The sequence below is a fragment of the Mesoplodon bidens genome (assembly GCF_964165515.1).
Source record: "Mesoplodon bidens genome assembly, chromosome: 6".
Classification (NCBI taxonomy): Eukaryota; Metazoa; Chordata; class Mammalia; order Artiodactyla; family Ziphiidae; genus Mesoplodon; species Mesoplodon bidens.
In genome coordinates, this window is record NC_138162.1 from 96,014,806 (window position 1) to 96,303,163 (window position 288,358).

Below are 288,358 nucleotides of genomic sequence, written 5' to 3' on the forward strand. Positions count from 1 at the left end.
AGCACCAAGCTGATCACCCTGTGCTATGCAGCTGCTTCCCACTAGCTACCTATTTTACATTTGGTAGTATATATTAGTTCATGTCACTCTCTCACTTCGTCCCAGCTTACCCTTTCCCTCCCCACGTCCTCAAGTCCATTCTCTACATCTGCCTCATTATTCCTGTGCTGCCCCTTGGTTCTTCATAATCATTATTTTTTATTCCATATATATGTGTTGGCATATGGTATTTGTTTTTCTCTGACTTCACTCTGTATGACAGACTCTAAGTCCATCCACCTCACTACAAATAACTCACGTTCGTTTCTTTTTATGGCTAATATTACACTGTATATATGTGTCACATCTTCTTTATCCATTCATCTGTCGATGGACACTTATGTTGCTTCCATGCCCTGGCTATTGTAAACAGAGCTGCAACGAACATTGTGGTACATGACTCTTTTTTTTTTTTACATCTTTATTGGAGTATAATTGCTTTACAATGGTGTGTTAGTTTCTGCTCTATAACAAAGTGAATCAGCCATACATATACATATGTTCCCATATCTCTTCCCTCTTGTGTCTCCCTCCCTCCCACCCTCCCTTTCCCACCCCTCTAGGTGGTCACAAAGCACCGAGTTGATCTCCCTGTGCTATGCGGCGGCTTCCCACTAGCTATCTATTTTACGTTTGGTAGTGTATATATGTCCATGACACTCTCCCACTTTGTCACAGCTTACCCTTCCCCCTCCCCATATCCTCAGTCCATTCTGTAGTAGCTCTGTGTCTTTATTCCTGTCTTACCCCTAGGATCTTCATGACATTTTTTTTAAATTCCATATATATGTGTTAGCATACGGTATTTGTCTTTCTCTTTCTGACTTACTTCACTCTGTATGACAGTCTCTAGGTCCAACCACCTCATTACAAATAGCTCAATTTCGTTTCTTTTTATGGCTGAGTAATATTCCATTGTATATATGTGCCACATCTTCTTTATCCATTCATCCGATGATGGACACTTAGATTGCTCCCATGTCCTGGCTATTGTAAACAGAGCTGCAGTGAACATTTTGGTACATGACTCTTTTGGAATTACAGTTTTCTCAGGGTATATGCCCAGTAGTGGGATTGCTGGGTCATATGGTAGTTCTATTTGTAGTTTTTTAAGGAACCTCCATACTGTTCTCCATAGTGGCTGTACCAATTCACATTCCCACCAGCAGTGCAAGAGTGTTCCCTTTTCTCCACACCCTCTCCAGCATTTATTGTTTCTAGATTTTTTGATGATGGCCATTCTGACTGGTGTGAGATGATATCTCATTGTAGTTTTGATTTGCATTTCTCTAATGATTAATGATGTTGAGCATTCTTTTATGTGTTTGTTGGCAGTCTGTACATCTTCTTTGGAGAAATGTCTATTTAGGTCTTCTGCCCATTTTTGGATTGGGTTGTTTGGTTTTTTGTTATTGAGCTGTATGAGCTGCTTGTAAATTTTGGAGATTAATACTTTGTCAGTTGCTTCATTTGCAAATATTTTCTCCCAATCTGAGGGTTTTCTTTTGGTCTTGTTTATGGTTTCCTTTGCTGTGCAAAAGCTTTTAAGTTTCATTAGGTCCCATTTGTTTATTATTGTTTTTATTTCCATTTCTCTACAGATTCAATGCAATCCCTATCAAACAACCACTGGCATTTTTCACAGAACTAGAACAAAAAATTTCACAAATTATATGGAAACACAAAAGACCCCAAATAGCCAAAGCAATGTTGAGAACAAAAAACGGAGCTGGAGGAATGAGGCTCCCTGACTTCAGACTATACTACAAAGCTACAGTAATCAAGACAGTTTGGTACTGGCACAAAAACAGAAATATAGATCAATGAAACAGGATAGAAACCCCAGAGATAAACCCACGCACATATGGTCACCTTATCTTTGATTAAGGAGGCCGGAATGTACAGTGGAGAAAGGACAGCCTCTTCAATAAGTCATGCTGGGAAAACTGGACAGGTATATGTAAAAGTATGAGATTAGAACAGTCCCTAACACCATACACAAAAATAAGCTGAAAATGGATTAAAGACCTACGTGTAAGGCCAGAAACTATCAAACTCTTAGAGGAAAACATAGGCAGAACACACTATGACATAAATCACAGCAAGATCCTTTTTGACCCACCTCCTAAAGTAATGTAAATAAAAATAAAAAGAAACAAATGGGACCTAATGAAACTTCAAAGCTTTTGCACAGCAAAGAAAACCATAAACAAGATGAAAAGACAACCCTCAGAATGGGAGAAAATATTTGCAAATGAAGCAACTGACAAAGGACTAATCTCCAAGATTTACAAGCAGTGCATGCAGCTCAATATCAAAGAAACGAACAACCCAATCCAAAAATGGGCAGAGGACCTAAAAAGACATTTCTCCAAAGAAGATATACAGATTACCAGCAAACACATGAAAGAATGCTCAACATCACTAATCATTAAAGAAATGCAAATCCAAACTACAATGAGGTATCACCTCACACTAGTCAGAATGGCGATTACCAAAAAATCTACAAACAGTAAATGCTGGAGAGGGTGTGGAGAAAAGGGAGCCCTCTTGCACTGTTGGTGGGAATGTAAATTGATACAGCCACTATGGAGAATAGTATAGATGTTCCTTAAAACACTAAAAACAGAACTACCATATGACCCAGCTATCCCACTAGTGGGCACATACCCTGAGAAAAACAGGGTATATGCCTGATTCCTCCAGCTCCGTTTTTCTTACTGAAGATTGCTTTGGCTATTCATGGTCTTTGTGTTTCCATACAAATTGTAAAAATTTTTGTTCTAATTCTGTGAAGAATGCCTTGGTAGTTTGATAGAGATTGCACTGAATCTGTAGATTGCTTTGGGTAGCATACTCATTTTTCACAATATTGATTCTTCCAATCCAAGAACATGGTATATTTCTCCATCTGTTTATGTCATCTTTTATTTCCTTCATCAGTGTTTTATAGTTTTCTGAGTAGAAGTCTTTTGCCTCCTTAGGTAGGTTTATTCTTAGGTATTTTATTCTTTTTGGTGCAATAGTAAATGGGATTGTTTCCTTAACTTCTCTTTCTGATTTTTCATTGTCAGTGTATAGGAATTCAAGAGATTTCTGTGCATTAATTTTGTATCCTGCAACCTTACCAAATTCATTGATTAGTTCTAGTAGTTTTCTATGACATCTTTAGGATTTTCTATGTATAGAAATGACATATATCATGTCATCTGCAACAGTGACACTTTTACTTCTTCTTTTCTGATTTGGATTCCTTTTCTTTTTCTTCTCTGATTGCTGCTGCTAGGACTTATGAAACTATGTTGAATAAGAGTGGTGAGGGTGGACATCTTGTTTTGTTCCTGATCTTAGGGGAAATGTTTTCAGTTTTTCACCATTGAGTATGATGTTTGTTGTGGGTTTGTCATATATGGCCTTTATTATGTTGAGGTAGGTTCCCTCTATGCCCGTTTTCTGGAGTGTTTTTTATCATAAACTGGTGTTGAATTTTGTCAAAAGCTTTTTCTGAAGCTATTGATCATATGATCATATGGATTTTATTCCTTAATTTGTTAATATAGTGTATCACGTTGATTGATTTGTGTATATTGAAGAATCCTTGCATCCCTGGGATAAACCCCACTTGATAATGGTGTATGGTCCTTTTAATATGTTGTTGGATCCTGTTTCCTAGTATTTTGTTGAGGATTTTTGCATCTATGTTCATTGGTGATACTGGTGTATAATTTTCTTTTTTCATAATATCTTTTACTGGTGTCGGTATCAGGGTGATTGTGGCTGAATAGAATGAATTTGGGAGTGTTCCTCCCTCTGCAATTTTTTGGAAGAGTTTGAGAAGGATCGGGGTTAGTTCTTCTCTAAATGTTTGATAGAATTTTACTGTGAAGCCATCTGGTCTTGGACTTTTGTTTGTTGGAAGATTTTAAATTACAGTTTCAATTTCATTACTTGTGATAGGTCTGTTTATATTTTCTAATTCTTCCTGGTTCAGTCTTGGAAAATTGTACCTTTCCAATAATTTGTCCATTTCTTCATGGTTGTCCATTTTATTGCCATATAGTTGTTTGTAGTAGTCTCTTATAATCCTGTGTATTTCTGCGGTGTCAGTTGTGATTTCTCCTTTTTCATTTCTAACTTTATTGATTTGTGTCCTCTCCTTTTTTTTCTTGATGAGTCTGGCTAAAGGTTTATCAATCTTGTTTATCTTCTCAAAGAACCAACTTTTGGCTTTATTGATCTTTGTTATTGTTTCCCTCATTTCTATTTCATTTATTTCTGCTCTGATCTTCATGATTTCTTTCCTTTAGTGACTTTGGGTTTTCTTTGTTCTACTTTCTCTAGTTGCTTTAGGTGTAAGTTTAGATTGTTTATTTCAGATTTTTCCTGTTTCTTGAGGTGAGATTGAATTGCTATAAACTTCCCTCATTTTTTATTTTATTTATTTATTTATTTATTTTTGGCTGCATTGGGTCTTCATTGCTGCGCAGGCTTTCTCTAGTTGCAGTGAGTGAGCGTTACTCTTTGTTGCAGTGTGCAGGCTTCTCATTGTGCTAGCTTCTTTGTTGCAGAGCATGGGCTCTAGGCATGTGGGCTTAAGTAGTTGTGGATCACAGGCTCTAGAGAGCAGGCTTAGTAGCTGTGGCACATGGTTTTAGTTGCTCTGCAGCATGTGGGATCTTCCTGGATCAGGGCTTGAACCCGTGTCCCCTGCATTGGCAGGAGGATTCTTAGCCACTGTGCCACCAGGTAAGTCCCTAAACTTCCCTCTTAGAACTGCTTTTGCTATGTTCCATAGGTTTTGGGTCATTGTGTTTTCATTGTCATTTGTTTATATGTATTTTTTTAATTTCTTCTTTGATTTCTTCAGTGATCTGTTGTGTATTTAGTAGTGCACTGTTTAGCTTCCATGTATTTGTGTTTTTTAGCTTTTTTTCCTGTAATTGATTTCCAATCTCATATTGTTGTGGTCAGAAAAGATGCTTGGTATGATTTCAATTTTCTTAAATTTTCCAAGGCTTGATTTTTGACCTCTATCCTGGAGAATGCTCCATGTGCACTTGAGAAGAAAGTCTATTCTGCCACTTTCGGGTGGAAAGTCCTATAAATATCACTTAAATCTATCTGGTCTATTGTGTCATTTAAAGCACGTGTTTCCTTATTTGTTTTCTGTGGGGATGATCTGTCCATTGGTGTAAGTGGGTTGTTAAAATCCTCTACTATTATTGTGTTACTGTTAATTTCCCCTTTTATGGTTGTTAGTATTTGCCTTATGTATTGAGGTGCGCCTATGCTGGGTACATAAATATTTATAATTGTTATAAATTCTTCTTGGATTGATCCCTTGATCATTATGTAGTGTTCTTCCTTATCTCTTGTAACAGTCTTTATTTTAAAGGTATTTTATCTGATACGAGTATTGCTACTCCAGCTTTCTTTTGATGGAATATCTTTTTCCATCCTTTCACTTTCTCTGCATGTGTCCATAGGTCTGAAGTGGGTCTCCTGTAGACAGCATGTATACAGGTCTTGTTTTTGTTTCCTTTCAGCCAGCCTATGTCTTTTTTTTGGAGCATTTAATCCATTTACATTCAAGGTTATTATCGATATGTATGTTCCTATTACCATTTTCTTAATTGTTTTGTGTTTGTTTTTGTGGGTCTTTTTCTTCTCTGTGTTTCCTGCCTAGAGAAGTTCCTTTAGCATTTGTTGTAAAGCTGGTTTGGTGGTGATGAATTCTCTTAGCTTTTGCTTGTCTGAAGACCTTTTGATTTCTCTGTTGAATCTGAATGAGATCCTTGCAGGATAATCTTGTTTGTAGGTTTTTCTCTTTCATCATTTTAAGTATATCCTGCCACTCCCTTCTGGCTTGCATAGTTCTGCTAAAAAGTCAGCTGATAACCTTATGGGGATTCCTTTATATGTTATTTTTTGCTTTCCCCTTGCTGCTTTTAATATTTTTTCTTTGAATTTAATTTTTGTTAGTTTGATTAATGTGTCTTGTTGTGTTTCTCCTAGGGTTTATCCTGTATTGCACTCTCTGCCCTTCCTGGCTTGGCTGACAATTTCCTTTCCCATGTTAGGGAAGTTTCCAACTATAATCTCTTCAAATATTTTCTCAGACCCTTTCTCTATCTCTTCTTCTTCTGGGACCACTATAATTCAAATGTTGGTGTGTTTAACTTTGTCCCAGAAGTCTCTAAGACTGTCCTCATTTCTTTTCATCCTTTTTCCTTTATTCTGATGCTCAGCAGTTATTTCCACCATTCTATCTTCCAGCTCACTTATTCATTCTTCTGTCTCAGTTATTCTGTTACTGATTCCTTCTAGTGTATTTTTCCTGTCAGTTAATTGTGTTGTTCATCTCTGTTTGTTCTTTAGTTCTTCTAGATCTTTGTTAAACATTTCTTGTACTTTCTCAGTCCATGCCTCCATTCTATTTCCAAGATTCTGGATCATCTTTGCTATCATTATTCTGAATTCTACTTCAGGTAGGCTGCCTATTTCCTCTTCATTTATTTGGTCTTGTAGGTTTCTACCTTGCTCCTTCATCTGTGACATATTTTTTTTGGTCAATTTTTGTTTGTTTTTGATGGGTAGGACTGTGTTACTGTCTTACTGGTTGTTTGGCCTGAGGCTTCCAGCAGTGGAGATTGTAGGCTGCTGGGTAGAGTTGGGTCTTGGTACTGAGATGATTATCTCCAGGAGACCTCACTCAGGTGAATATTCCCTGGGGTCTGAGGTTCTCTGTTAGTCAGTGGTTCGTACTTGGAGCTCCCACTGCAGGATCTCTGGCCTGACACCCTGCTTGTGAACCAAGATCCTGCAAGCAGCATGGGGTGGAAAAAAAGAAAAAAGAAAAGAAAAAAAGGAACAGAACAATAACAAAGAGTAAAAAATAAAATAGGATTAGAAAACTAACAGTTATGTTAGAAAGAATAAAAAAGTAAAAATATAGATGAAACAACAACCAGAAGGTAACGCACAGCCACAATAATAAAAAAAGAGGAGAAAAAAAAAAAAGCTGGAAAACACCTTGACTGCGGGGGGCTGGGCTTAGGCAGGGGTAGGGTTTAGGTGGTGGGTAGGGCCTATGCTTAGGACCCACAGGCCTGGAAAAGGCCCTGGGGGGTGGCGGGTGGGGTTTATACTCAGTACAGTAGGCAGTGTCCAGGAGTGCCTCTGGTCTTGGAGGTTGGAGGACCAGGTCCACGACCCCAGCAGGCTCACTGGGCCCAAGTGAGTGAGGGAAATGTTAGGTGCATTCCCCCCGATCCTCCCCTGAGGGGCCCCTCCCTGTTGGCCTCTCTTCTTCTTCCCCTCCTTCCTCTCTCCTATGCCCCTAGGAGCCACACGGCCAAAGGGGGTCCTGAAGGCAGGGGATGAGACCCCAAAGCCCAACAGGCTTCCTGGTGCCAAGTGGGTGGGGGAAACGCCCTCTGCACCTCCCCTGATCCTCCGATCCTGGAGGGCCCATACCCATCTGTCTCTCCTCCTCTTCCCACCCCCCACCCACGCCCCTAGGACCCCTGCAGCCAGAGGGGGCCTTGGAGAAAGGAGGACCGGGCCCAGGAGACTAGCAGGCTTCCTGGGGCCTGAGTGGGCAGGAGAAACACCTGCCACACCTCCCCTGATCCTCTGGTCCTGGAGGGTCCCCCCACCACCATCCACCTCTCCTCCTCCCTCCCTCCCATGCCCCTAGGACCCATGGGTTTTGAGGGGGTCCCAGAGAATGGAGGAGCAGGCCTGGGAGCCTAGCGGGTTTCCTGGGGCCTGAGTTGGTGGGGGAAGCACCCTCCGTGCCTTCCCTGATCCTCCAATCTTGAAGGGCCCCTCCCCATCCACCTCTGCTCTCCTCCCCGCACCTCCTCCTATGCCCCTAGGACCAACGCGGCCTAGAGAGGGCCTTGGAGGGTGGGAGACCTGGCCTGGGAGCCCAGCAGACTTCCCAGGGCCCGACTGGGCAGGGGAAACGCTAGGCACACTCCCCCGATCCTCTGAGCCCCCGAGGGTCCCTCCAGGCGTGGGAACCCCTCCCCCTCCCAGCCACCCCTCAGGGGCACCGGTCTTGTCTGGCCCCCACTTCTCCTCCCCCCTCACTCCCCCCACACCTTACCCGGTCAATCAGGGGCTTCTCCCATCTCCTTGGGCATCAAGGTCCCACACCAGCATCCAGCAGGCACCCCAGTTGTTGTCTATTGAGACTTAATTTATGGCCTAACATATGGTCTACCTGGGAAAATGTCCCATGTACACTTGCAAAGAATGTGTATGTTGTTCTTGGGTGAAGTGTACTGTATATGTCTGCTAGATATAGGTGGTTTAGTGTTTGTTTACATCCTCTATTTCCTTATTTATCTTCTTTCCGGTCGCTCCGTTCAGTATTGTGATTTTTTTAATTTAAAATATATTTTGTCTGTTATTAGTATAGCTACTCATGCTCTCTTTTGGTTACTATTTGAATAGACGCTTTCTCCCATCCTTTCACTTTCAACCTGCTTGTGTCTTTGGATCTCAAGTGAGTTCTTGTAGACAATACCTAGTTGGATCATGTGTTTTTATCCATTCTGGGAATCTTTATCTTTTGACGGGAGTTTAATCAATGTATATTTAAAATAGCTACTGGTAAGGAGGAATTATTTCCGTCATTGTGATGATATTTATTTTCTATTTGCCCTAGAGTTTTATTTTGGTTTTTTCGGGGGGGGGGAGGTGGCTGTCATTTCCTCCATTCCTACCTTCTTTTGTGTTGACTTTTCTGTAGTAAATTGCTTAAATTCATTCTTAATTTTTTTTGTATATATTCTATAGCTATTTTCTTTGTGGTTACCATGGGAATTACATTTAACATCCTAAAGTTATAACAATCTAATGTGAATTTATAGCAGCTTAACTTCAATAACATACAAAATATTTGCTCCTTTGTAGCTTCATTCTGCCCCTTTCAGTTGTTGATGTCACAAAATTACATCTTTATACATTGTGTGTCCAAAACAAAAACTAATAATTCTTTTAAAAGCATTGGTTTGGAGTTACAAACCAGTGTTTCAGGAATACTAGCTTTTACACTAATTTTTTTCCCATTAAATGTACTAGTCTCTTGAATCATGTAGAATGCAAAAAGTGTAATTACAAACCATTGTTACAATAATACTAGCTTTAAAAATTGCCCATGTATTTACCTTTATTGTGATCTTTATTTCTCCATACAGCTCTGAGGTACTGCTTAGTGTTCTTTCATTTCACTTTGGAGGGCTCCCTTGAGCATTTCTTGCAAAACAGGTCTAGTGGCTACACCCTCAGCTTTTGATTATCTGGGAATGTCTTTATTTCTCCCTCACTTTTGAAGAGCAGTCTTGCTGGATATAAGATCCTTGGTTGATGGGTTTTTTTCTTTAGCACTTTGAATATATCAGCCCACTGTCTTCTGGCCTCTAAAGTCTCTGATGAGAAATCTGAACATAATCTTATTGAAGATCCCTTGTATTATGTAATGATTTGCTTCTCTCTAGCTGCTTTCAAGGTTCATTCTTTGTCTTTGTCTTTTGAAAGTTTGATTATGTGTCTCAGTGTGGGTCCCTTTGAGTTCATCTTATTTGGAGTTCATTGAGCTTCTTGGATATTTATATTCATGCCTTTCATCAAATTTGGTAAGTTTTCAGCCATTATTTCTTCAATGTTCTCTCTGTGCCTTTCTCTCTCTCTCCTCCTTCTAGGACTCCAATGATGAGTAGGTTGGTATGTTTTATGATGTCTCACAGTTCCCTTAGGCTCCATTTCTTTTCTTCAATTTTTCTTTCTGTTCTTCAGCCTGGATACTTTCCACTCTCTTATTTTCTAGTTCACTGATTATTTCTTTTGCCTGCTCAAATGCCTTTGAATCCCTCTAGTGAAATTTTCATTTCAGTTATTGTACTTTTCAGCTCCAGGATTTCTTTTTTATTTCTTTCTAGGCTTTCTATCTCTTTATTTATACTTTTATTTTGTTTACATCTCATTTTCTTGACTTCCTCCACATCTTCATATAGTTCTTTGAGCATCTTAGGACAGTTGTTTTAAAGTCTTTGTTTAATATATATTCCATTAGGTCTATTTCATGGGCAGACTCTTGAATTATATTTTTTTCCTTTGGATTGGCCATACTTTCCTGATTCTTTGCATGCCTTGTGTGAGTTTTTGTTGAATGAACACTGGACATTTGAATCTAATAATATGGTAACTCTGGAAATCAGATTCTCACCATTCCTCAGGGTTTGATGTTTTGATCATTTTTTCAAAATAAAAATAATGTCTTCTTAGGTCTTTTCTGAGCCCTTCTTTGAGCACATTTAGTCACTTTCTAATTTCCCCCATATATGTAGTTGTTTTTGAATGTCCTAATCTTTAATGTCTGACTACCAAAAGGGGAAAAGCAAAAAATTAAGGCAGGAGAAAAGGGTACTGGCCTTTAAATTTCCTAGAAGGCTGTTCAGCTAGAGGAGAGAAGCTTGCAGTGAGGTGGTGGGGTGGGGGATGTGAGGGGAGGTGCAGCAACAATGGCTGCCTGCCTTCTTCCATGCACCTCTGTGATCAGAAGAAGCAATCTGTGACCAGAACACAGATCCCCAATATTTGGGGAACAGGGTCCTTTTTGTCTACCCTGGTTCCTGCAAGCTGCGTGCACGCTGCTCGGTGCCTGCCATGTGGCTGGAGGTGGGGATGTGTATCTACTACTGTCAGCTAAGAGGTGAAATTGACTAAAATTAACCAAAATTTACCATCCAAGCCTTTCCCAGAAGTTCTAAGTCTTCAACAGACTCCAGAGTTCCAAATTAGTTACATCAGACAGAGTCTGCCAGTGTCATAGTTGTCTAGGTGGGAGACAGGTTTCTGGTGCTTCCTACTCCATTATCTTCCCAGAATCCTTGTCTAGAGTTAATTTTATCTCACTACTAGAAGAGCCTTTTTAGTACTCTAGCTGATGACTTTTGAATGATGGATTTTCCAATCTGTTGGGACAAGCACTACTTCTGGCCTCATGTGAACTTCAGGCACTGTATCCTTTCATCCTTCCCAATGGATTTTTCCTCTGCCTCAGGTAGCTTGCTCACATGTATTCACTAATTGATTCTCAGCTGAATATTTGTGGAGGAGTCTCTGGAGATCTCTGGAGTCCTCTCTCTGTACATCACTCCTCTTTCCAGTACTCTGCCCCGTGAATTCTAGCCATCTTGCCCAACCCAGATTCCCAGTTTCATCCCCACAATTTAGGGAGGCTGCCAGGCTCTGTGGGTTCCTTTCCTTACATCATGGCCTGGAAACTCAACAGGCAGTGAGGTGTGTCAATGTAAGACTCATCTCCTTTGTTTTCCATTTCTAAAGGATCTGTCCTTCATTGACTTATGTTCACTGTCTTGAGAACCATCGTTTCACATATGTTGTCTGGGTTTTTTGGTTATTATTGTTTCAAGTGGGAGGGTAGTCAGTTCCTGCTACTTCATCTTAGCTGAAAATGAAAGTTTGAAGCTTCAATTTAAAATTAGTTTCTTCCTTATATGATCTCCTAGGATATATTCTCTGATCTTTCCATTGGTACTAATCAGTATCTTTCTTGGTAATACAAGTTATATATGCAATTATATTCTTTTCTTAGTAGTCTGTGAGTTTGTGGAGAATAAGATACAAATCTGAGTCACAATATGTACTTTACTAATATGAAAAATATGAATGCTTAATAAGCATCTACTTAGTGAATTAAACTATTAAAAATTAACCTTACTTGGCATAGATTTCTAGACTTGTAGGTCATGGAAATATGGTGTATGTTGATAGCTGCAAGGAGTTCCATGATGTTTGAGAATTTTTGTGTTAAGATATAGATATTGATTTCTTAGGGTAGTTAAGAGAATTTGCAGTGAGTTAAATAAATGCAAAAAAAAAGAAAAATGGATCAAATAAAAATAGGACATGTTCTTTAGACATGTAGCTCACCAGTGATTCAGTATATAATCAGTGGCTTAAAATTCAGAAGGCATGGCTTTACAGTGTCTATATCTTTTAAGGACAGGGTATAGGAAGGGTCTTATCATGCACGTCATGAACATATATCTATTTTGGACATTCAGCATTCCTTTTCCCTTCCTAAAGATATCCAGGTATCTTTCTCAGAAGTTGTATATAGTTTTGGTGAAATGGTCAATCCAGGTACTTGCTTACCATATTAACACCAAAGGAGCCATATTCTTTTCACCATCAGGTTGGAGACATTAAATATAATCTAATATGGGGCCAGACTGATGCAATTGCTCAGTTTGTTAGGAATTAAGATCTTTTGCTACAGTATCCACTAGACACATGTAGCTATTTAAACTAAAATTAAATAAAATTTAAAATTTAGTTCCTCAGTTGTATACATCGAGTGCTCAATAGCCACCTATGGCTAGTGGCTACCATATTAGACGGTACAGCTCACTTCCTTCATCACAGAAAGTTCTATTGAACAGTGTAGCTCAAGGAACATAAATGTTAGGATAAGATTATTGAGTATATAATCTTTTCTTTTTTAGGGACATGGAAATTTTTATTTTAAAATATTATATTTATAGTGCTTCTTGGTTTGACAAAACTGTAGGTATCTGTTATAAGATAGATACACTAACAGGCATTATCTCATGACTGTGCTGAAATCCTTTTCCAGGTTGCACTGAAGTGGAAGATGGAGCTCTAGGTCCCAGTCCCCCATCCTGGGCCAGTGCTGCCTGTACCACCTACCTGGGACCCGCAAGGAGTGAGGGAGGGGGAGGAGGCAGTGATGGGCAGGGGAGGAGGGGCTGTTTCTTGCCTTCAGCTCTTTCCCAAGCTCAGCCTACTGCTCCACCCTGAGGGCATCTGCATTTAAGGCAGAACTTTCTCCCTGTCTTCCAGAGGCACTTGCATTCTTGTAGTTCCAAAGGCAAGCCTGACCTCTTCCTTTGGCAGCAGAGTCTGTGCCAGGAGCCTCAGCTCAGTTTCCAGAGAATGACTATGTGCTCTCACCTGTCTGAGGCCCCAGACACCCTGGAGGAGGTCAGATTCATGTGTTCCAGCCTTGTCAGGGCTGGGTGCTTTTCATATTCTGGTGGGAGAGAACTGCTCCTTCCAGAAACATTTTTATGGTTTTTATCAAATGCAATAGACCATTTGATGATAACTAGTCTCTACTTAAATCTTAAAATGGTTTTGTACTTATGAATGGAGATTCCTGGTTTAAAAAAATAAAATTTTCATTTGATTTATATCACGTTTAAAAATAAGATTTAGTTTACTAAAAAATTTTGGGGAGGGGGAATTCCCTGGTGGTCCAGGGGTTAGGACTCTGAGCTTCCATTGCAGGGGGCATGGGTTCAATACCTGGTTGAAGATCCTAAAAGCGGTGCGGTGTGGTGTGGCCAAAAAAAAAATTATTTTTTGAAGATTCCATAAGGTAGTATGTAAGGGATGACTATAAAGTTCTTCTATTCAAATGAGAGAATATATGCCCAACTGAGTATTGTCTTCCAAAGCATCCCTATAGATGTTTGTCTACTTACTCCTCAGCAGCTCCCAGAGGTGAGGGTGAGAGTCAAGGCAGACTGATGCCTCCTGTCAGTAAGGACTGATGTGGAGAGGAAGAGGTCTTGGATACACAGGAAATGCCAGGAAGGCCTCAAGTGGTGGAGAGGGAACACAGACAATCCTTTACGGACGTCAGAAAAAATGGGCACCAAAGAGCTCCCAATTGTCGTTAGATAGGGAAGGGAAAATTAGTAATGAAGGAGTACAGTAACCTTTCAGCTGAGATGGTAACCAGCTGGTTATATAAAATGTTTGTCAGCCACGCATTTGGAAACTCCCTCTATTCCTGAAAAGCCCTAGAAATTTGCATTTAATGAAATTCACTTATACTTTCCCATTGATGTACAATTTAGAACAATAATGTATACCTGTTTTAAAAAATTATGGTTGAAAGAGAAAATGTATTCATACTTCTGAAGAGAACATGACTTTTAATCCACATAACTAAAGACAAAAAGCACTTTTTAATTCCAGAATACCAAAACAACAACAACAACAACAAAATCCTCAAGACTGTAGAGATACCTGTGTGTTCTTCCAGGTAATTTAAATTGACAATCAATTAACAGATTAGAGCTTAGTGCTAGGTAAACATTACATGTTCAAATCCCAAGCAGAGATTAATTTGCTCTCTTCTAGGGTCACACATTTCATGCTTAGCCCCAGCCTGCTGTTCTCCTACTATATGCTAATGTTCACATGGGTCTCAATCACCTTAGTTGAAACACTGAAAGCTTAACCTTTTAGTGGATAGAAGCCTCAGCTAAGCAGAATATTAAGTAAAGTTATCATTCTACTACAAAACACTTTAGGGCCTCCCTGGTGGCGCAGTGGTTGAGAGTCCGCCTGCCGATGCAGGGGATACGGGTTCGTGCCCCGGTCTGGGAGGATCCCATATGCCGCGGAGCGGCTGGGCCCGTGAGCCATGGCCTCTGGGCCTGCGCGTCCGGAGCCTGTGCTCCGCAACGGGAGAGGCCACAACAGTGAGAGGCCCGCATACCGCAAAAAGGAAAAAAAAAAACAAAAACAAAAACAAAAAAAAAACACTTTAATTGGGAAAGAATCATGTAAATAAGATAGACAATATTTTCCTGCTTTGGGCTACAGATTAATTGATCAAAACTAAATTGGCTAAAATGTGAAAGAGCTAAAAATAAGTATTTCTGTCACTGGTTTTCCACACATCAGTAATTTTTGCACACATGGGTTGGCTCTCTTTGTCTATTAATCATAACTTTTTTCCGAAATTTCTTTTTGTAATTTTTATAAAGCCTGGGGCCATGTCCTTTTTAGCATTTTTGTTTATTTTTCAGATTTTTTTCTTGCTTGTGGGGCAATCTTAGTGAAATTACAAGTTTTCTCATACGCTCTAAGTGAAATGTCCAAAGATAAAGGTGGTTGCAAATAGGAAAGTCCCCAACCATTAGTTATCATATATTGTGAACCCAAGAAGATATTATAATTTTTATTAAATTTTAAATACAGATGTTTGCTTTTACCTTGATACTTAAACAATTTAACTTCAACCAACCTCTGAATTTGAAGATTATATAAAATATTTTTCAGCCAAACATCTTGCCAGCCACTAATAATGTTACTCAAAACATATGAGAGTTAGTTTTTTTTTTAATGTGAACACATACTTAAATAGGGAAAGTAAGCATAAATGAATTTATGTTTTATACTTATGAAAATGAATTTTAAGGTTTCAAAAAGTAAGATAACTGATCCATGTTCTCAAGGATAAAGTTTATACAATTATAGGATGTGGAAGTAATAGTTACAAAAGCCAACATTTATTGAGCATTTGCTCTGTGGTAAGCACACAAATTGTCTCATTTAATCCTTATAATAATCTGGAAGGTAAATACTATTAATATCCTCATTGTACAGATGATAGAAAGCAAGGTTTTAAAAGTTTAAGTAATTTATGCAAGGGCACAGAGGTAGGACTAGACAAATTTGGTACTCTGACTCCAGAACCTTAGTCCTCTATACTGTCTTAAGGTGAAAATAAATTTATTCTCAGAACCCCAGACACTGGCACCAAAGCATCTAAAATGTTAAAAGCAAGCACATTTAAAAGAAATAAAAACAGTATATAGCAAAAGTAAATATGGAATGTAATGCTATAAATTAAATTACAATGAGTGATTAAAATTACTACTCCTAATCTTGTGAACCTACAGTGGATTACAGAAGGAAATTTGAATATTTGTGGTGTCAGTATTTAACGTGGCTTTAAATGGCTAAATAACATAATCCTGGCTTCATCTCTAATTTTGTGTGTGAGTAAGTGGCTTAACTTGCCAAAGTCTGTTTTTTAAAAATTAAACATACTTATCAAAATACCAAGAGCATTTTACTTATGTGTATATCATACTGGCCTATATTTGAGGTGAAGTTATAAGAAATGGAAAAATTCAACTTGCCTTTTCGGGGACAGAGAGTATGGATGCTTCTTGGAACCTACATGGGTGCAGGCTCCATCTGCTCTGCACCTGCTGTCGGGGCCTGCTCCTCTACAGAGGTTTCTCCAGAAAAAAGAACAGACAGGAGGATTGGAGGTAAGTAAAAACACCACTTCCAAACTTCAAAGAGTTCTGAGTTTTTAAATGCTTCATTCTGTAAGACACAAATCTGTTTTCAAAAACATTTTATCGAAGCATAATATACTTATAGTATTAACCTCATTTAAAAAGCAATTACTGCTGAGCTCTGGGACAGAAGTCATGAAAGGATCTCCTTCCAGAAGATGCTACTACAGCAAGAAGGATTCAAATCATTTTCCTTAGGAGGGGTTGCACAGCCTCAGGAAAGCGAGAGTTAGGGAAGATAGGCATTCCACAGTTGGAACTAAACAGAAAGGAGACATTTCACATGCTGTAACAGATCTACTGTTTTTAAAGTCTCTTCGGTGATTATCTGACACTAAGGCTACTTGTATACTACATTATAGATTGTCATTTCAGTGTCTGGGCCATGAAATCTGTTACTGGTGTGAAAATGAAAAAGGGGAGCCTGAGGCTCCTTCAGACAGTGAAACCACTTTGAGCGGGTTGAGTCAGATCTGCCTGTAGGGAACCCTGCTACCTAAAAGGGAGCTCTAGTGAGGGTTCCGGCTCACACTGCCCTATTTCTCCCAGAAAAGCAGTAAACCCAGGGGGCACTAGGGTCAATCTGCCACCTTTCCAACTTCCTCAGAATTACAACTCCACTCCTTGTGAACAACCAAACGTCTGGAGAGTTATTTCCCAAGTTAATTAAAGATACTAACGCGATTAAGGTTGAGAGAGCAGGTGATCATTTCTCAAACTCGGTAACTACACTTGGGGACACAGCGCAGAGACTTATTCCTTTCTCCACTGGGGACAGTGGCTTCTGCTCCCTCCTCCCTCCCAGATGCACCCGACTTCCAGTTCCTGACCAGCCTGCCCACTTTCCCTCTGCCGCCACCCCGGCCAGGGCACTGGTCCCACCTCGGGATGACTGGTCCCCCCGGGACGAGGACGGGACCTCTTTGGGGTGACCAGACCCCAGGGATTAGGGCTCCTCAGGGCACAGGGATGGAAAGGGGCTTCCTCTGACCGGTCCTTGGGGACGAGACAGGGCCTCCTCGGAATGACTGGACCCGGGGACTAAGATAGGGCTTCCTTAGGGTGACCAACGACGGGACGGGGCCTTCTCGGGGTGACCGGCTTCCGGGATGAGGCCTCTTCAGGGTGACCAGATCCCGAGGACCGAACGCGGACTCCTCGGGGTGACCGGCTCCGAGCGGGTACGGGGAGAGGGCTGCCTGACCGGCTTCCGGGGATAAGGCCGTCTCGGGGTGACCAGATCCTGGAGCCGGGGATGTGGCCTCCTCGGGTGACCAGCTCTGGGAGACCAGGAAGGGGATGAGATGAGGGCACCGCTCTGGGACCTCCCGGGAGCTCGCGCAGGCCCAGCGGCGCCGCTTGGGCTCGGCGCCCCCTTCCCTGGACTGGACCTCGCGGACTCTCCCCGGTCTGTCCTCCTCGGTCTGGGACTGGGGCTCAGGGTCGGAGTCCTGGCCCTCAGTGTACCGACCACTCAGCCCGGAGTACCGGCAGCTCAGCCGCGGCACCGCCTCTTCCGCCCCTTCCGCCGGCCCACGTAAGTCAGCTGGCATCGCCCCGCCCCTCCGCCGCCGCCCGCCCGCCCGCGCGAGGCCGCCTCAGCCTGGCCTGGGCCTGGAGCGGCGCACGGCGCAGGTCCCTCCCCGCCATGGCCCTGGGAGGCGGCAGCACATGGCGGCAGCAGCGGCCATGAGCGCGCCCGCGGCCCGGCCCGGCCCCCCCTAGAGCCCGCCGCCCCGGCCCCGGCCAGCGCCACGGCCCCGCCGCCCCCGGCCCCGCCGCCCCGCCGCCCCGCGCCCGCCGCCGCCGCCGCCGCCATGGGCGTGCAGGGCTTCCAGGACTACATCGAGAAGCACTGCCCGAGCGCCGTGGTGCCGGTGGAGCTGCAGAAGCTGGCCCGGGGCAGCCTGGTGGGCGGCGGGCGGCAGCGGCCCCCGCACACGCCGCTGCGCCTGCTGGTGGACGCCGACAACTGCTTGCATCGCCTCTACGGCGGCTTCTACACCGACTGGGTGAGCGGCGGCCAGTGGAACCACATGCTCGGCTACCTGGCCGCGCTAGCCAAGGCCTGCTTCGGCGGCAACATCGAGCTCTTCGTCTTCTTCAACGGCGCGCTCGAGAAGGCGCGGCTGCACGAGTGGGTCAAGCGGCAGGGCAACGAGCGCCAGACGGCGCAGCAGATCGTCAGCCATGTCCAGAACAAGGGCACCCCGCCGCCCAAGGTCTGGTTCCTGCCACCCGTCTGCATGGCGCACTGCATCCGCCTGGCGCTCATCCGCTTCCACGTCAAGGTGCGGCCCGCCGGGCGGGCAGGCTGGCCGGGGTCCGCGTGGGCCTGGGGGACGGGGGCGGGGTTGGAGGCCGGGGCTGGGCTGGGGTCTGCGTGGGCGTGGGGGCCGGAGTCGCTCGAATTCAGAGTCAGGGTGGGTCGGGATCTGGAGTCCGTGGTCGGGGTTGGACTGGAGTTTGGGGTACCAGAGAAGGAGCGGGCCAGAGGTCTGGGCCTGAGTCGGGGTCTGGGGTCCGGGCTTGGGCCTGAGTCGGGGTCTGGGGTCCGAGCGGGTCGGGGTCTTGGCTCGGGGCGGGCCGGGGTCTGAAGTTGGAGCTGGGCCGGGTTCGGGGTCTGGGTCCGGGGGACCGCAGGCGCCTCTCCCCTCCCGGTCTGAACTGCTGCAAAATGGACGCGCGGCCTGGAGCCCGGCCGGCGGCTGCGAGTGCCCGGGGTCTGGGGACTTCGGCTGCTCCAGGCCGTCCGAGAACCTTAGGACCAGCGGATAGCTGCAGGCTTGGAGGGTGCAGTGCCACCGTCGCTGAGACCCGGAGTATTCCTCCACTCTTTGAAGCAGGTAGATTACTAACCTGAACTTTTGAGACGCTGGTTTTCCTTTAGCAGGGCTTGAACAGCAACAGGTTTCTGGGGGGAGCAAGTGGGCTAGATGGCGACAGAAAGGGGTCTCCAGCCACTGAAGGTGGATGGAAGGTCTGCCTACTGTTATCACCCCGGCTCAGCTGGGGGCAGTGACCTGGGCAAGGCCTGTGGAGTTAGCTTCCTCTTGAGAACGCAGGGCTGGGTCCAGGTTCCCTGGAAGATGACAGTTTTTAGAGAAATGGTCAGATTTTCGTGTGTGTTAGATTTCAAAGAATCATAAAGTTTGACATGCTGAAATTTTGTCAGTTCTGTGACTTAGAATCTGCGTGAAAAAGTCTTTGATTCTGTGTGTCTGAAGTGAAGAGAGTAGTTCAGAGTCAGGGCAAAGAGAATGTGAATCAGAGTTTCCAGGATTTATTTCTGTCTGCACAGTGAGGACTCCACCACTTTGGGCTGTGCACTCAGGTAATCAGAGCTTTGACTGTCCGGCATTCTGCTGTCCTTTTGGCAGAGGTCTCCCTGAACCCAGGCCAAGGAGTGCTTGAGGACCTAGCAGCCACGGCAGAGATAACATGCAAATCAATGACCCTTGACTTGAGTTTTGATTGCTTCCTTCTTCATTGTTCTTTGTTTAAAATTTTTAGAGGGGCTGTTTTGGTTTGCTGACTTTTGCCACTCTGCCTTCCAACGTGTTTGTCATTCCTTTATTTCTGCTTGAAACTGTGCTTGTTCCCAAAGTTTGTGAAATTCAAACTTCCTGATTGCTCTTGCCTGTGCTGAGATGGTGGTGGTTAAGCCTAAAGTGATAGCGGAAGTCCCACCCCGATCCTGTTGCAATTGGTGACAGGGTTTCTAAGTCTGCGGGTCGAGGCTGCTGGAAGAGCGGCGATTGGTCTGTTGAGTATGGCAGAGACCTAGCCTGCGTCCCTGGGGAAGTTCGGCTGAGAGCCAGGGACTGCTGCTGGCATTTTCTGCCCTGGAGCCTGGGCTCTCAGAGAAGTAAGACAGTGCCGACTCCCAGGTGTGATCCACCTCCAGAAGATGCCCTGAGTGTTAACAGTTTTATCTTGTTCAGAGATGGAAACTACTACTGGAAAGACAAGGAGCTTTCTAGTCAAGTGGCTTTCAAAGGAACCCCGTGAATTTTACTTAGGATTAGAGTCAGTGTTTGTACACAGTCGCTGTATCTTTTGAAAGAACTGCTAAATTCTTTTTTAGTTGTAAAATTTCTTGGTATTTATCTTTGTGCCCCTGTAAATGTCTCACTTACCTGCTGGGTGCCCAGAATTTTGACCAATGTGTGAGTAAGTTAGAAAGAAACTAGATTTAAGATCATTTCTTCCACTTAGGTTTCTGCACTCAAGATATAATTGAGTCTATAATTATTTTGCTTAGGATAAACTTTTAACTTCTGATATAGAACCACAGTATAGTGTTAATTGTACAGTTTAATATAGTAATGACTCTATTCCTTGGTGGACACTTAACTGGCAGCCTCACCTTTTGGAAAATGCCTAAGAAATCTAGCTACTAAAAATTTCTCAGCAGCCAAATGAGAGGTCAGGAAGCTTTGGTATAGTGACCCAAAAAGGAAAAAAAAAAGCTTTCTGTTTCCTCCTTGAAGAATCAACTTCTCTCCCTTGTAGACTGCCCTCTCCTTTTCAGATGTAATTCTGATAAGCTTAGTTATCTATTTCTAAACTTAGCTTGAGAAAAGGGTGCAGAGGAAAGTCTGCCAGGCAGGCGCACCATTAATAGAAGGAAGTGACACTTCACAAGGGAGAAGACAGAAAAAGCTATAAAAAACACACATAATTCTGGGGCTTCCTTCGAAAAAAGAAAACAACCCTATGTACTTCAGTAGCCCCTGAGGGCAGTATGGTTTACTCTATGAGGATGATTTTGAGCCAGAAAAATTTATGTTCAGCATTCTCTAAGGGAGTGAAGGGAGTGTACTGTTTTTTAAAAATGCCCATTAAATGGTTAAGTGAATTAAAACCATGATGGCATATCACTACATACTTGTTAGAATGGCTAAAATAAATAATTCTGGCAATGCCAAGTGCTGGCAGGAATGCTGAGCAATTGGAATCGTCCCACATGGCTGGTGGGAATGCAAGATGGCACGCCACCCTGAAAAACAGCTCCCTTAGTTCCTTATAAAATGCATTTACCATGTGGTCCAGCAATTGTACTCCTAGGTATTTTCCTAATGAAACTATTATTCACACAAAAACTGAACTTGAATGTTCATAGCAGTTTTATTCATAATAGCCAAAACTGGAAACAACCAAAATATCCTTTAATAGGTGAATAGTTAAGCTATGGTACCGTGCAATACTACTTAGCAATAAAAAGGGAGAAACTACTGATACATATAACTTGGATGAGTCTTTATAGCTTCATGTTGAGTGAAAGAAGCCAGGCTCAAAAGGTATGGTTCTATTTATATGACATTCTCTGGAAGATAAGGCTGTAGTGATGGGGACCCGATGAGTGGTTGCCTGAGGGTGTGAATCTAAAGGCACAGCAGGAGGGAGCTTTTTGGGGTGATGGAACTGCTCTGTAACCTGATGGTAGTGGTGGTAGCATGTTTTAAAATCATAGAACTATACATCAAAAGTAAATAAAAGTTGGGCTTCCCTGGTGGCGCAGTGGTTGAGAGTCCGCCTGCCGATGCAGGGGACACGGGTTCGTGCCCCGGTCCTCCGGGAAGATCCCACGTGCCGCGGAGCGGCTGGGCCCGTGAGCCATGGCCGCTGAGCCTGCGCGTCCGGAGCCTGTGCTCCGCAACGGGAGACGCCACAACGGTGGCGTACCGCAAAAAAAAAAAAAAGAAAAAAGTAAATAAAAGTTAATTTTACTGTATGATATTTGTATTTTTTTAAGGTTAAATAAAAATTGGCAAAGGAATTGATGCAGACATCTCACTATATATAATGTTGGGCATATGAGGCATTTTTCTTATAAAAATCTACCATCGTATTGGCCGTCTCCAGGGTTCTGTAAACTGGCAGAAAGTCTTAATTTCCTGTCAGCTTTGCTTAGAGAAATCTTTTTTGGCTTAGAAGAATATGTCTTTGCTAAAGTAATAATGGCATTTCTTTAACCATTAGAAGTTGGCCCACACATCAGCTAATTTTGTTCAGGTCATTAAACTGCCCGGCCTGAATTTGGCTTCTGTTAGTAACTAGGAGCATTTCCTCTTGTGTGCCTTGAGTCATCATAACCTTTGAAACGTGGTGAGGACTGATGTTGATTTAGAAATCTTGGTGGCATTACATGCCTGGAGCTTTACTAAATGTTTCTGCCTCAAGACTTGTGGTGTGGGTGTGCAGGTTTATAATGAAGTCCTTGAAATCTCATCCTGAATCGGTCCTCTGGGGTATTTACTCAGATCTTACATAAAGCAGAGCTCATGTCTTAAGTCACTGGAAGAACGTGAGGTTAGGCTGTGGCCTGAGATCTTGGGATGATGATCTCTTTCTTTGTATACTTTGTAGGGTGCCAGTCCCATGCCAGGTCATCTCTCATAGTGCTGTCTCGTTTAGCCCTCAGTGTTCTGTTACTGTGGGAAGAAACGGGATTGCTGATTGAGCAACGTCTGGGGACAAGTAACCAGTAATCTCTTCAAGAGGGAAGTGGTGTGCTGAAGTCAAAGTTCAGTTTCATTGTGTAAGAGTGCTGTGGGGTGTGCCTACCTGCAGTTCACTCTCAGGTCAGATCTGAGAGCAAGACGCCTCTGCTGCTTTTTCCAGGCAGCACAGTTTCTGTCCAAGAGACACTGAGAACTAGCAATATACTGTTATTCTTAAAGATCTCTAATTGATCAGGGAATACTTACAATTCAGAATTGACCACATTATAACTCAAACCAGCCATACATTTAAAATACTTACTTAAAAATATTTATTTTCGTCAAGTGTACCAGTTTTGTGACTGGCTTATTTCACTTAGCCATAATGTCTTCAGGGTTCATCCATATTGTAATGTTGTGTCAGAATTTCCTTCCCTTATAAGGCTGAAAAATACTCTATCCTGTGGATGGACCACATTTAATTTATGGGTTCTTGGGTTGCTTCCCCCTTTGGCTGTTGTGACTAATGAATAGTGCTGCTGTGAATATGGGTGTACAAAAATCTGTTGGGAGTCCCCGCTTTCAGTTCTTTGGGGTATGTACTCAGGAGTGGAATTGCTGGATCATTTGGTAATTCTATATTTAATTTCTCGAGGAATCACCATACTATTTTCCACAGCAGCTGCCTATGTATATTTTATATTATATATCATATGTTATCAAAATAGTTTTAGTTTTTAACATTAATGCGATCACTACACATTATTCAGCAATTTGTTTTTTTGTAAGTATGTAAAAAATCTTTTCATGTCTATACTTACAGCTCTGATTCTTTTTAATGCCTGCATAGTGTATAATTCATGTATCCCCTACAAATGGTATGCACACACAAACTTGATAGATTGAAGAGTGTGCACATTTTAAAAGCCTTACAAGACTATAGAGCCAACATTGCCAGACCTTCAGATTTTTCAAGAAAGTCAGAAATCCAGATTTTTATTTGAAATTATCCCATTTAAAAAACACCTTTAAGCCAAGGAAAATGGACTCCGGGCTAGATTCAGATCTTGAGCCACCAATTTGTGACTTCAGCACTGATACTTATCAACAATTATCGCCCAGTTTTTAGGTTTAAAGTTAGACTTACCAAAGCCCATTGCCTCTTCCCTTCAACATTGCATTGTTGAAGCCTTTTTGATTATCAAAGCACTTCCATTTCCTGGAGTTACTGAAATATGACTTTCCATAAATGCCATAATTCTGTGGACCTTCTCTGTTATATCCTCTTCTCATTATTCCCCATATTACCTCTTTTGAGGTTAATACTATGCACATATTCTTTCAACATCTGACAGTTTCCAGTGCACCCTTTTACTGTTCTCAAAGACTTGAGCAGCTGGTTTTATGTACTTAGAGATTACTTCTCCCATATCTCATTCAACACACAAACTGACTATTCTCCTCTCTAATCTGACCTCAGATTACTCACCTCTAGTGACTATTGTAATTTCACTTTAGCTACCCTAGGGTTTGTTCCCTATAATTAGCAGGAAGAATGATACCACCTTTAAGACTTCAAACTGCATGTCCCACCTAGAGCTTGACTTCTACTGATAGACCCTTCATTCTCCTTTCACTTTCCACAATTGTCTCTTCTCCCAGTCTGTTCTGATTTCACTTTTAGCCTTAACTGGTTTGAGCCTGATGGTCACCGATTTCAAAGTTACACTTACCACCCTGGAGTCATCTTTGGCATTTTTATCATTCAGTCCTGCCACTCCCTGCAATATGACACCTCAGTTCTAGCCCAGCAGTCTCTTACTTACACTTCTGTTCCTTATTTCTAGTATTCCCAACATGTGAACTCACCAAGTTTACCGAAAAGGTCTGGTGGGTTGTGAAACCAAATTATTGGGTGTTTATCAGCATTTAGAAAAATTCACACAGAATAAAATAGAATAAAAAGTAGAATGCAAGACATGTATTAAGGGTAAATACCATTATATTAAACTGTGTCTTACTGTGGATAGTAGTCAGAATTGCCTCTGGATCTGACCAGGCCCCCATGCCTAGTTATCAACAGTGGAACTCATCTTGCACACAATGTCAGAGCAGCCTGCAGGGTCCTCAGGTGAGTCATTCTCCTGGCAACGACTGTCAACAAAACCATTAATCCAAACTCCTTATTCAGGCTTTTAGACCCTCCTGCAATCTGAATCCATTCTACCTTCCTTCAGTTTCAGAATTCTTCCATTACACTTTTAAAATGCTCCCAACCAGACTGTTCACTGTTTCCCCAAGAAATGTCCATTTCCCAACTCTACTGGTGTCTCCCTCTGTCTACCCCACTTTCGCTTGCCAGAATTTTGGTTCTACCTCAAAGCCCATCTCAAAAGCTTTATTGTAGCTACCTTCATATGTATCTCCCGCACTAACTCTAAGCTACTTGAGGCCAGGGACTAATTTAACTCCTCCTGTATTTCCTATGTTTAGTATAGGCATTCAACTTTTTAATCATATATTTACTTTGTTCTATTTATATAGGCAGTTTAATTATTTTCTTTCAACACCTGGATCAATGGCCATTAAGTAAGATTTATTTTCTTACTTTAAATTTCTTATTCTCTCTTCTCTGGTTTCCAGTGATGATTCATTCTCCCTTTAGCAAACATTGAGTGCCTGCTATTGGCCAGGTGTGGAGGAGTGAATATAACAGAAAAGAATGGAATCCTTTAAGGAGTTTACTCTAGTGGAAGCGAGGGGCTCGTTTACATCATTTTCCCATGTCAACGTTTGGAACTTTCTTTAATGCCATAGGACAATCTATTTAGTCAGTGAAGAGCAGTAAGTGATTCTCAACAGGGGCTAGAGGGCTGGTGATTTTGGCAAGGCCTAGAGACATTTTTGATTGTCACAGATGAGGGCATACTGGCTGCAGGCATCCAGGGGCAGGGGTCAGGGATGCTGCTAAACATTCTACAATGCACAGGACAGCCCCACAGTAAAGAATTATCCATTCCCAAATATCACCAGTGCCAAGGCTAGGAAATCCTGGCGTGAACAAGTCAAAGAATTCTAAGCTTTGCGCCTTAGTAAAGCCATATAAATGTTTGAAATAGAGATTTCTAAGTATACCAGGGAGAGAAGTAAAAAAAAAGAATATAGCTTAGTTTTCTAAATAAGGTACGTACATACACACACCTTCTCTCATATATTTCTAGACCCACGTTGCTCTTCATTTTGTTTTATACAATTAGAATTTATACAATGGAAAGAAATTAATTAAAACATACTACACATTCCAGCCTTAGTAAGAAATTGACCATAGGAATAAATACCATGTAATATGAAGAGGAGTTCCTTTTTTTTTTTAATTGGGATATAGTGGACATACAGCATTATATTAGCTTCAGCTGTACAGCATAATGATTCAATATATGTATATATTGTGAAATGATCACCACATTAAGTCTGGTTAACATCCATCACCATACATAGTTATATTTTTTTCCTTATGAGAATTTTTAAGCTCTCAGCAACTTTCAAATATACAATACAGTGTTAACTACACTCTCCATGCTGTACATTACATCCACATGACTTATTTATTTTATACAAATGACCCTTGAACAACACGTGTTTGAGCAGTGTGGGTCCACTTATATGTGGATTTTTTTTCAATAGTAAATATTACAGTCTGTGGTTGGTTGAGTCCATGGATGCAGAACCGTGGATGGAGGACTAACTATAAAGTTATACACAGATTTTTGACTGCGTGGAGGGTTGGTTTGCCTAAACACCTCCCTCCCCATTGTTCAGGGGTCAACTGTAACTGGAAGTTTGTACATTTAGACTTCCTTCACCCATTTTCTCCACCCCCACCCTAAAGAAGCAATACTTTAGAATTTGAAAAATTAGATTTATTTTCCAATGGATTTATAGACAATGTTTTATAAATAGAATAATTAGATGTAAGTGAATCAGAGTTCAGATAGAAGTATTCTAAAATTCTCCAAATGTCTCTATATAGCTGGAATTGTTTATTTTTAACTTATGTTTATGTTTTCTCTAGCAAATAAGTCCTATGATGGATGACCACCTCTTAGAACATTATGTTGTCCATCTCTTAGAACATTGGCATGTAGTAGGTGTTCAAAATATATTTGAGAAATGGACAAATAAATCAATTCCAGACTCTCCAGTTAGTCACCTTGTGCAAGGCAGTGACGGCAGAAAGATGGTAGAAAGTTTGTGTTCAAACCCAGAGTCTAGTCAATTCCACAGATAGGTAGTCTCTGCTTGGCCACCTGGCACAGAGGCTTTATCTTTGAGTAAGCCCTTTATGCTTCTTAATTTAGGAGCTGTGTTGAAGACATCAAAGGGGTGACTGCTTAGGGAAATTGGCTTCATTTAGCCATCTTTTTTTTCTCCCTTGTTACACCTGGCTCTATCAAACATTGTTTCTAGACATTTTAGGGCCAGTATAGAGTTGAACTCGGCACACTGATTTATCTGCAAAGGTGATGGTAAATCTACAGTAATTAAGGATCTGTGATCTAGAAATGTGATTCTTTTGTACCCCGGTTACTTGGTATTTCCCGCTTGTCTCTAGAATAAATTTATTTCTTTGGAAAAACTGAAACTACCCTGTTGGTATTTTGCCAATTAGTGTAGGAAAATATACTGGAAGGAGTATTACTGGAGGGTTGAGTTTTCATAGGTCTGGAGTGTATTGTTCATCTTCATGAGCAGGAGTGCCAGCCTGTCCAGACTGGGAGGGCCTCCCTGGACTGCTTGGATGAGCACAGGCACCATGGTTTTTCAATCTCCTGTACCTATGTGAGCCCTTAAATATTTCAATAAAGAGTTTGCACGTGTCACCATTTTGAAATAAATTGCATCAATCTGAGATTCATTTTTCTAAATTCCAAAAGTTAAATTTTGATGTATTTTGGAATTGGATTTTTATTTATTTTTTTAAAATTTATTTTTATTTTTTGCCGTACGCGGGCCTCTCACTGTTGTGGCCTCTCCCGTTGCGGAGCACAGGCTCCGGACATGCAGGCTCAGCGGCCTATGGCTCACAAGCCCAGCCGTTCCGCGGCATGTGGGATCTTCCCAGACCGGGGCATGAACCCGCGTCCCCTGCATCGGCAGGCGGACTCCCAACCACTGCGCCACCAGGGAAGCCCGGAACTGGATTTTTAAAAAGAATACTATTGCTTGGAGTTAGCTGAATCATTAGGAGATTAATATAGTAGGGTGAATAGACACTGAATACAAATAATGTTGGTGTTTCAACACTCTTTTTTTAAAATTTTTATTGGAGTATGGTTGCTTTACAATGTTGTGTTAGCCTCCACTGCACAACAAAATGAATCAGCCAAACACATACAGATATCCCCTCCCTTTTGGACTTCCCTCCCATATAGGTTACCACTGTGCACTAGGTGAGTTCCCTGTGCTATATAGCATGTTCCTATCAGTTGTCCATTTTATCCATAGTATTAATAATGTATGTGTCAGTCCCAGTCTCCCAATTCCTCCCACCCAACCCCTTCCCGCCTTGGTTCAACATTCCTTTTTTTTTTTTTTTTTTTTTTTTGCGGTACGCGGGCCTCTCACTGCTGTGGCCTCTCCCGTTGCAGAGCACAGGCTCCGGACACGCAGGCTCAGCGGCCGTGGCTCACAGGCCGAGCCGCTCCACGGCATGTGGGATCTTCCCGGACCGGGGCACGAACCCGTGTCCCCTGCATTGGTAGGTGGACTCTCCACCACTGCGCCACCAGGGAAGCCCTCAACATTCCTTTTATTATTTTACTTTTTTTATTTTAAAAATGTATGAAGTTTAACTTGCATTTCTTTTAGGACATTCACTCTCTTATTTAATTTTTTAACAGAGAAAGAAACCAGTTTTATTATTGAATAAGCATTGAAACAGATTGCAGTTGCATCACAGGCAACCTGCTAAAGAGATTGCAAAGAAGAAATCTCACCCTTTTATGTAGGCTGGCAGATATAATACATTACATATATGCTAATGTCATTATCCAAAGGAAAAATAAAACTTCTGTTTTGACAAGGAGGAAGTTATATCTTGGAGCTAAGTGCCTAGGATTTCTGAGAAAACAGGGAGACGGGGTGCCACCCTCTTATTATTATAATTTTTATCTTTATTTTTTTAATTGTAATAAACTCTAACAAAAGTTTTACCATTTTAGCCATTTCTTATTTTTATTTTTTTATTAATTTATTTTATTTTTGGCTGCGTTGGGTCTTCATTGCTGCGCGTGGGCTTTCTCTAGTTGCGGCTAGTGGGGGCTGCTCTTCGTTGCATTGCGCAGGCTTCTCACTGTGGTGGCTTCTCTTGTTGCAGAGCATGGGCTCTAGGTGTGCAGGCTTCAGTAGTTGGGGTGGGCAGGCATAGCAGTTGTGGCTTGCCGGCTCTAGAGCACAGGCTCCGTAGTTGTGGTGCAGGGGCTTAGTTGCTCCGCAGCTAAGCATGTGGGATTTTCCCGGACCAGGGCTCGAACCCGTGTCCCCTGCATTGGCAGGCAGATTCTTGACCACTGCGCCACCAGGGAAGCCCGCCCATTTTAACCATTTTTAAGTGGAATTAAGTTCAGTGGAATTAAGTACGATCTTCCCTCAGGTATATGCAGGGGACTGATCCCAGGAGCCCCCTCAGATACCAGAATCCAAGGATGCTCAAGTCCCTGATGTAAAATGGTGTAATACAGTGAGTACAGTCGACCCTCCATATCAGCGGATGCGAAACCACATTCACACTGCTATGCAGCCATCACTACCATCAATCTCCAGAAATTCCTCCTCTTCCCAAAGTGAAACTGTCCTCACTGAGCACTAACTCCCCATTCCTCTCTGCCAGCCTGTGGCAGCCACCATTTTACTTTCTTGTCTCTATGAATCTGACTACTTAAGGCACCTCATATGAATGGAATCACACAGAATTTATCTTTTTGTAACTGGTTTATTTCACTGAGCATAATGTCCTCGAGGTTCATCCGTGTTGTAGCATGTATCAGAATTTCCTTCCTTTTCGAGGTTGCATAATAATTTCTTGTGTGGATAGACCACATTTTGCTTATCTGTTCTTCTGTCAGTGGACTCTTGGGTTGCTTCTACCTTTTGGCTATCGTGAATAATATTGCTATGAAAATGGGGGTGCAAATATCTGTTTGAATCCTTGCGTTCAGTTCTTTTGAGTATATGCCCAGAAATGGAATTGCAGGATCATATGGTGATTTTATGTTTTGAGAACTGTTATACCATTTTCCACAGCAACTACACCATTTTACATTCCCACCAGCAATGTGTGAGGGTTCCAGTTTTTCCACATCCTCGCCAACACTTGCTTATTTCTGTTTTTTTTTTAGTAGCCATCTTAATTGGTGTGAAATGGTATCTCGTGGTTTTGATTTACATTTCCCTATGATTAATGAAGTTGAGAATCTTTTCATGTGCCACTCCTTTATTTTAAAAGAAATTGTTTTTCCTTGCTTTTAAGACCACTGCAACCAATTCTTATAGAATAACCAAGAGCTATATAAGGTAAGACGTTTATTCAGCCATGATTACAGATTTCCTGAGGAGGAGAGATGTACTTTTAGAGACATTGCTAATGTATGTCATGACACTAAAATTGCTCTTTTAAAGTAAACAACAACAATAAAAATCTTCTACCAAGTTAACATTGACTTTCATGTTCTCACTCTTCAGCTCGACTTGAGTAGAGAGTAAGCAGCCTGAGTAAGTTTTACCCACCTCTTACATAGTGTCTAGAATTCTGCTGGATAAAGGTCAGAGCCTGATTTTTTTTTTTTTTAACAAAACAATTTAGGTTGACTTATCCTCTTATGTTCAGGTTAACTTATATCTTTTAAGGCTGGTAGCTGGTTGGAGGACGTGTCACGTTATTCCCTGAGCCTCTGTAAAATTATTCTAAAGAAAAACCACATATGATATTTTTTTCTGTGTGTCAGAAAATCTCTTTATGACAACTCATAGTGTTTCAGGTCCTGCATGAAAAGTATGAAGAAGGAGATCCTTTCTCACATAGCTTACTTAAAAATAAATAGTATCTGGCATTTATCAAGTGCTTATTATTTATGAATGATTCTGAGCTGTTTACATGTAGTAACTCATTTAATCATCACAGCTACCCTATGAGGTAGGAGAGTACTATTATTTTTGCAGATGAAGAAATGGAAGTACAGAAAGTATTAAAGTAGGCAGTGGAGTTCACCTGGTGCCAGAGATACAAAACCTCACTGTACAAGTGCTTCCTCACTGGAGATTAGGAGTAAGTAACGGTGTTACATTTTCATGCTTATAGGACTTTCCCCATAGCTGCTTTCAGCATTAATAAATAATTACATTCACAAAGTAAGCTTGAGAATTTTTTAGTCATTATTCTTTGTAAAAAATACTGAATTTTGATGTATCTGCCTTTTTAATGATGAAACTTAAAACTATTGAGATAAAAAGATTTACCTAGGATTCTGTGGCAAATATATAGTTACATAAAATTATCCCTAGCTAAATACAAAATACTTCGTTGGGACCAAAAATGGGGCGTTTTGCCAGCTACTGAAGATCTTCAACACTGATTGCATACACCATGTTTCTTGGTGACGGATGGGTGGAGAGGTGAGGCGAGGTGTTTGGTGGTTCCCAGCCTGGTTGTGGCTACCAAAGCACGTATCAAGTGGGCTTCCCTGGTGGCGCAGTGGTTAAGAATCTGCCTGCGAATGCAAGGGACACAGGTTCGAGCCCTGGCCTGGGAAGATCCCACATGCTGCGGAGCAACTAAGCCCGTGCACCACAACTACTGAGCCTGAGCTCTAGAGCCTGCAAACCACAACTACTGAGCCCACGTGCCACAACTACTGAAGCCTGCGTGCCTAGAGCCCGTGCTCCGCAAGAAGAGAAGCCATAGCAATGAGAAGCCCGCGCACCGCAACAAAGAGTAACCCCTGCTCACCGCAACTAGAGAAAGCCCGCACACAGCAACGAAGACCCAACACAGCCAAAAATAAAAAAATAAAATAAATAAATTTATATATTAAAAAAAATAGTAAACATTGAATGCTTTGTGCAATGTACACAGGAGCTCTACGGTTTCACTCCCTTGATCTGAAGTTGCATTTTGATGCAGTGGTGATGGCAGCCATGGCAAAAATCAGTCAAGGCCTAGTGCCCTTAAGGTGGTAGGTGGTCTTTGGTTACTAGCCTGGGGTTTTCTGTGAGGAGGCTATGCATAATTCCAAGTCTGGCTCACTCTCATAGGAGGCCTTAACCCTTTCTTTATCACCTGTGAGTAGGTAGGTCTCGGCTTAATTTTTTAGCTTGCTTTATACTCTTTGGGAATTCAAATTGAAATAATCTTCCCAACATTGTATTTCATAGTTTTTACTCATTTTTAAAATAAGAATTAAGAACTAGACATACCATTTTCATTAAGCATAATGTGCCCAGTCTGAGCCAGGAGCCGGAAGGCCAGGGAATTGGAGAGACAGAACACGGGGAATAGGGTGAGTAGAAGAGATGGGAAACAGGAGTGAAAGGCATTCAGACCAGAAGAAAGACACAGTGAAGGGAGAAAGAACAGCCATACCCTGTTAGACCCCGATTCCTAGAAGCTTAACCTCTGGAATTTAATTTTTTAAAAAAATTAAATAACTACCTCTCAGGTTCTGTTGTGATGCAATCCAGGCGTTTCCCTGTCCCCACCCAAACCTTGCATTGAGTCTCCTCTGCACTGCATCCAATTCTCTGCCCCTGACTCTTAACCAGGCTCTTTGACATAAGTCTTGAGGAATTGTTCAGTGGGCCTCTCACAAGTATTCTTGGTTGTTGGACTTTATTCTTTCATTCATAGGTTTATGCTGCCTGTGGTGGGCTTTCCTACTTCCCTTAGTTGGACTGTCTGGGGAGAGTTGTGTCTTCACATGATAGACTCTCGGAGACTTTGCCTGTCAGGCCTTTCAGTGCTTTGTTCACATGATGAAATAGCTGAAAACAGTCTCTCAGTTAGTGTCTTGTAGACCAGGGGTCCCCCACCCCTGGGCTACGGACTGGTACTGGTCCATGGCCTGTTAGGAACCAGGCCGCACAGCAGGAGGTGAGCAGCGGATGAGTGAGAAGCTTCCTCTGTATTTACAACTGCTTTGCATGGCTCGCCTCACTGCCTGAGCTCCGCCTCCTGTCAGATCACCTGCGGCATTAGATTCTTACAGGAGTGCGAACCCTACTGTGAGCTGCACCTGTGAGGGATGTAGGTTGTGCGCTCCTTATGAGAATCTAAAGCCTGACGATCTGAGGTGGAGCTGAGGCGGTGGTGCCAGCACTGGGGAGCGGCTGCACATACAGATTATCATTAGCAGAGAGGTTTGACTGCACAGAGACCATCATAAATCAGTTGCTTGCAGACTCATCAAAACTCTTTATCAGTGAGTGGCAAGTGAAAGGAAGCCCAGGGCTCCCACTGATTCCGCATTATGGTGAGTTGTGTAATTATTTCATTATATATTACAATGTAATAATAATAGAAATCAAGTGCACAATAAATGTAATGCACTTAAATCATCCCAAAACCATTCCTTCCCCGCCGCCGCCTCCAATCTGTCTTCCAAGAAACCGGTCCCTGGTGCCAAAAAGGTTGGGGACCGCTGTCGTAGACTATGGTGTTTTGTTTTCTTTTTCTTTTTAAAATAAACTTCTTACTTGGGAATAATTTGGGGTTTATAGAAAAGTTGCAAAAATGGTACAGAGTTCCTGAATATCCTTCACTCAGCTTTCATGCGTCTTAGCATCCTATGAGCTAGTACAACTGTTACAACTAAGAAATTAGCATTGGTACAGTACCATTAACTGCATTATGTATTTCATTCAGATTTCTTCCATTTTCTACCTGTATCCTTTTTGGATTCCCTGTTGCCTTTAGGCGTCTTGTCTACTTACTGATCTGTGATCTGGGACAGCTTCTCAGCCTCTGCTTGTCTCTGTGGTGACCTTGACACTTTTGGAGAACTGATCAGGCATTTTGTAGGTTGGCCTCCAATCTGGGCTGTCTGATATTTTCTTGTGATTTGGGGAGAATGCTCCAGAGGTGCAGTGCCCTCCTTCCTTATATCTACTGGGCATCTGCTCAGTGTCAGGCCTTTTAGTGGAGAATGGTATTTAGAAACCAGGTTGGGGTAGAGATGTTCTTTCTCCTGGGGTGTTGCTGCTTCTAGGTTCTCTGCTGACACCTGGGAGATGTATGTGTGTGTTTATAGACTAATCCACGTGCACACACTTACCTCTAATGATTTCTGTGCCTGTCTGTGTTGTCATCTACTTGTGGGTTCTTACGGACATCTCCATGGCTAACCCAACACTACAGGGTCATGCTAGCCTCCTCCCTTTGCACATTTGTAAGCCCGTTCTCTGATAGGGAGACACTGAGGTCATCTACCATCCATTTACCCCAACCTTAACACATGTGAAAGTGATTTCAGAGTTGTTCATTGGCACCCCTGTGACAGACAGTTTATAATACAATTCGATACATTTGTCAGTTTGCATTCTGGCCTAGCATCCCTGACTGCTGGCTGATTTTTTTTTAAGTTGTGTATATTAAAGTTTATTCTTTGTATGATATGTACAATGATGTGAGCTTGTACAAATGCATAGAGTCATGTATCCATCACACAGACTCTTTCATTTAGGTGTTTTGTGGGGGTTTTATTTCCCTAATTGAGTAACTGCTACACCACACTTCCATTGTTCACTTGTTGGAAAGGACTGCATCTCTGTTACCTTGTGGTTTTTATTTATTTATTATTTATTTATTTTTTTTTGCGGTACGTGGGCCTCTCACCGCTGTGGCCTCTCCCGCTGCGGAGCACAGGCTCCGGACGCGCAGGCTCAGCGGCCATGGCTCACAGGCCCAGCCGCTCTGCGGCATGCAGGATCCTCCCAGACCGGGGCACAAACCCGTGTCCCCTACATTGGCAGGCGGACTCCCAACCACTGCACCACCAGGGAAGCCCTACTTTGTGGTTTTTAATGCCATGTAGCCCTCCTCAGATAAAGGCAAAATGGATTTTAACCAGTGAGGCAGAATACTAGAATTTCAGAAGTTGAAAGAATCTTAAAGATTCATTAATTTTACATTCCTAGCTAGGCAGGTTGGACATCAAGCCAGAAGTGGAACCTGGACATTTTGGTTCTCCTCGCCATCCATGTCACTCAGGGTACCTGAGATAGGAAAGATGAGCACGACAAGGGGCACAGATTGCTCCACCTTGCTTTATTATTATTATTATTTTTTATTGAAGTAGTTGATTGAACTAACACAATGTGTTAGTTTCTGGTGTACAGCAAAGTGATTCAGTTATACACCTTGCTTTAGATTTGAAGTCTGTGCTTACTTAAGGGCAGGGTTCCTTTATCTTTTGTTTTAGGAGATTAATTCTAGCAGACAACTATTTGTTTAATGTTAGGTGTGCTTTGGGGGAGGATTAAGATATCGTTAACATTTGCAAATTAGTCTTGTAGTGGATTATTAATAGTTCATTCACTGTGCTTATTAATGCCAGGCTGAAACCAAGTGTTCTGAATGAACGAGGAATTGTGTTTGGGGAAGGGTCAGTGGAAGGAGGTGACTGTGGAAAGCGCTACATTCCACTCCCCAGAGATAGATGAAATTGCTCTGTAAGGCTCTACTCGCTGTTGGTTTCTACTGTTTAGAGTTTATAGTAATCTCTATAGATAATTTAAAGACTGTTTGGGGCCCCTGAACTGGGACCCCCAGAGTTTTTCATTTCATAGTCTTTACTGGGTGCCAGGCACCAAGCTAGACCCTTGATATGTAGATGAGCAAATTGCGTGCCTTTTCTGGCAGGAGATGGATGTGAAAGGAGGAGTATTTGCCCCCAGTGCGGTGGCATAGAGGTGGCCAGTGTGGGCGTGGCATATATGAGGGCTGTTTCAACTTTTTATTAGACTTTTTTCCTTTAAAAAAGTTTTTTTCTACCATAATTCAAAAAGTGTCATGTACCACAATGTTCATTGCAGCTCTATTTACAATAGCCAGGACATGGAAGCAACCTAAGTGTCCATCGACAGATGAATGGATAAAGAAAATGTGGCACATATATACAATGGAATATTACTCAGCCATAAAAAGAAATGAAATTGAGTTATTTGTAGTGAGGTGGATGGACCTAGAGACTGTCATACAGAGTGAAGTAAGTCAGAAAGAGAAAAGCAAATACCGTATGCTAACACATATATATGGAATCTAAATTTAAAAAATGGTTCTGAAGAACCTAATGACAGGACAGGAATAAAGATGCAGAAGTAGAGAATGGACTTGAGGACACGGGGAGGGGGAAGGGTAATCTGGGACAAAGTGAGAGAGTGGCATGGACATATATACACTACTAAATGTAAAATAGATAGCTAGTGGGAAGCAGCCGCATAGCACAGGGAGATCAGCTCAGTGCTTTGTGACCGACTGGAGGGGTGGGATAGGGAGGGTGGGAGGGAGGGAGACGCAAGAGGGAGGGGATATGGGGATATATGTATATGTATAGCTGATTCACTTTGTTATAAAGCAGAAACTAACACACCATTGTAAAGCACTCCAATAAAGATGTTAAAAAATAACAAAATAAAATAAAGTGGTTTTTTCTTTCTTTTTTTTTTTTTTAAGCATAATTGTGCCACCCTGCACAACTGTGTTAATTTTTGCTTACTCCCTTTCAGTCTTTTTCCACAGGTGCAGTTTTATGTGGTTGTATGTAGCGGATATCGTATTCTGAAATGGTTTTGTTTAATATTTTGTTCTAAGCTTTTCTCAAGTTTCTCCACAACATTGTGTAGTTGCTGTGTTTACCCAGCTCCTTAATGTTAACTTATTTTTCCCACAGAAGGCCACCTTCACCCTTTTTATGCTCCCAACGTTTTTTATCTGATACGTTGGTTTCTTAGGCTCTATTTCCTGGCGTAAGATTGCTCCAGAGTCAAAGAGTATGAGTGTTTACAGCTCTGGAAATATATTGTCTGTTGTCCTACAATGCTAACAGCCTTCCTTGAAAACCTGCCAGATGACATCTGTCCCTGCCTGCTCCGACTCCATCACCTACTGCTTTCCCCTGGGTCTCTGGGATGAGGATGCAGACACCACACTCAGCTCTGAGTCAGTATACCTGCTGTTCCCCTGCTTGAACACCCCACTGAGTGACCACGCAGGGCTGCCTCCTTCCTTCCCCTCCAAGGGTTGTTGTAAGGGTAATGAGGTAATGTGTTGTGAGGCATGCAGAGAGTGGGTGCCCAGGGAGGAGGAGTCTCTGGACCGCTCTTGTCCTGGAGCCGGGCGGAGCTAGGTTCTGAACTGCTGGCAGCCTCAGTTTCCTGGAAGAATAGGTTAACACACTCTCTTGCAAAATATAGCTTGTACAGTACTCAACTCATACATTTAATTTTGCCCCGTCTCCTCTACAGGCTATCTGGCTCTGTGAAGCAAGCAGCCATGCTGCCTTTTCTAGAACTCCTCTGAGGGGACTGGAGCGAGGGGGTGGTAACTCACAATCTCCCTTCATTTCAGGGCCTCTTAGGAAGATTGTGCAGACTTAATATGAAAGATGTCTGGAAAACAGGAATTGCTGGTGATTTTTAAATGCCTTAAGACATTGCTGTAAATATTAAAGTTTTATGTAATATAGTGATTTGAGGTAGAGAGCACGGACTTGGAGATTATCATTTCTAGATGAAGCTGGGCTAATTAAAAAAAATTTTAACTGTAGTTTTCTATTTTAGTGAAAGTACTCTATTTTTAGATTGCGATAAAACAGCATCATCCTATTCTAAGACAGAACAGTAATTGATTAATTGTATGTTATTGTTTTTTTTGTAAAGCAAAATATTTTTATCAAAATACTTATTAAGAGAATGCAAAAAATCATTTTTCCTTTAAATATGCATCTTTAAAAGGACTGCTTTGCTGCTGAGATTTCATTATAACTAACTTTTTAACAAAATTTGGTGAAAGTCAGTGAGAAATGAGAGTAAGTCTACAATGATGTCCATCTAGTAGGTGACCATTGAACACTTGAACTTACTTTTTAATGTATTTTAAATTTTAATTCAATATAGCCACAAATTGGGCAGTGTAGTTCTAGAAATTTATGTTTAAGGGCACTTGTTTTTTACCTTTAGGGCTCTATGGAGAGTTAATTTTCCACAGCTGAATCACCCAATTAAGTTTAAAATTCTGTTTTCTAAAATACCTTTATCCATTGTAGGGGGACAAAACAAACCTGCCAAATTTTAGTTGGTTAAATGAGTGTGGGTAACAGCAGGAGAGGAATTGTCTTTGACTTTATATATATAATTTTAGGAAAATGTTTTTCAATGCCCTTTGGTATGTTTTTTGGAATAGAGGAATTCTGGGGGGCTTTTTGCTTTTCTGTGGGCGTTGCTTCTCTGCCCTCTTTAGTATGTGACGGACACCTGAGATAGATGGGGTTGACCTTTCACAATGGGAGAGCCAGTAGAAGTAAAGAAGCTTCAGCTTGTAGTTTTCATCACTAAAAAGGCAGTAAATTTAGACCTAGCCTTCACAGTTGTCCTGAACCTGGTGCCATACCACCAGGCCTGGTCCTTTGCACAGAATAAACACGTGACAATTATTTGGGGGTAAACATGTTCATTCTTATTATTACCCATATGCTGAATGCTTCAGGGTCTATAGTAACTAGTAGGTAGGTGATGGATAATCCTTGGCTTTTTTGTTTTCTTTTTAATCCTTCTGGTTATTTCACCTATTTGCTTTGATTTACTTTGAAGAAATTATTTTGTTTTCACTGAGAGTGGCTGGCTTCTCTCTGTCTCCGTCCTTTACACTTGTTTATTTTCCTCTTCTGTCTCTTTTTTTCCCATCTGTCTCTTTTCCTTCAAAATACTGTCACAGGGGCCACCTGGCATTGTGTATTTTTAAACAGGGTGATCTTTGAACTTGATAAGAAATTGAAAGTTAATTTGCAGTCTGGATGGGATCATAAGCTACTGACCAGGAGATTATTTCCCACTGAAATTTCTTATTTGAGCAATGTGCTGCATACTTTATTATTGTTAGTTTTGACTGTTTGGCTCTCTTGCATATCTTCCATATCTGGAATTTACAGATTCTGTACAGATATGTCTGTGTATTGAGCACGTGCTGAAGTGGTGCCTGGCCTCTGACGAAGTGGTCTTCTCACTTGCACAGGTTGCGCAGAGCATCGAGGATCATCATCAAGAAGTGATCGGTTTCTGCAGAGAAAATGGCTTCCACGGCTTAGTTGCATACGACTCTGATTATGCCCTGTGCAACATCCCCTACTATTTCAGTGCCCATGCCCTAAAACTGAGCCGGAATGGGAAAAGTCTCACCACAAGCCAATATCTGATGCACGAGGTTGCCAAGCAGCTGGACCTGAACCCAAACCGCTTCCCTATCTTTGCTGCTCTGTTAGGTAGGTGGGCAGTGTGAAAATTCATTTTATAAAGGAGTTCTATACTTGGGACATACTGTTGTTGTTTTTTTTTAAATTTCAATGCTACAATGTTTTGGATTGTATCTTACTTAAAAGAACCAGGGAATGGGCTGGGCTTCTCCTCAGTAACATTCTTTACTCATTATTTTTTGGTGTCACTGAAAATGTGCTTCATTTGTTCTTAAGTGTTTGTTTATGTCTTGTTCCATCTAGGCCGATAAACTAATTTTGTGGGAAAAATGCCCTTAAAGTTTGGGGAAAATAACATTTAAAAATCACAAATGTTGGGCTTCCCTGGTGGCGCAGTGGTTGAGAGTCCGCCTGCTGATGCAGGGGACATGGGTTCGTGCCCTGGTCTGGGAAGATCCCACATGCCACGGAGCAGCTGGGCCTGTGAGCCATGGCCGCTGAGCCTGCGCGTCCAGAGCCTGTGCTCCGCAACAGGAGAGGCCACAACAGTGAGAGGCCCGCGTACCGCAAAAAAAAAAAAAAAAAAAAAAAATCACAAATGTTAACACAGTCTCACTTATGAAAATTAAACATTTAAACCTTTGGCACAAATTATGTTTGTTATAGAAGAAAATATGCTGTGAAGTTAGCACTGTCATGTTTTACCCTCATTTTCAGGATTCTCATTACTTTAAAAGGAAAACAAAAATAAACTATGTTACCTTGTTTCCAGTGCCTGCATCTTAAGTAAATGTATAAATGTCTTTAAAAACTCCCCTGGAGGGGGCTTCCCTGGTGGCACAGTGGTCGAGAGTCTGCCTGCCGATGCAGGGGATGCGGGTTCGTGCCCCGGTCCGGGAAGATCCCACGTGCCGCGGAGCGGCTAGGCCCGTGAGCCATGGCCGCTGAGCCTGCGCGTCCGGAACCTGTGCTCCGCAACGGGAGAGGCCACAAGAGTGAGAGGCCCGCGTACCGCAAACAAACAAACAAACAAAACAAAAAAAACCTCCCTTGGAGGAATTCCTTATGCTGAATACCTAGAAAGGACGAAATCTGGTTTCAACTAAGATTTTATATATTAATTTCTTTCTCTTAAAAATAATTTGGCAATAGGTAATACATTTATTTATCACTTTATGTCTGTAGTTTATAGTTATTTCTTTTCTGTCCACTTCCCTTTTTTGTGCTTGGAATGTACATGTTTCTAGCTACTTGAATATCCGGCTCTAGTTTGCTCAAGAGTTTGCAAAAATTATGTCCACAGTATAAGTAAATGTGTTCTGAGCAAAGCCCTCCTGTGAGTAAAATCCATGAATTTCAGTGATGGGATTGAGGGCTGTTTGTTTGGGACACACAGGCCCTTTTTGAAAGATATGTGGTCTCCAGAAAAGTGCGATCTTATTGTACTCTCTCAATTTCTATTCTGTAGTGCTTAGCAGCCTGATCTGGTCATGTTTAAGAGGGGGATTATATTGTGGGTTATTTTTAGAAATCCCTAATTATCAGATTTTTTATAAACAGTCCAAAAAAGTTTTATACAACTAGAAATTATAGTGAGACAGCCATAATTTTTCATATATTATTTGGTGTTAACATTTCAAATTGTATAACTACAAATCAATCAAAAAATTTCTGATTTTACAAGTTGTCTTTATTTGGATCTAATCTCAAATACATGTCTTTAAGTTAGTACTTGGCTATTTTCTGTCCATTTTCTTAGTGAACTCTTGTGACTTGGGATTTGGAGGATTAAAACCTAATTTCTAAATATATGTAGTACTTTCATATTTTCAGACATTAAAATGTAAAACGATATTTCCTCAAATGTTAAAAAGTGATGGAGTAGATGGACACATTATGAAAAGTTTCATATTTACTTAAATGTTACCACAATTGACTTTAAATGAATGGGAAAATTGTATGCTTTTAGAATATGGATGCCTTAACTAATTTGGGAAGGGTACTTGTTTATCTTATTTAGGGAAACATTGAATAAATTTCTTGGGAGATAATGCCAACTAATACTTTTCTAGCTAACTTATTTTGTGAAATAGTAAAAGAAATGGAAAACAAGAGTAACATTGTGAATAATTTAGTAATAAATTAAGGCTTGGAATTTCTTCAGAAAATTTAGGCAAGTTATAGATAAACGCTTAATTGGTGAACATTTTTAGTTTAGATTTTGTGTAAAAGTTTCAACGTCCTCAAATAAGAAAGATTATTTTCCCTTTTTTTAATAGAAAGTATAATTTCTCCTTTTTGTAGTAGAAAGTATAGCTATATAAGATGTTCTATTTTAGAAAAGTTGAGTGAAATACTCATTTAAGTATTTGACCCAAGTTTTAACAGACTATTCTTTTTTTTTTTTTTACATCTTTATTGGAGTATAATTGCTTTACAATGTTGTGTTAGTTTCTGCTTTATAACAAAGTGAATCAGCTATACATATACATATATCCCCATATCTCCTCCCTCTTGCGTCTCCCTCCCACCCTCCCTATCCCACCCCTCTAGGTGGTCATAAAGCACCGAGCTGATCTCGCTGTGCTATGTGGCTGCTTCCCACTAGCTAGCTATTTTACATTTGGTAGTGTATATATGTCCATGCCACTCTCTCACTTCGTCCCAGCTTACCCTTCCCCCTCCCCATGTCCTCAAGTCTATTCTCTACATCTGTGTCTTTATTCCTGTCCTGCCCCTAGGTTCTTCATAACCTTTCTTTTTTTAGTTTCCATATATATGTGTTAGCATATGGTATTTAACAGACTATTCTTGATGTTGGAATTGGCTTAATATCTTTTCAGATAGAAGCTTCAAAAAGAAATCTCAGATACTTAATACTTAAAGTTCTATACATTCCATGAGCCGAGGAAAGCAGTACAAAACTCGGTAACTGGACAATTAGGACTTAACTTTGCTCTTCTGGACATAATGACAGTTTGGTACATCTGTGTCATGTATTTGTGTGTTTAGAGTATTATGATTAGCAATATTGCAAATGAACTCACCTTGTTTTGTTTTCTGTTAGCAGCTGATTAATGAATCTGCGTAGTGTGGAGGTGACTAAATCATAATATAAAAATTACAGAATTATTTAGGAAATTACTGCTTTTAAATTGTATCAAGACCACTAACAAACCAAAGATGTTAGTATATCAGGCATCCAAGCACTACACTGAAGGGAGAATGTTCCCTGCAAAATGTAGTTTCTCAGCTGAATACAGTTCTTATTTGTGACACAGCCCTGGTGATAGTGCATAGAGCTGATTGGCACTTCTTGATGGCACTTGTTGTAGTCTGTGCTTTGTACATCTATTTGTGGGTGGTGCTGGAAATTATGGGAGGAGGGTGTTGATCCATGTCACAGGCAGCAAACATTGTCACTTAACCTTCCTTAGATTTTATAACTATAGATTCTGCCTCTGCTGTTGAACCTACTTCACAGAATGCAGTTTCACAGAACCATCGTCTCTCATAAACAAATGAAAAGTTGTTTCAAATTGACATTTGGCATCTGGCATTATCAGACTGACCTTAATACTGTGCTGGGAAATTACTTAGGTTTTTATGCAGTTTATTCAGTTTGAATGCTGTTGAGCCTCTACTGGAAATTCACGTTGTACTTGAGGCGGCTGCAAGAAGTCTGCCTGCTGTATGTTGCTTTGTATTAAAAGATGAAGAAATATTCTCAATTTCTGTGTGGAAGTTTTATGTGCTGTATCAAATGAGGTGGTCCTAAGAAGCCATATTGCAAAGTCTGAAACTAACAAAGATAACCTACAAATTATAACATGCAATGATATTGTTGCCCCTGTGTCACTCATGATGATGGCTTTTATGGTATCCCTGTTTGTATTCCAGGAAATCACATTCTACCTGATGAAGATCTGGCTTCCTTTCATTGGAGTTTACTTGGTCCAGAACATCCACTAGCCTCACTTAAGGTACATATTCATTTCATTTCCAACATTTGTTGATTTTGCTATTACTTTCATAATAGAAATAATGTTTCTTTATTGTAGAAGGAAATATAGCACAAAATTAGCAATATCCTGCTTCTCCCTAACTCCAGACTCTGTGTTGCCTTAAAAAACAAACAACCTGTCTTATCTTGTTCCCAGCACCTGTATTTTAGGGAAATATATAAATGTCCTTAAAAATTCCCTTAGAGGAATTCTTCATGCCGTATACGTAGATAGGTGGAAATTTTTTAGCTAAAGTTTTTATGTATTAATTTTCTTACCTACAAATATTAATTTTTTTCAATAGATAATATCATCTTCTGTTACTCAGATCAACATCTTAGCGTAGTTTGATAAATTTCATAATTTTCTTACTAATTTTTCAATATTATAAAAATCTATTTACAGTTTTAATGGTTTTTGAATGATGGAGGAGACCCGAGTTCATTAGAGAAGTGGTCTGTTTGTACTATTTTGTTAATATTTGTTTTCTTATTTTTCTCCCCTTCCTGTTTGTGAAAGTAATGAACATCCAAGAAGACTCTCTTAACTTTGATTTTCTAGAGTGGGAAGGTTTACGGTTTGATGTGTACGTAGTAGTGAAATTGGTATGAGCCACTAGGGAACTTGGAGTTGTACTTGTGAGTGGCTTCCTGTGATTTTCCATATTCCCTTTGCTGGGTAAAGTGGCTCTGGTGTTCTCTGCTATTTAGTGTTGTGATCATAGCTGCCACTTGTTAGGTAGGGAGCTGGGAAGTCGGGACCTACACTGGCTGGCAGCCTGGGCCTCAGTTCCTCATAGTAATAGGGAGGTTGCATGGAACGGTTTCTGAATGCACTTTTTCCTGTTGTCAGAATTGCCCTCCAAATTGGAGCTTTTGTGTTTTAGCTTACAGTGAGCTTTTGTGATACTTGCAAGTTCAAGCGGCATTCCTTTCCTGCCTCTTTCATCTTGTTTCTTGCTGCCTAGAATCTCCTTTCTTTTCCATTTCTTGTTGATGGGTCCTGATGTTTTCCTTTTTATCCTAACAGTTCTTTGTATGGGGCTTTTCAACTTCTGTTCAAAAGTCAGTTTTTCTCCTCTCGTTAGAAATTACTTGTTTTCTTTTGCTTTTTTGTCCTTGAAGGGGAACGGCTTTCTATTTGCTATTGGCCGGAGTGTTCTTCATGTGTGTTTTCATTTACAGAGTGCTACAACTTGTAATCTTGATTCCAAGCTCCTGGTGATACCATTATTGAATTGCAGAATGGGAAAAGTATAGTCTGAAATCAGGTGGACTCAGAAGTATTGTGCTCATTAGGTTCATTAAGCAGTATGCTTTTATAAGTTGAGACAGAATGAAGGCCTGTTTTTAAGAAGGTTTGTAGAGTTTTGAGTAGCAGGGGTGAGAGGCTCCCAGGATCCCAGACCATATACATATATCTAAATTGAGCTTGCCTTATTTCATGTGTCAGAGGTTAGAAGTGAGGAGCTGTTTGAAGAATTACTGGAAAACCAACTCAAACTATCGATAGGTTACAAACATCATTATCATGTACTTTTCCTAATAGTTTGTTAAGAAAAATAGTAAGTATGTAAAAAGTTGAAATAGAAAATGTCTATCCATATATCCACGATCTTGGTTAAACAGTTTTTAACAGTTTCTTCTGAAGTATATTTGTATCTGTGTGTTTTTTTTTTAGCTCAGCTATTTGGAAGTAAGTTGCAGATATCATAACACTTCACCTGTGAAAACTGTGGTTTATATCACCACCACCTAAAAATAAGGATAATCTCTTAATTATATTATTATTATCACATTAACTAAATTAGCAGTAATTCCCTAATGTCATTTAATATTAAGTCCATGTTCACATTTTTCTATTGTTCTCTGAAAGTTGTTTATAGGATTGTTTGTTGGTTTTTATTTTAAAGCAAATCAGATTTTTTTTGCATTATCATCATGTGTATTTTAAATATTAGCTGGGTGTTTTTATGGCATAGTGAAGCAGTCCAAAATAATTTTTCAGTGACTTGATAAGTTGTAGGATTTTTAAAGTCACATTCTGAAAAGCAAAGCATGTCCAGCTTTGAGTTCAAAAATTGCATAACTTTTATGTTTTGACTTTTTATACATAGTTTTCTGTGTGTAGTATCATTTTAATCATTTTAACAAAGACTATGGGATATTGAATGTGGTTTTTTTCTCATGAACATTACTACTGTATAGAATTATCTGTATCCCATCTGCTTTTTTAGTCTCTTCTTTTTCACAGTAGTAAAACTAACTACATCTTTTGAAAATTTGGTTAGTTGTTGCTTATGAAACTTTCTTATGATTTTTGTTTGTCCCTTTTTAACACAGTACGTTGTATACACCGCTTTGAAGGATATCTGATTTTGCATCCCCAAGTTCAAGCATTCCTTTTATCATCCTTTATTTTGCCAGTGTTTCACCCAAGTCATATCTACTAGTTTATTGTTCACAGAGAGTTGGTGTTATATGAACTTATTATCTAATAAGTTCAAATCACCCCTTAACATGTTATACCATAATCTTAGCCCTGTCAACATTTCAACCATTGTGTTCATTTTAATGGTTTTTGTGTTCCTAAACTGCATATTCAGTTTCATGTATTTCAAGTTTTTATCCCCGTCAGTCATTCATGACCCCCCCAAGTACTTCCGGCCCCGGAGTCCCTTCACCACTTCCTTCATATTGGACAGGCTACTTTGCAAGTTTTATGCTCGCCTTTCCTCTCCCCAGACCTCCCACAAGTGTTGTTCTCCCGTATAGCTATTCAGGTTCTGTTTTGGTCTCTCTATACCACCACCCCAATTGTGGCAAGCAGGCAGTGTGCCCCTCCCCTGGCACACTGCCTCCCCCCCGCCACTCCCCCCAGGCCTAGCTCTGCCCATCAGCCCCGGGCCAGGCAGGTGCTGGTTTCTCTTGAACTCCTTCTCCCTCTGTGTGTCCAATTAAATTAAAATACGTCCTTGAAAGCTCCCTTGCTTGCTTCTGCCTGTTCTCAAAGATCTAAGTCCTAGCTCTCGTACATCTCTCTTTCTGATTTAAATAGTCTTCAGTGTTTATTTATATAACCCTACCTTCAGGTTCACTTATTTTTAGTCACCTTCCGTTTTTGTTTTGTTTTGTTTTGTTTTTATTTTTGGCTGCGTCGGGTCTTCGTTGCTGCGCACGGGCTTTCTCTAGTTGCGGTGAGTGGGGGCTACTCTTCCGTTGTAGTGCGTGGGCTTCTCATTGCAGTGGCTTCTCTTGTTGTGGAGCACGGGCTCTAGGCACGTGAGCTTCAGTAGTTGTGGCGCACGAGCTCAGTAGTTGTGGTGCATGGGCTTAGTTGCTCTGCGGCATGTGGGATCTTCCCGGACCAGGCATCAAACCCATGTGCCCTGCATTAGCAGGCAGATTCTTAACCACTGTGCCACCAGGGAAGTCCCAAGTCACCTTCCTTTACCAGCATTATCTTTTCCCTGAGGCAGCTGTATACCAGGGCATTCTGTCAGGTCAGGTTAGGAACGTTTTGTTTTAAATTTACCTAGAGTTTTACCAAACGTTATGTCTAACTTTGTATTTTTTACACGCCACCAGAAGTCACTGAGTAATCCTTTTTACCAATATCTTTAGGGACAGGATGTGGCAGTTGACCCTGGGGAGGAGGGAGTCTGGTTCTGGGTGAGTAGCATGTTAGGGTCCCTAGAAACGGGGAGGTGGGCAGAAGAGCCTTCTGTGTCTCACTATGCAGTCCATGCAACCCCAGCATTCCCAGGGTCAGGGCACATGGCAAGGCTCACAGTGGGTCCTCAGGATGAAGCCTGGACTCAAAGGATCTCCTCTCTCTTGGCTTCCCTGGAGGGGAAGCGGGTAGCAGCTGCACCTGCTGTGATCAGTGTCCAGCCAAACAGTGATCTTCATCTCCACCATGTGTGTCCCCTGTCTGGGTTTAACACTGGAGCCAGCTGCCAGAGAGAAGAGCAGCATGATTTCAGGCATTTTGCGTTTTATGGTATATCTAATTTATCGTGCAACCTTACTAGAGTGAGATTGATGATCAGACTTTCTGGGATCCTTTTTGAAAGGAAGTTGAGTATAAATTGTGCATGAATAGAAAGATGGGCTTCAATTATTCTGAGTTCCACCTTTTAAGGCAGGGGTCCCCAATCCCCGGGCCACGGACCGGTCTGTGGCCTGTTAGGAGCCGGGCCACACAGCAGGAGATGAGCGGCGGGCGAGCGAGTGAAGCTTCAACTGTATTTACAGCCGCTCCCCATCACTCACATTACCACCCCAGCTCCTCATCATATCAGGTCAGCTGCGGCATTAGATTCTCTTAGGAGCGCGAACCCTACTGTGAACTGCGCGTGCTAGGGATCTAGGTTGTGTGCTCCGTATTTGCAGGAAAACAAGCTCAGGGCTCCCACCGATTCTGCATTATGGTGAGTTGTATAATTATTTCATTATATAAAATGTAATAATAACAGAAATAAAGGGCACAATAACAGCAATGCACTTGAATCATCCTGAAACCATCCCCCTCCCCGTCCGTGGAAAAATTGTCTTCCAGGAAACCGGTCCCTGGTGCCGAAAAGGTTGGGGACTGCTGTTTCAAGGCATTGCAAGAGGTGGCAGTTTGGGCACTTAAGACCTTCCAAAGAAGGAATTCCTGCTTGCATGTTAGTGTTAATTGAAGTTAACTCAATATATTCCTTTCTCAAAAAGTCATCCTGTAGTTTCATAAGAGCTAAGAAGTACTTCCTAAAATCTAAAGACTTTTCGGGCTCTAGAGAAACTAACGTTAGGGGCCTGGAAGGTTGAAAAATTCAACCATTATGCATTGTGGAAGTGAGAGCTATTTATAATTGCACTCCTGGAAGAGAACCACTTTTAACAGATGGATGTTTGGTACTCCAGAATTGTTTTAAAATGTATATCCTACTAATATTATTATTATAATGTCATCATCATCATGCATTCAGTGAGCCGCACATTCTTAACAGTCTGGAATTTCAGTGCACAGGTTCACGGTACTGGCCTTTAAGCTTTTAGGTCATGGAAACTTGCTTTTAGTAAGAAGTCTTATTCTTTGCTCATTTAAAATTTATATATGGAATCCTTAAATGGAAAATAAAAGACTGAACTCAAAAGATTTTTGCTTGCTTATACCTTCCCACCAGAGCTTCCTTCCCTGTCCCGAGTTGGTTTTAAAGTGAAGATGGGGGACTTCCCTGGCGGTCCAGTGGTTGAGACTTCGCCTTCCAATGCAGGGGGTGTGGGTTCAATCGCTGGTGGGAGAGCTAAGATCCCGCATGCCTCGGGGCCAAAACACCAAAACATAAAACAGAAGCAGTATTGTAACAAATTCAATAAAGACTTTAAAAAGGGTCCACATCAAAAATAAATACATAAATAAATATTAAATAAATAAAGTGAAGATGGAAAGCTTGGCATTCTGAGGCATCTGCTGAAATCACTGGGGCTCAAGAATAGCTTTTCTGTCTCTGTTTTACAGATGGTGGGTGGATCACAGGTCACTTTGCTGGAAAGGAGGGACAGAGTCATGGGAAGGGTTTGTGTTCCCTGGGTGTTACAGGATTGCTTTCAGTTTAGCTCCTTCCTCTTGAGGGACTGGGCCTGCCCTGGGCCTGCGGGCAGAATTCTTCCGAGTGAGATGAAATGCATGACCTGGCCAGAGGAGGGGAGATTCGTGGTCCAAATGCAATCTGAAAGATAGAGTGTTTATAGTGCCCGACTTCTGATTCCTGGGGTGGTGAGTGATAGGGTCAATGAAGCAAAAAGAAGCTTACTAGGGTATTTTTGCTTTCTCTGTTTCTTCTCATGACCTGGAATCTTCTAGTTTTATGTTAAATAAGTGGCATATTCTCAGTTTTAAAAATGTGTGCAGACACTTTCAAGCATATTTCCTCCCCTGTGGGTCCAGAATCTCTGCCTTGTTCATGAGTAGGCCTTCTCCATCACTCTGACTGGAAGAGGTCACTTGTTTTGGAAATGTGGCTCTTTTGGCAGTTTCCCGACCCTGTGTCTTGGGTGCGCACACATACACCCCTCACCTTGCCAGTGGTCTCTCTGCTCTGAGCACTCCTAGGCGGCTCAACCGGAGATGTCGCTTTTCTTGAGACTAGCCCAATCTGGGTCCAGGAGGAAATGTGACAGAATTGGGGTTTGCTGGTAGTTTACTTCCAAGTTGCCATTCTTGGTTAGAATGGTTTTTAAATTTTCTTTTTATAACAGTTTTATTGAGATATAATGACATACCATAAAATCTACTCCTTTAAAGGATACAATTCAGTTGTTTTTAGCTTTCACAGAGTTTGTGCAACCATCATCACTGTCTAATTTTAAAATACTTTCATCACCTCAAAAGGAAACCCAGTATCTTATCTGTTAACAGTCACTCCCCATTTCTCCCCCTCCTCCACCCTCTGGCAACCACTAATCTACTTTTTCCTCTAAGGATTTGCCTCTTCTGGACATTTCATATAAGTAGAATTATATGACCTCTTGTGTCTGGCTTCTTTCATTGAGCATAATGTTTTTTCAAGGTTCATCCACACTGTAGCATGTATCAGCACTTCATTTTTTCTTTTTATGGCCAAATAGTAGTCTGTCGTGTGGGTCTACCTACCATGTTTAATCCATTCATCAGTCAGTGGACATTCAGGTTGTTCAGCCACATTTTGGCTTTGTAATGCTGCTGTGAATATTCAAGTACAAGTGTTTGTGTAGACATGTTTTCATTTCTCTCAGGTGTATACCTAGGACTGGAATTGCTGGTCATATGGTAATTCTATGCCTAACATTTTGAGGAACTACCAGACTGTTTTCCACAGTAGCTATACTGTTTACACTCTTACCAGCTATGTGTGAGGTTTCTGACTTTTCCACAACCTCACCAACACTTGTTATTGTCTGTTGTTTTATTTTTAGCTGTTGCAGTGGGTGTGATGTGGTTTTGATTTGCATTTCTCTGATGACTAATGATGTTGAGCACCTTTTCCTGTGCTCACTGGCCATTTGTTTACCTTTTTTGGATAAATGTCTATTCATATCTTTTGTCCATTTTTAAATTTTTTATTAATGAGTTGTAAGAGTTTTTAAAAAAATATACTCTGTATACAAGTCTCTTATCAGATACATAATTTGAAAACACTTTCTCCCATTCTGTGGGTTGTCGTTTTACTTTCATGATGGTGTCCTTTGATAACTCTTCTGAGACTCAGGCAAGGTCGGCGTACTGGACATTACCCACAGACAACTTGGCTGCATGTTGTCTCCAGTAAAATAGTGTCTACTATACTGCAGTCTTCTAGGCCCAGAGTCATACACTGGGTCTTCTCCCAGAAGAGCTCCATTTCCTGTCGTACACTTTAATATCCCTTCTCCCTTTTGTCTCCACTGCTTCTATCTTTAGTATTCTCATAAGCTGACACTTGGCTCTTTTGCCCGTCCTGGGGCCTTCTGCCCATTTATTTGTTCACCGTTTCTTTCTTCCCTAGCTGGCCTGGACCTCTTGGTGGGTCATCTTGAACTGGTTGTACCATCACCATTCTCTTGCTCCTTCTTCCATCTCACCTGTCCAGCAGACCCCTCCACCCTAGATAGGTACTATCTAGAGAAGATTTGAGAACCACACAGCTAATGGATGCCACTGCAAACTTTCGGTCTAAGTTAAAAAAGGATCTAAATAAATGAAGAAATATACGTGTTTATGGCTCAAAAGACTGTTGTTATATAGACTTACTGCATCCCAATCAAAATCCAAGCAAGCTTTTTTTTTTTTTTTTTTGTTGCTGTACACGGGCCTCTCCCGTTGCAGAGCACAGGCTCCAGACGCGCAGGCCCAGCGGCCATCGCTCACGGGCCCAGCTGCTCTGCGGCATGTGGGATCTTCCCGGACCGGGGCACGAACCCGTGTCCCCTGCATCAGCAGGCGGACTCTCAACCACTGCGCCACCAGGGAAGCCCCAAGCAAGCTTTTTTTTAAGTAGAAATTGAAAAACTGGTTTTAAAATTCATGTGTAATTGCAAAGGACCTAGAATAGCATCAGAGATGTTGAAAAGGAAGAACAAAGTGAAAGGACTTAGTATTAGACTCACTTTAAAGCTATAATAATCAACTCAGTGTGGTACTGACATAAGGGTAGTCGAACAGATCAGTGGAGCAGAACAGAGTCCAGAAATAGACCTATATATATATTTAATTATTTTCACCAGAAGTCCCTAAGTAACTAAATGGGGAAGGGTTAGTTTTTACAATAGCTGGATATCCATATGCAAAAATTAAAAGAATATAAAAATCATTCTAGAAGAAAATATGAGAGGATCTTTATGACCTTGAGTTAGTCAAAGATTTCTTAGTTAAGAAAATGAAAAGCAAGCAACAACAGAGGGAGAGGAGCTATTTGCAGAATATTATCTCTGGTAAAGGACTTGTATCCAGAATATGTAAAGAACAACACAATAAGAAGATACACAACGCAACAACCAAAAAAGATGGGTGAAATTTTGAACAGACGTTTTACAGAATATTCAGTAAGCACACAAAGAGATGCTCCATGGAATTAGGGAATGCAAATTAAAGCCATCATGAGCTGCACTACCTGACCACTGTAATGGGCCAGGTGAAGGAGACAGATGATGCCAAGTGTCAGTGCGTGTCAGCACCCATAGCTCTGAGATGTGGCTCTTGGGAAGCAGAATCCAGAATGGTCACTTTGAAAACAGTCTGGTCGTTTCTTACAAAGTTAAACATATACCTACCACATAACCCAGCAATCCCGCTGCTAGACATTTACTCGCGAGAAACGAAATCCTATGTTCACAAAAATAATTGAACCTGAGTGTCCTGGCAGCTTTATCCATTGTAGTCTCGAACACACCAAGCAGTAGTCAGCTGGTGAATGGATGAATACATTGTGGGACAGTCATACAATGACATGCTGATAGCAGTGAAAGGAGCCAACTACTTTCTTATAATACGTATGAATCCTAAAAGCATGATCTTAAGTGAAAAGTCAAACACCAAAGAAATATGTATGATTGCTTTTATGTAAAACCCTGGAAAAGGCAAAAGTATGGTGACAGAAAGCAGGTTAGTGGTTGCCTAGGGCTCTGATGGGAAGGGGCACAGGGAACTATTTGCGGTGATAGAAACATTATACTTCATAATTTTGGCGGTGGCTACACTAATGTATGCATTTTATCAGAGCTCAGTGAATGACGTGCTTAAAATTGCTGAATTTTACTTTAAAATATCTCAGTAAAACTGATTTTTAAAATTATCGTCTCCAACTTCAACCAAACTATCAGCGTCAGCAGTTAATCCTTTTATTCTCCTTAATATTTATCTTAAACATTCATCATCTCTTCAGACCTCTCTTCAGTTTCACACTTTCTCTTACAGAGAGGTCCTTTATCTGAGGATGGTGAGAGTCCTCAGCTTCGCGTTCCCCTGTTCTCATTCTTCTTCATCCAGGCCCATTTTACTTCCTGAGACGAGACTATCCTGACATTCTTGAGCTGTTGTCGCTGAGCACATCCAGGGAGCCCTGCGTTACTTCGTCCAGTCAACTCCTTGCTCCTGTGTAGACGTCCCCCCTCTTTTGGTCGTTGGCCCTCAGTTTGTAAATGTGGTCTAGTCTCCCATATTCTCCTAACTCTCCTTTTCATCCTCGAATCTCCCGAAGGCAGCCTTCCATAATGTCCCCAACAGCTTAATCCACCCTCGCCGCCCCCTGCGCCCCTCCCCACCGATTTCTGGTGGACACAGTTGGGTCTTTGTTCAAGGCTGTGGATTTGACAAATGCTTTGTCAAATGCTTTGTCAAATGATTTTCGGCCTCTCTGGAGCACTTGACACTGTCAGTCATCCTGCTCTCCTCACCCCGCTGGGAAATTCCTGCCTTGATTCCCAGACCCCAGCTTTGTTCTGTATTCCTTATTTCCACATCCTTTCCTTGTCTCTCGTGTGAGCTGGCTTCCTCTGGTTGCATGTGCATTCCCTAGGATCCGTCTCTGTACCTTGCTGTGATCCTCACACTTTTCTTTCTGGCACATCTCATCTGCCCTTAAGGTTTCAACTACTGTGTTGATAACTCTCCAGTGTACTTCTCCCAAGAGACCCCTTCCCTGAACCGCAGGGTGTATCCCACTGTCCACCAAGTCATCTCCACTTGGGCACTGCACCTGTGCACCAGATTTGATGTTTCTAACTTAGAAATGTCATCACCTTCTCTAAGTAGGTTTATCGTCCTGTATTTTGTTTCTCGCTAGTGATACCACTGTCCCTGCAGTCATCAGGTTAGAAATTGAGAATTATCTTTGATTCTTCTCCTCTCTGCATCTCACCTTTCCCAACCTGCTCATCCTATCCTTCTCGACGGCCTGTGTTATCGTTACTTAGGTTTACACAGGAGCTGCTAATGTTCCCTCCTTTGTTCCTCTGCCTTCATGCCCATCCTCCATGTGTCTGGAACTCAGGCCTGATTTCGTACCTCTCCTGTTGAAAATCTTTCTGTAGCTCCTTTCATCGACAACAGGGGTTTGGGTTTCACGGATCTGTTGGGGAAAACAAAAGTTGGGAGGGCTACTGTTGTGTTGCCAACTTTTAATTATTCTAAATAAGAATGTTAGAGGAAAAAGGAACTCGCCGTCTACCATCATTTCATAGAAAAGGACATTTAATGCTAAAGGAGGCATAATTTAGAGACGACTAGACCAGAGTGTGGTGGCCAGGTGTGCAGTCTGCAGGTCAGGCGGTGGCCCAGCTACTCACCTCGTTGGCTCATATGGGTGCCTGAATGAACTCCTCTGCCAAATGGGGAGTACATTTAAGAGTACACCTCACAGCATTGTTTTGTGGATTAAATGAAGTGATGCATGCTGCGAGCAGCGTGTGGCGTATAGTCTAGAAGAACTCAATCACAGGACAGTACAGCCCCAGCTGGATGCAGACACTGCTGCAGGAGGGAGCCCAGGCCTGCCCTGCTTTCCCTGTGAGCCTACTGGTGACCCTTGCTCATAAAACGTGATGGAATTTTTCTTTGTTGACACTTAATACTTTAAATACTTTAAATTCAAATCCATTAAATCCTTCGGTATATCTGCATAACAGTTTCCACCTGCAGAGCTCGCATTTAGCATTGTTTGTGATTAATTGCATTTTAGCATCCTTTTCACAGCTATATTTAGGCAAATGTATACAAGATACTGATACACGTCATAACTTCAAGAATCTCGAGGCATAGCCATAGCAGTTGTGGTGTTTAAATGTTTTCCTTACTCTTGACTCTTTTAGAAAATACTAGTTCTCAGGATGTGTTCAGTGATTTAGCGGTTGGAGGACTTACTACAACAAACTGCCAGAGCCCCCTCCCACAGCTCTTTTCGTTGGTCTGGGGGCTCCAAGACGGCACTGGGTGGGATCTCAGGGCCTGCACTTGGAGAACCACAGAGGATGCAGAAGCCTTTCTCCCTCCTCAGCTGGGCCATGATTCCTCCAGGGTGTCCTCTGAGGGCCCTGCTGGAGTCTGGTCAGCATTTTTTCTCCAATAAGAATGTGAGCCTCTTGAAGTCAAGACACTGGGGAGCAGCTCCATATTCTTATTTTCTAGAATAGTACCTTACCCACAAGTGAATGTTGATCAAATCAGGTTTCTAGTTTTCTTCCTGAAAATTGCCAAGATTTGTAATCCTTTCACTTTGCTCTTTTCCAAATGGCAGTGAAGTGGATCAGGTTCTTCTGCTTCAGCAATGATATTATGTGAAACTTGTTTTTATAATCACTTGCATTTAAAGAGCAGCCAAGATATAGCTTGGGAGCAGTAGCATCGACAGTGTCAGAGGAAGATGTGGGTGCTCACCCTGAGTTGGATTTGGAAGGCTGGATTAGGAATGAAGCTGGGGGAACGAGGGGTGGTGGGGCGTGAGGGAGGAGTCCGGGCCATGGGAAATTATAAAGGACGCAGTTTCAGGGTGGTGGTCATGAGCCTCTCGGAAGGATTTAGGGGCCCTCTAATTATAGGATCTGCTCACTTCAAGGACTTTATAGCCTTAGTGTTGTAGGGAGTGGGGGTAGTGAAGACGAGGATATCCACAGGAACCAAAGTGACGGACTCTGTCATTTTCACTTGAGGTGGGATGGGACAGTGTGCGGCTGCCCAGTCGTCTGTGGTGTCCCGGTGTCAGGGTGCACACGCTGGGAGAGGCTGCCTGCACTACCACATTAGCTCCCAACCGCTGGAGGAAAGCCCTTTTCGTATTTTGGACATTAATGTACCCAGTAAATTCTGTTCTAACCATGTTAATTGTCATTTGTTCTCTATATAAATTCCTTCTACAGTGGCCAGCCTTTCCAGTACTGTGTGCAACATAATGAGGTAACCCTAGGCTTTCAGACTGCCAGGGGGCATTCTTTGGGCAACTAGTCTCAAACTGTAGTTAGAGACAGAAAGTCGAGGCCCAGAGAGGGGGTTGTCCAAGGGCCTGGAGCCCACTGGCCATTGCAGACTCTCTTCAGGCAAGGCTGTCCTCTTCCCTGTGGAATGTGCTCACCAAGGGGGAAATGCCAACGGTAGGACAGCTCAGGGTTTCTGTCCTGACTTCTCATTCCTGGGGCTGCCACCAGCTGGCCCCCCTCCCTGTCCTGACTGTGGGACTATTAAACACCCCAAAAGGCGGAGAGCGGACAGAACTTCCATTTCTCCCAGACTGGCTGGAACGCACTGTTCCAGGGACCTCTTCTTCATGGAGCGCGTGTGTGTCGGTAGTTTTTCATTCTGCAGAGGGGGAGTTGGGTTTCTAGGAATGTGCTTGTGGTCTGCAGCCTCTGACATTTCGCTAGTTCCCCGGAGTTCATTGTGATGGGATTTACCTTCACCAGACACTGACCAGAGCAAGGAGATAAAGATTTCCCTAGGAGATAGAGCAGCTAACATTTTCAAACATAGAAAACATTATTTCAAAAGAAAACCATTGCTTGGGACTTCCTTGGTGGTCCAGTGGTTAAGAGTCTGCGCTTCCACTGCAGGGGGTGCGGGTTTGATCCCTGGTCGGGGAACTAAGATCCTGCGTGCCATGCGGCACAGCCAAAAAAACACAAAAAAACAACATTGCATTTCTAAAGAGAAATTGAATATACTCATGTGCATCTGAAACTTTGCATGATGATACCCTAATAGTATAAATACCTATTTTTCCAGAAGTTCCTCCATTCTATTTGTTCATTTTTTGTGTTTTTTCTTTCCTTTTTTCCTTTTTTATTTATTTATGTTTGGTGTCTTAAAACAGCAAATAATATATAACAGTTCTAGAGGTCACACCCAAAGTGGGTCTCACTGGGCTAAAATCAAGGTATCAGCAGGGCCAGGGAGAATGTTGCTTCTGGAGGCTCCAGGGAGAGTTTCGTGCCTTTTCCAGCTTCTGTAGGTGCTGCATTCCATGGCTCATGGCCCTTCCTCCATCATCAAAGCTGGCAATGGCCGATGGAGTCCTGCTCCACCTCATGTGTGAAACCTGCTCCTCTGCGTTCCTTTCTACATTAGAGGGTCCTGTGATGACATTGGGCCCATCTGAATAATCCAGGGTAACAGGCTTGGCCTGGGGTTAGCGGACAGCCAACCTACCCGCTCCTGCCATGAAACGTACCACATTCATAGGTGTGGTGGGCAGGAGTACACAGCTCTGGAAACACAAAGCCTTTAGATGTTTTTGCCATCTTTTTTGTCTTTATGATCTTTGTGACTAAATAGGAAATAAAATGTCATTTCATACTGTCATTCAATTTTTAAAAAATTTTTATAAACAGAGTTTAGTACCTGATTCATCTTTGTTTCTAAGAACATGGGCATACCTTAACTTTGTTAAATTAAGGTATCTTTTTTCTTTTAGTTTTCATGAAAAAGTCCAAAACAAACCTTTTTAAAAAAAATTTGCTTACTTACCTTTTCCTGGTATCAACTATTCTTGGATAGAAAATATTCCTACACTTTATTCCATGTGTCTTTCACCAGACATGTCCCTCAGCAGTCAGGGATACCATTGTCCTCCCCTTCAGAGCTTACCTTGGCTTTTTGCAGTGGTCTCAGGTGCTTGGGGCTGCATTCATCCAGCACAGCCTCCTGGTGCCTGGTGGTGAAAGAAAGGAAGCATCTGTGGCCCAGGGCTTCTCTGTGCTGTGCTCACATGAGCAGGTTGCAGACATCCCAGAAGGAATGGAAGGCTGTCAGATGCTCTTTTACCTTGCCAGGTTGAAGCAGCTGAGTTATATTTCAACAACTGAAAGGGAGATCCAGGGCTTGATTCTCAGACCACCAAGGTCTTGGGGCCAAGAAATCACAAATTGATAATAATCAGGCCCTTAGAAGGGAAACATCACCTGGAGTTTCTGGGCCTGTGTTTAGAATTAGTGTATTGACGTGTGTGCTTGTCTTCTTAGGTCCGGGCCCACCAGCTGGTCTTGCCACCGTGTGATGTGGTGATCAAGGCTGTGGCTGACTACGTTCGCAACATCCAGGATACCTCGGACTTGGATGCCATAGCTAAAGATGTTTTCCAGCATTCTCAGGTAGAAATACAAGCTCCTGGGTAGCGCTTTGTGCTGTGGTGTGTGCTGGGTTTGGAAGGGGTTTGAGAGGCACACACTAGCCATGTCCAGGAGTGCTTGCCCAGCTGTCAGGCCTCTGCCAGCCAGGAGGGCTGGCACCTCACCTAGCTCCTCCAGCCTCCCCCCCGGCCTGCACGGAGGAGGGATTGAGGTAGATGAATGGTAAGGTCTCTGCTGCTCCTAGATTTGCCATCATAATTTAATGGGATTTCTACTAAGAAGACAGATGAATCAAATGGGTCAAATGGAATTGTGGATCTCTGATTTGTCCATCCCTTCAGGTGATGATCAGGGATTTCTTCTTCCTTTTTTGGAAAGTAAGGATGTGAGGGGGGTCAGGGTTAGTAGAAGAGGTGAAGTTTGTGTGACTTCCTGTTTGCTCTCTGAAGAACTAAAACTGCTCCCCCACTTGCTGGAGATGAAAAGTAAAATCTTTCTGGGTAGCACCAGAGACCTGGCCAAGGAAAAGTTGGAGGACTGCATCCCAGAACTCAGGTCTCCTGACTGCCGTGTCAGACTCTGATGAGTACATTGCTCTAAGAGAATGAATGTTTGATTTGTTTCTTTAATGATAATCCGTCGATTTTCCTTGAAGATTTTAGTGTCATTCTAAACTCTCATTTAGCTTGAAAGGCTGCAGATTATTATACATGTGCTGAATTATAGAAATATATTAATACACATGACCAGTGGCATACTGATTTACAAAGGTTTTCCTGCGTTTATTTCAGTCTAGAACAGATGACAAAGTCATTCGATTTAAGAGAGCAATTGGATATTATTCAGCGACTAGTAAGCCTATGGCATTTCACCCACCACATTACTTAGGTAAGTAACTCAAAGCCTCTGTGACGGATGCTGACCATGCAATAACCAAAGAGATTTAAATATTCACCCAGTAATCTTGTTGGTTTATGCTTTTGAATTGAGATTTCTATAGTTATACAAATAAGTATAGCAGAACTTCCTGGGCAGACTCCGTGGTAATTCCTGAAAGTGTTGAAGAGCAAGAGGAAACTTAGCAGACGAGCAGGCAGCCATGAGGACCAAGGCTGGCAGGTGACGGTGACGCTGAAATCTCCGGCTGTGAGGTGTCCTCTTGCAGAGAGCACCAAGACACAGAAGACGCTCTGGATCTATAAGTGCCTTCATAAACGCAGTGGATTTGTGTCTCCTCTTGTTGCCTTTTTGGGCAAAATATCAAATTTTACTCATTTGAAAGTGGGGAATAAAAACCAACTATAAACTGTTTGCCTGAAGGCTGCTTGATAGTGAATATCTCATGGGAGGTTGTAAAGCACTAACCCTAAATACCAACCTCCTTCCTGAGTGAGATTGCCTTTCGTAGGCTCCAGAGCAGTAAAGCTATGAGAAATCATTAATTGCCAACCGTTGTTTCAGTTGTGCTAATTTCATGTAATGAAAGAAGTCATGTTCCCGAGATTGTCTGTAGTGACATTCTAGTCCTCATATGACAATTGTACTTTAAACATTCATTATAGTATACTTGGGACTAGAACATTTAAAGAGAAGGAAAATGTGGGGAGAGAAAAGATAGAGAAAGACACTTGACTTAACATTTGGCATTTATCTGAGCTGATAACGGTTTGGAAGATGTTCTGAAGAGGAAGGTGAGTTTTAAATTAGGTTTAAGTTTGAACTTCTTAAAAATATTTACTGTTCTATAAAGTGCTTTCATGTTCTTATTAAATCATCAAAGGACATTATGATGTAAGTATTTTATAAATGAAGTCAATACTCTTAGAATTCACTTTCACTCAGTGGTTTATGGAGAACAGTGGTGTAATTGGTAAAGAATTTGGGGTATTTAGAGTGATGTTTTCAAGCAGGTTAATGTAGGTGATAACTACCTACAAATCCTTCTATAAAGCATTTCCCATTGCTTCTGACTGTTGCAGTAATCTGAATTGTACAGCAAGGGACTTAACAAAGCACAGTCACAGAATTACAACAGGGCAGGAAGTTTGGGGCAGTGTAGAGTTCACTGTATGGCCTGGAATATTGGGATGAAATTGAGAGAGGTTGAGGCAAGATTGGGAAGGAAGGTTTATTTCAGGTTAGATACACATAATTTGGAGCCAGCAGAAACAGATTAATGTAAAAATCACTTTTATTGTTTTTTTTTCTGATAAGTATAAAGAAATAAAAGTATCTGGAGATAGTGCTCATTGATTTCATCTATATGTGCTGTTAGGGACCCACTAAATGGAGAGTGATGACTGAAACGGAAATCAAGAGCATAGAAGAGGCAACACTGAGTTGGGGAAATACTTTCTTGGCATCCCAAGTGAGAACCTAAGACATATTTTCCACAAAAATATTCTTATAAGTAATAGGTAGGTCATAAGTGGTCTTTTCCAACCATAGTTCATTATATTATTCTACAGGAAAACACATTCAGAATTTTGAAGAACCAATATTGGAAGATAACTTTCTTGTTCATTAGACCCTGTGTGTATTAATCATTTTTGAAACTGGAATATGTGTAGAGTTTTGAAGAAATCTTACAGAAAAATGGGGAGAGTTGACTCTACCCAGAGGTTTCTAAATCTGGCTGGAATTCTACCGCAGAACAGTTTTCAGAAGCCTAATTGGCCTCAGGGTTCTGTATTTTCAAAAGAAAAACCTTCCTGGCCAGACCCCATGTGGACTGGCGTTGGGGGGTGACTGCTGTGTCTTCCATGCTTTTCCTTCGGAGTTTGTGGTTCTCTGCAGCATTGAGAAAAAACCTCAGATCTCCATACTGTTATTGGATGGTGTGGAATTTACAAAGGAAGTGCACATGCTCCCTGTCCCGTTGCTGGGAGGCCTGGTCTGCGTGGTGTGTGGTCCTTTTCAGGGTGGAAAAAGAATTTTTTCCAGCTCATGCTGTTTTTGTACTATGAACTCCCAGAAATTATCTATATTATATAACATAGATTATGGATATTTAATATATAATACCTATCTGTATATATGTATATTTCTGAATTATCTACTAGATAGATTTTTTAAATGTTACAGGTGAGATTATTATTATTTTTCAAGCATTTACTGTATCAGAAACACTGTTGGGAATGGGGGATCTAGATATGATTATAATTTTTTCCTTTCCATCATAGCACTTAATGTCCACCATCTCCAGAGGATCTGCAGTCTAAATGTAAGATACGTCAGAATTGAGTTGTCAGCAATATTTGGCTTCCTGGTTGAACAAGTAGTTCTTAAACCTTAGCTGTGCTCCAAAATCATTGGCAGAATTTTAAAACAACAAATAACAGAGACGTTAGAGGCCCGCCTCAGGTCTGTGAACGTGGACTCTGTAGGCGTGAACTAATCCCAGTGTATTTGTGAAAAGCTGCGCAAATAAAACAGAGGCCTTGTTAGTCTGAGGAAGCACGCACTGTGTCCTCTTGGCCTTCCTCAGTGAAAAATAGATGAGCTCTCACTGCACACCTACTAGAATAGCTTAAGATCCGGAACACTGTCACCACCAAATGCTGGTGAGGATGTGGAACACAGACATTCTCATTTCTTGCTGGTGGGAATACAAAATGTTACAGCCACTCTGAAGACAGTTCGGCAGTTTCTTACAAAACCAAACACACTCTTACCACAAGATCCAGTAATCCTGCTCCTTGGTATTTACCCAAAGGAGTTGAATACTTATGTTCACACAGAAACCTGCACGTGGATGTTTATAGTAGCTTTAGTCATTATTGCCAAAACTATCCTTCACCAGGTGAATGAATAAATAAACTGCTACATCCAGACAATGGAATATTATTCAGTGCTGAAAAGAAATTGGCTATTAAGCCATGAAAACCCATGGAGAAACCTTTAATGTACATTACTAAGTGAAAGAAGCCAATCTGAAAATGCTGCATACTGTATGATTCCAACTATATGACATGCTGGAAAAGGCAAAACTATGGAGACAGTAAGATGATCAGGGGTTCCAGGGTTTGAGGGTGAGAGAGGAATAAATAGGCAAAGCATGGGATTTTTAGAGCAGTGAAAATATTCCTTATGATACTATAATGCTGAATTTATGTCCTTGTAAGTTTGTCCAAACCTATAGAATACACAACACCAAGAGGGAATGCTACTGTAAACTGTAGACTTTAGTTAATAGTAATGCATCAATATTGGATCATCAGTTGTAACAAATGTAGCACACTAATGCAAGGTATATACTTTCTGCTTATGTTTTCTGTAAAGCAGAACTGCTCAAATAATAGTCTATTAATTTTTTGAAAAATGTAAATGAGCCTTTGATGTATTTACTTCCTGCCAGGCACTCTGCTGAGTGTTGGAGAGGGTGGTAGACAAGATAAGATGTCATCCTTGCCCTTGTAGATGATGGAGACGAGGAATCGTACAGGAATGTGAACAGGAAGGTCACGGAAGACCAACCCGGTTAAAACAATACTTGATTAAACCAGTGTTTAGTTCTGCTCAATTAAATTAATGTTCAGGTGAGGTTTGAGTGTAGAGTAGGAATTTAGCAAGGTGACGATAGAGAGGAAGTATATGTGCAGAGGAGACAGAATGTGTAAAGGTCCTGAGGTGAGAGGACAGGATGTAGAAGAAACAGAAGAATGTGGTTGGAGCACAGGAAAGCAAGGGAAGGAATGGTCAGGTGATGCTTGTCGGGCCATGCGTGGCCTTAGATTTTTAGGCTTACACTTTGGACCACGAAAGCTCATTGAAAGATATTTTTCATTGTAAAAACTTAAATTATTTTGAAACTATCATACACACAGTATATTTGTACAGTAAATTATTTTGAAACTATCACACACACAGTATATTTGTACAGTAAATAAAACAAACATCAGTGGAATATTACTAGTATCAGAGTCCTATCCCTGTCTCTTCCTGGTCATGTTCCCCTGTACTCCGGCACCCTGAATTTTGTATTAATGGTCCCCTTGCTTTTCTCTATTGTGTGTGTACCCTGAGTACTAATTGGAGCAGCGGAAGTAGGTCGGATGCCTTGGGGAGGTTTTCTGTGGAGGGCCCTCTGTATGGAGGTCTTGAGATGGTGTACCTCAGATCAGGGAAAGGAGGTGGAGTTGGGGGCACAGGGAGAGCAGTGCAGCAGCCAGAATAGGAGTCGTGGCAAGAACAGTTGTCAGCAGAGATGAGGAGGAGGCTTCTGTGGCACTCACAGCTCCCAGACCCCGTGCAGGTGCGGGTGCCTGCGTGATCCTCAACGAGGTGCAAGGGAGCCTAGGAAAAATAGTTCTTTAGCTTTGCAGCTTCTTCTGTGCTGTAAAATATGGAAGAGGGTGGGGTAGGTGGCCAGCACCAGTCCTCCAAATCCACCTCCAATTGCTTCCATAAAGGGTGGGGCTTGAAATGGGAGGGAAGTTTGAACATGCTTAAACTTTTAGGTGGATAATGAAAGCTGAGAGGGGGCTATGAAGGGAGATGGAAGGTTGGAGGTAATAGTGACCCCTGGTCCCTCAGAGCATAGAGGAGTAGGGGTCTGATGGGGACCAAGGGAGCCCTCCAGGCAGCAGGCCAGCATGAACAAATAATAGAATTGTGCAAAGAGAACCATATTGAAATAGGAGCTGTCACCACTAAAGCAAAGAACAAATTCTACGTAGTGACCACAAAGAAAGGACCTCTGGCTATAGAAACTTCCTAGGTGCTGGCAGAGAGGCCCCATGGGTGTTTTATCTGGACGGGCTTGCCCAGGTCAGGGGCCTGCATCAGCCTGTGTCCTGACAGGCCCCCAAGGCTGGCCACATTCTACCTGACTGGGTCAGAGGATCCTGATTCACAAAATGCCAGATGGCAGACTTCAGTGCCAACCGCTGGTGACCCATCTGCAAGAGAACATAAATGCCTGCTGTCTTAACAGGAACAATTAGACTCCATAGTTGGTGCTCCTGGACCACAGCTCTTGGGACCAGGGCTCAGAAAGGTGCGTCTTCAAGTGTAAGGGGGAAGCAAGGACCAGTCAGTGGGCCCTCATTCTGAGCCATGGCTTTACTGGAAGGCATCACTTTCTGGTGTCTTGAGAAGGCGGGTTCCTGAGGCTACACAGTCTGCACAGTGCTCACCAAACTGTTCTATTGATTGTTGCTGGGCTTCTAGGTTGTGTTGACAGTCTTTCTGAAAATACGTCTCTACCTCCCCAACAACACACACTCCCAGCATGAGAGGGGATGGTCAGGAAATGACCCCCCTGAACATGAAGACACAGTCTGTGAAGAAGGATGTGGCACCTGCTGGGCTTCCTCAGCTGGTGAGAAAGAGGCTGTTAGGTCTCCAGGACCCAAGGTCACTCATTCGGGCCCACTGTGGGACATGGAGGTCATGCAGAGTCCATAGTGTGACCTGCCCAGAGTAGAGGGCGGTGGCATGTACACATGTGTCTGGGGAGAAGAAGTGAGAGAGATCAGAACACTGCCCGCGCTGCTCCCGTGGCCCGAACTGTTGAACTCCTCAGCGTCACTGCTACCCTACGCCAGGTGACACGGCCCTCAGGACCTCGTCCACCTGCCATCGTCCGTGCGCCCAGGCTCACTATGCAGGGGTGGCACAGGCCTCCTGCTGCGAGTGCTGGCTGTAGCCAGGCCGCAGGACCCATAGTGGGACTGACCGCACATACTATAAGGCAACCTGCCCTGTTCTACCCAACGGTGTGCCTTTGGAGCTTCCCTGTAACTTCACAAAGGTTTGCCTTAGTATTTTTTTTTTTTTTTTGCCTTAGTATTTTTAAAGCTTGTCTCATGTTCGACAGTGGGGATGTGCTGTAATCTACTAAACCATGTTCTGTGGTCATCACTAGAATATTTTCAGTTTTTCTCCTGATATAATTGTCACTTTAAACATGTTTTGTCACCAAGTATATGATATTATACTGTTACCCTACTCTACTAATACGTTTTTGAAATTTGGCAAGTTACATAATATTCATTCTTACAGTTTTGATTACTAAACCCACTCTTTCCAAAGTTTTTGCTTAAACTTTCTTATTATGGAAAGCTTTAAATGTAACTGAAAAAGACAAAGGATAGTATCATGAGCATTAGGGTACCCACTAAACAGGTTTAACAAATGTCTTTAAAGAAATACGTTAGGCTTTTCTTTTTTTTTTTTTTTTTTTTGCGGTACTCAGGTCTCTCGCTGTTGTGGTCTCTCCCGTTGCGGAGCACAGGCTCCGGACGCGCAGGCTCAGCGGCCATGGCTCACGGGCCCAGCCGCTCCGCGGCATGTGGGATCTTCCCGGACCGGGGCACGAACCCGTGTCCCCTGCATCGGCAGGCGGACTCTCAACCGCTGCGCCACCAGGGAAGCCCTACATTAGGCTTTTCTAAAAATCATGTCTGTCCCTCTCTAATGGTTTTTATAGTTCCTTACCTCATATATGGAACAATAAATCATAGTGTTTTGATTTTTAATTAAATGCTGTATTGTACCTGTCATTCTGTACTTGCTGTTTTTGAGATGTGTGCATGTTCGTCTTTTTCAATTTTTATCTTTTTAAAGCTAATGCATATGGCATTGATGTCAAGCCCCCAGGGGTCTGACAGAATAGATGCTGCCAGAGAGAAGCTAAGATGCTATCACTTTAAATAGGAAGTCCACTTATTCTTCCTCCTTGATTCCTATGTAGATGAGTGGATTCTCTCAGTCTGTTCCTGTGACCTTTCATTCAGTTTTTAGTCAGTTTATTTCAGTTGATGTGGTATGCAGTGCTATAGGTTGTCTGCTCTTAAGGGTTTTTGAAAGGTCAGTTTTTTAAAAAACCTGAAAATTGGTCATTTTAGAAGAACTGAAAATACATCTCCTTTCAGTTGCCATCTGGTTTAAAAGACTGCAAGGTGTGTCTTCCTGAGATGGGCACAGCTTGTCATCAGGTCTGTTGGTGGCTTCTCAGTATTCAGTGACAGAAGGGGACTGCTAGTTCAGTTTATCAGTGACTTCCAAATAAAGGCCTTTAAACTTTTCTTTTAGGTTGTGCTTTTTAGAATTCACAGATGGACAGAAACTGCTTTGTCTTGATTTATCATAGACTTATAAAACCATGTAGGTGGCTGAATGAGATTTAAGAGTTCTTTTCTTTTGCTATTTAACGCCTACGATTCAAACCTGATTAAGTGAACTCAGGAATTTAATAGATTTGGATAAAATTTGGGATAAGTTTCTCACTATTCAGACTCTTGCTCTTTAAGACTCAGGCATCACGTGGATTTGAATAATACTGTATCCTTTGAGGTCCACAGATGTGCTATCTAAACTCAAGGACAGAAGAGATTTGGATAACCAGGGATGCTGTGTAAGCACCAGGATACCTCCTGACCATGGTATATTCCTACACCAACCGTCAAGCAGTCAAAGCAGCCCTTGTCATTGTTGAACAGCTCTAGTTCTCAGAAAGGTCTTGTTTATTGATATATTCATCTGAAACGTGCTTCCCTAGGTTAAGTTTTTTCATTGCTCATAATTCTTTCAGGTGCCTACTTGCTTTATTCATGATCTTACTGTAATTTGCCCTACACTTAGCCTTCCATTGTGAGGGCTTCTCTCCTGGACAGTGGCCTCTGACTCTTCCTGTGCGGCCTTGCCAGCACTGTGGCTCCAGGTAGGCATCAGCTGCCCCAGTTCTGAGCTCTTGGGAGTTGGTACTCACTAGAAACTGACGAGGTTCAGTCCTCTAAAAGCTGGGATGATTTCTGTCTCCTCCTTCCCAAAAGCCCCATGCCTCCTTGGCTATGCCCGGCCTACCAGGCTTCATAGGCCACTCCAGTGTCCTGTTGGTTCCCACTGTCCCCCACCCCAGCTTGCCTTCGGAAGCTATTCGTTTGGGAGGGGATGAAAACAAATTACGTAGAATTCTCCTTCATATAACTTTGTACCTTAAGTTCTGTAGAATATTGGTATTGAGTAAATATGTCAACATGGTTAACATAGTTTGAAAATTTTGCTTTGTTTTTTTTGCAAGCATTGAAAACTAGTGTTGGTGGTAGGGAATATATTGGTTTATTTATTCTTTAAATGTTCAAAGCTATGTTTTTTGTGTAACACTTGAAAATCATGCATCAGCACCCGTCTAAATTATAGAATTAAAAAAATATTACTTTGTTCCTATTGTTTGTTTAATGTAACATCTTCACAGTAACGTGCCCAGTAATAGATGAATATTTGTTAGGTTGGGGTAGGGGTGACTAGTTCTCAGTAGAGTTTTTGGTTAACACCATTCCTTCTTTTAATCTTATTTTAATTTAGAGAAAAGCTGGTTAGCTTCATACAGGCACAGTAAGTAATTCAAGGGAGTGGGTACTGCACAGAGTGTCTTATCTATGAGAGTTCACAGCTAACTAAGCACAGCTGTAAGGGCTGCAATGCATGCTTTCTTTCTCTTATTCTCAAAGTCTTTAATATTTAAATATTTTTTAATTATGAAAATATTTTTCAAATACTAATTAAATACTTTTTTCCCTTTCGTCTGTCTTCATTCTGCATACTTTTCTAACAAAGGCCTACCTCTCTTAGTAAGTATTTGTGAAAGGAAGAGAATGAGAAACTGGTGGTGTTAATCTCCACTCTGTGAACTGGTGTCAATTCTGAGAAAGATGTCCTTGTCACACAGAAGACAGACAATGACTCTGCTTAGCTGCACGAGGGCATTGAGAACAAGAACTGATTTATAAGAAGGCATGCAGTATGCAGAGGCAGGCCCTCGCTTATTACGCATTTCTGCAGCCATCAGAGAAATGTAGACAAATTAATTCACTTAATAGACTAGGTTATGATAGAATAGTAACTAGTCCTGTGGGTTCTCAAAGGTTTATTTGAGGTCAGTGATTGAAATATGATTTTAGAAAATGTTCTTTCCTTGGAAATCTTTGCTTTTAAGTTATAGTTTTGTGTGTGTTTCTGTTTTGGGGGGTTTCTTTTTTGGTTTTGTTTGGTTTTTTTTTTTTTTTTTCTCCAAATCGTGCTGTCTCGGCACACGTACGTGTCACCGGCTTTTTTTTTTTTCTTTTTTTTTTTTAATTTATCGCTGTGTTGGGTCTTCGTTTCTGTGCGAGGGCTTTCTCTAGTTGTGGCAAGTGGGGGCCACTCCTCATCGCGTTGCGCGGGCCTCTCACTATCGCGGCCTCTCTTGTTGTGGAGCACAGGCTCCAGACGCGCAGGCTCAGTAATTGTGGCTCACGGGGCCAGCTGCTCCGTGGCATGTGGGATCTTCCCAGATCACGGCTCGAACCCGTGTGTCCTGCATTGGCAGGCGGACTCTCAACCACTGCGCCACCAGGGAAGCCCTGTTTGGTTTTTTTTTAAGGAAAGTTTGTGCTTTCAAGAATTTTGTAGCATATAATGGCCAAAAATAGAGTGAAACATAAATGTTCATCTTCACTTGAATGCTGCTGCATAATTGAAGAGTCCAGTCTCTCATTCTTATTACTCTGAAGTTAAGTATGGCAGATCAGCTACAAGGGATTGTATACTAGACTTTTTACAGTGATTTAAGTTACAGCATTAGAGCTTGAGTGGATTTCATAATACTCTTTCACCCAAAATCTGGCTAAAATTCAGAATCACCCGAGAAGGGACTTTAACAGTTACGGCATCACGTATCTCACACTCAGAGGTTCATAACTCACGGACTTACTGTTTGATCAGGAATGTCTCCTTGTGTGTGTGAGTGCAGGCGAACGTGCATGTGTGTCTGTGTGGTGAACATTTGTGTGTATGTGAGCGTGTGGACAAGTGTGTAGATGGGACACCAGCCCCACATGCACACGTACCAGCATCACCATTCCCAGCTATTTGTCCCGCAGCCATCTCTGTTCAGTGGAAAGTGGAAGCTGGGCCAAGCTTTCTGTTCGTGCAAGCTGAGATCAGAGGGCTATGGCATTTCCAACTTGAGCACCAGGCGCTTGAGATGGGATCTTCCAACAGATCATGGCTTCTGAGGCTCATGAGTCTTGTGGGGTAGTAAGAAGTGAGCAACGGCCCAAGCCTCAGTGCTCCCAGTGTCCTTGCAGCCCAGGACTGGATTGGCTCAGGGAGCCTCAGGTTAGGTATCAGTGGGAGTTTCCTTTCAGAGAACGAGAGGGAGGGTTTGGGGCACTTTATTATTTTTTTTAGTTAAATTAAATGTGTGTTTATTTTTCTTGACAAGTTGGTAGTGGTTTATGGGTTGTGTGTTTCTCACCTGATGTCCCTCAGGTTTTGAGGTTAGAAAAGCACTCTTCCTGATAAATGACGTTCGCGTTGAGGTAGCTCTAGGCTTGGTTTTGTTCTGTTTTTAAAAGAAACCTAAGGAAGAGACGGTGTGGCTGTGGGGGCACCAGTAGGGTCTGTTGTGTGTTCTCACTGGGTGTGTTATCTCTGTGTCTCCTGCAGTCTGAGTCCTGATGACACCCCCGGGTCTTGTAGTAGCCCTGGGCTGGCCCTCGCAGCCTGTCCTCTCAGGCACGCCACACCTAACTGTTCAGCAAGTGAACGAAGCCCTGAAGAGTCTCCTCATTTTTATCACATTAGTAAATCATGATATTTTGAAGTGTCTTTGACATGAAGACCACACTCATCCCCCATCACCACATGCTGGGGGCCTTGCTTGTGCTGACCCCCACCTCTCCTCAGACCCGCAAGGTGACTGAGTGTTGTGGATATGGAGGTTTCTGAACCTTGGGCCGAGTTGATTGCTTTATGTCATGTCTTTAAGCTGACATGGGACCCACTCCTGCCTGACGTTGTGTTTGGGGCCACTTCTCTACGTGGCTTCCATTTTGTGCTTCACTGTTACAAGTTAGCACGAGGATAATGAAGGACAAATGCCAGCATACATCAGAACAGGTTTTATAAAGTCGTTTTCTAAGGGAGCACAAAACCCCAAGTTTTACTGACCCTGCAGTGCATGTATAATGCATGTGTAAGCTGATCATGGTTTCCTTAACAATGAAAACAAACCAAAAGTATAGGCAGTGACTACCACACTTCACTTTTTGTATTTAAAAGTGTGCTAGTAGCTACGAACCTAATTTTAGTTTAAATAGAAAAATTCCATTGTTTCACATATGGAAGGGGAAGTGCTGTGTCCTTCTTTTGTTCCTTTAGTGCTTAGAGTACTACAGGGCTTCCAGCTTTGTCAGCAGTGAGCAGAGAGAGAATAAGAACACCTATTAAGTTAAAGACAGCGACAAGCCAGGCAGTCAAGGAAATGGACAAAAGCAAAAACACCATCAGACATGAATTGAAAACTCTTGAAAGTTAGAATTCTAGCCCCAGTGTATAAAATTGGTCATCATAAGATTAAGTATTTTTAATGTTAAACATGAATTTCTAAAGGTTTCTGGGAAGTGGGGCCACTGGTATGCTGGCACCTGAGGAGGTGCAAGACAGATGGAGATGTGTGCTAGCCACTGCTGTGCCCTGGGGAATGTCCTCCTGCTCACAGTTGTTTTATTGTTTTCTTTCCGTATTGATGAAACAGCCAGACCAAATCCGTTTGGAATGCCTGGGATAGTGCCACCGTATGTCCCCCCCCAGATGCTCAACATTCCACAGACCTCTCTGCAAGCAAAGCCTGTGGTAAGGCCTTTCCTTTCCTTCCTCAGCTGGTCTGCCCAGCCTTGGTGCGGGACAGCTGCCTTGAAAGCTGCATATGCATCAAATCTTAATGAATGCTAAAATAATTTCTTAAACTCAGGATATGTGAAGCACCTGCTTCACAGTGTGTGTTGAATTAAAACTTAGCCAAGGCCGGGTTATGCTAATGTGTTCCAGGCCATGCGAGCGGTGTGTATGCATGTGTGATCTATATACCCTCTGTTTCAGGCCCCCCAGGTGCCCAGCCCAGGTGCTCCGGGCCAGGGTCCACACCCATACAGCCTCGCTGAGCCGGCTCTCACCTTGGAAACCAGCGGAAAGAATCTGACGGAGCAGAACTACAGTAACATTCCTCATGAAGGAAAGCATACCCCACTGTATGAACGGTCCTCCCCGATCAACCCAGCTCCAAGCGGCAGTCCCAATCACGTGGACTCAGCATACTTTCCTGGTTCTTCTACGTCATCATCTTCAGACAATGATGAAGGCAGTGGAGGAGCTGCAAAGTGAGTGGTGTATGGAGTAGTTGGTGCTTCCCGGAAGTGTAGCAGCTTCTTAAGTAGCTTGCAGTCCCCAGGGAAGCCGCCTTCTGGCTGGCCAGCCCGTGGCACCGATGGTTGTACTCAAACATGCTGTTTGTTATAGGTAGGTGACAGTTACTCTGTGCTTGGACCAAGACTCCTCAGACCGAAAGAAAAGGTTAGATGTTTCCTCGAGGCTTCCAGGTTGAAAATCTGTACTATGCCAGCCCAGAGCCTTGGCGTCCCCCACCCGCCCCGCCTCTTTTTGGGTGGAATTTTAGGAAAATTAGTTTGTGTGACCACTAAACGTGGTTGTTATCTGGTCAAGTTCTGCCTGACCCTTACTCTCTTTTGGGCTGTGATTCCCCTAGTCCCACCCCAAGAAAGCATTTTAAGTTAGACTCCTGTGGCTTTCAGTCTCTTGGCTCCTGGATTGAGGGGGAACCAGAATTTCCTTTCCTCCTGAATTCAGCAACTTGAACCCCAACTCAGCAGCTCATAGGACTGTTCTTGAAATAACACTGTTCACCCAGCCAAAACCATGGAAAGCTGCCAGACCCAGGTTGGAATTCTCCCTGTAGAAGGAGTATTTTAAACAATGTGTGTCCCTGAATAAATGCATTTTCAAATACTTAAATTTGTTAGAATCTGATCGAGAAAGTCTTAAAATTCACAGTCCTCCTCCTCCCCTTACATAATCTTATGTTTCTAAGAAACCTGATTCAAAAAAAGAAAGAAGAAAGGAAAGGAAGAGTCTTTCTTTTCTTTACATCTGGTTCTCTTTTTCCTCGGTTTGAACTCTGATTCTCAGTAAATGCCCATGGCCAGTTATTGCTCTGTCAGTTTCTGCTGTATGAAAATCTGAGACACAGTTTCCAGTCTTCCTGCAAATTCTATGGGTGTGTCACCTGAAGCCAGAGGTTCTTCCTCTTTTGTCCTCTTTTTCTCCATCTGTAAAATGGGCACTAAGTCTGCTGACCTTGGGCGGCAGTTACTGGGGAGTTTGCTGCCAGCCGGGGATGTGTGCTATCGTGAAACAGAGAAGCATAAAATGCATAAATATTTACTTGTTGTATGTGCAGTCCTACAATTCTGAAATGAAGGAAAACGTTGTAATTTAGCATTCAGACTTTTAAATTAACCTTCTAGAAAGATAATATATTTAAGACCTACTGAATGAGAATTGCTGTGTTGGGGCTTAGAAATCTGCAAGTGTAAATGAGACCATGTGACTCTTCAGCACAGAGAAGTTTGAGAACAGCTGATAGATGTCTCAGGAGCCCTTTCACTCACTAAGGAACTATGAGTTTTCTTTTAATAACTGACTCATGTCAGCAAGACCAAGATATCTATAGGCAGGTTCATTTTAGTAAGAAACATTCTTTCTAGACTCTGAAACACAGGTAGAAATAGGACACAAAGCCACTGTTTGTGGCTTGGAGTCCTGTGCAGGTGATGAGCTTTGTGAGCCAGGAGAGGCCCTGGTCTGGGGGAGGTCCAGTGGTGATCCTGTTCTTTCCCGGTAGGGATGCTGAGCTAATGTGAGTTGCCTGCTTAATTTGGCAAGCTGCCCTGTTAGGATATGAGTTGAACTTGAGTGGATAAGATTGCATGAGAGCCGCTCCCTTCTCTTGTGCATACTCAACTCTGCCCTGTTCCCAGAGGTTCTGATCAGTGTTGCCTTCCCTGGAGCTTTTCCTCAATCTTAGTCATTTCTCCTACCTCTGAGCTCTGTAGCACCTAACTGTCGGTACCCCCCAACTCGGGGCATTTTTACTCTGTTTTTCTGGAGGAGCCTCTGGAAGGTGAACTCCATATGTGGGGATGGCATGGGCACCTCACCCTCTCGTGGTGTGAAATGTGGTAAAAAAGGCAGAGCACATCCACAATCTGGAATTGAAAGATTGCTAAGCCTGGATCAAGTTACGTGGCGTAGCAATGTTTTCATTTCCTTGAATCTGTTTTTCCATTTGTTGTAACAAATAAGAGATAGGTGTGTTAAAATTGAGAGGGAGGAGGGAAGGAAAAGGGGATAGGGAGCTTGTACCAGAGGCTTCAGGCTCATAAGCCAGGCAGAGTAGGATCTGATTATGGGCATCCCTTACTTGTGGCGGGATGCTAAGAAGGGTAGTGTTCATGATTTCAGGGTGAGGATTCCGTTCGAATAAGTTATGTGTGTACACTTTTGAGGCCATGCTTAGGACAGGGAATTGCCCTCCTAATTCAAAAACTAAGTAGGGGCAGTAAGTCAGGATTTGGTGTGGACTGAAATTGGGACCCCTGGATCTGCACTGTGCTCTCAGGATGGTCTTAAGGGAAAGAAATCATCCATTCATTTAGCCAAGCAACACCTGAGCACTTGCCATCTACCGGTGAGCATAGCGGCCGGCAGCGCAGACATGGCGTGCTGATGGAGGCCTGCAAAGAAGTGCGTAGACAAACGAACAGATAACCCAAGTGGTGAGTATGCGAGGCAGACACCAGACAAGTTGGTCTGGAGGAGGGATTGCTTCCTGAGAGGCGGGATTCGAGCCGTGACGGAGCCGGGAGAGAGCTGGACGAGTGCGGGGTGGAGGAAGGGGAAGCCAATGCGACTGTGGTGTCGAGTGAGGTGGAGGCTGGGTGGTGTACACTCTGAATTCTGTTCTAAGAGTGATGGGAAACATCCACAGTATTTGCTTGGAGTGGTCCTGGGGCTAGAAAGATCCCAGTGTTTCTTTGGAAATGAATTTGCTCCAATCTGGGTGCTCTTTGTCCTGGGAATGGGCAGGTGTCTGGGTGGCCAGGCCATTGGGCTGGGGAAATTACTGCACAGTTGAACTGAAGTGCCTCTGGTCGTACCACCTTCTGCAGATTGACTGTAGAAACATTTTTAATTGCCCTACCCCAAGACACCGACTTGTACAATAGAGAGGAGGGAGGCCTGCACCGGCCCTGGCTGGGTGTGCCCTTTTCTTGTTCAGTTCCCTCAGGCATTTGCACTCCTTCCACCATATTCCCCGCAGTACTGGGAAAGAATCCTGAATATGGGAGATCACAAAATAAATGACCTCATTTCCCCAGTGGAAAAGCAGTAGCATTTTTTTTTAAAGGATGGTGCTGACGGGTAATGGGGCCTGTTACAGAATAACCCTCCCCAAAATACCCCCCCAAATAAGCCCCTCCCCCAAAAAACCACCCAGCTTCCTACAAATTAAAAAGATAACTGCTTTATATGGCAAAGAATATAAACTTGCAGTTCACAGAGGAAACACAGATGGTCAATAACACGAAAGAATGTTGTTCACTCTCACTAAAAAAAAAATCAAAGGCATGCAACTTAAAACATAACAAGGTACCTTTCTTTAACCTATAAAATTGGCAAACATTGGTTTTTAAAGATAAAGTTCAGTGGGGGACATCGGTGGAGTTGGTGGGACACGAGGTTTAGGCTCTCCTGGCAGGTCCTCGGTCTCTGTGGTCACCGTGACCCACAGGTGTCCGAGGGCTGTGGATCTTCCTCCTGGGAGGGTTTGCGCCGTCTGTGTGCAAAGGTGGGTGTGGGGGAGCATTTAAGAGCAAAAGATCTGTGTATGCCCCAAATGCAGACAATAGAGACATTCCTTTATAGGGAATACCATGGAGCCACTCCAAAGAATGTTCTGATGTGAAAGGAAGTACATGCTAAGGTGTCCTATGGAGGAGTTGCCAGGTGTGAAAGTGCCTCTTGGCTGGTCTTCAGGTTCAGGTGGTGGCACCTTTGCTGTATGTGTGTATGTATGCACTCGGCAGGCCCTGTCCTTTATCTCCCTCCCTTTTTTTAATACCTTACCTGGCATTTTAGTCTCTTCAGCTGGGAGTGTCCAGGTGTCTTTCCCATCGCACTGCTGGAATGGACTTCCTGGGTTGTTGTTCTCTTGAAGTCAGCACGTGTCCCTGCAGGGTTTGCAGGTCTGTGCCAGACAAGGAGTCTCAGGCTACAAGAGGCCCCCTGCACACAGCTATGGTGAGTCGGGTGTCCCGGCCAGGGCTAAAGCTGTCCTGAGTCTCCTTGGTGGCTTCGCTTCTGTAGAAACGCAGCCTGCTGCTCTTGCTGTGGTTCTTTGTGTGTCAAAGGACATAGGCCGGTGCCTGGGCAGCTATTCCAGACCAATTATTTTGAAGTAAAATAAGAAAGGAATGTGTTGCCTAACTAAATAACTTTTTTTTCCTATTCCTTTTCTTAGAGTATCATCAGCATATACTTCTTTCTCTGTTATTGGTTAAAATGTAAAAAACAAAACAAAACCAAACCTCAGGCTATATTCTTGTTTTTCTTTTCTTCTTTCCTGGTCTTTGTCAAATCTTTGTTCTGTTTTGGTTGAATTAAGAATTACAGTTGAATTCTTGTAGAGGTGTTTATATTGTTTTCATAGATTTATTGGCTTTTAGAATTTGAGTCTGATCCGAGGTTGCTAAATTGCAGTTTTCAGTTATTTTGTATCTTCTTTCTAATTACCATTTCAATACACAGTTACAGAATTCAAACACTAGAAAATACAATATAGGAAATCCCCCATGATCTCACCTCTAGAGAGACAACTGTTTTCAAAAGATTGGTGAATATTCAAACACCTTATTTTTTACTGCATATACTAACATAGGGTTTTTACAATAATGAGATCTTAGGGACAGCAACTTGCCTTTTTTCCTTTTTATACTGACTACACTTATGTAAGTATGTATTCTTATTTGTATATATAAGTGTAAATATGTATGTGTACACTGAATATTGCTTCAGTGTTTTTGCATGTCATTACTGACATTTTTAAATGGATATTTAAAAGTCCTATTAGGAGAGAAGACGAACTTGATTTTTCTCCACTTTGTGACTTCATTTGTATAGATTTGTTCTCTTTCCCTGTAGATTTACATACACATCGATTTTGAGGAATCGTGTCATGGCAGCATCTGTTGTATAAGCTTTGCATGCCCCCATGTGGTCCCTGTGGGACCAGATCTGGGCTATAGGAGGTCGCTGTCAGTGCCTGAGAGACTGTTAACCAGTGCAGAGACCCAATGCTGTCAGGACCCAGTACCCCAACCTCCCATGGCTTGTCTTGCTAGATACCAGTTGCCACCTTGGGGTTATGTGACCTAGAGCTCCCTGGGCCCAATGTGCCCAATGTGAATGGGAGGGCTCTGGGTTGTTTGTGATTTAAATCAGTTGATGAGTAACCACAGTAAGTGATAGCTGTCACTATTATTTAAAAACTAACTATGGGTCCAATAAAATACCAAAACATATGACTTCATTCTTAATGTAAAATACCTAAAGAATTTCATTTAGCGCCCTTGATCTGGTGTCCTAGGAAACATGCTTCTTCTAATGCATCTTTTTTCCTTTAAGTGGTATTGGTGTTCTACTCTGAGTCCTGTCAGGCTTCCTCTCCAAAGAAACTGTGTGGTTTGCAAAGACAATTACATGTTACCCTGCCCTAGGGTACCCAGTCCCAGACAGGCTAAATACAGCTGCAGATTTTTCCTTTCAGATTGTTACGCTGTTGTGCCAGACAAAGGGCTACTTTACATTTATATATTGATTTTTTTAACATAAGGTAACATTTCTAGTATCTTCTCAGAAAAACTATGCTGAATTTTTATGTTTGGTAAAAATTAATAATTATCTGTGCTATCATAGGGAAAAGGTCTGTGTTTGTTCTAGCCACCTACTGACCCATGTAGGCATTTTATGTCGAGCTCATCTGACTCAGGTTTCTCTGAACCTTCACTTGGGTGGGAAAATTGTGAGAAGTCCTGACAAACACGAAAGAGTAGCATTCGGGACAAGAGGCCCATCTGACTGCTGCACAGGAACAAGACCAGTACTTCTCTGTTACCAGCTTTTTATGAAAGAATCTGAATGTGTGACGCTAGCTTAATTTGGGGCATAGGGAGACTGTACCTAGGGTGTTTGTATGTGATAATCTTGTGGCTTCCCTTATCAGGGAGCTCAAATCTTCACCCTCTGTAGTAGAAGCACCTGACTGCCAGGTCCCTTCCTCAGAATTCTTGGGGGTCTGTTGAATGAGAACAGGCTGTGGATCAAGTCTCCCTTCCATTCCCGAGTTGGGGAGCATATGGAAATGAAAATGTATGCACGCTTGTTGAAGCTTTACATGGTTTAACCATATCTGTGACCTTACACACATACACTAGATAGTGCTACTGAAGAGTTGATCTTTCATGTTTTGCTTCTTCCCTTTAGTTTTATTTGACTTTTCTTTCCTTCCTATTGACAAGTAAGTCAGCTTGTGGTCAATGCTATCTTCCTTTTCTGTTCCATAAAAACAAACCACACCCATGGCAGGGGGGCACGTGACCGGTCAGACACTTTTACACTTGGCGTAAATGGACACCAGTCTATTTCCAACCTAGCATCACCAACCTGCTGACTACAAAAATGTGTAGGAGAGAATTCAGTGGTTAGGACAATTGGCTACTTTCAACCAGCTTGAGTGCAGAAAAAGCCCCAGGTGTCCTGGAATGCAGTGAGACCTTGCATCGCCTCCTGAGAGTCCACAGAACCTAGTGGTGTGATGCTGACCTTTCTCCTTGCCACCAATCTGGTATAAGGGTATCTGGTATCTGGTATGAGGGTAGTTCTTTTCTATTGATTGCCTGCTGCGTCATAAGTGCATCTTATGGCTTTTTGGTAATAGCATGTGGTAAATGTCTGGAATGGTGGGTCTGGGTTTGAATCCAGTCACTTTTGCTGTGGCTGTGAGTGGATTCCGTCTCTCTCAACCTGAATTTTACCAGCAGAGAGTTTTGCCTTGGGGTGAGCAGGAAAATTCAGCTTGAGAACACATGCAGAATTCCCTGTGGCCTGCATGGGTCTCAGCAGGTCTCCCCAGGGCACAGCTGATGAAACTTCACGTTGACATTAGCAGTTCCAAATGTGATTAGGAGGTGGGAGGAGTTGTATAGAATGGAACCTAACTGAATACGCAAATAACTCTGAAATCTCTAATCTCTCTTGTTCTTCAAAGCGAGGCATTTGTTATATTCAAGTATTTTGTTTCCTTAAGTTGTAAAGTAATATAGTTATCCTATTGAAATATTCTGGACTTTAAAAACATTGGCCATTGTCAAGATTATTTTCAGGCAGAATTTTAGATTTTATAGTATAGTATTAAAAGGTCTTATGAAGGACTTCCTTGGTGGTGCAGTGATTAAGAATCCACCTGCCAATGCAGGGGGTACGGGTTCGAGCCCTGGTCCGGGAAGATCCCACATGCCGTGGAGCAGCTAAGCCCGTGCACCACAACTACTGAGCCTGCGCTCTAGAGCCTGCGAGCCATAGCTACTGAAGCCCGCATGCCCTAGAGCCCGCACACCACAGCTACTGAGCCTGCATTGCTGCAACTACTGAAGCCCGCGTGCCTAGAGCCCGTGCTCCGCAACAAGGGAGGCCTGCGCACCACAACGAAGAGTAACCCCCACTCGCCACAACTAGAGAAAGACCTCGCGCAGCAGTGAAGACCCAACACAGTGGAAAAAAAAAATTAAAATAAATAAATAAAAGGTCTTATGAGCCTTTAGATTATGACATTATTTTTAGTTTGATAATCTATATAAAACTAAGATTTATAAATAAAAATTCGATGTCATCTTAAGTGGGACAAGCTTTCCACTTGAGTAGTGTTGGTATGTTCTCCCCACCACACTGTACCCATATAAAACCCAGGTTTTATACCTTCTTTGCCATATACTTTTAGGCTACAGTTATGTGATTTATTCATTCAACTGTTGGACACCTGTTCAGTGGTGACTCTAAGGTCTTATTATCTTCATGGAGTTTATAATTGAATGATGAAAACAGACAGTAATTAGAAATAGTGCTGAATATGATGCATGCCATGAAAGAAACACAGAAATGAGAATAGCAAGGATGGGGTGGTCAGGGAAGGCTGCACCCAGTTGCAGCCAAGTCGTACAAGATGAGGCACCACATGCATACAGAAACGTCAATCTGTTGTAAAGAGGGAGGGGTGGCAGTCCAGCAGGGCATGGAAGATGATTGCAGTCCATACATCTGACCAAGAACTTGTATCCAGAACATATAATTTCTTCCTATAAGTCCATAAGAACATTCTGTACATTCTCCACCTACTGTAGAATGTTTGAACAGGCACAGCACAAAAGAAGATGTCACGCATGGAGAGATGCTTATCTTCATCATTATCAGAGAAGTGTAAATTAGACTATGCTGAGATTCACTGCATTCCCTCCCAAAAGGCTAACACGAGAACAACAAAATACTAAGTGCATCAAGAGCAGGGATCTGCAGGGCTGGATTACAGATCCAACTGTGGCGTGCCCCCACAATGGGATGCATGCAGCACTGAAGCTGAACCAGCACTGTGTACAATAGTATTGTTGAGCCAAAACTGAACACAAAAAGTGTATAGTCGCATGATTCTCCTTATATCACGTTCAAAACCAGATAGAAGAAGTCTTTGCTGTTAGAAGTCAGAATAACCGTTGCCCTTGAAGTGTCTGGAGCAGGTCAAGAAGGGGATCCTGGGATGTCAGCCCTGAGTCGATTTGGTTGCTTACGTGGTGTGTGTTCAGTGTGTGGACATTCATGAAGCTGTTCGCGTGTGCATTTTATTGATAGGTTATACTTAAATGTTTAAAATTGTAGGTAACAAATGTTATGTTTCTTTATAAAACATGTAAGTATCCAAAGAATTTGTTCTAAAATTTCACAGAATAAAAGTCACCAACCTTTTAAACAGCTCTATACCACATTCTAATGGAATACTCACTTTGGATGTATGACAAGATTGTCATGACAATGTATGTATGACAAGATTGTCCACTGTCTGTTTCCCTATTTCACAGGCCTTGGCACAGTTATCACATAACATGTCCTGACGAGTAGACAAATAATTGATTCACTAATCAATTTGTCCAGCTTCTTATCTACTCACTAATGTAGTAGCTGCTTTTCTCTCGGATTTTAAACAGGATGGATCACTATGCTCTTGGAATACTTATATTTATTTTTTTGCCTTCTCATCACTTGGGTTTCCTCTAGTTTTGCAAAGTTGTAGCCTGCGATTGCACACATGAGTAGCAAACTTAGAACAGTGGTTTCTCTGAGTCCTCACTGAAGATAGGGAGCCTGGATGCTGGATAACTGGGCATCTGGGTGACCTTGTTTCATGCGGAGGTATTGGGGTATCCCATCCCGTGACTGGGATCAAGGAGCTAGAATTAGACTCCAAAATATCACAACATGGGACACGATTCTTGGTTTAAGATGGGACAGGCTTCTCATCTCTCCTCTTTTTTGCAACTGCTTTTTTTTTTTTTTTAATAGAACTAAAATGAAGTCGCTTGGAAGATAGAATTACCAAGTCTTAAAATCTCTGTCATGCGAGTCAGAAAGGCAAACCAAGTAAAAGCTTTCTACGTTGGCTTGGCTTGCCTTGTGGCCAGCACTGGTTTTAGAAGATAATTTTGGCGTGGAGCCCTGCAGGGGAAGGGACAAGCGAAGGGTGTATGCCTATAGTGGCCCAGGCCATCCCTACAGCTCGCCAGCATTGCATCCCTGCTCAAGCCCCTCTAGATTCCCTCCTCCTCCAGGATAGCGCTCTTCACAAAATTTGCCCAGGTACCGAAGTAAATTTTCTTTTACGTTGTGGCCCATAATACACAAATGCACAAAGAGTTTTTGAAATAATAACATTCATACCACATTCACTGCATCTGGTCTATTCCGTTTCTTTTTTTTTGGCTGCACTGCGCAGCATGTGGGACCTTAGTTCCCTGATCAGGGATCGAACCTGTGCCCCCTGCAGTGGAAGCACGGAGTCTTAACCACTGGACCGCCAGGGAAGTCCCCATTTCATTTTTTTTAAATGCGTGTTAAATCTACTACATTGTTTTCTCAGGCTACTAATGGGTCACAACCCACAATTTTTTAAGAACACTGATTGAAATACCTCATTCTGGCATTTAAGATACTCTGTAATCTTCCCCATCTCTTTTTCCCACTTTTACTTTGCCAAATAAAGTTATTCCCCAAATAAGATTCAGTTAACTCCCTGTTCTCGGAGCTCACCAAATCCGTTCCTTCTCCTTGGGCCTGGAAGGCGCCCTCCCTCCTCTGACTTGTTCCTGTGAGTTATCCTGAGCCTTAGCTCCCATGCCCCTTTCCATGAATAGGAATGCCCCCTTGAATTGTCACTTGACATGTAATACCTTACATTTATTTATAAATTGAGTAGCATGTGACCCAGATAACATTCACTCTTCTACTGCCTGATAATTATCAATTAAATATGATTTTTGTAATCTTCTCCAAGATGTCTGAGCTCCCAAAGGCCAGGTCTGCCTTTGTCTCCTCCGTACCCTGAAACACTGGCACATCCTAGACCATCTTTAAGCCGAGCAGTGAGGCATAAGTTAGGCGCTTGATTTCTCTTCCACAGTGGGTGGTTACCACCTACTTGCTTGAAGTAGGTGGAAAGTGTCCCCGTGATAGGATTCTCTCTGGAGATAGGTGGTTGGGGGAGGTGAGATCAGGAAAGCACAAGGTATCACTGAGCCTGTAGGCTTAGTGCAGGCCCTTATTATCACGAGCATGTGTGGGAAGTGGTCGACACTAATCAGTATTCTTGTTCATTTTATGTTCAGCCATATCAGTGGGAACAAAATTGGCTGGGAGAAGACAGGAAGCCATTCAGAACCTCAAGCACGGGGAGACTCAGGAGACCAAACAAAGGTAGTAAGTCTATTCCTTTTATTCTTTCAAATTCTCCTTCTCTCGGCATGTAGTGCCAGGGATTGGTTTAAAGTAAAATGCTCTCTCTTTTTTTAAGCATGTTATTTATGAGTAATACATTGGCAGGGGTGAGAGAGGAAGGAGGAACCCCGGGGCTGTGCTGCCGCCAGCCTGCTTTCTTTCACAAGGCAGGGTGGTGACCTGGTAGAGATCCTTTTCTCTCTGCTTGCTGCATAGCCTTCCAGAGCCCTCATTTCTTGTAGGGTTTTTGTGGTGATTCAGTGAGAAAACCACCTGGGATGTATACCTTAAAAATGAAAAAGATAAACTACATTTTATTTTCCTTTTTTTTTTTCTATTTCTACCTGTTAATATTCATCTCTAGAAATATCTGTTTAACTTACAAAGCCACATCTGTCCCCACATGTGATCACTTAGGATGAGCTGGTCTCCGGCTGGAAGAGGGCTTGTTTTATACAAGGTGATGGAATATTAGAAATCTGTTTAAAACTCTGAAATATTCTCACTGTTGAATGATTATCCTGCAAATAGGTAACAGAAATGCTTTCTGGATACCTACTATTTGCAAAGTACCTCCCAAAGCATTTTCAGTTGTTCCTGTCTACATTCTATGGAATGGAAAGTGTACAAAACACTCGTGAGTTACCTATGAGTTATTCGTCTTAAGACTAATTTTGGCACTTTACGTTTTAATGGATAAAATTAAGCACTTGTTGCATACCACTGTAAAGAATACATTTCGTTTCAAAACAGGAAAATGTATATTTTTTAAGGTGCCACAAAATCAGTGAGCAATTATTATTACTAGGACTTACTGTGAGAAAAAAAAGTTTACTGCAAAAATAATAATTGCTCTTGGTAAACAATTAGGAATTTGCTAAAATTTGTAAAGAGAAAACTAAGACTCTCCCTCTGCCTTTCCTCCCCTTGGTCCTGCTGCCTTGCAGCAATCCAGCAGCACTGAGGTAATCATTTGGTGTCCACAGTCTTTCCTATTCATGTACATATATTCTGTATTTTGGTGATTGGTTGTTACAGAATGGGTATTTTTCACCTGACAGTTTACCATGCACATATTTCTCTGTCAGTATATATAGATCTGACTCATCATTTTTAATGGTATTAGCTTGTTCTTTGGTTTTAATTTTTGGTAGATAGTTCTCTACATATACTTAATTTGGGGCTTTTAATGACCTAAGAGAATGCCTGAGGTTTGGTTTTTGTTTCTTCTTTAAATAACAACTGGTGGTGGTGGTGAAGAGCAGGCCTGACTCGAGCCTAGTTTTGAGTCCCAGGTCCATGAGTTACTGGTCTTGTTACCATGGGTGAAAGGCATACCCTCTCAGAGCATTAGTTTTTTTATCTGTAGAGAGGATGATGCCTATTTAGTTTAGGAAGGGTCTCCAAGGAAAGCAGAAACACAGGAGTTGGCCACATGCGGGGAGCCAGGTGGGACCAGGGTTAGCAACCACAGAAGGCCATTCACCCCACGGGGATCCCAAGGGAGGAGCCACGGGTGGGGGTTACCCAGCAGAAGCTGCAGCAGTCCTCCAGGCTCCCACCCCCAACACAGGCATAGTGGGTGTCCGATTACCACTTCCTCTGTCCAAGGAGGAGTGGGTCATAGCTCCCTTGTCCTCATTGGCGAAGTTGTTAATCACGTCTCTCTGGATAGGACTCTGTGTTGCAAGTGGACAGACAGGTTAAAGGAATGGAAATGTGACATGAAGTCATTTTCCCCTCTCACCCATTGCTCTGTAGGCAGAAGGTTCGTCCACTGCCTCTTCGGGCAGCCAGCTTGCTGAGGGAAAGGGGAGCCAGATTGGCACCGTTCAGCCAATTCCGTGCCTCCTGTCCATGCCCACCAGGAACCACATGGACATCACCACCCCGCCCCTGCCCCCCGTCGCGCCTGAGGTGCTGAGAGTGGCCGAGCACCGGCACAAGAAGGGGCTGATGTACCCCTACATCTTCCACGTCCTGACAAAGGTATGCACAGGGGCTGTGGGTGTGGCCTTCATCTCACAGTGGTCACTCCTGTGGAGTGTGTCCTTGTTCCTTTTGGAACTGCTTTTTATCTTACCAGCTACTTGAAACAGAGTTCATTTTCCCTTTTCTAAACTTTGAGGAAAAAGATGAAAATTTATACTTACAAATATAATAAAAGAAGAACTTGGGAAAAGTCTTATTTTCCTCTTCAATTTAATATAAAATATTTTTGAAACTTCTAATTAACGGCACGTCCTGTTATTTTCTGATTTGTAATTCTTTTTATTTCTAATTTCAAAATTTCCTATGTCATGTTTATGCTGTAGTGTCAAGTTAAATTGTGATGTCACATTCAATATCTGATTTATCATCTGTCCTAGAAATACCCAACTTCTGAGTGGCTGATAGCAGTTCATGTAATTCGACTTGTTCCTCTACCTCACTGAGCACTTATAGCAAAAAGTGGAATACAGGACCTCGTCGATTTATTATTAGCTTACTAAATGTATGCTTAAATAGATATACAGTGTGGTATTAATTGTTTCTGAATCTTAGTGTCTTGAATAGATCTATGTGTACTTAAATTTCCTCAATGATTTGTAGTCTTTATGTTTATAATCACAGACCTACAGTTTAACAAGTTAATTTGGTGACCAGATTTCTCATGCAGAATTGGTGAATTACTGTATGTATATTTAACATGTTTTCATCAGTATCTATACCACCATATATGATCAAACTTTTTTTTTTTTTTTTTTTTTTTTTTGCGGTACGCGGGCCTCTCACTGTTGTGGCCTCTCCCGTTGCGGAGCACAGGCTCCGGACGCGCCGGCTCAGCGGCCATGGCTCACGGGCCCAGCCGCTCCGCGGCATGTGGGATCTTCCTGGACCGGGGCACGAACCCGTGTCCCCTGCATCGGCAGGTAGACTCTCAACCACTGCGCCACCAGGGAAGCCCTGATCAAACTTTTTTCTTCCTATTTTCTGTTGTCCATCTATGGTTTGTAGAATGGAGTCAGTAAATACAAAAGTCACTCCCATTCCACAGCACTCCTGAGCTGGACTTTAACCGTTAATTGACTAATTTGCACTGCTTACTTTTATATTTTATAAATTAAAGGACATGAAGAATATTATATTTTATAAAATAAAGGAAAAGAAGACCAGTACTACTTACTCAGGTCCTTTAATGTATTTTTAAATTGTAATTGCCTCCAAGTCTCATCTGTTATTTGACATGGGTATGCATGTGTGGTATCACTTCTCAGATTATGGTTATAAAGTAAACATTTTATTTTTCAGGTCCAGCATAAATTATAAGGGTAAGTGAAAGTTACTGCTGCGGGAAAAGGATTTTGCTAAGTTTAATGGGACCCGAGTTTGGGGAAGATTGTGCTCTTTCTCTTTGTGGTGGTTTGGAATATGAGGCCCCTGGACCCCCTGCTGTTTGTGCCCTGCCATGCTGGTGGATCTGACTTGGGGACTGTCGGTTAAATCAATCTGAGTGATGCAAACTGCCTGTCCTCCTCTTCGGTACTCACTGATTTCAAGGGCAAATATTGATAAAATCACTGTGGTTGAGAAAAGTGAACTCGACTATCTTCTGATTCTAAGGTGCCACCTAAAATTTTTCAATATATTTGGGAAAAGTTTAGACTAAAATGTGTACTGTTTCCTGGGAGCTGAGTAGCTCTGGTATTAAATTGTCCAGGCTGAGACATTTGCAGTGAAGTGAAGCTTCGTAATAAGAATGTAGCGAATTATCAAAGCCTCATAATATTGAGAGAGTAATACTCACCAGGTGAGTGTTCACTACATGTAGCTACTAGATTAATGAGTATGAAGGTTCTGATAAGGGAAAAGACCAATTTTGAAATAAAATTTATGTGAAAGAAAGAGCAAATGCAATGACATAATTAAAAGTATGTATCCATAGAGTCAATAGACACTGGAGGTCATAAATATATTTTTATGGTATGAATATACATAAATAAAATTCCTTGTGAAATCTCTTGAGATGTACCTTGATGGCATAAAATATTCAAGACAGGACCAGGGTCTCAGGTGCAGGTGGTCGTAGCAGTCATTTGTCTCCTGGAGCCACAACAGAGCCCCTGCTGTGTTGGCAGAGGGGGATGGGGGTGATGAACAGAACGGGGCTTCCTTCGTTTTCTGCCCCTAGTGACAATCATGCCCTCTCAGTCGGCGTGACGCGTCTGTTGAGTACTTGGTGCACTGGGGCAGAGGCCTGATGCATGCCGAACACTTTAAAAATGAATAAGGCTTAAAAGAGTTCTCTTAGGTAGATCGTTTTTGTGTATGGTAATTTTTTATGGAAGAGCTTGGTAAAGAAAATTTGTGACCATTTTATTTTCAGGATGCTCATTTCTTGGATTTCGTATAGGTCATTGAAAATTATGAATTTCATTACATATGGCTATCTTGACTCATAAATAAAATTTGCCACTTCTCAGCATTTTCTATTCTATGTGTTGTCTGATGTTATCTATCTAGACTGTTTCAAAGACTTTGGGATCATCTACATGGTTTTCTTTAGTTCTTGGTTCCAGATTAAAAATAAAACAATGTAGATTTTATTTTGACTCTTTGAGCCTGTGTTTTGACTACAACCTGCTAAATGAACTCTTCCTAAACATCTTGATGTAGGCAACGTATTAAGCAATTGATTTGGGATAGAATTGCAATTTCGTTAACTGGAGATAATACAGTATATTTCTGTGAGTTTATTGTAAATTCAACATGAAAAACGTGCAATATTATTCTGCTTTCTTCCATGCAAAGGGTGAAATCAAAATTGCTGTTTCTATTGAAGATGAAGCCAGCAAAGACCTGCCTCCCGCCGCCCTGCTCTATAGGCCAGTTCGTCAGTATGTTTACGGAGTCCTGTTTAGCTTGGCAGAAAGCAGAAAGAAAACTGAGAGACTTGCTTTTAGAAAGAACAGACTTCCACCAGAATGTATGTACTGTAAAATCCATTGTTTGTTTTCCTCGGTACCTCGTAATCTCTTGTGCATTTTTAAAGCATTAGAAGGATCGTAACTGAGTTCGCCCTGAGAGTCCCCACCTAAAGGAGGTGGGCTTCACTGGGGCTCTTAGTAAAGGAGGACAAGCCACGGGCTGTTTTCCTCAGTAACTTCCCAGCAATGGTGTTCATTCAGTAAAATGATAAAGCAGCAGGTTTATGCTTTAAACTGAACGTTGATCTGGAAACAGTCCTGACGATTGCTGTCCTGCTGTGGTTAGCATGTCCCAGGCAGAGCAACAGCAGTGTCTGCTCTGCTGTCCACGAGATATGGTCCGCTCTTTGCAGAAGTCAGTGTTCCTGGGGAGGTCCCACCAGCTGTCCACAGGGCCACTTCTATGCAGTTGATGTATTGCTGCACACATCCCTGAAGCTGAGAGGGGACTTGTAATGATTCCCCTCCAAGACCTCTGGCTGATCAACTCTGGGGGTGGAGGGAGACGTGGAAAGACAGAAAATGTTGTTTGAAATTTTGGCAAAAGTTGAGGTCAGAGTGTTCCCTCTTCTAGTGAGCCAGTGTCATTTTGGGGGGAAAATCATGCCTTTCTGTTCTAGGTAACTTTATCTACTAATGTAGGGAATGTAAAAGTCACTGTATATTTAGTAGGAAATATAGAAAAGTTTCACAAAACATGCAGTCTAAAATAAGAATATTATGAAGTGTGGAAATTGTAGATTATTAGATCATCCTCTAAACTAAGGATATTTACTGACAAATCACCTTCTTGTGTGGCAGGTCAGTGCAGGCCTGGTAACATGGGTGAAGCTGACCAGTTCAGGGACAAGTGTGGGAGTGGGTCTTACCTTTGGAACTCAAAACTAGAGAGATTCTCCAGTGCTAAAACCTCAGTACTATAGATTCCTAAGGTTTCTATTTCTAATTACTGTGACACAATTGTGATTCTGTAAGCCTTTAAAATGAAGCCGTCTGTCACTACTCTTACTTGAAGATAGTCGTACTGAGAGTGGCTTGTGACTGTAGCTGGAGAAGGTGATGCCGGCTCTGCAGGGCCACCTCTAGCTGATGCTCCTACTGCCTTGATCAGGGCTGTAGACACCATGTGAATACCGAGTGTTGTCAATGGACACTCTTTTCAGAGGCCCAGTACGTTCCGGATGTACAAATCCTCATTCTTTTCTCACGCTGTGTGATTCATTTGCTCAGAAGAGAAGGACCTTTCTAACTTTGCATGGGATTGGTCAGTTTTCTGTGCTGGCCCACCCAGGCCACCCTGGCTCCGCAGCTGTGACGTCCACTTCAGTTCACCTCCGTCTTCGTCCCTATAGCCCCTTGGGTCTCTGTTGGGCATAGAATGCTGAGTGCTCCAGGGTCCCGTGCAGCCCCACTTCCTGCCATATCCTCAGCTCCATAGCACCACATTGGCTTTCATGGTGAAAGGCTGTTTCTTTCATTTGCTTGCATGTTCCAGAAACATAGTTATCTTTATGCAGAAACTCCTCAGGAACTTTCAGTGATCACAACCTGGAGACCCTCGGGTAGATCCCAGGTCGGGCTCCCCTTTGCAGTATTCACAGCTTCATACAGCAGCCTGAATATGGCTGGTGTGCTCTGTTCATGCCCTCAGCAGTGGGCAGTGTGCATCCCTCATGTCTGGTTCAGGGAGTTCTGCGTCACAGGTGAGCTGCAGGTGCCAGGTGCTCTCAGGAGGTAAGAGTCTTGGTCTGTTCTGCCCTGCTGCCAGTCTGAGGCTTTAAAACACTGTGGAACACACAGCTGGCAGCACACAGCATGCTCCACTCCCTCATCAGTTAATTTGCACCTGGGTGGTACAGGTGTCTTACTGGCCTGGGAAAGCCTGGCCTGTTAGCAGACAATAGGGGAAGCAGAACCCAGGGGAGAGTCGTAACTAAATGGACCAGCATCCTCTGAACATAAGCGAGAGAGAGGCACAGTGTGGTGAAGGGCTGAGTGTGCAAACCACACCATAGGGCCTGATGCTGCTCTGCCAGAGAAATGACAGGGTCACTTTGCCAGTAGCAGGCTAGTTCTGGCCGGGGCTGGAGGGCATGGGAAATGGCATGATCCAGAGAAGAAGGGAAGAAGGGTGGTACAGTCTGGGTGACTCAGATGAGCTCTGTGAGGCTATGGATGGAGGTGCCTTGACCTCATCTGGAGGGGGGAGGCACAGGGGAATACAAAGCAAAGGAGGAGAAAGCAAAGGACGGGGGAAGGGTGAGGTGAGTGGGAGAAGGCCGTAGCTTCAAAGAGGATTTGGCAGGCATGTCTTTTTCCTTTCCTCCTGCCTCCACTCCCCTCCCCACTCCTCTGACTTCTCTTTAAGGATGGGACAGACACAGTTGTTTGTCACTGCTGTGTTACTTTTGGCTAATGGGAAACACTGACTCTTATGATGCCACTGATTTAGGTTTCCAAGCCTGCAACATCTACTAAGTGACTATGCATTTTACTATTCTTACCGAGAAAATGCTGTAGCTTCTTGATGGTCTGGATGAGATGGGAAAACAACAATGTCTGATCATGCCAAAAAGAGCATTTTCTCAGGAGTTCTTGGTTGACAGGATTTGAAAATATGTTGAAATCTTGTTTTACCTACACTTACTCTTAGACCGTATGTAGATGAAATGAAATCAATGGCACTTTGCAGGAGATTCATAAGCCACGTGAAAGTGCACCATAAGGTCCTTGGGACAAGTTTGTTTTCCACATGCCCACTGGCTTTGCCTTCCACTTTGGTAGTCTGGTAACCAAAACCGAGCTATGTGGCTTCCAGGTAAACCCACCTACTCAAGTAGGTGATGCACCTGCTTCTGAATGTGAGGGTTTCGATCTAACGTGGCTTCAGAATGCTGTGCGTACAGATGCATCTTCCTGGTGTGGTCACTGTGACAATCAAGAGTTTTCCCAAGAGGGCTTTGTTGTCAGAACTAGTCAAAGGACATATTGAAGTCTATAGGGTTTTTCAAAAATACTTAACTCTCATTAGATGTAAGACATGTATCCATTTGGACATTAGTCTCTTGCTTAAGGCATATGATAAAATGTTCATAATCTACAGTGAATTTTCGTGTGACTTACCAAAGTTTCATTTTTAAAGTCATTATATGGTTAAAGTAGGATATCTAGAGTTGGATCCTTAAAAAATTCCAGCCTTTGAAAATCATATTGAATTACATGCTGGCAGTTTATTTTTCTATTCTTTTCTGTCCATTTCTAGGTTCTATCATTTTGCTTTTAGGAATTTAATAAGAATACTTGTTTTATTGTGGCAGCATGCTACTGAAGTCACTGTTGTGGAATTCGAAATCCTACCAGTCCAATCAGAAGACTGCTGACCCAACACAAACAGATTCACCCAGATGTGTTGGACGGTGATGGTGGCAGTTGCTTTGGGGAGAGATGGGAACAGGGACCTAGCTGTCTCTGTAGCTGCTGGAATAAAGGCTGGGCCTGGAGACAGGCGCCTGGGTCTGAGCCAGCCCTGGCCTCGAGGCCTTTGTGTGTGAAATCCAGATGGCGTGGCTGCTTCTCAGATGCACTTCTGCCCTGGAGTCAGCTCTGGCCTTTAGTGCCCTATTGACTCTTCTCCCTGGGGGCGCTCCTCAGCCACCTGGGCACTGGGGTTCCCCCAGATACTCCCCAATGGTGAAGGGGCCAGAAGAAAGGGATCAGGTTCTAAAAAGACTACAGGATAATGAGTCGCCTCATCTATAGCTGAACTGTTAAAAATCCAGGAAGTGATTTGTGAATTTAAAAATTATTATCCACTTAATAAAACTGGCTTCTGTTTTCTGCAAGTCTCTTCAGTACCTCAAAATTAAGTTAAAAAAAAAAAGCAGGCTTGGGAATTCCCTGGCGGTCCAGTGGTTAGGATTCCACTGCACGGGGCACGGGTTCAGTCCCTAGTCAGGGAACTAAGACCCTGCAAGCCGTGCAGTGCAGCCAAAAAAACAAACAAACAAACAAACCAGGCTTGTAGAAAATAGATGGACATAAATTATAGACACGTGAGATGTAGTTATTGAAATAGAAAGCAAGTTTATATACTATGTTTATATTTACTATACTTATGCTATATTTGTATTTCCCCATATTTATTCTCTACTTTTTAAACTATCAAGAAAAGCCAAAAGGAACATTGATTTCTTTTTCCTGGTCCACTTTGCTTTAGAAATTTTGTTAGTGCCAAATAATTGGGACTGCTAATTGAAAATAAATAAGTTAAATTTGTTCACTGTGAATTACATTATAAAACAGAATACTATAACATGACCAATATTAATTAGTGTGCTGTTTCAATATGTGTGAGAATTGGTTATCATTATCATTTTTTTCTTACGATTTTATGAAGGCTGTTTATATATAAATCTGAATTTCTTTATTTCTTTATTCTTCAAAGCTTTCCAGAAGTAGCATTAGCAAACTGCCTTTTCCTTACAGAACTTTGAGCAGCTGAGCTCAAGAGACAGCTGTTGGGGAAGGCACTGTTGTGTGACAAGCAGTGTTTGATGGTACTCTTTTGGATTAATGTTTGTGTCATAGTTCCTTGAGCTTTGGAGTTTCTAATATAGTAGGAATGACATAAATGGGAAAAATGAAGACTAGGAATAGTGTTTACCGCATGTCTATAACACCATGTTCTATGTGCCCCATGGCCTGCTGAGCATGTATTATGTTTGTGGACAGTAGGATACCCCCAGGCTCAGATATGAAAGGTTTAAGGAAAAAATTCATAGTCTTTTACTTTTGAGAGTCGTAGAGGGTGCTCACAGATGTGTCAGCATGAGGAAATGGGGGACTAGCTAGTTGGAACCCCATAGCCTGTACACAGTGCTGCTTGGTAGTTAACCAGCAGTTTTCCCACTGGAAGAATTGACCAGCTCTCATTGCACCCATATTTCTGTTTCTGCCCTGATGCGAAGGAACTAGAGTTTTGTTTTTATTTATTTGTGTGGTTTTGTTCTTTCTCTATAGCTCCAGAGCAGAGCTCAGGGAATAAAACAATGGCTCCTCCCCCAGATACACACACTTGCACAGACACAGACCAAAGGGTCCAGTTGGCCATAGTATTGGAAGTTGTCTCCATCTTTTTCCTTACCTGTAACCATATTATGTTTGTGCTACAACTCTCACTCCTAAGCCCTTATAGCAGGCACTGCTAGTTGCTCGTGGTGCTCTGGCACTGAGCTTAGAGACATACTTCATCATATGGCACTATAGGCAGCCACTACCAGTCAGTTGGAATAGGCTTACAAAATGAAACATTCATTATTCCTGGTCTGGGATGGATCCCAAATTCAGCATTATAACAGATTTCTAAGGTAGCTGGTTGTCGTATGTGTAAATGTGAAAATAGTAGATGATTAACGTCTGATGGAAAACATTGGGTTTTTACTGACAGCTTAAGTCTTAATAGTGTTTTATGTCTGGAAATTGTATTTGAAGAGGTACTTCCAGTAAAGAAGCTGCATTATAAATTTAGCTTCCAGTAATACAGAAAACTTGTGCCCTGGGGTTGTTTTTGCCAGTGTAAAAATTCAATTTAGTTTTCAGGTAAGGAAGACAATCTAATATTCAGTTTTTTTTGAAGTTGTCCACTTGAAATCATGAGTTTTCCTGTCAGTAGAAAAGACGAGATAAATATTTATTGATGGTGACACACAGAAAATTTATTCATGGACAGTAGCTGGATTAGCTAACCTCTGGGATTCTCTTATTCTTGTTTTAACAAGGCAGCATGAACATGTCTTTCCAAAATGGTGCCTTCACAGAGAGGGTTTTGTACCCCAGTGCTCTTGTCTTCATGCACTTGGAGTGTTCTCGTAATCCAGCCGCCCCGTACCATCTGGGTAATCCCTGTATAGCCAGTGGGTTTTGCAAAAATGATAAGAGCCCAGATTACTTGCTGTTAGCTGGCTACTTTGCACCTGCTTATTCCTGTGAGCTGAATCAGAGACCGAGCCTTCCCTCCTGGGCAGCAGCGACTTGGGGAGAAGCCTGGAGCCAGAGGGAGAGAAGGTACCGTGTGTGTACCAGCCACCCCCAAGGACAAGCTTGTAACACAGAGGCTGCCTTGTGTCAACCCGAAAATGGGATGTCCCTTGGAATTCATTAATCTATAAAACACTAACCTTTAATTAATCTCATGTAATGAACCTATACAACATAAGTTGAACTCACACAGTTGAAAGCACATAACAGGGGTGCAAGATGCCTTTGTGTTTCCTCATCTGGATTGTGCAACAGAGTGAGTCATTGGCCCCTTTTTTTAGTGCCTAGTTCCAGGGCTGGGCCAGCGTGAGGCAAATGAGGGACCCAGGCCTCAGAATTTAAGGAGACCCTTGTTCTGTTCTCACACTGGCACGTGGGAGTTGGCACCTGAGCCCTGGGTGCCTTTCCTGCCTCACCCAGTGCATACTAGGTGCTCAATAAATATCTGTTAGGTGATTGGCCAAAGGTTCCACAGCTATTCAGTGGTGGTATACGCAAAAGATCTCCAAGTTTTCAGTTTAAAAACAGATACATGTTAAAAAAATAAAACAAATTGGAAGCGTCTTTGCTTTTGGAACAAAGCTTTTTGTTACTGCACATTTTTTTTCTCTGAGAAAGACATGTATTTCCTAAATTAGATATGAGCCATTCTTGTCATGACTAGTGCAGATAAGCAACAAAAATGCTTAGAATGTGAGAGGAAGCTGCTATATATGATGCCTCCTTTACAGCTGCAGTCTCCCCTGCCCTGTCCTGTGCTCCTGGTGGGTATGGACTGCATGTCCCTGCTAGTATTGGGGCAGTCCTTTCTCTAGGACACGGGAGTTCATGAACATCAGCTGGCGGTCCTCAGGCACAAGTGTGCTCTCATCTGTAGCCTATACAGGCTGAACAGGATCTGAGCACACAGCATCATGCCAGGTAAATTCAGGCATACTTAGGTCCCTCAGAGCCCCAACTAGTGTGGACAGCTGTCTAGGGCAGCTTCAGGGGACACTCAAGTGAACAGACACACTTGTGAAGGGACTGCTGGTACCTCTGACCTCCACTTATCTTCAATGTAGGACATGGGACATAAAGTATGTATAGGTCTAAGCATTCTGAACTTGAGAATGAAAATCTTCCACCAAAAATTTATTTCTAGAATGAAAACAATGTAATAAAATGATTGCTAAAAATTATTAAAGAGAGACAAGAGCAGAGCTGACAAAGGGGAAAGAAAGAAATGGGTAAAGATGAAGACAGCTTTAATAAGAATGCCTCTTTTGAGAAAACTCAAGGGAGACTCCTGGCACTATAATCTGAGTTTTTTAAGATGCAGTAAACTTATACTCTGTGTGCATGCGTGTGTGGTGTGTGTGTTTGTATTTTGGGGGAAGAAAGTGAGAGACCTTAGATTAACTAGGTTATTAACCCAGGTTAACAACCAAAGATAAAATCTAATTAGTTCCATTAAATAAATCTTGGCCATCAAAATGAAGATGTTACATAGAAAAAATAGATTTATGCATTTTTGCTTGGGGGGCATGAAAATGAACTTAGTGAACTGACCTAATAGAAACGTAGCATACTGGTTGTCTTGTAACCTCCTTTCACCTGTTTTCTTGGGGCTGACAACGTGCCAGCCTCTCAGACTGTAGTTGGGACAAAGGTGGGTGGGGTGTACTGCACCTAGGAGGGCCCTGCGGTGGTGACGGCCACCCTCTGCATACGGGTGGGCGACATGTGAAGCTGTGCGCGCTGGAGGTCGGCAGGAATGGGGGTGAGTGCTAGATTGTGAGTCCGAGGACAGGGTCTGCTGGACAATGGGGACCTTATGAGTTTGTGTCTGGCACCTAAAATATAGATAAATTCAAAGACATGTATTTATATATACATGTATATCTCTGTTTTGACTTGATGGATTTTAAAACAAACATTTTAAGTTAAAAAAATTTTTTTTAACATTTAAACACTAAGATATACAAATGTAAATTAAAGGGATTTCCCAAGGACAAAACAGTTCCTTTTTTTAAGGAAATTTTCAGAAACTGTCTTGACTTGCACCCCTGCTCAAGAAGCCTGCTCCTGGGAGTTGGGGTCCATGCAGAATGGCTGGTCATGGCCCTCCTCTGAGGCACACTGTCACCTGACTTGACTGGGGTTGATTGTGCAAAAGCTTGCTTTTCCCGTTGCTAACAACTGTGTATATCCAGGTATCTGACTCCTGAAGTTCTTCGTGACATTGGAAGAGATGATTGTCTTGCCTGATTCTGTTCAGACTTGGGGTGGAGCTAGAGATATGCCAGTTAATCATTTAATTTTGTCAGGATTTGGGTTCTTCACAGTCTCGGTTTGCCTCAGGTGTTACTTTGGGGAAAATGAGCCCAGGAAGGGGGTATGGTTATTTGGATATAATTGATGTATCCAAGATCACATTAGAATCATCGCACCATCCTGGTTTCCGTATCAGCTGTCAGCCATGGGAGGGGAGGGTGGGGCAGCTCTCTGGGCCAGGGGCTCCATGGGGCCCTGCTTCAGTTCTGATGTTTATTGACCAAAGTGAGCTATTTGTTACAAAATTCACACCCAAATCTGATGAAATTGTTTACATCGATGCACTCTGGTGAGAACTTTGAACATATTTCTCTGCAATATGCTTGATCTCCATTTTTTTTTCCTTCCCCCGTCACAGTTTCTCCCTTAAGTTATTTGGAAATTATGTGGGAAAATGTGCATGTTCGTGTGTTTTAAGAATTAATTGATGCTAATAGTGGTCAAACTCCGGTGGATCAAAGGCCATTTTTTGTATGAAATCAACTTAGAACTTCTTGATTTTTTTGGAAGTGAAATGGGGAACTTTACCGTTTGTCTTCAGTCTTGCTGAAGAGAAATCCTGTGTGCTGACTTCACTGGGGATTTCAGAACGTGGACTGTTGCTTCCGCGGGCCACTTCGCTGGGCTTTGGGGATCTCACTCCATGGTAGTTTGTCCCTGCCCGTCTTTAAAACAGACTTTAACAGTTACATTTGTTAAAGTAGGAGGTCCTTAAGTAAAGTGGCTACCAAATGCAAATTATGTCCCAGATCTAATTAGTATACCATGTAGACAAAGGTTCCATTAGGTTCAGTAGTTCAGTCTAGCTATCTAAATTGGATTTTCCACGGATTTCTGTGATAATCACATACTTTCTGTAAGTTGTACCCATTGCTATTACTAAAACTATTAATGGATTTATAATACTAAGACAAATTTTATCTGACATCCTGGATGTATACATATTAGTTATATGGGGAAATCTAGTTTGATTTGATTGAGAAGAAATTTATTGGTGGCCTGACTGAAAATCTGAATGAGTCACCGAAGTTTATAAGGAACGAAATGAGGATAAGAGGTGAGGACTGATGACCGATGACTTACTATTGAGAGAATCCACTGTTAATACCAGAATGACATCTTCATACTGTAATGATTAGAGCTGTTTGTTTTTGTTAGGCTTAAAGTAGCTGAGCTAGGGCATAAATAGTTCTCTGATTTTCCTTCCTGTAGTTTCACCAGTGATCATTAAAGAGTGGGCCGCTTACAAAGGGAAATCTCCGCAAACCCCAGAATTGGTGGAAGCTCTTGCCTTCAGGGAGTGGACCTGCCCCAATCTGAAGAGACTCTGGCTGGGGAAGGCAGTGGAGGACAAGAACCGCAGAATGAGGGCCTTCCTGGCCTGCATGAGGTCAGACACACCAGCCATGCTCAACCCAGCCAGCGTGCCCACTCATCTCACGGTGCTGTGCTGCGTCCTACGGTAGGTGCTGCCGGCCGCTGCCTCAGCCGCTGCGTGTCCTCTAGCAGGTGCTTGTACAAATGCCTCTCAGAGACGCCTTCTGTATGAAGTAGGTGCGGGTTATTCCAGATGCATCATGTTGTCGGTTGAAGTTGGTCCTCATCTCATATTTTCACATATTATAGAAATATAGGCCATGTAAATGCCATGTGGATTTGAATTGATGCTATATAGTATGTTTATAGAATAGGTATATTTGATGAACCTGTATTTTATGTAAATATCATAATGATTTTAAGCATAGTTTATCCTTTAAATGTTAAAGCTTTTGAAGGCTATTGGGGAACTACATTATGTATTATTTGTAATTATTCTTTAGGGAAAATGGGTCTCTTCTTCCTCCTTCATTTATTTAAGCATATGTAGATCAGTATGGACTCATGGTTATCTCTCTTCCTAGGGTTATAACCTGCTATAACCTTGTTATCTGGTGGTTCAGTTTGTTCCAGCTCAGACCTTGGGAGTTCGTTCAGTGGCTCCTATGTCCCTTGTCCCCCCAGCATGTCCTTGCTTTCTGGCACCACAAGATGCCCAGGCTGTCCTGTATCTGCCCTGCCCTGGAACCTGCCATCTCTAAGGGGCTGGCTCCTGCCTTGGAGGGAGGGGTTTAAAAACCTAGATGTGGGCACTCTGTGCTTCCAGACTCTCTCAGCCAATGGGCCACAAATGCCTATGTGGACACTGTTGGCGTTTTGGAGTTAATTTGAATTGGCATGCATACTTGAATCAGGTGAATTAGTTTTTTGAGGGTTTTTTTTGGAACCAATTTCAAACTTAGGAAAAAGTTGCAAGTATAATACAAAGAGCTTTTTTTTTTTTTTTTTTTTTTTTTTTTTTTTTTTTTGCGGTACGCGGGCCTCTCACTGTTGTGGCCTCTCCCGTTGCAGAGCACAGGCTCCTGACGCGCAGGCTCAGCTGCCATGGCTCACGGGCCCAGCTGCTCCGCAGCATGTGGGATCTTCCCGGACTGGGGCACGAACCCGTGTCCCCTGCATTGGCAGGCAGACTCTCAACCACTGCGCCACCAGGGAAGCCCGAGCTTTTTTTTTTAAATACTTGATTGTTAAAAAAAATACTTGTGATTTTCTAACAACAAGGACACTGTCCTTTGTAACCACAATACAGCCATCAGGATCAATCAACATTAATACTTTATTTCTATCTTAACTTCAGGGTTTGTTTCAGAGCCTCCCTTTGTATTTGGACGTGAAGTCCCATTGGTCTTCAGCAGATGCTGTAGAGGGCAGAGCTGTTCCTCCGCTCCTCCTTGTCTCATTCATGCTGTGCATCTGTGCTCTGACCCCTTGGCAAAGGGGGTGTCTGCCTGGCTTCTCCAGCGAGGCCATTCCATCCCCCTTGTAACTGATACGATCTCATGGGAGGCACTTTGTGTAAACATGCCACTCCTCCTCAGACTTCAGTGTATTTATATCAGCATGGGCTCCTGGCTTCATCAATGCCTTGTGGTCCACTACTGCCGTCATGTAATTTGGTGCTCCACCGTCACCTGTTGGGCCAGTTGGGGGCCTTGTCAGTCTGGCCTCCATGTGAGCACTTCTGTGCAGAGATTCTGACCTTACCGTGGATGCCCCCTTTTCCCAGCAGCCCTGGTTTCTAGTGATGGGGTCAGTATTGGACACCAGGCTCTTGACAGCAACTTTGCTGCTCCCAGACCTTCCCCAGTATGCATACAGGCACACAAACAACTGCATGTTTGTAGACTTCCGCTTTTGATTTCTTCAACCTGCCCATCCTAGCTCTCCCTTCCCATGTGTATGGACGCTGGCCCTGACAAACAGTGAGAGCCTGGGGCCCAGCTGCCATGCAGGTCGTCACCTGCCCCAGCCCTGTGTGTCCCATCCCCCTGGGCTGGCCCCTTCTCCATGGTCTCCTGACCCCCACTGGGTCTCACCTGCTTCCTGAGGACGGGGGCAGAGCTTTAGTCAGGTGTTTATTTCCTGAAGTTTCTTACATTCATAACAGACTTTAAGGCCACTAACTTATTTAGAAGCCTTTCCTTAATTAAATTGAGGTTGATTAAAATTAGCATACTGTATCAGTTTCTTATCTTTATCTCCATTGAGGATTAGCTAATGAGAAAGACTAGTTTTTTTGTTTTGGTTTTAGAATCCTCTTCTGGTTTCCTCTGATGGAGAGTTCATTTTATATTAGCCAGAACGTTAAGATTAAGACTTTGGGTGCTCTAAGATCAAATTAGCAGTAATAATTTTGGTTACTTTGTTTGTGTTTCTTCCAAGTTTAAAATGATGTGTGGCCTTTAATCTAGTGGGTGGACAGCTACCTGTCTACCATATACCTGACCTGAAGGGTCCCCCTGGGCACTGAGTGAGGACGATGTGTGCTGTGCCTAAGGCTTGTTTGGCTGCCTCTTGGCCAGAAGCAGCTGTACATTAGTGCAGGACAAGCCATTGCTGTGTTGATGTGAGCACAGTGCTCACATTATTTCATGCTCCTTGGGATGGCGGTGCCTTTACGTCTTGTCTCTCCGTGCACTGGGCCTCTTGGGACACTGGGTTGCCTGGTGGGTGCAGACTGGACAGTGTGACCAGGCCCCACTCTTTTTTTTATATATATATACCTTTTGGTTTTTTTTTTTTTACTTTTTATTTTATATTGGAGTATAGCCAATTAACAGTGTTGTGATAATTTCAGGTGCACAGCAAAGCGACTCAGCCATGCACAGACACGTACCCATTCTCCCCCATATGCCCCTCCCATCCAGGCTGCCACAACATTGAGCAGAGTTCCCTGTGCTATACAGTAGGTCTTTATTGGTTATCCTTTTTAAATGTAGCAGTGTGTACATGTCAGTCGCCAACTCCCTAACAGTCCCTTCCCTCCACCCTTCCCCCACTGGTAACCATAAGTTCATTCTCTAAGTCTGTGAGTCCACTTCTGTATTGTAAATACATTCATTTGTATAATTTCTTTTTAGATTCCTCACATAAGCAGTATCATATGATATTTCTCTTTCTCTGTCTGACTTACTTCAGTCTGCATGACAGTCTCTTGGTCCATCCATGTGGCTGCAAATGGCATTATTTTATTCTTTTTTATGGCTGAGTAATATTCCATTGTATATATCTTCTTTATCCATTCCTCTGTCAATGGACATTTAGGTTGCTTCCATGTCTTGGTTATTGTAAACAGTGCTGCAGTGAACATTGGGGTGCATGTATCCTTTCGGACCATGTTTTTCTCCAGATATATTACTGGGCCCCCACTCTTTGTCTTTGTCCTTGTGGCCCTTCCTTGGCCATTACCCCAGAAACAGCTATGCTGCTTTTAGGCACTGTTCAGATGGCCTTTGGAAAGTCTTTCCAGATTTCAGGATTGTCCTGGTCCCTGTTTTTATTTTTTTGTGTTGTTTATAAAAAACGTGCTCATTTTAGAACTTGAAAAGGTTAATAAATGCAACTAGAAATCTCTCATTTCACCAGACCTCCTCCTGTGCTTACCTCTGTGGTGTCGAGAAGCTACAGTGAGTGCAGCTCAGGGTCCCTCGTATTTGCTACTCTGGTGGAAGCCAGAAGACATGCTTGGTTGTGCAGACTGTTGTGTGCATTGTGGGCTTGGAGCCATGGAGTTTCCCACTTGGAAAGACTCACAGTTTCAGATCCTGAGGAGGAGGGGCTTACTGAGGCGAGGTGGTTGGGGAGAGATGAGAGAGAATGACTTATGGGACCAGTCTCGGGGATTTGGGGCCAGGACACCAGTAAATGGGTTGGTCCACTTCTGCTAAGAGAATTTGTCCTACCTTCATGACTGTTTTGGGCCACAGGGACAAGCAGGTAAAGAAGGATTCCCTGCATGGCTTCTGTTTGATTAGTGGGTATGACCTGCTGAGAACGTGGGGTGAAGAGTGGGAAGGGCATGGAGCAGGGGTTTGGTGGGGGGCGGTGCAAGTGAGTAAGAGGGCTGGTGTATGTCTCCAAGGGCCTGCCAAGGACAGGCTGTGGCCTGGGGCCGTGGCCCAGTGGTCTTTCTCTGGCGAAATTGCAGCTGTGTGACAAAGGTCTGCTGAGGATGGGGGAGGGGGCAACAAAGAGCAGAGCCTGTGTCCCAGATATGGTAAGGCCCTGTGGAGGCCACACAGCATGACCCTTGGCCTTGATGGCTGGGGCGGGGCAAATGTCCGCAGTCACAAGGTTGGGCTGTCATCCCAAAGGCACTTCCCCTTCCTTTAATTTTTTTTTTTTAACATAATTTCAAACTTGAAGAAGTTATAAGATTAGTACAAAAAGTTGGTGGCTATTCTTCACCCAGATTCCCCACATATTAACCTTTTACTGCAGTGGCTCTCTCCTCTTCTCTCCATGTGTCTGTGTGTTTGTCCTTAATCCTTTGAATGGAAGTTGTGAGTATGATACCCCTTTACCCCTAAACTCTTTATGTTTCCTAAAAAAACAAGGGCATTATCAAAATCAGAAAAATAATACTAATACATCTGATCTACAGATCTTACTCAGATTTCTCCTATTATCCCAATAGCATCCTTTGTTGGCAACAAGATCTTGCCTTGTGCTTGTGTTCAGGTGCCTTGTCTCCTCCAATCTCAGACAGCTTCTCGTGTTTCTTTGGGTTGATGCAGAGATGTTTCTGAAGAATAAACACTGGTTTGTTTGCAGAGCAGGGATCTGCAGACCATACGTCTTTTAGACAGCATGTGAACTGATGCGTGTGGCTGCTCCAGGAAATTGTGTTTAAAAACAGGCAGCCAGCCCCTGGGTGCAGTTTGTCAACCTCTGGGTAGACTATTTCTCCATCTAGATTTGCCTCTGTTCCGTCGCAATGAGATTCCGCCTCTGCCTTTGGGGCAGGCATACCCCAGCCGGGAGGTGGTGGTTTTCTCTATGCTTTCACTAGTGATATCAGCACCCATACAACAGCAATAAGGAGAATGGGGGAAGAAATGGCAGTCAAATCTCTAGAAATCCTTGTAGTGAAGATGAGGAGGGGCCAGCATCCGAGCAGAGGTTCAGTGTGAGGGTGAAGCAAGTGTCCAGAACAGAACGGAAAGCAGCCTTTCCTAGGGTACAGCTGAGACCAGACAGACGAGGTCCTTATCCAAGACAGCTTCTGAGAAGACAGACTGAGTTACGTTCTGGAGGAACTTAATAAATAAAATAAGGGAGATAGAGGGCTTGAGCCCCCAAACAAGTGCAGGCTTTTCCAACACCCCAAGGAGCATACCAGGGTCCAGCTCCCCATCTGTGCCGATAGGAGGCAGACCACGTTGGTTCCCCAAGTGACGTGGAGACCTGCTTCTGTTCCAGCTTCCGTGCTTCTAAAGGGTAGTGAGAGGAGAGGTGACTAAGGGGGAACTGCAGATACCCTCAGACTTCCACGGTAGGAAACTTAAGGCCCGACCCAGGAAGAAGACATGGAAAAGAATGTCTAGAGAAAGCTGAGAAACACAAAGTGATTGAAAACACTGTCAGTGCACATAGGAAGCGCGTGAACACGTGAGATAACCAAGGGTCAGGTTTTTTGGTTTTTGTTTTTTTGCGGTACGCGGGCCTCTCACTGCTGTGGCCTCTCCCGTTGCGGAGCAAGCACAGGCTCGGACGCGCAGGCCCAGCGGCCATGGCTCACGGGCCCAGCCGCTCCGCGGCACGTGGGGTCCGGGGGGATCCTCCCGGACGGCACGAACCCGTGTCCCCTGCATCGACAGGCGGACTCCCAACCACTGTGCCACCAGGGAAGCCCCCCAAGGGTCAGTTTTTGCTGCTCTCACCTTTGCCCCTGACTGCAGTGCCATCGGTGCCATCCATGTTCTACAGTATTTAAGCTGTCTGTCTATGTACATGCATATCTTTATGAACACACTTCATACTCTTTCTACATCCAGAAAGTCTTTCTGAGGACTTACATTGAAAAAGAGATAAAGGGTGACTTTGTTAAAATGTAAATAGAAAGCCAAATGGAGGAAATGGTAGGTATTCTAACCCAAAAGACTTTCCATTGTTGCAGCTGAACTGACTGCTGAGAGTCTTTGCTGCCAGAAAAATCAGGAAAGATCTTAAGAAAACCAGCCTGTCCCCAAAACAATCTTTTTCTGATTCATAATTTTTAAAGAAACATCTAGCCTAGGGCTAGGGGATGAAGAGGGGAGTTAGTGTTTCATAGATGTGCAGGATGAAAAGAGTTGTAATGATGGATGATGGGAGGATGTCTGTGCAACACCGTGAATGCACCTAATGCCCTTGCACTATCCACTTAAAAATGGTTAAAGTGGTAAATTTTGTTACATGCATTTTACCACAATTTTTTAAACATAAGAAATAAAAGGGTTGTATAACATGGATACTTAGGCAAAGAGCATTGTATACTGAGCAAAATCTTTCCACAATAATTTTTTTCGGAGAAAAGTAGGGAGACTTTCTTCAGATTTGCTGTTTCTTGCATCAAGCCCTGGTAAAAACTCAGTATGACTGTTTTATTTAAGATATTTGGCACTCAAACAATTGCAAAGGGTGTTATTTTTGTCATTGTAAATGTTGACAGTTTAATGAAGTAAAATTTTTATATCACTCGAATCTAAATACCATACATCCACTGTTTGTTTACCTTGAAATTGCATGCCCTTTCTGCTTCTACTACATAATTTTACCATGAAGTATATAAGCTCTGTGCCTCCACTTCCCCATCTCTAAAATGGGATAGTAATGGTTCCTGCCTCAGAGTTGCTGTGACCACTTGAGGAATCAGTGTGTGTAAATACCCAGACTAGTGCCTGGCACCAGCAAGCACTTTCTTTTTTTTTTTTTTTTTTTTTTTTTTTAAATTTATGTATATTTATTTATGGCTGTGTTGGGTCTCCGTTTCTGTGTAAGGGCTTTCTCCAGTTGCGGCAAGCCGGGGCCACTCCTCATCGCGGTGCATGGTCCTCTCACTATTGCGGCCTCTCCCGTTGCGGAGCACAGGCTCTGGACGCGCAGGCTCAGTAGTTGTGGCTCACGGGCCCAGCTGCTCTGCAGCATGTGGGATCCTCCCAGACCAGGGCTCGAACCCGTGTCCCCTGCATTGGCAGGCGGATTCTTAACCACTGCGCCACCAGGGAAGCCCAACACTTTCATTTTTCTATTGGGATTTTTATTGAAACTACTTCTCTTAATCAGCTGGATGAAACTTCCTCCTTCACCTTTTAAGTTTATGTTCCTGTGGATGGATGTTAACTATTACAGAAATGAGAGCGGGCTCTGTACCAACTCTGATGCTGATTTTTGTTGACTTAAATTTTAAGCACTGAGAAAACTTTCTCAGTAGACAGTACTGGAAAGAGTTTTGTTAGGCATGTCACAGTTCCCCGGACTCCTTTTAAGCTATTTGCCAGAGATCACATAGGGATCTGTGTATCTCCAGAAGTTATTTTTGGTGATCATCTGGCAACTTGGCTAGGTCATCCTTCAAGTTTGCTGAATGCAGAGACTTAGGAACCACTGGACATGCAATGAGACTAATGACGAAGTTCTTAGTGGTTATCCCTTTACTCTCTCACACCCAAATACTATTTGGGATTGTGCCTTTGCTTAATGTCCTGGAGGTTGTCACTGGGGCAGTGCCGTGCGGCAAGGTGAGTAAAGGGGAAATGATTGGCAGAGAAAAGGGACTGTGGACACCTGGCCGTTCTCAGGCAGACAGTACAAATGGAAGTTGGAGTTGTAGACATTGATTTCCCCTTAGCTGCTCACACCAGGGTGGCCCCAGTAAGTCTGTGTGTCCCCAGGGATTGCAGGTACCAGTTCTGAAGGCTGAAGCTTTAGCTCTTGTCCCCGCTGTCCCTTCCTATTGCACTGCAGGGCATTCACCTGCCACTGCCAGAGCCCCTTCTGTGCAGATGGTTCGCACAACACTTACTCTTCATCAGGAGATAAATCTTGCTTATTTGGACCTAGGGCCGGCCTCCCAGGTATCCTGTCTTGAATTAAAATAGATAAATCATAAATTTGCGCCTAACATATATTTTCAGGGTTTCAGGGTAAAATTTGTGCTTAACTTTTACCTCACGAAAGTAAAGTTGTATCAAAAAATCACTTACCAGCTGGTTTGCAGTGTGGTTAAATTTAGTGTTATTTTTAATTACTCCAAACATTCTGATCAGCCCAGATGATGATTAGGTTTTCACTTGTAATTGGCATCATCCAGTGAAAATAGAAAAGCTGGGTAAGAAATCCTTATAGGCCTCCTTAGCTTGTGTCATCCTGAGTCTCCTTAGAACCTGAACACCAGGTTATGCATGTGACTGGTGACTGCTCCATCCTGACACCAGGCCTTCTCTGTCTACCCCGCTGTAGGTATATGGTGCAATGGCCTGGAGCACGGATACTGCGTCGCCAGGAGCTGGATGCCTTCCTGGCACAGGCGTTGTCCCCCAAACTCTATGAGCCTGATCAGCTGCAGGAGCTCAAGGTAATTGACAAGCCTCATTCCTTGTTTTGGGAAGTCTTGTTTTGGAGTTCTGTGAGACACAGCTAACCTCACCGAGGAGTCACTCAGTGCACTAAACTAGTAATAATAATGACGTGAACTTAGAGCCTTCAGGGCAAAAGGAATTTCCTTCCCGGTTATGGAAACAGTCAAGTCTACTTTTGTTCGATAAAGATTTTCCCTTGTTTTACCAATGGGTGTTTATTCTTGTTTTCCACATCAGGAAATAAACTTGCCTTTTATTTCAGGTGGGGATCCCAAAACCCTGGGAGGGCTTGGTCCTAAGAATTTACTAACATCTGGCCAGGATTCTTTTTCTTGTTTCGTTCTGTTGTTCCTAAATACAACATTCGTTTTCTCTAAAAAATAGTCTTTGCCCTCCTGGTATTGTAAATCCCTTTTAAAAAAAACACTTGAAGAACAATGTTATGCCATCATCCCTGTGCCCTTTTAGTCAGCATTTAACATCGTATTCCTTTTAATTTTCCCTTCTAGTATTCCTTTTTTTCTTTGTTTTGACAGTATTAATTTTCTCCATGTTTTCACCTGATTTTTTGGTGTGCTTATCTTTTCAGTGCACTTTTATTAGTCACTGTGTCCACATGGCTGTACTCGCTTTCTAATTTCTACAGTAAATTTTAGAAAATTCAAGACTTTTCAGACTTAGCTAAATTAGTGGATCTGCCTTTTCTTTTTAATGTACAGGGTTTTGTTTTTTTTCTTTGCCATTGGTTTGGTTTTTTTTGTTGTTGTTGTTTGTGTTTTTTGTTTGTTTTTTTACAAAATTTGATTTGTAATCAAGTAATCTCTTTTGACAAAATCGCCTTCACTTTTAGATCTTTTTGCCATTCTTTATGAAGGCGTTCTTTCCCCGCAGAAGAGTTTTAGGCTCATTTGATGGGTTTTCAGTATTCTACCATTGGGGCTCAATAAGTCTCTGGTTTCCCCTAAATTACTGAGTTAAATTCAGTAATCTGGTGTTGACCCTGAACTGTGTGGAGCCCATGTCATTTGTGGTCACCTTAGGCTTCTGATGACTTTGAAACAAGCTAAACTAAAGACAACCAAACAGGAGAATCTACCTCAAATTGTATTCTTTGTAGTTTAAGCTTTTCTGTTTGTTAGGCAGAAATTATTTTTTTTTAATGGTTTTGAATTTAAGTTTTCATTCTAGAATATTTGGCCGGGTGTCCCCCCGAGAGGCTGGTACTAAGTGCAGGCTCTCCCTCCCTGTGTCCTAGCGTGTGGTGCCATCACCACCATCTTCATCAGCAGACTGTGCTCAGGGGTGTTGTAAATACTTTTACTAGAGTGTGGTGCCATCCCTCTACCTCTACTTCCTGTTTCTCTTATTTAGATTATTACATCAGTATTGACATCCCAGTTCTGAAAATCAGACCGCCAGGTATCAGGTATGCCCACCAAGCCTTATTCACCATCAACTTGCTTTTACTCAAAGTTCATCTTCTCCCATATCCTTTTCATTTTTGGATCAACACATAGGATATAACTTTTGAAAGACAGTCGCACTCTAAGCTTTCATTTTGGTTCTTTTGAGGTCTTAGTGCTTTCATAATTTTCTCCTGATTCTTCATCTAAAGCCAGGCGTTTCTAGAGCTGTGTTTAGAAAGACCCATTTTATGTGCAGTTACTTCAAGCCCACCACTATCCCTTTGGGTCTTGCTGGTCTGGAGGTCTGTGTTCCTTTCACCAAGGACAGCCTGCATCGTTAGTGCTTCATTCACGAGCACCATAAATTCTGAAAGAGCTGGAAGGGAAAATAGCAGCATTCATTGGGGGAAAAGATAGTTGGGTTTTTTTTAAGATCAGAGATCCTCTCAGCTATCAGATTGAGAACTGATAGGAATAATCATTATTTAAATGAACAAAAATCCCTATGCAGAGACTGAGGGTCCCAAAATTCAGTGATAGAAAAGTAAATTTCAAAATTGCTTTTTCACTTAACCATTCAAGTTGTTTTGATATTTCAAAAGCAATGACGATGCTTTTCTATAAAATACCATTTTCCTGTTGAGGATATAGTCAACTCTTGATTTTTGTTGTTCTTTTAGGGGCCATGATCCAGTTTGTGGATTGCCCAGATCCTGTTTTTCTTCTCCCATTTTTGTCCATTATATGCTTTGAGAATAAATAGGAGAAGAGAAAGAAAAGACCTAATTTTGCACAGTTTGGCCTCTTGGTGGCTATTCCGATAGGAGGTTTGGTGGGAAAAGATGTTGAAACCGTTGGTTTAAATGAATTTGCAAGAGTTTCCTCTTGTCCAGTCTCTGTCCTCCCGCCATGACCCTGCATAGTTGAGTGTTCTGCGTGGCTCCTTGAGGATCCATGGCAATGATTGACTGACAGCCTTCACTTTTTCCCTGGTGTATTTTTGTGGCGCTTCTCCTAGGTTACCAGCACAAACATAATGACTAAGGTAAAATCAGCACTGACGCTGTGTTTGGAGGAGGGCGGGTGAAGGATGAGGAGAGAAGGACCTTTGCCCAGTTTTAATATTTATCCAGTTTCTTTCTCCCTTGCTTTTGACGTCCCTATAATTGCCTTAAATTCTTTTAACAGTTTCACATGCCCAGTGCAGACTTAAAAGATGGAAAATGAAGAGCTTTAAAGACAGTAGTAGGGACGTGCAGCATGTCTGTGATACCTGTAAGAATTGTTGTGCGTATAGGTAAATATGACAAATCAAAGTAAGAGTCTGTTGCCCAGTAATTAGAAGTTGGACCGAGTAACCTCACTGGAATTTGGTTCTTGAACGAATTGGCCAGAGGTACATTCCATATTTGTATTTCCTGTAAGATCATACAATTTTGTCACTCTTTTTCTAGTTGAGGAACTTTGAATAATGGTGAATATTTTATCTTACGTGGTATAAGAGAATGAGGTTGGAATGTGAATATTGCAACCATTTCTATGATCAAGGGTTCAGACTCTGGTGCCACCAGATCAGTTTTGTGACCTTGAGCTCTCTCTGACTCAGTTTCTCCATCTATGAAATGGAGTACTGACAGCAGTATCATACATGGGATTGTTGAGATGTTAATGAAATAATATATGGAAAAATACTTAGAGTGGTGTCTGATACATATTTATTAAGTGCCCCGTAAATATTAGATAGTATTATGTGTGTAATTAACATTTAGGGAATGAAATATAAAACACCACGTAAAGTAATTAAAAATTTTTTTGAATGAAGTGAAATCCACACAGCAATTGGGATTTTATTCACATTATTTAGGCAGTTTTTATTTTAAGAATTTTTCTCTATTGAATTAATGGTAGTTGTTATTTCTAAAACAAATTGACTTGAAAATCATTTTTTAAACCCGTAAAAACACAGTTCTTCAACTGATGATGAGGCCATTTAAAATAAGTATATATGTGCGTGGATAATGTAGATTTATCCATTCCTCCCATCTGCTCGTTGGGAGGTTACTTGTTCTAACTAGGGTGCTTCTGTGTTCCATGCACCGGCTCCCATTTCTTAGCCTCAGCACTCAGATGGCCATCTGCCCAGAATGGTTTTGAGCTATATTCGTTAAATAAGGGCTACGGGTGGATATGACCAACCCCACCAGTGACTAAGAAATGGCAGCAGTATCGGATTTCACCAGAAGGACCCTGCTGGCACTTTGTTATAAAGCAAACGTCTTTAGAGCAGCATCAGCCCGATCGTTCCCTTCCCCTCAGCCTTGACCTGGTCCTCCCTTCTCTGGCCTGGAAGGCTGTGGGCTGACAGGGAGAGAGCAGCTAGAGGCCTGGTTGCCATCATCCCTGCAGAGGGGCCAGGGGATGGCTTTCTGCCCAGGCAGCCTCCAAGCTTGGGCTGGCATCACCGCTGTGCCACTTTCCCGCAGCGTCAGTGTTTAGGGAGGAGAAACGCCCTCTTTCTGCCTCAGGACTCAGAAGAAGGGAGTTTCCACTTCCTTTCTGCAGTGCAGAGAAAGGCAAGGCCAGTGGGGATCTAAAGTAAGTTAGGGGACTTTTTTTTTTTTCCATTTTGACCCTCTTTCTCTCCCCTTTCTGCTCATAAATGTAAAAAGGCATCTAATTCTACCATCCTGACCCCACCTGCCCTCAACTGAACATGGTTATTAGTTCCCTTTTCTGACACTCCATTAGAGAAGGAGGAGCCAGCAGAGGTGGGCTGGGAGGGGTGGATAGACTTCTCCAGGTTCAGGAAGTTCTTTACTTCATTGACTTCAAATTTAAAAAAAAAAGGGGGGGGGCTGGAAAACACCGTGTTAGCTGATAATGGGGAATGTTGACACTGACAGCACAAAACATCAGATAATCATAAATTCATTCGTATTTGGCACGGGAGTCATCTTTTTTATCTTTAATGAAAAGCCAGTTTACCTGCCACAATTAGGCATTGCTTAGTTTGGTACCCATAAAGACGGCATTGTCAAGAGACCATCACCTTAGAAAATAAGCGTGGAAGGTGGGAAGACAGAAAGCAGGACAGTTAAAGCTCAGTCCTGGATAATCCACAAACAAGGTCCTTCACAGATAATCAAGAGTTGACTGTATTTGTCAGTGTTTCTTATCCTACACATTAGATGCTAGAAGAAAGGGCTGTGTGTACAAAGGAAGGCTCACAGCACTAATGACTGAGTGAGAAGAACCCACAGATACGAGTCTTTAGATTCTGATAGTCTGCATGGTTCAAATACAATGTTTTTGCTGTTGTGTTCTTTCATTTATAAGCTATCCATTTCTCCTAAAACATTTTGACAGTCTCATTAATAAGTTGCTATCTAAAACATTAACATATAAAATAACGTAAACGTAAAGTACAAACTTAAGAATGAAATTATACCAAGTAATTATTGAAGATAACTGCTTGCAAAATGCAGAATCTTAATAGAATATTCCTTTCTTACAACATTTCTGTTAACACCTTACCAGTGTTTAGAATCTTGAGTGTAAAATTTTATTTCGTAAAAGAATTGTGGGCTTCTTCACTGCTGAGGAGACTATTAGTAATTTGTTACTTTGTCATGTGTCCACCTTAAGTACAGTATTACTTTATACTTGTGTAACTCTTTACAACTTCCAAATTGAAATGTTTCGGTGCGTTTGTAAAACAGTCTCTTGAATTTCAATTTGTTCAATAACATAAGTCTTTCTGTTCAGACAAGTCAGTGTTAAGACACTGTAAGGTAGTGATAGGGCTGCTTAGGGGGCATTTGGTTGAGGGGCGTGCTCATTGCCTGTGGAGGGTTGTAGTCAGACATTGCAAGAATTGGATACTGTAGTACTCTTACTCCATAGAAATCACTCTTTTCCGTTTAAAGATTGAGAACCTCGACCCCCGCGGCATTCAGCTGTCAGCTCTGTTCATGAGTGGCGTGGACATGGCCCTGTTTGCGAACGACGCGTGTGGCCAGCCAGTGCCCTGGGAACACTGCTGTCCTTGGATGTATTTTGATGGGAAGCTCTTCCAGTCCAAACTCCTCAAAGCAAGCCGGGAAAAGACGCCACTCATCGACCTCTGTGATGGTCAGGTCGGTTGCAAGAAAGCAGGCTGGGTGGGGCAGGGAGGGGAGGAGTGGGTGGCCACCCCCAACCAGCACGGAATAACGCTCACTGGCTAATCTGTCGTCTCCCCCACCGAATTTGTAATGAGCCTGCGCAACAGGAATTGGATTTAGATTGGGCCCAGCCCAGTGTGTAACTAACTGCCAGTTCAGTGCCCAGCTCAGCATACACACTTGGCTCTCATTGTTCACGGTAATTCTATTCTATATATCCGCCTTGAACACTGAATTAGCAACTACGGAACCTTTGCTGTTAGGGGAAAGCCTCCTGTCACATGACCTTCGTCCGCCAGTCCGTACGTCACCTTGTTCTACGTGCGTTTCTCTTTAAATACTTCTTAATGCATATATGTTGTGAATTCACTCACACGGAACTTACGGCCCACAGCACTGTAACTCAGCCTCACCAAAGCTCATTTAACTAACACGTGCACTTTCTCTGTAAGGAACATCACAGCCTAGCACTTGAGAACACTAGTCAGTACTCAGCACTGCTCTTGGGGCCGTTGGAAACAGCAAAATCGTTCACGAAAACACGAACAATGTGGCAGTAAGGAGACAGTGAACAGGACACATGTTTACAGTATAAAAGCTGAAACACGAAGGCCATGCTGTGTCTTCTTCAAGCTCAGGTGGCAGCTCAGACTTTATCCCACTTAGCACATGTCTTCAAATGACTATGGAAATGCCAGGAGTATTGATTTTGAGGTTACAAGTAAATTTCAGCAAGTAGGTAAGTGCGCAGATGTGGAACTCGTGAATCATGAGGATTGACTGTACTTTTTTAAAATCCTGATTTAAAAATGAAGTGGAGTAGGTTACGAGGTTATCTTGTCCCTTTGTATTGAAAGAGGCTCACGTGTGCTGCAAGCTTTTTAATTTAACCTTAGACTACAAAACATGCTGCTTTAGTCAAGCTCAGTCTAAAGACAGATTTAGAGAGTAAGCAGATTTTCCATTTCTCTGATTAAAGATTGGTTGCTGGTGTACATATTTATGTACTTATTAACAAAAGACACTCAAGTTGAGTGTTTCTGATGTTTTTTCACAGTGGAATTTGACATACGCAAGCTGTATTGTCCACATGTGTGCGGGTTACTGAACAGTCATCTCACAGACAGCCCCACAGAGAGATCAGTTGGGCTGTTGTCCTGTCCGGTCTCAAAGAGGTCTAGGCTTCCCTTAAAAAGCATCTATCAAAAAAAAAAAAAAAGCATCTATCACTCTGCGCCTCAGTTCCTTCTCTGTAAAATACAGTAAATACCTGACTTAAAATTAAATCGATAGGAAAGTAAATTTTAAAGATGTGAACTAGGCATCATCTACCCCCTGGTCCACAAGTGGAAGGAAGGCTGTGAGCATGATCTGTCTGGACTTAGTCATTGATTTTGAGAACCAAATTCATTTTCAGTTAATAAACTTTATCGTAAATGGTTCTTACCTGAAGATACGCTGAGAAAGTAGAAATTTAGATTCTTGTTTTATAAGATTAAGATTATGAGGTGAAGAGGTATCTGTTAATTTTTTTTTTTTTTTTTTTTTGCATTTTTGCTTTTGGGGTCTTGTTTGCATTCTGTAAACAGGTGTCACTGAGCAGATTGTGACTGTGTTATTTATGGGTAAATAAGTAGGCGTGGCACAGTGGTCAGCACGTCTCATTTCTTTCCTGTTCTTTCCAATTCAATTGAAACCTTGTGAATGAAGTTTTCACATGCCAGTCCTTGACTTCCAGGCCGAGCAAGCCGCCAAGGTAGAAAAGATGCGGCAGAGCATCCTGGAAGGGCTGAACTTCTCCCGGCAGAGCCACCCGCTCCCCTTCCCACCGCCAGCGGCGCTGCCTTTCTACCCCACCTCCATGTACCCACGGCACTTCGGGCCCGTCCCACCAGCACAGGGCCGAGGGCGGGGCTTTGCAGGTGAGTGTGTCCACCACCACCCGTAGGGACTTGCTAGAGTCGGGGAGACAGACGCACGTACAGCGTGCAGGCCTTCTGAGTGGGCAATATCTTGCTGTGTTGAGACCGTGTAAATAATTGACAGGCTTAGTTATGAAGTTTGCAGCAACATCTCTTCACATTAGAAAGGAGCAAACTTGATCCCGGAAGAGATTATGTATGGGAAAGGGAGCGGGAACTACAAAAGCTATTAATAGCAGAGATAAGATTTTAAAGTTGGTCCGTGTAGCTGAAAACTCTGCTCACGTTTGTGATTTAAGATCTTCTCACGTGGGGGGTCCGTGGAGCTCTCCTCCACTAAGGCCACCTCCCAAGTCTGTGGCAGAGCCCACAGCAATAGTGTTCTGTCTCCAGAGGCTCCTCCAAAGGCAGGCAAGGCGACATTTCAGTGTTGTCGGTGACAGGAGGGGTCAGGAGTCTCCTCCCTGGCAGCTGATGGTGTAAGAACAACAGCTGAAGGACATGGGGGTTGCTCTGCCTGAAAGCCCCCTGGTGGCTCTGCCTGAACCCAGTTCCTCATGGCTTCTCCCATCTCTCTCCACCCGGGTCCCACAGGAGTCTGTGGCTTTGGAGGCCCCTATGGGGAAACTGTAGCGACAGGCGCGTACCGTGCCTTCCGCGTGGCGACGGCAGCAGGACACTGCGGAGCCTTCTCAGGCAGTGACGGCAGCAGGACTAGCAAGTCACAGGGCGGTAATTATGCCACACCTCCTCCTAGAGCTTCTGTCCGCCAGCAGCTCCCCGCTTCTTCTGGCTCTTCTTCCTCCTCGTCTGTCCTGACTCCAGCACCATATCCTTCCTGATAGGTCCCCACTCTGGCATTCACTGCTGCTCTTCTCCCAGCCTCTGCCTGCCCCCAGGTCTCTGCAGCAGCTTTGCTGTGGCCCATCTCTGCCTTCCAGAGGGGCCGGTGTGTGTGTCCACACACAGCCCTTCTTCTGTGCACCTGGCCCCCTAACCATTGTCTCCTGTGGTAGAACAGGCTGCCCAGTAATACCCAGTGAAGTTTTTTTCCTGTCGTATTCCCTAACAGCCCCCTCTGGGTAAAGAGGATGATGCTTGTTGAGAAGATTCTAAGGGCAGAAAAAACTTTATCACAGTTTGTTCCATAGAAACATTTTTAAAGGAAGATCGACTATCAGATATATAAAAAGTCTATTTTAAATTCCCATTGCTTCTCTTCTTATTTGTATTAGGCTTGTGAGGGAGAGAAAAAGTCCTAACGTTTAGTCTTGAAATACTATCTTGTGATTTTGCTGTACTTTGAAGCCCATGACTTGTGACTTTGTCATAAATCCCACATTTTGGGACTGCCGATCTAAACATGGCTATCAAGTGTACATTACAGGATTACCCAAATACAATTTTGAAGAACTTTTGGGATAGGCAAGCCTTCCCTGACCGGGAATATTTTTCCAGCTCAGTTACTTGCGTACTTACAGAAGCTACCTAGAGACGTCTTTTGTAGCAGTAAGACTCCTACAGATGAATGCTGCCCTCTCTCTGTAGCTGTAGGAGCCACTTCTCCTCTCCTACTGCATGCCCCTCTCCTGCCTCCCCTTAGGTCTCCCGGCTGTCCAGGGTGCTTTTCCTCCTGTTACTGAGCATCATGCAGTGCACAGTAACGTGTGTCCTCTGCTTCACAATCGGCTTCAGCTTCCTGCAGCCCTTACCTGGAAACTTATGCTGGCCTGCAGTTGTGATAAAATACTGTGGTGGCAGGGAGGGCAGGAGGGGGGAGTTCTGACTGTGAACGTTGTTAGGTCAGAAGTGGTTTTTTAGTCTGAAATGACAAGAGGAACCTGCTTCTTAACTTCCACCAAATTGTGTCTGGAATCTGGATCTGTGCTGTCCAGTATAGTAGCCACTGGCCACATGTGGCTCTCGAGCACTTGAACTGTGGCTTATCCAAACTGAGCTGTGTCCTAACCACACATCTAATTTTACAGACTTAATACGGAAAAAAGAACGCAAAATGTCTCATTAGTCGTTGTTTTTTATATTGATTACATGTTGAAATTAATGTTAATTTGGGTATATTGGGTTAAAAAATATATACTTTTTTTTTTTTCTGGCCGCACCACGTGGCATGCGGCATCTCAGTTCCCCGACCAGGGATCGAACCCATGCCCCCTGCATTGGGAGCGCAGAGTCTTAACCACTGGACTGCCAGGGAACTCCCCGAAATATACATTACTAATATTTATTTCATGTGTTTCTTTGTACTTTTTAAATGCGGCCACTAGAAAATGTAAGGCTTGTTGTAGATGTTGTTGAACAGCGCTACCTGGCTGTTAATCATCATGGCTAATACCAAGATGATGGAGAATTTATTATAATCCATTCCATGTGCCAGAAAAGAAGATGCTTGAGGTTCTGTTTTGTTTTGTTTTTATCAGAAATTTTGGTACCAGCTAATTGTTTGAGGGTTTTCTTAGGTAAGTCAGAAAACCTTAGAATATGCAGGCTACCAGTAATTAATAGAAGTTAGTGAATACAATGAATATTTATAACCCTGCCTAAGGAAATTATCGTTTAATAATGCAGTAAGAAGTAACAGGCTAGCTTTACTGATTAATTTCTGTAATGTTTAGTTAAGGTAGTAAACTTGTAAGTAATTACTCAAAGAGAAAAAGGCATTCTGAGTTTGCAGATTTCCATCTTGGTAATATAGAAGGCGTGCCATATGCACCCAATACTTTATTGGATCTATTTCTGCCTAACAGCCACGCTCATTTTGTAGTTGTAACCTATTTCAGTTGTCATGGGTTCTTTAAATAGCCAACACAGTTGTCTTACTTTCAGGTGTATTTTCAACAACAGCCTAAAAATAATACCATTAAAATCAAACTTGTGCACATAGATAGTTCACATGATAAACAAGTCTTCACAAAGCAAGAGAAAGGGGCTTCATATGAAATGGAAACCACATTTGAAAAGAAATTGCTTGCTTATTTCTCTTTGTTAGTCCTGTGATTGTAAAGATTTTTTTTCATCTACTTTTGTGCAGGAATCCAACCTATACCTTCTCAGGGAGGGAAGCTAGAAATAGCTGGCACCGTGGTTGGCCACTGGGCTGGGAGCAGACGGGGCCGTGGAGGCCGTGGGCCTTTCCCCCTACAGGTAGTTTCTGTTGGAGGACCAGCAAGAGGGTAAGTTCTGAACAATGAAGATGTAGTTGTATAAGCTTAAAAAAACAGCCTCTTACTTGTTACTTTAATCACGAGTTTACTGGGAACATTTTTACATCATTAAATACATTCTTCTTTAACATCTTTCTTAGTGGTTGTATAGGATTCCAGTATATATAGCATTATGTAATTATTTAAACCATTATTAACTAATTATCCAAAAATTACTCAGTTAACCATTTTTTAATGTTTTTTAAAGAAAGAATATTTTTGAAGTGCATTATTTTAAAAATTGAATACACTGGATATGTACCAAAAAAATAAGATAGATTACTTGGACTAAATCTTTGGTGTGACCATGATTTAATAAAGTTTGTGCTTCCTATAGCATAGACTAGACGCCTTTAAGTCCATTTGATATTATTTTAAATGTTTAAATGTTATCTGTAAGAGATTCAAGTCTGTTTGTTTTTGTCCTCTTTTATGTGTTTAGGCGTCCAAGAGGAGTTATTTCCACTCCAGTGATCAGAACATTTGGAAGAGGTGGAAGGTACTATGGCAGAGGCTATAAAAACCAGGGTGCGATTCAGGTAATAACACAGCATAGTGCTAGTGCCAGTTCACTCCTGAGTGCCTGATCGTCCCAGGCCAGTGTTTCAGTGCCTGTGTCCAGACAGGAGGGGTGTCGGAATGTTTCTGTAGCTATTGGGCTTCTAACACAATTGCGGCACATGGTGCTTACCAAATGTACATTCCCTCAGACCCAGATCGTTTTATCATCATTTGTGGTAAAGAGAGCACGATCTCGTGTTCACATGCTGGACATAGGAATTTAGCTGAGAATAATCCAGGAGCTGTTAATGCTGTTTATATTATAAAACATTATGTAGGTAAATCACATTTAGGATTTAAAAGAAAATTGTGACCTTAAATCCTGGAACAGTGCATATTTTTCTCCTCCTGGACCATCTTGACTAGCTCTTCCCTGAAGGGACCCACTCACGAGAAAATAAAGTCACGTCTGTCCTCATGAAAGAGCTAGAACTTCCGCTTTGGATATTCCGTTTTAGGACCTGGATTCTGAGAACAATCTTTTAAAAAACACCAATCAGCCCTAACAGTGTATTATGTTGTCTCACTTACTGAATTACGGCGTTTAGTCAAAGTACACAGTGTTTTCCCATAGTATCCTTGTAAACATGAAGAGGAGTCCACTCTTGTGACTCATTTATTAATAACCCATATTTGGAAACTTAACTTGGCCAAGAGAAAGTAAAACTTCTGCCTTTGCCAGGTGATCTTAGCGTCTTGGTAGCGTCTGTTTTGACGAAATACATCAAGCAAGTCAAGTGCAGAGGCAGTCGCTTTCCTGAAAGCAGGCCCAGGCAGCCCCTCTTCGCAGCACAGCATCCAGCAAGGGGGAGGTACTCAGCTCGTTCTGGCTCTCCTGTAGCCCCCACCCTGACCATCCTCAGCCTTCACCAAAATGCCCTTTTGAGCTAGAGGCACTCTCGGCCTCTCGACAGGTTTACAAGAGGGAAGAGAACTTCATTCTTACTGGTTCTCCAGAGCTCATCCTATAAAAATGCCTCTGGTTGTACATTATGGTCGTACATGGTGGATACAGGGGCCTTTCCTAAGCTGGTAGTGGGGAAAATGTGTCCCTATGTTGCTTAAGCACTTTTATTTTTTATTTAAATATAAAACCGAGATACCAAAAACCACACAGACACACAAATGTAGCTTAATGAGTTATAAGTCAAATAGCCATGTAGCCATCACCTGTGTGATGAATAGCATTTTTCCCAGCCATACCAAGAGCCCCTCACAGGCCCAGTCCCAACACTAACCTCCTGCCTCCCTCTGCACAAAATAACTACAACCCTGGAGTTTTACACTCAGTTATTTCTCCCTTGTCCCCTTCTGGTTTTGTCACTCACATGTGCATTCCTAGACACTGATGTTGAATTGTGTTCATTTTCTTATAGTTTGCTATGTCTTCTAAGTCTCTCTGAATCAGCAGGCTTCCCTCCCTCCCTTTCTTTTCCTTCATTTATCTATTGAAGGACAACCCAGGTTATTTCACCTACAGACTTCTGGCTTTTGCCGAGTGCGCACTTATACTCATGGTGCTGTTTCCCATGCGGCTCTGACCTTTCTTGCCCGCTGGTAGCTGCATCTGGATGCTGCATCGGACTTCGGTTTGTCCCTGTGGCAAGACTGTAGTATGTGCTTTCATGTCTGCTTATCTGTTTTTATGTTAGGACCTGTTAATCCGTTCATATACTGCAGATTGCAAAATGAAAATATTCTCATTCAGTCATTTCTTTTTCTTTATTTATTGGGGTATTTTTATAAAAAGATGCTTCCTATTGCTTTCTGTTTTTGGTGCCTGAGTATTACAGCCCTTACAGGAACTAGGTCAACACATGGTTTTTTGTAGCTCACCTCACCCATCCTTGGCCACTGGGCCCTTTGCCGTGACCTCTGGTTTTCAGTAGCTTCCTGTCCGGTGTATCACCCAGCCCAGCAGACCAGTGACAGTCGTTTCTCTTAGTTTCTCAGTTTCTTTAGTGAGAAATGGCATTTCAAGTAGGAGCACCAGTGGACCCTGGCTGCCATAGGGTCAGTCATTGTTCCTAGTGTTCTGTGTACATAGACACACAGAGCCCTGTTTCTTTATATATGTAAACACACACACAACCGATATGCCTTTTTATTGTATTTTTTAAAGGTATGATTCTCATGAATTCACACTGATGTTTCCAGTTCAAACTGAGGACTATAGGCTTTTATTTAGTCTCATTTCTGTTACATCTCTATGTTCTTTCTTCTACACCAAATCACCATTTCTAGGCTTTTCCTATGAACAGAGCTAGAGGGAAAAGGTGTACACATGCACACTCACGTATACTATGCACACACAAACATACATACATGTAATCTGCTGTTTTCCTCCCTAATTAAACTGACTCTTCTAATTCACATTTAGGATTTTAGGAATTTGACTTAACCTTTACTGCTTATATCAGTATGTCTTTTCTTCCCTTCTGAGAATCTTGGTTCCTGAGAACCCAGAGGATGATTAAATTAGAACATCCCATAACTCATTATTTACTTCATCCCATATTGCATACACAGTCTGCTAGGAACAGCTAATTCTTCCATCACCAGCACAGTCACTGGGAACAACTAAAAGAAAATGTTGGTATATGCTTCCCCCATTTTCCCCCGTCATCCTCACAGTTTGGAAAAATAGCTTCGGTACTATTGTCTACATTGTCCAAAGTATACTCCTTTCAGCCACATTTGTCCGGGTAGATAACTGTGTCCCATGCCCCACCAGCCTTGAGTCTGCTGGTCCATTTTGTCCCTCTAAGGCTTTTTCTTTAGTGGGTTCCTAGGGAAGACTTGGGAAAACAGTGTTTAATTTGAAAACAGTTTATTTTCCGAGCAATTAGAAATATTGGTTCACATCTTCTCAAGTGACTTACACATTATTTGATTTTCTTCTGTTATAAAGCTTTTCTGTTAAAGACTGATAATAATTGAATTGGGCTTCCCTGGTGGCGCAGTGGTTGAGAGTCTGCCTGCCGATTCAGGGGACACGGGTTCATGCCCCGGTCTGGGAAGATCCCACATGCCGCGGAGCGGCTGGGCCCGTGAGCCATGGCCGCTGAGCCTGCGCGTCCGGAGCCTGTGCTCCGCAACGGGAGAGACCACAACAGTGAGAGGCCCGCATACGGCCAAAAAAAATAAATAAAATAAATAATAATAATAATTGAATTGTCTTTCCCTTTGAAGTCATTTGCTGTTTTGGCCTAAATGCCTAAATTGTTTTCGTTTTTCCATCAAAGTTTAGTGACATGCCCTGCTGCTGGCCGTTCTTGGTCAGTGCACTCAGTATGCAATGCTTTCTTTCCAAAGGCAATTTCAAATTTGTTTTATGTCAGAAAATTTTCCTGAATTACTAGTTTTTCATTTCAGTTCTTTTGCTTTGCTTTGTTTTCATCGCTGGCGCTCCTGTTGTACCAGTCCTTCTGGGTCTGTCTTCAGTGTTTGGCATACTCTTGATTCCTTTTCATCTCCTCCTCTCTTTTTTGAGATGTAACTCATATACTATACAATTCACCTGTTCAAAGTGTACAATTCAGTCTCTTCCTAAGGTCATAGGCAATCACCGTTAATTCCAGAACATTCATCACCCCAAAAGAAACCCCTTATTCATGAGCAGTCATACACCCCACCCCCATAGTCTCTGGTGGATCTGCTTTCTGTCTGGAGTTGCTCTCTGTACATTTCATGTAAATGCACATGTTGTGCTCCATACCAGGACTTCATTCTGTATTATTGCTGAGTGATGCTTCATTATATAGACGCACTACATTTTGTTTACTCGTTCATCAGTTGATGGACATTTAGATTGTTTCCACTTTTTGACTATTATGAATAATGCTGCTGTGAACATATATGTACAAGTTTGGTTTTTTCCCCCCGGTTTTATTGAGATGTAATTGACACATAATATTATATTAGTTTCATGTGTATAGCATAATGATTCTATATTTGTGTTTATTGCAAAATGATCACCGCAATAAGTCTAGTTAACATCCATCACCACACATAATTACAAATTTCTTCTTCTTGTGATGAGAAATCTTTTAAGTGATGAGTATATCTTATGATGATTATATCTTTGAAGATATACTCTTTTAGCAACTTTCAAATATACGAGTACTGTTAACTATAAGAGTGTTGTTACCTACTGTTAACAACTTTCAAATATAGTAGAGTACTGTTAACTACACATTTTCACTTCTCTTCGGTATGCATGTAGGAGTGAATTTCTGGGGCATATGGTAACTCTGTGTTTAAGCATTTGAGGAACTGCAAAACTGTTTTCAAAATGGCTGCACCATTTTCCATTCCTATCAGCAATGTATGAGGATTCCAATTCTCTACATGCATGTCAATACTTGCTACTATCTGTTGTTGAGTTTGGCCATCCTAGTGGGTATGAAATGGTGTCTCATTGTGGTTTTGATCTGCACTTCCCTTTCTTCATCTCTCTGATTTTAAAAATTCTGTTCTTTCACCTTCAGGTACTATGATGTTTATTTGGTGTTGTTTCTTCTAGTTTAGTGTTCCTTTCTGGAATTATTTTTTCTTTATTTTAAATTCTTCCCAAAGTTTTTCACCTCACTTTATGGCTTTTCCTGGTTTAATCTGTGCTCCTCTTCCTCATCCCGTCCTGTCACAGCCTGTTTTAGAATCAAAGGAAGCAGTCTTGGTCGTTTATTGACATGCCTTTCTGATGTATTTCATTGTCCTTAGGGATGTTGTTCCATCTTTTATTGCCGCAATGTGTGGATTCCTTGGAACTTCCTGTTGCTCATTTTTAAGTGAAAGTAGTATTCTTGCACCTTGAGAAGGACAGATGATGAAGGGTAACTTGATTCCTCAGAGTCTCTGGCCTTCCTTTCTCTGTTGTTGCCATCCTGATGGGGCCGGTTCTGAGACGATGGGTCAGTGGGACAGAGGAGGCAGTGCTGCCCGTGCTTGTGGTGCATACAGTGGTGGGGGACTCCTTGCAGTGGCCTAGGCTTATGGGAAGAGTTAGCTGTCGAGAGAGGGAGTGTCTGTTTCCAAACAGGTACAGGCTGGCTTTCCTTCTTAGTCTTCCTGCATCCTTCATAACTAGAGGGAGGCGCCTCAACCCATTTCCTGTAGCAGGCACCCATGGGGGAACTGCTTAATCACCACCGACAATACTCTGCCACAAGTGTGTGTTTAGTCTGGCAAGTGGACTTTTCCTCGAGAGAGTGAGGGTTTTGAGATTTGAAAGCATGTACTTGAAGTCTTCGGTATTATTTTTCTCCGCTTCTTGGCCCTCCTGTATTTTTATATTAATTGTGTTTCTCAAGGTTCCAAGAGAATGACAGTCGTATTGACTTCTAGAAAAGTTTACATGAGTGTTTCTGAACTGTAGGATTGAAAACTAAAATGAGAAGACACTGTGTAAAACTGAGCCCAAATGGGGAACATGGTAACCTGGGGTGTACAAGAGGGTGTCTCTAAAGCAAGGGTGATAGGTACCTCCAGTTCCACTCTGTATATAGACTACAGAGTGGATAGAGTATATAATAGAATGTTTAGAGTATAGAAAATTAGATGATAGAATGGATAGCGTATAAAATAGAATGTATAAAGTGGATAGATTATAGAGTGTATATAGACTGTAAAGTATAGAGAGTACAGTTGGCCCTTGGACAATGCCGACTCTCTGCGCAGTTGAAAATCCACATATAACTTTACAGTCAGCCCTCCTCCGTATCCACAGTTCCACATCCGCAGATTCAACCAGCTGTGGATCATGTAGTACGGTAGTATGTGTTTATTGAAAAAAACCCGCATAATGGCGGACTTGGGCAGTTCAAATCCATGTTGTTCAAGGGTCAACTGTATAGAGAATGTATAGAGTATATAACAGAATATATAGAGAATAGAGTGCATACAGTATATAATAGAATGTAGAGAGTATATAGAGTATACAATAGAACATGTAGAGTTTAGAGAATATAGATTATGGAGGATATAGAGTATGTACTGGAATGTATAGAGAGTATACACAGTGTAAAATGCATAGGGTAGAGAGTACATAACAATGAGAGATACAGCCATGCACTCGCTGTGTTCTGTTCTTAAATCTGCAGTGAGTGTCATCAGGCCTCAACTGGCGTCTCCTCTCTCCCGCTGTTTATCAAAAACTGCCTTATTGGGCTTCCCTGGTGGCGCAGTGGTTGAGAGTCCGCCTGCCGATGCAGGGGACACGGGTTCGTGCCCCTATCCCGGAAGATCCCACATGCCGCGGAGCGGCTGGGCCCGCGAGCCATGGCCGCGGAGCCTGTGTGTCCGGAGCCTGTGCTCCGCAACGGGAGAGGCCACAGCAGTGAGAGGCCCGCGTACAGCAAAAAAAAAAAAAAAAAAAAAAAAAAAAAAACTGCCTTATCGCTTGCTGTGCTTCATTTTAAATAGGGCAAGCCTCCTTATGCTGCTTCAGCAGAAGAAGTGGCCAAAGAACTGAAGTCGAGATCCGGGGAATCTAAATCCTCCGCTGTGTCTTCAGACGGGTCCCTGGCTGAAAACGGAGCGGTGGCTGAGGAGAAGCCGGCTCCCCAGATGAATGGGAGCGCGGGCGACACCAGGGCCCCCAGCCACTCGGAAAGTGCCTTGAACAATGACTCTAAGACGTGCAATACAAATCCTCACTTAAATGCACTAAGTACAGACAGTGCTTGCCGTAGAGCTGATGCTCTGGAGGCAGCTGTCTTAAAGAAAGAAGAGTAAACTTATTTTTTATAGAGGGTGAAGGATGCTGGAAGGGTAAGGATTTAGGAATATCTGGAGAGAAAGAGAGCCTACAGTTATGTACATTTTTTCCTTTCCGTAAGAGAAAAATGAGGACTTTGGAAATTCGGATCCCTCTTTGATATCAGAGATTTAAACAACACATTTTTAGTTTTAACCAGTTGTAGTCAAAATGCTACAATAAAACAAAAAGAGAGAAAGAAAATGAAGAGCATTTGACTCCCACACTTAAAATGAAGTACACACAAAGTTTAAACTGGTTAATGACAAAAGCCTATAGCTGTGTTTCTTGAACTATAAAGAAAACAAATTTTGGCAGTCTTTAAGTATATATAGCTTAAAATATCATTTTTAGCATTTGGCACCATATGTATGCCATTATCTTTGATTTTGCATTACTGTTCACAAGAAAGCTTTGTCTAAGGCTTTGATTTTATGATTATGAAAGAAATTAGGCACAACCACAGTTTTTCTTTCTTACTTAAATTTCATCACTGTTGATGTGGTTCTTTTGTGTTAAAAAAAAAGTGCAACTATCAAAACTAAAAAAACTATAGAGTAATATTGCCGTTCTGCTGATTTTAAATATACAGTACATCATACATACTTTACAAGCAAGTTAAATGGAGATAAAGTTGAAATCATAGAAGATGCAAATGACCTTTCAAAATCAACACACTGTGTTCTGAAACTTTTCGTGACTTAATACCATGCATCTGTGATCAATGAACTATGTGGTTTTGAATCGGACGTAGACCATTAGTGCTACTACTTGAGCTAAACTTCTGCATGGTTCATAATTTTTAAAGTGTGTAGTTAATATTATGCATGTTACTGTCCTTTCTTCCATTCTTACCAGTATGTGCCCATTTGCAAAACAAAAATGCTAATAATCAGTAATAGTCCTATAAAAGATGTTAACTCTGTTTAGTCATTGACTGATCTTGCTCTAACCTTAAAATTTTGTGATTATTGACCTCTGTTGCATTTATTCTAAAACCCCCCAAATTATCTAGCTGTTTCGAATATCAACATTACCCTGGTGTATTCACTGCTGTATGCATTATTGTTCTTTGTTGCTGTTTTATGCCTTCATATTAGCAAAATATGAAATTCTGTGAAAAACAAAAAAAGTCCCTTTGATCTTTAAAAAAAAAAAACAAAAAAAAACAACCCCCCCTTCTGTAGCAGGAAACAAATTGCTTGTTCTTGAGAACTTTCCCATCAAGAATTTAGTAGAAGCAGGTATACTTATATCATTTTGATGTTTTTGTTAATGTTTCCAAACAATGTACTTTGAAATCAGAATCACTTCTTATTCGTTTTCATATAATTCTCCTGATGCTCTTCATCACACATTAGTGATCAGAAATGAGATGTAATTCCCCAATCCCTGCCCGCAAGACCTGAGTAGGATCTTACTGTAAGTTGAAGGGAGTTTCGCCCTAACTCATGGATTGTGCAAGAATGAACTGCTGTTGGGTTTGACTGATTGTAGATGGGTTGTGGTGTGGTGTATCTGAAGGCTATTGAATGCAACTTACAATGCTTAATAAAAATCTTTATTCTTTTAGTATAAAGATGGTACGGCTTTTAAATTCCTTGTAAAAACATACATTTTTACTGTGGTTTAATTCAAATTGAGACGGCTACTGAAGAGCTTAGGCAAATAACCAAAATTTAGAAATATTTTGCCCATTGCAGGTAATTCCGGGTTTCTAGCTCTAAAGAAACATATGTGGTCAAAATGCAAGTTATGCTGATGTCTGAATTTCATAGTTACAAAAAAGACGTTCTCTGATAGAGCAGGCTTAGAAATAGAAATTTAACTTTAAAAAAAAAGCCCAAGGAAGAAATACATTTGATCTCGATTAAACTGCTTTTTTTTTTTTACAAGATCCATACAGTATTCAGATTTGTTTCGTTTTTACTTAATGTCCTTTTTTGTTCTAGTATCTACCACATTATATTTAGTTGGCATGTCTCCTTAGTCTCTTCGTTCTGACAGTTTCTCAGGCTTTCCTTGTTTCTGGTGACCTTGTGACAGCCTTGAGTAGTCAGATGTTTTGTTGGATGGCTTGTAACTGTGATTTGTCTGATTTTTTTTTAATGAGTGGACTGGGGTTAGGCTACATAAAATTAACATGTCTTATCACCATTGATAGCGACCTTGATCATCTGGCTGAGTTAGTGTTGGTCAGGTCTCTTCACTGTAGGGTTGCCGGCCCCTACTCCTTTCCATACTGTGCTCTTTGATAGAGCCACCATGTGGCTCACGAGTGACTCAGAGTGGGGAGTCATGCTTGAGTTATCTAGTAAATTATTTGGAATTCTTGTGCATGGCAAATTTGTCTCTTCTCCGCCATTTCCCCATATGTTTTTACATCATTGAGTTCTGAGTGCTTAGCACAGGACAGGGGTGAGTGGTAGGCATTTAATACATTTTGGTCCTTGTTTTGTGAACATCCGCTGTAAATCTCTCACGTTCTAATAACACCTTCAATGATGATACTAAAACAGGACGTGCTTTTTTAGAAGCACTATTCTAGGTGTTTTAGCTCAATTAATGCTCACAGCGATGCTATCAGGATGACACTGTTATCACCACCGAAGGTTTTTAACTAATTGGAGGCCACACTGCTAGTGAGCGGTGGAGACAGGGTCTGAGTCCGTGCCCTTTGGAGCCCAGGCTCAGAGCCTTTGAGGCGCCTTTTAGTCCATCATATTCCCCTACGCACGGCCCGCCCAGCTCCTCCGGAACCGCTTCTTCGGGAGGTGCGGGGAGGTGGGGCTGTGTCCCCGCCTCCGCGGGGTGGGCAGGAGGGGAGTGGCCACACGGGAGAGACGGGGGCGGAGGGGGCGGTGTCAGAAGACGTGGTATCAAAGATGCTGGGACTGCGGGCGCGCGCTCTCAGCCCGGGTCGGAGAGGGGAGGGCCGCCTCAAGGACCCGCCCTCCCGGCCTCCTAGTCAGAGGAAGACGCGCCCGGGATGCGCGCTTCCGGCCTTGCGTGGAGCGGGGTGGGGCCATGCGTAGGGCGGGGCAGGGCGGGGCCTTGAGTAGGGCAGGCCTGTTCCTCCGTGCGCGGACGGTGCGCGCGCACCTCTTTCCTCCTATCCCTGAGTCCTGCGTTCCGCTGCGTCCCAGCGCTGCCACCCAGGCCAGGCTTGAGGCGACCGCGGGAGGTCGGCGGTGGCCGGTTCGGTGTCCGCACTGCCGACACCTGGGGCCGAATTCCGCGCGCAGAGAGCTGACCGGATCCTCGGGGACCGCGAGAGCTAGGCCGGGTTCCCTACACGGTCACCAAGATGCTGACATCGAAGATTTCAAAGCTAAAAAGAAGCTAGAAGAGATTGTTTAGCCAGTTATTAGCAAACTATGGAAATGCAGGCCCTCCCCAAACTGGGGATGAAGAACCAGCGGACAACGACGAGTTGTAGACACTGCTCTGCTAGTGCTGTAATATTGTAAATAACTGGACTCAGGAACTTTCCTTAGGAGAAAATTGAGAGAAGAGTCTCGAATGTGATTGGAATCTTCATCTTGGAGTGGAGTTGAAAATGCTATAGCCCAAGTAGCTGTTTACTGCTTTTCATTAGCAGTTGCTCACATGTCTTGGGGTGGGGGGCGAGGAGGAATTGGCTGTCATCAAAAGTAGGTAAAAAATCTGGGTTAGGATGTGTGTTCACCTTGAAAATGTTCTATTTAACAATTGGGTCATGTGCATCTGGTGTAAAAACTTTTTCGACCATAAGTGATACCAATAAATGTTTGTTATTTACACTGGTCTTAGAAAAAGAAAAGAAAACCCTCCAGTTCTGGGGCTGAACACCGGCACCGCATGTCCCTATAGCCTGGGAGCCACCTACGCCTCTGTGGGACCCACCACGGTCCCCGGTGCCCGGGACTGACGAGGCACTGTCCTGAGCCAGTCTGTTCCAAGCAAGCCCTGAGTGTCCTCCTGGTTCTGGCAGGTGTGCAGACTCCAAATGCTGTTAACCTTCTACTCCTACGGGCTGTGGCTCTGGGATTTGGAGGAAATAAAGGAAGCACCCACACCTCTCCTCCCTGACACTTGTCTGGTCAATCGTGTTGGCCCCACCGTTCCTCAGGGACGTTCGAGCTCCTCTGCGTTCGTATCATGCTCTGGTCCACAGTACCAAGGGCCACGATGGCCCCCCAGTCCTTGCACTCATTTTGCGAGGCAGTGGGGAGCAGGGGGGGGCTTCCGCTTTATAGAAACCTCAATTCCAGTGAGGACTCACCAGCATGTTTAATCTAGTGTCAATTGCAAACGCCTGTCAAGGTTCCTCCGTTGGACCGTCTTTTCAGGGAGGGTTGTATTCTCAGTGCCACCGGCCCCTACCCCCAGATGCCAGCAGTGCCTCCCCATCATGACAACTGCATGATGCTGTCCTTCCCCCTCCCCACCCCCGCTCCTCTCTGGAGCAGGTCCTCCCCGCTGAAGAAGAACCCTGGGTTTGGGACAGGGGAGAGGGATGGAGGCACAGGCTTGGGCAGGAAGCAAAGGGAGGCTGAGGACACCACGCTTGCTTGGGGACAGGTTGGCCATCTCTCCCACGTCACTAGGGTCACGGGGGATGGCCTGAGTGGCATCCAGAAATAGGCAAGGGACCAGCAGCTGTGCGTGGCACTCTGGGGCTCGGGACTGAATTCTGACCCCAGCGTTGCTCGTAGGACAATTCACATACTCTCCTGGGCTGATGGTTTCTTTTCCCTTTCTTCCTTTTTGAAAAATAGCTTCTACTGATTTTTTTTTTCTGGTTTCAAAAGTACTATGTTTATTGTAGTAACTTTAAGAAATATAGGTAAACAAAAAGGAAAAGAGAAATCACTATGCTGTTAATATTGTTAATATTCTTAACATATTGTTAATATTTGGCCTCTATCTTTCATTTTTCTATGTAATATATAATTTTTTTGCAGAAAATAAACCATTATACATGTTTTATAACATTTTCTCCCCACCTACAAAATATTTTATGGCTCTTTCTCTCTACCATTTCATATTCTGCCGTAGCCCCACGATTCCACGGGTAGCTGCACCATGAAGTACCTGCTTGCCCAGTGTGGCTGGACATGGCTTTACTTTGGCATCCCCCAGTATTCATGGAGCATCTGTGTTGGGCACTGCCCTAGGTCCTGAGGTTCAGAGGGCAGCAAGGGCCCTCCCTTCATGGGCATTTACAACTGGGGCTGGGTGAAGTATACCTGTGTACGAATAAGACTATTTCAGACAAGAAGATGAGGAAAATAAAACAGGGTGATGGTTGAGAGGCAGGGAGGGCCTCTGGGATGGGGGATGAGAAGGATAGTGGTCTGTGGAGAATGGGGTCAGGCTTGGGCCCGGGGTAGGAAGCAGTGGATGGAGAGAATTCATGAGTGAGAGGGAAAGCCAATGACGTAGGGTGAGGGTTCTGGGCATGCTGGTGGCCCTTCAGAGGTTGTGACCAGTCTCCAGGTGGTCACAGCCTGGGAGGCATGCACACCCTACAGGTGGTTAGCATTTCACCAGAAGGGCTGCCTAAGGGTGGGATGTGAGGGTAGGTTGTCTTGGTCCTTGGTGCTGGCCAGACCCTGACTCTTTGCTAGAATGACGCAGAAGATGGTTTTCTGGCTTTCATCTGCATTGCTTCAATTGCCAGCGAGGGTGATATATCCCTTCTTAGGTTTACTGTGCCCTCAGTTTACCATTTTCTAATTGACAGAGAACGTCTAATGCCCTGGCTCTTTCCTGATTCCAAAATCCCAGGCCAAGGCAAGAATGTTAAGAAATAATTCAGCAGCTGTACCCTCATCCATATGATTGCCTGCAAGGACAAAGAGTTTCCGACACCTCCCTCCTCGTCCCCGCTCTTGGCCTCAGAGGGAGCCTGTTGCCGCACTGGGTGCCAGTTCTTTCCTGATGTAGGTGTTCTCAGGAGTAGCTCTCTCTTCCAGGGAACTTATTCTACCCCGACATTTCCTGAGAATGACTAATTTATTACCCCCTTTTACTCCTTAATCCCCACTTAGTCGAATGAACCTGGCAGAGGCCACTTTGCCTGGAGCCCTGCCTTTGCCCTGCCCATGTGGGCCTAGGCTGTTGAATGCTTGTCCTCCGCTCCTTGCTCTGTTAGCTTCCCTAGCACAGACTGGGCCACAGATGACCCGAGGACCTGTAGACAGGGCCAAAGTAGCTCTGCGCTAGATGCTTCACACTGTGCTATGGGCTGGACTGTGTCCCCTCCACTTTCATATTTTGGAGCCCTGACCCCAGTCCTTCAGAGTGAGACCTTATTTGGAAATAGGGTTATTGCAGACGTAATTAGGTAGGTTAGGATGAGGTCCTGCTGGAGTGGGGTGGGCCCCAACCCAACAAATCTGGCGTCTCTATGAAAAGGGGAAATTTCGACACAGAAACAGATACACACAAAGGAACAAAATGGCCATGTGAAGACTGGATGGATGCTACCGCAAGCCAAGAAGCTACCAGAAGCTGGAGAGAAGCCTGGAGCAGACCCTTCCTGGGGCCTTCAGAGGGGGCATGGCCTTGCTGGCACCTTTATCTTAGACTTCTGGCCTCTGGAACCCTGAGATGACACATTTCTGTGGTCCTAAGTCACCCAGTGTGGTACCTTGACATGGCAGCCGCAGGAAGCTGATACGCTCTGCGTGCTACCGTCCTGTTAAGTGCAGACTGTACTCTGCCCAGGGGTCTCTGAAACCATGGGGTGGGCACCACCACCCCAGACCCTTAGCTGGGCGTGACTTAGCTCTGGCTGCATGTGTTTCTTTTTTCTTGACACCCAGAACAGTGACTGGAAATGGCCCAGGAAGACCTGAATGTGAACGGTTCTACCTGGAATGAACCTGCCTGGTAGCAAGAACTACAGCCCTGCCTCTCAGACAGATGGAGGCTGATTTCAGGCTGAGGGTCTCGTCCTTACTTAGTATCAACCCAGCGACCAAGTTGGGTCCTATACAAGTGCTCCCAAACCCATGCATCTGGGAAGAAAGATCTTGGGTCTTCCCTGCTTAGAGAGATTCCTGGATCTCCATCAGTCCTTTCGTCCACCCGTTGGTCATCCGGGTCTACTGGGGCTGGCATTGTGCTTGTTGCTGAGGACTCAGCCATGAGCAGAATAGAGACCTCTCTGTGCTGCGTCACGTCACCTGAGTGGACAGTCATGTGGAAATGCAACGAGAAAAAATAAACCCATGTGAAAATGCAACAGCAATGATAATATGCTGTATGAAGGAAAATGCAAAGGAAAGGAGGAACTTACTATGGTGGAGGAAGGTGTCAGGGAATCCTCTGATGAATGACCTGGAAGCCAGGTGGGAATTACCCAGGCAGAGTTTGAGCTGCATCAGGGTGGGTACCCTGGTTGGCCTTAGCCTGCTGTGTCTGGCAGGCACTGGCACCCATAGCAGACCTAGCCAGACCTCATCGCACCACACGCCCTCGTGGCATTTGTGCATGTCCATCCCTGCAGACCTGAGTGACCCCAGTGTGGGCTATAGGAGGGCCACCCTGGTCCCAGTTTGACCAGAATAGCCTTGTTTGCCCCTGTTCTGGTGTTTTATTAACAGCACCCTTTTGGATAATAAATTATATGGTCATCCAGCTGAGTGAGTTTGGTCTACAAACTCACTGCTTCCAAACATCACAGGGCCATCCTAGAGAGGGACAACAAGAAGGGCACACTTTCGTACCCATCGGAAAAACCCAGAAGGCTTTCAAAGTTCCTGTGGCTTACTGTTCACTTCAATTGGTTCTGGTTCTGATCACCATGGTCCAAGTAGCCCAAGAAGCTCTTAGAATTTTCTTTGCATTCATCAGATGGATTCATCTGATACAAAAGCACACATCCAACCTTGAATTGGTATGTCCTTTCTGACATCTCCCTGCAAGACAGTTATTAGTTTTCTGTCTCCTGCTCTGGCATATGAGCTCCTTGGAGGTAGGAATGGTGTATGCCTTGGTCACTGCTATAACATCTGCAGTAGTTGTGTGCCAACACATTGGATAACTAGATTAAATGAACAAATTCTTAGAAACATACAACCTACCAAAACTGAATCATGAAGTTACAGAACATCTCAGTAGATCTATAACTATTTAAGAGATTGAATCAATAATCAAAACCAAGAAAAGCCCAGGACCAGATAGCTGCACTGAATTCTACCACATATTTAAAGAAAAATTAACACCAATCCTTCTTAAACTCTTCCCAAAAACTGAAGAGGAGGGAATACTTCCTAATCCTTTCTATGAAGCCAGCATTACTCTGACAAAAGCCAGACAAAGATTCCACAAGAACAGAAAACTACAAAACAATATCCCTTATAAACATTGACACAAAATCCTCAACAAAATACTAGGAAACCAAATTCAACAGCATATTAAAAGGATCATACACCCTAACCAAATGGGATTTATTTCTGGGATGCAAGGATGGTTCAACATCCTTAAAATCAAGAAGAACCCCCCCCAAAAAAACAATCCATGTAACACAGACCACATTAACAGAATAAAGGGGAAAAATGTAATCATCTCAACTGATGCAGAAAAAGCATTTGACAAAATTCAACACTCTTTCATGATAAACAAACAAACAAAAAACTCTACAAACTAGGATAGAAAGAAACTTCTTCAGTGTAGTAAAGGCCATATATGAAAAGCCCAAACCAAACATCTTATTCAATGGTGAAAGACTAAAAGAAGCTTTTCCCTTAAGATCAGGAACAAGAGAAAGATGCCCATTTCACCACTTCTATTCAGCGTGCTATTGGATGCTCTAGCCAGAATAATTGGGCAAGAAAAATAAATGTAAAAAGCATTCAAATTAGAAAGGAAGAAGTAAAATTATTTCTGTTCATAGATAACATGATCTTATGTCATGTAAAATCATCAAGATTTGGGAACTCTAAAGATTCTACAAATAACTGTTAGAACTAAAAAACAAATTCAGCAAACGTGCAAGATACTGAATCAACACACAAAAATCAGTTTTGTTTCCATTCACTAAGAGTGAACCATCCAAAAAGGAAATTAGGAACATAATTCCACATACAATAGCATCAAACAAACCAAATACCTAGGAATAAACTTAGCCAAGGAGACAAAATACTTGTACACTGAAAACTTATATAAAACATTGCTGAAAGCAATTAAAGAAGATACAAATAAATAGGAAGGCATGCCATGTTAATGGGTCAGAAGACTTACTGTTGTTAAGATATCAATATTACCCAAAGTGATCTACAGATTCAACACAATCCTTGTCAAAATTCCAATAGCTCTTTGTGCAGAAATGGAGAGGCCAATCCTCAAATTAATATGGAATTGTAAGGGGCCCAGAAGAGCAAAAACAATCTTGGAAAAGAAGAGCCAAGTTGGAGGTCTCACACTTCCTAATTTCAAAACTTACCACAAAGCTACAGTAATCATAATAGTGTGGTACTGGCATAAAGATACACAAACAAACCAATGAAATACAGTAGAGACCCCAGAAATAAACCCTTGGCCCATATGGTCAAATGATTTCTGACAAGGGTGCAATGACAATTCAGTGGGGAAAGGAGTGTCCTTTCAACAAATGGTGCTGGGGAAACTAGATAACCATCTACAAAAGAATTAAGTTGGGGGCTTCCCTGGTAGCGCAGTGGTTGAGAGTCTGCCTGCCGATGCAGGGGACACGGGTTCGTGCCCCGGTCCGGGAAGATCCCACATGCCGCGGAGTGGCTGGGCCCGTGAGCCGTGGTCGCCGAGCCTGCGCGTCTGGAGCCTGTGCTCCACAACGGGAGAGGCCACAACAGTGAGAGGCCCGTGTACTGCAAAAAAAAAAAAAAAAAAGGGAATTAAGTAGGACCCTTACTTCACACCCTATACAAAAATTAATTGAAAATGGATCAAAGTCTTAAACTTAAGAACTAAAACTACAAAACTCTTAAATGAAAACATACAGTGGAAAGCTTCATGACACTGGATTTAGCAATGGTTTCTTAGATATGACATCAGATACACAGGCAACAAAAGGAAAAAGCAGATGAATTGGGCTTCATCAAAATTAAAAAATTGTGTGCATCAAAGGACATTATCAATCAACAGAGTGAAAAGACAACCCATGGAATGGGAGAAGATACTTGCAAATCATATATCTGAGAGGGGATTAATATCCAGAGTACATAAAAAACTCCTACAACTCAACTAAAAGCAACCAACTCAAATAAAAAATGAGGAAAAGATGCAAACAGACATTTCTCCAAAGAAGGTATATAAATAGCCAATAAGCACATAGAAAGATGCTCAACATCACTAATCATTAGGGAAATGCAAGTCAAGACCACAATGATCATGGAGTTTCAGTAGAACCAAACTGTTGCCGTTAAAAACTATTATATTGAACTATACATTGAGAAATCAATCAAAACAAAAATATTTACTTCAAAAAAAACCCCACAATGAGATACCACTTCCCACACATTAGGATGGCTTTAAAAAAAATAAGAACAAACAAAAAACAAATCCCAAACCAGAAAATAATGTGTTGGTGAAGATGTGGAGAAATTAGGACTCTTGTGCACTGTTGTTGGAAATGTAAAATGCTGTAGCTACTGTGGAAGACAGTATGGTGGTTCCTCAAAAAGTTAAAAATAGAATTACCATATGATTCAGCAATTTCACTTCTGGGTATACACACAAAAGAAGTGAAAGCAGGGACTTGAACAGATATTTGTGTACCCATACTCATGGCCAAATAGTGGGGACAACCCAAGTGTCCATCAACAGTAAGCAAATAAACCAAATGTGGCATAGCCATACAATGAAGCATCATTCATTCTTAAAAAGGAAGGAAATTCTGACACATACTATACCATGGATGGACCTTGAGGACATTCTGCTAAGTGAAATAGCATCACAAAAGGACAAATACTGTATGATGCCACTTATATGAGGTCCCTAGTGTAGTCAAATTCATAAAGACAGAAGTAGAATGGTGGTTACCAGGAGCTGGAGGTAAGGGGTAATAGGGAGTTAGCGTCAGAATTTCAGTTTGGAAAGATGAAAATAGTTGTAGAGATGGATGATGGTGATGGCTGCACAATATTGTAAATGTACTTAATGCTACAGAGCTGTACACCGAATAATGGTTAAAATGGTAAATTTTATGCTGTGTATGTTACCACAATTAAAAAAAAAAAACAAAAGCCCTGTACATGCAATTCAGTACACTTTGTTGAGTAGTAGGTGAGTGAATAAACACATACTGGAAGATGCTGCTTTTCCACTGGGTAATAAGGTGAATAAAACACGTCTTGTCCACAGATGCTCACTGCAGGGTATGCAGCACTGCAGTCGTACTTCACCAGAGTGCCAGGGTGGAGGGGCGGCATATGGCCTTGTAGTTTGGAAGCCCACCCCCCTTACCCTTACAGCATGCCAGGCTTCTTGGGGTGGGTGGTGAGGTCTTGATGTTGGCACAGACACTTGGGTGCTGTGCCCTGGGGAATGGGGCACACTTGGGGGATGGATGCTGAGGTAAGGGGCAGACCACATGGAGGGGCCACTGAGCTTAGCGTGGCAGAGTGCTAAGGCCACCCCTGTTCCTTTCTGGGTCCCTGCAAGTAATTTCCCTTTGCTCTCCTTCCTCGACTCACCCCTTCCAGGCCTCTGCTTCCAGGTCACCTCAGGAGCTCTCCGCCTCTGCCCGGCCTCCACCCTGTGCCAGTTTCCCCAGGGCACTGTGGTACCCAGCCCACTGTATGTGTTGCCGTCTCCCTTTACTGCCATATGAGCTCCACAACACTTGGGGCTGCTGAGTGCTCCATGGCTACAACACTGCTCAGCACACAGCAGATGTTCAATATACGTTGACGTAAATGAAAGAGAGAGAGGGAGGACATAGAGATAAGGCAGGCTTTCTGATGGGGGATAAGAGGGAACTCATTGGAGAAACCAAAGAGAGGAAGAGTCTGCGACCCATAATGAGTCTTATTTTAGTCTGTGGCTGGCAGGCAGCCTTGGAAGAGCTTTGAGTAGCAGGAAGGTATTTCAGTGGACACTTCCGGAGGCAACTGGACACAGCTGTAGACAGGGGAGTCCTGGAGGGCAAGGAGTGGAGGTGGGTGGCGCAGAGTGGCCAGAGCCATCCCAGAGGTCAGCAGTGAAGGATTTGGGGGTTAAGGATGGGCTCCCATGCCTAGTGTATGTGCTCAGGGTGCCCTGGGAGGTGACAGAGGGGTGGCAGTGCAGGCTCAGGCCCTGGAGAAGTCTGGGTTCCTGGCTTGCTCCTTCCTCTCACTAGCCAGCTGACCTCCTCCATGAGGCACTCAACTGCTTTGGGCCTCAGTTTTCACTTCTGAAAAATGGCACCAGTACTATACCTCTCTCTGATACCTGTTTATATACCTATCTATCTAAAGTCGCAGCAGTAACACCTGAGGTGTCACTGTGAGTGCTGAGCATGTAATAATCACTACCCAGGGGGCATGCTGAGTGCTTTATAAGCAGCTGGGTGAGTTCTGGTCCACGTCTGAAGAACTAAGCACAGTGCACTGTACCTGGTAAGCATTTGACAGATGCTGGGTACCTACTATCATTATTTGTAAAATAGGAAATGGAAGTGTCAGAGATGAGGACTGCCCACAGTCAAGTTGGTCTCCAGAAGTTTCTGGCTTCGATGGGTAAGTGGGGGGATGTGGACACTGCTAGTTTAAGTGCTTCTGTACTGCCATGGGGGAAGGTAACTCAGCAGTGCCCAGGCCAGGCTCTTCTGGGCCTCCTTGCAGACTTTGATCTACAGGCTGGGTACTGTTTATCTGCACCAATTCACATTAGGGTGTTAATTGTGGACAACGCTTAATAGTCACTCCCTAAGACTCTGGAGGGGAGCGTGACAGCTAGAATTCAGGTTGGAAGACCTTGTGCTCCAGATCCTGGGCAGCTCACCAATGTGTGAGAGGGTGAGGGAGGGAGATAATTCCTTTCTCCCTATTTCCCCCTTCTCTATCTTCTTTTTCCCACTCTCACATTGTCCCTCCCAGCTAAGGCCCTGCCCTGGTCACTGCTGAAGCTGCGGTTGAGGGGTCACCTGTAGAGGGAAGGTGGCTGACAATGTGAAGGCAGATTTTGACTCAACAGGAGGGAGAGCTGCCTACAAGTGGAGCAAGTTGCCCTTAGCAGCTGTAGGCCTCGGCTGAGTACCTGTCAGGGACGCTTCTGTGAGGTGAGCTGGGCCAGGTTTCCTGCCCCAAGCCTGGAATTCTGTGCTTGTGGTGGCCAGCATCTCCTAGCACTATGCATATGTTGCTTAGGGAGGGTGGGGAAGACCGACAGAGTGAGGGAGCACAGACAGGTTCCTTACTCTGAATTAGGAGCCAGCTCTCTGTTCTAGCATCCTGAAATGATCACGGATGCCTAAAGGATGCAGCAGCTGGGTAGGGGGCAGGGGAGAGCCTGCTACAGAATGCCTTGGGAAAAGATCCCTCAGAGCCAGGCTCCCTCCCCCTCTCACACTCAACAAAGACCCTGACCACCACAGGTGAGGAGGGAGGACCACTTTAGGGCAAAGGATGCTGGGCCCAGAGCAACACTGCAGCACCTCTCGGTTCCCCCCTCCTCCTATATCGTTGTTGCCACCAGCAGAACTCAGCAATTTGGGACACAGACGGGAGGCCTGGGACCTGCTGTCCTCCCTGCACCTTAGGTCTCCAAGGCCTGGGGCCTCCCTCCAGGGCTCCTGGGCAGCTCAAATTCCAGGTAACTCCTTTCTCTTTACAGAGCTGACCCGTGCCAGCATGCTCCCGGGTCCCCTGAATTCTGTCCACCTCTGAGGACTGAGCATCAAGGGAAGTCCATAGATCGTGTGAGGGAGGGTGGGCTGTCCCCAGCCAGGAGTAAGGGGGAAAGGGAAGTTGTATTCCAGCCAGAAACTCAGTCGGTAAGGTAGGAGGGAGGACGGAACAGGAGGACCCCCCCACCCCTGGCTGCCCCCTGCTCCGCTGCTTATCAGATGAAACTTAGAGCCAAGTAGTTGCTCCTCGGCCTTCTTAACCAGGAAGGACGTCTTCCTCCTCCTCGGGGGCTCACCTCGCACCCAGAGGGTCTCCCAGACCTGCCTTCCCCCTGTACCCTCAGTCCACCTTCTCCCCGGGGAATCCCCCTACCCACCTTCTTCCAGGTGACAGTCTCCTAGCCCACCTTCTCCCCTGGAGGGGTGTCCCAGTCCACCTTCTCTCCCCGCAGGTCCCCCGACCCACCTTCTCCTGGCAGGTCCCCCGGTCCCTCTTCTCCCTCAGCAGTGTTCCCCCGGCCCAGCTTCTCCCCCGGCGGTGTACCCCGGCCCGCCTTCCCCGCGGTCCCCGGCCCGCCTTCCCGCGGCGGGAGCGGCGGCCCAGGCTGGCGGGCGGAGGCGGCGCCACCCGGGGCGCTGACGTAGAGGCCGCTCGGCGGCCGGGGGTCCCTTCGGTGGGGCCGCGGCTCTCCGCCCGCCGCCCCCGCGCGTCCATTCCCTTTTGTGTCCCGCGCGCGGCCCGTCCCCCGCGCACACTCGCGCCCTGCGCCCCGCGGGCCGGCGGGCGGCTCCCGGCGCGGCCCTGCACCGCGCGCCCCGCTTTGTGTGGACGCGCCGGCCGGGTGCGCGCGGGCTGTAGTGCGCCCCCGGCCCCGTCCCCGGCCCCGGCCCCGGCCCCGGCCCCCGCCCGGCCCGGCCCGCCCGGCCCGACCCGGGAGCGCAGCGCGGGCCGAGGGGCGGGCGGGCGGCGCGGCGAACATGGCGACGGTGCCCGTGTACTGCGTCTGCCGGCTCCCCTACGATGTTACCCGCTTCATGATCGAGTGCGACGCCTGCAAGGACTGGTTCCACGGCAGGTGAGCGCGCAGCCGCCCGGCCCCGGCCCCGGCCCCCGGCCCCCGGCCCCGGCCCGGCCCTGTGAGCGCCCCGCAGGCCCCCGCCCGCCGCCTCCCGCCGGCCGCGCGCCCTTTTGTGCCCGGGGCGGGGGCCGGGGCCGGGCGGGCGCCCCTCGCCGCCGCCGCTCACAAAGCGGGCCCGCGGGGGGCCGCGGGTGGGGGCCGGGCCGGGAAGTTGGGGCGCCCGGCCGGCCGGGCCGCCTGACAGCGGGGCCGCGGAGGCCGGGCTCCCGAGGCCCAGGCCCCGCGTCCAACGCCTCCCCCGCGAAGTTACAGGAACTTTCCCCGCGCGGGCCCCGGAGAGGCGCGAGTGGCGGGTTCGGACGCCGGCGGGGCTGGGACGGACGTGGGGCCCGGCCAGGTGGCGGCCGACGCGCCCACCCTCCGCCGCGGCCCGGAGCTCCGGCACCTCGTCCGGGCGGGCGGGACCCCTGCCCGGCCCCAGCAGGGCTCCTGGACCCGGCCGGCCTGCACGTCCCCGGGCGGGAGTGCGGGTGACAGAATGGTGTCTCTGTGTGGGTGGGGGTGTTGTGACTTTGCCGCCTCCTCCCTGGCCATCACATTTCCCCATTCCCCTCCTCTGTTTTCAGACACAGGCCCACCCTGGTTTTCACTTGACCTTATGCTCTCAGAGGAAGATGGGGTGGGGGGAGGTAAAGCTTGGCCTTTGCCTGTGACCATGACCTGGCCCTGTGCCGAGTTTTCAAAAGCCCGAGGCCCCTTCCCACCCAGAAGTAAGTGGAGGAGGAGGAAGAGGAGGTGATACTGGTGCCCAAACTGCTCCAACAGGTTCTCATGTGTTTGGGCCTCAGCGGGACCGCCAGAGGCTGGCCGGGGTAGTGTGCTCTACTATGCTCCAGTCTTAAACCCAGCAGGAGCAGGGCTGGGGGCAGGAGAGGGGTGTGTGGTGGTAGGTGGTCCCTCAACCCCCAGAGAGGAGAGCCTCCCCCTGGCTTTAACTGTGGATGGGCCAGTGGCCCTTAAACATGGACTGTGGTGTCTAGTCCTGCCAGTTTACATGTGGGGAGCCAGGCAGCCAGATGTGACAGGGCTCGCTCAGGTTGATCAGCACCAGGCCTGATTGCCAGCTCGGTGCCTGTGACGGTGACCCCAGTGAGGATGGGTGGGACTCCATGGGACAGGGACTCCCACTGAAATCTCCTGGGCTTCCTGGGCTGCCTTCCTGTGGATGTCCAGGGCTGCAGAGACCCCACAGAGCCTGGAGTGTGAGCGCTGGGCTCTGCCCAGAGCACTGCTACTATGCACACCCACCAGTTGGCATCCTCTCAGAGTTCATGGCTGGATCAAGGGTGAGTGAGAGCTGCCATGTGATCCTTCATGGCTCCTCAATTCCAGAGATACTGAGAAGCGGGCCCTGAGTGCCCTGAAAGTGGTAGGGCCTCTCCCTCCTCCCCCACTCCCACCGGGGGCCTGCAGAACTCCCTAGGTGCCCAGGCTGGGGGAGTGTGAGCGCCTGGGAGGACCCTTGTCTGGCTGCCCAGGGGCCCTCTCCTCTGGGTGGGGAAGGCGAGACCAGTTCTGAGCTAGACTTTGAGAAGGGGGGTGGTGGGTGGGAGGAGTGGAGGAGGTAGGGAGAGACCCAAGAATGCGGGGCAGGCAGGGGAAAGGGGCTGAGGGCTGGCCTGAGGGGCTGGTGGCATTTGCTCGATTGGCTTAGGCAGAGGCAGGGAGAAAGATGCGTCCTGACACCTTAAAGGGGATGTTTTGGGGATGTTTTAAGTAAAGGTCTTATTTCTTTATTTCTTATTTTTCATGTGAGGTCTTTGATTTGATCTGATATACGCACAGATCATTTTGATCAGCACAGATTCATTTCCACCTATGTGGGGTCGCCCTAGGGTCTGAAAGGGGCTGTGCTTTCCCCCTGCCATGGGGCACATCTTCTCTGCATCTAATCAAGGGTCCCTTACGGAAGTGAGTGAGCCCTGGGGCCAGAGCACCTCCTGTAGTCCTTAGCCCCCTGGGTGGCTCAGGGGAGGTGCTGTGAGGGGGGAACACAGGGTCAGGGGTTGGGACCTTTGTGGGCAAGGCTGCACGCGGCCCTCACAGCCCTGGGCAAACCCCCCACCTCTCTTGGTGTGGCCCTTCTCCACTGTGACAGGAAGGTGTGGGACATGATCCACATGTGTCCAAATCTCCTGATATTCCTGGATGGATGGCCCTCCACTCTTTCCAGATCCGTGTATCATCTGTACTGTTGTTTACTTCATATTCAACAGCTCAACTCACTTTTTAAAAGTTTGAATACTTTGTAACTTCTTACTTTGAGAGAATTTTAGACCTAAAGAAGAGTTACAAAAAAGGTACAGTTTCCTTCTATCCCACACCCTGCCTCCCCTGAAGTTAACATCTTATCAAATTATGCTGGAAGCATGGATACTGAGGCAGAAACACGAGGGCAGTACTGCTAACCAGACTCCAGGCCTCGGGCAGGTTTATTTAGTTCTAGGACCCCATTTCAGTCTTGTGTCTCCCTACTCTCCTGAGTCTTTCTTTTCCAAGGAAACTTCATATCATTCCCTGAAATAGAACATTAGTATAACTTGCCATAGACAGTGCTTGTAAAAATAAACATAACTGTGAAAGTAACAAGCTCCCTCTTGTTCCACCTGTGACCCCTCACATCCCTACAGTGCACCCCGTTTTGGATGGATTGGAAGGGGGTCTCTGAGGTTACTTTCACTCACAGTGGCCAACTCTTTGCTGGTAGGACTCTAGCAGCATCTCCGGCTGAGATCGTGGTCGGGGCAGTCCCCTTCTAGGGGGAGAACCTGCTCCCAGGTTGTGTCCACCTTGGCAGGGAGCTTTGAGCAGCCTGACCACCCCTCCTGGCATTCTTTGGGGAGGTCTCTCCGCTGGACTGTGCTGGTACTCGTTCAGCCAGGAAGTCAGGAGCTCGTGTTCCACCCCATCTTGACCAAGGCTAGTCACTCCTGGGGCTGGGATACCTTATCTGCCTAGTCTGCCTCCACTGGCACCTACTGTAGTGTCGCCTGGGAATCGGCTTTGACTAGGAAGGGGTGGATTTTGCGGCTGGTTGTCTTCAGAGCTGTCTTATCTGTGTGTTTGATAGGGAAGCATGGCACTACTCAGGCACTGGGAAACTTCTTCCCCAATTAGGGTGCCACAAAGCCACTTAGGGACAAGAACTGGGGGGCTTCTCAGGACTATGTCTTCTGTCAGACCCCGTGTGTCCTTCCACCCCTGCCTTCGGCAAGGCACCTGACCATGGACCAGTCGCTCTAGGGAGTGACCTGGGCCTCTCACCTTGTCACCGTCTTGATGTGAAGAGTCTCTGTCTGTGGGAAATAGGAATGATTCTGTTAAAGTATCAGATATCCTGAAGCTTCCCGGCCCTCTTTAAGTTCCTTCTGTATTAAACTTGAAGGGTTTTTGGAAGCATAATCAGTAAAGTTGATTTTAAAGAGTTTGAAAGCTGAAGGTGCTGTACAAGTCCTTCAGTGGCAGAAGTTTCATTTATTCCTCAGTAAGTACTGTAGGGTGCATGTTCGGTGTGGGGTGCAGTGCTGGCCCTGTGGGTTCCTGGGGTAACAAGGCAGCTCCCTTGCCTCTTACAGGGTGTTTCCTATGGGAGTCAGACTTGTGGATCAGGAGTTCCATGCCAGCCTGGGGAGCTGTTTCAGAGCCCTGAGGAAGCACTGTTTGGGGCAAGGAAGCTGCATCAGGGACGGCCTGCAAGTGTGGCTAGGAGGCAGGAGCCACACTGGGGGCTCTGAGCAGAGCAGCAGTGGGAGGGGACTGAGGATTTGACAGGGTCCCCCTGGCTGCTGTGGGCACAGTTGGGGAAGAGGGTGGGGAGGGACAGGAGCCTTTGTCCAGGTGAGAGGTGACAGGCAGGACCTGGGGGTGGGGACTGGGGTGTGGAGAAGGGGTCGAATTCTGCAGGTACTCAGAAAGGTGGGCTGACAAGACGTGCCTGGTATAGATCCCCTCTGATTCCTGTGTGTTTGTCCCTCCATCTGGGGTCTGCCTGCCCTCCTCTCCAGGGCCCTATCTCTGTGCCCATCATCCCCAGGACTGGTTGACCTTTGTGGGCTCTCGCTGTGTCTTTCACCCCACCCAGCCTTAAGCTTCCTGGGGCAAAGCCTCTTCCTGAGTCCTCGGCCCTCATGGCTGCTTAGTACCACAGAGTGAGACTCTTGGCTGGCTCTGTTGGCCGGCAAAGTGTGCACACTTGGAGGGACAGGAGGGCCTGCCAGGGGGTCAGGCCTCAACGTCGCAATCTAGGTGATCAGAGCTGACAATTAAGCCTTCCAACCCGAGATCCCTTAATACTGGGGGAAGTGCCATTCACATGGCGATGGAGTTGTGACGTGTTTGACGTGGTTAGGAATAACGATTCGTCCTTTTTAAATGAGGAATTCTCACGGTGTGAGTTTAAGAAGTTCCAGAGGAGGTTGGGGGAATGTTCTGCCAACTTACAAAGGGCAGAGCAGATGTCCCCTTGTCCATTGATCCTTTCCAAATGAGATGAATCTCAAAGGAAGCGACTTGGAGCTCGTGGTAATCACCAGAATGTTTGCTTTTATTGAAAATATTGGCCCAGAAACATGCTTGGCGTGAGCCTCTGCACTGCAGCCCACATTTGTTTGGGGCTACTTTGGCTCAGGTGTGGCTGCAGTTGGCCTGAGATCGGGCAAAGATTTGGGGTACTTCTGTGGACCCTGCCACTGCTGGGTACCCAATCCTCTGGGCCCATCCCCTCGCCTCTGTGCTTGTGGCACCTGGCCGTGTGGCAGGGCCTTTTTCAAAAAGAATGAGCAGATTTGCTGTTGGGAGGGAGTATTTGGCCAGAAAATAATGTTCCATGACAAAGTGTGCTAGAAGAATCTAACTCCTAAGATCCCGGTGTGGGTAAAGCAAAGCCGTCAATTGACTTCTAAATGACTGATGTGACTAATAGCGCTGCAGGGCTCACACTCAGACTGGCCTTTATGGCGTGAGGATTAGTTCACAGTTATCCTCTTTATTGGTTCTCACAGCTACCTGGGTGGTGGGCCAGGTGGGCCACCTTGTCCTCCCACTGCAAGCAGATGAGGGGGGCGTCTCGTCTCCTCACCTGCAGCAGGTGTACGTACCTCTGCCAGGTTCAGGGACAGAAGTGGCGTTTGGCGTATCCTGGCTCAGGGTGCTGAAAACCCCGTTACTGTCCACGGTTTTGAAATGCTATGTGGATGGAAGCATCTTCTCAGCAGGAAGGCCACATCCGGTGCCAAGTAGGGAAGCTGGGCCCTCTGCAGCACCCTCTGTGTCTCAGGTGTGCCCAGTGTCCCGCCGGCTTCCCGTTGAGAGTCCTGCCTCCATCCCTGCACCTCTCCTTCTCCGTCTCACTCCATTTCCATTCCCCTACTTTGGCCTGTCTTGGTTCTCAACTTTTTGGTTTGGTGGGAAGTGAGCCTAACCATGCTCTTTGGAATGGGGCTTGGCCCTCTGCTTCAGGGTGCAGGGTCTCTTCACTTCCACCCAAAGTGCTGGGTCCTCCGTGGAAAAACATCTGTGGAAAAACATAGTTAGAATTCCAGCCAGTGACTGGCTTTGACCTCAGAGCATAAGAACTGAAGGTCCTGTGGTGTTTGTCCAGGCAAATGGTGAAACCCGCCTTTCATCCTTTTTTTTTAAATTTAGGGTGAAATTCACATACCATGAAATTAACCATTTTAAAGGGCACAGTTAGTAGCATTTAGTGCATTCAGAATGACTTGTAGCCATTACCTCTATCTAGTTCCTAAACATTTTCGTCACCTCAAAAGAAAACCCATTAAACAACTTCCCCATCCCTCCTCCTCTCAGCCCTGGACAACCACCCATCTGTTTTCTGTCCCTGTGGATTTATCTATTCTGGACATTTCATATAAATGGAATCATACTATATGTAACATTTTGTGGCTGTCTTCTTTCACTTAGTATAATGTTTTTTAGGATCAACGATGTTGATGTGGCATGTATCAGGACTTCACTGATTTTTTTATGGCTGAATAATACTCCATTGTAAGGATATACCACAGTTTGTATATACATTCCTCTGTTTATGGATACTTGGGCTTTTTCCACCTATGGCTATTGTCAGTAGTGCTACTGTGAACATTTGTGTACAAATATTTGTTTGAAGACGTGTTTTCAATTGTTTAGGGAATTGCTGGGTCATATAATTATTCTATGTTTAACTTTTTGAGTAACCAACAAACTTTTCCACAGCAGCTGCACCTTTGTACATTCTTACTACCAATGCAGGAGCAATCCGATTTCTCCTCATCCTTATCAACACTTGTTGTTTTCTATTTTAAAATTATGAGCGTCCTAGCGGGTGAGAGGTGGTATCTCATTATGATTTTGTTTTGCATCTCTGTAATGGCTGATGATGAGTATGTTTTCATGCGCTTGTTGTCCATTTGCATATCTTCTTTGGAGAAATGTCTGTTGAAACAGTTTGCCCATTTTAAAATTGGGTTCTTTTTTTATTTTTGAATTTTAAGAGTTCTTTATATATTCTGGACACTAGACCCTTATCAGATACAAAATTTGCACATATTTTTCCATTTTGTGGGTTGTCTTTTTACTTCTGTGGTAATGCCCATTGATGCACAAACATTTTTAATTTTGATGAAGTCCAGTTTGTCTTTTTCTACTGTTGCTTATGCTTTTGGTGTTATATCTAAGAATCCATTGTCAAATCTGAGGTCATGAAGATTTACCCCTTTGATTTCTTCTAAGAGTTTTATAGTTTTAGCTCTTGTATTTAGTTTTTGACTCATTTTCAGTTAATTTTTATATAAGATTTGAAGTAGGGATCCAACTTCATTTGTTTGCATGTGGGTATCCAGTTGTTCCAGAAGCATTTGTGGAAAAGACTATTCTTTCCCTATTGAAATTCTTTTTTTTTTTTTTTTTTTTTTTTTCAGTACGCGGGCCTCTCACTGTTGTGGCCTCTCCCGTTGCGGAGCACAGGCTCCGGACGCTCAGGCTCAGCGGCCATGGCTCACGGGCCTAGCCCGCTCTGTGGCATGTGGGATCTTCCCAGACCGGGGCACGAACCCGTGTCCCCTGCATCGGCAGGCGGACTCTCAACCACTGTGCCACCAGGGAAGCCCTATCGAAAGTCTTGGTAGCCTTGTTGAAAACCATTTGACCATATACATGAGGATTTAATTCTGGACACTATTCCATTCCATTGGTCTGTAGGTCTGTTCTTATGCCAGTACCACACTGTTTTGATTACTGTTGCTTTGTAGTAAGTTTTGAAATCAGGAAGTGTGAGACTTCCAACCTTGTTCTTTTAAAAAAATTATGTTGACTTTTTGGGGCTCCTTGCAATTCCATATGAATCTGAGCATTGGCTTCTCCATTTTTGCAAAAAGGCTGTTGGAATTTCGACAGGGATTGCATTGAATCTGTAGATCTCTTTGGGTAGTATTGACATCTTAGTATTACGTCTTCTGATTCATGAGCATGGGATATCTTTCCATTTATTTAGATTTAGGTATCCCCTGATTTCTTTCAGTGACGTTTTGTAGTTTTCAGTGTACAAGTTTTAAATTCTTGATTTAGTTTATTCCTAGGTACTTAATTCCCTTGGATGCAATTGTAAGTGGGATTGTTTTTGTAATTTCCTTTTTGTATTGTTCACTGCCAGTGCTTTTACCCTTTTTATTAAAAAAATCACCTTTTAACATGTGGCAGCTGAATTTCCAGAGCCAGACAAGTGTGGGGTGCAGGTGTTCCTGCATGTGCTGGGGTGTGCACACACTCAGCTGGGTGCCTGTGGATGTCCTGTGTCCAGAGTGTGTCTGCATGCCCTGGGAGGGGTGCTGCTTTCCTTTTTAATCTTAAGTGTTTGTTGAGCCTTGCCTATGTCACATCCTGGGCTAGGCATTTTTCATACACATGGGTTGGGGGGCTCCTTCTTGTATTGTGTGAGGGTCGCCATGCAGGTCTCTATCTCCTTTACCCTGACTGTTGAGGAAGCTGCCCCTGAGTAGATCAGGGCCCGCTGCTGGGCGTGTACTGCACATGGCCTTGCTGAACTTCCCACTGCCCCCGAGGGCTTGGTGGTGGTGGGCTGTTCTGATTGGGAGGCAAGCAAACTGAAGCTGGAGAGATCAGCTCCCTGAGGTCAACACTACAACATGATAGGCTGGGCCAGCAGCCGTGTGTCTGTCCTGGAGCTCCGCCTACCAGTGCCCCTTCATTGATGTTAATGATGGGGGACAGTGCCCAGGACCCCAGAAGGCAGGAGGTCCCAGTGACTGCAAACCTGTAGGATGGGTCAGCACTGCTCCTTGGGTTGAGCAGAACATGAGGGCAGTGAACAAGCCCCTGGGATGGTAGCCCAAGCTGCTGACTAAACCGTGAGCCTTATGCTGGGGTGGGCCAAGTGCTTAGGAAGCTTTGGGCACAGTCTCTGGCCTGGGTCCTTCAAGTGTGGTGCCGTTTTCTGCTTCACACAGAAGTGCAGAGTGGAACTCATTTCTTCTTGTGCCCTACACACCGTGGGCTGGGCACAGGTCCCATGGTGCCGGTTAAGTGTGAATGGCTGGATGGGCTTTGGAGAGTGCCCTGGGGCCAGGTCTGAGCTCACAGATCCCTACCCTTGGGACAGCCGGCCTTGTGCTGGCAATCCCAGACTGATGTACAACCAGCCCAGCTACACGAACTCTGATACTTGAAAATCTTCTTGTAACTTTGTGACTTTGCCTCTCATTTTATCCATCCCCTTAGAACTACCCCCCAAGTCAGAGTCTGAATGTGAATTTCAGGGAAGTTGGGCTAAGTGGGAAAGGCAGTGAGAAAGTGCTTCCTGGGGACATGAGCGTGTCCCAGTGAGGCACAGCATCCTTCCCTGCCCAGACCCCATCTCACCACCCTCCTGGGCTGACTTGCCATCAGCTGGAGAGATGACACAGATTTAGGGGTTCAGCCCCCCCATTTCCTGCAGAAGAGACTGAGGCCTGGTGCAGCATGACTTTTGGCACCCTGGAATAATCAAGAAACTGCAGCCTGATCCAGTGTGCCTCCCAGATGAACAACGCCCAGGGAGGTGTGCAGCGAGCTCCCCAGGAAAGCTCCCCAAACCCTGTGGGGAGGGGGATCCCTCAGCACTGCCTGAGGCAACACAGCGGGTGTGCATCAGAGCTCGGGGTGGGTTCTCACTAAACATCCTTCTGCTGACATTTGCAAAACTCCAGGATTATTTGCCATTGGTGCTTGTGGAGTTTCTTTCCTGGAAAGTCTAACATAACTATGGCTAATCTCCCAGCTGTTTTGGAGCTATAGCTCATAAAAAAAGGGGCACCTGGGACGGTGAGGGGTGTTTCTTGCCTCTTGTTTGCTCCCAGCAAGATACTTTCTGTCAACACCTTGTTCTTTCAGCAGCTCCCCTAGGGCACTAGACTTGGGTCTGCTTAGGAGACTCTGGCTCGGAGAGGGCCAGCAGCCGGCCTGGGTCACCGGCTGATAAGTGGCACATGCGGCTTTGCCACTCTGACTTCCCCTTGGCAAGTTTGAAGTCTGCCAGGCACTGCTTTTTCCCCATACTTCACCCATGCTGTTGGAAGGTGGAAGTCTTAGCTGCTGTTCGGCCTCGTGGTTCTCATGGTACCGTGTTGTCATGGTGACCTTTCGATCCCAGTCTGGGTGCTTGTGTAGCCAGCCCCCATCTGATCCTGGTACTGCCCCTGGGCCTCTCCAGCATCCCCCTCAGCAACCTGGACCCCTGGCTGCCAGGGTGCCTGCCACCTGCCCACGGTACAAGCATCAGGCCTTTGCATTTCAGTCCTTGGCTCCAGATGTGGAGGTGGACAGGTAAACCTGGGGCTGGCTCACTAAGTGAGGGTGGGGCATCTTTGTGAGTCTAGGGGCCGGTCATATCAGCCCCCCGTTCACTGAGCCACAGCTAGGTGTGGGACTAGGGCTCTGAGGACCTTTTACCTGGGTTCTGCCCCACAAGACAGGTGCAAATGCTTTTCCTGTGTCCTCAGCCCAGATCTGCCCAATGTGTGCTGTGTGGCCCTCTCCTGGCCTTGAGATGTTCCCTCCCAAGTCCCACAGCCACTCCCCCCACCCCGACTCCCTAAAATCCCTGTGGGGCCTGAAGGTAATGCTGGGCAGAAGTGAGGGAGAGACCCTGGAGCAGGGAGCCGTGAAGCCACTTTCCCAGGCCCCCCATGCCGTGTCCCAGTCCTGCCCATCCCATGCCCTTCTCCAGCTCCACAGGGCACGTGGTTCCTTTCCTTTCGTCCACAGATGAGGTGACCCTCTGGAATAGAAGGTGGGTGTTGGTGGGTCCAGAGAGCACCACATGGCTCTGCTCGTCCTTGCACTCAGCGGCTGAGCTCCGGAGCTGCAGCCCTGCGTGATCCTTCTGCAGAGCAGCCGTCCCAGCCTCAGGACTGTGAAAAAACCAAGTGCTGGATTGAAGCTTGGAGAAGGAGGCAGGCAGATTTGCATTCAATTTGAGAAACAACTTTTTAATAATTGAAACTGGCCCCAGACTGGACACGTTTGGGGAAATAGTGTGTACGTTAGAGTAGGGTTTCTCAGCCTGGGCTCTGTGGCCATTGGGCCCAGAAAATTCTTTGCTGTACAGGATGTGGAGCAGCATCCCTGGCCTCTGCCTACTAATCCAGTAGCACCCGCCCCCCCAGCTGTGACAGCAAAAGTGCCTCCAGGCATGGCCGATGTCCCTTGAGGGACACAGTTGCCGCCAGTTGAGGGCAAGAGGCGACTGAACTTCTGCAGAAACATATTCACCTTTATTGGGTAGAAAATGGAGCTTCTGACCCCTTTTCTTTTCTTATGTTTATTGTGATAAGGAATAACTGCATTTATTCACTTAAAAATAGTTAATTGAAAAAATTTGCAAACGGAACACTAGGACATGGGTTTTTAAAAAGGAGTACGAAAGAATATGTAGTGAAAAGCTGTCTTCTCACCAGAACCAACCCGATTGCAGCCCCTTAGGAAAAACCGCAGAGAGATTCCTGTCTATACAACGTTTGTGTCAGGCAACCACCCCCCTCTCTTTTCTCAGGCACATAGGCACACAGACACACGTTGCGGGCATGGCTCTGCCTGGGACATGGTTCTCCGACAGGGCTCTTGTTGTGTGGGCTGCGCTCAGGGATGCGTTTTCCCTGTCTCCTCTGGCCTGGTTGACGTAAAGCTAGTTTCTCATCTGGAGCAACTGCAGTTTTGCATAGGGAGCATCCTGGTACCTACGGTTACGTGTGCATATGTGCACATTTATCTGTTGGATAAATTCCAAGACATAAAGATGCTGAGTTGAAGGGAAACATTTCAGGTTTTAAAATCGCCAGATAGGTTGTACAGATTTCTCTACACACTGGCCGCACATTTTCTGAACTTTTTGGTCTTTTGTCAGTTCAGTCTGGAAGGTGAAAAACTGTATCTCACTACGGTTTTATAATGCAGTTTTTATATTATATATTATTATATTATCATTTCAGTTGGTAGTTGTCTAATTATTAAGCTCACTCACTTTTAAATCCTTTTCTCCCTACAATTGTAGGATTTTGTAAGTGGCCCAGATGCTTTCTAATAAAGACAAAAAGAGCAGGTTGAATCTGAGAAGTGAAATGAGAGGCAGCCTTCCTCTGATGGGTCAGGGCAGCGGGGGGCACTCCCATCCTCTCCCTCCTCCTGCTGCAGCAGTGCTCTGAGCTCCTGCAAACCTCCGGGGCTGGCAGAGGGTGAAAGCTCACTTGTTTGCTAAATATCCCCTCTCCCTTCCTTTTGAATCTTACTGTGAAGTCAGCCTCATTTGCTTTTATTTTCTTCATAAACTTTTATCTTAGACTTGTTTTAGGTTTATAGAAAAGTCGCAGCCATGGTAGTTTGTGCTTACCTGATCGTTAGCATTTCCCATCACTTCCATACCCTGGTCACAGTGCAGGAGTCCATGTCGCTTCATTGCCATGCACTTCCTACTCCCAGTCCTCCCCACAGAGCCAGGTTTACTGGAGGCCTTGCACACCCACCTGCTCCAGTTGTGGTGGCTTCTTGGACCCCTTTGTCCTCTGATCCTGACCCTGAAGATCCTTCAGGGTTTGTGTACCTTTGTGGAGCCATGTCTCCAGCTCGTGAGGCCTCCCCCCAGGCGCCTTCACACATCCCTGAACCTAGGACGCCAGCCCCAGTGAGGGCACCCTGACAGCTCGCGGGGCTACCTGTGACCCTGTGAGGGAGCTGAGTGTCACTCAGCAGCCTTGCGGTGGTCCCTGCAACACGGACATGGGGCGCCCTCCACGTGGTCCTGATCACAAGGGCTACCATTTAGGATCATGGTGCTGTTCCCCTTTCACAGTTTCTTCTAGATCTCAGACTTGTATTGTTTTATTAGATTTCAAACTACTCTTTGGAAAAGAAAGATGTAATTAGAGTGCTTTTTTGCACTGCCTCTCTGAAAAGCTAAGAGAGCAGTTCCCCCCCTCCCCCACTCTTACGCTCTGCCTTAGGAGCCACCATTACCAACCATCCACTTGAATGGCTCCTGCCCTCCGGACACACAACTGGAATAGGATGTGCGAGTTGGGCCTCCCAGGGAGGACTTGGTCCAAGCCCCTCTTTCACAAACGAGAAACAGAGGCTGCCCAGCAGTCTGTGTCCTTTCTCAGCCTGGTGCTCTTTCCAGACCCTGGGGCGTTCCCCACAGATGGGCTGGAACCCTCTTGCTTGGTTCTGCCCTTGGGGAAGCCCCCCTGCCCCCAGTCCTGAGCAGCACACGTTTGAGTGCGGGAAGCCCTGTGCCTCCTGTGATTCGGTGAGTGACGACTGTCGGCCCCCATTCCAGAACACCTCGCTGTGTGGCCGGGCTGCCTGTCTGCAGTGGAAGGCTGTGACCAGCTGGCCTTGAGGCTCTGGGGTCAGGAGGAGGTGGCCTGATGCCTGTCCTGGTAGAGGCCTGCCCCGCTCTGGGGTCATCCTGCTGGGGCCTCCCTTCCCTGCCTGCCCATTTGCCTTTTCTGCAGGACCTCTGTGTCACCCAGGCGGCCTGGCCAACTCTCCAAGGTCCCTTGTTGGAACCAAGGATCAGGATGCAGCCCAGCTTCAGCCGCCCTCAGAGCTGGCCCCTGGAGACCTGAGGGGTGGCAGAGCTGGGCCTGCTTGTCTCCTTGCCACTTCCCTCCTAACACTCCGGGATTCCAGGATTCAGATTCATTTTAAACTCTTGGGGGAATCCCTGCACAGACGGTCCCTGTGATGAGACCGCTGGTCTGGATGATGGCACATGGTCACAGAGCCTTGTTGTACCAGCGTGTCCTCCTCTGGGAGCACGCAGTCACCTCCCGGCACCGGCCTGTTCACCGTGATCTGCACACACTGTCAGTTAGTGAAGGAAAAGGCTCTTGGCGAGGTCACCCAGCAACACTTGGCAGCCTGCCATTCTTACCCGTCGCTTGGCGAGAGAATCCTTCAAGGCCTTCCCGGAAGTGTTCTGTCTGTCGGGGGGAACTATGGACAAGGCCTAATGCTGTGCTTGCGGGTATCTGTCAGTGTGAGTGTCCCTGGCATGGACGGAGGGCTCTGGTGCCCTCTGCACAGTGAGGTCCAAGGTATGTGTGTGCCTCATCTTGTCCTCAGGACCCGCTCCATGAGCCAGGCGAGGTCCCTGATTTAGGGATGGCAACATTGATGCTCAGTGTTCCCAACTCACCACTAGGTTGGAGGTGATCAAGCACAGCCAGTGTCCTTTCACCACGCTCACTGCCCACTGGTCATGCTGGCTGCTATTGAAGTGTGCCTTGAGGCCCAGCTTGTACCAACCTAACCTCATGGCCCTGGTCTCCTCTGGGATAGGGTCCATCAAAAGGCACTCACCTCACGGGGCCGCAGCACATGTCTGGTCCAGGCCCTACACCTTGCATTTGTGCCTCCTGGGAGTCTGGGGCAAGGACCCACTGGAGCCCATCTAGGTTTCAATATCCTGATCTTTGCTTTTTTTGTCCTTTATGGTTAAAAAAGAAAAAAAAGATAAAGAACAGATGTTAGAATGTTCCAGCAGGGTAGGACCTTGGAGCACACCAGTCACTCCTCCCTCCAGATATAGCAGCAATCGGGACCACAGCCTTCCCTTCATTCTGGGTTGCCCCCTGTAGGGTCACAGCGGAGTTTGTTCCCAGGCCCCACCCCTAAACACCCTCCAAGTTGATGCCCTCAGGGGTGTGGTAGGGGCTGAGGACAGGGGCCTCACCTCTCTTAGTCTAGAGTGGTATTTCTGTTAACATGACCTTGGATTGCATTTGCTCTCAGGTGAGCTTTGTCTTCCCAGCCACCTTGTGAGTCTCTGAGGGTTGTATCCAGATGGAAGGATGTAATTCCCAGAGCTTCCTGACAGAGGTATTTGCTCTATAGCTGCATACAGTTGGTTTCCCTAGAAACTGATGGAATAAATACCCCAAAACCTGCTTCTGATTTTTAAAGAGACCATGCCATTTATCTGGAATATCTATTAAAAATCACTGGAACAGGTTCAAAAACATATGAAGAGATATTTTGAATATTCATTTAATATATCAAGGATTCTAGACTCTTAGATGATAGAATTGAGGGGAGGATTAAGTAAATTATAATGTACTCACAATAGGAAATTATTCAGTCATCAACAGTGACGTTTACGACAAGATTTCAACAATACGGGAAAATGTTTATGCTATAATGTTAAATGGGAAAAAACCCCAAGATTCTACGTTGTCTATATAGGATGTTAGTTGGTTTGAATCAGTTAAAACAGAAGACATGCTGGAAGCAAATGTTAGAGTGTTTTTTTTCCCTATTGCTTTCATACTTATCTCCACTTTCCAACTTATTTTCCAGGAGCATAATATCACTTTTATAATCAGAAATAAAATAAGCATGGGGCTTCCCTGGTGGCGCAGTGGTTGAGAGTCTGCCTGCCGGTGTGGGGGACATGGGTTCGTGCCCCAGTACGGGAGGATCCCACATGCCGCGGAGCGGCTGGGCCCGTGGGCCATGGCCGCTGAGCCTGTGCGTCCAGAGCCTGTGCTCTGCGGCGGGAGAGGCCACAGTGGTGAGAGGCCCGCGTACTGCAAAAAAAAAAAAAAAAAAGAAAAAAAAAGGAGAAGACTCAAATCAACAGAGTTAGAAATGAAAAAGGAGAAATAACAACTGACACTGCAGAAATACAAAGGATCATGAGGGATTACTACAAGCAACTCTATGCTAATAAAATGGACAACTTGGAAGAAATGGACAAATTCTTAGAAAAGCACAGCCTTCCAAGACTGAACCAGGAAGAAATAGAAAATATAAACAGACCAATCACAAGCACTGAATTTGAGACTGTGATTAAAACTCTTCCAACAAGCAAAAGCCCAGGACCAGATGACTTCACAGGCGAATTCTATCAAACACTTAGAGAAGAGCTAACACCTATCCTTCTCAAACTCTTCCAAAATATAGCAGAGGGAGGAACACTCCCAAACTCATTCTACAAGGCCATCATCACCCTGATACCAAAACCAGACAAAGATGTCACAAAAAAAGAAAACTACAGGGGCTTCCCTGGTGGTGCAGTGGTTGAGACTCCGCCTGCTGATGCATGGGACACGGGTTCATGCCCCGGTCCGGGAAGATCCCACATGCCGCGGAGCGGCTAGACCTGTGAGCCATGGCCACTGGGCCTGCGCATCCAGAGCCTGTGCTCCGCAACGGGAGAGGCCACAACAGTGAGAGGCCTGCGTACTGCAAAAAAAAAAAAAGGAAAACTACAGGCCAGCATCACTGATGAACATAGAAGTGAAAATCCTCAACAAAATACTAGCAAACAGAATCCACCAGCACATTAAAAGGATCATATACCATGATCCAGTGGGGTTTATCCCAGCAATGCAAGGATTCTTCAATATGCGCAAATCAATCAATGTGATACACCATATTACTAATTGAAGGAGAAAAACCATATAATAATCTCAATAGATGCAGAAAAAGCTTTTATGATAAAAACTCTCCAGAAAGTAGGCATAGAAGGAACCTACCTCAACATGATAGAGGCTATATATGACAAACCCACAGCCAACATCATTCTTAATGGTGAAAAACTGAAAGCATTTCTTCTAACATGAGGAACAAGACAACGATGTCCACTCTTGCCACTTTTATTCAATATAGTTTTGGAAGTTTTAGCCACAGCAATCAGAGATGAAAAAGAAATCCAAATTGGAAGAGACGGGGTAAAACTGTCACTGTTTACAGATGACATGATACTATACATAGAGAATCCCAAAGATGCTCTGAGAAAACTACTAGAGCTAATCAATGAATTTGGTAAAGTAGCAGGATACAAAATTAATGCACAGAAATCTCTTGCATTCCTATACACTAGTGATGAAAAATCTGAAAGAGAAATTAAGGAAACACTTGCATTTACCACTGCAACAGAAAGAATAAAATACCTAGGAATAAACCTATCTAAGGAGACAAAAGACCTGTATGCAGAAAACTATAAGACACTGATGAAAGAAATTAAAGATGATATAGAACAAATGGAGAGATATACCATGGTCTTGGATTGGAAGAATCAATACTCTGAAAATGACTCTACTACCCAAAGCAATCTACAGATTCAATGCAATCCCTATCAAACTACCACTGGCATTTTTCAAAGAACTAGAACAAAAAATTTCACAATTTGTATGAAAACACAAAAGACCCCGAATAGCCAAAGTAATCTTGAGAAAGAAAAATGGAGCTGGAGGAATCAGGCTCCCGGACTTTAGAGTATGTTACAAAGTTACAGTAATCTAGACAGTATGGTACTGGCACAAAAACAGAAATATAGATCAGTGGAACAGGATAGAAAGCCCAGAGATAAACCCACGCACATATGGCCACCTTATCTTTGATAAAGGAGCCAAGAATATACTGTGGAGAAAAGGCAGCCTTTTCAATAAGTGTGCTGGGAAAATTGGACAGCTACATGTCAAAGAATGAAATTAGAACACTCCCTCACACCATACACAAAAATAAACTCAAAATGGATTAAAGACCTAAATGTGAGGCCAGACATTATAAAACTCTTAGAGGAAAACGTAGGCAGAACACTCTATGACATAAATCACAGCAAGATCTTTTTGACTCACCTCTTAGAGAAATGGAAGTAAAAACAAAAATAAACAAATGGGACCTAATGAAACTTCAAAGCTTTTGCACAGCAAAGGAAACCATAAGCATGATGAAAAGACAACCCTCAGAATGGGAGAAAATATTTGCAAATGAAGCAAGTGACAAAGGATTAATCTCCAAAATATATAAGCAACTTATGCAGCTCAATATCAAAAAAACAAACAACCCAATCCAAAAATGGGCAGAAGACCTAAACAGACATTTCTCCAAGGAAGATATACAGATTGCCAAAAAACACATGAAAGGATGGTCAACATCACTAATCATTAGAGAAATGCAAATCAAAACTACAATGAGGTATCATTTCACAGTGGTCAGAATGGCCATCATCAACAAATCTACGAACAATAAATGCTGGAGAGGGTGGGGAGAAAAGTGAATGCTCTTGTACTGTTGATGGGAATGTAAACTGATACAGCCACTGTGGAGAACAGTATGGAGGTTCCTTAAAAAGCTAAAAGTAGAACTACCATATGACCCAGCAATCCCACTACTGGGCATATACCCTGAGAAAACCATAATTCAAAAAGAGTCATGTACCACAATGTTCACTGCCACTGTATTTACAATAGCCAGGACATGGAAGCAACCTAAGTGTCCATCGACAGATGAATGGATAAAGAAGATGTGGCACATATATACAGTGGAATATTACTCAGCCATAAAAAGAAACGAAATTGAGTTATTTGTAGTGAGGTGGATGGACCCAGAGACTGACATACAGAATGAAGTAAGTCAGAAAGAGAAAAACAAATACCATATGCTAACACATATATATGGAAACTAAACAAACAAACGGTTCTCAAGAACCTAATGGCAGGACAGTAATAAAGACGCAGACGTAGAGAATGGACTTGAGGACACGGGAAGGGGGAAGGTAAGCTGGGACAAAGTGAGAGAGTGGCATGGACATATATACACTACTAAATGTAAAATAGATAGCTAGTGGGAAGCAGCCGCATAGCACAGGGAGACCAGCTCGGTGCTTTGTGCCCACCTAGAGGGGTGGGATAAGAGGGTGGGAGGGAGATGCAAGAGGGAGGAGATATGGGGATATATGTATACGTATAGCCGATTCACTTTGTTATACAGCAGCAACTAACACAACATTGTAAAGTAATTATACTCCAGTAAAGATGTTAAAAAAATAAATAAGTATAAAACTTTTATAAAAGTAAAAAAAAAAAAAAGCCTATTCTGAAATGCCCTGAGAACACATATATCTGTATGCCGGTGCACACATCCTTTGTGAGTGTGCCAGGTGCACTTTGCAATGCACGAGGATGAGCATTCCTACAGATGTACCCACTGGGCACACGTCCTTTACAAATATGTGTGTCCACATGGCTGGTGTGCACCAAATATGTGCATATTCAAAGATGCCCTATTCTTTTTTTTTTTTTTTTTTTTGCAGTACGTGGGCCTCTCACTGTTGTGGCCTCTCCCGTTGCGGAGCACAGGCTCCGGACGTGCAGGCTCAGCGGCCATGGCTCATGGGCCTAGCCGCTCCGCGGCATGTGGGATCTTCCCGGACCAGGGCACGAACTCTTCTCCCCTGCATCGGCAGGTGGACTGTCAACCACTGCGCCACCAGGGAAGCCCCAAAGATGCCCTATTCTTTTTTTCTTATACATTTTACAAAATTCAGTTTTATTCTTTCCAGCTTTATTGAGTTGTAATTGACAAAATTGTAGTATATTTAAAGTGCACAATGTGATGATTTAATATATGTATACATTGTGGAAAGATTCCTGCAATTGAGTCAATTAACATATCCATCATCTCACATAGTTTTTTTTCTTTTGGTTAGAACACTAAAGTTTTACTCTGTTGGCAAATTTCAATTATATAATACAGTGTTATGAACTCTAGTCACTGTGTTATACATTAGAATCTCAGACCTTACTAATCTTACAGCTGAGAATTTGTGCCCTTTTACCAGCCTCTCCCCAGCCCTCCTCCCCCAAAGGTGCCTTGTTCTTGGAGGGATGGTAGACCTGGAATTCCTGACGATTTCATCAAACAGAAAGTCAATATCCCTAAGTTGACCACTTCCTTTACTTCACTGAGCTTCGTATTATTGTTAGTTTTACTCCTGTACTGTGTCAGATTTGGTAACTGGTTTCTGTTTGAAGTGTTGTGTCCACGGCAGCCAACAGAAGTGGACATTTTCCCAGTTCCTCATTTACCAACCATCCATCCTCTTGGGTGAGCTTCCCTGAGCCGTTCCTGACTTTTCTTTTGAGCTGGGCTTCCTCCTCTCCTGTTTTCTGGTTGTGGGGTCTTTGCTGAGACATCTTACAGGGTGCTTGAAGCAGAAGAGGCAGAACCAGGTTGAATGGGTGGCTGTCCTGAGGGGTGACTTTGAACAACTGTGGGCAAGGAGAAGCCAAGGAGGTTTGCTTGTTTCTGTCAGGACCCTGTGCCCAGAGCAGGAGGGAGGGAAGCTGCAGGTAGTGCTGGGGCAGCAACCCAGAGGGGTCTGGAGGTGCCCCCTGAGAACCAGGGCAGAGACTATTCTATAGAGACTGGTAGCCTTGTTGGGCCGTGCCTTCTTCACCTAGCACAACCCAGTTCTACACCTGGCAGGTTCTGGGCCTCTGGGAATGATGAACAGTGTGGGCTCACAGGCTGCCAGGTGTGTCCGAGACCTCTATAGGAGGAGACAGGTGATGTCAAGTACTTTCCCAGCCCTAAAATCCCAGACTTCTCGAATCTGATTGTTTTCTGTGGTGGGTTGGGTCTATCCTGGTGAGAGTGAGGGCTGCTGGCGGTCCCAGCTGGCCCCCACAGCTTTGAGGAGATGGCAGGCAGGGCAAATGGGTGGGGCTGTTCTCCCTTCCTGGGGCTTCCCTCCCAGGGCGATGCTGATACAGACAACTGAAGGTGTGTGCCTGGGCAGAGTTAGGGAAATCATGCCTGAGAGTCTCAGAATTTCTGCCACGTCTTAAAGAAATAAAAAGTGCCTGGCTGTGAGGTTCTGGAAGATGTGCAACAGGAGTGACAGGCGTTCTGGGACTTTCGTCCTGGCTCCTCTTTGTTCCCGGACCCCCGCCTGCCGGCTGTGGGAAAAACAGAGACAGAGCCTTGGAGGGAGGAGCTGTGAAGGGTGGGGGAGGAGAGCAGAGGCTGCCAAACCTCAGTTTCCGTACCTGCAGAGCTGGAAGCAGCTGTTTGCTGAGTGCATGGGGCTGGCGGACATGCAGTGCCCACGGAGGGGGTGTGGCTTTAACAGCCCTGCCTATGTTGGGATGCAGGAGATGGTTGAGTGTTCTGAGATCTGCTGGGGAAGGGCCCCTGTTGTCTCTAGGAGGAACCTGGCACATGCTCTCAGCGGGGCTGGGACCTATCCTGTAGGTGACATTTCAGTCCCCCTGCTGCTGAAGCCCTTTCGTTCATCCCCTCCTGCATTTTTGGGTTCTTTCAGCCTCCCTTTTTATACAGTGTGGGAAATATCCATACAGCCACGAGTAGGGGGTTTTAAAGAACTCCTCTCTTCTTGGCTCTCTGCTTCTCTGATTTTCCACCCCCTTCCCTCCCCAGGAGAGCACCTCGGCCTGGCATCCTCCTCCTCTAAGCACCCAGAAGGGGGGGTGTGCTAATGTGTGCAGTGGTCCTCAGGAGCACCCTCTCCCGATTTCAGCACTTCCTGTAGCTCAGCTGCACTTCATCTTTCCAGAGGGCTGGCTGGTCTGCCCCTGCAGCCTTTGGCTGCTCAGCCTTGGTGGGAGGCCTGCTGCATGTCTGATGACCACCAACCCGGGGTGGGGGGGTGCAAAAGTCCAGATGCCCCTAAGAGAGGACAGGAAAGCCTGGCCCATTCAGGCACACAGCCCACCGTGAACCCCGATTATTCTGACAGGTGAGAACCAGGCTGACTGATTGATAATGGTGGCACCAACTCCCTGTGAATGTGGCTGCGCTTTGTGGGAGCCTTGCCGACTTCCTCATCGCCAGAACTTTGAGACTTGGCTCCTGTCCCACCAGAAGGGCCATGGAGAGGGACACTGGGATGGGCAAGGGATGGGCAGCCAGCAGGGTCCCTATGGGCTGGATCAAACTTCCACAAGTGATGATGATGAGCAGGGAAAGCCACCAATCTCAATCAGAAGTGCCGTGCGCATGCTGGTCCTGGTTCTTGCAGCTGTTGCCTCTGAAGAAGAGGGCATGGCCCCGCATCCTGGTACCTCCTGGGAGGCCCCACTCACCTTTCATGCTGTGAGAAGGCCCAACAGGCTGGCCCTGAGGCTTGGGGCGGGGTCCCCTTTGCTGGGAAGATGGACAGAAGAGGAGCTTCCATAGGCCTTCTGGGCCAGGCTGGCCCCACAGCTGGAAGTCTTGGCTGCCATGTGCTCAGGTCTCATCATTTGTTTCATGTCCCCAAGAATGGCATCCTTAATGCTGGCCCACGTGGGCCTGGGTCTCTCTGTCCCAGGACTGGCTGTGGTTGGTCCAGGGAAGAGCCTCGTAGGGTGTCCTATTGGCCCTGAGCCCCAGAAAGTACAGTTTGTCCTCCAGAGGATTCTGCCACAGGCATGTCCGGTGAGTGTGTTTTGGCGGACCAGCTACCTCTGACCCCACGAGAGGGTCCAGCACAGAGGTCCCCATGCAGGGAACTTAAGATCACCTCCAGGAGGGCATTTCCCTAAGAAGCTGCATCCCGGGCCGTCCTATTGGCCTCGCTGTGTCCCCACACTGCTGGGGGTCCAACATGAGCCCCCACCTTTCCACATGTTTGCTTCTTGCCTGCACCCCCAGAAACTCTTTTTATTGTGCGTGTTCCTCATAAGTGATGTCATTTGTACCCGCTGTTCTCCAGCCCCTTCTTCCCTTCAGTGCAGGCCTCAGTGAGCCAACCCAGCTGGACACCCTCAGTTGTTCCAGAGCCCCCAGGGTCTGCTGACCATGACCCTCACGGAGGTGGAGCAGCTCAGACACCTGTCCCTATGGACCCTGCAGAGGCTCCCGATGGCAGTTTCGGAGTGGCTTGTGGGGCTGGGGCTATTCTCAGGGTTAGTTTTTATGTCCAGCACGTTCGCTCCCCTATGGCAGTGACAGGCAGAGATCAGGCGGCACTGGCATGGCCTGAAAGCATCCATGTACTCCCCCGGAGCAGGCTCACGCTGCACACAGTAATGCTGCTGCGCTTCCATGACCTCCGGGTCAGCCTTTCTGTTCTGTGAGTCCAAGAAGTGAATTTTTAGAGGGATCAAGGAAGGGGTTTCAGACAAATTCTAAGTGAGTTATGGTCACGGTCGTGCAAGGAGATGGGGTTGGAAAACCAAGGAAAGGAGCGTGCTGCATTCATCATTTGAATGCCAGTGTTTCAAAACGAGATCCCGTGCCAGTAAACAGCTCATGGGGGAGCTAGTCTACCACCTGGAGTGTTTGATGATCACCCCTGCATTTCACCTTTCCTGGTCCGCACTAAAGCATGAAATGTCTCAGCTGGGACAGACAGGGTCCAACTCTCATTTCGCGCATTGTGGAATTCAGAGTCAGAAGGAACTTAGAAATGCAGGTAGGGGTGCCAGATAAAAAATAGTTTGAATTTCTTTTTATTGGAAATTCATATTTGACTGGGTGTCCTGTATTTTTATTTGCTAACTCTGGCTACCCTAGGTGTAGCCCAGCCCTGTATCTTTGTCAGTGAAGATGTTGCAGCCAGGAAAGGTAGGACTTCCACTGTCCCAGCACTTCTCAGGGAGGGAATCTGGCTATTGGGATGCCTTGTGCTCCCCAGCTGGGTCCAGCCTGCTTTACCAGTGAGAGGAGAACCCTGCAGTGGGGTGTGTGTTTGTGTGTGTGTGTGGTGTGTAGGTGTGCGTGTTACATGTGGGGTGTGTCGTGTGCATGTGTAGAGTGTGGCATGTGGGGTATGTGTGTATGTGTTGTGGTGCATGTGTGTGGTGTGTTTGTGAGCATGTGTTTGTATATGTGTATGGTGTGTGTGTGTGTGGTATGTGTGGTGTGTGTGTGGGTTATATGTGTGTGTATGTGTGGCAGCCTCAGGGCGGTGGAGTAGGATATGGCTGCCTGTGTTCAGCACCCTGAGAATTTGGGGGGAGGCCCTCGTAAACCCTCAAGGCCATGGATTCCGCACATGCTTTCTCTTGAAGGGAAAGCAGATGTATTAGGAGGAGAGTCTGGGAATTTTCCAGAGCATCACCTGTGTGAATCTCTTAGTCTGAAATCTGTCCTCACTGTGGGAGCCTGGGCCACTGCTCCACTGATGTGAGGCTGCCTGGCCTTCCTACAGCGTGGGATGGCTTTGCAACCTCAGATCTGTGCGGCCACCTTCAGCACATGGCCTGAGTGAGCACCTCACCTGTCACAGTTTCTCACCTGTAAAGTGAAAGTGACAGGGCCACTTTGCATGTTGTGCAGATTGAGTCCCAGGCCAACAGCCACTCTTTGATCGCATCCGGGGCGCCTGTCAAACTCAGCAGGCCAGTGTGGATGGGGTCTCAGCCCCACAGCCTGGAGGCACTTGGCTAGAGCCCCATTGGCTCAGCACGGGAAGTTCTAAGTAGCATCACGTCATAAAAGAGTTAAGTTTTGCTCAAGCCTGAGAGAGGGAAAGACTATCATGAAACCACAGTCAGGCTCTGACTGGTGGAAAACACACAAAGGGTGTCTAATCTTTTTGTCGATGTGTTTATTTGGCAAAGAATAGAGGATAAATTGGGCAACTATGGACTTTAAAAATCGGTGTTTTGGATTACTTGGCATTTCAGGAGGGGTAATTGTGTGCTAGCAGGAGGATTGGCACCCCGACCCCATGCACTGTTGCCAGGAGGGTCTCTGTGGACCTAGGAGGACCTAGGAGGTAGATCAGTGCCCAGTGAGAGCCCCAGTGCCTAACGGGCACACCAGAAAGGCTCTCAGGAGGGTGGGAGCAAAGCCCAAACGTTGTTTCTGGGGACTGTTTTTTCCAGGACACACCAGGTGGCGAAGCAGCTGCTGCCCCCACTCCCCCACACCTCCCCGCCCCAAACCTGATGGCAGTGATGGGAAGAGATTCTTGGAGAAGGGGAAGCAGGGCCCTGACTAATGCAAGTGGCAGCGAGGTGGATGTTATGCTTCTCCAACTCCTTACAGTCCATCCTGCCTTGGCTTTGCTTCCTAGAGCTGAGCTAGGCCTTTCTTCAATTCCATACAGCCCTCAGCCTCCATCTCTTGGCCTCTCTTCCATTCTCACCTCACCTCCTGAAGCTGTTTTTTCTTGTGTTGGGCCTTCTCACTCTCTTTGATGGCCCTTTACTTTGCTTTCACATTTCCCCATATCTTTTTCTTTCTGTGTTTCATTCTTGGTGACTCCAGTTCACCAATTCTCTGAATTCCATGGATACATTAAACAAATGTGTCTAATTTGTTGCTTAAACTGTTCATGGAGTTTTAAAGTTTAATATCATTTTTCATTTCTAGAAGTTCTAGTTTTTCAGATTTGTCTGATCATTTTATTTGACCAGCATGTGTGAGTGCGTTTAATGCTTTTGAGTCTTTTTTTTTCCTACGATCATTTAAAATTGTTTTATATCTTCTATTAGATGACTCTATTACTGTATAATGTACTTGGGGGTTTAGTCCTACTTTCCCTCAGGGTAGGTCATCTCCTTGTGTTTGGAAATCTGTCCTCCTGAGGCCCCAGGGAGCTGCCGTCCTCACCCAGGTCTGTGGGGCACAGCCAGCACCTGCCCCACAGTGTAGTTTCTAGGGGGTGTTGGAGCATCTGAGGTGGCCCCCTAAAGTGTGCCCCCTCTTCTCTGCTCCATGGGCTCTGGAAACCCCACCCCTGTGCAGAGGCTTTCAGCCAGCTTCTGTCTGGTATTCTGTGGGCCTGGACCGGTCTTGCGTTGATTTGCCTCTCTGACAAGGCCTTTCAGGGACTGGTGCCATGACTGAGCAGTGCAGAGCCGTGAGAAGAGTTATTGGTCAGTGAAAACACCTACAGTGTCATGAGGAGAAATGAGGCCCAGCAGCAGGCCCACCCATAGTCTACCATGGACTGCAGCCCTGCTTCTGTTCCCCTGGCCTTCAGGCCATCTGTGCCATTCCCACACATGGCTGGAGACACATCCTGATGTTGTAAACGTTTTCCTGTGTTTTTCCACGGCCTCAGATTTCTCAGGGTGTGGCTCACTGTGAGTCCCTTGGTTAGTGGCATCCCTGCGTCAGGCCTTCCTCTGTGGAGCACCCGGAGCATCAAAAACATCCTCTTATGTTCTTTGGAATCACATCTTTGGGGCAGAGTCCCAGCAGTGAATTTATTTGGTCCAAGGACCTGAGGCTGGTTGTATAGCTCATTTGGTGCGATATTGCCCCTTAGGGCACTCAGGGGTGGCTCTAGTGCTGTGAGAGACTGATGAGGCCGTGGGGAGATGGAACCCTCTAATTCTTCCAGAGCCTGGGGCTGGGGGCCCTGCCTAGGAGTCTTTCCAGCAGGGAAGGGTGATGGACCCCTCCCTAAGAGGGAGGACCCCCTGAATCTCCTGGACCAGTGGTGGGGCACAGATGTGGGAAGGAGGCTGAGAAATGGAGATGGACTCCCAGGGCTGTGGCTTCCCTTCCCAGGGACCCAAGGCTGCAGAGGCAGCTAGCCCAGATGATGGCGCTGGTGCTGGGAACCTCATATTGGTGCCCTGGGCCACAGTGCACGGGCAGGACAAGACCCAATCTAGATACTGGGTCCCCTCCCCTAGGGCCCTGTCACCACTTGGCTGGAGTGGCCAGGTCGGGAAGGGGATGGTTGGCTCCTGGCTGGGCCTGGTGTTTCCAGCACAGAGCACAGGGCGTTCGCAGGCCTTGGATACAGTCTGTCCTTTGGTTGACTTTGAGGTGCTGTGGGCCCCCCCAAAGTACTGCTGGTGCTGGACTCCCACTGCCCACACAGCTGGGGTCACAGCCCCTTACCCTTCCCCAGGCTAGCTCTCCCCTCCGGGCCTTTACAGCTGGTTTCTGTCTGCAGCCTTTCTTCACTCAAGCCCGGCTATACCTGCTGCCTGAACATTCTCTCCACTAGGGTCGACCCCATGGAAACCTGGACACCCCCATCATCTGCAGATTCAAATGGCAACCCGCAGCCTGGGTCGGGACATGCTGGGTGCCCCCTGAGTCCCTGTCAGCCTGTCTTGAGCCAGGACCACACAGGCTCCTCAGTGTACATTGCACCTTTGCCCAGTGGCACCCCTTACTGCAAACCTGCTTGTGGAAGGAAGCCTTATTCTCCCTTCAGGATGGCTTGTTCCAGATGCTGCCAGAACTCCTATCTGATGGCATCCCCATGGGGTTGTGTGGTCTGGCATAGTACACTTACGTTCAATGCTTACCTTGTTATTACCCCATTAGCCAACACCTGGAGGCTACCCAGTGGCTGCCTCTGGATCCCCAGCCCACAGCCAGTTCTGGTCCAGATGGGCTCAGGGTCTGGGGTGGGCCAGTCTTCACCCACTGGACACCACTAGTGTGTCTGTGGTCGTCTCAGAAGACTGCTGGCCAAGGGGACATTTCTGCTGTTTGGGGGGACACCCTGGCCTTGACCTGTGAGCATATGAGGGAGCACCGAGAGTGTGGAGGAGAAGACCCTGAGATAAGGAGGCCTCTGCAAGATGGGAGAAGACAGATGGTGCTCCAGACATCACACTAAGAGGCAGATGGTGGGTGGTGGGTGGAGGCCTGCACTCACCAGGTGGGGGCTGAGGGTCAGGCACGGTGGAGGCCTCAGCCTGGAGCCCTGAGCTCTGCTCCTGGTATCAGGGAATCAGGGACAAGAGTGGGCTTAGAGGGGGTGAACAGGAGGCCTAGGCCTTGCTTTTAAATTTAGAGATGATTTACATTAGCATAGGATTCCAAAATTAAATAGCAGCATGTTTCACCATCTCATTACCCAGTAAGTCAGTATTTCTTATATCCTAGTCCTTGTCCATTTGCTTGCTCATTTTAAAGTTATTTGAAATACTATCTGAGGTAGATATTATTTCTATAGGTTTTTATTAGTATTTCCTTCATAAGATTTTCACATAAGGTTTTGGCAGCTTTTCTCCAGCGTTCTCACCAGATGGCTCCCCAGGTCTCCCTAGGATCTTTCAGTTTGTAAGCATGTGGACACATGTGGAACTTTTCCTTTCTGATTGAAAAAATACTTTTTTAAAGAGTAGGTTTTTTTTGTTTTGTTGTTTTTTTTTTTTGCGGTACGCGGGCCTCTCACTGTTGTGGCCTCTCCCGTTGTGGAGCACAGGCTCCAGACGCACAGGCTCAGCGGCCATGGCTCACGGGCCCAGCCTCTCCGCGGCATGTGGGATCTTCCCGGACCGGGGCACGAACCCGCATCCCCTGCATCAGCAGGCGGACTCTCAACCACTGTGCCACCACAGGGAAGCCCCTGAAGAGTAGTTTTAGATTTACAGAAAGATTGAGTGGAAAGTGCAGAGTCCCCATGTACCCCTTCATACCTGCCCCCAGCCTCCCCTATTATTAACATCTTGCATTAGTGTGACATATTTGTTATAATTCATGAGCCAATGTTGATACATTATTACTAAAGTCCATAGTTTACATTACGGTTCACTCTTCGTGTTGTACACTCTATGTTTTTGGGCGCATGTATAATGACGTGTACCTGCCATTATATCAATAGTATAATACAGAGTATTTTCACTGCCTTAAAAATCCTCTGTGATCCCTCCCCCTATCCCCCATGGCAACCACTGATCTTTTTACTGTGTCTGTCATTATGGGTTTTCCAGAATGTCATATAGTTGGATGTAGTATGTATGTAGTCTTTTCAGACTGGCTTCTTTCTCTTAGTGATAGGCATTTAAGTTTCCTCCATGTCTTTCATGGCTTGATAGCTCATTTCTTTTTAGTGCTGAATAACATTCATCATCTGGATATGCAACAGCTTATTTATCTATTCAACTACTCCAGGCATCTTCATTGCTTCTGAATTTTGGCAATTATGAATAAAGCTGCTATAAACATCCATGTGCAGGTATTTGTGTGGACATAAGTTTTCAGTTCATTTGAGTAAAAACCAAGGAATGCCATTTCTGGATCGAATGGTAAGAGTACACGTAGCTTTGTAAGAAACTGACAAACTGTCTTCCAAAGTGGCTACACCACTTGCATTCCCACCAACAATGAATGAGAGTTCCTGTTGTTCCACATTTTCACCAGCATTTGATGTTGTCAGTGTCCCAGATTTTGGTCATTCTAATAGGTGTGTAGTTGTACCTCATTGTTTTAATTTCATTTATTTTTGGCTGCATTGGGTCTTCACTTCTGTGCGGGCTTTCTCTAGTAGCGGCGAGTGGGGGCTACTCTTCATTGCGGTGCATGGGCTTCTCATTGCGGTGGCTTCTCTTGTTGCAGAGCACAGGCTCTAGGTGCGTGGGCTTCAGTAGTTGCAGCACGCGGGCTCAATAGTTGCGGCTCGCGGGCTCTAGAGTGCAGGCTCAGTAGTTGTGGTGCACGGGCTCAGTTGCTCTGTGGCATGTGGGATCTTCCCGGACCAGGGATCAAACCCATGTTCCCCACACTGGCAGGCGGTCATAACCACTGCACCACCAGGGAAGTCCCGATACCATGCTATCTTGATTACTGTAGCTTTATAGTAAGTCTTGAAGTTGGATAGTGTCAGTCATCCAACTTCTTTCTTCTGCTTCAATGTTGGCTATTCTGTCTCTTTACTTTCCATTTAAACTTTAGAATCATTTTGTCAATATCCACAAAATAACTTGCTTTCCTTTTGATTGGGATTGCATTAGATCTATAGATCAAGTTGTGAAGAACTGACATCTTGACAGTATTGATTCTTCCTATCCATGAATATGGAGTATTTTTCCACTTAATAGTTCTTTGATTACATTCATCAAAGTTTTATAGTTTTCCTTATATAGATTTTGTACATATTTTGTTAGATTTATACCTCAGTATTTCATTTTTGGGGGTGCTAATGTAAATTGTATTGCATTTTTAATTTCAATTTATAATTGTTCATTGTGGTATGTAAGAAAGTACTTTACCTTTGTATATTAACATTGGTATCCCACAACCTTGCTGTAATCACTTACAGTTCCAGAAGGTTTTTGTTGATTGCTTAGGGCTTTTTACGTAGACAGTCATGTCATCTTCAAACAAAGACAGTTTTATTTCTTCTTTCCCAATCTGTATATTTTTTATTTCCTTTTCTTGTCTTATTTTAATCGCTAGGACTTCCAGTACCATGCTAAATAAGAGTGGTGGTATTGAATATCCTTGCCTGGTTTCTGATCTTAGGGAAAAACATCTAGTTTTTCATATTACATATGATGTTAGCTGTAGTTTTGTGTGTGTGTGTGTGTGTGTGTTTGTTTATTGTTTTTTTAGGACTTTGTTACCAAGTAGAGGAAATTCCCCTCTATTCCTAGTTTGTTGTGAATTTTTACACAAAGGAGTGTTGGACTTTGTCACATACTTTTTCCCCATCTATTGGTATGATTATATAATTTTTCTTCTTCAGCCTGTTTATGTGGTGGACTATGTTAATTGATTTTCTTTTTAAAAATTTATTTATTTATTTATTTTTGGCTGTGTTGGGTCCTCGTTGCTGCACACGGGCTTTCTCTCGATGTGACGAGCGGGGGCTACTCTTCGTTGTGGTGCACAGGCTTCTCGTTGTGGTGGCTTTTCTTGTTGTGGAGCATGGGCTCTAGCTGCGGGGGCTTCAGTAGTTGCAGCACGTGGGCTCAGTAGTTCTGGCGCGTGGGCCCAGTAGTTGTGGCTTGCAGGCTCTAGAGCGCAGGCTCAGTAGTTGTGGTGCACGGGCTTAGTTGCTCTGTGGCATATGGGATCTTCCTGGACCAGGGATCGAACCCATGTACCCTGCATTGGCAGGTGGATTCTTAACCACTGCACCACCAGGGAAGTCCCAATTGATTTTCAAATACCGAATCAACCTTGCTTAGGTGAAATAAATCCCTCTTGGTCTTTTGAACATATTGTTGAATTTGATTTGCTAATGTTTTGTAGAAGATTTTTGCATCTGTGTTCACGAAAGATATTGGTCTGTAGTTTTCCTTTCTTGTCTTTGTATGGTTTTCCTTTCTTTGTCCTTGTCTGGTTTTAATATTAAGATAATGCTGGCCTCATAGAACGAGATAGGAAGTATTTCCTCTGCTTCTAATTTCTGGAAGAGATTGTAGAGAACTGGTATAATATTGTCCTTAAATGTTTGCTAGAATTAATCAGAGAACCCATCTGGGCCTGGTGCTTTCTATTTTGGAAGGTTTTTAAATATTGATTCAATTTCTTTAATAGATACAGTCATAAGCAGATTATTTCTCCTTGTGTGAGTTTTGGTAGATTGAACCTTTCAAAGAATTGGTTTATTTAATCTAGGTTATCAAATTTGTGGGCTTAGAGTTGTTCATAATATTCCTTCATTAACCATTCAGTGTCCATGGGATCTGTAGTGATTGCCTCACTTTCATTTCTGACATTAGTAATTTGTGTCTTCTCTCTCTCTTTTTCTTTGTTAACTTGGCTAGAGGCTGATTAATTGATCTTTCCGAAGAACCATAGTTTGCTTTCCTTGATTTTTTTCTATTTGCTGTTTTCATTTTCATTAATTTCTGCTCTAAATTTATTTTAAGTTATTTCCTTCTGCTGACTTTGGATTTAGTTTTCTTTTCTTTTTCTAGCTTCCTCAGGTAGAAGCAGAGATAACTGATTTTAGTTCTTCTTTCGTAATGTTTGCATTCAATGCTGTAAATTTCCCTTTAAGCACTACTTTCACTGCATCCCATAAATTTTCTTAAGTTGTGTTTCATTTTCATTTAGTTAGAAATATTTTAAAATTTCTCCTTAGACTTTGTCTATGTGTTATTTAGAAGTGAGTTATTTAATCTCCTAGTATTTGGGGGTTTTTCTAGATATCTTTTTGTTATTGGTTTCTAGTGTAATTCCATTGTGGTATGTGAGCATCCTTTGTATGACTTCTAGTCTTTTAAATTTGTTAGTCTGTGTTTTATTGCCCAGAATGTGATCTCTCTTGGTGAATGTCCTGTGTGAGCTTGAGAGGAATGTTTATTCTGCTTTTGTTGGATGATGTATTCTATAAATGTCAATTAGATCAAGTTGGTTGGTGATATTGTTCAGTTCAACTATATCCTTACTGAGTTTTTGGTCTGTTGGATATGTCAATTATTGATAGAGGATGTGGAAATCTCTAATATAATAATGGATTTGTCTGTTTCTCCTTGAAGCCTATCAGTTTTTGCCTCTGGTATTTTGATGTGCTGTTATTAGGCACAGACATGTTCAGGATTGTTATATCTTCTTGGAAAATGAACCCATTTATCATTATGTAATGCCCCTCTTTATCCTGATGATTTTTCTTACTCTGAAGTTTACATTGTCTGAAATTACTTTAGCTACTCTGGCTTTCTTTTGACTACCATAAGCAATGATATATCTTTCTTCATCCCTTTACTTTTTCCCCTCCATCTAAATTTTTTAATTTTTATTATTTTCTAACAGACTTTTATTTTTTAGAGCAGTTTTAGATTCAAATTGAGCAGAAAGCACAGAGTTCCCATACCCTCCCTGCCCCCTACATTGTCCCTTTACTTTTTAAAATTAATTAATTAATTAATTTGTGTCTGCGTTGGGTCTTCATTGCCGCGCACAGGCTTTCTCTAGTTGCAGTGAGCGGGGGCTACTCCTCGTTGCGGTGCACAGGCTTCTCATTGTGGTGGCTTCTCTTGTTGCAGAGCACGGCCTCTAGGCGTGAAGGCTTCAGTAGTTGTGGCACGCGGGCTCAGTAGTTGTGGCACACGGGCTCAGTAGTTGTGGCTCGCGGGCTCTGGAGCGCAGGGTCAGTAGTTGTGGTGCATGGGTTTAGTTGCTCCGCAGCATGTGGGATTTTTCCAGACCAGGGATCAAACCCGTGTCCCCTGAATTGGCAGGCGGATTCTTAACCACTGCACCACCGGGGAAGTCCTGTCCCTTTACTTTGAATCTATCTCTTTATATTTAAAATGAGTTTCTGATAGAAAACATGTGGTTTTGTTTTTTCCCCCTGACTCTTATAGTCTCTGTCTTTTAATTTGTGTATTTAGACCATTGATTTTTATTTTTATTTATTATTATTATTATTTTTTGTGGTATGTGGGCCTCTCACTGTTGTGGCCTCTCCCGTTGTGGAGCACAGGCTCCGGACGCTCAGGCTCAGCGGCCATGGCTCATGGGCCCAGCCGCTCCGCGGCATGTGGGATCCTCCCGGACTGGGGCACGAACCCGTGTCCCCTGCATCGGCAGGCGGACTCTCAACCACTGCGCCACCAGGGAAGCCCCTAGACCATTGATTTTTAAAGTGATTATTGAAAATGTTGGATTAATATCTATTATATTTGTTTTCATTTTCTATTTGTTGCCCTGGTTGTTTGTTTAGGTTTTTGTCTTCCACTCTTTTTCTGCCTTCTCAGGTTTTAATTGAGCATTTTACATGATTTTATTGTTTCTCCTCTCTTAGTGTATATACTTCTTTTTAAACCTTTATTTTAGTGGTGTCTCTTGAGTTTGCAATATATATATTTATGGCTTGCAATATATATATTTATGGCTAAGCCAAGTCCATTTTCAAACAATATACCACTTATGGATAGTGCAAGTTCCTTATAACAGAATATCGCCTATTCCTCCCTCCCATCTCCTATGACGTGGCCATCATTCATTTCACTTATCCATAAGCTATAATCAAGTTCATTGTTGCTATTATTATTTTGAACAAATTATCATGTTAGAACAATTGAGAATAAGAAAATAAAAGATTTCATGTTCCCTTAATTTATGCCTTTTCTAATGCTCTTCTTTTCTGTATGTAGATCCAAATTTCTGACTTATGTTCTGTTCCTTCTCTCTGAAGATATTCGTTTAACATTTCTTGCAAGGTGCGTCTACTGGTGACAGATTCCCTCAATCTTTGCTTGTCTGATAAAGTCTTCATTTCTCCTGCACTTTTGAAGGATAATTTTGAAGGATACAGAATTCTAGGTTGGTGTTTTTTCTTTCAGCATTTTAAATGTTTTACTCTGCTTTCTTCCTATTTGAATGATTTCTAAAGAGAAGTCCACATAATTCTTATCCTTGCTCTTCTATGAATAAAATGGTTTACCCCTATGGCTTTTGTTTCAAGATTTTCTCTTTTTCTTTTTTCTGTTACAGTGTTTTTGATTTCTAGCACTTCCTTTTGTTCCTTTCTTAGGATTTCCATCTCTGTGCTTACATTGCCCATCTGTTCTTACATGTTGTCCACTTTTTCCATTAAAACCCTTAACATAGTAATCATAGTTATTTTATTTCCTTATCTGATAATTCCAACATCTCTGCCATATCTGAGAAAGCATATCTCATGCTTTCTCTGTTTCTTCAGACTGTGTTTTTTTTTTTTGTCTTTTAGTATGCTTATTTTTGGTGCAAAAAAGCTATTTTAAAGACAAGAAAATTGTCCCCCATCCAGAGGTGCTCACTTGTCACTGCTGTACACCACAGCCTCCCTCCCATCTCTTTTCTGTGTAGATGTTGGGATGACTCAGTGTGCTGTTTTCTGTATTACAGCATAAACTTGTCCCTGTCAGTACAAACCTTTGGGTGCATAACGATCTGTTAGGTGGAAACTGACTTAATAGCTCCCCTGTTGTTGGATACTTTAGTTTGTGAGTTTTTAAGTCTCTCCTGACCTGGGGAGGCTGAAAAGCAGGTTTTCTTGCTGTAGTCTATGGACAGGGAGGCTGAGAGAGGCGCCCAGAGGGGCAGCACCCAGACCAGCCTCCTCCCTCCTGCTCACCCTGATGCTGCTGCAGGCCTGGGCTAGACCAGGACTCCTGGCATTTCAGCATCCTATGACCACATACCAGCTATGCTGTTAGTTCTGCAGGTCAGTGTCCCAGAGCAGCTCCAGGCCTAGCGTCTCCTAGGACAGATGCAGTCCCCTTGCTGCTGGACTGCCTTTCGGTCAGGATGTGTGCAGGCCTGTGTTGGTGGGGGAGGAGGGGTTGCTACCCCAGACATCATCACTGAGGTCTGGCCAAGGAGGGAGCACTAGAAGGCCTCAAAGGCCAGTGGGACCTCTCACTACCCTGGCACCGGGCAGTGGAGGAGGGCCTCAGGTGGGCTCAGCCGCCTAGAGCAAGGGAGTATATTCTGACCTGGTGATGGGGGCAGAGGCAGAGGTTGCCAACTGCCTGCTGGGCCACAGGTGTGTGCTGGGCCCATGATGTTGGTCAACACAGGGTTTTCAAAAACAGTTCCATTAGCTGCAACATATTAAAATCAAGAAATTTCACATAAAGATGTGCATTCCCACGTTTTCTTTTTCTCCGAAAAATCGGGAGATTTGACAGAGCTCAGTGCACATCCACAAGGTGCCCCCATGGGCCTGCTTGGCATTGGGCTGTGGTGTTCCCGTCTCTGCTGCTCACTGAGCTGAGTGGGGGCTGCACCTCTGGCCCCTCACACCTGCCCGCTCCTACCTGTGGGCATGCAGCATCCCCTGTGCACAGTCAGGGCCCATTTGGTGGGTTGTTCTAGATGACCTTCAGGTCCCTGCCGTGTAGAAATGTGATGGGTCTCTGAGGGCTAGTTGTGTGGAGACCCGTGAGTGCTAGGGCTTCTGTCCTTTCCTTAGAGCTGTGTCAGGGAAGGCTGTCCCTGTGCATTGGGCTGCCTGCTTCCTGCCATGTCCCAGAACAACATTAAACGTGATTTGTTGAAGGAGTTAAAGCAGGGTGGGTAGGCCCACTGTCCACGCTTGGCCTTAGTGTCCTCGTCTCACAAATGAGAGTGCTGGGAAGGATGGATTTTTGCTGAGAGTTCCTTCATTTTTGATGCTGCAAGAGCCTTCGATTCTTACCTGCTTGAACCTTCTCTCAGAAAGTTCTGAGCACTTACCATAAGCACACGCCAGCACTTGCTTATGACCTACATTCTATGCAGATATATTTTTGAGAGTCAGAAGAGTATATCTTTTTTTTTCTGCGGTACGCGGGCCTCTCACTGTTGTGGTCTCTCCCGCTGTGGAGCACAGCCTCCGGACGCGCAGGCTCAGCGGCCATGGCTCACGGGCCCAGCCGCTCCGCGGCATGTGGGATCTTCCCAGACCGGGGCACGAACCCGTGTCCCCTGCATCGGCAGGCGGACTCTCAACCACTGCGCCACCAGGGAAGCCCAGAAGAGTATATCTTTAAAAGTCTATTTTTATCCTTTAAAAAATTCAAATAGCTCTAATATGAATCAAATCAGTTTATTGGGATTACAGTTGTTCTTTATAAAGTTTAAAGGGAGATAGCAACGTGCACACACAGGAAAAACTTCAACAGTCGAGAAATTGTCTTCAGTGGCAGCTCTATCTCCTCTCTGCTGACCACCAGTCTTCTCCAAAGGTGGCCACTTGGGTTAGGTTTCTGAGTCTTTGCAGAACATTCTGATGACAGAGGAGCATGTGTATGCACATCTTTCAGTGCCCCACAAAAAATGGGTGTGTGCCCTGGCCCCTTCGGTAACTTGTGCTCTTTGCTGCGCAAGAAATCCTGGAGATTGTTTCAGATAGAAAGTGTAGAGTTTGTACTTCTTGGCATTCCAGACATTTACCTAAGTCTCGCCTGGATGGGCACCTGGTTGCTGCTGCAGTAAACGCCCTGTACACCCCTGCGCCAGTGTACCTGTGCATTCCTGGAAGAGGGCCACAGACAAGGGTACACGTGTTCTCAGTATCAGCAGCTCCCATCCTAGAGGCTGTGCCAATGTGTGTTTCTGCTGAGGACATAGAATGCTCGTCTGTCTGCAGCATCAACACACCAGGTACTCTCCAGTCTCCTAGGGCTGTGCCAGCCGATAGGTGGAAAACCTTGCAGTTTTAGTTTGCATGTCTTACTGAAAGTGCTGTTGTACCTCTTTCCATATGTTGAAAAACCACTACGTCCTTTTCTGTAAATTGTTTACTAAAAGCCATGATTTGAATCACTGGTCAGGCAGGTTCACTATGTTTTTTTTCCTACAAAAAGTCTTTCTACTGTTTGCTCCATTCTTGACATGTGGTCCAGACCTAAACTGAGGTCTCGCAGAGGCACATAAGACTCCACGGAAAGCAGTCATTGATTTGGGTACTTGGTATTTTTCACTCCTGTTGCTGCTGTTCATTGTTTGGAATTGTTTGGGTTTTGTGTCCCTGAGGCCAGCAGCAGGGCACCCTGGCAGGGCTATGGGGAAATGTCCCCCTCAGCTGTGTCTCTGTGGGGTGTGGGAAAGGCCAGGTTTCCCTTCCTGACATGGCCTTGGTTTAATTAGTGCCATGAGCCTCTGTGTCCTGCTTACTTTTCTCTCCAACAAACATTTACCTACACTAAACCTGCAGATGTGGTTTGTACTTTTGAATGCTTTAGGAGTAAGAATTTAAGAAGGCAACCCTGAGGAGGGTTGTTTCAGCTATGTCCACATGAGTGTCGTGGGCCCTTGAGTGCTGACCTCCCTCTGGTTCCCTCCTGTTCTTGTTTGTTTATGGGTGGCGGGGGTGGGGGGGTGGCGTCTGCTCAGTTGTGATCTCTACTGGAGTCTCCATGCCGACTGGAAATCAAGGACTTCCCTGCTTCCTCTGGGACAGAGCTGCCCATGGGTTTCTAGGTCATGGACCTTTAGTGCTCTTGGGACTTTGGAGATGCGCCGGCAAAGCAGTTTGCTTAGGGCTGAGTAACAAGACTCGCGGAGGATAAGTGACTCATGTCCCAGGTGCAGAGGGCTGTGCTCCTTCTGTGGTTTCCACCAGTCACTCCTGGGGTTTTCCATCAGCAAATATAGTCCAGAAATGAGGTGGAGCAGTGAATTCCTAGGCAAAGCTGGCACCTGGGTGCAGACTGTGGCCGAGGGCCAAGGTTGCTAGCCAGGAGCGAGCCTGGGACTCATGCTATGCATGTGGGCTGCTTTTCTGGAAGGGGTTGTGTGTCCCCCTAAGGAGGAAGTTATAGCCCCAATGGCTCATGGAAACCCCAGGTGAGAGCTGAGAGGAGCATAGGTCCAGCCCCACCTGGCTTCCTAAAATAGGCCCTGCTGTAGCAGCTCCCAGGCCCCAGCTTGTCTTTAGAAATGGGCCTGATCCAATAAGTTAGGTGGGGCTTGGAGTCCAGATCTTCAAAGCCTTCCCAAAGGCTCTACCATCTTGTCTGGACATATTGCCAAGACAATATAATTGCTAGGACATATTGGTAAGTGGAAACCCCAGGGCAATAATTAGATCAGCCCTGGACACTGAGGCCACAGGTCAGACATTGTGGGGGCAACAGAGTGACCCCTCACAAAGTCGCTTCTTCATCACCTGATAGTGGACTTGCCCTGGCCAAGAGACTCCAGTCTGCATGCCCATGGGGGCACAGCCTGACCCGAGTCTGTGACCTGCACCAGCACCACCCATGGGGCACTCGTGTCAGGTGTGGTTGTGCAGGAACACCAGATAGTCCAGAACTCAGTGTCTGTAGGAGATCACTGGCTTGGAGCTTGCAAAAGGCAATAGCGCCAGAGACAAATAGCATCCCTCACCCCCATTTAAGGAGCCCAGAGGCTGGGCAGCTGGTGCCATGTGTGATTCTGGGTCAATTATACAAACAGCTGTGAGGAATGTTGTCAAGACAACCGGGAAAATGTGACTGTGTAGACATGTGCATTGGGATACATCTTTCGGTGTTAACTTTGATGTTGTGGTTATGGTGGCGACAGCTTGGTTCTTAGGAGACTGCAGGCTGATGAATTAGGGGGCCGGTCCTCATGTCTATAACATATTTTCAAGTGTTTCAGAAAAAAACTACAGAGATAAAAAGCAAATGAGGGGAATTATTAACCATTGGAGAACCTGAGTGAAGGGAACATGGGCATCCGTTGTAATTTTTCTATAGGGTTTAAAATTTCAAAATGGAAAGTGGGTCGGGGGAGCCCTCTCAGGTTATGGTGACATTGAGCAGGCAGAGAACTGTCACCTACCTCCTCTGCCTGAGTCGCTCACCTGTGCCAGGGGAGGGCCTGGGTCCTGTCCATCTCATAGTGGCACCTGTTTGTAGACTCCCCAGGGCTGTACTCCGCCCCACTTGGGACCCTTCCCAGGGCCCCGGGCTCGCTGCCCCCTGCCCTGCTCCTCTCTATCCTGTCAGTCCTCTCACCGCCCCTCATGCTGCCTTTGGTGCCTTTACCAGATGAAGGAGACTAGGGACGTGCGTCACCTGCTCCAAGGTGGCTGGCAAGAGAGGTGTGTGGACATTGGAGACCTTGACCTCCACCTGCACCCACTGGAGTGAGCAACATCAGTTTATAGGGTCATGACCCACCTTGTTTAAAGCTTTGAACTAGGAGAGAGGAGAAACCCCACGTGTCCTGCAAGGTACATCTATGAATGTTTGCTTCCCTTGTAAGTATGGACGCAAGTGTTTCTTTTAGAGATTGTGATAAATAAATTGGGAAGTTAAAGAAGTGAAGGCTCTTTGGGCTCTGCTTTCCTCCCCTGCAGTGGTGCTTCCTCCAGATTCCTGTGAGTGGTGCTCTCTGGGTTGGCCTGGAGGATGACGGAGACTCCTCTCCAGCATGTCTGCCTGTGGCTTCCATCCCCCCATGGCTTTCATCCCCTCCGTGGCTTTGTCCCCCCGGTGGCTGTTGTTCCCCCATGGCTTCCAACCCCCCATATCTTCCATCCCCCAGAGGCTTCTGTTTCCCCTGGGTGCCCCATCCTGCTGAGGAAAGTCTGGAGAAGCCAAACAAAGGTATTACGGCCAGGAAGGAAAAACTCTGGGCAAGATGGGGTGGGGCTCAGCTGGTCAGAGGCCACTGGCCCCTTATTCTCTCCTTGGAGATAGGGAGGGGCTGGGCTGGAGTCCATTCACCTCAGAGTCCTGGAGGAGTGGGTGTGACACATCTGGGAAGAAGAATAGATGTTGACATTCTTTCCATGTGGATTCTGTGTTTCCCTCTGGAGTTTTGCTCTTAGCCACTTGCTGACAGATATGAGAGCGTGTGTCATGATCCATCAGACCAGCAGGAGAAAATGTTGATGATGATGATAGTGATGATGATGATGGTGATGGTGGTGATGGTGATGATCATGATGGTGATGATTGCAGGCTCCTGCTGTGTGCCAGGCATGGCGCTGGGCACTGTACATACAATCCTTTTTGAGCTTACCTGCCCCACTGGCAGGGGCTGGGAGGACAGTTGTCCTGCACATTCTGGAACCTGTTTTCATTTCTTCTGCGTATTCCGTCCCTCCCCATAGTCCTGGTTATCTGTGGCTGTGTAATAGTCACCCCAAAACATAGTGACTTCTGACAACAACTGTGTGGATTTTCCCCACAAGTCTGCATCTGAGCTCAGCAGACAGACCTATCCCCACCAAATCTCTGTCATTGCTCTGTGGCTGGGTCCCCACGAGGTCCAGGTGGAAGCCACATGGTCTGTGTGACTCTTGGGGGTCCTGATATACTGAGTCCCCAGGCTGACTGCCCTCCAGGGTTGGTAGTGAGACCCTCCTCTGTGGCGCAGTGTCACCTACCGCCCCCCAGGCCATGGCAGGCACCCTGTCATCCCATGCACACAGGCGCTCCCCTCCCTGGGGGCCAGGCTTTTCCAGCTGGGTCAGGTCTGGCTGTTTTCTCTTTCCCCTTTCCTGCTTCTCTTTTTGAACTTGTCCTATGAGGGCTCAGGTGCCTCAGGGGTCCGGTCCTTATTGCACCCCCCACCTCCTCCTGTGGCAAAGTGTTTGCTACCTACTCCTGCACAGCAGGCCCTTGGCTGACTGGAAGCTGTGAAGCCTCCTGAGCCTGGCGTACGAGCTGTGGGGTGCAAACAGACTTGGCTGCCCCCACCTGCTCTTGCCACCTTTTCACGTGGTCCTGGCAAATGTGGACCTCTCTGGGCCTCAGCTTCCCCCTTGCACAACGCGCCTGAGGCTCTTAGGGTGAAACCACAAAACCCATGGACAGCTGCTGCCTGGGGGCATCCCGAGGTGGGACCCAGACACACTGCCTTGAGCCCATGTGTGGCTCTGAGGGTGTCAATTCCCTTCTCTCACTGTGATTTCTCCCCTGTCGTGTGGAGAAGGTTATGTGGCTCCTGGACTAGTGGCTGGGCATTCAGTGATTTGGTAGTTGTTCACACGATTAGGGCCTAAATGACCACCTTAAGTTTGACATGTGGCTGATGACCATCTTGAAGCCTAGTGGTGACCGAGTTGTGGTCCCCATGGCTGCATCGTGTGGAAATGTGTCAGTGACCAGTTTCTGGGTATCCTTTGGAGACCGCAGGCTGGAATGGGGGAGGATGAGGGAGGAAGAGGATGGCCGTGAAGTGGGGCTGGCTTGACATAGGATGAAGTCATCATGAGGGGAATCACTGAGCACCCCCATGCCTTCTAGGGCTCCTTGGCCAGCCCAGGCTTCCATGCAGATGTCCGCCTGCCCTGGCTCTCCCTGTTGTCTCCAACGTGGCCTCTCCCCTCCATCAGGCTCCCTGCGGGAGACCCAGGGGCCCTGAGATGGGTGTCCCAGGCTTGCTGCAGGGTGGACAGCTCAGGAGCCCTTCTCAATGGGGCACCAGGACCCAAGAAATGTGGGAGGAGGTGAACTGGGAAGGGGCACCGTTCTGACTTTCCAAATAAAGCAGGAATTTTGCTGCTTGTTAGAAAAAGAATACACACTCATTTTCAGTGATTTAGGATAGTACAGAAAAGTGTAAAGAGAAAACAAGCATGCCACTGCCTGGCAGCAGTGTGGAGCCCTCATCACTGTGTGCCAGGGCTGTAGTTTGAGTGTCTGCAGATCTTAAACATGTAAACTCAAAAATAAAACCTGAGTTTTGATGACTGCATAATATTCTGCTGTGTGAGCATAGCATGACCTGGGTATCTGACCTCCTGGCTGGAAAAGTTTACTGCTCCTAATTTTTTGCTGTTTTAAATAATCTTGAGGTGGACCATCTTGCATGTGAATCTTGTATGCATTTCTACTTTCTGCCTTATAATAGGTTTGTAGTTGTGGAATTACTGGCCTGAAGGATAAAATCCTTCTTAAAGCTCTTGGCACACACGACCATATTTGGGGAGACTCCTTCCCATGTTAATTCCTCCATGGGCAGGATGAGTGCCTGGTCCCTGTGGCCCCACCTGCATCATGACCATTATTGACACGTCAACTGTGCCACCTCTGAGCTCCTCGGTGCTTCACATTGTAGGGGCTGGCATGTGAGGCAGGGTTTGCCCGTCCCCCTCCCCTCTGGAATTGAAAGGGGGCACTTCCTTTTTTAAGGCTTCTCCCCTAACTTAAAAAAAAGTCAAAACAGTGTTACAGAAGTTGTGGTTTATGTTAAATCAACCTTCTTGACAACACAATAGAAAAAAAACCACAATGCGATCTAATTGTGGATTCATGAGAAAATTCCAGCCTTGATTCTCAAAGGCTGAGCAGAGGAGTGTGGTGGGGTGCCCAGGCCGGGCCAGGAGCCTGTGCCCTGGGGAGCTCCTCTGGCAGGGCCATCACCATGAGGTCATACCCTGCATGCTTGGGGCTGGGATTCTAGAAAGTCCTGCTGGAAGTCGCCCTACTGGAGGGCAGAGCAGGGATTACTGTGGGACGACCTCAGAAGAGCCGCTTCCTCTCTCAGTCCCCCTGGCCCTTGGTGTCACAAGGGTCTCACAACCAGAGCATCTCCAAGGGGCAGATTCAGATTTTGCACAAAGAGCAGGGAACCCAGGCTTCCTTGGGAGCAGGACTTCCCAAGGGTGGCTGGCCACTTTGGCAATTCTGACATGATTTTGCCACCCTTGCAAGTGTCTGAAATCTGCAGCCTCCCGCCCCTCAGTTCCCTTTTTCTTGGTCATTTTCTTTGGTGTCTTATCCCTCACTCACCTCTGCCTTTGAAAATTCTGTTGTCTTTCTACTCACTGGGCTCTGGGTACCAAATTACCTTCAACATTTGTTTGGGGTTGACTTTCTGGCGTGCTGGGGTTGCTGGTGGCTCCGATCAAACCAGTTCCCGGCCCCACTGGGTCGTGAGCCCCTGAAAACGCAGCTGCATCTCTCCTTGTTTCTCACCACCTGCCCCCTCAGTGGCAAGGTGAGTGCGGTGGACTGAATGAGCACATAGACAGGAACACATGGACCCCCACACACACTTGCACACACATGTATGCACACATGCATGCAGTGCACATACACTCATGCACACACACACACACATTCACACACCCCATAATTTTGTTCTGGGTTTTCCACCAGAAGAAATTATACCATACACATTCTCCTATTACCTACGATTTTTCAATTTACAATTACTGTTTACAAGTAAACAGTAAACAATTTACAAGTTACTGTTACAATTACAATTTACAATTACAATTACAATTCCATGTCAGGATGTAAAAATCTACCTCATTCTTTTTATTTTTAAATTAATTTAGCAGTATCCTGCCCGCACAGAGCATTCTGCATTACCATTGGCCTGTACCGGGCAGGTGGTTTCCAGGTTACTTTTATGCTGTGAGGCCTGGGTCCAACCTCGGTCTGTGTCCCAGCCTCTCCCTCAGCTGTCATGTGGGCAGAGCCATCCCTGGGCCCCTGGGAGGTCTACAGGTTGGTGGAAACATCACTTATTTATTTGAGTCTTCTCCTAGGGACCTGGAGTCCTGGGTGCCAGTGACCTGGTTCTCTCCAAGGGAGGGAAAGCGGGGTCAGCAGGGTCCGTGTTGTCGTCTCAGGTGGCCCTGGCAGCCTGTGCTTCTGCCTGCTGCCCACCCCCTTGGGTGGGCCATGGCTTTCCACTCTGGGCACTGGGGCTGGGCAGGCTGGATTTAGCCCCTGAAGCTTCTGTCCTTTAAGAAGCCATGTGGCCTATGGGGTGCTTGGGGGACTGCTGCTCTCACCAGAGTTAAAAAGGACAAACGCCACAATTATCTGGCTGAATGTGTCTTTTCGCCAAGGTGTCAGGGCTGTCGCAGTTGGAGCTCTGTTTTAGAACTGATGTCCTGTGTGATTCTGTCCCCATCTAGCCTCGACATTTGTGTAGGGCTCCCCTGCCTTGGCTCCACAACACCTCTCCCAGCTGCTGGTCTTTTCCCCTGTGCCCTGAGTTACCTCCCCCACTCTCTCTCCCTGCCTCTGCCCCCCTCTTACTCTCGTGCCCTCCCCCAGACACCACACTGTGCTCACCTGGCCAGCCCAGCCCGAGGCCTGGCTGACCCTCCCAGGCTGCAGCTGGGGCTACCTTGTGCAGTTGTGATGATCTTGGGGACACGGGTGCAGCTGGGCCCGGATGTGTCCAGGGCCCAGCTTGCAGGTGATGCCCCTCATCCTCCTTTTTCCCTTGGACCATTTGCAGGTAACTTCGAACCCCTGCTTGGGCCTGGAGTGTATGGCAGGCTCTAGTGCCTGCTTCCCAGGAGAGTGATGCCCACCTTCCATCAAGAAGCTCACTATCCTCATAGAGCTTTCATCTGTTGCAGTCCCACAAGGGGCAGGGGGCAGGGGACAGGCGAGGCTCTTGGGTGCCTTGCTGTAGACACAGGAGGACTAGCAGGCTGGATGTGCTGAGCCCCCCACGTCCATCAGGGCAGTGGTGCCCAGCTCTTGTTGTGAGCCAGCAGTGGTCTCCATGGGGTGAGTGGCCCAAGCACTGGCTGCCTCTCCTAGGTGAGGAGCAGCTCTAAGGTGTTCCCAGCAGAACAGAACGCACCTTCCCTGCTTCTCACTTTCTCTTTCAGTCCCAGGGTCTTCCTGCACAACATAGCAAACAGCCAGACCCATCCTGGCCCGGGTGAGACCTGAGCCCACCAGGTAGTGGTGTTCTAAAGACCCTCAGGGCTAGAGTTGGGGTGTCAGCATGCACAGTGCACATGGTCATGACCCCCGGGTCTCAGCTTCCACACCTGTCACAGGGTCCCCTGCCGTGGGCCTTCCAGAGCATGATGAGGCTTCAGGGATGTGTGGGACCAGCAGGTAGTGTTTGGGGGAGCCAGTCCCAGTAACTAGGTCTGAGGAACGCCAAGCGGGGGGTTTGTATTTTTTTTTTTTTTTTTTTTTGCGGTACGCGGGCCTCTCACTGTGGCCTGCTGTGGCCTGCATGGCAGGCCCTGAGCTGGCCGTCCTCAGTTTGCTCATCCATAAAGTGGGCTCATGATACCAGCGATCACACCAGGGTGAAGATGGCTGAAACCCAGCAACTGTAGAACTGGGCACACAGTGAGCCTCCATCACCCATACCCACCAGGAGCCATGGACTGAGACAAAGGCAGAGCCCTGCAACTGCTCAGGATTGGCCAGGTCCAGAGACTGGACCCAGAAGTTACACCCCACGTCCACACCTGGAGTGTGAAAATTAATAAACAGACCCTCATTTAAAATGGAGTCAGGGTCTTCCCTGGTGGCGCCGTGGTTGAGAGTCCGCCTGCCGATGCAGGGGACACGGGTTCGTGCCCCGGTCCGGGAAGATCCCGCATGCCACGGAGCGGCTGGGCCCGTGAGCCATGGCCGCTGAGCCTACGCGTCCAGAGCCTGTGCTCCACAACGGGAGAGGCCACAGCAGTGAGAAGCCCGCGTACCCCCCCGCAAAAAATAATAAAAAATTAAAATGGAGTCAGGAGGCCATAAGCGAGAGCTCTTACACCCTATCACTCGATGTCAATTATAGACCCAGAGGAAGAGACTACACCTTTGTATCTCCAACAGGAAGAATGTTACTACTTTACTACCCAGAAGGAGGAAGAATTTCTCCTCGCCTGGCAACAGCCCAGCCAACCAAAGGCTGTCACGCTTAGCCAATGAAAGCCACTATATTTCGAACTCCCAGTTTCCTCCAATGGACTCTTGTTTTACAACAGCTCCTCCCAACTCTCCCTTCTCCTCTATAAAAGAATGTTACTCTCCTTTGTTCCCTGGACTTGCCTGGGGCTTGCCAGAGATTGCATGTCCCAAATTGCAATTCTTTGCTGTGCCTGAATAAACCCATTTTGCTGATCAAATAGCTGGCTGTGTTATTATTTTAGGTCAACAGTGCATACTGCACATCCACACTGGGCAGTGGCTCCAGGCTCTCTTCTCACTGGCAGCTCCTGGAGCTCACAAACACTGAGGATGGCCGACCTCCCCTGATGGGTCTGCCACTGTCCCATGGCCCGGTGTGAACCCCTGCCTGCCCAGGTCCCCGGGGCCCCAGGGACAAACAAGGAGCCTGCAGCAGGTTCTGCTGCAAGGCCTCTATGTGCCAGCACTGACCCTGCAAGTGGGCAGGATGTCTGAGGTCAGATGACACAGACTTAGGGCCCTTTCAGGAGGTCAGGAGTCAGGTCCAAGGCACAGGACCCTTGTGTAGCCTGACTCTGGAAGGCAGGGGCTTGGGGAAGACTGGTAGGGAGGGAGCAGCGGGTCAGGCCTGGTGGGCTCGCCCTGGGTGGGGGGGTGGGAGTTCAGGTGAGCCAGCTCCTCCTCCTCCTGGGTGGAGAGAAGCTGTCCTCTGCTGCCCCAGCCTCCAGGGAGTGCCCCATGCCTGGGGGCTGGGGAGAGCTGGCTGTGTTTACTGTCGTCACTGTGCCTTTGTCGATGTGGCATGTTACCAGTTTAATGTGTTCGGTTTTGGTTAATTTGTCAGTTGAACATGATATGTATTCTGATGTTCGCTTGCCTTTCATGGGTGGTTAGTGAGGTTGGGCCTCCTTCTCACACAGCTGTAGCATGTGCCCGTTCTGTTCCTGGCTCTGCCCTGTTCTGTTGGGAGATGCCCACAGTACATAGCTCATGGAGGAAGAGTAGAAAAACTTTGCTATATTTGCTGTACATACTTTTCACAGCACTGTGAAGTTTGTTTTCCTGATTTGGAGCACTGTTTCAATCCATCAGCGTCCTCTCCGGTTTCCTTTCCATTTTCTTTTTTGTTTGTTTGTTTGTTTAGAAAGTCACTTTGCGTCATGAGAGCAGATGTGCCCTCATGTTCTGATTTTGATGGCTTTGTCTTTTACATCTGACTCTTTAGACTTCTTTCACTTTATTACCGTTTATGCTCTGAAATGAAGACCGAACTTTATGTTTTCAAAAAACACTTGCCAAGGTCTTTCTGGGCTTCAGGCTCTGTTCCCAGGGCTGTCGGACTGCGGCAGCTGTGGCAGGCAGTGTCCTGCCCAGGGACCCTGGGGCGTTGGTGGCCTGCAGAGGGTCTTGTCTGCTGAGTGCTCATCCTGGGCCAATGGCTGAGGGTGGGGGGAGAACTGTCCCTCTGAACAGTGAGGAGACCTTTGGGTGTGGGCAGACAGCTAACCTCTCGTGCCTCAGTTTCCTCATTGTACAATAGGGCTAATGATAATTATCCTGATTACTGCAAGGTTGTTGCAAAAAAATGAATGTAGAGTTCTTTTTTTTTTTTTTTGGCGGTACGCGGGCCTATCACTGTTGTGGCCTCTCCCGTTGTGGAGCACAGGCTCCGGATGCGCAGGCCCAGTGTCCATGGCTCACGGGCCCAGCCGCTCCGCGGCATGTGGGATCTTCCCGGACCGGGGCACGAACCCACGTCCCCTGCATCGGCAGGCGGACTCTCAACCACTGTGCCACCAGGGAAGCCCAAACGTAGAGTTCTTGTGGCTGCCAGATGCAGAGTCAGCACTCAGCCAGCCTTAGTGATGATGGATGGTGTCACTCTCACAGGGCCACCAGGTTCTTTTCTTTTTCTTTTTTGAGATAAAATTCACATAACATAAAATGAACCATTTTAAAGTGAACAATTTGGTGGCATTTAATACATTCACCGTATTGTGCAACCATCACCTCTATCTAGTTCCAGAACATTTTCATACCAAGAGGAAACTCTGTGTCCACTAACCAGTCACTCCCCATTCCTCTCTGCCCCTACCCTCTGGTGCTGCCAGTCGGCCTCTGTCTCTCTGCATTTACCTATTCTGGGCATGATCATGTAAGTGGAATCACAATATGTGGCCTCCTATGTCTCGTTTCCTTCACTCAGCACAATGCTTTTGAGGCTCATCCTTGTTGTAGTGTGCATCAGCACTTCATTCCTTTTTAAGGCTGAATACTACTCCATTGTATGGCGGCACTGCAATTTGTTTAGCCATTCATCAGTTGACAGACATTTGGGTTGCTTCCATCTTTTGGCTATTGTGACTAATGCTGCTGTTAACATTTGTAGACAAGGATTTGTTTGAGAAACTGTTCTTAGTTCTTTTGGGTCTCTACCTTGGAGTGGAATTGCCAGGTCATATTATAATTTTATGTTTAACTTTTTGAGGAACCACCATACTGTTTTGCATAGAAAATGTACCATTTTATGTTCCTACCAGTAATGTGAGAGGGTTCTAATTTCTCCACATCTTCACCAGCACTTGCTAGCTTCCTGTTTGTTTGTTTTTTTCTTTTTAAAATTATAGCCATCCTAGTGAGTGTATAGTGGTATCTAATGGTTTTGATTTGCATTTCAGTGGCATCCAGATGACTTAAGGATGTTGAGCTTCTCTTCACGAGCTTGTTGGCCATTTGTATTTCTTCTTTGGAGAAATGTCTATTCAGATCCTTTGACCATTTTTAAATTGATTTGTCTTTTTGTTGTTAAGTTGTAAAGTTCTTTATGCATTCTGCATGATAGACCCTTATCAGGTAATATGATTTGCAAATATCTTCTCCCATTCTGCACAGTGCCTTTTCACTTTCTTGATAGTGTCCTTTAATGCAGAAAAGTTTTAAAGTTTGATGATGTCTAATTTATGTCTTTTTCCTTTTGTTTCTTGTGCTTTTGGTGTCATTTCTAGGAATCCATGCCCAAATCCAAGGTCATGAAGATTCACTCCTGTGTTTTCTTCTAAGGGTGTTATAGTTTTAGCTCTTATATTTAGATTGTTAATCCATTTTCAGTTAATTTTTTGTATATGGTGTGAGGTAGGGGTTCAGCTTCACCGTTTTGATATCCAGTTGTTCCAGCACCATGGTACAGCTCCCTGGGGAAGGTGACTTACAGCCGTCCCCTTCACAGGGTCCGGAGGGGCCCTGCCTATGGCTGCAAACTGCCTATGGTGAAATGGTGGGGGTGCCCTGGCTCTGAGACACGACCCGCCCCCACCCCCCACCCCGCCTCAACCTCCTTGGGCTCTGTGGTGACAAGGCAGTAATGGCCCTCATGGAGGCAGGCCCAAAGGATGGCCGGTTCCCTCTGCCTTTCCCAGTCACATATGGTGAGGTCTTCCTTGACCCTCCCTCTCCACTTCGAGTCTCCCATCCCAGAGTGCGTGTGGGGCCACTGTCCCCCCACACGCTCTGCCGCAGCTGTCCTCCTGCTACCCTGCCCTTCCCCTTGAAAAGTGAGTGGGAGGTGCTGCAGATCTTTGCAGGGGAAGCTCTTGAGGAGTCGCTGACTGCTGGTTAATGATGTCTGTTTCTCGTCCGTTTCAGCTGTGTTGGAGTGGAAGAGGAGGAGGCCCCAGACATTGACATATACCACTGCCCAAACTGTGAGAAAACCCATGGGAAGTCCACCCGTAAGTATAACACCATGCTGCTGCTCCTTGGATCTGACTGTGGGGGCAGGGTCTCTGCTTGGCCTTGACCCCAACCCCAACTGGACCCCACCTTGCTGGCGTGAACCGCCCTGTGTAGTTGCAGCCAGGGGACTCTGGTATCTAGGAACCACCTCCTGCCTCATTTATTGCCCCTCATGGCCTTGCTGGGCCCACTGTGGCCCCTCCTGATCATCTCCTGCCTGCATATGCAGCTGGGGCCCCTCACGGCCTTTGCAAAGAGCCCACCAGCCTTCGAAGGCCAGGACAGGGGTTGCAAAGTCCAGCATTTGCAGTGACCAGGCAACCTGAGATGGGTACCTAGGCTGGGAGATGTCCAAGGGGCCATCCATCCCAGCCCTGCCCAGCTCTGCCCAGCTGGCCATCTCTCTGCAGGGGTCTAGGAATGCGCATTGTTGGGGATTTGCTCTCCTTCTCTTCTCTAGCGCCCCCTGCATGGAATCTTAGGTGATCACCTTTCTCTCTCTCTTTTTTCCCAGCAATGAAAAACATTTTATTTCCTGTCATTTCTACATTATTAATAAGTAAGAGTACAGGGAGGAAAAATAATAGGTTTTTTTTTTTAACTGAAGTATACGGCCAAGGAATTTTGTATTTTTGAAATGTAAAAGAATTCCCTTTCTCAAACTGCTATTTGTGCATCACAAGGACTTAATCCTCCTCCCCTTCCATCTGGCCCTTTGGGGGTGTGAGAGGCCCAGTGGGGGCTCCCCAAGGCACAGGCTTATCCAGGGTGGCCCACATCATGGCTGGGAGGCAAGTTCTAAGGCCAGGTCTATGTGGGGGAAGTGCCATGATCTTCTGGGGCTGGACCCCTGTAGCCCTTGTGGAGTGAGTCCTGTGGATCCAGTGGGCATAGAGAGAGGACACCAGCACAGGGTGGAAGCCCACCTCCAGCACCCCTGTTCTGTGAGTCGAGGCCAGCCAAGGGAGCCCAGCCCAGCCCCTTGGGAAGCTGGGTGAAGTGGGGTCTCACCTCTCCTTGACTTTTCTTGGGCCTCTCTTTGTGCCTGGCCTGTGCCCCATCATCACTAAGTGACCATGGGAGCTGTATTCATTTTGGCTCTTGTGCCCTACCCTCCAGCACATGTGGGCATGAGGTAAATGCATGAGAAGATGAAGAAGAGAAGGCCTGGTGGCTTCTGAACTTCCTAGGCATGAAGATTCTCAAGTTCCTAACTTACCCTCATACCCCTAGAAGTTGGCAGCACTGATGCTCACAATACATCTCCCCTAAATTACCTGATCCTTCTGGTAACTGCTTTACAGCAGATACAGGAGGATGACTATCACCCCGTGGCTTAACCTGCATTTCTGGCACCTCATGAACCTCCAGGAAAGCTCAGGGCCTAGGAGAGACAAACAGGGTGTGGACCCAGGTCCTGCATCTCGTGGCCCTGGGTGTGGCGTAGGGGGCTGATCAGTGCTGGGGCCGGGAGACACCCCACTGCCATATAGAGCTGAGTGCCTGGGTAGGCGCTACCCTGGGAGGTGCTCAGGGTGTGGGGGACAGGGCCACCTCTGTGAGCGCTGTTCTAGATCAGCAGACAGTGTGGGACTGCAGCCTGGCAGGACCTGGCAGCCCCTCCTTGGCTGTGTGTGTGTATGTGTGTCTTGCATGTGTGCACGCGTGTGTGCGTGCATATGTGATTTATAAATTCTGTGAATCAGACTTCTTGATATTGAGGCCCGTGTGCCCATCGGGGCGAAGGCACTGGTTTTAGCGTCTTCCGCCAGTGTGCACTCCTAGATTGCCCATCACCCTTTATTTTACATGTGTGTGCCCTGACCAGAGCCTGTCTGTGGCACACTGGTTGCACCTTCCACAGTAAGGCCCCTCGATGACCCTGTGCCCCCTGGGGGCCACCTAAGCCCATGAGCCTGCCTCCTTTCCTTGCCCTCGCCTGGGTGAGGAGGTTTGTGATGGGCACGGTGAGGTGGGGATGGCAGGGAGAGGACCAGAACAGGATAGAGCTGGGGAATGGAGCACCAGGATGGGATGGAGGCGGGGTTCCCGGAGTGAGCTGGGCCTGAGGCCACATCCCTCTAGCTCTGCATGTCTTTACCGGATCTCGGGGTTCTCTCCCCATGCTGTTGCCACGTGTCCCTTGGACTGATTTTGGTCTGTGACCCTCAGGCCCACCGGTTTACGCAATTCACAGATTTAGAGTGGGACCCAGGGGTCCCTGTGGGAACTCGGCAAGGTACCCTTACCGACACGAAGGCTCACGGGAAGCGGGCGACATGGCCCTTGAAGTGGTTCTGAATCCTGGTGTCGCCTCCTGTTAGCTCTGTGACTGCTTGCGAGGTCACTTACCAATGTCTTCCTGTCCTCCCCCCTGTGGCGGGTGTAGTTGTCACATCTTCCTGGTGGGGTGAACCACGCTTAGGACGGTGGGGGCCGGGCTCTGGTGCTGCATGCCTTAGGGACACCTCCTGCCCCCATAACCCAGGGGGCCCACTGAGACCCACCGGCGTCCCGCTGTCTCCTGGGCACCTTATCAGAGGGTGCCTTGGGCCACCATAGGCAGGAGAAGGCTCAGCCTCTGGGCGTAGGAGGGTCGTGGGACCTGGGGAGGGAGGGAGCCCACCAGCCAGGGCTGCAGAGGGGTTCAAGGGTAGCCGCGTGGAGCTCAGACCCTGCCTCACAGCTTCATCTTTGGCTGTTGTCCCAGCATACCTGCTCCAGCCACAGTATCAGGCGTATTCCAGCCTCTCCACGAGGTTCTTGGAGCTGCCCAGTCCCGAGTGAGGGCCTGGGAAGCCCGGGTGGCCCAGGACTGCCACTGGCCCCTGGTCAGCATGCACTTCTCAGGCCCAGCTCCTGGCAGGCAATGGAGATGCTGCTTCTTTGTCCTGCTGCCCACTGCTCCCCTGCATGTCTGCTGTCGCTGGGCTGCATGCCCCCTCCAAGACTTGGTTTCCCCACATGGCTTTCTGACACAGGGCACTCCACGCTCACGAGGAGCCCGGGAAGCCAGGACTAGCATTAACGATGAAGCACAGAGATACCCAGTGACTTGCCTAGGGTCACATGACTACAAGATAGCTGGATCCCTTTGGATCTCCTGTCTGTGCCTGTGCTGCCACCAGAAGTTCCAGCTCCAGACCTCCCTTCGTGGGATCTTGACAGATTTCCATAGTGTCCACTTACACCTTGGTCTTGGAGACCAAGCATGCTGTAAATATCTAACCTGTTGTAGGAGACAGTCTCAAGGAGCTATGACTTGATGAGACGGGGAAGGGGTGGCAGTTTGGAACAGAGGTCAGCTCAGCCACCATCCACCTAGCGCCTTCCCCTTTCTTTAGGCAGGTCCTACTCAGGGGCAGTTGTCAGCTCCCTTCATCCCCACAACCACTGGGATGCAGGAGGACTGCAGCCCCCACCCTGTCCCCATCTGTGAAGGACAGGCACCCTGAGGGCCCCGCCAGCTCTCCCTCACCTCCAGTCTCATCTCAGCCTGTTTCAGACCCTTCCAGGCAGCCCCCAGGGATGGTCTCCATGCCGGGCCCATCTTCACTCGCCGAGTTATCTGTGGCTGCCCTGAATGGGGGCAAGGGTATCCAGGAAATAGCTTCCTTCCCTCTAGGGGCTCGAAGTCCAGTCCAGGGGCAAATGTTAGTGTGTATGCGTGTGCGCGTTTGTGCTTGCCTGTGTGTGTGTGTGTGTGTGTATGTGTGTGCTAGTGTGCATGTGCCTGTGCCAGTCCAGTAGGGGCATGTGTGCTCGTGTGTGGGTGCGCATGCATGTGTATGTGTGTGCACGTGTGTCACAGCCCAGTAGGGACAGGTGTGCATGCTCACGTGTAAAAAGTCCAAGGTGGGCGTGTCCAGTGCCCTTGGAGCATGTGTGACAATAGGACAGCCTGAGGGAGTGGGCAGGGGGTGGGGAGGGCAGAGGGCACAGCAGGTGGTGCTGGCCTGCCCTGCCTGTGGGTTGTGGCCTGTCATGGCAGCACAGGTTCCAGCAGGGAAGGACAGGGTTGGTGCTGTTTGAGGGCAAATCTGAGGGGAGGCCAGGCGGGAGGGGTCCTGAATAGTGAGCCTTAGTGGGACCTTCTCAGGAGGTGCCTCTGACGAGTTCTCAGCAGACTGAGTGCTGAGTGACATGGGGTCCCAGGAAGGCCCCAACTTTCGGGTGCCATCGTCTGAGCTGGCAGGTCGGGAGGTGAGGTGGGGGCTGTGACTTAAGGATGTGGAGGGTGGGGGCTCCTGACCATGTGACAACTTGGGGTCCTGAGAGGCAGGGGAGGCTGGGTGGGCCAGGGCCAGGGAACCCCAAGTTCTTTGCCTCTGAGGGGTCTGAGTCTTGCGGCATTCACGGTGGCTGCCCTCCCGGCCGGGTCCCTGGAGGCACGGGGAGGGAGCTGTGGGTGATGACCTGCCTCTTGTTCCCCCGCAGTGAAAAAGAAGCGAACCTGGCACAAACATGGCCCGGGGCAGACTCCCGAAGTGAAGCCCGTGCAGAATGGCAGCCAGCTCTTCATCAAGGAGTTGCGGAGTCGGACCTTTCCCAGGTGAGCAGGTGGCAGCCTTTTCCTCTCCAGCCTGCCTGCTCCCTCTGAGGTCTGGATACGCACCCCACCACTAGGGCTCCAAGGCCATGGGTTTCCCTCTGGGGGAGCAGCACAGTCCCCGAAACTCCAGGTGCTCCCGGCATGGGGGCTGATCTCTCCCTTCTCAACACCTCCGAGGACAGGTTATGGGGATTCTCTTCACAGCCCGGGAGGGAAGAGACTTATCTCCCCAACCTGGTATGGCCCTTCCCATGGAACCTTCCTGAGAGAGAGGCTACCGTCCCATTTTATGGACCAGGAGTGGGGGCTGGTGTCCAGCCTGAGACCATCCTCTGGAGGTGGCAGGTCCTGGTGTCAAATGGCTGTGGGCTTTCCTCTGTGTCCGTGGCCTGGTGGGGTGTCCCTAGGTCTTCTTAGAGCACACCCTCTCCCTGCGCAGCCTTGTCCAATATGAGGACCGAGGGCAGAGAGCAGGATCAGGGCCACAGGAAATGGTTTCTGGTGAGGGGGGCACCGTGACTGCATGGACGTGAGGTTGTACAGACAGCTGCTCTGAAACACCCTTGTGCCTTCACAGCTGGAAGACAGTTTCTGTTTGTCTGACAAAGTCTTTACAAAGTCTTTACTTCTTCTTCACTTTTGAAGGATAATTTGATGGACACAGAATTCTAAGTTGGTGGGTTTTTTCTTTTAACACTTTAAATGTCTTATCCCATGCTGGACTTGAGTGCATGGTTTCTGGGGAGAAGTTCAGTGTAACTCTTAGCCTTGCTCCTCAGTGGATAAGGTATTTTTCCTCTCTGGCTTCTTTTTTATTTTCTTTTTTTCCACCTTCATTGAGATATAATTCATACACCATATATAATTCATATATAATTCATACACCATACAATCCATCCATTTAAAGGGTACAGTTCAGTGTATTCACAGCTCTGCACCACCACCAGTCAGTTTTAGAATGTTTCCATCACCTCAAAAAGAAACCTGTAGCTTTATCGTCCTCATTCCTCCCCACTTCTCCCCAAAGTCCTATCACTAATCTGCTTTCTGTCACTGTAGATTTGCCTATTCTGAACATTTCATCAAAATGAAATCATATAATATGTGGCCTTTGTGACTGGCTTATTTCACTTAGCTTAATGTCTTCAAGGTTCATCCAGGGTGTAGCAAGTGTCAGTGCTTCATTCCTTTTTTATGGCCGAATAATATTCCATAGTATGGATAGACCACATTTTGTTTATCCATTCATCAGCTGATGGACATTCGGGTTATTTCTGATTTTTGGCTACTGTGAAGAATTCTACTATAAATGTTCTTGTAAAATATTTTGTTTGGACGTATATTTTCATTTTTTTAGGAGTAACTCAATATTTAATTGTTTGAGGAACTGCCAGACTGTTTTCTAAAGTGGTTGTATCACTTTCCATTCCCACCAGCAGCACCTGAGGGTTTCAATTCACCAGAACTTGTGATTATCTGACATTTTTTTTTTTGGCTGCGTTGGGTCTTAGTTGTGGCATGCGGGATCTTTGTTGAGGCATGCACAATCTTTGTTGAGGCATGCAGGATCTTTGTTGAGGCATGTAGGATCTTTCGTTGAGAAGCACAGGCTTCTCTCTAGTTGTGGCATGTGGGCTTCTCTCTAGCGGGCTTTTCTCTGGTTGTGGCATGTGGGTTTTCTCTCTCTTGTTGAGGCGTGTGAGCTCAGTAGTTGTGGTGAGCCAGCTTAGTTGCCCCGTGGCATGTGGTATCTTAGTTCTCCGACCAGGGATCGAACCCCGCGTCCCCTGAGTTGGAAGGCGGATTCTTTACCAGTGGACCACCAGGGAAGTCCCTTATCTGACTTTTTGATTCTACCTATCCTTGTAGGTGTGAAGTGGTCTCTCACTGTGGTTTTAATTTGCATTTCCCTGATGACTAGTGATGTTGAGCATCTTTTCATGTTCTTGTTGGCCATTTGTCGTTTGCCCATTAAAAGTTTTTTTTTGTCTTTTTATTATTGAATTGTAAGAGTTCTTTATGTATTTTAGATACAAGTCCCTTACCAGATATATGATGTGCAAATACTTTCTCCACTTTTGTGGGTTGTCTTTTCACTTTCTTGGTGTCTTTTGAAGCACAAAAGTTTTTAATTTTGATTAAGTCTAATTTATTTATTTTTTCTGTTGCTGCTTGTGCTTTTGTTTTAGACAAAAACAAACCATTGCCAAATTCAAGGTCATGAAGATTTATGCCTATGTTTTCTTCTAAAAGTTTTATAGTTTTAGCTCTTATATTTATGTCTTTAACTCATTTTGAGTTAATTTTTGTATATGGTGTGAGGTAAAGGTCCAACTTCATTCCTTTGCATGTGGATATCCAGTTCTCCCATGCATCATTTATTGAAATGCCTATTCTTTCACCATTGAATTATCTTGGTACCCTTGATGAAAAACAATTGACCATAGATGTTTGGGTTTATTTCTGGACCCTCAATTCTGTTCCATTGATCCATATGTCTCATATTATGCCAGTACCACACAATCTTGATTACTGTAGCTTTGTAGTGAAGTTTGAATTTGGGAAGTGCCCTCCAACTTTCTTCTTTTTAAAGACTGTTTTGGTTGTCTGGGTGCCTTGTATTTCATTCAGCATTCCAAGTTCAGCATGTCAGTTTCTGCAAAGTAGTCAGCTGGTATTTTGACAGGGATTGTGTGGAATCTGTAGATCAGTTTTCCATTATTTCTTGAATCCCATTCCTTCCTTCTAGATTTGGCTTCCTCCTTGTTGAATTTTATCCGTTAGTAGTTCTTTAAGAAAAGGCCTATAAAAATATTCCCTGTGTCTGAAAATATTTTTATTTTGACTTTATTCTTGCATGATTCTAATTTTCTAAAATGGATCTAAAACTCTAGAGTAAAAGTTATTCTCCTTGAACTTTTTGGAGATACTATTCTGTTGTCTTTTGACATTTATTGTTACTGATATCAGTCTAGCCGCTGGAGTTTTTGTTTTGTTTCATTTTCATTTTTGGTAAATAATCTGGTTTTTTCTCTGAAAACTTTTGAGATTGTTTTCTCATTTTTAATATACTATAGGTATACTGCAGTGCCTCTAATGTGCATTTGTTTTTATTTATCCGGTTCAGGACTCAGTAAGTGCCTTTAAGTTGAGGTGTCATATTTTATCTCAATTCTGAAAAATGTCCTGTTTTCTCTTTTATAGCACTCTTCCCCATTCTGTCTTATTTTTCAGATCTTTTCATCAAATTCACTATTTTTTTTTCAGCCAGCTACCATTTAATGTATCTACTGAGTTTTTTAAAATTTCAATCATCATGTTTTTCTTTTCTACAATTTCTGTTCCTTTTTAGTGTTGCCTGTTCTTTTCGTCCTTCTCTGTTCTTTGCCTTATCCTCTCATTATCCCTTTGGATGTGTTTAATGTACTTGTCTTAAAATCGCCTTTTCAATTATCCTATTATCCTCAGTTCTTGGGATCTACTCTTCTGGGCAGATGAGGCTGCTGGCTCTCCCTCCTGGGGGTTCACCTCCTTCTGTGAGGCGTGATCTTCAGAGGGCATCATTCCCATGGCAGCCAGTCTGCCCTGGGCTCTGAGGTGCCGCTACAGGATGGTTTTGTGTTTGCCTCTTTTTTTTTTTTTTTTTGCGGTACGCGGGCCTCTCACTGTTGTGGCCTCTCCCGTTGCGGAGCACAGGCTCCGGACGTGCAGGCTCAGCGGCCATGGCTCACGGGCCCAGCCGCTCCACGGCACGTGGGATGTGGGATCTTCCCGGACCAGGGCACGAACCCGTGTCCCCTGCATCGGCAGGCGGACTCTCAACCACTGCGCCACCAGGGAAGCTGCATCGGCAGGCGGACTCTCAACCACTGCGCCACCAGGGAAGCCCTCGTGTTTGCCTCTTGCTGGGTCCTCATGGGTTTCACAGTTCCAGACCCAATCCATGGGTGTGAATTTGGAACTCTCACTAGTGAGACAAGAGCTTGGGATTCCAGTTTATCAAGGGCGACCTTCTACTTCTGGCTGCCTTGTAGCTTCCAAAGCTGACTCTGTGCTGTCCCAGTACTCCCAGAGCTTCGCACAGCAGTTGCCCACCACACTACTTCTTCTTCCTCACCCTCCACTCACTCCTTCTGATTTATCCCTAACACTCTGTCACCATGGAGTCAAACCCCAGGATCACTCTTCAGTCCTCACCTTAACTGACCCTTGTCAACACGTAGCAGTGGTGCAGCCCCCTCTCCTTGAGTCCTGTCCTCTGTAGAGACCATGCCACCATGCTCTGCTGGCTGTCCTCCCCTGCCCGGCCTCCTTCCCTGCTGACGACTCTCCCTGAGGGATTCTGGGAACTCTGCTCGATCCCCACCATCTGTTTCCCTGACCTCATAGATTGTCCCTTGGCCAGCAGCTCCTCACCTTCTTTCTCCAGCCACTAGTCCTTCTGAGCTCCTGACCTGTCTGTCCAACTGGGGCATCCACTGGCCAATCCCAACAAGTGTGTTCCTACTCAGCTCTGGATCTGCCCCCACCCCCATTCCTGCCCCACCTCCAGGCCTCAGGCAGTGGCCCCGGTCCCTTGGTCACTCAGGCCAGTCCCTTGGCCATTCACCTTTGCCTCCCCTTGTTCTCCCACCCCCATCTGATCTCCTGAGTCCACCACCTCCCTCTCACTGTCACCTTCTGGTCCAGGCACCGCATGCTGAGCCTCCTCCTCCATGGTTGCCCTGCCCCACCCTGGTCCTGCTGCTGTCCACTGTACATCCGCACAGCAGCCAGATGAACCTCTGACTGTCACTGCCCTTCTCAAGTTGGCCAGTGGCTCCCCAGTGCTCTTGGCATGAGGTAGCCTGGCCCACCACCTCACCGACTTGGCTGCTTGCCCCCCACCCACCCCCACCCCCTGCCACCTGGGTCCTTCTTATTCCTCACGCTTGCCACATCCTCCTCCCTCCAAGGCCTTTGCTGTTACATTCCTTCTACTCGGAGCCCTGCCCCTCTCACTTCTGCTCCCCCAGGCTTCGACAGGCCCAGTCTGACACTGCTTCCTGATGTCTCCACCACAGCACTGCTCTCAGCTGTGGGTTAATGGCCTTGCATGCTCATCTGATGAAAGTCCCTCTCCAGTGGCACCACACAGGGGTCTTTCCAGCTGGGCCCCACACGTCTCTGGCACCCAGGGCAGCATCCGACACACAGGGAAGCAGGAGAGCTGCTGACCACAGCATCCCAGCCCAGCCCTGGGTCCTGTGTTTGGCTTGTCCAGGGGGTAGGTTCTCTCTGAAAAGGGGTTCATCTCCATCTGCTGTGTCCTTAGACCTACCCCCGTGCAGGGGTCTGATCTCTGAGCACCTGAGAGGAATATTGTCGAGTGGAGGGTGAGTGGAGAGCAAGGGCGGTGGGGAAGGGATCTCGCTCACATCTCTCAAGGCTACCTCTGCCATAGCAAGAGGGATGGGTGCGGTGTGTCCCCATTCTCTACTCACCACGGCCCTGGACAGGTGCCCAGACCTCCTGGAACTCAAGGTTCCTGTCTGTGACGAGTGTGTGGGACCCTGTCATGTCTACCTTGTGGCTGCCCTGTGACCACTGAGAGTGGCACCGTGGCAGGTCCTCCTTCTGGGGCATGGGCGGTGTGTGCCTGGAGCTCAGGCTCCATGTCTGCAGCCCTGAGGCCCTGTCCAGGCCTATCATGGAGGCTGGGACCTGGACTCGATGTGACCCCCGACTTGTATTTCCCTGCAGCGCGGAAGACGTGGTGGCCCGCGTGACGGGCAACCAGCTCACGCTGGGCTACATGGAAGAGCATGGCTTCACCGAGCCCATCCTTGTCCCCAAGAAAGATGGGCTGGGCCTGGCGGTCCCAGCCCCCACCTTCTATGTCAGCGACGTCGAGAACTACGTGGGTAAGTGCCCTCTCCTGCAAGTGAGTTGTGGGCTCCCTGAGCCAGGAGTCCCTGTATACGCTGCCTAGGCCCTGACTGTGTCCCAGAGCCATGTGAGCCAGTGTGATTCTGTTCTGTTCTGGGTGCTTTTCTTAGGATGAGACCCCATGCCCCAGCAAATGATGTGGGACCCAGGCCCCTTCCTTTCTCAGTTACTCTGCCCGCAAAATGGGGACTTCGTGGGGACCCCTGGATCCTGCCAGCTACAGTACTGTTGGGCGCTAATGATAGTCATGCTTGGGAGGGCCCCAGCTGTGTTGTCCACAGTTCCTGATGTTCGTGCCGTGTCCTCCTCAGCCTCTGCTGGGGCCAACCTGGGGGCTGACCTCCCTTGTCTGCCCTGGACACGCCGTCCCATGGTCCCAGGACTGCCTCCTCTTCTGGATCCCTTTGGGTTCTAGCTGGTGCTATTGGCGCCCTGTCTTGTGTTCCCTGGCAGCTCCCAGTGCTGTGGACACCCTCGGTCAGGACACCTCTAGGTGGATGAAGTGCTTGTATGTGCTGGGACATCATCTGGCACAGAGGGGCTAGCACGTGCTTGCAGTGACCTTGGCAGGGCTGGTGGCCTCACAGCCCTGGCTCTGAGGCCCTCATGGTTGCTGGGGATTGGGGTGTTCACAGGGATGCCTGGGTGGCCAGTGAGGAGAGGGGAGAGGAAAGACCCTGAAAAGGCAAATGCCCAGGCCAGCTCTGGCCGCACACTGGACAGGAGAGGGCACAGGTGCTGAAACCCTCAGACAAGTTGTTCCATCACTGAGCTCTTGACCCTCTGCATCTGTAAGGCTTATGAATGGGGGGCAGGGGGCAGATGGGTGTGAGGACTAAATGAGATCATCTGTACAAGCCACACAGGAAGCCAGTGGCATTCCAGAGAACAGGGGGGCGGGGTGGGAAACACCCCTTCTCTGGAGCCGAAGCCCACCAGGGGAGGCCCCAAGGCTGGCCAGCTTGTGGCAGGGAGGAAGGAGGGACTCATGTTTTCAGTCTGGGAATGACCACAGTCCAGGACTGTTTCTGCCATGTCGTAGCACCTGTAATAACAGATAATAACTAGTGAGTGTCTACCAGGTGCCAGGCATTTTTCTAAGCTGTTTCTGCATAGGAGCTAGTGTTGTCCTGCTCACAACTCTGTCATCCAGGCCCCAGGCTCAGCCAGCTGCAAAGGGCAGGGCCAGGTCTGCCGCAGTCCCTGCCTCCCTCCAACCCCCCAACCAGTTGTGCTTACAGGAGTGGGAAGCAGCTTACTGAATAGGGGAGGAGACGGTCCAGAGGTTTCTGTTGTAAATGTCTTTCTTTCACCTCTTAATTTTTTTATTATGCAACTTTTCACACACACACAAAATGAGAGAAATAAGCAGTGAACCCTCATGTACCCAGTACTGGTCACAAAACCCATCAGGTTTTGACTGTTTTCCTGTCTCCCCAACTCCCTCCTCCCCCAAGTATTTGAAGGCAAGTCTCTGGTACATACATCATTTCACCCATGAAAACTCCAGTACACAGCACTAACAGACAGTTTAAAAAAATATATAATCACAGTTCCATCTTGCACTTTACGACACTAACAATAATTCCTTAAAATCACCTAAGACCACCTAAATTCTCCCCAGTTGCCTCAAAAACACCTTTTTATATTTGGATGTTTCACTCTGACTCTAAACAAGATCACACACTACATTTGGGTTTGATGTCCCTTCAGTCTCTTCTGTAACAGCCATCCGGATCCTTTCCATTCCTTTGGTTTGTTGGAGAAATGGGGTTGTTAGTCCTGGAGAATCTTTCTTTTTTTTCTTTTTTGAATTTTATTTTATTTATTTTTTTATACAGTAGGTTCTTACTAGTTATCCATTTAATACATATTAGTGTATATATATCAATCCCAATCTCCCAGTTCATACCACCACACACCACCCCCCCGCCCTGCAACTTTCTCCCCTTGGTGTCCATATGTTTGTTCTCTACATCTGTGTCTCCATTTCTGCCCTGCAAACCGGTTCATCTATACCATTTTTCTAGGTTCCACCTATATGCGTTAATATACAATATTTGTTTTTCTCTTTCTGACTTACTTCACTCTGTATGACAGTCTCTAGATCCATCCACGTCTCTACAAATGACCCAATTTCGTTCCTTTTTATGGCTGAGTAATACTCCATTGTATATATGTACCACATCTTCCTTATCCATTCATCTGTCAATGGGCATTTAGGTTGCTTCCATGACCTGGCTATTGTAAATAGTGCTGCAATGAACATTGGGGTGCATGTGTCTTTTTGAATTACGGTTTTCTCTGGGCATATGCCAAGTAGTGGGATTGCTGGGTCATATGGTAATTCTATTTTTAGTTTCTTAAGGAACCTCCTTACTGTTCTCCATAGTGGCTGTATCAATTTACATTCCTACCAACAGTGCAAGAGCGTTCCCTTTTCTCCACACCCTCTCCAGCATTTTTTGTTTGTAGATTTTCTGATGATTCCCATTCTAACTGGTGTGAGGTGATACCTCATTGTAGTTTTGATTTGCATTTCTCTAATAATTAATGATGTTGAGCATCTTTTCATGTGCTTCTTGGCCATCTGTATGTCTTCATTGGAGCAATGTCTACTTAAGTCATCTGCCCATTTTTGGATTGGGTTGTTTGTTTTTTTAATATTGAGCTGCATGAGCTGTTTATATATTTTGAAGATTAATCCTTTGTCCATTGATTCGTTTGCAAATATTTTCTCCCATTCTGAGGGTTGTCTTTTCATCTTGCTTGTAGTTTCCTTTGCTTTGCAAAAGCTTTTAAGTTTAATTAGGTCCCATTTGTTTACTTTTGTTTTTATTCCCATCACTCTAGGACGTGGGTCAAAAATGATCTTGCTGTAATTTTTGTCAAAGAGTGTTCTTCCTATGTTTTCCTCCAAGAGTTTTGTAGTGTCCAGTCTTACATTTAGGTCTCTAATGCATTTTGAGTTTATTTTTGTGTATGGTGTTAGGGAGTGTTCTAATTTCATTCTTTTACATGTAGCTGTCCAGTTTTCCCAGCACCACTTAGTGAAGAGGTTGTCTTTTCTCCATTTTATATCCTTGCCTCCTTTGTGATATATTAGTTGACCATAGGTGCGTGGGTTTTTCTCTGGGCTTTCTATTCTGTTCCATTGATCTATATTTCTGTTTTTGTGCCAGTACCATATTGCATCGATTACTGTAGCTTTGTAAGATAGTCTGAAGTCAGGGAGTCTGATTCCTCCAGCTCCGTTTTTTTCCCTCAAGACTGCTTTGGCTATTCGGGGTCTTTTGTGTCTCCATACAAATTTTAAGATTTTTTGTTCAAGTTCTGTAAAAAATGCCATTGGTAATTTGATAGGGATTGCACTGAAGCTGTAGATTGCTTTGGGTAGTATAGTCATTTTCACAATATTGATTCTTCCAATCCAAGACCATGGTATATCTCTCCATCTGTTTGTATCATCTTTAGTTGCTTTCATCAGTGTCTTACAGTTTTCTGCATACAGGTCTTTTGTATCCCTAGGTAGGTTTATTCCTAGGTATTTTATTCTTTTTGCTGCAATGGTAAATGGGAGTGTTTCCTTAATTTCTCTTTCAGATTTTTCATCATTAGTGCACAGGAGTGCAAGAGATTTCTGTGCATTAATTTTATATCCTGCAACTTTACCAGATTCATTGATTAGCTCTAGTAGTTTTCTGGTGGCATCTTTAGGATTCTCTATGTGTAGTATCATGTCACCTGCAAACAGTGACAGTTTTACTTCTTCTTTTCCAATTTGTATTCCTTTTATTTCTTTTTCTTTGATTGCCGTGGCTAGGACTTCCAAAACTATGTTGAATAACAGTGGTGAGAGTGGACATCCTTTTCTTGTTCTGATCTTAGAGGAAATGCTTTCAGTTTTTCACCATTGAGAATGATGTTTGCTGTGGGTTTGTCATATATGGCCTTTATTAAGTTGAGGTAGGTTCCCTCTGTGTCCACTTTCTGGAGGGATTTTATCATAAATGGGTATTGAATTTTGTCAAAAGCTTTTTCTGCATCTATTGAGATGATCATGTGGTTTTTGTTCTTCAGTTTGTTAATATGGTATATCACATTGATTGATTTGTGTATATTGAAGAATCCTTGCATTCCTGGATAAACCCCACTTGATCATGGTGTATGATCCTTTTAATGTGTTGTTGGACGCTGTTTGCTAGTATTTTGTTGAGGATTTTTGCATCTATATTCATCAGTGATATTGGTCTGTAATATTCTTTTTTCTGTAGTATCTTTGTCTGGTTTTGGTATCAGGGTCATGGTGGCCTCATACAGTGAGTTTGGGAGCGTTGCTTCCTCTGAAATTTTTTGGAGGAGTTGGAGAAGGATGGGTGTTAGCTCTTCTCTAAATGTTTGATAGAATTCACCTGTGAAGCCATCTGGTCCTGGACTTTTGTTTGTTGGAAGATTTTTAATCACAGTTTCAATTCTATTAGTTGTGATTGGTCTTTTCATATTTTCTATTTCTTCCTGGTTCAGTCTTGAAAGGTTTTACCTTTCTAAGAATTTGTCCATTTCTTCCAGGTTGTCCATTTGATTGGCATAGAGTTGCTTATAGTAGTCTCTTAGGATGCTTTGTATTTCTGCAGTGTCTGTTGTAACTTCTCCTTTTTTATTTCTAATTTTATTAATTTGAGTCCTCTCCCTCTTTTTCTTGATGAGTCTGGCTAATGGTTTATCAATTATGTTTATCTTTTCAAAGAACCAGCTTTTAGTTTTATTTATCTTTTCTATTGTTTTCTTTGTTTCTATTTCATTTATTTCTGCTCTGATCTTTATGATTTCTTTCCTTCTACTAACTTTGGGTTTTGTTTGTTCTTCTTTCTCTTGTTCCTTTAGGTGTAAGTTTAGATTGTTTATTTGAGATTTTCCTTGTTTCTTGAGGTAGGCTTGTATAGCTATAAACTTCCCTCTTAGAACTGCTTTTGCTGCATCCCATAGGTTTTGGATCATCGTGTTTTCATTGTCATTTGTCTCTAGGTATTTTCTGATTCCCTCTTTGATTTCTTCAGTGATCTCTTGGTTATTTAGTAACATATTGTTTAGCCTCCACGTGTTTGTGTTTTTTACCTTTTTTCCCCCCTGTAATTGATTTCTAATCTCATAGTGTTGTGGTCAGAAAAGATGCTGGATATGATTTCAATTTTCTTAAATTTACTGAGGCTTGATTTGTGACCCAAGATGTGATCTATCCTGGAGAATGTTCCGTGTGCACTTGAGAAGAAAGTGTAATCTGCTGTTTTTGGATGGAATGTCCTATAAATATCACTTGAATCTATCTGGTCTGTTGTGTCATTTAAAGCTTGTGTTTCCTTATTAATTTTCTGTTTGGATGATCTGTCCATTGGTGTAAGTGAGGTGTTAAAATTCCCCACTATTATTGTGTTACTGTTGATTTCCTCTTTTATAGCTGTTAGCAGTTGCTTTATGTATTGAGGTGCTCCTATGTTGGGTGCATATATATTTATAATTGTTATATCTTCTTCTTGGATTGATCCCTTGATCATTATGTAGTGTCCTTCTTTGTCTCTTGTAATAGTCTTTATTTTAAAGTCCATTTTATCTGATAGGATTATTACTACTACAGCTTTCTTTTGATTTCCATTTGCATGGAATATCTTTTTCTATCCCCTCACTTTCAGTCTGTATGTATCCCTAGATCTGAAGTGTGTCTCTTGTAGACAGCATATATATGGGTCTTGTTTTTGTATCCATTCAGCTTGCCTCTGTCTTTTGGTTGGAGCATTTAATCCATTCACGTTTAAGGTAATTATCGATATGTATGTTCCTATTACCATTTTCTTAATTGTTATGGGTTTGTTTTTGTAGGTCCTTTTCTTCTTTTGTGTTTCCCACTTAGAAAAGTTCCTTTAGCATTTGTTGTAGAGCTGGTTTGGTGGTGCTGAATTCTCTTAGCTTTTGCTTGTCTGTAAAGCTTTTGATTTCTCCATCAAATCTGAATGAGATCCTTGCTGGGTAGAGTAATCTTGGTTGTAGTTTCTTCCCTTTCATCACTTTAAATATATCATGCCACTCCCTCCTGGCTTGTAGAGTTTCTGCTGAGAAATCAGCTGTTAAGCTTATGGGAGTTCCCTTGTATATTATCTGTCATTTTCCCTTGTTGCTTTCAAAAAATTTTTCTTTTTCTTTAACTTTTGTCAATATGATTACTATGTGTCTCGGCGTGTTTCTCTTTGGGTTTATCCTGCCTGGGACTCTCTGTGATTCCTGGCCTTGAGTGGCTATTTCCTTTCCCATGTTAGGGAAGTTTTTGACTATAATCGCTTCAAACATTTTCTCAGGTCCTTTCTCTGTCTCTTCTCCTTCTGGGACCTCTATAATGCGAATGTTGTTGAGTTTAATGTTGTCCCAGAGGTCTCTTAGGCTGTCTTCATTTCTTTTCGTTCTTTTTTCTTTATTCTGTTCCACAACAGTGAATTCCACCATTCTGTCTTCCAGGTCACTTATCAGTTCTTCTGCCTCAGTTATTCTGCTATTGATTCCTTCTAGTGTATTTTTCATTCAGTTATTATATTGTTCATCTCTGTTTGTTTGTTCTTTAATTCTTCTAGGTCTTTGTTAAACATTTCTTGCATCTTCTCAATCTTTGCCTCCTTTCTTTTTCCAAGGTCCTGGATCATCTTCACTATCGTTATTCTGAATTCTTTTTCTGGAAGGTTGCCTATCTCCACTTCATTTAGTTGTTTTTCTGGGGTTTTATCTTGTTCCTTCATCTGGTACATTGACGTCTGCCTTTTCATCTTGTCTATCTTTCTGTGACTGTGGTTTTTGTTCCACAGGCTGCAGGATTGTAGTTCTTGTTGCTTCTACTGTCTGCCCTCTGGTGGATGAGTCTAACTAAGAGGCTTGTGCAAGTTTCTTGATGGGAGGGACGGGTGGTGGGTAGAGCTGGGTGTTGCTCTGATGGGCAGAGCTCAGTAAAACTTTAATCCACATGTCTGCTGATGGGTGGGTCTGGGTTCCCTCCCTGTTGGTTGTTTGGCCTGAAGCGACCCAACACTGGAGCCTACCCAGCTCTTTGGTGGGGCTATTGGCGGACTCTGGGAGGGCTCACACCAAGGAGTACTTCCCAGAACTTCTGCTGCCAGTGTCCTTGTCCTCATGGTGAGCCACATCCACCCCCTGCCTCTGCAGGAGACCCTCCAACACTAGCAGGTAGGTCTGGTTCAGTCTCCAAAGGGGTCACTGCTCCTTCCCCTGGGTCCCGATGCACACCGTACTTTGTGTGCGCCCTCCGAGAGTGGAGTCTCTGTTTCCCCCCATCCTGTTGAAGTCGTGCAGTCAGATCCCGCTAGCCTTCAAAGTCTGACTCTCTAGGAATTCCTCCTCCCGTTGCCGGACCCCCAGGTTGGGAAGCCTGACGTGGGGCTCAGAACCTTCACTCCAGTGCGTGGACTTCTGTGGTATAAGTGTTCTCCAGTTTGTGAGTCACCCACCCAGCAGTTATGGGATTTGATTTTATTGTAATAGCGCCCCTCCTACCATCTCATTGTGGCTTCTCCTTTGTCTTTGGATGTGGGGTATCTTTTTCGGTGAGTTCCAGTGGCTTCCTGTCGATGATTGTTCAGCAGTTAGTTGTGATTCCGGTGCTCTTGCAAGAGGGAGTGAGCGCATGTCCTTCTACTCCGCGGTCTTGAACCAATCTCTCTGGAGAATCTTTCATATTTGAGATTTGGGAAGATCTTACATTAGGGGTTTGGCTGACAGCGTCCCTGTGGTGTCATTTAACGTGTTCTTCTGTCCCTGATGGTTCCTGTCACAGGTGGTTAGAGGTTGGTTAGATTTGTGTTCAAGTTGTTGGCAGGACTCCTTCTTGGGGTGGCGGTGCTGCCATCCACTTCTTTCCAGTGGTCAAGGCAGTGCAGGGTCATCTGTTCACAGAATGCTCCATCAGCCTTTCGGCTCACTGTCTGAGCAGCCGGTGAGGACTGTTGCAAAGGAAGAGTTTGCTACTTCTGTCCTCTCTCCGTCTATTGTGAGTCTCCTGTAAAGAACTTGCCCTTATTAGTTACTTGGTTATCCAGAACTCTGTTTCTGTCATCAACAATTTTTACCCTGAACTTTTCCCATCAAGTATAGAAAACGTAGGGTAAATGTTTTTCCTTCTATTTTCAATTTTCAGAATAATGAGTTGGTGTCCTAGAAATGCAAGAATTTTTTTGATTAAAAAAATTTTTAAGTATAAGTATGTCCATGCATTATTTGGGACCTATTTGCACTAAGAGCATCTTCATTGTTTATCTGAAGTGTAAGTTCTTACCTGGTGTCCTGTATTTTTATTTATTTATTTATTTTTAATTTAAATTTTTTTTTTTTTGCGGTACGCGGGCCTCTCACTGTTGTGGCCACTCCCGTTGCAGAGCACAGGCTCCGTATGCGCAGGCTCAGCGGCCATGGCTCACGGGCCCAGCCGCTCCGCGGCATGTGGGATCTTCCCAGACCGGGGCACGAACCCGTATCCCCTGCATCGGCAGGCGGACTCTCAACCACTGCGCCACCAGGGAAGCCCTGTCCTGTATTTTTATTTGCTTATCTGGCCACCTTAGCTGAGGCTCATTACTGTGCCACCCTACTGTACCAGGGGGTCTTCATGGCCACCCAAGGGAAGGAGCAGGCAGGGCAGGTGGGGGGAGGGTCAGACATTAGAGCCTAGAGCCTCAGCATTCAGCCCCCGCTCAGTTGTCTTCTGAGGGTGAGTGAGCACTTCCTCTGCACATGCTGGCCCCCGACCTCACGGAAGGCCACGCCATCTTCCCTGGGTGTGCTCACCCTCCTCTTCGGCCTCTCCCCAGGCCCAGAGCGGAGTGTGGATGTGACAGACGTCACCAAGCAGAAGGACTGCAAGATGAAGCTGAAGGAGTTTGTGGACTATTACTACAGCACCAACCGCAAGCGGGTCCTTAACCTTACCAACCTTGAGTTCTCTGACACCAGGTGAGTGGGGCCAGGGTGGAGGGATGGAGAGGGATACTAGTTTGGAACATGCTGGAGATTTAAGCCTGTGACTAAGGCTGTTGAGGTCAGGGTGGCCTGGCTTATGATTTGTGAACGTCTTGTCCGAGCAGGCACGGCCTTGAAGGCAGAGATGTGCCCAAGGCAGCAAGAACACTGAGACCCCGTTCTCAGCTTGGCTGAAGTGTCACTGCACAGGTGCTGCTGAGCTGGATGTTCTCGATGCAGTATTGTGCATTCTATCCAGGACAGTGACATTTAATAGAATCAAAGGCTGCCTTTGCCTTTTCTCATCTTCCCTGGAGATGAGTTATCTGGTCTGACATGGCCCAGCATGGCAAGGAGTTGCAGGCTCCCCTGCTGTCTGCTCTGGAGAGAAGTGGCTTTTCCTTAGGTGTTGACAGGAAGCACCTGGGCTCTGCACGAGCAATGATATTTACTCTCAGGGCCCCATCGTGCCCAGCGACACTAGCATGAGCCCACCTGACAAGTCTCTTTCCAATTCTCCAGGAAGGAAGTTGTTTCTGGGGTAGATGGTTCTCAGGCCTTCTCCATGCCTGTCTTTGGGTGAGAGCTCAGTGTTGGATGCCTGCTGAAGCCACACCCAGCAGCTGGGCTCATTTTGCCCTCTGTGAACCTCAGTTTGCTCATCTGTAGAATGGGAGCAATGCCATGTAGCCTGAGGTGGAGAAATAGGCATGGGACACACATCTCAGAGCACCTTTCCCATCCTGCCCAGCGGGCAAAACAAATGTGCTGTAGGTTCCCATCACTGCTGACTGTTCCTGTCCCCGCCCCCAGAATGTCCAGCTTTGTGGAGCCTCCTGACATCGTAAAGAAACTGTCCTGGGTAGAAAACTACTGGCCCGACGACGCACTGTTGGCCAAGCCCAAGGTGACCAAGTACTGCCTGATCTGTGTGAAGGACAGCTACACTGACTTTCACATCGACTCCGGGGGTGCCTCTGCATGGTACCACGTGCTCAAGGTGAGCGCTGGCCTCTGCTCCCCATGTGGGCCCTACGTGGGCCTCAGGGGCAAGACCTGCCCTTGACCAGGCCCCTGTCCACCTGCAGGACTGTTTGTAGTCCCCACAGGCCCTAACAGTGGCCAGCGTCAGGTGGGATGAGGGACAAGATGTTTCTCCACAGAAGGGACACAGATGTTGGGCCCTTGGGAGGCATGGGGGTTGGGGGGAGCACCTCAGGGCCAGAGCAGGACATGTGTGTTGCCTTTTTTAAAGATTGAGGCGCATGAAGCAATTGGAGGAGGCCCACTGCAGTGGTGACCAAGGGCTCATGTCCAGGGAAGGGAGAGCTGTGCTGGGAAGACTTCCTGGCAGAAGGGATGCGGGAACATGCCCCACTGGGAGGATGAGGGGGTGGGCTGGGGGCTGGGGAGCAAGGCTGCAGTGGCATCTGAGTGGCAGAGAGAGCTAGGGGACTTCTGGCTGGGGACAGATAGGGAAGCTAGGGGAAAAGGGAGATGTGAAAAAACAAAAAGGAGAACCTAAGCCTTGGGCTCACCATCTTGCCCCGGGTCTCCCCAGACCTGCTAGAGCCCAGGCTAGGGTAGGCAGCTCAGCTTCTGATTCTAGCCCTTCAAGGCCCTGAGCAAGTCCTGCCCCCGCCCCCCGTGCATCCCCACCCTCAGCCCATCTGCCTTGTGAGTGAGGACCTCTATATCTCCCTAGTCCAAGTGCAGGGCTGGACTGGTGCTGGCGCTGGCAGCAGGGCCGTCCTTCCGTCTCCAGCTGGGAGCCAAGCCACTCTCAAGAGCAGAGCTTTCTTGTAACTCGTCAGACAGCAGGTCACAACGTTGTTCCCCTTGGCAGATAGGCATCCATAGTGCTGCAGAGATACGGTGTGTGGAGTGGTAGGGGTTGCCCTGAACATGCCGGAGGCGCCAGTGCCTAGAGTCTTCCTAACACGCAGACGTCTGAATTGCAAAGCACATGTGGTCCCAGTGTTTCAGGGGAGGATTGATGGGCCTGGGCAGGATGCTGTTGAAGCTAGGACCCATCCCCGGGACATGGTGGGCTCCATCCCCTCTCAGCATCCCCAGGACATGATGGGCACTGCCCACCCCCAGCATCCCCAGCATATGACAGGCTCTGCCAATGGCCTCTTGTTGGCAGGGGGAGAAGATCTTCTATCTCATCAAGCCAGCTTCGGCCAACATCTCCCTGTATGAGCGCTGGCAGTCGGCCTCAAACCACAGTGAGATGTTCTTTGCTGACCAGGTGGACAAATGCTACAAGTGCACCCTCAAGCAGGGCCAGACGCTCTTCATCCCCTCGGGTGAGTGCCCTGTCCCCACGTTGTGTCTCCCACCTCTGACGTCTGCCAGAGGAGGTCATGCCCTGGCTGTTCCCTACCTTGCCTTGGGGTCAGTCCTGCTCTGTGGTCACCTCTGGGGCCACCTCGGGGCCATGAGCCCCTGCAGCTTCCAGCCTGGCTGTGCTCACAGAGGCCAGGCACGTGGGATTGCATGGGGCCCCCAGAGCCCAGCCCAGAGAGCGCAGCTACACTGTCAGAGATGGTGTTTGCTGATCTCAGCATCTCAAACATATGCAGAAGGAGGAAGCATGACATGAGCAGATAAATGCCCTTTACAGATGTCATGTTGCTTCACCCATAAATATTTCACCATATCTGTAAGGTTTCCTTTTAAAGATAACATAATTACAATACTGTCATCACACTTTAAAAATGAACAGTGAACAGTTCCTTAGTATCACCAAATAGCCAGTCAGTGTTCAGATTTTCTAATTGTCGTATATGGAGGCCCTCACATTTCCACTGACTTATGTGCCTCTGAGCGCCTCCTGATCTAGCCCCGACCCCTGTTTCCTCTAATCACAGTTATTTCCCAAAGTCTGTAGGGACAAACCCAGCTCTCCCGGGAGGTGTGGCCACTCTGCCTGTCTCTTTCCACCCCTGTATGTGGAGATCAGGGATGCCAGGCAGCCCGAACCTGGGGTGGGTCTGAGCAAGTCCCCTTGGCTCCTGGGCCTCCATTTCCCTGTCTATACCCTACAGGGCTGGATAGAATAGACTGTGAGCTCGGACACAGTCTGTCCTTCTGGGAGGGCCCACCCACTCATTACACGGAAGCCAGGGCCAGAGCACCTCCCAGGGGTCCCGGGTGGATGGGGGCACAGAGGAAGGACTGGCAGGAGTCAGGCCCGGTAGCTGCCAAGAGCCTGGCATGAGAACACTGTGAAGAGAGAGCCCCATCCCTGTCTCCCCAGGCTGGATTTATGCCACACTTACACCTGTGGACTGCCTGGCCTTCGCGGGACATTTCCTCCACAGCCTGAGCGTGGAGATGCAGATGAGGTAGGGCCACACCTGACTCCCAGGATCCGCTGGGCGGGGTCCCCACCGTCGGTGTGATGATACCTCTCCTGAGTCCTGGCTGGGCCTCTGTGTGGTGGGGAGGAAGGAGGAGGGGGGCCATGATCTTACCAGGGCCCCTGAGGTGCGTGGTCGCTGGACAGCCTCGGGACCATAGTGGGTTTGGGGTGAGCTGAAAGGCCGAGCTGCCTTCTCCTGGGGCACTGACCCAGAGCTCTAGAAGCCGCAGCCCATGGGGCTTTCCCTTAACGCAAAGCGCTCATCATGATCTGGTCCTCTGGTCCACCTCGCCGCGTAGGGCCCAGAAGGGAGGCCTGAGCGGTCATGGCCTAGGTGTGGCCTCTGCTCGTAGTGTGGGTTCACCTTCCTTTATCATTGCCTGCTCAGGGCTTAATGCACTGAATAGTTCTTTGCTATGACTTCCAGAGCATACGAAGTGGAAAGAAGGTTGAAACTGGGCAGCCTGACTCAGTTTCCCAACTTCGAAACTGCCTGCTGGTACATGGGGAAGCACCTGCTGGAGGCGTTCAAAAGTACGTCCCCCGGTCGGCGTCTCAGCCTGCGGCTCTGGACAGTTCGTTTGCGTGCGGAGCTCAGGGACGCCGGGGAGTGGTAACAGTTCTGCCGTCATGCAGCAGGGCGGCTGGGCCCTGGGGAACAGGCTGAGCGATGCCTCCATGGGCCCTGAGCAAGTCCCCTTAGCTCACGGGCCTCGCTTTCCCTGTCTGTGTGCTGTGGGGCTGGACTGGACTCCTGCCTGCAGGGTCGTCTGGTGTTGCAAAAAGAGCACCGGCCGCGTGTCCCCATACCTGGTGTGTGTTCTGCTCCGTTCCTGTGGCCTTGTGTGGTTACCGACAGGGCTCAGTTGGGACATTGACAGGCCTGGGGGCCTGCCTAGCTACCAGCTGAGGGACCCCTGCAGCATCCCTGCTGTACTGGGGGTGGGTGTGCATGCCAGAGCCCCCCGTGGAAGGCCTGTGGGAAGGGGTGGGCTCCACTGGGTCCATGCCCTCTGTGGGCATGGCCCTCCCTCCCCGGCCCTGCCAAGCCATGCCTTCGGGATCAGCATTTGGCCAACGCCTGCTCAGGTCTCCAGACTTTCTGCAGCCGGGTGAAGGACCCCGGAGGAGCATTTGCTTTCATGGAGAGCTTCCTTTGTCAGCAGCACCCACCTTTCCGGGAAGCCGCTGTTTTGTGTTCCGATAAGAGCTATGAGTGGAGACCACCGTATCCGGACTCCTTTGCACTTTGGCTCTAATTTGAGATGAGAAAGCTGAAAATGGCTCTTAACCTGGGCTGGCCGAGTTTCAGTGAAATTCTTCCATCGCTGTCTAAATTCAAGCCCTGTGCTCCACCCTGGCAGGGCGAGTGCCCTGCCCTAGGGGCCTCTTGCCAGGGAGATGGAGTGGGGGTAGTGTGGGTGGAGTCACACCCTGGGGACGTTGGGACGGCCTGGCCAGGGTGACCGCTGACTAGCTGGGCCTCTCTGAGCTGCTCCTACCTCTCTGCCTCAGGCCTTCCTCTGTGAAGGGGCTGGCAGCTCAGCAGCCCCAGAGCTGAGAGGACCCAGGGATTTGCCACAGGCCAGACAAATGGTCACCTGGTGGTGTCAGAGCTCGGGGCTGCTCTGCCTACGTGCTGAGCTCTCTGCCTGAAGGGGGAATTCTCTGTCCCTTTTGTTTGGGGCTGGCTCCGGCTCCCAGGGGTGTGTTTGCGGTGGTGTTTGCCCCGAGCCACCCCAGCGGGAACTGGACCCACTGCCCGGCATCCTTCAGCTATGCAGGGGGCAGTGTGAGGGTGGGAATCAGAAAGCATCTAGGGATGCTTGGTTTGGGGCATGACTGTGGCCCCTCACTGATGCAGGCTGGGGACCAGGTGGAGGGAGGAGCCGGGCCACCTGCATGAGGGGCCTGGTGTGTAGACAATGGGAAGGCCAATCCCGCCCCTCGCGGGGCATCTTAGGTGGGCGTCCCCTAGGTTCCAGGAGGAACCTTGGCAGTTGGGCAGGTGGCGGTGGGCAGAGGCCTCTGAAAGGTCTGGCCCTCAGCGTCCCCCACCACTGGGGCTTTAAGTCACCTGCAGGCGGCAGGTGAGAGTGGGCACCCTCCTGAGCAAAGCCGTCTATCTTCCCGCAGGTTCTCACAAGTCTGGGAAGCAGCTGCCCCCTCGTCTAGTCCAAGGAGCCAAGATTCTCAATGGTGCCTTCAGATCATGGACGAAAAAGCAGGTAGGGGTGTGTCCTGGGCGTGATCCAGGGCAGAAGGGAGGGTGGCAGGCGAGGAGCCACTCCCAGGGCGGGTCCTTCCTTTGGTGGGAACTAGCATGTGAAAAGCAGGTGGGTGCCACCTGGCCAGGCCAGACACCTGTTGGTGGGGGCAGATGCAGGACAGAGCCCTCCACCTAGGGACCTGGCCTGAGGGGTGAGGGCCGGGCGGCAGGGAGATTCCGTGGGAGGAAATCAGGTGGTGGAGACAGCGCCGCGCGAACCCGAAAGGACAGGGAGTGGGGAGGACTCGAGTCAGTGACTGGCTGGATGTTCAGGGCTCTGAAGAGGAGAGTGGAGATGCCCTCTTTGTCCTACTGGCTGTCCCAGGCATCAACTCAGAAGCTGGCTTTGCTCTGTGACTAGGACAGTCCCTTTGCCCCATGCCCCTCCGTCACCACCCCCCCCCCACCACCACAGTAGCACTGCCCTTTGCCCCTCATGGCTCCCTTGAAGCAGCACGTCTGGGCCCCACCTCATGCCCCCACTGTAAAGCGTTATCACCCTCACTAGCATCCTTGCAGCAGCTACTTCTCCTAATGGAGGCTCCAGAGAAGCAGCTTCCAACTTCCTTTGGCATCTTGCCTGGATTGTTGGTACAGAGGGAGGGGAGAGGCCTGGTCAGCCTTGGGACTCCCTGTCCACTGCCAAGGGACTCTCTCCCAGTCAGGGATGCCAGCATAGTCTGAGCAGGTCCCATCAGGCCCGCAGGAGGCCTTGTGGGGGTGGGGAGTCCAGGAGGTGGGGCAGCAGGTACCCTCCTGGAGCCCTCTTTCAGCCACATCTTCTCTCGCCTCAAGGCCTGGAGTAATGCAGGGTGTCCCTCCTACCTCACATCAGCTGTGTGGCCAGGTGGAGTGGCCTCGTGCCCAGGAAGAAGGGATGGCCCACATTCACTTCACAGCTGGTGGTGGCCTCAGGACCCCCCCTCCTCTCTGGGACTTGTTTGTTCACCTGTAGAGTGGAGTCATGGCAGAGCCTCCTCGTTGGGGCAGTGTCTGGCCAGAGTGGGCTAACTCCCTCAGGACCCCATGCAGCCAATCCACACCTTTGGCAGCGCCTGCCCTTGTGCCTGTTGGGACGGCAGTGGGGCCGGAGGTCCTGGGTGGGTAGATGGGGGGACAGCCTTGAGGGACAGAGGGCATGAGTCGGGAACCACAGAAGCTGAGGCTGCTTGGGGCCCCTGTGGGTGGAGGGTGGGTGGGCATCAGTGCCCAGACTCGGCGGCTGACCCGCTGACCCTGTGCGTGGCTGTCCTGCAGGCTTTGGCGGAGCATGAGGATGAGCTACCAGAGCACTTCAAACCATCGCAGCTCATCAAAGACCTCGCCAAAGAGATCCGGCTCAGTGAGGTAGGGTTGACCCTGGGGGCCCCTGACCCTGGTTGAGGGAGGCCTCTGCCTGTCTTCCCTGGGTATCCCTCCAGAGATGGCCATGTGTGAGGCAGCCCCTCCTTTAGCCCTCTGGGGCAGGGTCACCTGCCTGATGGCTCTGGACTCCTAGGTCCCAGTGGTAGACTTGCAGTCTTCTGGTGGGAGCCCTGGGAATTAGTGTGGGTCTCCCTCCAGCTCCCTGTGGGGGTGGGGAAGGACTCTGCAGGGAGGACTTCAGCCCCTGCTTGTGTGAGCCTGTCTAGTCCCCACCAAGGAGGTAAAGGGGTCAAGTGGCTGGTGATGTAGATGGCTGGCACCCTGCCTCACGGATGGTGTGGGACAGATGTGAATGTGTCACCCAGATGGTGTAGATGGATGTGAGCCTGTCACCCAGATGGTGTAGGATGAATGTGAGCATGTCACTGATGATGCAGACAGATGCTCCTTTTCTGCTCGAGTGTCTCCCATGGCCTGGGGCTGTGAGACCCTCCTGGCAGGGTGTGGTTGGTCACCTCTCCCTGTCCTTTTCCTAGAATGCCTCCAAGGCCTCCCGACCTGAAGTAACTGCGGCCGTCTCCTCGGACGAGGTCTGTTTTGGGGACCGAGAAAAGGAGGAGCCCCCATCCCCCATTGAGGCCAGCCCTCCTCGGTCCTTCCTGGAGAAAGTGTCCAAAAAAAAGACTCCCAAAACCGTGAAGATGCCCAAGCCGTCCAAAGTTCCCAAGCCCCCAAAGCCCCCCAAGCCTCCCAAATCACTGAAGCTCAAGGACGGGGGCAAGAAGAAAGGGAAGAAGTGCAGGGGCTCGGCTTCACCCACCATCCCCAACCTGGACCTGCTGGAGGCCCACACCAAGGAGGCACTGACCAAGATTGAGCCCCCTAAGAAGGGCAAGGTGGGTGGCCTCACCCTCCCCACCTATAGTCAGCAGGCCTGCAGACACCTCCGAGGACCAGGCCTGGGGGATGGTGCTGGGGCTGCCATGTCCTTGTGCTAGAGACCCAGGGCAGCTGGGCTCTGCCCCAACAAGCTTGGTGTAGTGGGCAGCTGGGGAGAGACCCTCACGATGAAGGCAGCAGAGTCTCTGCTGGGTCAGGGTGGCACCACTGAGGGTCATCTGGGGGGACAAGCCGGCTGAGTCTTCCCTGGGGCCCAGACATTGGCTGAGACCTGAAGGTGGGTGAGGCACCAGTGGAGGGCAGTGGGGAGGCAGGGGTGGAGCCGGTGATGGGGGCAGGTGTCCTTGGGGGCCTGAGCCCCTGTGGCAGTGAGAGAGGCAGGCCTGGCCCTGAGGACCCACCAGTGTGAGTAGAGGGTCTTAGGTGTGGGCTTTGGGGACCATGAGTCCCTGAGACCAGGCCACATTGAGTGATTTCCTGCTAGTGGGAGGTCATTGCTCACTTCCCAGGGGTTTGGTGGCCACCGGAGCTAGTGTTGCAGGGCTTAAGTGGGGCACATCGGTTTTTCCTTCCTCAAGGCAAAGAGGGTAGATGAATGTATGAATGAATGAATGGATGGAAGGAAGGAAGGAGAGAGGAAGGAAGGAAGGGAGGGAGGAGTAAGAGTAGATGAATGAATGTGTGGGTGAATGGTTTGATGGATGGATTGGTGGACAGATGGATGGTTGGTGAATGGATGAGTGGATGGATGAGTGGATGGGTGGATGGATGGATGGTTGGGTGGATGGATGGGTAGATAGGTGGGTGGTGGGTGGATGGGTGAGTGGATGGATGGTTGGGTGGATGGATGGGTAGATAGATGGGTGGTGGGTGGATGGGTGGGTAGATAGGTAGATGGTGGATAAATGGATGGGTGGGTGGATGGATGGGTGGTTAGTTGGATGGGTGGGTGGATGGATGGATGGTTAGTTGGATGGGTGGGTGGGTGGATGGATGGTTAGTTGGATGGGTGGGTGGGTAGATTGATTGACAGATTAGCTGATGCATGTAGGCCAGCGGGAAGCAGGGACTCTGTGCTGTGTGGTTCTCACTTTGTACTGTAGCCTGATGGAGCCCTGCTGCCCACCCATGTCCGCTACCAGATAATGGCTAGTATTTTCTAGGCCACAAAGAATGTCCTGAGTGTGCCCAACAAGGAGGTTATCAGCACGCAGAACGACGTGGAGAGGTTGGAAATCCGAGAGCAGACGAAGAGCAAGTCAGAGGCCAAGTGGAAGTACAAGGTGAGATGTGTGTGTACAGGTATGCTGGTGAGTGAATCTACCCTCAGGGAGGGCTATATTAGTGAAAGAAGGTGGTGTGTGGGGCAAGTGTGGGCTTGGTGCTGTGTGTGTGTGCCTGTAGGGTACGTCAGGTGTGTGTCTGCCTGTCCGCAGGTGGGCAGTGCCGTGAAGGTCTTTGAGGGTCTGGGTGTGCACGTGGCTTCCGTGGAGCTACCTTCTGAGGGGTTGGCGTGGGCACATCTCGGCCTGAGAGCATGGATGGCGTTGCCCTTTGTAGCCTGCCCTGGTTCAAGCTCACACTCCCTGGAGCTGGGCAGCATCCGAGGGCAGGTCCTGTGGGCCTGGGGCTGCAGTGGGTCCCCAGGTGACATGTCAGAGGGAGGAGGCTGCCCAGTCCAGCTGCCTCTGCCCACTGGGCGCCTGTGTGGGGCTCAGGGATGGTCCTGGGTTTGCTTTTCAGAACAGCAAACCCGACTCCCTACTGAAGATGGAGGAAGAGCAGAAGTTGGAGAAGTCTCCTCTGTCGGGGACCAAGGACAACAAGTTCTCATTTTCCTTCTCCAACAAGAAGCTGCTAGGGTACGTGAATGCTCGTGCCAGGAGGGGTTGGTTGCACATGTGCCACATGCCACACACACACCCTGAACACACACCCCCCCCACGTCACACACACATATCCCCTGCTTGTGCACACATGACACACACATACACCCTCCTGGAGGGCTCCGCGGTGAGCCCCCCTTCTGAGCTGGCTACTGTTGCTCGGCACACCCCTCAGGAGGGCCTCCAGGCAGACTCCTTTCCTGCTTCGTAAGCCAAAAAGCTCGGGTAGGTGGGGAGGGGGCAGTGGTGTGCGCCAGCAAGGAGTGGGAGAGTGGGATTGGGCAGACATTAGCCGAGTGGCTGTCCTGGGCTGTCACAGAGGACATGGTGGGGGTCAGGATCTTGGCCTTGGAGTCTAGAGGCCAGTGGGGAGGGGCTGGTATGAATCCAACACTCTCAAATCCATCTAAAATTATGGCCGTGATTGGGGCCATGGAAGAAGGATTTGTGGGGCCTGGGGTGCTGTGGATCCTTGTGTGTCCAAGGGAGTTGGTGGGAGGGCTTCCTGGAGCAGATGGCACTGAGCTGAGAGATGGGGGCACCTAGCCTGGGAGGGTATGTGTGTGTGAGCTGGTGTGTCCGGGTTCTGGACTGTATAAGGGGTCTCCATCTGCTGACCAGTGTGGTGGGCTGGCCAGGTGGGAGGTTGGTGGGCCAGACACCCTGTGCCCACCAAGAAGCCCCTCGGTGGCTTCGGTCCCACACCCAGTCGTACGCTGAATCCAAAGTCCAGCGTGGGTGCCCAGCAATCAGGAAGCAGACACGTCCCAGTGGGAATGGGGCCACTTTTCTGCTGTAGGCCTGAGTTTTCTCATCTGCAAGATGGGAGGAGAAGGCCATTTTTAGGTGGTGGGGGAACAGAGCTGGTCAGCATCTTGTGCTCTTGAAAAGCCTGGCACAAGTGGGCCCGTTATTCCCAAGAGCTCACGGCAATGTGCCAAGGCTGCTTGGTGAGTAGGTGGGTTGGGTCTGATCTGCAGGGGCCCGGTTGCCCTGACTTCATGGCCCTGAGCACGTCCTTGATTTATCTGAAGCTCAGCTGCTAGGTTCCCGGGGAGCTTTTGCACAGCATTAACTCTATGACTGACTGACCGTGCTACAGAGTTTAGAAATGGAAGGGAGAAAGGGAGACATGGTTCTATAGCTATGTCACACCTGTGTGTATGTACATGGGTAGTGTGTGTACATGTGTGTGTTGTGTTATGTAGCTCATGACTACACCCAGCAGGGCTCACTGCCAGCCGTCCTCTGCATTTCCATTGTTGGGCATCCGAGCTGTACCTGTTGAGAGTTGCAGATGCCTGTGCCCTGCCTGCTGTCCCCACTGCTGAGTGTGCCCTTGTACCCTCAGCCAACAGGGAGACAGCGGCTGGAGCGTTGGACTCTCCTTGTTTGCAGTAGCCCTGTCTTGCCCCATGAGAGAGATGAGTTGTGATACTTTTTTTTTTTTTTTTTTGCTGTACGCGGGCCTCTCACTGTTGTGGCCTCTCCCGTTGCGGAGCACAGGCTCCGGACGCTCAGGCTCAGCGGCCATGGCTCACGGGCCCAGCCGCTCCGCGGCACGTGGGATCTTCCCGGACCGGGGCACGAACCCGCATCCCCTGCATCGGCAGGCAGACTCTCAACCACCGCGCCACCAGGGAAGCCCTGTGTGATACTTTTTAGACTATTGTGTCTACACCTCGGCCCTGAAATTATTTTTCTAGAATAGCTATGTAGAAAACCCAGGCCAGTTGGCACTGGCTCCATCTGACACTGGGCTTGTATCAGGCTCCAGGGCAGCCTGAAAGAAGGCGTGCTCATCCGTTGGCTAGGGTGAGGGGGCCGTGAGGGGCACAACCTTAAATAGCCCGAGAAAGGGCCAGGCATATACCCTGTGGGTTGTGCGCCGTCTTCACTGGGGTCACGACATTGGAGGGGAGGCTGTGGTGTTGGGAAGGCTCCAGCCTGGCTGTTGGTCCTGCAAGGCCTGTGGGGGGTGGTGCTGGGGGCACTAGCCAGGCTGTGCGGATGTCCACTGACCGGCCTACTTCTGCCGCCCCAGCTCCAAGGCCCTCAAGCCACAGCCAGGCCCAGGGGTGTTTGGAGCCTTGCAGAACTTCAAGGAGGACAAGCCCCAGCCAGTGCGGGATGAGTATGAGTACGTGTCGGATGACGGGGAGCTCAAGATTGACGAATTTCCTATTAGGAGGAAGAAAAATGCTCCGAAGAGGGACTTGTCCTGTGAGTTGGGGGGACATGGGGAGGGGGCAGGCCCAGCCCCATAAAGGCCGTCTCAGGCGTGTGGAGTGGGCATCGGATGTGGCTGGACTGGGGTCCCCCTCTGCTCCTCCCAAACTGCCGCTGACTCCCATATGCTCTGCTTTCAGTCTTACTGGACAAGAAGGAGCCGCTGCCCACGCCCATTACGAAGCCAAAGCTGGACTCGGCTCTCTACAAGGTAAGCGAGTGCCTTCTGGGTGACTGAGCTTTCTGGGTGGAGTGCAGAGGGGGACGTTTTCCTGGGGAGGCTGGCTGGGCTCCAGATGTGGAGCTCTGAGCCCCAGGACCCTGCACAAAGGGACAAAAGCAGATGTGGGACTTGTGGAAGGTCTGCAGGTCTCTATGAGTGGTGGGGCCTTGGGAGCTGCGCTACGTAGTCAGATCCACCATGAAGATAATGCATCTCCTTGACGCCGGAGGACTGGGGTACAGGGAGTAGCAGGCCAGGCCTGCTGGGGGTTGGGTCTTGCACTAAACGTGTGGGGGTTAAGTTAGATGTCCTCCAGGGCCATGCATGTCCAACCCAGGGTGTGGTGGCCATCTCCAAGGAAGCCAGGTTCCCTGTTGGGGTCAGAGCCCAAGATGTCCCTGCAGAGCCATTTGCCAGGGGCTATTAACCGGTGTCCCTCAGGTGCAGGCACACTGCCTGTTCCCAGTCCAGCCACCCCAACTCCTCTTGTATCTGTGTTCAATATTGCGGTCTCATGTAAGGTCCTGTGAACCAAGGTTCACCTGGGGAAATGGTGCAGGCGGGGCTCCAAGATCCCAGCGCAAAGCTCTGGCACCTGTGCCCTGCTCTGTGTGTCTGGTCAGCCAGCCCCACGGTGCTCATTACAAGGACAGGCTCTTTAAAAACCTCTTTTTCTCACTGAAGGGAAACAGTAGTCCCTACCCCCACCCCCAAGTCCTTTTCCGACCGGCTACTCTATCCCCACAGCAGAGTGATGACTCCTCTGATGAGGGTTCGCTGCACATAGACACGGACACTAAGCCCGCCCGCAATGCCAAAGTGAAGAAGGATGGCGGGGGTTCGGCTGCGGGCATCTTGGACCTGCTGCAGGCCAGCGAGGAGGTGGGCGCGCTCGAGTACAACCCCAACAGGTAGGCCCGGTGCCCACGGGGAACTTGGGGAAGTGGGTGCTTCCACAGAGGTGGGCCAAACAGGGCTCCGTCAGCCCACGTCCCAGAGGCCAGAGCAGGACCCCTGCCTGGCAGAGGTGGTGCCAGGTGGCCAGAGAGGTGAGAGGGGGCTGGCTGTGCAGAGCTCCTGAGCGAGGGCACGGTGCTCTGAGGACGGTTGCTTCTAGATGCTAGATGGGGAGGCAGCTGAGAAGTAGTTCCACGTTGGGGCCATGGAGGGAGGAGTCTGTGGGGCCACCATACCTCTAGGTGCCTGTGGGGAAGCAGGGCCAGGCTGGTCACCTGGAGGGTGTCAGGGTTGTTCCAGGCCAGGACACCCGACTGTCTCTGTCTCATCACTTCCTGCATGCCATAAAAATAACATAAGAAAAATTCCACACTGTGTGCCCAGTGTTGGGGTCAAGGGCGTTTAATGGGCCTCTCTGGGACCCCAAGTTGGGTTACCTGCAGAGCCCTTATCTGCGGCAAGGGAGGTGATGGCTTCAGAGCTCGGGGACGTGAGAGCCCACTCCCTGAGGAGGGGCTGGATCGGCCAGGGGTCCCAGATTCCCACACCAGCTGGGGGGTGTGTGGGAACCAAGCCACGCTGTCCTTGAGACCTGTGTGCATCCAGATGTGCGGCCTCAGGAGACCACTTGCTGCTGGTGTATATGCTGTTCTTTCCTGGAAGCCCTGAGATTCTGGGCAGTCGGGCAGGCCAGGACATGTGTCTGCTCAGCTCAGGCGGTCTTCCCTACCTAGGCCTGCCCAACTGCAGTCCTTTGATTTGAGAGAAATGGATTAATCCTCTTTGGGTTTTGCATTGGTGGAAGGCCACCGGGCTTGTTTTTCTCATGGTGGTCCCAGTTAAATTCTCTTTTGATCCCAATTAACTTTTGTTTTTATGCATCGTGGCCATTTTTTTTTTTCACATGGAATTTCTACAAGTACCACAGACAGACAACCAAGGGATCAGGGCCCGTGCCCCCTGTAGCCTCCCCATTCTGGGGACCTCAGCCACCATGGTGGGGGGTGGCTCCCCTCCTAGTCCTTGAGCCAGCAGGAGAGTCCTGCTGCACTGATGGGGAAACTGAGGCTCAGAGAGCTTAGGTGACTTGCTCAAGGCCGCACAGCCAGGAAGTGGCAGAGGCAGGGCCAGAACCTCCATCTGCTGATAATGGAACCCAAGCCTGGGGGTCCTGGAATGTTAACCATGCTGGGCGGTGACATCCAGCCAGGAGGGACTTGGCTTGAGGAAGTCAGGGCTCACGTGACCTGCTCGGGGTTCGCTTGGTTCTCCAGATCTGTGCTCCACCCGTCCCCCTCTGCCTCTCAGTCTGTGCTTCTAGAATCGAGGTCCAGGGGCTACAGGAGCCCGTGAAAGCAGCATGTCAGCCCCGTCGTAGACAGTACAGTGGGACTCCAGGAGGGAGGCGGATTAGGGCTTGATTGAAAAGCGTTCTTGCTAAATCAAATGGTTGTATTTTCTTTCGTAAATTACCATTACTTGTGCAGTGTTATGCTCACAGACAGCCATAGGCGCCTTCTCTCATGGGAGTGGAGTGTGTGGCTGGAGGCTTCTACAGAGCTGTGGGGTACAGATTTCCTGTTCAGCATTAAGTGGTTTCTGTAGATGAGCAGACCTAAGCCCCTCACTGCAGAGACGCCCTGTGGCCTTTGCAGTGGTGGGAGGGACCCTGACCTGAGGCCCTTTGCCAGGAGGAGAAGCCTGGCTGTGAACCCCCTTTTACTGGAAGGTGCTGGTGCCCGGGCTGGCCCCTCACCTCTTTGGAGGTGCCTTTCTTCTGGGAAGGCTATGGCTAGCTGGCACCTCGGTGACCGGTTGACACTCAGACCCTGGAGAAGTGCCCTACACACCCTGGGTCCCCCATGAGTTCCAGGGAGAGGCACCCCTGGGATGAGGGCAGATGGGGCTGGTGCCAGGACTCTGCATGGAGCTGGGACACAGGTGCTGCAGCTTGGGCTCCTGACTGAACCTGGACTCAGCCTGCCGGGAGGAGGGCAGCCAATTTGAGGATGCGCTGTGAACTGCTCTGTAGGCACACACATATGTGCTCACACACGCCTGCACACGTGCATGTGTGCCTGCTGGGGCTGGGTACCCTCAGCTGCCGCAGGCAGTTCCTTTCCCAGGTCTCCCATTTGGAGTGTAGGTCAGTGTTTGATGGTCCATTTGCTCTGTTTTAAGTATTTGCTGTTTGGAAAAAGCCAGCTGAAGAAAATGGAGGAAAATATGTTAATTTCTTGTGCATGGTTTGCCTGGGGGTGAGGGAAAGAGAGGATTTTGGTATGATAATTGGAAGATTAAGGTATTATTTTCCATTAGACTAGTTAGACTTTGCTCCTTGATTCGCCGGCCCACGTGGACAGCCTGCAGCCCTGGGCTCCAAGGCCCCTCCCTCTCAGGTTGCAGCCGAGCTGGGCTGGGACCATGAGGTCCAGATGGCACAGGCAGGCGGCTGGCTTCCATGTTGGCTCCCGGAGGACCCTCATGGTGAGTGTCCCGGCCCCCACCCTCCCATCCCTGCAGGAAGCCAGGTGTTTGTCTGGGCCATGAGGCTGGGTGAGGGTGCCTGAGACCTTCCGGGTGAGCCTGGAAGGGTCTCATTCGTAGAGCACTGGAGAGCCTGGCAGAGGATGGGGGGCCAGTTCTCAGCTCTTGCTGGCTCTAGTGCTGGGTCGGGGGCCTGTCCCTGCTCAGAAAGCATCAGCGATGATGGTACAACAATGACATTACCGCTACCAAACGCCATGTGCTCTTGGCTGGGTCTGGGTAGCCCTTTGCCGTCCTGGCGTGGGACAGTGGGGGTCGGGGGGATGCTGGGGCAGGTGGAGAGTCTGGTGGAAGGCTCCCGACTCTCCATGGTGGTCTGACCATACTTGATTTTCCCCATTGTTTGTGGCTTTGGAGCCGTAATCCATTTGCTTCCAGCAAAACCCCAAAACACTGCGGTCCAGTGTGTCTCGGGCAGGGCTTGGGGAAGTGGTATTCGTGGAGGGCTGCCCAGAGAGGCGCCTGCCCGTCGCTTCCCCCTGGCTTGGGGCAGAGTCCCTGGCCTGGAGCCCAGCAGTACCCCTCACAGGATGGCTTATGTCCAGGCTTGCCTCGGTGGGCCCCCAGGACCACAGGGGACCACCCTCTGTGTCTGTGCTTCCTGGGGCCAGCTCCATCTCCCTGCACCCTCCAGCCTCCATCTTGGGGACCTTATTTCTGAGCAGGGACTCCTTCTCGTTCTAATGTCTTACTAAACATGCTTCCAATACTTCTCGGAAGTGGAGGAGGGAGCAGGGACCATGCAGAACCACCAGGGGCCCATGTGGGCTGGCACTTTTGGGTGCTGCTTCTGGGTCTGGCAGCCCTGCAGGTGGGTCCATCCCCTGGGGGCACATGGGGCAGGCAGGAGGGGGCCTGGATGTCAGACACACAGGGCGGGCCCGCTGCTGGGGCTCCTGGGCCTCTTGGGTCTGTGACCAGGGAGAAGGGCTAAGCAGTGCCCCACTCCAGGTCCTGCTTCCTAGGGTCCCAGGGAGCAATGAGAGGTATGGCCAGGCTCCCCAGAGGCCGGGGTGGGCCGTCCTGACCCAGGTGGACAAAAGCCTGGGGTGGGCGGGCAAGGGTGCTGGTGCAGGTGCAGTCATGAAAAGATGGTGTGGGTCACCTGGGGAGATGGAGTGCCATGGGGGGGAGAGGGCTGTGCTGCCCCATCTCAGGGACCGGATGGGAGGATGCCCTTGAAGACATGGGGGAGGGAGCGCTTGGGGCTGGGGCTGAGCACAGGAGTCCACGCTGGGTGGAGGTGTGCACAAAACCAGCTGGAGTGGAAGAGGGAGGGAGGGAGGGGGGGTGGCCTGGGGCCTTGGGGGAAGCTGCTTGTTGCCTTGATGGTAGGAGAGATCAGGAGTAACGGCACCCTTGCCTACCACCTTCTGTTCCTCTGCCTCTCTTCATCCCCTCCCTCCACGTCCTCCTCCCTCTCTTCTCTCTTTACGCCCCTCTCTGTCCCAAGGCCTCCAGCCCTCCTTTGGTGTTGGGCGGTGGGAACAGAGGGTAGGGGAAGGGGATAGCTGGCTCTTTCCATGGGGGAGTTATCAGCTACCACTGTCCTCCACCCCACACCCTCTGCTGGCTGCTGAGTGGGAGGATGTGTGGGCCACGGGCTGAGTGCCTGTCTCTCTGTGCCTCCAGCCAGCCCCCCGCCTCCCCCAGCACACAGGAAGCCATTCAGGGAATGCTGTCCATGGCCAACCTGCAGGCCTCCGACTCCTGCCTGCAGACCACATGGGGTGCTGGCCAGGCCAAGGGCAGCTCGCTGGCGGCCCACGGCACCCGGAAGAATGGGGCTGGTGGTAAGAGCGCAGGCAAGAGGCTGCTGAAGAGGGCGGCCAAGAACAGTGTGGACCTGGATGATTACGAGGAGGAGCAGGACCACCTGGACGCCTGCTTCAAGGACTCGGACTACGGTGAGCGCCGCGGTGCGGGGAGGGGTGCTAAACCTGGGGGTTGGGAGCCAGGCCCTCTTATGGATATGATTCACAGACCTTAAAAGTCACCCTTTAAAAGCGTGTAACTCGGTGGTGCTTAGTGTATTTAGAGGCATGTGCATGCCACCATCATCACACCCAATTTGAGAACGTTTCCTCATCCAGAAAGGAAACCCTGCCCTGTACCTGTTAGGAGTCAGTACCTCTGGCCCCTGGCAACCACTGATTTATGCTGCCTCGTAGATATTCCTAATCAGGATGTGTCACGTGAACAGAACTGCACAGTGCTTGGTCTTTGGTCCCTGGCTTCTTTCATTAGCATACTCTTCAGGCTTCATCCATGATGTGTAGCACATGTCAGCTCTTTGTTCCTTTTGATGGCTGAATAATATTCCGTGGCGTGGACACACCACGTTTGTTTATCCCTTTATCCATCCACAGGCACTTGGATGGTTTTCACCTTTTGGCAGTAGTGAACAGTGATGCTGTGAATGTTGGTGTGCAGGGAGTTTTGTATGGCCTGTGTCTGTGCTGCTCCTGTGGTGTATACCTGGGTCACTGCCTGCTTCACCTTCTGAGAACCTGCCCGACTGTTCTCCACGTGGCTATACCATTTCAGACACGTTGAGACCGTGTCCATCCTATGTCTGTGTAGACAGAGAAGCCGAGGCCCAGAGTGGCTTTGTGGCCTGAGTCTGAGGTGGGCAGTGAGTTGGTGGCTGCGCCATAGCTGTGGCCTCTGCCCAGGGGCATGGCCCCTCGCCTCCCACTACAGCCCCTCCTTCCAGGCCTGGCGCTTTGGGTTCCAGTGGGCTCTGAAGGAGCTGCTGTTGGCCGCCTGGGAGGGGACTTGGAGCGAGGACCTGCCTCCATGCCTCAGCCCATTGCCCATAGATGTCCCAGCCCCCGCAGGGTGCGCTGTGCTCCTCAGGGCCAGGGCCGTGCTGGCCCCCGTGGTGCAGGGCCTGTTTTCAGTTCAGTCCTGACGGTCTGAGGGTAGTGTATTTGTCCTGGAGACCCTGTCCCTGGAGAGCCCTCCCGTGGTGAGGCTGGACCTGCCCTATCTGGTGGACACTTTCAGGCCTCACTGAGGGGCCTGCCGTGGTCTGACAGATCAACAGCGGAGTGAACTCCATTTTCTGGGCACCATTTTCTGGGTTCGGGTGTCACAAGCCTTGGAGGTTGAACCTGTAATGGAAGGAGGTACCCAGTGAGTCACCCAGGGCTGCTGTGTGGGTCTCCCTCCTCCAGAGACTTGGCTGAGGTGAGCCTGGGGTCCTTCAGAGCCACCCAGCTCCGTGGACATCAGATGTTTTCTTCAGATAGCAGCAGAGGAGACGTTTTGAGAATTGGGCATTCAAGTGGGTGCGGTGGCCGGGCTGGGGTAGGAACAGCTGGTCAGGTGGCCATGGGGGCTGGATGGAGCCCCTTGTCTGGCCCTCTCTGGACCTCAAGGGGGCCTGGGCTTGACAATTTCAGAGGCCACCTGTGCCTATGCGTGTGGCAGCCACACCAGGAGGGCGGGTACTCTGCAGCCTGGGGACAGCCTGGGGGATGCTGGTCATAAGCTCTGCCAGGAGCCTGCAGCAGCCACCCTCCTATGGCCACACCAGCAGCCCAGCCCTTCTCCCCTTTGCCCCTCTAGTTTACCCCTCCCTGGAGTCGGATGAGGACAGTCCTGTTTTCAAGTCCCGGTCCAAGAAGAGGAAAGGCTCGGATGATGCTCCCTACAGCCCGACAGGTAGCGCTGGGGGCTGGAAGGGGCGCTCCATCCACACTGGAGGCCAGCAGCCATGTTCCACACCCACTAGCTCTGTGCGGGGCTCAGACGGGGTGTCACTTGCCTGCAGGAGCCTGATTGGGGTTCCACTTCCTTCTCCCGGGACCTCAGCCCAGATGCTTTTGCAAGCTCACCCGAAGGCATCCCAGCTCCTGCCAGCAGGGCAGTGCGGTGTCCCTGTCTTGAGGTGGCCCTCTCCCTAGTTCCTTCTCAATGAACAGCCCTGGGAGGGTCACGTTTGCACCTGGCCCCCCATCATGGCAGCCAGCGGGGTGGGGTCTGGTTCACCTAGCACGTGACTTCCCTCCTGACCTCTCCTGTCTTGCTGGTGTAGGGAAACCAGCCCCACACCAGGTTGGGGCCCATGCTGACACTCCCCGAGTTGTGACTTGTCCCTGGGGTTTGGGGACAGACTGGGGCAGGGCCGGGGGATCCCAGGAGGGCGCACAGGCCGTGGGTGGCTGCTCGAGGCAGGCTGACCTTCTCTCCCGCAGCGAGGGTCGGCCCGTCGGTGCCAAGGCAGGACAGGCCCGTGCGCGAGGGGACCAGAGTGGCCTCCATTGAGACCGGGCTGGCAGCTGCTGCAGCCAAACTGTCCCAGCAGGTGAGGAGGGGGCCCCCTCCTGGGCTCAGGCTCCCCAGATGCCTCTGCTCCCCCCACCCTCATGTACGGAGACCACCCAGTCTGGGGCTTTCACAGCCTTGGGCACGTGTGAGTATTGCTGACCCCGGTTCCTCCAGGCTCCCAAGTCCCTGCTAGTGGGAAGCAGAGAAGCTGGGAACTGGTGGCAGGAGAGTCTCGTGGCAGCTCAGAGTGGGGTGGTGGGGAATGGAGGGGGTTAGGGTGACGGGGGAGGGGGCCCGTACTACGTGCCCACCAATAGGTAAACTCAGATTGAGTCTGTCCACTACAGCTGAGTGCTGGTGCCACATCCCGCACGTCCCCGTGTCCAGGACGGCCCACCTCACAGAGGTGGGGGGGCCTGGTGGTCTCTCCACAGGCCCCAGTACTGCTCTGCAGGGCTCGTGGTGGCTGGAGGTGGGGCTCGGGCGTGGTCCAGCCCTTTCTGCTCCTGCAGCTCTGGCTCGCTCAGCTCCATGGGAGAAGCCTTGTGCACAGCAGACCAGGCTGCTCCCAGGCTGCAGGCTGCTTCCCAGTGTCCAAAGCCTGGCCAGCCCTGTGGGGTGTGACACACCTGCATGTTTTGTTCAAAGGAGGAGCAGAAAAGCAAAAAGAAAAAGAACACCAAAAGGAAGCTGGCTCCCAACACCACCTCCCCTTCCGCCTCTGCCTCTGCTGGCACCACCTCGGCCTCCACCACCTCGGCCTCCACCACCTCGGCCTCCACCACCCCGGCCTCCACCACCCCGGCCTCTACCAGCACGGCCAGCAGCCAGGCCTCACAGGAGGGCAGCTCACCTGAGCCCCCACCAGAGTCCCACAGCAGCAGCCTGGTTGACCACGAGTACACAGCAGCCGGCACCTTTGCTGGGGCCCAAGCCGGCCGTGCCTCTCAGCCCATGGCCCCTGGGGTCTTCCTCACCACGAGGAGGCCCTCCTCGTCATCCCCCAACAACACCGCTGCCAAAGGTACCTTGCCCGCCGACCCTGAGTCACCTAGACTTGCAGACTGTCCCTGTGGATGACCACAGGTCTCCTTTGTCCCCGCAGCCATGAGTGTGTATAGCCAGGCACTCAGTCAGTATGTGAAACAGATGGTCCCTTTCAAGACCAAGAGCTCTGGTTACTCACCAGGGGGGTTCTGGTTACCTTGGAGTTAGGTCTGGCCCTTCAGACTCCCAGGGCCTCGGCTTTGGGGCCTGGCTTGAAGTCAGAGTGTGGTTGGTGGTTTGCCGAGGATTCACTGGGAGGAGCCTAAGGTGACCCAGGCTCCTCTGTGTGAATTAGGGGTGGGACGGCTGGCCGGGTCTCGTGGCATCCCCACTGTCACCCCCAGACCCCCTGCACCGTGGGCGTGAGGCCCAGCTGGCCATGGACATGGGGAGTGTGGCTCTAGGTGGCCCTAATGCCATCCCTGGCCTGTCCCTACCCTACTCACCACGGCCCAGCCCCTTGTCGACATAGCCTCTGAGTGGGGCGCTTTGTTGACAGTTGGTGGTTTTGGAAGGATGCAGAACTCCCTGGACCTGGGAATTGCAGGCCCACTTCACAGACAGGGTGGGGGCTCAGGAGGGTTACAGACCCCCATCCCACATGCTGCTCCTGTCACTCATCTTTCTCTTTTGTGTCTCTGCCTCCCCCAGGAAAGCGTACAAAAAAGGGCATGGCCACTGCCAAACAGAGGCTTGGGAAAATTTTGAAAATTCATCGGAATGGAAAACTGCTCCTTTAAAGTTTGGAAAGCCAGGATCCTTCTGCTCCGCTCAGGACCCTTGGAGCCCTGCTAAAACATCAGCCCCCAGGAGGGTGGCCTTGCTGCCTCACCCCAGGGAGGGCCTGGCCTCTTCCCGGCAACCATCCCCCTCACATGAGCATCTGTTGCTTCAGCGGGCGGAGCTCGCCAATATGGACAGACGTCCTTTCTCAAGTTGCTTAGAGTGACCAGTTCCCGAAACGTGGCCCTGCCAGTTTGAGGACCATTCCAGTTTCAGGACAGCCTCCAGGCATCCCCGAGCATGGGTGTGATTGCAGGGCCTTTGCAGCTCTGCTGGGAGCATGAGTCCTTCAAGGAAGGAGGAGTGAGCCGATGCTCACCAGGCCCTGAGTCTGAGCTGGCCACAGGCTGGTAGCCTCCAGAGGCTTTAAAAAAGGCAAAGAACACTAGAGAGGAAGAGGAGGAGAGATCGGGGTGTGTATGTGCCCCCCTTCTCTTCCCAAGTGATTCTCAGACAAGTCCAGAGACTGTTGGGCCCAGCCAGGAGAGGAGCCTCCGTGCTCCCCGGCTGGTGGGTGGTGGGCCAGATGGTGGGTGTTGCACCCTGAATGCCTGGGGCATTTCTCAGGGCTGGCTGGGGCCATCAGCAGGGTCAGTGTGTCAGTGTTGGGGGGGGAAGCCATCATGGGGTCCCCAGGGAAAGATTCAGGCCCAGACACAGCGTGGGGCCCAGGGGGCCCAGGCTAAGCCACATGGGTGGGCCCCGTCCAGCCTGACCATCTATACTCCGAGAAGCACTTCCCAGCCAAGGCACCCCGCCATATGCCTGGTGGGGCAGATGGTGGCCGGGTGGCCCGAGGACTTGGGGGCCAGGCACTTCTGTCTTGTCACCTGTTAACGTTTGGTGTCGAGTGCATGGGTGGCTCCTGGACCACGTGTCTGCCCATCGACACGGAGGGGCTGGATTTGTTTCTCAGGCAATCCTGTATTTTAATTTTAGATGTATTTCCTGAAGCATATTTTTCATAGAATGTAGCGTGTAAATAGCTTTTTAAATAACTTCTTTTTTATAAGAGTAAAAGTATCTTTAGGAATTTCTTTCTATAGAGTCCTTCATTAACATTTATACGAGTTTTTTGCCGAGTATGATGAACAGTTGGGTTTCCGATGCTTTTCCTTTTCCTTCTTTCTTTGTATTATTATGGTTATTATTATTATTTTTTCTTTTAGGAACTAAGGTATTGCCTGAAAAACAAGTGATGTCTTTGCAGCCTTATATCTGTCTTTACAGAAGCAAACAGTACACAAAAGATCTATTTCAGACACATTTGAAGAGGAATCTTCAACTTGAATACCAGCTCTTTCTTTCCTTCTTGTTGATGAAGGGGGTGGGGGTACAGTTATTTTACTAGCACCTTGTGAAGTGTTTCTGTGTTTTGTGATGCTGTAATTTATTAATGTTTGTAGCTTTTTATATTTGTACATTTCTTATGAGCTTTGTTTATATGCCCATCCCTGGGTGTTCTGTCCATGAGGAGAGGCAGCTTTGCGTGGGCCTTGCCACCCTTGCTCATCCTGTTTGGGGGATGCAGCCCCGGGACCCAAGAGGCTGGGAGGGGTGAGCCTCACGGGGCCCTGACTCTTCCGACCCGGCGTTTTGAAGGTTTCCTTTCCTCTCCTTGTTGAACATTTATATAATCTAACCTGGCCATCAAGCTGTTCTCTCTCTTCCTCTCTCTCTCTTTTATTTTTTTAATTTTATTATTATTATTTTGGCAACATGTACATTTCTAACAAAGTTTATTGTGGCTATTAAAGTGTTTTATTTCCCAATTCATATTACTCTTGTATCGAGTCCATGAGGTCTAAGGTAACTTAGATCAAAGTTTTAAAAGAGTAAAAATATTTCAGGTTTTGTACAGAACCATGTCTGTGTCATTTCTGCCTTGTTCACTGTCACCCACTCTGGTGGTGAGGACGGTGGGGACCCTCGACGTTGGGGAGAGGAGTGGGCCGGTGAGTGGGCTGGGTGTGAGGGTGGGCAGTCGGGCCAGGCCCCCTACCCAGGCCCAGCCCCGGCTGCCAACTTTCCCCTTGGAAAGCCTTTGGATTGCCCACAGGGCATACGTACTGCCCTGCACCCCAAAGCTGCAGCACCCTGAGCCAGCCTGCAGGAGCAGGCAGAAGAGACCCTTGGTCAGAGTGGGCAGCCTTTGAGACCCGGACAGTACCAGCCGCAGCCCCTAGCATCCTCAGGAGCCTCTAGTACCTTCTTAGTGTTCACAGGTGTGCAGTTTAGTTGAGTCCGGTGAGAGGCACCCGAGAACATGTGCAGGATTTCAGTCTAAAGCTGATGTTAGGGACTTTCCTGGTGGTGCAGTGGTTGGGAGTCCGCCTGCCAATGCTGGGGACATGGGTTCGATCCCTGGTCCGGGAAGATCCCACATGCCGTGGAGCAACTAAGCCCGTGCGCCACAACTACTGAGTCTGCGCTCTAGAGCCCGCGAGCCACAACTACTGAGCCTGCATGCCACAGCTACTGAAGCCTGCGTGCCCTAGAGCCCATGCGCTGCAACTACTGAAGCCTGAATGCCTAGAGCCCGTGCTCCGCAACAAGAGAAACCACCCAATGAGAAACCCACGAACCGCAACGAAGAGTACACCCCGCTTGCCACAACTAGAGAAAGCCCACATGCAGCAACGAAAACCCAGTGCAGCCAAAAAAAAAAAAAGCTGATGTTATTCACAACAAATGAACAAAAGCAGACCCCTCCCCCTCCACACACACATACACAGATGAACAGCGCAGGGCACAGTGAAGACTGAGGATTAGGGAGAAAGAATGACCAACTGGCCAAAGGGGACTGCCACAGAGGAGACCCTAGGCCCACGCTGGGGCTGCCCCAGCTGTCAGGCATCTCAGACATTGCTGGGCCCTGGTATGCTGTGTTCAGCCAAGGCAGCTCCACAGCCTGAATTCGCTCCGCTGTACCCCACAAGAGAGGCCTCTGCAAACCCCAAGGTTGGGCATTGACCCTTCCTGGCAGCTGTCCTGTCCCTTCCCAGATCCAGTCAGATCCTGCCCTGTGGCTTCCCCAGGGGTCCCCACCCCCTCACCCCACAGCCACTGGGGGACCACGCCAAGCCCTGGGCTGTTCTGTACAGCCCACCCTCCCGAGCCCTGGCTCTGGCTGCCCAGGCTCTGAGCTGGAGTCCTTGAGGCTGAGCTATCTGGGTGCTCCTTGGGTCTTCCACCCCAGCATGGCTGTAGGGACTGGGTCTTCAGAGGGCCATCTGGGACCTGGGGCCCTAGGCTTGGGAAGGACCTCCCAGAAGGTACCCAGAGCCTCTTCCCTGGCCCTAGGTCCTATCCTGGGCTGCACGCACACCATCCTGGTGCAGCATGGCCTGGTCGTGCCCTGGGCCGTCAACTGTGGCCCCAGCTGCCCTTGTGTTCGGGAATGTCTGTAGATGGACCAGAGGCATGCATTTCTGTGTTTGCCTGCAGCAGGGGCAGCAAGGGGCCTGTGTCGCTCTGTGCTTGGTGCTGGCTGTGGCCCTTCCAGGGTCTTCTCCCCATCTCCATGCAGGGCCAACGGCCCTGTGACAGTGAACTGGGAGGGGAGGGGCTGAGCAAGCTCCCTGCCCGGCCCCACGGACCCAGCCCCTCATTTGACAGGTAGATAAACTGAGGCCCACACTGAAGCCCTCCGTGGATGAGACTTGAGTGCTCCAGGACTGTCCCTTGCTCACCATAATTTCTCAGCCTCCTGGCGACAGGTTAAGTGGAACACCACCATCGTGTTGAGGCAGCTCCTGGGGGCCGCAGGATGCCAGCAGCAGGGTCCTGGAGAGCCACCTGACCAGCAGCAAACTTTGCAAGAGGAAACATGAAGGGTTGCATGTTAGGCCTCTGAGATACTGGGAGCTGTTTTTTTACTGCAGGCTGCCTAGTTCTGTCTGACTGAGACACACATGCGGCTGTGTCCTGTGTACTGAACATGGCATAAATAAACAAATTGCCCCTTAAGTCAGTTTCCAAATTCCAGCTGAATTTTACAGTCATTTCCTGAGCACCTATTGTGTTCCAGGCTCGGTGTTGAGAACTTTCCAGAGGCTTCATCGGGGCCGATTTTGCCAAGGAGGACGCCAAGCTCAGAGGGGGCATCTGTTCCCCTGCTCCTCTTGGGAAGCGTGGGCCTTGCCTGGGACCCACACTGCCACCTGCTCACTTGTACAGTAGGACAGGCTGTGATGAGACACACCCATGTTGTGTTACACTCCAGGTGAATGAAGGGGGTCTGGAAGCTTCCCTGGAGCAGCCCATGAGATGAAAATGTCTTCAGCAACACAAGCAAAGGCCCCAGGGCAAGTGACCAGACCTCAGGGTGGTCAGATGGTGGGAGGTAGGGCTGGAGCTGGCTCAGAGCAGGCGGAGGGTGTCCACACAGTGGGCAATGTGGCAGGCCCTGGGGAGCCCCTGCAGGTTAGCAAGCAGGTGCAGTGGACTCTCCGGGAGAGCAGCCTCTGCAGGGTAGGCTGAGGGCAAGGGGTTTACTCTCCCCCTGGCTCACCTTCCCCTAGGATCCTCCTCCTCCTAGGGCTCCCTCTCCCCTCAAAGGCTCCCCCTCCCCCAGGTCTCGCCGTCTACCCCTTGTGCCCATTAGGCACATGTTCCCATCGTCTCTGTGCAGGTGGGGAGCTTAGCCCCGCCGGCAGCCCAGTCTGCTTTGCATGGTCCTGTCTGGGTGCTCAGAGTCTTGGACGGACCCAGAGCCGGTCCCCAAACCTGCAGGAAAGAGTCCCACTTGGTGCCTTGGGGCAATACTGAGAGCGACCACCAGGCGGCAGGGGAGGGCCACGAACGAACAGTCCTTCAATAGAACAGCAGTTCATCTAGCGTGTGTTGTCCTGTGGGCAAGACCCTGGGGCTAACTGCCGAAGGGACAGCAATGGGCAAAGAGAAAGAAAGTTAACAGCATGCTGTGAGCGTTGGGAAGGAGATGATAATAATCAGATCAGCTTGGTCCTGAACTGTTTAAGGGCTGGGTGTGCCGGGACCTGTTTAAGTATCTGGCCTGTATTAGTGCATTCACGCCTCCAACTGCCCTCTGAGGAAGGTCCTACGACGGTCTCTATCCTATCAAGGAGGAAACTGAGGTACAGAGTCTCACAGTTACTGGAGCTGGTAGGATAGTTACAGAGCCCTTGAGCTTATGAGAGACACCATCCTGCAGACAGCGGCCAGGAGGGCAGCTCCCCAAGGCCCAGGAGGAAGAGCTGTGCCAGAGCAGAGAGAAAGCAGCTACCGTTCAAAGGCCCTGAGGTGGGGACAAGGTGAGGTGCCGTCTTTGAGGATGGCTGGAGCGAGGGGCTGAGCACAGGGGATGGGGATGGCTGGAGCGAGGGGCTGAGCACAGGGGATGGGGATGGCTGGAGCCAGGGGCTGAGCACAGGGGGTGGGGTGGAAGTTTGGGCAGGGCAGCAGGCTGGGCCATCCCCTTGCCCGACTCTCCCTTCCATCATGGGGGTCTCCCTCTTTCCCAGGCTGCACAGAGACCTTCAACCCCCACCCCCCTTCCCCCAACCACACTTTCCCCTCTGGCCCCAGCCCACCCTGCCTCTGTGCACAGCCCTGAACCAGGAACCCTCTTTGCAGATGAGGACACTGAGGCAGGTCTTGTGTTGGACACATGGTTGCTGGAGTCTCTGCCCTCCTTGTCCACGGTACTGAGCGCTGGATGGTGTGTGGGAGGAAGAGAGAAGAAGGCTCACTGTCCAAGGGTTAAAGAAAAAGATGCTGGGCTTCCCTGGTGGCGCATTGGTTAAGAGCCCGCCTACCAATGCAGGGGACACAGGTTCAAACCCTGGTCCGGGAAGATCCCACATGCTGAGGAGCAGCTGAGCCCGTGCGCCACAGCTACTGAGCCTGCACTCTAGAACCCATGAGCCACAACTGCTGAGCCCATGTGCCACAACTACTGAGCCTGCGCTCTAGAACCCATGTGCCACAACTACTGAAGCCCGCCCGCCTAGACCCCGTGCTCCACAACAACAGAAGCCACCACAATGAGAGGCCCACGCACCGCAACGAAGAGTGACCCCTGCTTGCTGCAGCTAGAGAGCGCCCGCGCACAGCAACAGAGGCCCAATGCAACCAAATATAAATAATAAATAAATAAATTTTTTCAAAAAAGAGAAAGATGCTGCTGATGTAAAACTTCAGGCTGTGTTCCCAGCCCTGTGAAAGCAATTCTCCATAACAATAATGATAATGGTGCATAAGATTCATATCAAAGACATTAGAATTCCATAGGTTTCATGTAGTGATTGTGCTGCCAGTGTGGTCCCATTTCCTGAGTGCCTACAGTGTGCTGGGCAGGGTGCCATGAGCTTTCCCAAGGCTAATCACTTACCACTGCCCCTACACCTCAGGCTTGGGTCCTGGGACTGGGAGGCCTCTCTGAGGAGGTGACCTTTGAGCAGAGCCCAGAGACCATGGAGGAAGAGTGTTGCGACCGAGGGAACAGTAGAGCAAAGGCCCTGGGACAGGATCCAGCTTCGTGAGGAACAGTGGGGACAGTGTGGGTGGAGAAGTTGGCAGGGCCAGGGTTCCAGCAAGGCTTTGTCTGCCTCAGGCCTTGGTCCAGGCTGTGCCCCCTGACATGAGTGGTTATCCTCTTGGCCCAAGGAGCCCATGGCAGGCCCAGCCCAGCCTGGCTGTGGAACCTTGGGGCTGGCCTCACCTTCCTCATCTGCAGAGTGGCTGATAGCATGACCCCACACAGAGGGGCTTCAGGGCTGACTTCTCCCCACAGGCCCGCCATTCCCACCTGGCCCTCTGCTGGGGCACGCTCCACTCTACCTGCCTGCCCTGACAGCCTGTTTGCTATGTGATCTCAGGCAGGACTTCCCCTCTCTGGACCTCTCCTTCCATCAGCCTTCCTGATGATGAGGAGGGGGACGGAGTAGGGATCTGGAGCTGAGGGGACAGCGTGTCCCCACCTGGTCTACCCTACAGCTTCTCTGCTATGGCCTGCAGAGGACGCCCACACAGGAGGCAAGTCGCAGCAGGACACAGGACACAGCCCGGCCTTAGGTGGTCAGGCCTGGCCTGAGAGATCTGTCAACAGACATGCCACGTGCACCCCGACTTGCAGAGGTGTGAGGTGTGGAACAGAGGCTGCGCCCTGGGCTGGGTGTGTACCCAGGTGGCTGTGTCGATGATCAGTTAAATGTTTATTCACATCCAGTTTGCAGTCTCCTTCCCATATTTTGGAGTGGATCCTTACTTTGCACGACTCACGGTTTTGTGTCCCCAGAGCCCGGTGGACGGAGGGACACCAGGTGGGGCTGCAGGGTTGAGGAGGGGTGGTGGTATGAGGGGAGCACTGCGGGCTGTCGGGCAGCCTGACAAATGGCCTCCCTCCTCAGCCGCCAGCCCGCCTTTCCCAGGCCGAGTCCCATCGGCCGCCTCATCCAAACATCCCAGGGGATGCCACCTCGGCAGAAAAATGATGCTGTTCCATTAACATCTGACACGGATTTGCAGGCCCCAAACAGACGAGCGTGCATGTAAACACCCGGCCTAGCTGGGCCCTCGCCCGGCTCAAAGCGGGATCCTCGTAATTAATTGTCCGCCTGCCGGCCTGCCGGCCTGAACCCACACTCCAGCCCGTGTTATTTCAAGATCGCAATCCCTCCTGTCTCCCCACCCCACCCAACTGCATTTACCAAACAGCGGATGTGCTGGAGCTTGTAGGAAGGAGCCGAGAGATGGTCCTGGCTCTGCAGGCCTCAACTTCCTCCCTGTAAAATGGAGCCATCGCCCTGGCCTCCCTGATGGTCAGGAGAACGGGGCCCATGTGCCTGGCTTGAGTCGGGCCAGAGCATCATGCGCACTCATGAGCATGCTGTCTCGGGCTGCCCAGCCCGAATGGGTCGGGTGTTGAGAGAGCACAGCCCCGACAGGCCACCAGGGTCTCCACACCCCGGATGTGGGCTCAGCTCGGCTGACACTGCTGTTTATCTTTTCTACTCATTTTGGCTGATTTAGTAAGTGTGTAAAGCCACATGTGTTACAATATGTGCCTTTTTACCTTGAAGAGGGAGGATTTTTTGTAGAGTGCTGTTCTAGAATGTTGTCTAGAGTCAGTGATACCTTGTGCATACGTGTACACCAATAATACCTCTTCTGCTTATCAAAGAGAAATCTCATATAAATGGGCCACAATTCTGAGTAAGCTTTGGTCTGCCACATTTATATTTCCTTCCTTCCCTCCTTTTTGGGTTAATTTATTTTAGAGTTTAGGAAAACTGCATGACTTTGCCAGCGATGGGCCATCAGGGGTCTCCCGCTCTGCACCTGCAGCTGGTGGAGATGCCACCTCTGTGAGCTGTAACATGGGGACAATGATCTTATCTTCTATGGGGTCATAGGGATAAACCAAAGCCAGGCTCACAAAGCCAGGATCCTTACAATATGTTCTGGGATCGGTATCTTTCCTCAAATGCTTAAATCTGGGGGGAAAACCCAGTCCTTCTTTCTTATTCTTTTCTTTTTAAACGATCTAACTATGACCCCCTGGGATGAACTGTAGTTAATGGCCAAGAGCAGGTATCCCGAGTTTATCCTCCATCAAAATCCAGGTATTTGTGGCCTATATCACACAGACATTTGTTGGTGGGTTTCCCTTGGTGGCTGTGGATTAAGCTCTGGCAAAATTTATTGGTGTCTGTATTCTGCTCTTCCCAGGGAGTTACCAGCAGCAGTGCCAGGGTTAGGGGTTAGGGGTTAGGGGGTGGTTCCATGAGAAGGAGGCATCTGGGGGCTTGTGACAGATGTAAATAAGGATACTTTCTGGGGAATTCTTTCATTTTTTGTTTCTGCTTTTTCTGTTCTAGACTCAGACCGTATAGTTTTTGTGACTGTGACTTCAGGATATATTTCCAAACTATCAAACGCTCCATGTGCTTCTTGAATTGCTGTGCTGCAATCTGTGAAGCAGCTCTGAAGGTGGGGGAAAGGGGGCTCATGCTCCAGCTATGATCTCCACTCAGGGAGGAGGGGTGCCTTCTCCATCCGTTCAAAACCTCCCTCCTCCTCTCCCCAGCTGTGGGCATTCTCTGGGTTCAGCTCTCCTGCCCTCACCCTGCAGTCTTCTGGAGGGGACCCCTCAGCTGTGCCCATTCAGCTGCTCCAAACCCTCACTCCTCAGTGACTTTGGCCTCAGGGGCCCTTCTTATCTGTCATTCCACCAACACGCTTAGATGGGTTGATTCTGGCTTCTTCAGGTCTCAGGTACCTGCCTGCCCCAACTTAGCCTTCCCCAGGATGCCTTATACCAGCCCTGTCCTGACTCTGTTTCCCTGATTCCCTTCTTCACGGTCCCCAAATTCAGTCCCAGACACCACATCCTGTGGTCATTCTTCAGCTCAGCCACCTTCTGTGGCTCCCCACTAACTGCCTACAGGATGTCCACAATCCAGGCCTTCCATTCTTTCATGCCTCAGTGCCCACAGCCCCAGCAGGGTATCCTCTGTGTGGTCAAATGGACACCCTCCTGGCCCATTTCACCCCAGAGGATAGTCTATGTCCTTGACGTGGGCCTTGGAGCCATGGGGAGCCCCTGGTTCAGGGTAGGCAAGGGCACCCGTGGCTGGTGGATAGTGGGAAAGCAAGGTGGATTGAAGGACCAGGGACCCCAGAGGAAGGAGGGAACAGGAAGGTGGGAGGGGGACAAAGGGGGACTTTGAGAAGAGGGATGTTTTAGTGGAGAGGGGGAGTTTGTAAAGAAGAGGGCTCCAGGCAGAGGGACTAATGGCATGTGTGGAACAGGGGCTGTTAATTCCTGCCCTGCAGGGGGGGATTAGGACAGACAAGCATCCAGGGTGGCCCTCCTGAGGCCTGGGGTTATCACTACTTCCTCTTGTGAGGCTGCTGGTGATTCATGGTCTGAGAGCTGATGTGCAGGAAGTCAGGGGCATAGCTAAGCCAGCAGGGAGGGGTTGTGACCACTCACATTGTGGTGGGCTGGGCTGACCTCTGCAGGCAGGCACAGGCTCCTGGGAGCCCAGGTGGCAGAGTGCAAGATCCCCCAGCCACAGCCTAGGAGCCCATTCAGACAAGTGCTGTCTGGCCTTCAACCCCACACCCCTAATACCTCTGACGGGGCGCTCACATCCTCCTGGATGCTGTGTCTCACTTTAACTGGCCTGGACTCAAAGATCTGGAACCTGCCTTCCTAGGCTGGCTCTGGAGGGCCTGGAGAGGAAGTTCCCTGGGGCTTGGCTCTGGGGCTTAGGCCATAAACCAAGTCCAAGAGAAGGGGCCATGCAGCTCTGGGGCTGGTGGCATTTTTTCCTGGTAGTCCAGTGGGTGGCTGAGGCCAAGTGATGCAAGTGACATGGTTGTTCTTGGTGGCTCATTTAAAAGTGGGGGCTGCTCCTAGCAACCATGGCTCAGGCCTATGGGGGAAACAGATCATGCTCTGCTGGGAAGTCCTGTGGGAGCCCAGGTAATGGGAGCACTACAATTTGTGAAGGGTGGTGCAGGGGCAGATCATTGTGTTGGAAGCTCCCTTTGGAAGTAAAAGTGGAGAACAGACGGTTGGGACTGAGAGAAGGCAAAGGGACCAGGAAGAAAGGAGGTGGCCACAGGGCCTGAGCTGGGATCAAGGCCAGGGTCATCAAGAGGACAGATGGTTTCAAGAGCCACTTGGCTCTCCCATGACCCCTAAGAAGCTTAGAGAAAATGTCTAGCTAGGGGAGATGAGACCAGTTGAGAAACAGACCTCCCTCCCTCCAGAACAGGCCTTACCAATAAACTATTTGCAATGATGAAAATGTTCATACAGTGTTGTTGAGCACTTGAAATGTGGCTAGTGTGACTGAGTTTTGAATTCTTAATTTTATTTACTTTTAATTGTTTTAAGTTTAAATTTAAATGACTGTGTGAAACAATCAATGAAATAGAAAATAGAAGAATAATAGAGAAAAATCTATGAACCCCCAATTTGGTTCTTTGAATAACACTGATAAATCTCTAGCTGGACAGATAAGAAAAAATGGAGAAGATACACATTTCCAATATAAGAGTGAAAGAGTGGTCATTACTGCTGATCTTGCAGACATTAAAAAAACAACAAAGAATATTATGATCAACTTTATGTAAACGTTTCACAACTGACAAAATGTGGACAAATTCCTTGAAAGACACAAATAACCAAAATTGGTGCAAGAAGAAAGAGAATATCTTGTTAGCCTTCTGTGTATAAAAATTTTTGAATTAATAATTAAAAAGCCTCCCTGCCCCTCTCACAAAATTCTAGGCCCAGATTTCCTTACTGGTGAATTCTAGCTAACATTTCATAATGATATAATATATAAACTCTTTCAAAAAATACTAGATGATGGGCTTCCCTGGTGGCGCAGTGGTTGAGAGTCCGCCTGCCGATGCAGGGGACACGGGTTCGTGCCCCTATCCCGGAAGATCCCACATGCCGCGGAGCGGCTGGGCCCGCGAGCCATGGCCGCGGAGCCTGTGTGTCCGGAGCCTGTGCTCCGCAACGGGAGAGGCCACAGCAGTGAGAGGCCCGCGTACAGCAAAAAAAAAAAAAAAAAATACTAGATGAAGCAACACTTCTTATCTCATTTTATGAGGCCAGAATTACACTGATGTCAAAACTAGAGATATTACCAAAAAATACAAAGAAACCTATAAACTTTTATCCCTTATGAATACAAACATAAGATTCTCCATAAAATATTAGCAATCAAATCCAACAATATAAAAAAAGGATCATATATTTAAGTGGGATTTATCTCAGGAAGGTGAGGTTGGTTTAACATTCTCAAATCAGTCAATGTAATTCACCAAATTAAGAATAAAACCATATGATCATTTCAAAAAACAAAAACAAACATAAAACAAACCACTTGATAAAATTAGGCACCCATTCAAGACAAATTTTTCTTGAAAATATATAATAAATAGAAGGGAATATCTTCAACTTGATAAAAGTCTAGATACTTCCCCCCCAAAACAGAATTGAGGTAAGGAAATCCATTCTAACACTTCTATTCAGTAGTGTACTTAGCCAAAGCAATAAGGCAAGAAAGAAATAAAAGGCCTATATATTAGATGACATTCACAGATGCTATTATTGTATACATAGGAATTCCTAAGGAATATGCAAAAGAGCTACTGGAACTCACTCAAGCAAAGACCTGGAGCATAAATCAGTTTTATGTATAATGAACAAAGAAAGAGAGAAAGAGGAAAAAGTGTTAAGACTGGAGAGACTGGCAAAGGCCAGTTCATCAAGGCCACAGAATACAGGATCAGAATTTAAAAATCAATTGTATTTCTATATGCTAGCAGTGAACAACTGGAAAAATGAAACTATAAAATGATACTTTTCACAATAGCATAAAAACATAAAATGCTTAGGGATAAATGTAACAAAAAAATTTCCAAGACCCATACACTAAAAATTACAAAAACTGCTGGAAGAAATTAAAGACTTAAAAAATGAAGAGATAGATTGTATTCATTGTTCAGAAGAATCAATATTTTTGAGATGTCAGTTTCCCAAAAATCATTCTATACATCTATTGCAATTCCAATCCTAGCAAGCTTTTTTGTAGAAATTGACATAGAAATGCTAAGGACCTAATACATCTAAACCAAACAATTTTAAAAGAACAACATTTGACTTACACTGGTTGGTTCCAAGACTTGACATAAAGTTATAAAGACTTGTTATTAAGCTAAGCAAATGAAACAATGTAGTAGATATAGAAAAATAAAACTGAATGGCATGTTCAGAAATTATCCAGGAATGTCTATATGTATATAGTCTATCGATTTCCAGCAAAGGTACCAAGGCAGTTCACTACAAAAAGAAAATTCTTTTCAACAAATGGTATTTGAAAAACCAGATATCTACCAGGAAAAAAAATAGAGCTTTGGCCCTTACCTCATTCATACACAAAAATTAATGTCAAAAGAATCAGAGACCTTAAAAAGCTAAAACTATATATCTTCAAGAAAACATAGGAGAAAATCTTCATGAACTTGTATAGGCAAAGATTTCTTAGAATGGACAAAAAAGAACAAAAAGTAAATTTAATATTGGCAAATTGAACTTCATCAAAATAAAAATATTTTGCTTTTTGTAAGTTTCCATTAAAAAATAAAAACCAAGCCACACGAAAGACATAAACCTCCAGATTCAAGAAGCTGAGTGTTTTCAAACAAGATAAATCCAAAGAAATCCACACCAACCATGACACATCAGAGTTAAACTTGTGAAAAGTAAAGACAAAGAAAAAATATTTTTAAAATTCAGAAAGAAATGGCACATCACCTACAAAGAAGCACCAATTCAAGTGACAGTAGATTCCTCATTTGAAACTGTGAAGTTCAGAAGGAAGTAACACAATGATTTTCAAATGAGAAAGAAAAGAAATGTCAACCTAACATCCCATCTTCAGTGAAACTATCCTTCATTACTGAAGGGGAAATAAAGGTACACTCTCAGATGATCAAACAATAAGAGAATTTGTTGCTAGCACACCTACTCTTAAAAAATAGCTAAATAAATCTCTCCAACATAAAGGAAATGATAACAGAAGAAGACTGGGAACTTCAGAAAGGAAAGACAACAGAACAGGTAAAAATAGAAGAAGGAATAGATAAAAATATAAGCAAACACAATAGGTAAAAAGAGAAGTAAAATAGAAGTAATCTCTTTACCTCAAGAATTTCTTTAATCATATTTTGTTGTTGAAAGAAAAGTAGTATCACCCTTGTGTTGTGGTGCTCAAAATATGTAAAAGAAATAATTAGGAAAATTATATTTTAAAAGTTGGCAGGGTAAAGACAGTCTAGATGGAAGAAAGGTTTCTACACATCACTCAAACTGGTAAAACATTTACACCACTAGGCTGTGATAAAGTAGTGTCTGTATGTGGTAATACCTAGAGCAACCACTAACAAAACTATACTTATCAATAGATTTAAAATTATTCAAAATTATTATAAATAAATCTCAAAAAGGAGTCTCAGAACTGTTCAAATAACCCACAGGAAGGCAAGAAAAAATAAACAGAGGAATAGATACAAAAGGAACAAACAGAAAATAAACAGAAAATAAAATGGCAGATTTAAGCCCTAACATGTCAATAATTGCTTTAAATGTAAATGATATAAATACATCAGTTAAAAGACAGAGATTGGTAAAATGATAAAAAATGTTCCAATTATAGGCTGTCATCAAGAAATTCACTTCAAACATAATGGCATAGATAGATAGGTTGAAAGTGAAGGAATGGAAAAAGATAAATGCATTCAAAGCATTAATTTTACAAAGGATAAGTGGCTATGTTAATATCATATAAAGTAGAATTTAGAGCAAAGAAAATTCCTAGGGACAAAGAGGAACATTACATAATGATAGAAGCAACAATCCACCAAGAAGATATAGCAATCCTAAATATCATGCACTAACAGCTCTTTCAAGTACATGAAGCAAAAATTGATAGAGCTGGAAAGAGAAATAGACAAAGCCATAATTATGCTTGGGAATTCAACACCTCACTCTCAGCGACTGAGAAAACACAGAACACATCACCAAGCAACAGCAGAATACATATTCTTTTCAAACAGCCTTGGGATGTTTACCAAGATAGGCCATAAAACAAACTTCAACACATTTAAAAGAAGTGAAATCACACTGAGAAATCAATAAGGTAAAAACAAAAGGTACATCTCCAAACACTTGGGAAGTAATCATCAACATATTTCTAAACAATCCATTGGACAAAAAGGGAGTTCCAAAGAAAATACAATAATAAATAGAACTGGGTAAAAATAAAAACATAGCATATCATAAATTGTGGGATACAGCAAAAGCCATGCTGAGAGGAAAATTTATAGCACTAAATGCTTATATTAAGATTTAGAAAAGTTCTCAAAACAATAATATATGGTCATACCTCAAGAAATTAGAAAAAGAAGAGCAAAATATATCCAAAGCAATCTGAAGGAAGGAACTAATAAAGATAAGAGCAGAAATTTATGACATTGAAAAGAGGAAAACAATACAGAAAATTAATGAAAAATATCATCAAAATTGATAATCTTTTAGCAAGACTAAGATAAATAGAGAGAAGACCCAAATCACCAATAACAAGAATGAAACAGAGGGTATTACAAGAGGTTCTGCAGCAATTTAAAATGTAATAAGGGAATACTGCAATAAACTCTATGAGAATAAATTTGACAATTTAGAAGAAATCAGTTGACCAATTCCTCAAACACTAAAAACAACCAAAACTCAATCAAGATGAATGAGACAAATTGAATAGTAATATAACCATAAAATAAATTGGATTGGTAATTTTAAAACTGCTGGAAAAGAAATCTGCCGGCCAAAATGATTTTTCACCAGGAACTTCTAAAAAACATTTAAAGAAGAATTAGCACCATTTCTGCAAAATCTATCTCAGAAAGTACTAAAAGAGGGAACACTTGCCAGACTTATTTTATGAGACAAATGTTACCCTGATACCAAAACCAGAGGAAGGGGAGAGGCAGAGAGAGAGAGACAGAATGAAAGACTAATATCTTTCATGAACCTAGAAGCAAACATTTTCAACAAAATATGAGCAAATCAAATCCAGGAATATAAAGCAAAAAATTATACACTCATAGTGGGATTTATTTCAGGAATCAAGTCTGGTTTAATATTTTAAAATCAATCAATACCATCAGCATCAACTGGTCAAAGACAAAAAATATGACTATATCCATGGATGCAGAAAAAGAACTTGACAAATCCAATAGCCATTTATTATTATTATTATTTTAATTTATTTATTTTGGCTGTGTTGGGTCTTCGTTGCTGCGCGTGGGCTTTCTCTAGCTGTGGAGAGCGGGGGCTAATCTTTGTTCCGGTGCATGACCTTCTCATTGCGGTGGCTTCTCTTGCTGTGCAGCATAGGCTCTAGGCGCGCGGGCTCCAGTAGTTGCAGCACACGGGTTCAGTAGTTGTGGCTCATGGGCTCTAGAGCACAGGCTCAGTAGTTGTGGCGCATGGGCTTAGTTGATCCGGGGCACGTGGGATCTTCCCATACCAGGGCTCAAACCCATGTCCTCTACATTGGCAGGCGGATTCTCAACCACTGCGCCACCAGGGAAGCCCTTATTTATTATTTTAAAAAGCCTCAACAAACTAAGAATAGAGAGGTAAACTCCCTCAACTTGCTAAAGAACATCTACCAAAAAACCTATAGCTAACATCATACTTAATGATGAAGGACTAAATGCTTCCTTTCTGAGTTTGGGAACAAAGGAGAGATGTTTGCTCCCACCACTGTTATTTCACATAGTACTAGAAGTTCTAGCCACTGTGACAAGGAAAAGAAAAAAGCACACAGATTGTAAAGGAAGAAATTAAACTGTCCCTATTTGCAGATGAAATGATAGTATATGTAGAAAATCCAAAGGAATCTGCAAAATATATGAACAGACTCTTAGAGGTAATAAGTTAATTCAGCAAGGTTGAAAGATAAAGGATCAAAATACAAGAGTCTATTTTATTTCTATATACTAACAATGAACATTTGAAAATTGACATTAGAAACATAATACTATTTATACTCACTCCACAGAAAATAAAACACTTAGATGCAAGCGTAACAAAGCATGTAAAGGATCAGAAAAGCTGACAATTACAAAATGTTGATGAACGAAGTCAAAGAAGACCTAAATAAATGGAAAACCATACCATCTTCATGAATTGGAAGACTTAACATGGTAAACAAGTCAGTTGTCCCCTAGTCAATCTATAGGTTTAATGTAATTCTTGTCAAAACTCCAAAAAGCTTTTGAGTAGACATAGACAACTTCTTTCTAAAATTTATATTAAAAAGCAAGGCTTTAAAGTAGTGTTATGTGTTGAATTGTGTTCCCCAAGATTCATATATTGACATCCTAATCCCCATACTTCAGAATGTGACCTTATTTGGAGATAGAGCCTTTTTTAAATTTAAAAGATCTAATTGGCTTTATTGAACAACTCATGAATCAGGCAGTTTCCCATCTAGCAAGTCAAGAGGAGCTGTACTTATGTTATCACTTATATGTGGAATCTAAAGTACGACACAAATGAAAAAGAAACAGACTCACAGACATAGAGAACAGACTGGTGGCTGCCAAGGGGAAGGTGGGCTGGGGAAGGGAAAGATTGGGAGTTTGGGATTAGCAGATGCAAATTAGTATACATAGGATGGATAAGCAACAAGGACCTACAGTATAGCACAGGGAAATATATTCTATATCCTATGATAAACCATAATGAAAAAGAACATGAAAAAATATACATACAATATGTATAACTGAGTCACTTTGCTGTACAGCAGAAATTAACACATAAATCAACTATATTTCAATAAAATTTTACAAAAAGAACTATGAAAAAAAAAAGAGTAGCTGTACTGGGGAGTGCTTCATAGCTATGGTCTGCAAGACACAAACCAATCAAAATCAAATAAGTCTAAGAAAGACCCCATTGAAAGAGTCACCTTTTATGCCAAGTGGCTTGTTTAATGATCTCATGTAACTGAGTCTCAGTGGAGATAGAGTCTTTACAGAAGTAATCAAGTCAAAATGAGGTGATTAGAGTGGGCTGTAATTCGAAGCAATGAACCTCAGTCTAAATGTCACACCTTATACAAATATGAACTCAAAATGGACATAGCTTAAATGTAAAACTAAATGAATTTTAGAAAAAATTAGGACAAAATCTTTGGGACCTAGACTAGGCAAAGAGTTCTTAGACTTGATATCAAAAGAATGATCCATAAAAGGAAAATGAATCAAAAGTAAAAACTTTTGCTCCTCTGTGAAAGACCCTTATTGAGAGGATGAAAAGATAAACTACAGACTGAGAGAAAAATGTTTGCAAGCCACATATATGACAAAATACTAGTGTCTACAACATATAAAGACCTCTCAAAGTCTAACTGTAAGAGACAATTCCATTAGGAAATGGGCAAAATGCATAAACAGGCATTTTGCCAAAGATAATCCACAGATGGCAAATAAGCTTGTGAAAAGATGCTCAAAAGCAGTAATCATTAGGGGAATGTGATATTATTACATGTCTATCAGAACAACTAAAATAAAAAAGTGTGACAACGCCAAATGCTGTGGGGATGCAGAGAAACTGGATCCCTCATACATTCCTGGTTTGAATGTACAATGGTGTAGCCACTTTGTAAAATACTTGGGTAGTTCCTTTTAAACTTATTAATGAAATTACTTAGAATACCCAGCAATTGTACTCTTGGGCATTTATCCCAGAAAATGAAAATGTATTTTCACACAGAAATTTGGACAGGAATGTTTATTTGTAATAGCTAAAACCTAGAAAGGATCTAGTGACCTTCAACGAGTGAATGTGGAAACACTGTGGTATATCCATACCATGGAACACACTGCTTGGCAAGAAAAAGGAATGAATATTGACACACACAGAAATATGGAAGAATCTCCAGGGAACTAGGCTGAGTGAAGAAAAGCCAATTTAAAAGGACACATATTGTGGATTCCTTTTATATAACATTTATTAAATAACATAATTATAGAGATAGAGAACAGATTACTGGTTGCCATGGGGTAGGGGTGGAATGAGAGTGGCTATAAGGGGGCAGCGTGAGGGAGACTTGTGGAGTGTCTTGATCCTGGGGACAGTTATATTAAGCTACCTGTGATAAAATTGCACAGAGCTGCACACACACATGTACACACACACATGCATGAGTGTACCTATAACTGGAGGAGTCTAAATAAGCTCCATGGACCGTATCAATGTGAATCTCCTAGTTTTAATTAGGCACTACTGTTATGCAATATGTTAGGCTTGAGGGAGGCAGGGTGAAAGGTGTATAGGACTCCTCGAAAATCTTTTGCCACTTGCTTTAAATCTGTAATTATTTCAAAATAAAAAGGTAAAAAAGAAAGGCAAGCCAAAATTCAGAAGGGAAAAAAAAATCTAAATAGATTCTGTGTGTCCAAAACACATAATGCTTACAACTCAGTAATAAGACAAACACAGCAAAACGGGCAGAAGAGTTGAAAGACCTTTTTCAGAAGAAGATATTCAGATGGCCAGTAAGCACATGGAATGGTCTCAATATTACTCATCAGGGAAATGCAAATTACAACTGTAATGAGATATCACTCCCTAAGTATCCACTAAAATGCTGACATTACTACGACTGACAATATGAAGTGTTGAAGAAAAGGTGGAGCATGTTGGAACTCGTATATACTGCGGGTAGCAGTATCAAATGGGCCCCACTGTGTGAAACATCTTAAATTAGACACATAGTTACCCTAAGACCTAATATCTCAGTACGGTTGACATAATAATGCCTTCTATGTTTCCCCTCATTTGAGGCTGAGATCCTGCTCCTTTAACAACCCCCAACAGCCCAGCTTGGCTGAATGGCTCACCATTTACTTCTGGAATGGAATCTTCCATGTGAAAGCATTTTTCTTCTTGTCTCCTTTAGGTAACGACATACAAATCACTGACTCTCCTCGGACCAGGTTGGCCTCCTCTCAGGGAGCTCTCCTCTCACTGAGACTTCCTTCACTCCTGGTCTGTCCTCTCCTACTTTATCCTTCCAGTGTCTGGTTCAGGCAGCTCCTCCGTCTGGAAGATTTCCCTGATTCCCCAGGCTGAGTCAGGCCTCCTGTGGATCCCCCAGTGTCCCCATGGTGTCACAGCACTGACTTGCTGCTTTGTCCCCCCCTTCCCGGGGATTTCCTCTGGGTTGTGCCCTCCGCCCCTGGCTGGCACAGAGTCCTCACATCCTTGCTGCTGGGCACGCGGGGCCTGCCTCCTGCCCCAGGCTTGTCCTGAAGGACACTGGGGACTTCTACCCTGTGCAGGGGACTGAAACCTGCATCCAGTCTCCCAAGCGGCCATACCTGTATTTGGAAATGCAAGCTGGACAGGTGGGTTGAGCCTGGTGCTCGAGTTCAGGGCTGATTCGTTAAAAGGTTTTATGAAAGCATGCTAAATAGACCATGCAATTGCGAGAGTAAGTCCTTCTCTGGTGGAAATTACTCAGCCATTTGGTTTTTATTTTTGTAAAGGCGGTTCGGCCCTTTTGAACACTCACTTGATACGCCTTCGCTGCCAAAGCAACAGGAAGATATGCTTTGAATTCTCTGTAAAACCCCCATGTAAACACCAGGCTTACGGGTAATTGCAACAGAGCACCGGCTCCACTCCGGGAGCCTTCACATGGCCTGCCTTCCCCGACTACTGCGGGTAAACACACGTTACCCTTGGGAGCCCCTGCCCACCCCCAAAGCACCCACTCCCCAAAGCTTCAAGGGTTGAAAATGAGCCATTTGGGCCTCCACCCCAGACTGAGAGGCAGGACTCCTGGAAGGGTTTTCTCTGTGGGGAAAGGGGGCTTCCAGCTTCCAGAGGCCTCTGGGTCCCCCATCTCTCGTGGTTAGCTCTCTTCACCCCTCAGCTCCGATCCACAAAGTCTAGTCCTGGGGAGCCTTCCCTGACTTGGCTCAGGTCCGAGCAACTCCTGCCCGGCTTCCCGATGGTGTCCAGCCTCCAGGCTCATTCCTCCAGGCCCATCCTGAAGGCCCACCCACCTGGGCCTGCCCCTTCCAGCCTCAGCTTGGGAGACACTCCAGCCCTGTGCTTCCATGATGTGTGCCACCTTGGCTCACCTTGCCTGGCTCCTGGGGAGGCTTTTACCTGGGACCAGCCATTTGCAATTCTATTCAATACTCACCTCCTGCTATAACTCAGAGCAGCCTTTCCAGAACTCCCAGCTGCATGACTTTCTCTTGCTTCACAGCTTTCCTGAATCTTCTCAGGGTGATGTGTGTGGCCTTCGTCCGCACTGAACTGGATCGTATCCGGGCTCTGGGTTGGGCCCTGTGCCTGCCTGGGAAGCCTTGGCCGGGGTGCAGGACTCTTAAATGGAAGTTTCAGCCAAAGTCCCCTGATACAGTACATGGGACATACCAAAGGCAGATTTGAAATTCCTACAACTCTGACCAGCAAGGTCTAGGGAAAGGGGTCAGTGTCCCGTGGGACCCGCAGGGGCTTGTCTCTGCTGTTGAGAGACCCCTGGCCTGGATGAGCAGAAGGGGTCACCAGGGGCTGCTGGACAAAGCCTTATCTCAAGGCCTGTGATAGTAACTGGTACAGGGGTCCCACTTTGTCTCCTGAAGCCCAGGCTACTCTCTGGGTAGCCCTGATGGCTGCCCCTGCCATAAACCCTATGGTCAGAGCTGGATGCAGCATCAGGTTCCAGAGTAGAAATGACAGTGACAGTAGGGTGACTCCCCCCTCTTGGGACCTGGAGAAGTGTGGATGAGCTAGTGTCCATCCTGGGCAGGTATGGGGGTCCACTGGGCATATGTAAAGGGATGGAGGGGGCAAGCATGCCTGTATGAGATAGCCTCTGGGGAGCCACGTGTTTATACCTCCATATACGCTGTGAAGAGTTGGACACCGGGACCCAGAGAAGGGGTTTGTGCAGCCCACATCACGCGTTCCTTCACTTCACTCACTCATTCACTCGTCACCCCCCAGCAGCTGCTGGCCACTGGGCCCTCTGCTGGGCATTTCTCTGACCCAGTGTGAGTCTTTGAGGGGCCCAGGCTGGTGGGGAGGCTGATGCAGAAATGCATGTGACCCTGCAGGCTTCCAGGAGAGGAGGCAGGAGTGGGGCTTCAGAGCCCAGAGGAGGCCCTGGAGAGGGGCTGGCCACGTGGGGGATGGTGTGATGGGTGATAATGTGCTTCAGGTGGGGGACAACACAAAGGCCTGGGTATGACAACAGTGTGGGTGGAGGCTGCACGTGGTCAGGGGAGGAGCCTCTGAACTTGTTCATCCCCCTGTGGCACATAGGCAGGCCCATGGAACTTGGGGGCCCCCGGGTCCAGCCTCCACCCTAGACTGGCAGCTTCTGTCCTGACCCAGCGCTCCCTGCCCCTGCTCCTGTGCCAGTGAAGGGGCCCTCCCTCCTCCTGGGCATTTCCCTCCATCCTGGCTGAGCTCTCACTGGGAGAATGTGCTTCCCACAGCGCCACTGGGGTCTGAACTGGGCAGATGTTGAGGTGGGGGGCAGTGCAGAGATGGGTCTTTGTGGGGCAGACAAGGAGTTGCCGGTACTTGCGGGTCAGGCCGCTCTGTGGCTTGATGGGTCATAATGGACTCAGTCACTCAACCTCATTGTGTCTCAGTTTCCTCATCTGTAAAAAGATGGGGCTGTTCATCTCTAACTTGTAGGGCTGTGGTGAGCATTAAGTATAGTCATGTGTATGAAATTCTTACCTCCTCTGGGCATGTGATGGATGTGAGTCATTGGTACAATTATTGGTTCTGGAAATGCCCTCCTCATTCTTGAGCCAGTGCCCCACCTCTCAGGTAACTGGGGCTGGAGGCCTTCTTGAAAAACCATGGGCACACCTGGCCGTAGGCATTGGTCCAGGTGACTCCTAGCCTGAGAGGCGGGGGCTCACTCCCGCTGTCAGGGACTCAGAGACTGACCTACCTGGTGTCCCTGAGCGAGCTCCACCCCAAGAGCCCCCAAATTCTAGTGTTCTGGGATCTCTGCAGCCAATGACAGATAAGGCTTTAGGGAGCAGACTTGACTCCATTATGGGGAACCTCAGTCATCCCCTTCTGGTTGGAGTTTAAACTGGCTTTATGGCTGTGCTGGGGAAGAACGGCTGACCCCTGACCTTGTGGCTGTGGCAGTGTGTGTCCTTCACCTTGGCTGACAGAGATCTCATCATCTGTCTCCATCAACAATTGTCCCTTATCCCAGTGAGGAGATAGAGGCCCGGAGGGGCTGTCTCCTCCTCAAGCAGACTCAAGACAAGGGTCTGAGTGCAGCAGTGAGTGGGCGGAGCCCCAGCAAATGCCAGGAGAGGAGGGAGGAAGGGAGACAGGGAAGAAGGAGCCTAGCAAAGCACGTGTCACCTGGCTAGCCATGCGTGTGGGTGCCCATGTAGAGCTCCAACCTCAGTTTCCCCACCTGAGTGAGTTGGGGCACATCTACCTGCCACTCCTGTCGGCAAAGGGGCACTTTATCCTGGCACATTCCACCTACCTGGCAGAGGCAGAGGCTCTGCAAAGGGTCCCAGCTCAAACCAGAGTGGCTGACACGGTGAAGGCTGACGAATGTGGGTGGACAGGGCAGTGTCCGTGCAAGGACACAGGGTGGGTCCATCTCTCAAGAACATAGAGAATCCGGTTCCCTGTGACACCACCATGCCTAGCACTTGGCTTGGGCCAGAGAGGGAGTCCATACATTCCAAGTGGGGCCTAACTTGAATGGCTGGGGACCTCTGGAACCATCTAGAAGCTTCTTTGTCACAGGCCCAGAACATCTGAGGGGAGACCTCACTCCTTGATGGAATGTCAGCGGATTTGTAGTCACGTTGAACACCACCATTTAGTGTGCTGGAGCTTTAGTGTGCTGGCCTGGGAGCTTTGTGAGCTCAGGACATTGCTGCCTCTGGCCAGACCCGTGAGGAGGCGAGTGGTGAAGGCAGAATCTAACCCGGGTTTCCTCCTGGGCTCCAGACCCCACCCCACCCCACTTCTGTAAACCACCGAACTTCATTCCTGTGTGAAAAACTTCTCCATTCTGTCAGCAAATGTTTATTGAGTCCTAGTCATGGCGACCAAGCTGGATGTGGCCCCAGTTTCCTGGAGCTTGAGCACAGGACTCAAAAAACAAGAAACCAGCAACGACATGCCTGGCTTGGGTGGGGTGACGTGAGGGTGCAGGGAGGAGGGATCCTGTGACAAGGAGAGCGAGGGAAGGCCACTCTGAGAAAGCGACTTTCCATCTGAGATGGCAGCAAAAAAGGCCTGAGGCGAGTGCAAACCTGGGCAAGGAAGGGCCCTCCAGACTCTGGGAACAGCTTGCGCAAAGGTCCTCGGGTACAGCTGAGCTGGGAGTATCTGAGGGCTGAAAGGAATGACTCAGGAGGAGGGGGAGAGGGTATGAGTGCTGAGGTATGGAACTGTCTTGAGGGCCTTGCAAGTCTTGAGTCTTGGGGAGGAAATGGGATGGAGGAATAAATGAACGGTCCATGGGGCCACCTCAAACCCAAACCCTCTTTACCCCCAGGCCACATTTGAGGACTGCAGGACTGGTCCCCCTGGGGACCTGGGCCAACCCCATGGCCAGCCGCTCTCCTCCCCCTCCAGCTCCCACCCTATGTTCTGGGATCCCTGTCAGGGAGCAGGGCGCAGGCGGTGTGGATCAAAAGGCCCCCGGGGGCTTGGCTTTGCCCATCAGGGAAACATCACATTGCTCTGGAATGAGGTGATTTCGAGCAGCCGATGCGAGGAAATGGGTATTTATGTAACGGTGGGCATGGTTTTTATTTTCCCTAATTTTCAGATTACTTTCGATTAGACCTCTTCGGAGTAGAATAGGCTTGAAGTGAAATAGATCCTGCCTAAATCATTATGGCCAGCCCGGCCCCAGGCTGCCTCTGCAGACAATTACCCCAGACCCTGGGGTTAGGGGGCAAACTCCAGGCCGGGGTACTTCCTCGGTGCTCGCAAGGCAGGGAAAACCCAGGGCTTGGCTGCACGGCCTTTTGTGCTGTGTGGACACACAGCGGCCATTGATTCGGCCGTTCCTCTGGCCAGAGGGGCTGGGGGGAGGGAAAGAAGAGAAGTTAATTCCCACCAACATCTGGACTCTATCTCTTCTCCCCACCCCCAACTCAGGACAAGGCGGGGAGGGGGAGAGGGAAAAACGAAAAAAGTGCCCAGGCCAAATTCAAATGCTTTCATAAATTTTGCACCAGAAATGTTTTGACGTGAATATTTTTGTCAGTCTCCAGCGTTTGCCAAAAGAAACTCAACTCCACACGACAGCTCGAATATACTCTCTAGATGACTCTGGAGCCGCTGGGAGGCTGGGCAGGCTGGGCCCCCAGCACCTGCGAGGCACGCGGGGTCTGGCGCCTGGTCTGGGGTGGGCAGCTGGGGAGGTGCTGGGGACCTGAGGCTCTGTGGGTGTGCGACCTCGAGGACGGCTTGTCTCTGTTGAAGAAAGGCCTGGTGTGGCATCCCCAGGCCGGGGCGCTCTTCCCAATGTCCACCCATGAGGAAGGCCCACGACCCAGTCCAGCTGAGCCCAGGGCAAGTAGCTGCGAAGGACACCGACAGGAGGTGAATTGAGGGATCGATTGAAAGCATGTTGACACCTCTGGAGGGAATCATACGTATATCTTAATAGTGGGGTTCTTCTGCAAAATTGAAAAGAATAGTCACTTTTGATTTTCTTTTTTTCTAACTATAGTTTTTCCACTTTTCTACAATCGATATAAATTACTAGAAGTGTCATTTAAAAAACATATCTCTCTTTCTCAAGCAATGTATATAGAATTGTCATATGATCTAATAATGCCACTTCTGGGTATTTTCCCCAAAGAATTGAAAGCAGGGTTTTGAAGAGATATTAGCATGTTCATAGAAGAATGTTCATAGAAGAATTATTCACAAGCCAAAAGGGAAGCAACCTGATGTATGAATGGATCAACAAAGTGTGGTATATCCATACAATGGAAGACTATTCAGACTTAAAAAGGAAATTCTGACACGAGTTAAAACATGGATGAAACTTGGGAATATTACGCTAAGTGAAATAAGGCAGTTACAAAGGAACAAATACTGTGCGATTCCACTTATATGAGGTCCCTACAGTAGTCGGACTCACAGAGACAGAAAGTGAAAAGGTGGGTACCAGGGGCTGGGGGAGGAGGGAATGGGGAACTAGTGTTTAATGAGTATAGAGTGTCAGTTTTGCAAGATGAAAACGTTTTGGAGATGGATGGTGGTGATGTTTGCACAACACAGTGAATGTACCTAATGCTGCTCAACTGTCGCTTAAAAAGGGTTAAAATGCTAAACTTTATGTTATGTATATTTTACCACAATTAAAAATAATTTAACAGATATGTGTCCTCCTCCTTGCCAAATCAGTTCTGCCTGATGCAGTGGCTCTATCCAAAGGCATCCCTGAGGGGCGGGGGCTGGTCTGGCTGGAACGTGTGTCCACACTTGCCGGCCCTGTGGACTTGGTTTTTCTCATCTGTGAAATGGGATGCTGCCACTCCCCAGCACAAGGCTTTTAGAAGGATACCACAGCAGGTGTCCAGGGTCAACATGGGGGCACTAGGGGCTGAGCTGGGTGGACACTGTCTCTGGACTGGCCTGGCTGTCAGGAGCTGGGTAGCCCCCTGCTGACACCCAGAGCACCAAGAGCTTTCTAGAGGGGGCAAAGGAGATGGGACTCTGGGTTGGATTCTGAGCCTACAGGTGGGAGGGTCATGGCCCCCAGTGGTGGACACAGCCCACAGCAGGCAGGCCAGCCAAGCCCCCTCCTCACTCCAGGGCCCTCAGGTGGCTGTGGGGAGATGGTGGAAGCGGTGGCTAGAGGTAAGCTCCTAGCCTCTCCATACCTCAGTCTCCCCATCTGTAGAGTGGGATGATGATGTCAACCTCAGGGGCACCTGTGAGGAGTGAATGAGAGCAGGTTCTGCTACACAGGAAGCGCCCAGTACCCTGTGCTGGGTTATTAGGTTAGTACTTGCTTCAGTACCCAACATGTGCAAATGGGCAACAATATTGGCTGAAATAGTTTTTATCTGAAAAATGGGGATCCCATGTGCTCATTTGTTGTTTCTTCCAAACTACTCTACTGAACACCTGTCCTGTGGGCCTGGAACTGGGACAGGGCTGGCCTTTCCTGTGGGCTGCAGGCCAGGTAGGGGGGCAGGTGCAATGGGATGATCCCAGACAAAGAGGTCAAAGGGCAGGAGTGAGGCCGCTGAGAACATGTACTTGCAGGCCTGAGGGGCAGAGGCTTCTGGAGAGGTACCACCTCAGGGGAGATGGAGGAATGGAGAAAGCAGTGCGGTAATAGCATTTGCCAGTCCCCCCCATGCCTGAGTGGGCTGGCTCTGTGTTTGGCTGTCTGTCCCATCTGGTCTCCAGCACTTCTCCTTACTATCTCATGGCCCCAGGACACAACCCTGGGCACATTGGCCACATCCTACCTGAGATGGATTCTGTGTGGCCTGCAGGTTGACGCCAACAGTGACTGATCAGGAGATGGGGTGGCTAGCTGTGTGGTTGCCTGGGACTTCCTCTAAAGGTTGTGGCCAGCTTGTACCTCGTGCCACGTGGGGGGCCACGTGGGGCTCCATGTGTGGCTCTGACCAATGAGGTAAGCAGAGGTGATGTGTCTCTTCTGGGTCTGAGCATTTGACTGCAAGGGGGAGGTCCTCCAGCTCTCTCTCCTTGGCATAGAGACATCTGGGATGCGGGATGTTCCTCTAGCCAGCACTGAATTGGGCCAGTCCCCTAAATCCTCTCAATGAGTCACACAGGACAAAAATCGTGGTAAATGATGGTGATCAGGGGCTCCTGCTGATTTTATGGGACACAGACGATGAATGAGCAAGATAAAAATCTCTGTTGTTTCCAGCCACTGGGATTTGAGGTTTGTTACTGTAGCAGAACCAAGACAATCTTGACTGCTACAGATATTTTACATAATGATCTGGATCTCTGGATTTTCTAGAAAAAGTTGGGAGCTCTGGCCACATGAGGCCCAAGTTCCCACATGGCCATGAGTATATGGGCTGAGTGGCAGCTTTGTATGGGGGCAAGACTGTGCCACTTTGCCTCAGGTTCCCCTTCACCCACTCATGTTCCCACTGTGGCATGGGACTTTGCAGAGTCTCCCTATCAGCGTGAACTCCTGCTCCAAGGAGAGGCTCTGAGACTTGGCCACCTTGATGTGTGAGGGAATGCTGCGCTGTAGGGACCTTTGCATCCAGTGCTTGGCAGCTTGGGATGGTAGGTGTTCATAATGCATTTGCTGCTAACAAACCCCTACACTCAAGGAATGACACAATCAGTGGGAGGGAGTTGCCCTCACAAGGAAATCTGACCACCCTCATGGCCATCTATTCCACTTCTGTTTGTCCGAGCAGGAAGATTCTACTCTAAGGGCTCAGAAGAAGACTGTAGGCACCTGGCATGAGAAGCTCCCAGGTGAACTGATCAAAGTCACACAGCTAATGCGGGGAGGATGCGGCTGGCCCGAAGCCAGTGCTTACATTTGCTCACAGCATTTCCTTATATAGCTCCCTAGGGGAACTGAAAGCTCTCCTGCTTCTCCACCTACTTTCCTCAAAGGTCATCAGGCTTCATAAGGTCTTCAAAAGATACTTAGTCTTACTCCTTTCCAGAAGAGAAATCATCTCTGTACATGCCACCAAGTGTCCAGGTCCAAGAAAGTCCCTTGCTTTCCCTCATGGGTGTTCACTCTACTTTGGGAGCCTACTTCATTATACTTCCATCTTAATATTTCTGGAAGAAAAATATATCAGACCAAGAGAATGAACCTCTCCCAAGATGTCCACCTCAAGCACACGGAAGGAATCAGGACAGCCACCAGTAAATCTCCCCCAAAGAAGTAGTATAGGCTGTACATCACAGCAACTCAACAGAGCTCAGCTACAAGCCCCTTGAGGCAAAGATTCTGATCCTCCTTTTGCTGATGAAGAAAATGAAGCACACATAGACAGAGCAACTGGATCAAAGACATACAGTAAGTTGGGGGTAAATACTGGAGCTAAACCTTCTGCTTCCAAATCCAGCATTTCTCTGGCCTCCGGCCTGATAAAGTCTCCCATTCCTAGAAATCAGGAGAAAAGATTCAGGCAGACCTAGATTTTATTATAGACTCTTCCATGTACTCTAACTGTGAGACCTGGGCAAATCCCAGTGCCCCTCTGAGCCTGGGATTCTTTGTTGGTAACATGGGGCAAGCACACTCCATTCACAATGTGGGAGGATTAGTTCTGACTGTGTGAGGCTCATGTGTGGTTAGTTATATCCAGTCACTCATAACCCTGGGATATTTCTAGAGCTACTCCACTTGGAAAGCACAGTCCACTTTGTGAAACGCTAGGATTTCCATCTGGAAATAGAATGAGCATTTCTCCTTCACCTGAAAAATTAAGATTGTGAAAATAGGAGAAATTGCTGCCCTCCTTTAACTCTCTTCTTTGGGGATTAAATTATCCTTCTGTTTACTTTGGAAGTATACATATCCAGCCTAAGAGGACAGTTTGTATGGAGGCTGGATCAGGAAAGGAAATCAACTGTTGCTGTCAGGCCCGGAATAACAACCAGGCTGGCCTGCCTTCTCCCTCCCTTCCTTCCTCCCTCCCTCCCTTCCTCCCTCCCTTCCTCCCTCCCTCCCTCCCTTCCTTCCTCCCTCCCTCCCTTCCTCCCTCCCTTCCTCCCTCCCTTCCTTCCTCCCTCCCTCCCTTCCTCCCTCCCTTCCTCCCTCCTTCCCTCCCTCCCTTCCTTCCTCCCTCCCTTCCTCCCTCCCTCCCTTCCTCCCTCCCTCCCTTCCCTCCCTCCCTTCCTTCCTCCCTCCCTCCCGCCCTCCCTCCCTTCCTCCCTCCTTCCCTCCCTCCCTTCCTTCCTTCCTTCCTTCCTTCCTTCCTCCCTCCCTCCCTTCCTTTCCTTTCCTGATTATATTTTATTGTGGCAGAATATACATAACATAAAATTTACCATTTTAACCTTTTTTTAAATATACATCATTTTAAAGTGATGAAACTAATTACATTCACAATGTTGTATAACTATCACAAATATCTATCTCGAGAACTTTTTTATCATCCCAAACAAAAACTCTGTAACCTCTAAGCAACAACTTCCCATTCCTCACTCTGCCAGTCCCTGATAACCACCTTTCTACTCTCTGTCTGAATTTGCCTGCTCTGGGTATCTCATATAAGTAGGATCATACAGTATGTGCCCTTTTGTGTCTGGCTTATTTCACTTAGCATAATGTCTTCAAGGTTCATTCATGTTGTAGCATTATCAGCTTTTCATTCCTTTTAATGGCTGAATAATATTTCATTGTGTGTATATATCACATTTGTTTATCCATTCATCTGTTGGTGAACACTTGGGTTGTTTCCACCTTTTGGCTATTGCGAACAGTGTTTCTATGTATGGATGTACAAGTGTCTGGGTCTTTGCTTTCAGTTCTTTTGGGTATGTGCTTAGAAGTGGAAATGCTGCATCATATGGTAATTCTATGTTTAACTTTTTGAGGAACTGCCTTACTGTTTTCCATACTGGCTGGATCATTTTACATTCCTATCAGTAATGTGTGATATTTGCAATTTCTTCAAGTCCTCACCAACACTTGTTATTTTCCTTTTTTTTTTTTTGTGGTATGTGGGCCTCTCACTGTTGTGGCCTCTCCCCTTGCAGAGCACAGGCTCCGGACGCGCAGGCTCAGCGGCCATGGCTCACGGGCCCAGCCGCTCCGTGGCATGTGGGATCTTCCAGGACCGGGGCACAAACCCGTGTCCCCTGCATCAGCAGGCGGACTCTCAACCACTGCACCACCAGGGAAGCCCTATTTTCCTGTTTTTAAAAAAAACAAAAAAACAATTGCCATCCTAGTAGGCATGAGATGGCATCTAATTGTGGTTTTGACTTGCATTTACCTAATGACTAATGATGTTGTTGAGTATCTCTTCATGTGCTTATTGGCCATTTTTATATCTTTTAAAAATATGCCTATTCAACCCTTTGCCCATTTATGAATTAGATTGTTTACTTTTTATTGTTGAGTGGTAGGAGTTCTTTATATATTTTGTATATGAATACCTAATCAGATATCTGATTTGCAAATATTTTCTCCCATTCTGTGGGTTGTCTTTTCACTCTCCTGACTGTGTTCTGTGATGCACAAAAGTTTTTAATTTTGATGAATCCAATTTATCTGTTTTTCTTTTGTTGCCTATGTTTTTGGTGTCATAACTAAGGAATCATTGACAAATCCAATGTCATGAAGATTATTCTCTATTTTTCCCACTATGAGTTTTATAGTTTCGACTCATGTTTAGGTCTTGACACATTTTGAGATAAATTTTTTATAGGGTGTAAAATAAGGGTACAAATTCATTATTTTTCATGTGGATATGCAGTTTTCCCAGTACCACTTGTTGAAAAAACTTTTTTCCACTGAATGGTCTTGGCAACCTTGCTGAAAATCATTTAATCAAATATATGAGGGTTTATATCTAGGGTATCCATTCTATTCCATTGGTCTATATGTCTGTCATTATGCCAGATCACACTATTTTCATCACTGTACAGTTTTTTTTAGTAAGTTTTGAAATTAGGAAGTGTGAATCCTCCAACTTTGCTCTTCGTTTTCAATATTCCTTTGGCTATTTGTGTTATTTGAGATTCCATATGAATTTTAGAGAGCGTTTTTCTATTTCTACCAAAAATGCTGTAGATTTTTTAATAGAGATTGCATTGAATCTGTAGATCCCTCTCAGCAACATTGTGATCTTGACAATATTAAAATTTTCAATTCATGAATATGGGATGTATTTATATCTATGTCTTCTTTAATTTCTTTCAGCAAAGATTTGTAGTTTTCAGTGTACAAGTCTTTTGTATACTTTGTTAAATTTATTCCTAAGTATTTTATTCTTTTTCAATGCTATTGTAAATAGGATTATTTTCTTAATTTCCTTTTCATTGTTAGTGTATAGAAATACAACTGATTTTGGCTTATTGTTTTGATATCTTGCAACTTTGTTGACTTCACTTATAGCTCTGACAGCTTTATTTGTGTGTAGAATCTTTAGTGTTTTCTACATATAATATCATTTCATTTTAGAACAGAAATAATTTTTTTACTTCTTCCTTTCTTATTTGGATACCATTTATTTCTTTTTCTTGCCTAATTGCTCTGACTAGAATTGCCAATATTATGTTCGTTGTTGTTGTTTTTATTGAAGAATAGATGGCATACACTATTATATTAGTTTCAAAAGTACAACATAGTGATTAGACATTTATATATATTATTAACTGATCACCACAATAAGATTAGTAACCATCTGTCACCATACAAATTTATTACAATATTATTGACTATATTCCATATGCTGTGCATTATAGCCCTGTGACTTATTTATTTTATAACTCAAAGTTTGTACCTCTTAATCCCCTTCACCTATTCTACTAAAACCCCACCCACCTCCACTCTAGTGACCACCAATTTGTTCTCTGTCTATGGGAGTATTTCTGTCTTGTTCATTTTTTTTTAAATTTTACATATAAGTGAAATCATATAGTATATGTCTTTCTCTGACATATTTCATAATACCCTCTATGTCCATCTGTGTTTGCAAATGGTGAGATTTGATTCTTTCTTATGGCTGAGTAATATATATATATATATAAATTGAATATATATATATATATATATATATATATATATATATATATATATAATTTTTTGGATCCATTCATCTATCAAAGAATGCTTAGGTTTTTTCCACGTCTTGGCTACTGTAAATAATGCTGTGATGAACATAGGGGTGCATATATCTTTTCTAATTATTGTTTTTGCTTTTTTTGGATAAATACCCAGAAGTGGAATTGCTGCATCACATGATAGTTCTACTTTTGATTTTTTGGGGGGACCTCCATACTGTTTTCCAAAATGGCTGCACCAATTTACATTCCCGCAAACAGTTCATTAGAGTTCCTTTTTCTCTACATCCTCACCAGCTGTTGTTATTCATTTTATTTTTGATAATACCATTCTGACAGGTGGGAGGTGATATCTCATTGTGGTTTTCATTTGTGTATTTCCCTGATGATTAGTGATTCTCAGCATTATTTCATGTGTCTGTTGGCCATCTGTATGTCTTTCTTTGAAACCTAACTATTCAGGTCCTCTGAATATTTTTTAATTGGATTGTCTTTTTTTTTTTTGCGGTACACGGGCCTCTCACTGTTGTGGCCTCTCCCATTTGTGGAGCAACAGGCTCTGGACGTGCAGGCTCAGCGTCCATGGCTCATGGACCTAGCCACTCCACGGCATGTGGGATCTTCCCAGACCAGGGCACTAACCCGTATCCCCTGCATCAGCAGGCGGACTCTCAACCACTGCACCACCAGGGAAGCCCTGGATGGTCTTTTTTTGATACTGAGTTCTGTGAGGTTTTGGTATATTTTGGGTATTAGCCCTTTATCATAGGTATGATTTGCAAATTTTTTCCCATTAAGTTGCCTTTTCATTTTGTTGATTGTTTCCTTTGCTGTACAGAGACTTTTAGATTGATGTAGTCCCATTTGTTTATTTTTGCTTTTGCTACCCTTGCCTGAGAAGACAGATCCAAAAAATATTGCTAAGACCAATGTCAAAGAGTGTACTGTCTATGTTTTCTTCTAGGATTTTTATGGTTTCAGATCTTACATTTAGGTCTTTAATCCATTTTGAGTTTATTTTTGTATATGGTGTAAGAAAGTGGCCCACTTTCATTCTTTTGCATGTAGCTGTCCAGTTTCCCCAACACCATTTATTGAAGTGATTCTCTTTTCCCTGCTTTATATTTTTGGCTCCTTTGCCATAAATTAATTGACCATATAAGCATGAATTTGTTTCTGCGCTCTCTATTCTATTCCATTGTCTGTTTTTGTGCCAGTATCATACAGTTTTGATTACTATAGCTTTGTAGTATAGTTTGAAATCAGGGCACATGATCCCTTCAGTTTTGTTCTTTTTCCTTAAGATTACTTTGGCTATTTGGGGTCTTATGTGATTCCATACAAATTTTAGGATTATTTGTTCCAGTTCTGAGAAAAATGTCATTGTTATTTTGACAGGGATTGCACTGAATCTGTAGGTGGCTTTGGGTAGTATGGACATTTCCTATAATTCTTCCAATCCATGAGCATGGTATATCTTTCCCTTCATTTGTTTTGTCTTCAGTTTCTTTCATCAATGTCTTATAATTTTCAGAGTATAAGTCTTTCATTTCCTTGGTTAAATTTATTCTGAGGTATTGAATTCTTTTTGATGCAATTGTAAATGGGATAGTTTTCTTTTCTTTTTTCTTAATTTCTCTTTCTGACAGGTCATTATTTGTGTATAGAAGTGCAACCAATTCATGTGTACTGGTTTTTTATCCCCCAACATTACTGAATTAATTAGTTCTAATAGCTTATTGATGGAGTCCTTAAGGTTTCTATATATAAAATCATGTCATCTGCAAATAGTGACAGTTTTACTTGTTCCTTTCCAATTTGGATGGCTTTTTAACATTTTCTTGTCTAATCGCTATGGCTAGGACTTATACTACTATGTTGAGTAAAAGTGGCTATAGTAAGTATCCTTGTCTTATTCTTGATCTTAGAGAAAAAGCTTTCAGCTTTTCACCATTGAGTATGATGTTAGTTGTGGATTTGTCATATATGGCCTTTATTATGTTTAGGTATGTTCCCTCCATACCCACTGTGTTGAGAGTTTTTATCATAAAATGATGTTGAATTTTATCAAAAGCTTCTTCTGCATCTATTGAAATGATCATATGGTCTTCAATTTGTTAATATGGTGTATCATATTGATTGATTTGCACATATTGAAAAAATCCTTGCATCCTTGGCATAAATCCCAATTGATCATAGTGTATGATCCTTTTAATGTACTGTTGGAGTCAGTTTGCTAGTATTTTGTTGAGGATTTTTGCATATATATTTATCAGTGACATTGGCCTGAAATTTTCTTTTTTTTGGTGGTATCTTTGTCTGGTTTTGGTATTTGGGTCATGATGGCCTCATGGAATGAATTTGGGATTGTTTCTTCCTCTGCAGTTTTTTGGGATAGTTTCAGAGGGATAGGTGTTAACTCTTCTCTAAATATTTGTTAGAATTCACCTGTGAAGCCATCTGGTCCTGGAATTTTATTTGTTGGGAGTTTTTAAATTACTGATTCAATATCATTACTGGTAATTGGTCCATTCATATTTTCTATTTCTTCCTCTCAAGTTCAGTCTTGAGAGGTTGTACATTTCTAAGAATTTGTCCATTTCTTCTAGATTGTCATTTTTTGGTATAGAGTTTTTCATAGTAGTCTCTTATGATCCTTTGTATTTCTGTGGTGTCATTTGTAACTTCTTTTTCATTTCTGATTTTATTGATTTGGACCCTCTCCCTTTTTTTCTTGATGAGTCTGGCTAGAGGTTTTTCAATTTTGTTTATCTTTTCAAAGAATACGCTTTTAGTTTCATTGATCTTTTCTATTTTTTTAGCCTCTATTTCATTTATTTCTGCCCTGATATTTATGACTTCTTTCCTTTGATTAACTTTAGGTTTTGTTTGTTCTTCTTTTTGTAGTTCTTTTAGGAGTAAGTTTAGATTGTTTATTTGAGATTTTTCTTATTTCCTGGATTGCCATAAACTTCCCTATTAGAACTGCTTTTGCTGTGTCCCATAGATTTTGTAACATTGTGTTACCATTTTCATTTGGGGCCAATAGCAGGGTCACAGTGCAGGACAGCTCAGACCTGGGCTTCCTGATCTGGGGCCCATATCCCTAAGAAACATCACTCCCGCTGCCCATTCTACTCTATAGTGGACTGTCAGCACTGCCTGTGTGTCCTGGGCCCTGGTACCTCACATTGCTGAGCCTTCCTGCAGCCTTGTTTTTCAGCATCTTCCCACCTGGAGGGGTACTTCTCCCAGTGCCTCTCCTCTGCCCATCATTGCCTCACCTATGAAGCTGCTCCTGGTCCTCAGTGTGAGGGCGGTTCATGGCTGGACCTGATGCTATCATGACAGTATATGTGTGTGCACATGCATGCTCACAAATGTGCATCATTCTGGCATGTGGTACCAGAGCTCTGTAATATTCTCATAGAGGTCTCTGAGCCTCAGGTGTTTAGCTCCCATTCCTATCAGGGTTCAGGCTCAGAGCAGCCTAGACCCCCTCCCTCACACCATATGCAACTTTGACACTGCAGCCATCACACTGTGTGTTTGTGGGGTCTATTTTCTGGGGTGTTAGAGATTTGGGGGCAAGTTCCCATGATTGTCTCCTTAGTGGACCCAAGTGATGGAACCTCAGCCTGATTGTTTAAGCAGATTCTAATGTTTTCCTGGGACCAGCTTCCTAACAGGCATTTTTGGTTGTTGTTGTTTTTTAACTGGGTTTTAATTAAAAATTTTTTTCTTATAAAAGTCTTTATTACATATAATATATATATGTCTGTATATATGTGTATATATATATGTGTGTGTGTATATATACACACACACACACACACACACACACACACACACACATATATATATATATATATATATATATATATATATATTCTTTTTCATAGTCTTTTCCTGTTTTTATTTCCATTACTCTAGGAGACAGATCAAAAAAGATATTGATGTGATTTATGTCAAAGAGTGTTCTGCCTATGTTTCCCTCTAAGAGTTTTACAGTCTCAGGTGTTACGTTTAGGTTTTTAATCCATTTTGAGTTTATTTTTGTGTACGGTGTTAAAGAATGTTCTAATTTCATTCTTTTAAATGTTGCTGTCCAGTTTTCCCAGAACCATTTATTGAAAAGACTGTCTTTTCTCCAATGTATAGTCTTGCTTCCTTTGTCATAGATTAATTGACCTTAGGTGCACGGATTTATTTCTGGGCTTTCTATCCTGTTTCATTGATCTATATTTCTGTTTTTGTGCCTGTACTATACTGTTTTGATGACTGTAGCTTTGTAGTATAGTCTGAAGTCAGGGAGGCTGATTCCTCCAGCTCGATTTTTCTTTCTCAAGGTTTTTCTTTGGGTTTTTGGGATCTTTTGTGTCTCCTTATAAATTAAAAAAAATTTTGCTCTAGTTCTGTGAAAAATGCCATTGGTAATTTGATAGGGATTTCAGTGAATCTGTACATTTCCTTGGGTAGTATAGTAATCTTGACAATATTAAGTCTTCCAATCTAAGAACATGGTATATCGTTCCATCTGTTTGTGTCATCTTCGATTTCTTTCATCAGCATCTTGTAATTCTCAGAGTACAGGTCTTTTGTCTCCATAGGTTTTTAAAAATATATATACTAAAATACATTTTATTTTTAAAAAAACTTTTAATTTTATACTGAAGTATAGTTGATTAACAATGTTGTACTAGTTTCACGTGTACAGCAAAGTGATTCAATTATACATATACATGTATCTATTCTTTTTCAAATTCTTTTCCTATTTATGTTGTTACATAATATTCAGCAGAATTCCCTGTGCTATACAGTAGGTCTTTTTGGTTATCCATTTTAAACATAGCAGTGTGTACATGTCAATCCCAAACTCCCTAACTATCCCTCCCTACCACCCTTCCCCCTTGGTAACCATAAGTTCATTCTCTAAGTCTGTGAGTCCATTTCTGATTTGTAAATAAGTTCATCATACTGAGTGACGTAAGTCAGAGAAAGAGAAATATCATATGATATCGCTTATATGTGGAATCTAAAAAAAATGATACAAATGAACTTAGGTAGGTTTATTCCTAGGTACTTTATTCTTTTTGGTGCAATGGTAAATGGGATTTTTTTAACTGAAATATATTTGACATATAACATTGTATATATTTAAGGTGTACAACATATTAATTTGATACATTTATACATTGTAGCAAGGTTGCCAATGTAGGGATAGTTAGCACCTCTGTCACATCACATAATTATCATTTCTTTTTAATGATTTGAATAATTAAAGTCTAATCTCTTAGCAGGTTTTATGATATAATACAACATTGTTGTCTACATTCACCTCATTGTGCATTAGATCTCCAGGGCTTATTTACTAACTCATTGCATATTTGTACCCTTAAACAACAGCTGTTTTTCCCCCACCTCCATCCCCTGGCAACTATTATTTTACTCTCTGTTTTTACGAGTTTGTTTTTTTTAGGTTGTACATGTATGTGATATCGTATTTATTTTTCTTTGTCTGATTTACCTCACTTAGTATCACACCCTCAACCTGTGTTGTCACAAATGGCAGGATTTCCTTCTCTCTCAATAATATTCCATTGTATATATACATATTCCACCTCTTTACCCATTTATCCATTGATGGACACTATACTTCCAGTACTATAAATTTTGTTGTAAGCTCTATTTTAGCTGCATCCCACAAATTTGAATATGATATATTTTTATTTTATTTAGTTATATGTATTTTTGAATTTCCTTTGGGAATTTCTTTTTGTCCCATGGATTATTTAGAAGTGCATTGTTTCATTTTTAAGTGTTTAGAGATATTTCTGTTGTCTTTCTCTTATTGATTTCTAGTTTGATTCCATCCTGGTTAGAGAACACACTCTGTATGATATTAATTTTAAAAATCAATTAATTAATTAATTTTTGGCTGTGTTGGGTCTTTGTTTCTGTGCAAGGTCTTTCTCTAGTTGCAGCAAGTGGGGGTCACTCTTCATCGGGGTGCATGGGCCTCTCACTATCGCGGTTTCTCTTGTTGTGGAGCACAGGCTCCAGACGCGCAGGCTCAGTAGTTGTGGCTCATGGGCCTAGTTGCTCTGCGGCATATGGGATCTTCCCAGACCAGGGCTCTACCCCGTGTCCCCTGCATTGGCAGGAAGATTCTCAACCACTGTGCCACCAGGGAAGCCCATGTATGATATTAATTTTAAAAATTTTGCTGATGATTGTTTTATGTCCCAGGATATTGTCTATCTTTTTTTTGTGTGTGTGGTATGCGGACCTCCCACCACCGTGGCCTCTCCTGTTGTGGAGCACAGGGTCCGGACGCACAGGCTCAGTGGCCAAGGCTCATGGGCTTAGCCGCTCCATGGCATGTGCGATCCTCCCGGACCGGGGCACGAACCCGTTTCCCTGAATTGGCAGGAAGACTCTCAACCACTGTGCCACCAGGGAAGCCCTGTCTGTCTTTGTTAATGTTTTATAGGTGCTTGAAAAGAATGTGTGTTCTGCTGTTGTTGAGTGGAGTGGTCTATAAATCTCAATTAGATTATGGTGGTTGGCTTTATTGTTAAATTTTTCTGTATTCTTGCTGATTTTCTGTCTAGCAATATATCAATTGCTGAGTAAAGGTTGTTGAAGTTCCCAAGTATAATTTCAGATTTTTTCCATTTCTCTTTTAAGGTCTATTGGTTCTTGCTTCATGTATATTTTGAGGTTCTGTTGTTTTGTGCATGCACATTTAGGGTCATTATGGCTTCATGGTAGATCAATCCTTTAATTGTTATGTAATGTCCCTCTTTCTCTTTAGTATTTTTCTTTTCTCTGCTAATATTCAAATAGCCACTCCTACTTTAAAAAAATAATATTTTCATGGACCATCTAGTTCTATCATTTACTTTACAATCTGCCTAAGTTGTTGTATTTGAATCGAGTTTTTTGTGGTCAGCATACTGTTAGAATCACAATTTTATCCACTCCATCAATTTCTGTCTTTTAACTAGTGTATTTAGACCATTTACATTTAAGATAATTACTGGTAATATTACGACTAAAGTCTGACAGTTTATTTTGTTTTCTGTTTGTTTCTTTTATTTTTCAGTCCTCTGTTTCTCTTTTAATATCCTTCTGTGGATTATTTCAACATTTTTTAGTATTCTCTTTTGATTTATGTATAGTGTTTTTGAATATATTGTGAAGTGTAGAAAATTTAATTTCCTTTATGTTTTTTACCTTCCCCATTAAAAAAATATATCTTTAGGGCTTCCCTGGTGGTGCAGTGGTTGAGAGCCCTCCGGCCAATGCAGGGGACACGGGTTCGTGCCCCGGTCCAGGAAGATTCCACGTACCGTGGAGCGGCTGGGCGCGTGAGCCATGGCCTCTGAGCCTGTGTGTCCAGAGCCTGTGCTCCACAACGGGAGAGGCCACAACAGTGAGAGGCCTGCATACTGCAAACTATATATATATATATATATATATATATATATATATATATATATATATATACATATATATATATCTTTAGTATTTCTTCTTCATACATTGAGCACCACATAAGATTATATTACAATTTTGATTCAATCATCAAATATGATTTAAAAACTCATGAGAATTAAGATAGTCTTTTACATTTACACCTATTTTTACCCATGTTAATGTTGTTCTTTCCTTTCTGACATTCCAGACATTTTTCTTTCACCATTTCCTTTCTGTTTACAGAGCTTTCTTTAGCCATCATTTAAGAGAATGTCTTATAACAGTAAATTTTCTTATATTTCTTTTATCCTTCATTGTTTGAAGGACAGTTTCATTGGATTTGGCATTCATGGTTGACAGTTCTTTCAGTACTTGAAAAATGTGCCTACATAGTTCCTGATGAGAAATCTGCTTTAATTCAAATTTATGTTTCCTTATAAGTAAGGTGTCTTTTCTCTCTGGTCATTTTCAAGATATTTTCCTATATTTACAGTTTTCAGAATTTTAAATATGTTGTGTCATAGCATGGATTTCCTTAGGCTTACCTTATTTAATATTTGCTCACCTTGAATATACAGGCTGGTATCTTTGTTTAGTAGGTTTTCAGCCATTAGTTCTTCAAATATTTTTTTATCTGCCTTTTGCTTGTTTCTTTTTAAGACTACAATGAAAATGAATGTTAACTCTTTTCTTATTTTCTCACAGGTCCTTGAAACTGTTTTAAATTTTTTTTCTGTCCATTTTCTCTCCATTGCTCAGATTGTGTAAATCCTCTTAATCTGGCCTCAAGTTTACTGATTCTATCACCTATGGTCTCCACTCTACTACTGAGCCCTACCATGTGTTTTTCATTCTAGTTGTTGTATTTTTCTATTCTATCATTACCATTTTGTTTTTTTTCATAATTTTTACTTCTTGAATGGTATTTTCTATTTTTAAAATTTGTTTCAAGAGAATTTATAATTGCTTGTAGAAGCATTTTTATAATAGCTGCCTTTAAATCCTGTCAGATAATTTCAATATCTGAGTTATGTCAGTGTTGATATATGTTGCTTGTCTTTTTCATTTATGTTGTGATTTTCCTGGATCTTGGAATGACAAGTGATTTTTTGTATTGGATTTTGGACATTTTACATATTATGAGACTCTGGATTCTATTTCATCATCATCATCTTTTTTTTTAATCAGATAGTCCTCCTGTTCATGTGTAGTACAAGAGTCAGGTAGGTGTGTATGTGTAGTTCCCCACTGAACCTTGCTGATAATTTTTTAGCTGAAGGGTGATACCAATCAAAGCACTCTTTGTGAGCAGGGAAAACTCCTGCTGGAGTTGATCTGAGGGAAGGAGAATTAGAAGGCTGGCTCACACTGCTTTTTGCTGCAGGGTGGGAACACAAGTTTAGTTCCCTACTGGGCCTCACCAACACCAAGAGTCAGGGGAAAGTAAAGTGTTTATTTACCCTGACTTGTACTGCCTTGTTCAGTCTTACTGATGCTGTGAGGGGTGAAGCCTCAGCTTTCTAGACTATACTTGTGGGAGCATCAAAGTATTGCTTGCTTCTGCTGGGCAAGTGATGGAAGATGAGCAGCTTACTTGATCCCACCAAAACTCTCCTGCTGCCTGCTTCTATAGGAAGGGGATGGAGGATCAACTTTCTATCAGCCCAACTGAAACCATAGAGGTGGGATTGGTGCAGACCTCCTCTTTGTCTCTGGCTGGAGTAGGGTGGGTGTTGCCTAAAAGGATTCCTATTGTTAGGCCACACTCTTCTGGCTTTTTGGCTAGGGAGAACAGTCTTTTAAATTTTTAATATTTTATGTTTTTAATTGTGTTAAAATCACATAACATAAAATTTACCATTAGTGACATTTAGTACATTCACAATGTTGTACAACCATCACAACTACCAAATTCTAAAACATTCCCATCACCCTAAAAGGAGATTCCCATATCCATGAAGTAATCGATCCCCACTCAGTCCTCCTCCTGCCCTGGCAACTACTAATTTGCTTTCTGTCTCTCTGGATTTACCTATTCTAGACATTTCATATAAATGGACTAATACCATGTGCGGCATTTTGTGACTGGTTTCTTTCATTTAGTATAGTGTTTTCAGGGTTCATCCATGTTATAACATGTGTCAATATTATATACCTTTTTATGGTCAAATAATATTCCTTTGTATGGATATGCCACATTTGCTTATCCATTCATTGGTTGATGGACATTTGAGATGTTTCCACTTTGGGGTTTTTGTAAATAGTGTTGCTATGAACATTTGTGTACAAGTTTTTGTTCAAACAGCCATTTTCTATTCTTTTGGGTATAAACCCAAGAGTGGACTTGCTGGGTCATATGGTAATACTATGTTTAACTTATTGAGGAAACACCAAGCTATTTTCCATAGTGGCTACACAATTTTACATTCCACTAATAATGTACAAAATTTCAATATCTCTCTATCCTTGTTAACACTTGTTAGTTTCTGGGTTATAAAAAAAATAGGCATCCTAGGAGATGTGAAGTGCTATCTCTTTATTGTTTGACTTGTATTTCCCTAATGACTACAGATGTTGAGCATATTTTCATGAGTTTGTTGGCCATTTGTTTATCTCCTTTGAAAAAATGTCTACTCAGATCTTTGGCCTGTTTTTTAATTGGGTTATCTTTTCATTATTGAGTTGTAAGAGTTCTTTATTTATAATAGATATTAGACCCTTATTAGATATATGATTTACAAATATTTCCTCTCATTCTGTGGTTTATCATGTCACTTTCTTGATAGTATCCTTTGATGCACAAGTTTTTAATTTTGATGCAGTCCAATTTATCTTTTTACTTTTTTGTTGCTTATGTGGAATAGGATTTGTGTGTGTGTGTTTTTGTGTGTACTCATTGGTAGCCTGTTAATATGAATATCCTGATTTACATGGAAGACAACTGAAATCCAGTGAAGCTAAAGCCATTCTTCTGGTAGATGGTGGAGTCAGGGTTTAAACCTGACAACCTGGCTGTGGAGCTCTTCTATCTTTTGGACACAATGACTGAAAGCTTAACTTCTGGTCCCCAGTGCCATGAAAATGATAGGCTTCTACACAACAGCATTCTTTGGGTAGGGGAATCCCTAGAGCATATGGCTTGGGTGATGAGAGGGGATGCATTGGACTTCTTCTACAGAGAAAGCCACTTCTCCAGGTCAAGAAACATAACTAACCTACTACATACATAAAAATACAAATTGCAACTGACAAAATGAGGTGGCAGAGGATCATGTTTCAGACAAAGGAACAAGGTAAAGCCCCAGAAGAAGAACTGAGTGAAGTGAAGATAGGCAATCTACCCAAGAAAACATTCAGAGTAATGATCCTAAAGATGAAGAAAGAGCTCAGGAGAAGAATGGATGCATAGAGTGTGAAGTTAGAACTTTTTAAAAATATAAAGAACAACCAAACAGGGATGAAGAATAGAATAACTGAAATGAAAAATACACTACAAGTAATTATCAGTGGACTAAATGATACACAGAAACAGATCAATGAACTGGAAGACAGAGTAGTAGAAATCACTGCTGCTGACAGACAAAAGAAAAAAGAATGAAATGAAATGAAGACAGTTTAAGAGAATTCTGGGACAACATCAAGCCCACTAATAGTTGCATTATAAGGGTGTCAGAAGGAGAAGAGAGAGAGAGAGAAATGGGCTGAGAACATATTTGAAAGCATAGTAGCTGAAAACTTCCCTAAGCAGTGAAAGGAAACAGTCACCCAAGTCCGGGAAGCGCAGAGAGTCCCATACAGAATGAACCCAAAGAGGAATACACCAAGACAAATTGTAATTAAAATGACAAAAATTGAATAAAAAAGAAAATATTTAAAAGCAGCCAGGGAAAAGCAATAAGTTACATACAAGAGAGCTCCCATAAGTTTAAAAGCTGACCTTTCAGCAGAAACTTTGCAGGCCAGAAGGAAGTGTCACAATATATTTAAAGTGGTGGAAAGGAAAAACCTATAACCAAGAATACTCTACACAGCAAGGCTCTTGTTCAGATTTGATAGAGAGATCAAAAGCTTTACAGACAGGTAAAAGCTAATAGAGTTCAGCACCACCAAACCAGCTTTACAACAAATGTTAAAGAAACTTCTCTAGGTAAAAAAGAAAAGGGCACAACCAGAAACAAGAAAATTACAAAATAAATAAGCTCACCTGTAAAGGTAAACATGAAGTAAAGGTAAGAAATCATCCACACATTAAGCTATTAGGGTGGTTAAAAGACAAAAGTTATAAAATCGTCTATAACCACAATAAGCAGTCAAGGGATATACAAAGAAATTAGATGTAAAATACAATATCATAAACAATAATCATGAGGGGATGAGAGTACAAATTCAGGGTTTTAAAACCTGTTTTGAAATTAAGAGATTGGCAACTTAAAAAATTATATATATATATATATATATATATATATATCACTATATAAAAACTCCATGGTAACCACAAACCAAAAATCTATAATTAATATACACACAAAAAAGAAATCCAAACATAACACTAAAAATTGTCATCAAATCACGAGAAAACAAAAGAAGAAGAAAGGGTGAAAAAAAAGACCTACAAAAACAAACCCAAAACAATTAACAAAATGGCAATAAGAACATGCATATTGATAATTACCTTAAATGTAACTGGACTAAATACTCCAACCAAAAGTCAGAGTTGTTGAATGGATACAAAAACAAGACCCATATATATGTTACCTGCAGGAAACTCACTTCAGATCAGAGACACACAGAGACTGAAAGTGAGAGGATGGAAAAAAGGTATTCCACACAAATGGAAATAAAAAAAGAACAATACTTATATCAGACAAAATAAAGACTGTTACAAGAGAAAAAGAAGGACACTACATAATGATCAAGGGATCAATCCAAGAAGACAATATAACAGTTGTAAATGTACATGCACCTAACATAGGAGCACCTAAATATATAAGGCAAATATTAACAGACATACAAGGAAAAATTGACAGTAACACAATACTAGTAGGGGATTTTAACACCTCACTTACATCAATGGACAGATCATCCAGACAGAAAATCAATAAAAAAACAAAGGCCTTGAATGACACATTAGACCAGATGGACTTAACTGATATATACATACATACATATATATATATATATATATATATATATATATATATATATATATAGAGAGAGAGAGAGAGAGAGAGAGAGAGAGAGAGAGAGAGAGCATTCCATCTGAAAGGAGAGCAATACACATTCTTTTCAAGTGCATGTGGAACATTCTCCATGATAGATGAAATGTCAGGCCACAAAACAAGCCTTAGCAAATTTAAGAAAATTGAAATCACATCAAGCATCTTTTCCAACCACAGTAGTATGAGACTAGAAATCAACTACAAGAAAAAAAACTGCCAAAAACACATAGAGGCTTAAACAATATGCTACTAAACAACAAATGGATTGCTGAAGAAATCAAAGAGGAAATAAAAAATACCTAGATACAAATGAAAATGAAAATACGGTGATCTAAAACCTTAGAACTGCAGTGAAAGCAGTTCTAAGTGGGAAGCTTATAGTGATACAAGCTTACCTCAGGAAACAAGAAAAATCTCAAATTAACAACCTAACCTTACACCTAAAGGAACTAGAGAAAGAAGAACAAACAAAACCCAAAGTTGATGGAAGGAAAGAAATCAAAAGATGAGAGCAGAAATAAATGAAATAGAGACTTAAAAAACAATAGAAAAGATCAATGAAACTAAAAGCCTATTCTTTGAAAAGATAAACAAAACTGATAAACCTCTAGCCAGACTTATCAAGAAAAAAGGGGAGAGTGCTCAAATTAATAAAATTGAAAATGAAAATGAGAAGTTACAACTGATACCACAGAAATACAAAGAATCATAAGAGACTACTATGAGCAACTTATGCCAAAAAAATGGACAATCTAGAAGGAATGGACAAATTCTTAGATATGTACAATCTCCCAAGACTGAACCAGGAAGAAATAGAAAATATGAATCAGGCAATTACCAGTAATGATATTGAATCACTAATTAAAAACTCCCTACAAACAAAATTCCAGGACCAGATGGCTTCATAGATGAATTCTAACAAACATTTAGAGAAGAGTTAACACCTATCCTTCTGAAATTATTCCAAAAAATTACAGAGGAAGGAACATTTCTGAACTCATCCTATGAGGCCACCATCATTCTGATACCAAAACCAGACAAAGATATCACACAAAAAAGAAAATTACAGGCCAATATCACTGATGAACATAGATGCAAAAACCCTCAACAATTAGTAAACTAAATCCAACAGTACATTTGAAGAATCATACACCATGATCAAGCGGGCTTTATCTCAGTTATGCAGGGATTTTTTAATATCTGCAAATCAATCAATGTGATATCAACATTGAAGAATAAAACAAATTGAAGAATAAAAACCATATGATCATCTTAATAGATGCAGAACAAACGTTTGATAAAATTGAACATCCATTTATGATAAAAACTCTTCAGAAAATAGGCATAGAGGGAATCTACCTCAACATAGTAAAGCCAATATATGACAAACCCACAGCTAACGTCATCATACCCAATGGTGAAAAGCTGAAAACATTTCCCCTAAAACCAGGAACAAGACAAGGATGCCCACTCTTATCACTTTTATTCAATATAGTTTTGGAAGCCCTAGCCACAGCAATCAGAGAAGAAAAAGAAATAAAATGCATCCAAATTGAAAAGGAAGAAGTAAAATTGGCATTGTTTGTAGATGACATGATTCTATACATAGTAAAATCTAAAGACACCACCAGAAAACTACTGGAGCTCATCAATGAATTGAGTAAAGTTTCAGGATACAAAATTAATATACATAAATCTGTTGCATTTCTATACACTAACAAAGAATTATCAGAAAGAGAAATTCAGGAAACAATCTCATTTACCATTGCATCAAAAAGAATAAAATACCTAGGAATAAACTTACTTAAGGAGGTAAAATACCTGTACTTGGAAAACTGTCAGACACCAATGAAAGAATTGAAAGATGACACAAACAGATGGAAGGATACACTATGTTCTTGGATTGGAAAAAGTGTTAGTAAGATGACCATACTATCCAGAACAATCTACAGATTCAGTGCAATCCCTATCAAAACACCAATGGCATTTTCACAGAACTAGAACAATTAATTTTAAAATTTGTATGGAAACATAAAAGACCCCGAATAGCCAAAACAGTCTTGAGAAAGAAAAACAAAGCTGGAAGTATGATTCTCCCTGACTTCAGACTATACTCAGAACAGTATGGTACTGGCACAAAAATGGAGACATAGATCAATAGAACAGAATAGAGAGCCCAGAAATAAACCCATGCCCTTATGTTTAATCAATCTATGACAAAGGAGGCAAGAATATACAATGGGGAAAAGACATTCTCTTCAATAAATGGTGTGAGAAGGGGCTTCTCTGGTGGTGCAGTGGTTAAGAATCTGCCTGCCAATGCAGGGGACACAGGTTCGAGCCCCGGTCCAGGAAGATCCCACATGTTGCAGAGCAACTAGACCTGTGCACCACCAGTACTGAGCCAGTGCTCTACAGCCCATGTGCCACAACTACTGAAGTCCACGTGCCACAACTACTGAAACCCACGCACCTAGAGCCCATGCTCTGCAACAAGAGAAACCACCACAATGAGAAGCCCGTGCACCACAACAATGAGTAACCCCTGCTGGCTGCAACTAAAGAAAGACCGTGCGCAGCAACAAAGACCCAATGTGGCCAAAAATAAATAAATTAATTAAAAAAAGAAAAAGATCCTGAATGCTGCAACCAACAGCCAAAATAAATAAATAAATAAATAAATAAATAAATAAATAAATAAATGGGGCGAGAAAACTGGACAGCTACATGTAAAAGAATGAAATTAAGACATTCTCTAACACCATATACAAAAATAATCTCAAAATGGATTAAAGACCTAAATGTAAGACCAGATGCCATAAAACTCCTAGAGGAAAACATAGGCAGAACACTCTTTGCCATAAATCGTATCAATAGTTTTTTTGGATCCATCTCCTAGAAACAAAGGAAATAAAAGCAAAAATAAACAAATGGGACCTAACTAAGCTTAAAATCTTTGGCATAACAAGGGTAACCATCAACAAAATAAAAAGACAACCTACTGAATGGGAGAAAATATTTGCTAATGATATGACTGAAAAGGGATTAATATCCAAATATACAAAGAGCTCATACAACTCAACATCAAAAAAAAAACCCTGATTTAAAAATGGGCAGAGAACTGAATAGACATTTTCCAAAGAAGAAATACAGATGGCCTACAGGCACATTAAAAGATGCTCAGCACTGCATGATTATCAGGGAAATGCAAATCAAAATCACAGCTGTCAGAATTGCTATCAAAAATAAAACAAATAACAAATGTTGGTGAGGATGTGGAGAAAAGGGAACTTACCTACAGTGTTGGTGGGAATATAAATTGGTGCAGCTACTGTGGAAAACAGTATGGCAGTTTCTCAGAAAACTAAAAATTGAACTACCATATGACCCAGCAATTCCACTCATGGATATGTATCTGAAAAAAAATAAAAACACTCATTTGAAAAGACACATGCACCCCAATGTTCATAACAGCATTATTTACAATTGTCAATGGAAGCAACTTAAATGTCCATCAACAGATGAATGGATAAAGACGATGTGGTATATCACACACACGCACATACACACGGTGGAATACTACTCAGTCATTAAAAGAACGAAAATTTGTCATTTGCAGCAACATGGATGGATTTGGAAGGCATTATGCTAAGTGAAATAAGTCAGACAAAGAAAGACAAATATTGTATGATATCTCTTATATGTGGAATATAAAAAATACAACAAACTAGTGAATATAACAAAAAAGAAGCAGACTCAGAGATATGGGGAACAAACTAGTGGTTACCAGTGGGGAGAGGGAAAGGGGGAGGGGCAATATAGGGGTAGGGAAGTAAGAGATACAAACTATTAGGTATAAAGTAAGCTACAAGAGTATATTGTTACAAGCTTTTGCACTGCAAAGGAAACCATAAACAGAACGAAAAGACAACCTACAGAATGGGAGAAAATATTTGCAAAAGATGCAACAAAAAAGGGCTTAATTTCCAAAATATACAAACAGCTCACACAACTTGACAACTAAAAAACAAACAACACAATCGAAAAATGGGCAGAAGACCTAAAGAGACATTTGTCCAAAGAAGAAATACAGATGGCCAATAGGCACATGAAAAGATGCTTAACATCACTTATTATTAGAGAAATGCAAATCAAAACTACAAAATGACCTCACATCGGTCAGAATGGCCTTCATTAAAAAGCCTACAAATAACAAATGTTGGAGAGGGTATGGAGAAAACAGAAACCTCCTACACTGTTGGTGGGAATTAAGTTGGTGCAGCCACCGTGGAAAACAGTATGGAGTTTCCTCAGAAAACAGAAAATAGAATTACCATATGATCCAGCAATCCCACTCCTGGGCATATATCTAGACAAAACTATAATTCAAAAAGATACATGCACCCCTATGTTCATAGCAGCACTATTCACAGTAGCCAAAACATGGAAACAACCTAAACGTCCATTGACAGATGAATGGATAAAGATGTGGTACATATATACAATGGAATACTACTCAGCCATAAAAAATGAAATAATGCTATTTGTAGCAACATGGATGGACCTAGAGATTATCACACTATGTGAAGTCAGAAAGAGAAAGATAAATACCATATGATATCACTATATGTGGAATTTAAATATGACACAAATGAACCTATCTATGCAACAGAAACAGAATCAGAGACATAGAGAATAGATTGGTGGCTGCCAATGGGGAGGGGGGTAGGAGAGGATTGGATTGCTAGTTTGGGATTAGTAGAAGCAAACTGGTATATATAGAATGGATAAACAGCAAGGTCTTACTGTATAGCACAGGGAACCATGTTCAATATCCTGTGATAAATCATAATGGAAAAGAATATGAAAAAGAATATATATATATATGTATAACTGAGTCACTTTGCTGTACATCAGTAATTAACACAACATTGTAATTCAACTATACTTCAATAAAAAATAAAATTTAAAAAGAGTATATTGTACAACATGGGGAATATAGCAAATATTTTCTAATAACTATAATGGAAGATAACTTTTAAAAATTGTAAATCACTATATTGTACACCTGTAGCATATAATATTGTATATCAACTATCCTTCTATTTAAAATAATTTAAAAATTGAATGAAACAAAACACAGAAACTTTTAAAGTACCAAATAAATTTGGTTTTCTATTTTAAAAACCAATATCTCTTTTCCATGGTTCAAAATTCAGTAGGAACAGAAGGATACACAGGAAAATCCTGCCCCTCCCACTCCAGGTCAACCACCCTATCCTGCCCATTTCCTGTGTACCCATTTAGAATGTCTTTATGCACAAACAAGTGTTTTGTCTGTATATTATCTCATTTTTGTCTAGCTGTGCAAACTTTTGTGCTTTTGTTTTTCCCTTTTGATACATCTTGGAGGCAGTCTTCATGAGTATGAGGCATGCCCTGATTCTTTCTTATGACTTGCCCTCACCCTCTCTCCTCTTCCTTCCCACTCTTGGCACAGGGTCTTTGGAAGGCAGGGCCAAGGACAGAGGCCCCAGCAGCCCTGTCACCCACCTGAGACCCCAAGATCATGACTTTCTTGCTGACAGCCCCTCGGGAAACTCTGGGGAAGACTCAAGTCCTCATAAGATGTTGCCCCCACACTTCCTTGTGGGATGGAGCTGGACATAGTAGGGGGAGATGAGGGTGGGAGGTAAGAGTAGTCCAGCCCAGCCCATGACAGGAATTATAGATTCTGTCCTGCCTGCAGTAAACCCACTGTGGGGCTGAGAGTCCACCCAAGGGTTCCTGGGCAAGATCTGTGACCTCACACAGCCCTCAGAGGGAAGAAGGGAGGGAATGCTCCTGCACCTGGCAGGTAAGGAGATAAGTGCAGGGAGGACCAAGACCTGGCCCATGTGCTCAACCTGGCAAGTGACCTGTCCCCTGTAAGAATTTCTGAATACACTTCTCTGTTTTTATTTCTCTGGGGAGAACATCAGTCCAGTTCTTATGCTGAGCCTGGGCTTGGGACCAGATGGACTTCACCCGAGTCCCAACCCCACCTTTAGCAGAGGTGCATTCCTGGGCACATTCCTTGAATTCCCTGGCTGCGGGGTCACACCTGGGATACAATTCTGCAGGTTGGAGACTTGAAGGCTCCTGGACAGTGCCTGGTACTACATTAAGAGGAGCCCCCCCCCCCACCAACTGGGGTTGAGTGCTCCATCTCACACCATTAATAGGATGCAGCCCTCCTCCCCCTGCCTATGGCCCATGAGCCTTTCTAGAGGGCACAGAGGTCCCCAACTTGCCCTTCTCAGAATTCTGGTTGCTCTTTCTGTGATTCTCTGATAATTTGACACAAGAGTGTGATCTCAGGTGACTTCAGGTGGATTGGTCTCCTCTGCCTCTCCCTGGCTCTTGGCTCTGAGTATAGAGCTGGAGTGCTGTCAGACTCAGTTGGAGCCACCAGTTCCAGGGGAGAAGAGGCTGTGGGACAGTCCCTTAAAGGAGCCTCTAGAACCCACCCCAACCTGCAAGCAGTGGAAGGAGGTGGGGAAGGATGACAGGACTGCCTGCCGCTGTGGCTAGACATGGATGTGCCTGGTCAGTGAGAGGGACAGGGCAGTGGGTGGCTGTTTCTGCCACCCACCCTCTGTCCTGCCATCTGCTCTTTTTCTTTGGAAGTCCACAGCGCTCTCTCTTTCCTGGTTCAGGTGGTATAGGTGGAGCCAAACCTGGGACCCAGTCCTGGCCAGTCAGCCCATGGCATTCTCCTGGGCCAGGATAAGCTCAAGGGTAGGCATGTGGCTGAATCAGAGCTTAGCAGAATGGATATAAAAGCACCACACAACTTTGTGCTGTTTATAAAACTTCACTGCAAATTCAATCGTACAGGTAAAAGTAAAAGATTGGAAAAGATATATCAAGCAAATATTAATTTTTTAAAAGTAGAAGTAGCTACATAAATATCAGATAAAGTAGACTTCAAAGCAAAGAAAATTATTAGAGACAAAGAGACACCTTACATAATGAGAAAAGATCAGTCTACCAGGAAGCTTAACAGTCCTAACCCTACGAAAACAGACCCTCAATATGCATGAAGCAAAAACTGGTAAAGCTAAAAGGAGAAATAGACAAATCCACAATTATATTTAGAAACCTCAATACCCCCATCTCAGCAACTAATAGAGCCATGAAATAGAAAGCTAACAATGCTTAGAAGAATTGAACAAAGCAATCTACCAACAGAATTGTATAGACATTTGTAGAACACTCCACCCAACAACAGCAGAACATACATTCTTTTCAAGTGCCCATGGAACATTCACCAAGATAGACCATATCCTGGGCCATAAAACAACCCTCAACAAATTTTTAAAAATAGAAATCATGCAGAGTGTGTTCTCTCACCATAATGGCACCAAACTAGAAATCAATAGAGAAAAACAAGAGGAAAACCTCTAGATACTTGGAAATTAAACAACATACTTCTAAATAATCTATGGGTCAAAGAGAAAGTCACAAAGGAAAAAAATCTAAATATGTGTGATTCAACTCAACAGTACTGAGAAGAAACTTTACAGCACCTAAATGCTTACATTAGAAGGGAAGAAATGTCTCAAATATATAATCTTAAGTTTCTACCTCAAGATATTAAAAAGGAAGGGAAAAATAAGCCAGAAGGAAATAAAATGTAGGAAGGAAATAATAAAAATACGAGCAGAAATTAATGAAATTGGAACTACTTTAAAAATTAGAGAATGTCAATAAAACAGATAGCTGATTTAAAAAATCAATTAAACTGATAAGCATGTAGCAAGAGTGACAAAAATAAAAAGAGAGAAGATTCAAACCATCAATATAAAGAATGAAGTAGGGGACATCACTACAGATCTTGCAGCCACTAAAAGGCTAATAAAGGAATACTATGAACAACTTTATGCTCATGAGTTCAGCAATTTAGAAGAAATGGACAAATTTCTCAAATACCACAAACTATGAAAACTCAACCAAGATTAAATAGATAATATCAACAGTCTTGTATATATTAAAGATATTTAATTTGAATTAAAAATCTCCCAAGCTAGAAATTTCCAGGCTCAGATGGTCTACTGGAGAATTTACCAAACATTTAAGTAACACCAATTTTACATAATTTCTTCTGGAAAGTAGAAGAGGAGAGAACACTCCCTAACTCATTTTATGAGGCCTTCCACAAGTAAATGGCTAAACAAACTGTAGTACATAAGGTATACCATGGAATAATACTCAACAATAAAAGGGAATGAACTATTTTTTTCTTTCAGTTTTATTGAGATATAATTGACACACAGCACTCTGTAAGTGTAATGTGTACTACATAATGATTTGACTTACATATGTTTGTCTCTTCACTTTTTGTTTGCTTATGGCATTTCCATTATGGCTCATTCTGACATTAAATCAAAATGTAGAACTTTATAATCAGTCCATATTTACAATACTGGATCTTTTTCTCTGTTTGAATCCTGGCTGATACAGATGTCCACAATGTAAGTGTCTCCAGAGAAACAGACTCTTATGGATAAGTTCCCTGTATTGGCTCTGAGTTTCTGGAGCTGGTTCTCTAATCTTCCTAGATTTAAAGGCACTAGTGACCTTGCTTTTAGTGGTAAAGACGACAATGGCAGTCTGTGTCAAGATGTGACAAAAAAGTTACTCAGATGATTGCTGTTGGACATTTGTAATCAAACACAGATGGCAAGAGTCTGGGTAGCCACATATTTGCTACCTTAGAACATTTTAGTCAAAATAAGGAGTATAATGGATTTGGGCAGTTGCTCCTAAATGTGTGAGAGTGGGGAAAAAAGAAGATGAGCTCAAGCTCCAAATTCCCAGCTCAAACTCTGCATTGATGACCTGAAGTCTTCTACATGTTCCTGGGAACGCTTATCTCATATAGCCACTGGGCTGGGATTTCTGTAAGCCAAACATAGAATGTCATCTTGTGAATGGCTGATTTATAAAGCAAACTGAAGGCCCAATCCTGCATGGTGTTTGCTATTAAGGTGAGGGCATTGATTGGGAAGAAATGGTATCTTGAAAGTTGGAAGGGGGATACATGGAAAGATACCAATGAAAGTGGGGACATTGAACCTCTAAATTCTGCTAAGTCATCTTGACCAGGAGAACCAGTTCTCCCACCCCTGCCTGAGAAGTTTATCTGAAGAACCTGTAATTTCCCCCTCTCCCACCATGTAGCCTTGCAAGACATTGCTGATTTTACTCAGGTCCCACTCCTACCCCCACCACCCCTCTTTGCTTCTAGATCTATGACTAGACACAAGTCCTAACAGACCCCAAAAGATGAGGTAAAAATTATGATGCAAGAGAAAGTGCGACCCCCAAAAGAGTGACATGATTTTCCCAACTTATACAGACAGAAATCCAGGGGATGTGTGGGAATGAATATTAAGAGTATGAGATAATAGCAGAAGAAACATAAAGTTGGGTCAAGAAGACTTTATTGATATGAACCCACTAAGCAGAAATTCTGGATTTAGTATTGCAGCTTGAGGGGAGAGAAAGAGCTTTAACAGTTTGTTTGGTTTCTTGGCTAAAACGTCGACCAAATGGTGACCCACAATAAGATGAGTTTGAGATGCCAGAGCTGCCTTGTTTTACTGCAGAGGAAGGAATCCAAAGGCTTAGGGAAATTGTAGTGTTAGAAGGGGTTTGTCATTTAAGATCTGCTCACCGCCCTTTGCTCACCAAAAGGAAGGACACACCTTTATCACAACTGTGAGAAGTCAATTTGTGAGGCGAGTCCCAGCATCCCTGAAGAGCTCTGTGATTGCTCTTCCTCGTAGGTCAGAAATTACAGTGGAAACTTCTGTCACTAAATTGAGAAACCTAAAGGCAATGGGGATAATTGGGTCCTGGGGTGACAGAGGCCAAGTGGCATCCCTTAATCACCAAAAGCAAGGTGGGCATGGACAGTAGTGTCAAAGAAGCAATCAGAATAGTCTGACTTGCAGAGACCTATGTGTTGACCAAAGATCATGGTGTTTCTGGAAGTGAAATAGATAGGTAGTCTACTAACTACTTGATCTGTATGAGCAGAAAAGTTCTAGGTCAATGAATAAAAGTCTAGCCTGAATCATAAAAGCATAGAGTCACAGCCCTCAATCAAATGCCAGACTTGAGCCAGTTTACAGACCCAGAGCCCCTTGAATGAAAGGGAAGACAGATCCCCTTCAGGAAGGACTCCATTACACTGTGAAACCTTACACTGTTAATCTTTTTACCAGCCTTCTCAAAAGGGACCTATGGCCATTCACCAGGACGACTGTGCAATAGGGAAAAGGGAATTATCAGACTTTTGAGGGATTTCTAACACTAGTTCTGGACTGACACGAATTCTAGGAGACCCCAAATATCCCTGTGGTCCACCAGTCACAGTAGGGACTTATGGAGATCAGGTGATCAATGGAATCTTAGCTAAGGTCCGTCTCATGGTGGGGCCCATGGTTCCCTGAACCCACCTTGCTGTTATTGTTCCAGTTCCAGAATGCATAATTGGAATAAACATACTTAGTATCTGGCAGAATCCCCATATTATTTCCCTGCCCTGTGCAGTTAGGGTTATTATGGTGGAGAAGGCCAAGTGGAAGCTACTAAAATTGCCTCTACCTACAAAAGAGTTAACCAAAAGCAACTTTTTGAGATATTGCAGAGATTATTACTACCATCAAGGACTTGAAAGATGCAGGGATGGTGATTTCCACCACATCCCCATTTAACTCTCCTGTCATGTGCAGAAGATAGATGGGTCTTGGAGAATGCCAGTGGCTTATCATAAGCTTAACCAGATTGTGACTCCAATTGCAACTGCTGTACCAGATGTGGTTTCATTGCTTGAACAATTAACACATCCTCTTGAGCATGGTATGCAACTATTGATCTAGCAAATGCTTTTTTCTCCATACCTGTCCATAAGATCCACCAGAAGCAGATTGCTTTCAGATGGCAAGGCTAGTAATATATCTTTACCTTCTTACCTCAGAGGTATATTTCCCTTCCACAAGACATCACACCAGTCCATTACATTTATGAAATCATGTTGATTAGACCTAGTGAGCAAGAAGGAGCGATCACTCTAGACTTATTGGTAAGATATCTGCAAGTCAGATGATGAGAAATAAGTCAAACTAAAATTTAGGGGCTTTCTACATCAGTGAAATTTCTAGGGCTCAAGTGATGTGAAGCATGTCAAGATATTCCTTCTAAAGTGGAGGATAAGTTGTTGCATCTGGTCCCCTTACAAACATAAAAGAGGCACAGTGCCTAGTGGGTCATCTTGGATTTTGGGGACGTTTGGCTGTGTTATTGTGGTCCTTTTACTGTGTGACCTCAAAAGCTGCTTTTTGAGTGAGATCCAAAACAAGAGAAAGCTCTGCAACAGGTCCAGGCTGCCATGCAAGCTGCTCTGCCACTTGGGTCATGTAATCCAGCAGATCCAATGGTGCTTGATGTGTTAATGGCAGACAGAGATGCTGTTTGGAGCTTTTGGCAGGGTGCTATACATGAATCCTGGTGCAGGCCTTTAAGATTTTGGAGCATGACCCTACTATCATCCACAGAACTACTCTTCTTTTGAGAAACAGCCCTTGACCTGCTATTAGTCCTTAGTAGAGACTAAACACTACTATTCATGGGTCACCAAGTTACCATGTGACTTGCACTGCCCATCATGAACTGGGTGTTACCTGACCCACCATGCCGTAAAGTTGGGTGTGCACAGCAGCACTCCATCATCAAATGGAGATGGTACATACATGATCAGACACAGCAGCCCTGAAGGCACAAGTAAGTTACATGAAAAAGTGACCCAAATGCCCATGGTCCCCACTCCTGCTACATTGCTTTCCCTCTCCCAGCCTTGACTTATGGTCTCATGGGGAGTTCCCTATGATCAGCTGATAGAGGAAGAGAAGAGTTGGGCCTGATTTACAGATGTTTTTGCTCGGTATATGGGCACCATCTGAAAGTGGACAGTTGCAGCCCTATAGCCCCTTTCTGGGACATCACTGAAGGATAATGGCAAAGGGAAGTCCTCCCAGCAGGGAGAACTCAAAGTTTTGCTTAGAAGGAGAAATAACCAAATGTGCAATTATATACTGATTCATGTGCTTTGGCCAATGGTTTGAATGGATGATCAGAGACTTGGAAGGAACATGATTGGAAAATTGGTGACAAAGAAGTCTAGGGGAAAAAGTATGTGGGTAGACCTCTCTGAATGGGCAAAAAGTGTGAAGATATTTGTGTCCCATGTGAATGCTTAGCAAAGGGTGGCCTCAGCAGAGAAGGATTTTAATAATCAAGTGGACAGAATTACATTTTCTGTGGATACCAGTCAGCCTCTTTCCCCAGCCACCCTGTCATAACTTAATGGGGTCATGAACAAAGGGACCATAGTGGCAGTGATGGAGGTGATGCACCTTGGCTGATCTGAGTCTCCAAAATGGCACTATTCCCCAGGGTGATCAGCCAGTTACCTGGTAACAGGATGATTACATCAGACCACTTACATCATGGAAGGAGCAGGATTTTGTTCTTACTGGAATAAACACTCAGGGTATGAATTTGCCTTCCCTGCATGGAATGCTTCTGCCAGAACTACCATGCATGGACTTACAGAGTGCTTTATCCACCATCGTGGTATTCCACACAGCATTGCTTCTGATGAAGAAACTCACTTCACAGCAAAAGAAGCACTACAGCAGGCTGCTGCTCATGGAATTCACTGGATTCACAATGTCTCCCGCCATCCTGAAGTAAATGGTTTGACAGGTTGGTGGAATGGTCTTTTGAAGACTCAGTTACAGTGCCAGCTAGGTGGCAATACCTTGCAGGACTGGGGCAAGGTTCTGTAGCTGGCTGTATACGCTCTGAATCAGTGTCCAATATATGGTGCTATTTCTTGCATAGCCAGGATTCACGGGTCCAGGAATCAAGGGGTGGAAATGAGAGTGGCAACACTCACTATTACCACTAGTGACCCACTAGCAAAATTTTCGCTTCCTGTTCCTGTAACTTTATACTCTGCTGGCCTAGAGGTCTTTGTTTTAGAAGGAGAAATGCTTTCACTAGGAGACACAACAATGATTCCACTGAACTAGAAGTTAAGGCATCCACTTGGCCACTTTGGGTTCCTCATGCCTCTGAGTAAACAAGCTAAAGAAGGGGTTCACTGTACCGGCTGGTTGATCCTGATTACCAAGAGAAAATTTGTCTACTATTATGCAACTGAGGTAAGAAAGAGTATGTTTGGAAGAGAGGAGATTCCTGAGGGCATCTCCCATGGCCTGTGACTAAGGTCAACGCAAAGCTAAAAGAGCCAATAGCCCAGACCCTTCAGGAATAAATGTTTGGGTCATTCCACTAGGTAAAGAACCACAGCCAGTTGAGATGATTGCTGAAGAGAAGATGGAATAGGCAGTAGAAGAAGGTAGTGAGAAATACCAGCTTTACCATACTACTAGTTACAGAAATGAGGAATACAGAAATGAGAAATAGTGGAATATTTGTTCCTCATACTGATATGAGTATATTTGTATATATAAAATAACCAAATATTTTAAATTTTTTCTCTCTTATGCCTTTATCATCTAATATAAGATATATTAACAGTGTTAACTCTACATCTACTGATAGTACTTAATTTTCAGGATATAAAGTAGTACTTAAGTTTCAGGATATAAAGGACAAGAGTGAACATCATCCAAGGATCTTGCATCTTCTTTTGGGGGAAAGGGTTAGGGTATTTTCGGTTGCATGCAGGATAATTCTACCATGTTAGGTGGAAGTGTGACTTTGTTATTTCTTTATTTGGAGATTAATCTAGTTTAAAGAGATGTTTATGGGTTCTACATTGACAAGGGATGGACCATAATAGCTTCTTTAATGTGTCAACTTGGCTAGGCTATGGTCCCCAGTTATTCAATCAAACACTAACCCAGATGTTGCTGTAAAGGTCTTTTTCAGATATAATTAAGGCTCCTAATCAGTTGACTTTAAGTAATGGAGAGTATCCTGGATAATCTGGGTGGGCCTGACTTAATCATTTGGAGGCCTTAAAGGCAGGGCTGAGTCTTCCCCAAAAGAGAGAACACATACCTCCTGTACACCACAGCTTCAGCCCATGTCTGGAGATTTCAGCCTACTCATGGTATTCCTTCCTGATGGCCTACCCTATGAATTTTGGACTTGCCTACCTAGCCCCCATCATCACATAAGCCAATGCCTTATAATAAGTCATATATATGTATATATCTCATCTACTGGCTCTGCTTCTGAGGTTGATCCCTGATACACCTTACCTGCCCAGGATGCTTGTGGGTCCTTTCTCTGCAGAAGTCTTGGCCTCAGGTTTGTCCATTAAAATCTCCATGTCTTCTCTCCCATTGCTCCCTGAAGTTTCTCCCAGCTCTGCTGGTTACATTAATTAAATTGATTTTAATTAATTCATTCAATAGATATTTACTGAGCACCTGCTGTGTGTCAGACACTGTTCTATGCTCTGTGAACACAGCAACACACAAGACCAAGTCCCTGGCTTCTTGGAGCATGCCTACCTATTCAGGAAACAGACAATGAACAAACAAAACCATTGTGAAAACCAGCAGGATGTATGATAGAGCATGAATAATACCTTTGGGTGGCCAGAAGGAACAGTGGCAATGGTGCCAGAATGAGCTTGGCCTGTTTGAGGAGCAGTCAGAGTGCCTGGAGTGTAGTGAGCAGGACAAGTACAGTGAGAGGTAAGGGTGGAGACAGAGAGGAGGCTTCTCTAGGTAGGCAAGGGGCTCTCTCCGGGTGGGTGAGGGACCTGGAGGTAGGGAGGAGGGGTGGAGCTAGACTCCATGAAGATCAGATGCTACAGGGGGCTTGCTGAGACGCTGGGCACAGCCAACAGGGGTGTTACAGACAGGTCACCCTCATGTTTAGGAGCTGATAGATATTCTCTTGTGGGACAGAGGCGTGTAGTGAATCTCTGAATCTCAACTTCCTCATCCTTAGAATCCCACTGCCATCTCAGGAAATAATGGGAAGAACCATGTGAGATCATTGACATGAATGTCTTAGTAACTTACCTTACACACAGTTGGTGCTCAATAAATGTGAGCTCTCTATCCCCAGGATCAGGAGAGGAGACTGAGTTCTGGGGATGAGAAGGCAGAGGGGGCAGCTGGAGTGTTGAGAGCATCCAAAATGGCCAACCATCAACCTCCCTCCACCATGAATGAGAGGTCATCAGAACCACAGATCCAGGGCTTCATTTTGGTGGTGCCCTCACAACTCAGCAAGTGCTCAGAGTAGTGTGAGAAAGTTCTGATAGCAGAACCTTGGCTAAAGCACAAAAGACAAAATCTCCTCCATAAATTGGGATCA

At 45.6% G+C, this 288,358-nt stretch overlaps 2 protein-coding genes across 6 annotated transcripts; both read left to right on the top strand.

Moving 5' to 3' along the window:
* Positions 1-17,984: 17,984 nt before the first annotated feature.
* On the top strand, positions 17,985-124,470 carry FAM120A (family with sequence similarity 120 member A). Of its 2 annotated transcripts, XM_081237484.1 has the most exons (18): positions 17,986-18,496; positions 38,931-39,177; positions 43,009-43,091; positions 57,560-57,688; positions 58,459-58,555; positions 70,191-70,288; positions 70,535-70,812; positions 81,496-81,583; positions 83,366-83,593; positions 86,396-86,570; positions 96,136-96,385; positions 104,743-104,857; positions 110,194-110,403; positions 112,169-112,352; positions 112,947-113,084; positions 115,402-115,543; positions 116,016-116,112; positions 122,558-124,470. In XM_081237484.1, the coding sequence occupies exons 1-18, from the start codon at positions 18,023-18,025 to the stop codon at positions 122,867-122,869; spliced, it is 3,345 nt and encodes a 1,114-aa protein (XP_081093610.1). In that variant the 5' UTR covers positions 17,986-18,022; the 3' UTR covers positions 122,870-124,470. The 2 variants fall into 2 exon arrangements, with proteins under 2 accessions (XP_081093611.1, XP_081093610.1); XM_081237485.1 differs by lacking the exons at positions 110,194-110,403; positions 112,169-112,352; positions 112,947-113,084; ... (1 more) ...; positions 116,016-116,112; positions 122,558-124,470 and adding an exon at positions 106,233-106,280 and having other exon boundaries at positions 17,985-18,496.
* Positions 124,471-137,607: 13,137 nt separating this feature from the next.
* On the top strand, positions 137,608-229,735 carry PHF2 (PHD finger protein 2). 4 transcript variants are annotated; one of them, XM_081236689.1, is made up of 22 exons: positions 137,608-137,768; positions 186,446-186,531; positions 190,973-191,087; positions 196,830-196,990; positions 205,874-206,015; positions 206,835-207,021; positions 208,171-208,333; positions 209,287-209,374; positions 209,819-209,925; positions 211,528-211,619; positions 212,918-213,007; positions 213,562-213,921; positions 215,089-215,208; positions 215,669-215,787; positions 217,856-218,034; positions 218,181-218,251; positions 219,011-219,174; positions 223,400-223,674; positions 225,341-225,436; positions 225,970-226,079; positions 226,691-227,066; positions 227,741-229,735. In XM_081236689.1, exons 1-22 carry the CDS (start codon positions 137,671-137,673, stop codon positions 227,827-227,829), a joined length of 3,288 nt encoding a protein of 1,095 aa, XP_081092815.1. In that variant the 5' UTR covers positions 137,608-137,670; the 3' UTR covers positions 227,830-229,735. The 4 variants fall into 4 exon arrangements, with proteins under 4 accessions (XP_081092815.1, XP_081092813.1, XP_081092812.1 ...); XM_081236687.1 differs by having other exon boundaries at positions 137,613-137,768; positions 223,421-223,674; XM_081236686.1 differs by having other exon boundaries at positions 137,613-137,768; positions 219,014-219,174.
* Positions 229,736-288,358: the final 58,623 nt, after the last annotated feature.

What these genes read in the sequence shown, in the direction of transcription:
- PHF2 (XM_081236689.1), top strand. Translation starts at nt 137,671, where the DNA reads ATGGCGACGGTGCCCGTGTACTGCGTCTGCCGGCTCCCCTACGATGTT. An exon ending in CGACGTCGAGAACTACGTGG is followed by an intron (nt 196,991 to 205,873) that starts GTAAGTGCCCTC and finishes GCCTCTCCCCAG; the next exon opens with GCCCAGAGCGGAGTGTGGAT. An exon ending in AGCCCCCTAAGAAGGGCAAG is followed by an intron (nt 213,922 to 215,088) that starts GTGGGTGGCCTC and finishes AGTATTTTCTAG; the next exon opens with GCCACAAAGAATGTCCTGAG.
- FAM120A (XM_081237484.1), top strand. Translation starts at nt 18,023, where the DNA reads ATGGGCGTGCAGGGCTTCCAGGACTACATCGAGAAGCACTGCCCGAGC. An exon ending in GGCAGTGGAGGAGCTGCAAA is followed by an intron (nt 70,813 to 81,495) that starts GTGAGTGGTGTA and finishes TTTTATGTTCAG; the next exon opens with CCATATCAGTGGGAACAAAA. An exon ending in GACTAGCAAGTCACAGGGCG is followed by an intron (nt 113,085 to 115,401) that starts GTAATTATGCCA and finishes ACTTTTGTGCAG; the next exon opens with GAATCCAACCTATACCTTCT.